We start from the raw sequence: 287004 nt of genomic DNA on the forward strand, positions 1-287004 counted from the left end.
CAGGGAAGGAATCCAAGGGATCCTCCTGCCACCCACTCTTGCCCTGAACTCTGCCCTCCAGGAGAGGGGAGGGATGGGGCCCCTTTCATCATTTTTAAGGCAGGACCCCCGCTCCTTCTGACTGTGAAACTACTCTCTACTCAGAGATGGGAACCCAGGTCTGGGGTGGTGGTCAAGGGGGTTTCTGGAGACAGCAGACTGGCAGGCTCCTCTCCAGGAGCTGCTGGGGCCACTCGGCAGCTGCCCCCTCACCCCCCAGGCCCCACAGAGGAGGCCCCGCTGCACCCTTGATCTCTGGCAGCTCCTTGACTGGGCGATGAAAGCAGAAGCCAGCCACTTGGGAGGTAGAGCTGTGTCAGACACCTCACTGGGTGCCACATGCCGCGCCCCGCCACCCCGCCCGCCGCCCAGCAGTCACTGGGTCAGAGGAGGCTTGCCAGTCTCTCCGGGGTAGGTAGGGGGGACACCTGCAGCTGCTGTGACAGCTGGCCACGTGGGCTCTGCCTGAGTCTAGCAGGGAGTCCACAGGGGCAGCTCCTACCCCGGCTGTAGCCAGTCCTGTGGGGGCGCAGGGCCCAGGGCGCTGCTGGGCCGAGGAACCCTGGAAGTCAAGGGAGCACCCCAACCCTGCAGAGGGAGCTGGGGTGCTGTCCCCTCAAGCACAGAACCCATCCTGGGAAGCAGAGTCCCCAAAATGCCCTGAGTACCTGCTCTTGGGTCAGAATGGCCGGAGACAAGAACATCTTGGTGTGTACGAGGTGGAAGGTGAACACAGCGGGACCACGGGCCAACCAGGAAGCTGGTGGCGTGAGCGACAATGCGGAGGATGCTTGGCGAGACAGGGTGTGGCTTCTAGTCCCAGGCGTGTCCTGAGGAGGGCCCCAGACAACCCGGGGGGCCCCTCTCTGCCAGGGGGTGGGGACAGATATACAGCCAGGCAGCCACCAAGCTAGCTCTGGGGCTGTTAAAAAGAGTTCCTGCTTATTGGTGCCAGCTTTGTGCCAGGGCTGGGCTACACACCTTCTACCCTCGTCTCTTCATTTGATTGTCCCCATAGCCCTGGGTGGGGGGGGGGGGGTTACTGCTTCATGGATGATGACCCTGAGGGTCAGAGGTCAGGCCTATGGCCAGGATTCAAACCCAGGACTGGGCTGATTCCAGAGCTGCGCTCTGAGTCAGGCACTGCTAGGACGCCCTCCCGGGGGGACAGGGAATCTGGGCAGGAATCTGCCTCTCACTCACATCCCAGTCCTGGTCCCAGCACTGTTCCAGGACACAGCAGGTGCCTGCAGGTGATGTGGGGGTGAGGCAGCCTGGGAGGACAGGTGAGGGGGATGCCCCTTCCTGGGGGGGCGGGGAGGGGAGAGCCAGAGGGAGGGTGTGGATGGAATGTTCCATCTGTGCTGTGCTGCATCTGCAGCCCCAGACATGGCCCATCACCCGCCCAAGCACGGATTCTCTCCCCCGCCCCCCGGGTGGGCCCCCCTCTGCCCCAGGGGTGGGCACGGGGCTCTGAGGCTGCTGAGGGAGTTGGCTGCTGCAGTCCTGGCAGGATGAAGACACAGAAGGGGTGACGGAAAACAAAGGGGAAAGAGAAGGGAGAAGTAAACAGCCTGGGGGGTGTTGTGGGGAGAACAGGAGGGAGAGGAGGGGGGAGGGAGAGCAAAGAGGAAAAAAGAGAAGCCCTGGGGAGGGGTCTGGGAGTATGGCTGAGTATCCCCATCACACACAGCCCTTGCTGCCTTAACTCTCAAAGGTGGGGGCACCTTTACAGTCAGGACTCTAGGCCCATGAATATTAAATGTTACTCAAGGCCACCATAGCCTGCCAGGCTCCTCTGTCCTTGGGATTCTCCAGGCAAGAATACTAGAGTGGGTAGCTACTCCCTTCTCCAGGGGATCTTCCTGACCCAGGGATCAAACCCAAGTTTCCCGCATTGCAGGTGGATTCTTTACTGTCTGAGCCACCAGGGAAGGCACAGTGAGCCAGGCCTCAAACCACAGCTTCTTTTGTGGCCCCTAAGAGTAAATCGTTTTTCTTCAAGCATCTGCCAATGCTTCTTCAAGAAATTCCTTTGGAAGTGGGAGGGCAGGCGACCGCTAAACACTGGGCTTCAAAGTTCAGGATACTTCATTTAGTCTCCAGGGCTTCTCTGTGGACCCGTTTGAGCCATAGATTTGAGCTGGATCAATAAACATGACAGAGTTGCTGAGTGGCCCACTGGCCACCCACGGGCCTCACTTCCTGAGTCATCTTCCAGCTGGTGAGGCTGGGACACAGTCTTTCAGCAGAATCCTGGTTGGGGGGTGGAGTTCAAGGAAATGTTGCTTTCTTTGTGGAAAGGGAATCTTCTGGAATTTTTCTTCCTCATGAGGAGGCTGCCTCCTGAGTTCTGCCTCTGTTTTCTTTTTCGCTGTGCCTTGTGGCATGTGGGATCTTAGTTCCCTGAGCAGGGATCTAGCCTGTGCCCCCTGTGTTGGGAGCACATGGAGTCTTTTCCATGGACCACAGGGAAATCCTCTGCCTCCATTTTCAGCACAAGGAGTGATTCAGGGTGCTCAGTGTCTCAGGCTGGGGCAGGGGGCAGGAGGTGGCCTGCATGGGGTAACCTGCAGCAAGTCATCTTGTTCTGTGCCCCCAGTCTGACCACAGACCAAGGTGGAGTGCCAGGCAGGTCTTGAGAATGTCTCAAGTATGCTCCTGTTAAGGGCAGACCTCACAGGGGTTCCAGCTGTGTTCACAACTTAAGGAGCAAGCGCTGAATAGATCTGCTTCATAGGAATTCGTGTTTCTTTGGGTCAGGACCCTGGGAGACAGGCACATCCCCCAAGTGTAGTGGGAGAACTGGGTTCACAGGTCCTGTTTGCTCCCAAGGGTGAGAAGGACAGAGTCGGTCCAGGGCTCTGGAGACACACATGTTCCTCTGCAAACCCCCCATGTTGCTGAGCCACACATACCTCCACCTGTGGGGAACTCTAAGCAGATTAGTCCTCTGAGGACAACACAAATGATGAAAAAGGTCCTTTTATTTTTATGAGGAGTTGAAATCTGCATCCTTGTAACTTCCACCCACGGGGTCCACTTCCGCTCTCCAGTCTCTGAGCTAAGAATAGTTCTCACGTGTTTTAAGTGGTTGGAAGAAAAACAAGAGGAGAATATTTCATGGGACATGAACATGATATAAAATTCAAATCTCAGTGTCCATGAATAAACTTTCATTGGTGCAGAGCCATGCACATTTAGCTGCCATAACAATTGCCACATGTGGTGGTGGGGGGCTGTCAACAGCAGACATCTTTTTCTCCAAGTTCTGGAGCCTGGAAGTCCCAGTTCCAGGTGTGGGCATGTTCAGTGTTTGCTGAGGACTCTCCTCCGACCTTGAGGATGGCTGCCTTCTCCCTGTGTCCTCAGAGGCCAAGAACAAGCTTGCTGTGGTCTCTTCTTCTTATAAAGGCACTGAACATGGGACCCCACCCTGACCTCATCTAAACCCAGTGTCAGTTGTTCAGTTATGTCCAATTCTGTGACCCCATGGACTGTAGCCTGCCAGGCTCCTCTGTCCATGGAATACTGGAATGGGTAGCCATGCCCTTCTCCAGGGGATCTTCCCAACCCAGGGATTGAAGTCAGGTCTCCTATGTTGCTGGTAGATTCTTTACTGACTGAGCCACCTCCCAAAGATCTCAACTCCAAAGAGTATCCCATTGGGAATTAGGGCTTTACCATCCCCAGGTGGGGCTAGTGGTAAAGAATCCACTGCCAATGCAGGAGACACAGGTACAATCACTGGGGTTGGAAAGAACTCCTGGAGGAGGAAATGGCAACCCACTCCAATATTCTTGCCTGGATGAACTGATGGACAGAGGAGTCTGGCAGCTGCAGTCCATGGGGTCGGAAAAAGTCAGATATGACTGAGCGACTGAGTACTTTTCTTCATATGAATTTTGGGGGACACAGACATTCAGGCCAGAACAGTAATTCACATATCAGCTATGACTGCTCTCACATCATGTGGCAGAGCTGAGAAGCTGGGAGAGAGGCTGCACAGACTGCAAGGCTAAAATGCTTACTTTCTGGTCCTCTGTAGAAAAGGTTTGAAGAGCCCTGTTTTAGGAGTTACCAAGGCGACACCTCCCTCCTTGAGCAAAGGGGCTTTGGGCAATCTTCACACACACCCTTTGGAGGCACAGACCCCCTGCCCCCAGCAGGACTCCACCCCCATCACTGTGAGCACACACCTGTTTCCTGGGTCCACGTCTCGGGCAGTACCTCTCTCCACATGGTGCTTCAGTTGAGTGAGGTCACCGCAGAAAGCGCTCAGCCAGGCCCCCATGGGAGCTCTTGGTCTCTGTTCATCTCATGCGGTTAGGTGAGCTTGGATGGTTTGGTGGTTTTCAAGCCAACTCTGGGATTCTGTTGAGTTTTTAGCATATGAGATCGCAACCGCCTCTCTGGGGATTGGACGCTAATCCAGTTTAATATCTGATACCCAGAAGCAGAGTCATCTCAAAGGCGGTGTGATGTGTAGTGTTTCGCCCAGCTCTGTTCAAAACCTCTCTTGGGGAGGGGGGGCAAATGCAGGAGGTGTATTTGTCAATGCTGGTGCCTGGAGGGGCCCCAGGTCATGGTTTGGGGGATTCACCACTGGTGCACACTAGCTCTCCATCCTGTAGTCCCCACCCAGGTCATGTCAGGAGTGAGGGGTCTCCTGGAGGCATCACAGAAATGCAAACCATCATGGTTGAAAAGCTCCTTGTGGTTTTTCTTCTCTTCCTGGGAGATACCTTCCTGGTGACGTGTTATGCAAACTTTCCAAGTGCTCCACACAGGCCAAGAAAAAATGCCTACTCAGAATGATGATTGGGCACTACAGTCTGTCTAAAGGGTCCTTCCCTTCCCAAGTGGTGGACGTGTTGCAAGGCTCAAGGTTTGAAAGGACTCCGTGTGACTCACGGAGTGGGGGATGGGCCTCAAGGACATCACAGGAAAGAGGACCCCCAAGAAGGCCTGCTCTGCCTTGCCCTGTGGGGGCCCACCTGTTCCTCCCCCTCAGATGTCCGGGGAACAGAGCAGGGAGGGTGGCTAGCAGGTGGGGCCCAGGGCTTTCCTGCGGCTGTTAACCTTCGGGGTCTGAGGTTAATCATGTGACTCAAATGTGTCTGCCCCAAAGATGTTTCTTGCATGAGAGAAAGCAAATTACTGCAGAATCTTTTTTGACTTAAACGACATCTCCAAAGCCCTAACCAACATCAGCAATCTGAAACACCACCAAACAAACCCCCATTTTTGGGAGATGTCTTTTGATGGATTGGATACCTCTCTGGATGTTGGAGCATCTGATGAAAGACATCTATGGTGGGGACCAAAGCCTGTGCAGCGAGGGGCCAGAGGGCGATATTTTGGGCTTTGTGAGTCTCTGCCCTGTGAAAGCAGCCAGAGACAATTTGTGAATGAGAGGGTGTGGCTGTATGTCAATAAAACTTTATTTATAGGGATTTCCCTGGCAGCCCATTGGTTAAGACTCTGAGCTTCCACTGCAGGGGACATGGATTTCACCCCTGGTTGGGGAAATAAGATTCCGTTTGCCAAGACACATGGCCAAGAAAAGAAAAAACAAACAAAAAAACTACTAAACCTTTACCTACAAAAACAGGGACTTTTCCTGGTGGTCCAGTAGTTAAGACCTCACCTTCCAATGGAGCGGATGCAGGTTTGATCCCTGGTTTGGGAGCTAAGATCCCACATGCCTCTCGGCCAAACGCCCCCAAAAAACATAAAACAGAAGCAATATTGTAACAAATTCAGTAGACCTTAAAAATGGCCCACATCAAAAAAATTAAAAACAAAAAACAAAAAACAGGTGGTAGGCTGGATCTGGCCCTCGGGTCATAGTTCGCAGAACTTTTATCTCTAAGGACTGAGGCTGAAGCTGAAGCTCCAATACTGTGGCCACCTGATTCCAAGAGCTGACTCATTTGAAAAGACCCTGATGCTGGGAAAGATTGAGGGCAGGAGAAGGGGACGACAGACGATGAGATAGTTGGATGGCATCACCAACTCAATGGACATGAGTTTGAGTAAACTCCAAGAATTGGTGATGGACAGGTAGGCCTGGTGTGCTGTAGTCCATGGGGTCACAAAGAATCGGACACAACTGAGCGACTGAACAACTATTAAAAGAGGTGACATCCACCAAAAAAAGATGGAAGTGTGGATCCTTACAAGATCCATGGCACTTGCAGCTCTGCTCTGTCCCTTTGTGGGGACATTCTGGTCAGGAAGGGGACCCCCTCACTTATAGATGATTTTCATGCTGCCTGCGGGCCAAGCCTGTGCCCCCACTGCCTAGTGGGGTACTGGGGAGGAGGGGAGAAGGCACAGAGGCACTGTGCCCCCTGAGTCCTCATTAACCTCTTTTACTTTGCTAGTAATTCTGATTTATCATTGGACTGCAGGCCTGATTAATCTGTTCCTAGTAATACATGTAAAGCCGCCCTCCCAACCGCTCGCTGGGGACAGCTGGCCACTGTTGCAGGCTGCTGCCTCTGATGTTGACTATTTTTGGTTCCTCTTCTTGCCTCATTTATTTTTGATTTGGGTTGCTCACAGACTGTATGTTCTCTTTCCCGCTCCTGCACTGAGATGAAATAAGTGTAGAATTTTAAAATCCTGCTCGTGGTGCCTCAACATGGCACCTGGATGGTGCCGTCGAAGGTGGGGCTGCCTGCCCTCAAGCTCCGGCCTGCAGCCTTGCGTCACTCTCCTCGACACAGTGACCTGTCCACTCCTGGGGAAGGGCTGGGCCTTCAGCATCCTGCATTGACACTGGGCTTCGAATAGCTTGGGGTCCAGGACACCTGAGTGTCCTCTGAGGGGTGTGGATGGAGAAGGTACCAGACGCGCACCTGAGCAGCCTCCTTGACTTCATCCTTGGGCGAGGACCAGTCCAAGCTGCTGGGGACCGAGTGCTGAGGTTCGAGGAGCCAGGATAAAGGCTTCCATGTGCACTCATTCACTTAGCCTTCACTCCACACCCTGTGAGGCTCGTACTGCTTATTACCCATCACTGGTGATGGCTGGGAAACTCAGGCTCAGGGTGGTTAAATCAGTCTGGCCATGGCCCCCCAACAGCCCTGGGAGTCCCTCCTCTGAACCACAGCCTTGAGCTGCCCCCCAGCAGAGAGGAACAGCCAAACACCTCCTCCCTACAAGGGTGAGACAGCGTGCTTTCCAGGGTGAGAGTAGACAGGGTGGGGGGACAAAAGGCAGAGTCGGGCGGGAGGTCTCACTAGGAGACCAGCGATGATCCAGGTGGGAGCTGGGGAGGCCCAGGCTGGGGTGGCTGGGTGACCGGTGGAGTCGGGAGGTGGAGACCAAAGGGCCAGCTCTTAGGTGGATGTGGGGCCTTAGAGGAAGGTGGGGGTGCAGGGTGACCCTCAGGTTTCTGCAGAAGAACTGCCAGCTCCTGAGATGGGGGAAGTGGTGGGGTGCAGCAGGTTGGGGGTGTTCTGGAGACTGGTGGTGGCTGTGTCCAGTCTGAGGAGTGCATGGAACACCCATGTGGGGCTGGGGTTCTCCTCCCCTCTCTTCTGTCACTGAGCCTTGGCAGGTGCCACCCCTCTGCCCAGGACACTCTTACTGTGTGTCCCCACTCAGATGTCACCTCTCCAGGGGCCCATCCATCATGTCAGCATGTGCATTTCCTGAGGAGCTTGTACCCTAACCTGTGGAGACACCACCTGGCTGTCCCCCAACCAGACGGTGAGCCCAGGGGGCAGCCACTGGGTCAGTCTCATTCCCTGGGGAATCCTTTGTCCTGGGACATGGTGGTGCTGAACATGTGCAGGCAGGTCACACCCACTCAGCATGATCATGTGCTCCTTCTTCCTGCAACCTCAGCACCTCCTCCAAGGGGTTTCATGGTGGGAGAGTGCAGCCCACACAGGCCCAGGTTGGGATTGCAGGCCATCACTGGACTTGACAGTCTCTATCAGGTGTGGAGTTCCTGACCAGGGTGATCCTTGGTTCATGACGCATGTACAGAGGCAGGCATGCATGCACAGACATAGAGCACATGTATATGCATGTGTGAACATGTATATACACTTGCACACCATCTCTACCATCTCCACCTTCATCATCTCCACCAATTTCATGCCCTTCACCGTCTTCACTTCCATCACTTCCACCACCTCCATCTCCACTCCCTCCGCCACCTTCATGTCCATCACCTCCATCACTTTCATCTTCATCACTTCCACCTCCACCACCTCTACAACTTCCACCTCTATCACACCCTCCACCTTCACCCCAGGCTGCCTCCGCTTTCTCCAAGCACTGCTACTTTGGAATCCCCCCTGCTGAACAATGCTCTGAGCTTAAGTTCTCACCTCCATGCCCATGAGCCCACAGCTGCACCTCCATCCCACCTCTCTGACCTGAGGCCCAGGTTCAGGACCTTGGCTGCCTGTTGGCTCCAACCACATGGCTGCCTCTGGAACATTCTCTCTCTTGCCCATCTTCACTGCCAGCCTCGGGTTGTCCACCTGTCACCAGAGTCCCATTCCCTGATGCTCCTGTACCTATGGTAGCCCCAACACCTGTTCCTGCCACTCCCCCTGGGGGAGCAACATCATCTGCTGGCAAAGTCACCAGCCTTGGGGTCCAATGCCATGGCTGCTTCTCCAGCCTGCACGGGTCACCCCATACTATTACACTACAGTGGTTAACCAACAGTGGGGAGGAATTGACACTTTTCATTTCTAACACCTCTGTTATTCATATCTTCTAAATGACCTTCCTTGATGCCCCAAGAAGCAAAGAGCTGGGGCAGGTCTACTCGACTCCAAAGTCAACATTCTTAAGGCCATGTCCTGCCATTTTTTCCAGACTCTCAGATGACTCCTGGAGAAGAATGCTCCCTACAGCTTTCCGGTCTAAATCTTTGACATTCGAATACCAGCCCCGCCCCTGGGCACCCTCATCCCCAATGAAATCTCCCTCTCTTGCCTAAATCCAACTGGGGGATACAATGTACTACCCACCCCTCTTCCCCTCAGGCTTTCCAACCCCTTTATTCACCTGAGCAGGGATGAGGAAGGACTTGTTAACTTGCCCTTGGAACATGAATAACCTTGGGCCAGGTATTCCACCTGTGACCAGGGGAATGGGGATGACTGGAGGGGGAGGGGCAGGCAGCAATTCCCCAGTTCCCAGAAAACAATCCCTATGAGATCCCCAAGACAGGGATTTTTCAAAGTCTGTGTGTTCTGGTCATACTTCAGATAGTTCTTGAATCTAAAATTTATCTACTTATTTTTCTAGTGATCTCTAAATTATGACAAGTAATGTTGGCTTTCCCTTGATTGCAGGAACAGCAAGTTTCATTTCAAAATAAGCCTATTTAAGAAGAAAGTTTAACCATCTAAAAGAGAAATGCAAACTCAGAAACAGATCTGGCTGTGTGCACATATGACTCATAGCAGCAGATGAAAGGCCGGTGGCTGGAGTGTGGAAATACTTGCCAAAGACAGAGACAGGCAGACAGACATAGAGAGACAGGGGGACCAGAGTGCAGGAGAGACAGTGCTTCCTGAACCTGTGGCCTCAGAATCTCATCTCTGGAAATCCCAGGAGGAGGTGCATAGACTGCACAGGGCAAAGTGAATTCTGGGTCAGCATGCAGTTCTTTCTTTTTTTTTTTTAGAACTAATTTAAAATCCCCCTTTGTGAAAGTGTATCAGAGTTCCTCCCATTATAGGAAGTTTATCCGGACAGTCTAGGGAGAGACCAGAACCCCGGCAGGATGGAGCACTCCAGGCCAGCCCTGGGGAGGTGCTATAATGACGGCCTGGGTGGGGGGGTGTGCCTCTGAAGGTGTGTGTGTGTGTGTGTGTGTACACACACAAGCATACATGTGCGTACACACACAGACACACACATGGGCCCACTCTATCAGCCAGCAGCCCAAGGTCTGCTGTCCGTTCACATACCCCGTGAGATGCCAGGGAAGTCCTTTCCTCCCACCGCCTGTATGCTCCACCCTGGCCAGTCCAGGAAGGTGGCATGGAGCTCCACGTGTGGAAGGACCTGCAACCTCATGGTCAATGTCCCAGGCCAGCACCGGGCAGCCTCCTGCTGCTCTGAAAAGCAGATGCTCCACAGGGCCAGTGAAGACGAAGGACTCAGGTCTCCACCAGGTAGGCGGTGATAGCCACAAGGTCCTGAGAGCCACCTGGGTGACTCAGACATCCAGGCAGAGAACATTTCAAACATAGCCTCAGAGGGTGTGCCCTATACCTCTGGGGGGAGGCAGAAGGCCTGGGCCCGTTCCCACCTCCCCTGGGATGAAGTGCACCCAGGAGTGTGTTTGCTCTCCTCTCTCTCCTGCCTCAGTGGATCCTCCCAGAGTGATGGAGGAGGGGCTGCTTCCTCTGGGAAGCCAGGCAATGATCAATTCAACAGGCATCTCCACACCAGGTAGCCCAACATGAAGCAGCCCCTTGGAGGAGGCTTGGGGTCGGGGGGCCCCACACAGTGTGAGATCTGAGTGGTGGTGTGCTGGGGGGCAGAGCTGTGTCCCCAACATTCCCTCACCCCTGCTCTCTTTTCATGATGAGAGCATCTCTCCCCCATTCTGGTGCCAGGAAGTTATCCTTCAGGGGGAGAGGGTCTTAAACATAAAGAACAGTGGGACCAGAGAGCTCTGTCTCCTGTGCTAGCCACCATCAGGGGGACAGGGGCTTCCTGCTGCAGAACAGGGACTCAGCTGACTGCCTGGAGGGCCTTTCCTTGTGAAACCCAAGCCCTGCCCTTCATCCCAAAGAGAAAAAGAGCTGCAGGTCTAAATGGCCCACCTCCAAGGTTCCCTCCCCACCGGTGCTGGTGAGAAGATCTGGGTGAGGCTGGACTCCCCCTGCCCTGCCACTCACCAGCTCCCTGGGGGGCGGTCGTGCAATCTCAGAGGACTCCAGGCAGCACCCAAGGGCAGAACTGAGCCCAGGGCACTCTGTGGCCAGCACGGTGCGCATCTCCAGTCGGTTGGCTGAGGCTGCAGTGCTGCGAGTACCTGGCTGGGGCGTCAGAGACAGAAGCTCTGCATCCACCTCTGAGCGGGATAATCAATGAGCCCAAGAACTGTGGTGGGGAGGGAGGGGGCAGGAGGTCCAAGCACACGCATACCCTTCCCCCAAGTGGTCAGACCGACAGTGAACCTGGTTTTCCCCACTCTTCAAAGGGCATCCTGAATAGAAGGGACAGAGAAACGTCTCCTCACCTATCACAGTGGGCTGGGGTCTTTCCAGCTGAGTCAAGGTGGGAGGAAAACACCGAGTTAGGGGTAGGGAGGAAGGACCCCGCCCCCCCCCCCAACCGCCCCTCCGCCTCCTGCCGACAGTGATCAGGGCTGCGATTCCTGCAATGATTCAAAGCCTGACTCAGCAGAGACACGGGAGAGAGCAGAGGCGGTCCCAGCTCTCGGCAGGCGGATGGATGAAGCAGCTCCAAGCTGCTTCCCTGGTCTGGGGAGAGGGGTGGGTTTTTTAACTGCTTACCCCCCAGGATGGCAGCAGAAGGGAGAGGCTGGCATGCTGGTGTCCCCCTGACAGGCAGTCTCAAAGCTGGTCTCTCCAGTCTAAGTGGACGCATTGGCGCCCTCTTGTGCCACCAAGCAGTCCCTGGACACACAGTCCTCAGTCCCCTCCCCCAGGCATGCTGGAGTCTCTTTCTCTCTAGGGCTCTGGATGACCTGGGGCCAGGAGGCCTTGGGGAGTGGTGGGTGTTCTCACCTCACCCGCGGTGGTAACACTGAGGGGCTGGTGGTGGGCTGTGGGAATGGGGGCCGCCTACTTCTGGCCAGTGCTGCTCAGGGACCTCTGGCCACTGTGTCCAGCTAGCCCCTCCCCTGTACTTGGCACAGTCAGTGCCTGGCACAGCATGAGGCTGACTATCCGTGGCTGATCCCCAGAACTTTGCATGATCACATACACAGTGGTACCGGACCCCTGGAATTCAGGTGGATTTTAATGGTGACCCTTAGGAGATGCTGCGGGATGGACCTTGGTGTCTTTTGTAGAGGGAATAGGGAGGCTGAGAAAAAGGCTGCTTGCCAGTGTCTGATGGATCCAGGACCCCTAAACGCTGTAGCATAAACTTGCCCCTCCCTGGGGAAGCACAGGCTCACATCCTGAATATGGGGGGCTCTCTGAGCGCCTCCCATCTGCCCTTGATGGAACACGCTGTCCTGTCTCACCTGCTCACCCTGTCACCCACAGTTGAGCTCCGTGACGCCTCCCCAGGCTGCATGCCCACTGCTCTGAGGCCAGGAGGAGACTCTGCCCTCTAAGCACACTGGCAACTGTGGACAGGGTGACTCCATACTGGATCCCATTCCTCATTGTGGGCCCCGGCTCTGGGTGCAACTGCTGGCTTTTCAGCAGGGTGATCCAACTCAACCCAGCTCAACCCCAGGTCCACCTGCCACCCTTCCACTTTTGCCCCGTAGACAGTAACACCTGACATGCAGTCCCTCTCAACGACGAAGAATCAGAAGACCAGAAAGAAAGCCACAGAGGGGGCTCTGGTGGGAATCAGTGGCAGAAACCTGCTGTAGTGGCTCAAACCATGTCCCTGCCCATCAAAGAAGTGAAGTGAAGTGAAAGTTGCTCAGTCGTGTCCAACTATTTGCTACCCCATTGACCATACAGTCCATGGAATTCTCCAGGCCAGAATACTGGAGTGGGTAGCCTTTCCCTTCTCCAGGGGATCTTCCCAACCCAGGGATTGAACCCAGGTCTCCTGCATTGCAGGTGGGTTCTTTACCAGCTGAGCCACCAGGGAAGCCCAAGAATACTGGAGTGGGTAGACTATCCTTTCTCCAGTGGATCTTCCCGACCTGCCCATCAAAAGACATGTCAAAGTCCTGATCCCTGGTATGGTTGAATATGCCCTTCTGCAGCAAAAAGGTTATTGCACATATAATTAAGGCATGTTATCTTGGATTGGGGCTTCCCAAGTGGCTCAGTGGTAAGGAATCTGACAGGAGACGTGGATTTCAATCTCTGGGTTGAGAAGCTCCCTGGAGGAGGAAATGGCAACCAACTCCAGTAGTCTTGCCTGGGAAATCCCATGGACAGAAGAGTCTGGTGGGCTACAGTCCACGGGGTCACAAAGAGTCGAACATGACTGAGCTCCTGAGCATGTGCAGGCACATCCTGGATTGACCTGTGTGTTAGTCACTCAGTTGTGTCTCACTCTTTGTGACCCCGTGGACTGTAGTCTGCCAGGCTCCCCTGCCCATGGGATTTCCCAGGCAAGACTACTGGATTAGGTTGCCCTGCCTTCCGCCAGGGGACCTTCCCAACCTAGGGATCGAACCCACGTCTCCTGCATCTCCTGCATTGCAGACAGATTCTTTACCACCAGCACCACTTGGGGTGGACCCTAAATCCAGTGACAGGTTTCCTTACAAAAGGAGAAGACACAGAGGCAGAAAGGGAGGCATGGGACGGAGGCAGAGGTTGGGGTGATGCATCTACCAAAGCAAGGAGGGCCAAGGATGGCCAGTGACGCCAGATGTCGAGAAAGGCCTGGAGCAGACTCAGAGCCTCCACAGGGAACCAGCTCCGCAGACACCTTGATTTTAGACTTCCAGCCTTCAGAGCGGCCAGCGAACAAACATGGCCATTTTGAACTCCTCCACTTGTGGCCATCTTCTCCAGCAGCCCTGGGAAGCAGACTCACCAGCCACCCTTGGAAACCCCCTAACCTTAGCAGGTTGTAGGCGGAAGCTGCTCTCTCTGGGGGTTGTGACCCTCTGCTGGGGGCCTGTGCCCCCAGCCCTGGTTCAGTTCCACACCTTGAGGGGAGTGGGTGTCTGCAGGCAAATTTCTGCAGCTCTCCCTGCGTTAGTGAATAGGCTCCTGGGGCTCTCCCCGCTCGCAGGGGACTGTAAGAATAAATAACAAATGATTTCAAAGAGGATTACACTGCTGGGACCACACGACAGAGGCATGAAAGATTAATATCTTGCCCATGCAGCACCACACTAGCAATTCGAAAGCCAGCTTTACTCCACCTCATCCATTAAAGGCTCTGTTGAATTAAAAGGGATGCAAAAGGAAGCCATCAGGCACTGCGCCTTTGCAATCTTGTAATGAACAGGAAAAAAAAAATGCTTTTTTAAATGAAAATACTCATTGAGGGTGAAGCTGTGAGGAAGCTACTCCAGTGAGGCATTGCTGCTTTGGGGGTGTGCGGCACAATTTTCTCAGAAAGTAACCAGGTAATAGAGGCCCGGAGCCTGGGATCCAGAAATCCTACTTATATAAACATAACCTAACCATTCAAGGCCTGTCTAGTCAAAGCTATGGTTTTTCCATAGTCATGTATGGATGTGAAAGTTGGACCATAAAGAAGGCTGAGCCTCAAAAAATTGATGCCTTTGAATAGTGGTGCTGGAGAAGACTCTTGACAGTCTCTTGGACAGCAAGGACATCAAACCAGTCAATCCTAAAGAAACTCAACCCTGAATATTCATTGGAAGGACTGATGCTGAAGCTGAAGCTCCAATACTTTGATCATCTGATGAGAGGCGCCAACTCACTGGAAAAGACTCTGATGCTGGGAAAGATCAAGGTCAGGAGGAAAAGCGGGCAACAGAGGATGAGATGGTTGGATGGCATCACTGACCCAATGGACATTAATTTGAGCAAACTCCAGGAGATAGTGAAGGACAGAGAAGCCTGGAGTGCTGCAGTCCATGGGGTTGCAAAGAGTCGGACATGACTGAGCAACTGAACAACAACCATTCAAGAGGAAATAAACTTAGATGCACACCAGTGCTCATGATGGCACTATTGGGAAGGGTGAAAAATTGCTAAACCCCTAAGATCATGTTTAAGTGAATTATAGAAAAATGATGGGATGTGAGTCAGTTTCTTGCAGTGATGACTCCCTGTTGGGAAGGTGCTCAGGCAGTGATGTGAGTCAGGGAAATGGAGAGCCCCACAATTCTGCCGGCAGGAGGGGAAAGCATCCAGGACGTGGGGAGGGGGTCCCACCTCCCAACTGCATCACTGCTGAATCAGTGACCCCCTTCTGGTGGGGTGTTTGTGTATATGAGGCAGGGGAAGACAGACTCTAGAGGTAGCACGGGGAGTCCCACATGGGGCTCTGCCAGCACCAAGCTGGGGGCTGGGCTGGGCCTTCTTGTGCTTTCCCCTTACCAGGCATCCTGGCCTCTCTGACCCAGGGGTGAGGCCAGGAGTAAGGTGATCCGAGGCCCAGAGTCCTCTGGTGCCTGTGAGACCTGAGATTAAGCATGAAACTCGTTCTTACCCATGAAGCACCAACTTCTGGAGTGGCTGGAGGATTAAGAGTAAATGCTTGTGGGTTTAAGCAAGAGCCTGACAGAGCAAATCCCGGACCAAGGGCAGCTGCTGATACAAATAAGGACAGGAAAGTCACCACCCTAGCTCTCCTCTTCCCCATCATCATGGTCTTCATCACTGCTGTCATCAGCAACATGATCGTCATTCTCATCATCACCATCTCCATCATCATCCCCATCAGCACTACCATCATGGTCATCGTCATTGGTGTCATCAGCAACATGATCGGCATCATCGACACCACCACCGTCTTCACTACCATCACCACGGATCCCATTGTGACCATCCCCACCAGCACCACCATCATGGTCATCATCACTGCTGTCATCAGCAACATGATCGGCGTCCTCATCACCACCATCCCCATCATCACCCCCACCAGCACCATCATCACCACCACCGTCACCACCAGCATCAGCATCCTTTTCCAGCATCATATGAAGTGCCTGCCTCCTTTCTGCAGCAGGGCAAAGGCTTTTGGTCATCTAGCCTCCCTCCTGGAGACCACCAGCTTCCCTGGAAACCTGCCCACGGGACATGGCCGTCTCTGTCTGCCACCTGGGACCACTCAGTCTGGATGCCCTGGGATGGTTTCTGCAGTTCAAAGGAATTATCCCCACATGATTAAGTGGCTCTGCTATAAACACATGAATGTGGCTGCTGGGCACTGAGCATGTGGTCTGTTTGTGGAGGCTGCCGGGTTGCAGGACACGGCTCATCTGTCCAGATGCCAGGCGGCTGGGAGCCTGTGGCCATCAGCCTGTGATGCCAGTCCCTGGACCATAGCTGCCTCAGCACACAGGTTCTGACACCTGGCTTTGTTTCACCCTCAGCTGCAGGGGTGTATCCCTGCCGACTGCCACCTCTGGCTGGGTGCCAGGTCCCAGAGGCCACGGCTGCTTTGCCTTCCCTGGGGCACTGCCTGTTGTTCAAGGTGCGGCAGGATTGTGCCCCAGGATATGATACTTTGCAGACGATCCATCAATGGAGCGGTCTGCCTGAGGGAGATGGAATAAGGGAGCCCATAGTGGGAACAGCCTGTGCCTGCTTCCAGGTAGCCCAGACCTGGTCCCATGGCTTCAGCTCAAGGACTCAAAGATCACCAGGTGGCCAGTGCATTGCAAGTCAGCTCCTCCAAGCAGGGACTCCGGAGGTTCCTGGGGCATGAGTGGACAGAAGGGGAGGCAGGAGGGCAGTCTTGCCCGTGGGCAGTGCCAGAACCAGCACTAGGACTTCATTCCTGGAATGAAGCCTCACAAGAAACAGAGGGGTGGAGGGTGCTCAGGACTGTGGCATCACCTCTCCGCAGCTCTATGCCCTGGAGATGTCAACACAGTGAGGGAACGGGTTGTGAGGGTGGGCCTTGGACACTTGCGATGCAGTGGCTCGAAGGACCAAGGTCTCATGGAAGTTGAGGAAATCAGCCTGGGTCAGGCGAGATTTCCTTGGGCTTACAGGGAGGGTGACGGCCCTGGAGGTCCTACCCCACCAGCAATATTCACCCACGTGTGGCATGCTAAGTCACTCAGTTGTGTCTGACTCTGCGACCCCTTGGATTGTAGCCCACCAGGCTCATCTGTCCATGGGATTCTCCAGGCAAGAACAGTGGGGTGGGTGGTTATTTTCTCCTTCAGGGGATCTTCCTGACCCAGGGATCGAACCTGAGTCTCTTATGTCTCCTCGTTGGCAGGTGGGCTCTTCACCACTAGTGCCACCTGAGAAGCCCATATTCACCCACATGAGCAGAGCAGTGAGTGTCTCCCTGGAGGACTAGGCACTGGCTGTCTGGCTAATGAAAGAAGGGAAGGGACTGAGTTGGGGGATGCAGGTGCACCCCAGAAGTGCTCTGATGAATGGAGGCGGTTCTGGGGATGCTTTGGCATTTGGTTACTGCCCAGGGGTTTCACTTCTCTGATATTCCTGAGTGAGGTGGCAGCCACCAGCCTACCCTGTTCTGCCTTCTGGGAGGGTCCATCATTTCTGATCATTGCCAAGCACCTGCTTCTGCCATGCACCTGCCCCTGGGCTGAGCTGGGGGTACAGAGCTGACTGGACGGACATGACCTATCTTCAGGGGGCACATATTCTAGGAGGGACAGGACACCAGTAGCTCAGAGAGACTTATGGGATGCTGGCTGGGGGCTCAGGGAGTGGACACCAGCTGGCAGTCAGAGAGTTGCTTGGGGGCCCCATGCTGCCAACAAGTCTGATTCCTCCATGAACCCCAGTTCCTCTCTCCCTAAAACGAGTGGCTGGACCACATGGTGTCAAAGAGTAAGGAGCCCAAAGGGACTTTCTTGAGGACTGCTGGCTACTCGAGCTCAGCCCACCCACTCGATAATAAATTAAATAGACCCTATAACAGTTTATATGCCTGCTGGCTCAGGGCTGCTTTAGAGACCAGGGGCTCTGCATGAACCTTGGAGCAAGTGCCCTCTCATCCCCTCAAGGGACTGGGGAAGTGTCCCCTGCCCTGTGCCCTCGGCCCCTGACCCAGGGTCCTTTGCTTGCAGAGGCCTGGGTGACTGGGGCTGCACCTGCCGCCCCCTCTCCTGCTGCTCACAAAGGCTGCTGCCCGGAGCCCACACGCCTGTAGCGTGGGTCCCCGCCTGGCCCTCGGCATCCATACAGCCTAGCAGGTGGCTGGAAGCCTCCAGCAGTTCCCCATTGTTACCATGGTTACCAGGCTACAGGAAGGTGGGGAGAAACCCTCTCCTCCACATCCCTCCCAGCAGTACCCCAGTGGGCTTTGCCAGAACCTTCCAGCCCTGGGTGAAGAAGGGAATGAGGGCCCAGCCTGATACACAGGCTTTCTGTGTGTGTTTTGTCGGGGGGCTGTGGCGATCATGTTAGCTGAGCAGCTCAGGTCTCCCAAGGGAACTATGGGCAGGGGACAGGGTGGGGGCCTCCAGGGACTGTCAGCTCCCTCTCCCTCATTCTGGATTCAAGACCCAGCTCAGACCCACAGAGGGGCCTCATCTGTTCTTTTGTTCTTTCCAAGGTCACGGGATGCCTGAAAAGCCATTGCAAATCCCAACAAAACAGCACCCCCTTTCCGCAGGGACACAGGTGCTCTGACTCTTAGGCGCAGAGATGCCTCCTTGTTTACACCCTCTTGTGTCCTGGCCAGGGCACATTTTTCCTTTAAAGATGAGTAGCCTCTTAGACTTCCCTGGTGGTCCCGTGGTGAAGACTCCATCATGCAATGCAGGGGACATGGGTTCGATCCCTGGTCAGGGAACTAAGATCCCACATGTTGTGGAGCAACTAAGCCCATGCACCGCAACTACTAAGCCTATGCGCTGCACAGCCCGAGCCACAACTAGAGAGTCCGGGCAATGCAACAAAGGATGCCGTGAGGATTCTGCATATGCCACAACAAAGATCAAAGGTCCCACATGCTGCAACTAAGACCCAACACAGCTAAATAAATAAATATTAGAAAGCAGAGACACCACTCTGCTGACAAAGGTCCATATAGTCAAAGTTAGTTTTTCCAGTAGTTATGTACAGACGTGAGAGCTGGACCACAAAGAAGGCTGAGTGCTGAAGAACTGATGCTTTCTAACTATGGTGCTGGAGAAGACTCTTGAGAGTCCCTTGGACAGCAAGGAGATCAAACCAGTCAATCCCAAAGAAAATCAACCCTGAATATTCATTGGAAGGACTGATGCTGAAGCTGCAACTCCAATACTTTGGCCACCTGATGCAGAGCCGGCTCATTGGGAAAAACTCTGATGCTGGGAAAGATTGAGGGGAGGAGACGGGGACGACAGAGGATGAGGTGTTTGGATGGTATCACTGACTCAATGGACATGAGTTTGAGCAAACTCTGGGAGATAGTGAAGGACTGGGAAGCCTGGCGTGCTGCAGTCCACGGGGTTGCAAAGAGTCAGACATGACTGAGCGACTGAACAACAACAACAAAAAATAAAGATGAGCAGCGCCTAGGACTTCCCTGGTCCAGTGGTTAAGACTCTGCGCTTCCAATGCAGGGGGTGTGGGCTCAATCCCTGGTCGGGGAACTAAGATCCCATATGCTGCTTGGTGTGACCCCTACCAAAACAGATGAGCAGCCTCCAAGATCTTTCCTCAACTAACCCCACGTCCCTCTCATGAGGACTCCCCCCAGCCCCCCACACCACTGCTGCAACCGCCAGCCATCTCTGCACCTTCGTGTGTGGCTCTCCCTGCCCAGAAAGCCACCCTGTCCTTTCTCTGTCTTTAGGGAGAACCACGGCAGCTCCAGCCTCACCTCCTCACTTCCTGACCCTGTGGCTGCACCTTGTCCTGTCATGTTGTGCCCACTGGGCCTGCAGTCACTTCTTTTGTGGCCTGAGTAGCACCTCCATGGGTTGGAGCCCACACCTCCTCCCCCACTGACCGTGATTCCTGAGGGCAGTGGCCCTGTCTGTGCCCTTGTTTCTTGGGTCAGTGAAGGAAGGGGTGGAGCACAGGTGAGAATCAGGAGCAGGGTCGCTCCTACGAGCAACGAGAGTCCCTCGTGTAGTGACGTCAGGCCCAGGGTGGCGGAAGGGTCTCATCTGAACAGGCCCTTTGTTTAGGATGTGGTCCACGTGTACCCCACAGGAGCTGCTCCAAGGGCCACTAGTGGTCTTTCCTAACCCAACCTTCAGCCTTTGGGCTGAGGAGGAAGCATGACAGCCTCCTGGGAGCCCTTGTTGTGTCCCCGGCCAGGACACAGGAGGGTCAGAGCTCTGTGTCCCTGCGGAAGGGGGCGACATTTTGTTGGGATTTGCAATGATCCCTTTTCTGGGCATTCCGTGACCTTGGCAATAGCAAGGGGGCAGACATGGCTTCAGGCCTCCTGGACTGGGTGACAAAAAACACCTTCTCCTCAGTGAGAGGCAAAGGCAACACTCCCCGGGGGGTGAGGGAGCTGCTGAGCAGAGGTGTGGGGGGGGAGGGCAGGCCTCACAAGAAAGGGGAGGGGATGCCACAGGTTCAGTCCCGAGGGACAGGCCCGCTCCTGAGTGGAGTGCCTGCTTCCATCACTCAGGACAGGTGAGAGAGTCAGCCTCCTGGCCAAGTGTTGTTTCAGGGGGACTGGGGCATGGCTGACATCAGCAACTCCCCACCCACGGCAGGAATCAAGCTGGATTTGGGATTCGAAGCTGACAAAAGTATAGCAGGTGGCCCAGCCGAGTGAGGGCTTCCCAAGTTCCAGAGCACTGAAGAAGCCCCAGGAAGCCCCGCTCATCAGAACTTCCAATGGTCAAGGAGTATGTCCTTGGGCGCCGCTTTACAAAGTGGAAATTGGAAAGTCTGCAAACTTTGAGTGTTTCTCAAAGTGCTGCCTCACAACCCCAGGCCAGTGGCCACTGAGCCCCACCAGGACTCGAGGGGGCTGTTTTCATTCTCCCCCTGTGATCCCAATGTGTCTCAGGGCTCAGGACCTCCTGGTCCCTCTGGGGCCACCAGAGGGGCCCACTTCTCTGCAGTCATGTCACATGCATCAGTGAGACTGCAAGGATGAGCCCCAGCTCTGCAGTTCACAGGCATCCCCAGAAATGTCCCTACTAGGGCAGGACACAGAATCACCCACCATAGAACCATCTTTTATGAATGAACAGACGGAGGATGCGGCTGATGGACCCAGTTCACCAGAAGAGTGACTTTTCTCCCCACTGACCTGCTTGCCTCTCTCACTGTCCTTCCTTCTATCATGATCAGATTTCTCAGGAGCCTGGGCTTCCCAGGTGGCATTAGTGGTAAAGAGGCTGCCTGCCAATGCAGGAGATGTAAGAGATGTGTGTTCCACCCATGGGTTGGGAAGACCCCCTGGAGGAGGGCATGGCAACCCACTCCAATGTTCTTGTCTGGAGAATCCCAAGGAGAGAGGAACCTGGCGGGCTACAGTCCATGGGGTCGCAAAGAGTTGGACATGACTGAAGTGACTTAGCATGCAGTTAGGCAGCAGAGTGTAAAGGTCAGGAGGGCGGGTATTGGCCCCCAACAGCCCGGTTTCAGATCCTGACTCCTCCCTGTTCACGCTCTGTGACCTGAGGACAATCACCTCAGTTTTTAGGGCCTGTTTCTGCACCAGTAGAAGGGGGACAATGTCAGCTCTTTAAACTGGAGTCGACATAGAACAGGGCAAAGAGGGTGGCACATGCACCTGTTGTGGGTGTGGGGAGCGCCATCACCCCCACTCCTGGTAGAGGCTGGCCCCAGCAGCATGGGGCCCACCTGATGCAATGGACACCTCCTCCCGCCCCTGTCTCCATTTCCTCCTGGGCTCCAGGGTAACCCAGGGTCTCCTCCTGTCCTGATCTTCGTCTTTTCTCTTGAATTCTGCACTCAGGACCACTCCCTTGGCTCCTTATTCTGCCCCCTTCACTCTTGTCCCCACCTGCAGGGTGACCTGGTCCATTGCCTGGGCTGTGACAGATGGGTGCTAGTGATCACGTTTGACTTGAACCCCATTCGAACCCAGGTCTCCCCTTTCAATGCCCACAGCCAAACCGAAGGCTAAGGCACATAACTTGGACCCAATGAAGCAGGGTCAGCAGGGTGCAGGCCGACGACACCCAGGGATGAAAGCCTGGGGTCCCAGGCTCCTCTCACCTTCCACATCCCACTGCCACCCAGCTCCAAAGAGGCCGTGCTCTGCTGCCCTCCTATCTTTTCATTCTTTTCATCAGCTCCAGACATATTTATGGGGTTCTGCTCTGTGCGAGATGCTGGGTCTACAGAAGCACCCAATACAGACAACAGTCTCCCCTTAAGAAGACACGCGGTCTCCCCCACCACCACACCCGGTTCTCACCACACGTCATAGACACATCTGCCTCCTCCATCCTGGCCTGGACATGTCACTGCCAGCTCCAAAGCCCCCATTCATCCGATGGCTGGTCTCTCAGACCCCAGTTCCTGTCCGCCCCCCCCACCCCCCCACCAACTCCTACAGGCACCTTCCACCTGTGTTTCCCCTGGATCTCGGCCATTGTCCAAAGCACTTCGCCCCCACTGTCCTCCCTTCAGGCACTTGCCCAGGCAGGGTCCCCTCCCAGACAGTCCTTTCCCAGTTTTGCTGTCACAACCCTGCCTCCTTTCAAGGTGTGGGTCAAGGGTCAACCCCATCTGCCCTCAACTCTCCTCTCTCAGCAGAGGCATCTCTGATGGTTCCTGGTCTGTGGTTACTGCCTCCCCTTCCTGGCTCCTAGTCCCTAGAGGTGGAGGTGAGGTGGGTCTTGCTCACTCTTGACCCTTCAAATGTCTGCTGCAAAGGCCTTTCCCCATTGGAGGTATTACAGGTTTTAAACAATGTTTAATTCTAATTTACTTTTTAATCTGTGGATTCATCAGTATTTCCTTGTTCGAGTTGCCTCCATCCAGAAGGGGCAGGAAGGGCACTGTTTCGAGGGAGCCCCTACCATCACGGGGAGCTCGGGAATGCAACGTTCCCAGGCAGAATTCTAGCTCCTTCTGCCCAGGGCTGCATTTGACAGCTTGTGGACATCAGGCTGGAGTTGGCTCTGAGAGATTGTAAAGCTGCTGAGGGATGGAAGATGAAAACATGCTGTGGTGCGGAGGGTGGGTGAGCTGGGGGTGGGGCTCTGCAGCCCCCTGGTCCCCACAGGCCACTGCACAGGTGGGCAGGCGGGCAGACGGGTGTCCTCCAGGAGGCCTGGGGTAGGGAGGACAGGGTGGGGCGTGTCCCTCCACTCACAGGGAGGCTGTGATCTGCACAGATAGGTAAAGCCCTCTACCCTCCATGAGAGCCACCAGCTGGGCTCTCCCAGATTCCTCTCCAGGAGCATACAGCCCCTCTGAGGAGCCCCACGTGGGCTCCTGAAATGACTCCGAGGGTGACCTGAGTCACTCAGATTGAGCTTTCCCGGGAGCCACCTGCGCTCCAGGTAGGGCAAAGGTTTGTGCTCAGCCTGTGATGACGCAGAGGCTGGGAAGCTGAGGAGGTTCTTGCCCTATGCTAGGGACTGTTTTTATGCCTCTACTTGTGTCATTTCACCAAGCCCGAAAAAGGGCGATGCAAGCACAGGGTCAAGCAGCTGGGAGAGTGAGAGCCGAACACTCAGAGTTAGTTCTTCCCCAGGAGCCACAGGCCAGGACTGCTGTGCTCGTGGACCAGATCCCCTATCTATGGGACCCCAGAAGTTGCTCGCTCACCAGAGAAACTAGCCCGACAATGAACAGTTTGCTGGTTTGCTTTGAACCCGGTGTGGGGATCTGAGAAGGAGAAAGATGCACTTGGCTTTCATCCGTTGAGTTGGATGATGGATCTCAGCGACTCAGCAGTTGGGCTCAAGATCCATGATCGAGTTAGGTGTGGGAAAACCCCCTAATATGGTTCAAGATCTTGATGGGGAAAGGCCCCCAAGTGGGTCTGCAGCACAGGAGATGTTCCCAGCCCATCTCTGCTTTCCCCCTTTTCCCAATGTGGCACCAAGACAGTCAATTCTGCAAGCGCCTGTGTGCTGGAGTGAGGGGGAAGATGGGCTGCCTGCAAGGAGGAAGTTCAATGGAGGAGGGAGCCAGAGATGCAGGGGAACAGGTGTTGTGGCAAGGGACACATACAACCCCAGATGCCCCCGGTCTCCAGAGCTAACCACCTGGTCACTTGGTGGAGCAGGGGGACCTCCTGAGACTCCATTTTCCAGCTGATGAGTTAGAAAGTATGCGGGCACAGTGCACACTCTGAGTGGGGGTGGACAGGCCTACAGCACATCCCTTGGTGTAGAGAGAGAGGAAGGCTGGCTCCGTCTCAGCCCCATGGGATGTGGCCAAAGGTATGAAGACCCAGTAGCCTGCTCACCTCCGCCTGGGGAGGAGACCCACATTCCTGCAAAGGCCAGGCTGGATGGAAAGTTCACTCCAGAAGTGATGGGATGACCAGTCTAGTGATGTCCCCAACTGGCCCCTTTTGTGCCCTCTGGGGGAGGCCCTGTCCCTTTTTCTCCTCTACACTAGCTTAGCCAAGGACCACATCCCCTTAGAGTCGCCCCAAAGAAAGGGGGGCCATGCAGAGGCTAGGAGGCTGAGTGTGCTAGGCTTTCTGGTCATGAGAAGGGCAGCCTCCACATACCTCAGGAGTGGGGGTTGAACCTGACCCTCCTGCACGTTGGAGGAGACGCGTCTATGGGGGGTAAGGCTTTCTGGCACTTATGGATGGGCTGGAGCCTGGTGGGACAGGCAGGGGGCTGGTGCAGTGGGAAGAGAAACCAGGTTCCTCATGATCAGGAGGCTGGGTCTCTCTTGCCACCTCTCTGTGCTTAGTTCCCATCCAGACCAATCAGCCTCCCTCACAGGGAGTGGGTTTATGGTTATTTACAAGGACCCCCAGCGAAGCAAGGTCAAAGCGCAGCGTCCCTTCTTTGCTTTTATCTCACCCAGTGGCCCGGCCCCTTGCCATCTCTTTGATGACATCTTTGGGACGACAGGGCCCTGGCTCTGGGGCACTGCCAGGCAGGGCAGGATGCTGTGGCTGAGGGTTCTCTGCAGTTGGTGGCATCTCTGACTCCCAACAGACCCACTGACTCAGAAGCACCCATGGTGCTATTTCCCCACATGTGTCAGCATGACCTTACAAGTGCTTTCTGAAGGGCCACTGGTTGGCACATCCATGGGGTGTTGGTTTCCTCCAGTGGGCAGAAAGAAATTCCTGGCTCAGATTGGCAGGAGGCACAGGGTCTGACACCTCTGAGTGACCTTGGAGAAGTCTGTGCCTTTGGGCTTCTGCTGACGCCTCCCAAGTGGAAGATGCCCAACCCCCTTGCAGCTCTAGCAGGCTCACCTCTATGAGGTGGGACCTCTAGCTGCTGGGAGGGGATGGAGGGGGCATCCCTGGCCCTGAAGACAGTCAGAGACAGTCTTCCCCAAATGCTGCCAGAAGTGCCACTGTTCTGCCTGTAATTCAGGGACTTCAGGAAAGGGCTCTGGAATCTTTGGTGATGTGAAGGTCATGGAGAAGTGGAGGTCAAGGACTAGACACATTCTCCTTCCAGCCGGAGTCCTGGGAAACCACACACATTCCCCAGGGTTCCAGAAGCGGAGGAGGCCTTCCTTTGCCACGCGTGGAGCTGCCCAGTTGCTATGGCCCCAGCACTAACAAACAGGAAAGTCGAGAGGAGGCCCCCTCCCTTACCGGAAAGTGCCAAACCAAAACTTGTACCAGTCACTTCCTCCTGAATCATCTGGGGTTTAGAAGATCATTGAAGAAGGAAAGCAAGCCAGCCCCAAGGTGTGAAGCTTCTCAATCTGCCCCACCTCAGAGCTTGCTCGCCCCTGTGTCCCTCAGTGCCATGGCCCATGACCCTCAGTCGACAAGAAATGTGGTGTCTTTGTCACACCTGTGTGCAGTTGCTTTCATGCTCATTCATCCCCGTCCAGACCCTTTTGGGTTCTGAGCATGAGACCTGGTTTCACACTGCTTAAGACCCTTCCTCCCCGTGTGGTGGCTCAGCCCCCACATGGTCTGGCAGCTGGTGCAGCAGGAAGAGGCACAAGGAACTGGACCTCGGGTTTGCAGGGGAGCCTCCAGCAGGCTGCTTTCGAGGTAGGAACGCACTGCAGCTGGAACACCCTCAATGTCATTGAGGCCGGGCAAGGGCTTGGAGAGTGTGCCCCACAGACAGGACCTGGGTAGCCAATGCACTCTGGGCACCCCGTCATGACAGCTCAGGGGCAGGAGCCCAGGAACCACACGTGAGCCTGGGCTCTGCAGGGAGATCCATACACTAAGCAACAATCAAGGAGGCAGACACGACTCTCCACAGTCCCCGAACCCTGCAACGTGGGGCCTGAATGTGGTTGTTTTGTAGAGCAGGGGCTTGCTCTTGGCATTGAAAGGCGGATGGCATTTTTGAGGGGGAGGAGAAGTTGCAGAGAAAGAAGAAATCCTGAAATGACAGACAGTGGGACAGCTGTGGCCTGAACTTGGTGTTCCTGCGCCTCGGATGTGGATGTATTAATTTCCATAAATGCTAATAGCCCATTTCCCCAAGAGCTATTACTTATGTCATCTCCCCTTGGATGCGTTTCAACACAGGGCAGACAAGTGAAAAAGGAAAGGACTGCCCCCACTGGTGGGTTTCCTGTTCCCCAACCCTGACCCCACCAGGTAGCTCAGGACTGTTCCTCTAATTCAGGGTCAAGACCCCCTGCCTTCAGCCCACAACCAGGTCCCTATCATGCCAGGAGGCAAAGAAAGTTACCACCCCAAAAATGCTGAATCACAAAGTAAGCTGAGCAGGAAAGTGGGGGTGGGGTGGGGAGAGACATCATGGCCAGGGAGGAAGGCAGGGTGCTAAGGGACTTCTCACCTGGAGACCCCCTGAGGCTGCTCTAGACAAAGTGTAGACCCCTAAGGAGTCCCTGGACAAATGCCAGGGGGAGCAGAGCCAGGGTAGGCTGCCTGGATGGCAGGGTGGAAAGGTGGGCAGGTACAGTACAGCCACTGCAGCAGGACGCGGTGCAGCAGCTGGGGCTCTGTGTCCTGCGTCCTGCGGGAGCAGCAGCAGGTAGGGGAGGTGGGGAGCGAAGAGAAGCTGAAGATGGGGTAGGGGCAGAGGGACCCGGGTGGGGTGAGGTGTGTAGGTAGCCAGATGAACTAGTGCAGGAGGGGAGTGCCAAGGTCCTGGGGAGCAGGGCAAGGTGGAGAGAGGGCGCCCATGGGGAAACGTAGGGATTGGGAGCAGAGTGGGTGGGAAGATGGGGCTAGGGACCTGAAAGGAGAGGCAGGATGAGCCTTTGAGAGAGAGAGATAGGGAGGATTAGGACCAGGAGCGCTCAGATGGGGGGTGCGCTGAGGCTGGGAGAGGGAATGGAAAGAGGAATGGGGGAGGGGGAGGCGAAGCTGCGGGAAAAGGAGGGGTCAGGGAGGGATGAAGTTGGGGCAGGGGTCGGGATGGGAGCTAAAAGGTCGGGCAGTCTGGCAGACAGGGCAGCCAAAGGAGGGTGGAATGGGGGAAGGGATATGATGGAGAAGGAGGTGAGCCGGCTGGAGAGGAGGTGAGGATGGAGGCGGGTGCGGGGACGCGCTGGGGACAAGGAGATGGAGAGTCAGCGCGGGCCTCGCGGTGCCCGCCGCCGCTCTCCCGGCGCACTGCAGGGGACTGCGCGGACGGCTGGGGTCTCCCCCTGCACTCACCTGGGGGCTCCAGCTCCGGATCCTCTATCCCGCTCCGGATCTTCCTTCCCGCCCTGCCCCTGCGACTTTAGCGCCCCCGAATCCCGCTTGCTCCACCAGGTTCCGCCCGCAGCATCTTCACCTCGTGGGACGCCCGGGGCCACTCCTCTTCTAGATTCTCATTGGTTATTCTTCACGCCAGTCACACTCTTATTGGCTGAGGGATCGCCGACCATGCAAATTAGGACGGGCCCGCCGCCGCGCCGATTGGCTGGCGCTGCTGGAGCGGAGACCCTGGACTTGGGCTCTGATTGGTCCCTGCGTCCTGCTGACGTGAATGACGGAGAGCGAGTTCTTCCCTTTCCAAGGCTCCTCTGGCTGTTGGCAGCGGATCGGGCGCCCCTTGGCCGGTCCTCGGCCCGCAGGGTCTGCGGTCCTGGTGGGCCCCGGCCAGCGCCGGGCCTCTGGATCCGTCGTAGAGGCACTTCCTCAGAAGCCTGGGGCTCGACGCCCGAGGGCGGGGGCGGCTGCCTCAGGCGCGTCTCCTAGGTAACGCTGCCTGCCACGGGCGGAACCACGTTGGCTGGCACCGCGGGGGAGATTGGACTCAGTCCAGAGGCTCAGGGGCCACCGAGCGGCCCGAGGCCTTGATCCCGAAGTGTATGTGGGGTGCTCCGTCCGACTCTTCTGGGGGCCCGGGGCCTGAGGGGCGCGGCAACTCGGATAGCGCGGGGCTGTGTCCGCGTCGGTCGCATTTTCCTCCCCCTCTCCTTGACTTTTGGTGTGGCCCGGGCCGCCCGGGCCGCCCGGTCCTGTAGGGTATCGGGGGCTTCTTAGGGCTCAACCTCTGCACTTTGCCCCTAGACTCCGCACCCACTGGCAGCGCTTCAGCTTCCGGCGACCGCGTGGGCTTTGCTGAGACCGCGGCATTGGCCCTCCCCTTTTCCCGTTCGGACCCCTGCTGGGGACCCCCTGCTTTGCCTGCCGACCCGACCCAGCGCCGCTGCCCGGTGGAGATCTGGAGACTCCCTGACCCTCACGGGATTCCCTGCTCCGATGGTCCTGCCTGCCTAAGGCCTTCCCTGGAGCTGCTCCCGCCTTCCCCTCCGCTGTCCAGCCCGCCGACCTTCTGACCGCCTCCGAGCTCCCCACTTGGGCCCCTGTGTTCTTGAGACCCCCAGTGCTCTGTCTCCTGCTGCCTTCTTCAGACCCTTGCACATTTCTTTCCATGTCTGTCTCTATAGAAGACAGATGCCTTCGCAGCCCTGGTCCTGCCTTCACTGTCGCACTATGTGATTTTGACTGAAGCGCAGGTGGGAAGTCTCACAAGCTTGTGTAGTTGGAAAAGGTGTACTTTAGATGATTGTGCCGTCGCCGCCAGTTCCAAGCCGGGTCTCCATCATAGCTCCCTGCACCCTCCTCTCCTCTGTGATTTTTATAGGTCACAACCACCTCTTTTGTGTGCTAACTTGTATCCTGTGTTTCTGCTTCCCTTCAGATACATTCCTCGAGGTCAACGTGGTTGTCTGCAGTGTTCTCCAGGGCCTGGCACAGGGTAGGTACTCAAAGAACACTCCTTGAAAGAGGAATTCCAGGTAGGGCTTAATTAGACTTCTGCTTACTCTCGAAAATAAAGGAGAAGGGGGGTTTCTTCTCAAGTGGTACATTTGGTAAAGAATCTGCCTGCCAATGCAGGAGATGCGGGTTTGACCCCAGGGTCTGGTAGATTCCCTGAAGTCGGAAATGGCAACCCACCCAGTATTCTTGCCTGGGAAATCTCATGGGCAGAGGAGCCTGGCAGGCTACAGTCCATGGGCTCACAAAGAGTTGGACACGACTGAATACATACACACATGCGCTTGGTGTCTACTCTCAAAAAGGCTCCCAAGCTTTCAAGGTTCAGGAAGGCCAGATCTCCTTCGCGTCTGGGAGGCAAGCTTCCTTGTGCCCGGGAAGTTCCTTGTGGCTCCTGTCCCTCCCTTTCCTTGGTGAATCACTGCTGACGAGACCTCAGCTCAGCTGATCACTTCAGTGCCTAGGTCCCTCCTCTTCTCCACCCACCCCCCCCCACCCCCACCTTGCCAAAAAGGGAGACTGGGTTAGGCTTGTCTTCTCTGGGCTGCTCAGGCTTGCCCCCTAGTCTTTGTCCCACTGGTTATTTAGATTCTTGAAGACAGGGTATTTGACAGTCCGCTTCACCATACTGGGACAGAACAGGTGCTTGGTGAATATTTGTTGATCAGGTAAGTCTGCAGAAGCAAAGACTTCCAGGGAGCTTCAGAGGCCTCCCTCCTTTTGTAGGTGGGAGACAGATGCTGGGAGGGCAGAGACTTTGCAGAAGTCAGAGAGGAGAGCAAGGATCAGCCCAGGCTCCTCGACCTCTTTGCTCTCACTTTGCCCTTGAGAGCTTCTCCTGGCCTTGGTGGGCAGAGGGGCTGGCATAGGTTATAATGGCTTTGATGTTTGTACGACTGGCTATATGGTTTCAGGCTGGCTGTTTAACCTCAGGATCTCACTTTTCACATCTGTAAGAAGGGGACAGTAGTGGTACTTATCTTTGAGTTATTGGAATAGCAAATATGAAAATGTGAGTGCCTGGCTCATGATAAGGACTCAGTAAAAGTTGGTGCCTTTTCTTCCCCCTTCCTCTGGAGAGGCCCTTGTACCTTTTTCTTGGGCTCAAAGCACGGGACCCTCCTAGTTTTCTCTATGGTTCCTCTGGCCCCAAAGGCCCTTCTGCCTTCCTCCACAGCTTTCTTCATTCCTCTCCAGCATAATTGAATGATTTACTTAATCATTAGAAAGGTTTACACTGAGGACCTAGTCCTGACCTCATGGAGCTCAGTCCCTGCAGGACGACAGTGACCATGTAGCCTGGAGAAGCTGGGTGACTCTTCTGTGATAGGGTCCCGTGTGAGGGGGTGTGTATGGGTGGAGCTGCTTTCCTGGGGAGGTGGCACCAGAGGAAGACTCATCCAGGGGTGTGTGTGGCTGTCAAGGGGGATAGAGGGCGTGCTGAATGGGAGGAACTGAAGCAAGGGCAGGGTGGAGTGTACAGGAGTGTGGGCCGGGTGAGAGCCGTTTGGGGCACTGGGTGGGGGGTGCAGGCGGGAGGGGAAGAGCTCTGTGTGTAATGGAGCCCCTGGGACTGTCCAGGCTCCTACTCCCAGGAGCCTGTGTCTCAGGAGTCACCTCTCCCTCCATCACCCACTCCAGTAGTCACTCCATCTCCACCACCTGCCTCCACCTGCCTGGCTCAGAGCTTTGATCTTGGGAGACCTGCCTTTCATCCCAGCACGTCTCCTGCAGTGCCATCCTGTCATCGCAACCGGTCCTGGCAAATGTGGTATTGGGTCCCCTCGTCCCCCAGAGAAGTGGGGGGATGCACTAGGTTAGGGATCTGGGGCGAGGGAGCCACCTACAAAGGGGGCATTGTCCTGGAGCCAGGAATCACCGCCACTGGGGCCTCCTTCCAGAGGGTGTTTCCCTACATGTGCTTCTGAGGCAGAAAGGGCTTTGCTGTAGAGTTACCCCCCAGTCTGTGAAGGCCCTCACTTTGCAGGAATAAACCTCTCAATTTTATAACTAATGTTAATGATGAAACATTTCTTTGAAAAAGAGAAAAACTGGGGAGACAAGTTTATTGAAACTTCAGTTTCAGGGCTGAATTGATTGAGCTCTGATTGTAAGTGCGGTATCAAGGCTCCAGGAGAGTAGGTTTCCTTCTGCAAGCAGTGGGCCAGGGAGTAGGTCAGTACAGGACAGCTGATACGTGTTCTGACCAAAAGTGCAGAAGCCTGCTGGGTGCAGAAGCACAGAGGAGCTGGCCCTGGGAGACAGCTTGTCCAGAGGGTGCTGTGGCTGGGGTCCCAGTGAAGACACACACTGTGTATGTCATCTCTGAGACCAGCCCCGAGGCCCTTGGGCCAGAACTGGGGAGGGTAGTTCTGCAAAACAAGTGGTATTGAGCAGACAAACATAACCCACAGAGGAAAAAACCCCACATAAACCGGTGTGTGTGCCTTACTGTTCATACAGTAACAGTCTGGATCTGGAGGCCCAAGGAGATGTATGTAGGGTTGGGGTGGTGTTCCAGTGGGGGCCGGACCCCGCGCTGAAGCCTACCGGGTGTGGGAGAGCGTCTCAGGGGGGCCAGTCGCATTCATACCTCCAGGGCCCCCCTGCATTCCCAGCACAGCCTGGGAGTGTGGAGGGTGGGCCAGCTGCCTGAAGCCCTGTATTTCAAGTCCCTTTAGAGCAACCTTTCTCCAGCTTTTTAGTGTCACACTGCTTTATGCTTTAAAAAATGATTGAGGACTCCAAATAACTTCCTAAAATGTGAATGATGCCTACCAACATTTATTGTTGAGAAATGTCGACAGTGTTATTAATTCATTTAAAAACAGTAGACCTAGTACTTTTGCCTGGAAAATCCCATGGATGGAGGAGCCTGGTAGGCTGCAGTCCGTGAGGTCGCTAAGAGTCAGACACGACTGAGCGACTGCACTTTCACTTTTCACTTTCATGCATTGGAGAAGGAAATGGCAACCCACTCCTGTGTTCTTCCCTGGAGAATCCCAGAGATGGCGGAGCCTGGTGGGTTGCCGTCTGTAGGGTCGCACAGAGTCAGACATGACTGAAGCGACTTAGCAGCAGCAGCAGCAGCAGCAGACCTGTTACATATTAATATAAAAATATATTTTTTTAATGAAAGCCAGCCACGTTTTCTGAAACAAAAACATTACCAAGAAGAGTGGGGCTGTTTTGTGTGTGTGTTTGTTTTTGAAATATTTATTTATTTGGCTGTGCTGGGTCTTAGTTGCAGCATGTGGAATCTAGTTCCCTGACCAGGGATCAAACCCCCAGCATTAGGCACACACAGTCTTAGCCACTGGACTACCAGGGAAGACGCTTTTTTGGGTTTTTGCTTTGTTTTTGTTTTGTGTGATTGTGAATCCCAGCGGGCACTGCTTCTCTGTTGAGTCTGTTGTCATTTTGCTTGAAGGATTTGAAGGAGACGCAGATGGGTGGACGGGGAGCCCTTAGAGAACTGTGGATATTCTGCTTCTGTGCTGTACCCAAACCCACAAGTGATCGTTCCTTAAGGGTTTCTCACAAGCAGAGCAGAGTTTGACACCCTGTCTGAAAACTTTCACACTGTTACATTGAATCCTCTGGTTTGCATCGCACTTTGGGTGTATCGTTCCCCATGCAAGATTTTACATCATTGTGCTTATTCTCTCGGACAATAACTGCTTCTGAGTTAGGCAGATCTTCCAAATATTGACACATCTACTCACACAATTTCAAAAGCTCACTGTTTGTTACCAGCACTACCCCTCTTGTCAGGAAAGTCTTCAAGAGTTATGAAGCTGTCAGGCTCGCAGTGGAGGGCACAGATTTTCCCAATTCTGAATTTTGCCTGAAACCTCAGTTTTTATGAGTTTACCTTGAAGTGACAGATTCATTTTGTTCACACTGTGTTTGAAGCTCCCAGTTCTGAATCACCATTGTTTGTCTCTGAGCTGTTCTTTTAGTAAGAATGGTGTTGCTGAGTGCAGGAAGGAGGCAGTTTAACTCACAGCCCAGCGATCATGTCCGGCTTACCCCGGGGTGACCCTGGCCCTTCATTTGGCAGCAGAAATGCTTTTTGTGCTTTACCCCCTTTCATCACAGAATGTTAAAAGCACGCATCCTCAAGGGTCAAATCAAGATGTAACAAAATCCATAGTTTGCACAGCCTCCCCAGGGACCTTATTAAGCGAAGCTGCTGGACTCTGTGCTGTGAGGGGTGAAGAGCACAGGGCGGCTGGTGGGCTTTGGTTGCCATTGTCTTGGGAGGTGATGAGGCCCTAGTAGCTTCACCCACCATTGCCTTGGCACTATCAGCACAAATGCCAACCCAGTGAAAGACTCAGGTGGCATCTGGAGGTTATGAAAATAGCTCTGAGCCTCTGGAACCCTTGACCACCTCCGAGAACCTTGGGGCTTTGTGGATTGCATTTAGAAACCTGCTGTCTTTGAAGACCAAACCCACTGCCCTTTCTCCTTGCTGGCCATTTTAGGAGAATTTGGCCTCTTATCAAGGCCAAGGGCTTAAGATTCTGTTTCAGTTGAAGACAGTCTCAAGATCCTCATCTGCAGGAAGGCAGATAAAATCTTGAATGAGCCAGGTTGCCAAGACACCCTGAACACTCAGTCTGTCCCCACCTGGCTCCACCAGCAGGACTGTGGCTCGGCTGTCCTGGGGGCCAGACTCCAGGGTCCCCTTGAGCCAGGGCTTTCGTGGTGACGTCTGGACCGCTGGCCTTGCTCCCATGCTGCCTGCCTTTTTGTATGTGTCTCAAGGCGGCCACTCCTATGGTGTCCCCCTTGGCAGCTCTGAGCTGATGGCCTCTCTGCTCCGAAGGCCCCAGAGGAGAGTGTTCTTGCAACAGAACCAACAGAAGCTCTGAGCTCACATCTTATTGGCTCTGAGTGGGTCATGCCCCCCAGGCCCTTCTAAGAGCCCCAGTTCCCAAGGCCTGGTGCCCTTGTGCAGGGCTCCACCTCTGCAGCTGGACAGAGCATGTGGCAGTCCCTAAACCAGTCACCGAGGCTGGAGTAGGCGTGCTCTGATTGGCCAGGGCAAGGCGGCTTGGATGCCAGTCCTCGGCTGCAGTGGGGGTTGGGGAGGTCAGAGTGTGGGTCGCCGGGGTGGTGGTTCTCCTGGTATTAGTGGGAGGTTCTCTAAGCGCTGGGCCCTCATAACTCTCTTATTTATTTGAACACCAATGGTGCAGGTAATCCCAGAGGCCCCAGGGACCTGGGGACTGGCAGAATGCACGACTGGCACAGGATCTTTGACCAAAACCAGCTGGTCCCTCCGCACCCACAGAGAGCACGCCAGCCTCTGAAGGAATCGACGGCGTTTCAGTGTGTCCTGAAGTGGCTCGATGGCCCGCTAATTAAGCAGGTAAAGAAACCGACTCTTTAATGTCAAATGCTTGCTTTGACCTCTCTGAGCTGAGACAGTATCGATTTTCACGTGTTTATCTGAGTCTTTCACTGTGCCCATCACCCCTGGCGGTGGCAGCATTTGGAGGCAAAGTGGCCCATCAGCAAAGAGGGTATGTAATTCAGCGACTCGGTCAGCACTTTTGACCCTGACTCAAGGCTTCTTGCTGCCTATAGTGGAGCAATCCAAAAACCTGGGTAATTCGATTTTCTGAATTATTTCCTGGCCAGATTGTTTGCAAGGGCTGGCCTTGTGTGTGGCTCAGCACGGCCTGGGGGTTAGAACTGCAGGGGTGGAGCTCTGGGCATCCTGGGAGATGTGAGGTGGAGGTACCACCGCCTTTGCACACTCAGGCCCTTGTTTTGGGGCCCTGTGTCCATCTCTGCCCTCAGCTGCCAGGGAACCTGCCAGAAAAGCTGGTGTTTATGTGCCTCCACAGAACACCCATGTGATTGTACTGTCCTGGGGAGGCCCAGGGTTCTGGGGGGATGCACAGGAAGGATCCAGGCCTGCCACTGTGAGCATGCGGCTTGTGGGGTTTGGCTTGGCGAGACCGTATCTTCTTCCTCTGCATCTGGCAGAGCAATTCTCCTTGCATTCAGAGTTGTCTGAGCACTAGGTCTGAGAATAACCTACTATTGTTAAATCGCTCACATCCTGCATCATCACTTCAGACCCTGTGACTGAGCACCTGCTGTGTGCTTGCTGCCGTGTAGACACTGTGGTGATTACTGCTCTTGCAGCTTTGTTTCATTCTTTGGCCACACTGATGCCATATAGGGTCCCAGTTCCTCAGCCAGGGAGCGCACCCATGCCCACTACATTGGAAGCGCAGAGGCTTAACCGCTGGACTTCCAGGGACGTCCCTAACAACTTTACCTAAGGCGCTTTACTTGTGTTGGTTCACTTCATCCTCACAACAGCCCTACGAAGTAGGTAGCATCATAACCCCCGTTTTACAGAAGAGGAAGCAACACGAGTGACGAGGAGTCAGATGCCTAGAGTAACACAGCTCCAGCCGGCTAGCTGGGACTCCAAGCTGGGGAGACCAGCTCCAGCAGCTCTGCCTCCAGGGGCTCATGAGCTAGTAGACAGCAGTTGTCTCTTGCCTAGGAATTTTACAAAGGAAATTTCTTTCATTTTCCTATTTTACTTTATTAATGCATTTTAACTTGTTTTTGAAAAGGTAATTCCCATAGTTCAAAATTCAAGGGGGCACACAAGGCAAGTGTATTGTCCTACGGCTGTCTCATCCTGGATATAGCCGGTATTTACCTGTTTTCTCTACAACCTTTCAGACATTCTAAGCAACCACAACAAATAAATATACAATACAAATAAGTGTATTTCTCTCTTTTTTTGGCATGAATGGTAGCTTATTGCTATATTCTATATCTTAAAAAATATTCTTAACAGTATGAATTATACATTGGTAAATGTGGATCATTTTTACTTCCTTCCCAAAGATAAAGTCAATACTTTCATGAAAGTCACATAATTGGGTTTCCATTCAGGGATTTCTGGGAAAGAAAGGATCAAAATGAGACTCTTTGATAAACAAAATAAACAAAAACAACCCCCCCCCATTTATGTTATAGACTGTTCATGTCATTTCATGAAGAATTTCTTATTCTTCCTTAAGACAGCATAGCTTTTCCTATATGAATGACCTGTCATCCATTCATTAGGTCCTTCCTTAAAATGACTACTTGTTCTGACTCCAGGTGTTTGCTTTTATAGACATTATGATAATGGATAATGTCATTGAAATAATTTTTAAAAATGTACACTGTAGAATAGAGTCATACATTAAAAGCTAACATTTAAAACCCACTTATAAGTTGTTTATAAAAAAATCACAGTTTAAACATGAAGACATTAAGTATATGTCTTCAAACCATATGTATGAAAGGAAAAGAATGGAAAAAAAGATACCCATGTAAACTCTAAGCATTAGAAAGCTTTGTGGCTGTACTAATTTCAGAAAAAGTAGAGTTCAAGGTGAAGCGTATATCACCAGAGATAAAGGGACATCTCATACTGACAGTGACGGTCAGGAAGATGCAATGGCCCTAAATGTGTGTGCTCCTCTGATGGGAGCCCCCGAAGTCACCCCCAGGTGTGGTGATTGACTAGGAGGACTTGACATGACTCAGCACATAGTCATCTTCAAAGGAAAGATTTGTTTTGGTGAAAAAATAAGAGTAAGATCAGCCAAGGGAAGGGCATATGGGATGCAATGGGTATGAACTCCCAGGGTCCTCTGCCATGGGATTCCCACAAGACATACTCCAGCAACGAGCTGGGACAATACCTGTGACATCCTGCCAACCAAGGAAGCTTGTCAGAGACTCAGTGCCAACAGGTTGTAAAAAAACCTCAGGGCTTTTTGGGAACTGGTCATGTAGACACACTCTGCCTAGCACATAGTAGGATTCCAGAGTTCCAGAAGGAAAGCAAGTGATCAGTATAAATCACTTTGTACAAGAAGTTTAGTACTAGTAAGCCATTCCAATCCATTAGGGTGGTGGTGAAGTCTGTGTCCCCAGACTGCAAACTCCAGCCAAGGGCCAGACCTGTAAGCCAGCATTTTAAAGACTAACTGGCCTGCTATTATATCTCGTTTGTGCCCAGCACCCAGTAGCACAGCTTTCAAATCCGTGAAGCAAAGTTTGTAGAACCAAAGGGAACTGCATTTAGATTCACCTTTATAATTGGAGGCTTTTTAACTCTCTCAATAAGTGGTAGAACCAATAGACTCCCCCTACCCCCCTGCAAAAAAAAAAAACCATCACCAGGGTGTGAAAGATCTGAACACCACCAACCACCTTAACTGAATTGTCATCGTGAAAACACTATACCTAACAAATAAAATACACCTTCTCAAGTGCCTGTGGAACGTTTACAGAGATAGATAATATGCTTGGTCATGAAAATAAATCCCAATAAATTTAAAAGGATTGAAATTATGAAGAATATGTTCACTGACCAATATGTTATTAAATTAAAAAATCAATAATAATAAGATAACCAGAAAATCCCCAAATAGTAGAAAATTAAACAACACTCTGCTCACTAGTAACCCTTGGGTCAAAGAATTCAGAGAGAGATTAGAAAGTAATTGGAACTAACTGGTATAAGAATATATCAAGATTTGTGGGATGCAGTTAATGCAGTCGTTTGAGGGAAACTTGCAACTTTATATAACTACATTAGAAAAGAAGAAAAATGCAGGCATACTTCATTTTATTATGCTTTGTAGATATTGTATTCCTCCCACCCCCCCTACAAATTGAAGGTTTTTGACAACTCTGCATGGAGACAGTCCATCAGTGCCATTTTCCCAGCATTTGCTTATTTTATTTCTCTGTCACATTTTGGTAATCTTGCAATATTTCAGGCTTTTTTATTATTATTATCTGTGTTATGTTGACCTGTCATCAATGATCTTTGATAACTCACTGAAGGGTCAGATGATAGATGGTATTTTGTAATAAATTGTTTTAAAATTAAAGTAGGTACATTGTTTTCTTAGACATAATGCTATTGTACACTTAATAGATTACAGTATAGTATAAACATAATTTTATATGCACTGGGAAACAAAAAATCCATGTGACTCACTTTATTAAGATATTCACTTTATTGCAGTGGTCTGGGACTGAACCCTCTGTCTCTGAGGTCTGCCTGTGTAAAATCAACAATCTCTGCTTTCTCCTTAAGAATCTAGACAGAAGGAATAAATTAAAACCAAAGAAAGAGAAGAAGGAAATAGGAAATATATGGGCAGAAATCAATAAAGGACAAATAATAAGAAGATCAGTAAAGCTAGAAGTTGGTTCTTTGAAAAGATTAATTATATTGATAAACCCGTGGCAAGACTGATCATGAGAAGAGAGAAGAGACACAGATTATCAATATTAGGAGAGGAAGAAGGGGCATCAGCACATATCCTACAGACATTAAAAAGATAATCAAGGGACATTATGAGTAACTTATGTGCCAATAAAAATAACTTAGATGAAATGGATACGTTTCTTGAAAAGCACAATTTACCAAAAGTGACACCAGAAGAAATAGAAAATCTAAATAGCCCTATATATTTTTACTTTGTTCATTTTTTCTTAATTTATTTTTAATTGAAGGATAATTACAATATTGTGTTGGTTTCTGCCATACATCAACATGGATCAGCCGTAGTATACATATGTCCCCTCCCTTTTGAGCCTCCCTCGCACCTCCCACCCCCCACCCCATCTCACCCCTCTGGGTTTGAGTTCCTTGAGTCATACAGCAAATTCCCACTTAAATAGCCCCATATTTATTAAAGAAACTCAATTCATAATTAAAACATTTTCAAACTTAAATGACTTCATTGTTGAATTTAATAAAATATTAAAGGAAGAAATAATACCAATTGTAGACCAACACTCAGAAAATAGAGTAGGAGGGAATTGTTCTCAGGTGTTTATTTTGAGGCCATCATAACCTTGATACCCAAACCGGACAAGGACATGAAAAGAAAAGTACAGATTGCCATCTCTTGTGAATGTTAACACAAAATTCCTTAGTATATTAGGACATCAGATCCAGCAGTGTATACAGAAGGTAGGAGGACATCATGGTGGGGTTTATCACAGGAATGCAAAGTTGGTTTTACACACAAAAATCAGCCAAGATTAAAAGATCGAGTAGGGAAAAAGTCAAAAGTTCAGTTTAGATGATCTTACAGATTTGTACAGTTTCAGTTATTTTGAGAATTGATAGCTTTAGATGATAGCAAACTTCCCTGTAAAAGGTGTTGGCTACAAATATTATGTACCTTTTTGAACTCAAGTCACTTATTAGTCATTTTGGTATGTTTTTCTTACTTTTTATTTACCTTTTTGATTTAGTTTTCATTTTACCATGAATGTTGATTACTCGGTTGGCCCAAAAGTTCATTCAAGTTTTCCCATAAGATAATCACAGAAAAACCCAAACAAACTTTTGGGCCAACCTAATTCTTTCCTTTGGAATGGCTATTTCACTTGTATTTACTGTGTGTTTGGAGCTGTGCAGGGGACATGAGGGTGGCCCCCCCGCCCCCAAGTCTGTCTTCACAGAGCTCTCTGTTCAGCACGAGGAGACAGCTAGAAACCTACCCGAGGAGAGTTGAGCACAAAGTCTCAGAGAGGTGGAGGCGGTGGTCGGGCTGTGGAGGCCAGGAGAAGACCCAGCTCCCGGGTGATCTGGGAGTTCCCTGGTCCTGGCTGCTGGTCACCTCCCTGGGAGCGTGGTGAGGGGGCCAGGGGGGCTGATGGTGGTGCCCTGGGTGGTGCCTGCAGCGAGGGGAGGCCCAGGCCCCCGGGAGGTGTGCACACTGAGCCCCCCCACCCCCCACCGCCTTGCATGATTTGGTCCCCAGTCCTGAGGATATAGCAGGAGGAGAATATTCCAGGCTCTCATCCCTTCCCCACCAGAGCTAAGACTGACCACCAGCATGTAAACAGACAACTTAGAAACATGGGAGATACTGATATAAAACCAGGTCAGAGGATGAGGGTCTGGATGGCGGGGGTCAGGGAAGGCCTCCCTGGTCAGGGCCTCATGGGAATGAGGGGGCGAGCGCAGTAAAGGGGCTCCAGGGGGTGGGGAGCGGGGTGAAGAACAGTGCTGAGGGGGAGGGATGAGGGTCTGGGCTCAAGATCCCCCCAGATCTGTTGGCATATTCCCCCCTGCCAGCTGCTCCCATTTGCTGGGACTCACCTGCTGGACCCGGGAGGCTGGGCGGGCAGGCGGCCACCAGCCGGTCCCACCTGTTTCTCTTCCCTTCATATTCCACACCCTGCTGTCACCACGGCCCTCGGCAGTTCCTTCACTGACACCCAGAATGTGCCCTCTGCTCACCCCAGCTCCTCAAGTCCTCCCCTCTGCGTTCCGATCCCCACGTGGAGCTGGAGTGGTTTTCCTTCTCCTTTATTGAGGTATAACTGACGAAGCCGTAGGACACTTGGAGGGCCCAGCGTGATGATCTGACATCCACATAAACTGCAAAAGGATCCCACTCCAATTTAGTTAACACATGCTTCATCTCACGTTGGACTGATTTCCGTGAAATCCCGAATCAGGTGGTGTCACTGCCTCTCAGGGTCTTTCCCTGACCCGTCATCCTGTTTGGAGTAGAAGTGGCCTGCGAGGGTGGCTCCTGCCCCTTCTCCAATTAAACACAATCCCATTGTTTTATTAAATTTTTTTTTTTCAGTATTTGAAAAAAACTTCAGCCACTGTGTGCTGCATGTGGGATCTTAGTTCCCTGACCAGGGATCAATCCAGTTCCCTCAGCCTTGGAAGCTCAGAGTCTTAACCACTGGACCACCAGGGAAGTCACTGGGTGTTCTGTTTTGAAATGCACTTTGGCTTTTGTTTTTATTCAGGTGTGGTGGGGACAGCAGAGCAGGGGACGATTGCCACTGAAAAGATAGTTTCTTCCTTTGGGCTCCCCAAGGGAGGGGACGCATATCCCCGAAGGGTCCCACTGGGAAGCAGTTGGGTTGGTGGGGAGGCAGCGGGGTAAGAGGAGAGCTGGGGCAAAAGCCTATATCATGGTTTTTGTGGAAAGGGATGGGCAAGGCTGGGTAAGCAGCTGCACACACTTGGGACTGGCTAGTTTGAGTTAGTTCATTGGCCTCTGGGGTGGAGGGACTAGTTGCCTGGGTTTGGTTCTGGGATTGTTGGGGTGGGAAGATACTGTCTCCCGGAGTGTGAGCCAGACGAGGGCAAGTGGGTTGTGGACTGGAAAGCAGGTCGGTTACTATCACTGGGAAATAGCTGGCCCTGGGCAGGACAGTCTCTTCCCATCAGGGAGGCCCTAGATGCCAGAGCACTAGGAACACTAAGAACCCAGAAAGTGAGAGCAATTAGTAATGTATGTATGTATGTATGTAAATACACATACATGGACATGAGTTTGAGCAAACTCCGGGGGATAGTGAAGGACAGGGGAGCCTGGCGTGCTGCAGTCCCTGGGGTCACAAAGAGTCGGACATGACTTAGCAACTGAAAAACAACAAAAATAACATACATGGCTTCCCAAGAGGAGATATGAGAAGATTCCTGGGTTGGGAATCTGAACCCACTCCAGTGTTCTTACCTGGGAAACCCTGTGGATGAAGGAGCCTGGCGGGCTACGGTCCATAGGGTCGTAAAAGAGTCAGATATGATTTAGCGACTAACAACAACAAAAAAGATACATGTAGTCAGGATGATTTTCCTGAGCACCTGGCTCTCTTCACCCAGAGCTTCCTTCTGCCTGGTTTATTCTCCAAGGGTCCACTCCTGGTTCCCGTCCACCCCACCCTGCCTCCCTAGTTCTCGGTTTAGATGTTATCTTTCACAGCCCCTTCCCTGGCCGTCTTCTTCAAAGAGCCGACCCACCCATCTTCCCCTGCTCCCATTTTCATTGTCTTCACGTGAGCCCCAGGGACGCAGGTCTTGTGTGTTTTGTTCCCTGCTGCGTTTCCTAGAAGAGTGTCTGGCACAGAGTGGACACACAAAATAGATGCTTAAATAACATTTATTAAATGACTGCATGAAAGGAAAGCAGAATTCCCGGTCCCAGGTAGACAGTAAGAGCTGCCCCCTTGCCAGGTGCACCAGTGGTAACAGCACTGAAGACCCAGGCAGAACCCTCCGTAGGTGGCACCGCTGGGCACAGAGCACGCCTAGTAGTCTCTGGTGCCTTGTCTGTATCTGTAGTTCTCAAAGATTGGCTTTTCTTTTATTTATACCCTGACCCCAACCCACCCAAATAATTCTGACAGGATGAGGATTTAGAGTTTGTGGTTATATTGGGAATGATTTGGTTGTAAATGGTAAACAAATAACTCCCCCAACCAAAAAAAAAAAACACCCAAGTAAAATAGCCTAAGGAGAGATAATTTGTTAACTTACTTAAAGACAAACCTATCGTTAGCACAAGCTTCAGGTGTGGCTTGATCCAGGATCTCATGTGGCATCACCTGAACTTGTTCTTCCTTGGTTCCACATGGTGTCATAGGTGTCTGTCTCTACAGCTTTGGCTTCTTGTGTGGCTTGCTGGTTCTGGGTGGGATTCCAGCCTCTGACTGGCCAAGGGAGGGCCATGGAGAGAGGTAGTCCCTTGGAAGGAAGGGCCTGATACCTAAACCAGAGGATGGATGCTGAGTGGCCCAGTTTCCCCCAAATGGTCCATTAGCATCTGTGGGAAGGCTCTCAACCTTGAGGATCCTTCAAGGCCATCCCTCTGTCTCCTAGGGGGTGCTGGAGCTGCTATCGGAGGTGGACTGCCACCTGCGCGTGTCCCTCTTCGATGTCACCTATCGGCACTTCTTTGGGAGGACGTGGAAGAGCTCGCCGAGGCCTGCAGAGCCGCTCACCAGGCAGCCGGCCAGGATCGTCTTCAATGAGGTGGGTGCAGTGGCTGGCAGGTGTGCAGGTTCCACCCAGACCTGGGGGTGCCGCCAGTGCACCCCAGACTCCAGGAATGCCCCGAGCAGTAGGCTGAGCTCCCACAAAGCTCGTTCTGGCAGCCAGCATCTGCTTCCAGACAGAAACTTGTGTGGCAGCCATGTGCCCTGAGTGGATGGTGGCAGGGGGTGGGTGTTGCGGGGGGCAGCAAACGTGTGGGTCTCGTCACCTTCATGGAAACTTCCAGCTTTGGCAACAAAGTTAGGAAATTATTGATCTCATCAGATTTCCTCAGTTTTCTTCCTTGTTCACTTCCCCCTTCTTTTTCTTTCTTTTTAGTTTAGGCTTTTTTTTTTTTTTTAAGATGAGCAAATTGGGACTTAGAAGTGAGATGCCTTGCCCAGGTAGAAGGTGGGAGGGCCTGGAGCCCCCACATCTGTCTGCAGACTGGGTGGTTGCCTTGGCATCAGTTGGTGACATGGTCTTGCCCACGCAGCAACCCTGTGTCTGGCTGCCCTGCAGATAGGGTGTCCCATCCTCGTTCAGCTGCACCAAACCCACAAGCGTCTCTTCCAGTGCCTGCCGTCTGCCCACCACGGGGCCGGGTGCCAAGGCGATGGTGCTGGGTGGATGGGATGGCTGTGGTTCTCACCCTGGACAACTTACAGTCTGCTGGGGTGGCACATCCAGGCAGACGGCAGCAAGTGTAGGTGTGGTGAGTTCTCAGAGGAGACTGACAGCCGCTGCCCTGGGGAAGAAGGGGAGACATAAGCAGGTGGTGGAGGAGGGCCTCTGGGAGTTGAGCCTATGAGATGGAGGGAACCGGCCCAGGATAAGTGGAGTGGCAGAAGCTGTGTCTAAGGGTGAGGGGTGGGAGGGCGGCCAAGGGTGGGCTTGGTGGGTAGCTAGCTGGGAGGGGTCTTCCGGAGACAACGGGGTTTTATCAAGAGCTGGAGGTGTCCCAGCGTCTTCTTCCCAGCTGCTCCTTCAAGCTGCACCTGAACGCAGTGGGTCCTGCAGGGAACAGTACTGGAGGGTCGGTGTTGCGTTGATTTTGTCCTTCTCTGCGCAGCATCAGGGAAGCCCAGTAGGTGTCAGTACAGTGAGTAACGGAGGTGGTGGCGGTGGCCACAGCTGTCCTGGGGAAGGTCTCCGTATGTAACCAAACCAAGCGAGCCGCCCTCTCTGTGGGGGATGGTCCTGCCCAGTCACGAAGCCGCCAGGCTTCTTTGCACTGGGCTGTCACCCACAGTCAGGATGCTGTGTGCAGCATGGCTTGATGTTACTGGTCCTTACTGAACATGCAGGAGAGGGGGATGCTGCGCCCAAAGGTTCAGGAAAATTAGATATAGCCCTGGGGATGTGTGTCCTGGGGACCAGGATCATGACTGGTGTGTTCTGGCCATCAGACGGCCCATGCTGAACTCCTCAGTCTGGTGTCTGAATCGAGAGAGGCTGTGTGTTGTAAACCACATGTGACTGTGGGCGGCTGTTTAGGGTGCTGTCCCAGCTCCTGCACTGAGTTACCTTTGTGCCTCTGTCTTGGCGTGAGCGGTTGGGGGTTGCCGAGGCCTGGCAGGAGTGCGGTGGCCCCAGTGTTGCTGGGAGCCTGGCTGGGGTGCCGTCTTCCAGGCTGGGCTGTTTGGATTCTCTTTCTTGAGTGGACAGTCACGCCCTGGAAAGCCTGGCATGGTGACAGATACTATGGTGACTGTGTCCTCTCCTGGGGAGTCACCACGGGGTGGTTGGCTCCCAGCTTCCTGGGGAGGTTTCAGACCCACCATTTACCTCTGGAGGTCGGTATATATTTCTCTGTCTTGAAGAGCAGTTGGCAGGTCAGAGGCCATGAGTGACAGACACCTTGAGCACAGCGATTGTTCTCAAGCCTTGTTTTAACCCTGGCGTTGGAGGGGCCCTGCAGGCTCTGTTGGAAGTGCTGCTGTGTCGAGGGGATGGTGATCCCCTGAGATCAGCAGAGGAGCACTCTGCCACCACTGGAGTCCCAAGATGAAGCCTCCTCCTGTGACCTTCCCCATGGCTTTCCTTGTAGCCGCAGTCACTTCCAAGACAGGCCACATGTGGAGGGTCTGCCATCTCCCCGACCAGCTCGGTGGCTGAGAGCCCTGCAGAGTAGAAGGTGCGTTGTAAGAAACGGCCTTCAGAGCTGCTGCTCCACCTTCTGGGCTCATCAAGGGCTCAGCATCCATGCCCGAGAGGGTTCTCAGGTGTCCCCCCATCCTGGGAGCTGTGGGTCGAGGCCCTTTCAGCTCAGTTTATGTCTGGTCCGAGCTGTGGGAGCTGAGTGCTGCTCAGTCATTTGGTCTCTGCTCAACGGGGCGTGGGGACCAGGGCCATGTGTTAGGGAGGACCATAGTCTTTAACGTTTTCAGAAGAATCTGCACCCTTCAGTTACTGATCTCAGCGAGGCTGGTGCTGGGGAACAGAGCAGTTTTGATTGGGAGGGGATGCCAAGGCCCCAGAATTGCTCAGCCGAGCTGTGTTCAGGTGCTGTGCCCCAGGCGGGCAGCAGAGGCCAGTGCTGCCCCAGGAATGGTCCATCCTGATGGGCTGCTTGGCAGCATCCTCCCCACCAGCACTGTCCTTTCGTCCTTGACGTTTAGAGTTTAGTGAACTACAGAGAATCCCCTTTGCCGTGTGTGTGTGTGTATGTGTGTGTGCATACATGGATGTACATGTGCACATGAAATGTGGAGTGTTCCCGGGGTGGCCTGGATACGCGGAGGGTCTGGTTATGGGGTTGTGTCATCTGAGCAAAGCTCTGTGTACACACCTATGGGAATAGAGAGAAACACAATTTGCCCTTTTTAGAGTTGATTCTGAAGTTTGGTGAAGATCTTTTTCTGATTTTACTAATTGCCTGGGCTTTTCTGGTTCTACCCATTGGTTGTGGCTCAGGGGCGATGTGATGGAGGTTACCAGCGGCCAGTAGCAGGGGCCCATCTGGAAATCGATGTGGTTGTCTGGCCTTTGTGTAGACTCATGAATCAACCATGTGGGCTCTGGGTTTTGATTGAGTTGTCCTTGTAATACACAGCCCTGAAAGAAGATGCTATTTCATTACTTTGCAAACAATGTCCTATAGTAAAGACCATGGACCAAAGGAGTCCTGCCTTGAGCCAAGCCGGGTGTTTCTTTCCGGGAGTGATGAATTCTTTACGCCCCTCTTGTCTCAGCCTCCCTGCTCTGCCTGGCGGACCACAGGGCACCAGCTCCAGGCCTCTCAGCTCTAAGCTCAGAACTCTGTGTTCTCCTTCAAGGCTGCCCTCGGTGGAGAGGACTCACCCTTCACTTGCGCTGAGATGGTCGATCATTCTTTCAGCCTCTCAAAAGATATCTTTAAAAAATAATCTGAGAGGCCAAAGCACCATGCAGTTCCTGCACTTTCTTTCTAAGATGGACATAATTCTCCCTTAAATTCTTTCCTTAACTAACCACGCTCAGCCTGCAGTGACAGGCTCATTTTTCCTCCTTTATTTATTTAACTCAAGCCACTGGGTAGGAATCCTAGTGGTTCTTCACAGGCAGCCAGAACCCAGATCAGGGGATGATACCTCCAGGGACCATCTCAGTGGCTGGAGTCTCAGGTGGCTCCCTGGCCTCCTGGGACACAAGGAACAGGTCTGCTCCCTCTTCCCATCGCCAAGGCCAGGAGAAACGGGCTCCTGAATATTCTTGTTTGTCAGAGTATTGAGAGGGAAGTGCATGCTCATGCTCAGTCATGTCCAACTCTTTGCGATCCCATGAACTGTAGCGCTCGAGGCTCCTCTGTCCATGGGATTCTCCAGGCAAGAATACTGGAGTGGGTTGCCGTGTCCTCCTCCAGGGGATCTACCCTACTCAGGGATCGAACCCAGGTCTCCTGCATTGCAGGTGGAGTCTTTACCAGCTGAGCCACCAGGGAAGCCCCAAAATACTGGAGTGGGTAGCCTATCCCTTCTTATGTCCCCTGCACTGCAGGTGAATTCTTAACCTCAGAGAGGGAGGTGACTCTCCTTTAAAAGTGGAGGCTGTCCGTAAGAAAGAATGAAACAATGCCATTTGCTGCAATGTGAATGAATGTAGAGATGATCATACTGAGTGAAATAAGTCAGAAGAGAAAGACAAATACCATATAATATCACTTACATGTGGAACCTAAAATATGGCACAAGTGATTGTATCTATGAAGCAGAAACAGACTCAGACATAGAGAACAGACTTGTGGTTGCCAGGGGGTGTGGGGGGCTGGGGGATGGAAGGACTGGGAGTTTGGGGTTAGCAGATGCAAACTGGTTTATATTTATAGCATAGGAAACTATTGATATATTCACTATCATGTAATAAACCATCATGGAAAAGAAAAAGAATATACCATCTGATGCAAAGAGCTGACTCTTTGGAAAAGACCCTGATGCTGGGAAAGATTGAGGGCAGGAAGAGAAGAGGGCAGCAGAGGATGAGATGGTGATGGTGTCATTGACTCGATGGACAGGAGTTTGAGCAAACTCCAAGAGATGGTGAAGGACAGAGGAGCCTGGTCTGCTGCAGTCCATGGGGTTGCAGAAAGTCCAACATGACTTAGTAACTGAACAACAGCAACAATATATGTATAACTGAATCACTTTGCTATACAGCAGATATTGACACAACATCTGTAAATCAACTCTACTTCAATAAAATTAAAAAACAAGTAGATGCTGTCAAGGAATGTCAGTGCATCCAAGTGAAACTCCAGGAGGCTCTGCCCAGTGACTTGGTTAATCGCCAGGTTCCTGAACATGCCCTCCCCTCTCCTTACCCACTCTCATGTTCCAGGAGCTGCTCCTGATGTAAACCATTTGCAAAGCAGGAATCCAGCATGGCTCTGGGCACCATCTCTGCCGACAGCGTCTAGGAGGATTTCTTTCCTGTCTGGCTCAACAGAAACAACTCCTGGGGACGCTGAACCAGAAATGGGGGCGGGTATAGAAGTGAGTGGATGAATAGAAGGAGAAATGATATCTCTCCATGATGTTTCCATAGGGATTTAGTTGTTTGGTGATTGAACAGTCTACTATGTGGGCTTCCCAAGTGGTGCTAGTGATAAAGAGTCTGCCTGCCATTACACGAGACTTAAGAGCTGAAGGTTCGATCCCTGGGTCTGGGATATCCCTTGGGGGAGGGCATGGCATTCCACTCAAGTATTCTTGCCAGGAGAATCCCATGGACAGAGGATCCTGGTGGGTTACAGTCCATGGGGTTGCAAAGAGTTGGTCATGACTGAGCGTCTGAGCACATAGACATACATGTGGGGACAGTAGAAAGCTTCAAATTTGTCAGCTTCTGTGTGTTCATCACAGTCTCCTGGGGCTGTCTTTGCTTCAGGTTGTAACTGGGTGTGCTGTTTCTGAATAAGCCCAGCCATCCTTCTCCAGGCGGGAGTGGGGCTGGCTTTGGCTGTGGGGGTGGGATCTGACGTAAGGAGGATACGGGCTGAGTCCTGCTCCATCCTTACTCCTGTGGGGCCTTGGGCCAGTTGTTTAAACTTTTGACTCTGAATTAATCATCTGTGCCTGATGAACAGCAGTGTCCACCTCCTAAGCGTCTGGAGTGTAAGCAGTAGGTTCTTCCCAGACAAGCGCCCAGGGAGCAGTAGGGGCTCACTCAGCAAACACTGGCTGGGGGTCTGCTCTGTGCCAGGCTCTGTTATGGTAGGACCTGGACGTGCCCAGATGGGCGAGACGGTGTGTGGTCATTTCAGCCGTGGTGGGGTTTGCATTGTCGCTGTAGATGGGAGCTTGTCAGCTCTGGCTCCACAGACACTTTGAGCCAGATAATTCTCTTGGTGTGGGATTGGGTGGGGGACACTGTCTCCAGGGCTGTGTTCTTTTCCTGAGAATAATGCTGGGCCCCACCCCGGATGAGTGGAAGCTTCTGACTGGAATTAGAGATTTTGCATCTCCCGGAGGAGAGTTTTGCTTGGTGGATTCACTGTGCTTGGAGTGGTCAGTCTTGCAGTCGTTCTGTGCAGCAAACTGTCCTGAGCCTCCAGTGGAAGGCTGAGCTGATGGAGGCTGCAGACGCATATGTGGTGTGTTTACCTTCCTGAAGCCACCCTACTAAGGGTTTACTAAAGAAAATTGTCTGGTGGGGCTTCCCTGGTGGTCCAGGGATTAGGACACCATGTATCCACAGGTTCGATCCCTGGCTGGGGAACTGAGATCCCGCAGGCCACGTGGTGAGGTCAAAGAAGAGGAAAACAAAATTGTTTGGAAGGTACTAGTTTAATTTCTGCGCCTCTCTCCCCAGCCTTGTCCTCAGCCTGGGATGGAAGAGCATGTGTCACTTAGGGCAGGTCGAGCGGCTGTGCAGCCGTGGACGAAGCCTCTACACAAACGCCCGTCTTCATCTGAGGCCCAATTTCGATTCTGTCACGGGTGTGAAAAATGGACCCTCAGCCCCGAGGCAAAATGTCGGCGTTTTTGAAGAGGAAGGCATTAAGACAGGAGCATTTCTGTGATTTATTAACCAGTTTATCTTGTCAGGGGGGCACCTTGTCAAGGGCAGATGAGTGAGCTGTGGCATGGGGGGACCAGAGCCCCACTCTTCTGTGTCCCATGGCTTCTCTCTCGGTAATTGGACGGGCTTGACTTCAACTTTTAATCCCACAGTGGCAGCTGATGCATCTCCAGGCATTTTGCATGGCTGCCGCCAGGCATCCTGACCCTGGAGGGCTTGATTTTTTATTTTTTTTTATTTATTTATTTTATTTTATTTTATTTTATTTTTTTTAAATTTTATTTTATTTTTAAACTTTACATAACTGTATTAGTTTTGCCAAATATCAAAATGAATCCGCCACAGGTATACATGTTTATTTACTTGGCTGTGTTGGGTCTTAGCTGCATGATGTGGGGTCTTTCGATGTGGTGCATGGGCTCAGTAATTGCAGTGTTTGGACTTAGTTGCTCTGTGGCATGTGGAACTGGGTTCTCAGTTCTCTGACCAGGGATCGGATACGTGTCCCCTGAATTGGAAGGAGAATTCTTTACCATTGGACCACCAGGGAAGTTCCTGGAGGGCTTGTTTGCAGAATTGCTTGATCGTGCTTGGGATATCTGACCAAGCACACAGGGGTGGGGTAGGGGTAGGGGGCCTGAGTTCTAGGTGACTTGGCTCCTCTGGGGATCCCCGGCCGGGTGCCTGAAGGGTTGAAGCCACAGAGTTGGGTGGTTCATCCCCAGGGCTTTTACTTGCATAGAACTTCCGAGCTGGTCGGCCATGGGCAGGGTGTGCATTTTCTACCCGCCTGAGAATCCCAGGGATGGGGGAGCCTGGTGGGCTGCCGTCTATGGGGTCGCACAGAGTCGGACACGACTGAAGCAACTTAGCAGCAGCAACAGCAGCATGCTGACTTTTGAGAGTCCCTTGGACTTCAAGGGGATCAAACCAGTCAATCCTAAGGGAAATCAGCCCTGAATATTCATTGGAAGGACTGATACTAAAGCTGAAGCTCCAATACTCTGTCCACCTGATGCGAAGAGCTGACTCATGGGAAAAAGCCCTGATGCTGGGAAAGACTGACGGCAGAAGAAGAAGGGGGTGACAGAGGATGAGATGGTTGGATGACATCACGGACTGAGTGAACATGATTTTGAGCAAAGTCTGGGAGATAGTGAAGAACAGGGAAGCCTGGCATGCTACAGTCTAGGGGTCACAAAGAGCTGGACATGATTTAGCGACTGAACAACAACAAATTAACCTTTACCTTTGAACTTCTTGAGGGCTAGATTGTGTTTCTTCAACATTCAGAAAACGAAGATCATGGCATCCGGTCCCATCACTTCATGGGAAATAGATGGGGAAACAGTGGAAACAGTGTCAGACTTTATTTTTCTGGGCTCCAAAATCACTGCAGATGGTGACTGCAGCCATGAAATTTAAAGACGCTTACTCCTTGAAAGGAAAGTTATGACCAACCTAGATAGCATATTCAAAAGCAGAAACATTACTTTGCCGACAAAGATCTATCTAGTCAAAGCTATGGTTTTTCCTGTGGTCATGTATGGATGTGAGAGTTGGACTGCAAAGAAGGCTGAGCACCGAAGAATTGATGCTTTTGAACTGTGGTGTTGGAGAAGACTCTTGAGAGTCCCTTGGACTGCAAGGAGATCCAACCAGTCCATTCAGAAGGAGATCAGCCCTGGGATTTCTTTGGAAGGAATGATGCTAAAGCTGAAACTCCAGTACTTTGGCCACCTCATGCGAAGAGGTGACTCATTGGAAAAGACTGTGATGCTGGAAGGGATTGGGGGCAAGAGGAGAAGGGGACGACAGAGGATGAGATGGCTGGATGGCATCACTGACTCGATGGACGTGAGTCTCAGTGAACTCCGGGAGTTGGTGATGAACAGGGAGGCCTGGCGTGCTGCAATTCATGGGGTTGAAAAGAGTCGGACTCGACTGAGCGATTGATCTGATCTGATCTGAAATTGTGTTTCTAGGTTCCTTAGAAATTATTTTTTTTTTTTGATGTGGACCATTTTTGAAAAAGTCTTTATTGAATTTGTTCCAATTTGATTATGTTTTGTGTTTTGTTTTGTTTGGCCAAGAGACACATGGGATCTTAGCCCTCTGACCAGGGATCAAACCCTCACCCCTTGCATTGGAAAGCGAAGTCTTAACCACTGGATCACCAGAGAAGTCCCTAGAAATTCTTTAGTATGTGCGGCGCACTCATTAGAGAGGCAGTAAATCATGTTTGGAAAAGCATTACTCCTTACCCATCAGTAGTGAGGGGATGAGGCACTCAGCTCTTGTGTTGCCTTGTAACATGCTGAGCTTCCAAGGCCGACCCTGCTGGTGAAAGTGGAGTCTCTGGGACAGACCAAAGTGGGGCTCTGTGGTTAGTTTGGTCTCAGAATAATTGTTTGCAGTGGTAAAGGAAAGGGAGAGACAACAGCCATGAATTGGTACTTGAAAGTGAAAGTTGCTCAGTCGTGTTCAACTCTTTGCAACCCCATGGATGACTCTACAGTCCATGGAATTCTCTAGGCCACAGTACTGGAGTGGGTAGCCGTTCCCTTCTCCAGGGGATCTTCCCAACTCAGGGATCAAACCTAGGTCTCCTGCACTGCAGGCAGATTCTTTACCAGCTGAGCCACCAGGGAAGCCCAGTTGGTACCTGGGACATGCCCAAAGCAGCTGGTCCTACTGCCTCCGGGCAAAGGATTTCAAGGTGACCTCTAAGCTGGAGGATTATGGCTGCTCTGCATCAGAGCTGACAATGTTTGTTTCACTGCCAAGAAGAAAAGTGGGTAGTGTCCATAAAACCGATATGCACAGGTGTAAATGTGGGAGGTGAGATAATGACAAACCTGACTTTACGGTGGGGCTTTTAAAAACAGTACTCAAGTCTTGGAAACGGAAGCATAATTCTCTCTTGGTCCAACCACCTGTCAGCTGTAAGTGGTCATTATTTCATCATTTTGCAATAAAAGATAATAGAATAACGATTTATATCTCATGGCTGATGTTTTAATGTGTCTCTCTGTTATCCTGGGCTGACAGTCTGTGATTACAGTAAACGTTTTCTTGGTGACACCGTGGTAATGACTCGTTAATGGGGGATTAGTCCAAGTTTAAATCACATTGCCGCAGCCTGGCCTGGCCCGGCCCTGTGTTGGGGGGTGGTCTCTGTGCTCATGTGGTGACCCTACCACCTGGGCTTCGCCCCAACAAGGACGCGGGATTCCAGGGACCCCTCGAGTACAGAGCCTCAGTTCAGTACTGACCTGGGCTCTCGGGACGCTTGTTCCTTGAAGATTCTCAAACCCAGTTAGTGCCTCCGTTTCTATTATCTGTGTCTACGACGTTTGTTAGTTTTAGATTAGAGTGACTGCACTGGATTTCAGGAGATTGGAAACAGTGGCAGAAGGAAGGTGTTTCCGTTCCCATGTGGCCAGGTGTGTCTCAGCGACAGGAGCTGGGTTTGACCCGTCTGTGTTGTCTTTCTCACTCCCCACCCCGTGGAGAAGCTACAAGTGGGAAACCTTTTAGTAGCAATTTGAGTATCCTCTGCTTGGCTTGGACCCCCGCCTCACCAAACCTTGTCTTAAATATTCTCAAGGCTATATTTTGTTGTTGTTCTGTTGCTAAGTCATGTCTGACTGTCTGCGACCCTGTGGACTGCAGCACACCAGGCTTCCCTGTCCTTCACCATCTCCCGGAGTTTGCTCAAAGTCATGTCCATTGAGTCAGTGATGCTGTCCAACCATCTCATTCTGGACTGGGGATGACAGAATGAAATCCTCAAGAAATCCCAGGATATTGCTTAGTTAAAACTAAGAATTCATTCAGATGCAGCCTCATAGTATTTCCACAGGAAACAGGGATTAGAGTCAGTATTGGTGAGTTGTGATTGAAGTTTGGGCATTGCATGAAAGGGCTCTGTGGATGTGTGGGCAATGTGGGCAGCTTGGTGGACGTGTGGGTGTGGTGGGCAGTTCACTGGATGCATGGGTGCCATGGGCTACTTATATCTTTGGGCTCATGGTCCTGGCAGGTGATAGGGGTGGGGTGCATGGCTGCCCCAACCCCTTTCCTCTCTAGAGGATCTGATGTCTTTTGGCATCTTTTGTGGGTGAAAAACTCCCACAGGAGAAGCAAGCAGTCTTGCAAGCAGATGCTGGGTGTCCTGGAAGGAGGAGCTGTGACCCCAGTGTCTGTCTCTGGGGGGTCCCTTCCTGGCCACTTCTCTCTGGTGCCTGGAAGGGATGCTGTTCCCCACATGGTGTGTTTGCAGCATCGACGTGAGAATGGTGGAGGTGAGGAGGGAGCCCGTCTGCGTCCCTGAGCTCCCTCCTTGCAGGTCGAGAGCGTTCACTCTGTCCGCTTCTCTTTGGCAGCCCTTGTATTTTCACACGTCCTTGAACCACCCTCATATTGTGGCCGTGGTGGAGGTGGTCGTTGAAGGCAGGAGACGAGACGGGACCCTCCAGACTCTGTCCTGTGGGTTTGGAATTCTTCGGATCTTCAGCCACAAGCCGGAATCTCCAACTTCCACTTCCCAGGACAAACGGTATCTGCCTCGTTTTCTCAGTCGTCGGGGTTCCCAGCATCTTTCTGTGGTGAATTAACTGCTCGTCCACAGTAGGAAGCTCTGAATTTGTCAGTTTGTGTGTGTTTATCATGGTCTCCTGGGGCTGTTTTTGCTTCAGGCTGTAACCGTGTTTGCTGCTCCTGTGTAAGCCCAGCCATCCTTCTCCAGGTGGGAGCAGGACTAGCTTTGGCCAGGGGGGTGGGATCTGACGTAAGGAGGATACGGGCTGAGTCCTGCTCCATCCTTACTCCTGAGGGGTCTTGGGCCAGTTGTTTAAACTCTTGACTCTGAATTCATCATCTGTGCCTGATGGACAGCAGTGTCCACCTCCTAAGGGTCTGGAGTGTAAGCAGTAGGTTCTTCCCAGACAAGCGCCCAGGGAGCAGTAGGGGCTCACTCAGCAAACACTGGCTGGGGGTCTGCTCTGTGCCAAGCTCTGTTATGGTAGGACCTGGACGTGCCCAGATGGGCGAGACTGTGTGTGGTCATTTCAGCCGTGGTGGGGTTTGCGTTGTCACTGTAGATGGGGGCTTATCCACCCTGGCTCCATGGACACTTTGGGCTAGGTATGCCTTTGTTACGGGGCCGTCCTGAGCAATGTATAGTCTCACAGCCGACGAGATGCCAGTAGCCCCCTCCCTGCCCAGCTGTGACAGCCGAAAACATCTCCAAACTTTACCAGTTGTCCTGACGGGGCAAAATCCTCCCTGGTTGGGAACAACCACTCTAGACACACAGCCATAGAAGCCCCTCAAATGTTGTTTCAAATCTTGGGATGTTTTCAGGCACAAGCTGCTTCCCGGGCATTGTTTCCAGTGCCCTTGCTCAGGCTGCATTCGGACCATGCAGTGTGTACTCTGGACGAACTTGCCCACCAGCACTGTGGGCTCATGGAGCTGATGCTGTGCTCAGGCGTCTCTGTTCCCTGCAGAGGGTGGTGGAAGCTCCCAGAGGGGTGGAGCGGAGGTCCCCACAGGCCCTCCTTTTGAGAAGCATAGCTGGGGTCCTGTGACTGAATGCAAGGTGCTGATGTGCGGCTCACGCGTCTTGTTTTGCAGGCTGAGACTGTATCACGGGAGCCCGAGAGCCCTCCTCCACCCACTCCTTCAAGACCCCATAGAACGTAAGAGACGCGGCCTGGCCAGGCCTCCACAGCACCTGCTCATCATGTTACTTCCCTGAGTATTAGAGCGTCACCAGCTTAGCTCAGGTGTTAATAGATCTGAGGAACGTGGGCTTGGAGTCTGACATAATTTAAAGACCCAGGGACTTCCTTGGTGGCCCAGCAGTTGGGACTCTGTGCTCCCACTGCAGCAGCTGAAGGTTCCATCCCTGATCGGGGAACTGGGATTCTGCATGCCAAGCGGTGCAGCCAAAAAGTAAAAAAAAAAAAAAAAAAAAGGAAAATTTAAAGACCTGAGACACATGAGCCTGAAGGGAGCACACAGCTTTGTGAGGATGACCCCATGGGGTCCACCTGGAGGGAGGGCTGCTGGCCCCCTGGCCTCAGGGTAGCAGCTTTGCCCCCGAGTGAGTAGTTGCTGTCTGTCACGGTCACCGGCTGTCCCCAGAAGCCTCTGACCAGAAAGTGCATGGGTCGTCTCTAGCACAGCAAGGTGTCCAGTGGTGCCAATGACAAGGACATCCTGCAGGAGCACCTGCTCTGTGTGGGCTCAGCGCTGAGCAGCCGCCTTAGGGCAGAGTGAGCTTCCTGCCTGCCTCTGTGGCTTCTCCCACCGAGCAGCCAGGGTGCCCTTGGGAGAGACGTGAGGCACCCCCTGGCTGCTGGCTGAGTGGAAGGTGGACGGAGGGGTGCCTGGTGAAGCAGGGGGATGGGCTGACAGGCCATTTCAGGGGCCTGGTGTGGGGCTCTTTTCTGACCTGGGGGATGTGAACAGGGTTCTAGCAGTGGAGGCGGATCTATTTAGGGGGAGTCGGGGGGGGTGACTTTCTGTCTCTGAGATGTTACCTGGATTCCATGGTGGGAACTTGGTGTCTGCCTTCCAGCCTGTGTGAAACCCTGAGCCTACTTCCACTCCCTGAATTTGCTGAAAATCTCATGATAGAGGAACAGTTAGTCAGAAACTTAGCTTTAATGATAAAGACTGGCTTTTAGTGTTAGTTGTTCAGTCGTGTCTGACTTTGTGACCCCATGGACTGTAGTCCGCCAGGCTCCTGTGTCCATGGAATTCTTCAGGCAAGAATACTGGAGTGGGTCAGTTCAGTTCAGTTCAGTTGTTCAGTCATGTCTGACTCTTTGCAATTTGTTGACTGCAGCACACCAGACTTCCTGTCCATCACTAATTCCCAGAGCTTGCTCAAACTCATGTCCATTGAGTTGGTAATGCTATCCAACTATCTCGTCCTCTGTCATCCCCTTCTCCTCCCACCGTCAATCTTTCCCAGTATCTGGGTCTTTTCCAATGAGTCAGTTCTTTGCGTCAGGTGGCCAAAGTATTGGAGTTTCAGCTTCAGTATCAGTCCTTCCAATGAATATTCAGCACTGATATCCTTTAGGATGGACTGGTTTGATCTTGCAGTCCAAGGGACACTCAAGAGTCTTCTCCAACAACACAGTTCAAAAACATCAATTCTTCAGCGTTTAGCTTTCTTTATAGTCCAACTCTCACATCCATACATGACTACTGGAAAAGCCATAGCTTTGACTAGATAGATCTTTGTTGGTAAAGTAATGTCTCTGCTTTTTAATAAGCTGTCTAGATTGGTCATAGCTTTTCTTCCAAGGAGCAAGCGTCTTTTAATTTCATGGGTGCAGTCACCATCTGCAGTGATTTTGGAACCCTAGAAAATAAAGTCTGTCACTGTTTCCATTGTTTCCCCATCTATTTGCCATGAAGTGATGGGACCGGATGCCATGATCTTAGTTTTTTGAATGTTGAGTTTTAAGCCAGATTTTTCACTCTCCTCTTTAACTTTCATCAAGAGTCTCTTTAGTTCTTCTTCGCCTTCTGCCTTAAGGGTAGTGTCATCTGCATATCTGAGGTTATTGATATTTCTCTCAGCAATCTTGATTCCAGCTTGTGCTTTGTCCAGCCGTGCATTTCTCATGATATACTCTGCTGCTGCTGCTGCTGCTAAGTCACTTCAGTCGTGTCCGACTCTGTGCGACCCCATAGACGGCAGCCCACCAGGCTCCCCTGTCCCTGGGATTTCTGCGTATAAGTTAAATAAGCAGGGTGACAATATACAGCCTTGATGTACTGGAGTGGGTAGTCATTCCCTTCTCCAGGGTTTCTTCTCAACCCAGGGATCAAACCAGTGTTTCCCACATTGCAGACAGATTTTTTACTGTCTGAGCCACCAGGGAAACCCTTTTAGGTTATTTCCCAATTGAATTTAATCATTGACTTGCCAGCATTTTCTCTCCTGAAGTATCCTTAGACTCAGTAACTGTTATACAGCAAGCAACCCCCAACCCAGGTCCATTCTAGGACCATGGTTCTGGTGGAGGGTATGGGGGCTATGACTGTTGTGAGGGGCCTGAGGAGGGACAGCCACAGACTGACAGCTCATCCTCTCAGGGTGCATTTCCAAAAATGTGGGGTATTTTTCTTGACTGGATGATGCATTCCCATAATCCAGAATTCAAAGTATGAAACAGTGTGAGAAGGTTCAGATGAGGTCTCCTCACTCCTGTGCTCAGCTCCTTGCCTACATCACAGGTGATTTCTTCTCTGGGGTCTTGTGGGTCCTTCCGGGTCTTCTGATAACACACGAGCGAATGTGCACACCCATGGTCTTGTTTTTGCCACCGTCTAGTCATCCCAGACCTTTGTTTTTCCCCTTAACCGTCTATCTTGGAGGATGTTTCATATCAGCACTAGGAAGCATGCTCACTCTTTTTACCACCGGGTGGCATTTAGTTGAATTGCTGTTTGTGATTGAACTGCCCCCTGCCAAACAGACACTTGGAGCTGTTCTGTAGGAGCAGAGGGTTGAAAGTACAGTGAACATCTGCCCTTTTGTGAATGTGCACGTGGATCTGTAGGGTAAATTCCTGGAAGTGGGATTGCTGGTCTGGGGGCCCTTCCCTGTGCAGTTTTGTATTATTTCCCCTGTTTGCCCTCCATGGAGGTTGTACCAATGTGCTCTCCAGCCAGCCATGTAGCAGAGTGCCTTTTAGGGCATTTAACATCTTACAGTAAGCAGATCCCATGTGTGGAGTGGTCAGATATTAAAAATACAATTTTCAATAAAACAGTTTTATTTTCTGATGAATGCACATTTAGTTCTTATGAGAACACTTAGTGTGCCTCAGGAGGTGGTGTGTCCCGTCAGTGGAGGAAATCAAGCGGTAGCAGGATGCATCATTTGGTGGCCATGTGTTGAGGGCGTGTCTGTGTCCCCCTTAACTCCAGGCCCTGTGGTCCTGTGCCCAGTTTCTGCTGACGCCTTCCCTCCACCTCCCAGAGAACTCTGTCTGAGCTGTTCCCAGCAGTTCCTTTCTGAGGACGCTTTCCTTCTTCCCATTTCCCCAGCATGTTATCCAAACCTTCCTTGGGATTCGGATCCCATTCTCCCATGTGTTACGGGTGTCAGTGGGCTTGTATCTTAGTCACTGCAGACTTGTGTCCTCTTTGAGGACAGGACTCTGTCTTAGAGATTGCTGGCTGCCCAGCACCTAGTTCTGCTGCTTTGTGGGGCTTAGTGAATGTGAGGCTGAGATTGAAGAAGAGATATTCTTGTCAGAGCGCCCTCCAGGGTCCCTCTGATCATGGGAGTAAGCCATACCTGACTATACTGCTCAGGGGAAGAGGTGAGTGAGAGATTCTATTATGTCAGATCAGAAACAAGTGTCTCTTTCATTGCAGTTTTACCAAAGAGAGGTATTAAGGGTTGATTCTTTTTTGCTCTTGGCTGAACAAACAGAGCAATTCCCCCTCTCCCTAGAAAAATACTTTTCCTGTTTGTCTGGCTCTTTCCCAAGACGCTCGGCTTATTGGCCGGTGTGACTGAAGGTACGTTGGTTTCAGCTGTCACAGGAGGTGTTTTATCCCCCAGAGAACAAGCACATGACCCTCATTGAGAACTGCAGCCTGCAGTACACGCTGAGGCCACACCCGCTTCTGGAGCCCGTGTTCCACCTTCTTCCCGAGAACCTGCTGGTGTCCGGTCTGCAGCAGATACCTGGTCTCCTTCCAGCTCACGGAGAGTCAGGTGAGGACTCTTCTGTTTCTGGTCACTGATGAGTATCTGTTAGGTCAGATCTTGAAGGAAATGGGCTGCATGGGGTGAGCGCTGGTTGGGTCCCTCTGGCTAACAGCCCGGTGGTGGTAGGGGAGAAGAAGCGGGGAGTGGGGAGGAGGAGGGTGGCTGTGTCGTCTCACTGGCTTTCCCTTCCTGAACACACCTCACATCCCTTGGGTCCTCTCTGCCTTCTCTCCTCCTCATAAGACAGATAGCTCATGTCTTTACGACCATGACCAGGAAAACCACTGTTGCTGGATCCCACCTGTGCTGGACCGCCATATCAGTGGCTTGGTTATTATAACTTCTTAATTGTGGTAAAATAGGTATAACGTAAAACTTACTATTTTAGCCATTTTTAAGTGTGCAGCTCAGTGGCATTAAGTCCACTCGCATTGTTGTGCAGCCATCCCCCATCCATCTCCAGAACCTTTTCATCTTCCCCAACTGAAACTGTCCCATTAAATACCAATTCCCCATCTCTCTGCTCCCTCTGTCCCTGCTTCTAGCCTCTGCCCCCCACCATTCTGCTCTCTGTCCCTGTGAACTGACTCCTTTAGCGACCTCACAGAAGTGGAATCCTGCAGTATCGGTCCTTCTGTGACTGGTTTATTTCACTTGGCATAAGGTCCTCAAGGTTCATCTGTGTTGTTGCGTGTGTCAAAATTTCCTTGCTTATTAAGGCTGAATAGTACCCCATCGTATGGAAGGACCACCTTTTGTTTATCCATTTACCTGTCCACTGACATTGGGCTGGTTCACCTTTCGACTTGCGAGTGAAGCTGCTTGATTACTTTGGAACTGAAATCCATGGGACAGGCTCAGGGCTGTGTCTTGGTGTGATTTAGGAGTTGATTCTCCTGGTGGATAAAGGTCAGCCCTTCACAACCATGAATCCCTTTAGGGGCTGATCTGCATTTAGGTTCTACTGATGGGCCGCACCTCCTTGGCCTCCTGCTCCTTCAGGCACTTCTGGGGGCTTTTTTTTCTGCCCATCTGGAAGAATCTAGAAGAAGGGACTATACCAGCCTTTCCCACCTGGCGCTCCTGGAGCCTCTCTTCTCTGGGTGCTGGCTCCCTGCTCCATCCAGGAGAGGTAGGGTGTGGCTTTGGGTGTGAGCAGCGGGGAGGAGAGCTGGGAGGTGCTGAGTATTTGGCTCAGAACAGAAACACCCAAGACCCAAAGAGGAGGCTCAGCTCCAGGAAGGAGTGTGTGTCTCAGCAACAATGTCCATGCACGTGGCCTGGGTGCTGGGGTCTAGGCTGGGCTGCAGACCTTGTCATCTGAGGTCATGAACTCCTGGGATGGGTGCACAGTGGTCCATCCTGAGCTCATTGTTTCTCAAGTGTCTCAGAGACGAGACGATGATACATGAGAAATGACCAATTAACCATGAACAGGAGCATGTTCTTGTGTGTGTGTGTGTGTGTGTGTGTGTGTGTGTGTGTGTTTGTGGAGGGGGGCTCCGGGTTTGGATCTGTCCTGGGTCACCGAGCCCTAACCCCCTCCCTGCAGCCCCCCATAAGCAACCATGTTGCCCCCTGTGATGCGCCCGTGTTTACCCCAGAGGGAGGAGTAGTAAGAGTTACAGGCTGGACAGAGCACCTCCTGGTCATGCTGCCGGGAGAATGTGACACCTGCATCCGGCTCTAAGCCCTACCACGGCCCTGCCTACCTGCCTACTGGTCAGGGAGGAGCTGTCGCCGCCCCGCCCCCCATCACCCGCTGGGATCACGCAGGTTAGGTGCACACCTGCAGAAGTCAGTGGATGAGTCTTTCTGACCTGGGATTCTGGGTGTTTAAGCAGAATGTTCTTGGGGCCTGATGTGCATGCATCACCAGCAGGGGTCAGTAGAACTGCAGCTAAAACATGAAGATACAGAAGTGGAGCGTGGACCTGCTTCTGTGTCCCTCCTGGGAGGTGCAGGAGAAGCTCAGGGGTCCAGACAGTCCCCTTGTTTGTTCTCAGCATCTCAGGTCGGGCTGGAAGGGTAAAGGGCTGCATCATGGAGAAGAGTTCTGGATTCAAGGAGCTCGAGTCTAGCTCCCGACCCTGAGTTCGCGTTTTTGGACGAGCTGAGCCCCCCTTGGCCTCCGGTTTACCTCTGATGTGGAGTGGCAGGCACTGGGGCCTTTGAGGGATGCAGGTGGTGTCTGTAAAATGGCAAAAATGGAGAACAATTTATGTTGTTGTTTAGAAACAAATGGCCAGAATGTGCTCTAGCAGGTGGGCGGGAGCTGCCTTCAGTGGGCAAGAGCTGTGCTCACGCCTCTGAGGGAGAGGGGACCAGGGCAGCCTCCCCTCCAGTCCCCAGACCATCTGGGAACAGAGACCCTCTTGCTCAGCCTCCATGCGCAGCCTCCCAGGCACCCAGCCCGCTTTCTGACGGTGGTTATTGTTTCTGTTACAAATTCCGCCCAGGATCTCATGGGCTTTTGTGACTCACTCTTGAAAGAGTTGTTTTGCTGGACAGTGTTTTATGGCCCTGAAGGGCCCAGGCAGGGGCTGGTGCTGGCCTCAGTGGTGGGAATCACTTGTCTAACTTGCCGAGGGCTTGGTTTTATTTTGATATCATGATGGGACTCAGCTGTTTGTTCATTTGTAAAATACCACAGTGTGGGAGAAGTGAGTTGCTTTCACTGTTTTATTTTTTTAAATTTTTAATTGGAGGATAATTGCTTTACAATGTTGTATTAGTTTCTGCCATACAACATTGTAAGTCAGCCATAGTGTATACATATCCCCTCCCTCCTGAGCCTCCTTCTGACTCCATCCACTCCTCTATGTTGTCAGAGAGCACTGGACTGGGCTCCCTGTGTTACACAGCAGCTTCCCACTATCTGTTTATTTACACATGGTAGGGGATTATGTCCGGAGAAGGCAATGGCACCCCACTCCAGTACTCTTGCCTGGAAAATCCCATGGGTGGAGGAGCCTGGTAGGCTGCAGTCCATGGGGTCGTGAAGAGGACTGAGCAACTTCCCTTTCACTTTTCACTTTCATGCATTGGAGAAGGAAATGGCAACCCACTCCAGTGTTCTTGCTTGGAGAATCCCAGGGACGGGGGAGCCTGGTGGGCTGCCGTCTATGGGGTCGCACAGAGTCGGGCACGACTGACGTGACTTAGCAATAGCAGTAGTAGCAGCAGCAGATATATGTCAGTGCTAGGAGTGGGTTGTTTTCAATTGAAATATGGATGGAGGTCATTGCAGGGTCACATGTGGTTTTCCTAAGTGTGGTAGCTGCAGGAGGTTTGGCTGGCAGGGTGGTGAGGCGGGGCCCGGAGCACTGTGCTGGGCAGTCAGTGCGGGGGTTCACCGCTGCCCGCTGCCCTGTGGGGCCCTCGTGCTGTCAGTCATCTCTTGTCTCCTGCTTGGCCCGGCTTACTGCCCTCTGCTCCCCGGGAACTCGTCCTCGCTCCCTCCTGTATCTCGAGCATCGGCATGCCAACTCTGTGCTGGTGCGGGGCTGTCCCCGGGCTGATCTGCCAACTCACTGACCCCAGCCCTGCTTCCTCATCTATTAAACTGAGCTAGGCAGAGCTTTCCCGAGAACTGACCTGCAGGCTTGCCACGTGGTGGCCCCTCTTGGCTGGTGTGTCCTCGGGCTGGCCCTCCACCTACTGAGGTGCTTCCCCAGCCCCAAACTGCTGAGGCTGCACTTTCACAAACAAAATACGGGTCCCGGGAGGGGCCCTGCGCCCCAGGCCTGAGCACCTTGTGTACTGATGGGGTTCTCCTACGAGGCTTCCCAGGCCCAGCTGACTGCCCACCCTCCGGAGTCGGGCTACGTGTCTTCTAAGTTCCCGGATAGTGACTTCGATCCCCTGCGGTGAGGGAGTGACCAGGGACAGGGCCATGCTCCCTGAGGCTGCTGTGGGTCAGGGACCAGTGTGCTACAGCTTTGATTCTGGCCCTTTGCTGAGGACAGTTAAAATGACAGAATTAATCTTTATCCAATAAATTCATAAAACTTTAAGTTTTCTCTTCCAACCTCACTGCCCAGAGAAAACTGCTGCTAGTAGGTTGGTGTATACCTTTTATATACTAATTGATTCACTGACTACTCAACACGTGTTTGTAGAGTAGACCCTGTGGGCGGCAGGCCCCGTGCTGGGCTGAGGGTGCACCCCTGTGCTCAGAGTACAGAGTCAGTGCATCCTTCCTGGATGAGGGCCAGCCTCAAGTCCAACCGCGGTCCTCACAGGCCATAGGAGGTGTTTCAGAGCAAACCTGGGGCTTCTCAGGTGGCCCAGTGGTAAAGAACCTGCCTGCCAATCAGGAGACGTGGGAGGTGGAGGTTTGATCCCTGGGTTGGGAAGATTCCTCTGGAAAAGGAAATGGCAACCCACTCCAGTATTCTTGCCTGGGAAATCCCATGGACAGAGGAGCCTGGAGGGCTACAATCATGCTGAGAACGCATGCCATCTAGAGCAAATGTGGACTAGCTCAAGTTCACTTACATTCCTGCCTAAATTGTCCTTAATTTTGTTTACATTCTATTGCTGTTGTTGCCACGTTCTCTCTGTCTTGGGAGGTGTGTTCTGGTGAATGAAACACCCTGGACAGGGGAGCTACATCCTTGGGAGCCTGAGGTCCTCAGGTGGGGGCGTGTTACCAAGCGCTTCCCTGAAGGATGTCTCTAGGGAGGGATTCTCACCGTCCAGTTTTCTCTGTGCTGTGTTTGGGAGAGTCTCAGGAGAAAAGGCATCATTGAGAAGTAGGAGCAGGGCTGCTGTTGGGAGTTGCATCTCCACCCAAAAACGTGGCAGCGGATGACTGAAAACCCACTCATTTACAGTGCACGGGGGTCTACAGTCCCCCTGCCGGGGGCCAGCTCTGCCGAGGCCCCTTGTGTCTGTGCTGGCTGCTGGTGCTGGTTGAAGGAGGGAACGACAGTGTCAGGTGGTGAAGCTGTGCCTGTGGGTGGTGCTGGCATGCTGGGGAAGTGCCCCAAGGCCCGAGGTGGTGAGCAGGCTCCGCTCTGCCCCACATGACCACTCTGAGCCTCTGCCATGGCCGGTCTCCTCTGTAAAATGGGGGCATTGTGAGGACCTGCCTGGAGAGATGTGTATGGGGATCAAGTGAAATGGGTCAGTAAAGCCCTGCCCTGGCCACATGGGGTGTGCCTGGCAAGGGTGAGTGGCTGCTCCTTGCTCCTTCTGTCTTGAGTTGGGGTGGCTCCTTTGTCACGGCTCCCCTGTGACTGCCGCAGGGCATCTGGGAGGTCTGATCTGTCTTGTGTCAGAGGGCCCCTCAGAGCTGTTCTTTCTTTGGTCGTGGCTTCTGGAAGTTTGCAGAACAGGTTTCTGGCCAAGCCATGCTCAGAGCTGGGCCCCTTGCACTGGGAAAGGCAATGGGTCAGCTCTGGGTTTCCTTCTGTTTCCATCGCACCTGAAGATGGCGGGGAGGGGAGTGCTGGCTGGTGGCTGTTCTCACTATCCCAGTGCTTGTTGACCAGGGAGTGACCTCTGGCTTGGGGGCCGCGCAGACCCTTTGAAGGAGCAGCCCTCAGGGAAGGGCACTTGTTTCCCATTCATGCTTCCATGGAAACAAGCCTTGGCGTTGGGGGACATGAGCTGGTAACATGCTGGGGTGTATCTTTGGGGATGGGTGATTTTGCTGCTCGGCACGGATTGTTGTAGTCTGTATGTCCTCCTTCCGTGGATTCAGTGGGTGCCCCCAGGATGCTTTCTGCCCCAGAGGTTGGGGTGTGTCTGGGGGTTTTGGCTCCCTGGACTGAGTGATGGAAGCCCAGGTGGGAGGCAGGATGATGTGGTCTCGCTGGCATCAAGGCCGAGAGCGTGGGGCAGCTCTGAGTGTGGGGTGGGGGGCAGGTGGGGGGTCTCACAGGAGCACAGGGAGCTCAGGGGTCACTGCCATCTCCCTCTGGGGTGGGGGTCGTGGCCATCTTACCTGAAACCCCTCCCCACTCCTATGACTGCCCATGGAGCCCTGGGCCACTTGACCCTGAACACCTCTTTTGGTCAAGAGTTTAATTGTGATCAAGAGCCGAGGGGTTGTTTGGTAACCAGCAAATGAGCTATCTGGGCTCTAAAGCAGCGAGCACACGCCAGCGACAGGGTCCTGTGGATCAAGGTCACAGAAGAAGACAGCGGTTGTGTGTTAAAAATGCTGAAATCACTGGAGGGGAATGTGTCCTGCCCTATGATGTAGACACATGAATTAACTTGCAGAATGTGAATAATATACAGTCTGCAAAAATAAGGGGGTGACAGGCATCCTTTATGTGGACCCCCCTTCCCTCTGCTCCATCTCTGCACCCTCACCTCCTGCTGCTCTGGTCCTGCCAGCGTCACCCCCTCCTTTCCCTCAGCTCCCAGAGGGACCTGCTACCTGGCGATTTTCTGCTGTGTTCCCTGAAATCCTGCATGTGTTTCCTATGGGTGGAGGCACCTTGAGTTCCTGCCTATTGCTGGGAGAGGGGTCCCTTTCCCGTGCCCGCCTTCCCTCTGGGCCTCCCTCTCTCCTGTTTCTGACTTTGAGGCTCCCAGCTCAGGATGTGCTTCGGACACTCGCTTGACCATTTTATGAAAGGTTGCACTTTGTATATTTCTGCACTTAAAAAACATCATGGTAAAACACACATGTCATAAAATGTGCTTTTCTAACTATTTTTCAACACATGGTTCAGGAGCATTAAGCACATTCACATTGTTGAGCAATCCCGTGTCTCCAGAACACTCTCATCTTGCAGAACTAGACTCTGCAGACACAGTAACTCCCCACCCCCGCCCCAGCCCCTGGCAGCCCCCATTCTACATTCTGTCTTGGAATTTGATGACTTTCAGCACCTCATATAAATGGAATTATGCAGTACTTTTTTTTTTGTGACTGGCTTATCTCACTCAGCATAATGTCATCAAGTTTCATCCACGTTGTAACATGCGTCAGAATCTCCTTCCTCTTCTAAAGTGAAAGTGAAAGTGTGAGTCGCTCAGTCATGTCCGACTTTCTGCAACCCTATGGCCTGTGGCCCGCCAGGCTCCTCTGTCCATGGGATTCTCCAGGCAAGAATACTGGTGTCGGCTGTCACTCCCTTCTCCAGGAGATCTTCCCACCCAGGGATTGAACCTGGGTGTCCTGCATTGCAGGTGGATTCTTTGCCTTCTGAGCCACCAGGGAAGGATGATACTGTGTTGTGTGGATGGACCACAGTTTGTTTGTCTTTCTTTCACTTCCTGATGGGCATTGGGTGTTTCCACCTTTTGTCTACTGTGAATAAGGATACCTGTACTTTTAAATTGGGTCTGATTCATCAACTGACCTGCTTTAAACACTTAAAAATATGATGAAAGGAGTACATAAACTTTCTCAGAAGTATCAAACCTTAGTGTGTATTTGTGATGGGAAAGGTATAGAAAACCATAAAAAGGGGAATAAAGTAATATGTGATTGCTGTCTACAGACATACATGTATAGGCCACCATCAAAAAGTACAAATGATAAATGCTGGAGAAGATATGGAGAAAAGGGAGCCCTCTTATACTGTTGGTGAGAACGTAAATTAATGCAGCCACTGTGGAAAACAGTATGGAGGTTCCTCAGAAAACTAAAAATAGAGTTGCCACATGATCTGGCAATCCCACTCCTGGGCGTATGTCTGGAAAAGACGAAAACTCTAGTTGGAAAGGATACATCACCCCAGTGTTCATTGCAGCACTATTTACAATAGCCAAGACATGGAAGCAAGCTAAATGTCCATCAACAGATGAATGGATAAAGAAGACATGGTATAAAAAAATACAATGGGGTATTACTCAGCCATAAAAAGGATGAAATAATGCCATTTGCAGCAACATGGATGGACCTAAGTGAAGTAGATCAAACAGAGAAAGACGAACGTCATATGACTTTTCTTATATGTGAAATCTAAAAAAATGATACAAATGAACTTGTTTACCAAACAGAAGTAGACTCACAGACATAGAAAACAGACTTATGGTTAGCAGAGGAGAAAGCTGGGGGAGGGATAAATTGGGAGTTTGGGATTAAAAAAGATTAAAAAATACACACTACTATATATAAAATAGATAAACAACAAGGACCTACTATGCAGCCTAGGAAACTATTCAATATCTTGAGATAATGTATAATGGAAAAGAATCCGAAAAAGAATATGTATATCTGAATCACCTTGCTGTGATTCAGATATATGTATTGAATCACAGTGAATTACTCTGGAAACACTGAAAATCAATTATACTTCAGTTAAAAAAAACCAAACAAGAACAGAGTACTACTCCAAGAAAAAAGATAAATGTGTATACATGCAAATGTATCAGTTCAGTTCAATCACTCAGTTGTGTCTGACTCCTTGTGACCTCATGGACTACAGCACACCAGGCTTCCCTGTCAGTGACCAACTCCCAGACCTTGCTCAAACTCATGTTCATCGAGTCAGTGATGCCATCCAACCATCTCATCCTCTGTCGTCCCCTTCTGTCGGTGATGCCATACAACCATCTCATCCTCTGTCATCCCCTTCTCCTTCTGTCTTCAGTCTTTCCCAGCATCAAGATCTTTTCCAGCGGGTAAGTTCATCGCGTTGGGTGGTCAAAGTATTGTAGCTTCAGCTTCAGCATCAGTCCTTCCCGTGAATATTCTGGACTGATTGATTTCCTGGTTTGATCTCCTTGCAGTCCAAAGGACTCTCAAGAGTCTTCTCCAATACCATAGTTCAAATGCATCAATTCTTTGGTGCTCAGCTTCAAATGCATCAATTCTTTGGCGCTCAGCTTTCTTTACGGTCCAACTCTCACATCCATACATGACTACTGAAAAAACCATAGCTTTTGGACCTTTGTCAGCAAAGTGATGTCCCAAAATGCATATATTTTAAGTAATCTTGTTATCAAATGGACTAGTAATATGCAGTTTTATATGTTGTTATATGTTGTTCTTTTCACCTACAATGTCATGATTATTTTTGATTATTATTCTTTTTTGTTTGTTTTTATTTCCTTCTTTTTTTGTTTTTTGATTTCCTTTTAAATAATCTCTGACAATATGATTTTTTTCTCATTTTATATGAATGAGCAAGAGATTATTTAACATTCTCATATTCTTGAACATCTGGTGGTTTCTTGCCTTTGTCTGTTATAAATAATGTTCTAATGAGTATTCTTGCAAATAAAGCTTTGCTTCCATCTTTGATTATTTAGAGTCAGACACGACTGAATGACTGATCTCTTAACTCTTGATTATTTTGCTAAATAGAGTCAAAAATGGCATTGCTGGGGCAGAAGGTGGATATGGATTTCTTTTTCAAACGTGAAGCTTTTTGATTTGTGTTGAGATATAGCCTGTTAGCCATGCTGTGGCAGTTTCAGTGAGCAGTGAAGGGACTCAGCCACACGCATACACGTATCCATTCTCTCCCACACCCCCTCCGTTCAGGGTGCAACATGGCATTGAGCAGAGTTTCCTGTGCTCTGCAGTAGGTCCTTGTTGGTTATGGATAGGTATATTTTTAAGGCTTTTGATGCACTCTAAGTTACAGAGACAACTGCCTCTCAGCCGCACTGACTGATAACCTTCCAGTCAGATAGTGTTCTTTCTGGCATAGTTTGATCGGCACTGCGTCTCACATCAATGTTTTTTTTAAGCTTTGGAATTGGGCTTTTAAAAATCTAAGACCGTGTACCTCAGTATTTAAATAATCATAAAAGTTTAGGAAGAGGCAGAGAAGACCAAACCAGAGCAATGACACAGATGGGGATGTAGAGGGGCAGATGCCCCCGGGGGGTGTGTTTGTGGGGACTGGCTTTGCCTTCTTCCTACTGGTGGTGGTCTTTGTTCCAGAGCCTGTGGAGAAGCCTCTCCAAACAGGTGTGATGCTCCCCTCTTGAGGCTGGGTTTCCACTCACCTGCTTGGCGTGGGCGCTGGGCTGGATGCCACGGGCCGCCCTCCCTTTCTGTCCTCACCCTCATGGAGCTCACGGTCTGGGTGCTTCTCGATAGGGATGGGACTTCTCTCTCATCTTCGCAGCCCAGCTTTTGTTTCTGCTTATTGCTGAGCCGTGCTCACATGTGTGTCTGAGTGTTTCCACATAGTTCAGGGTGTTTCTGTCGTTGAGTTGCTCAGTTGTTTCTGACTCTTGGGACCCCATGGACTGTAGCCTGCCAGGCTCCTCTGTCCATGGGATTTCCCAGGGAAGAATATTGGAGCAGGTTGCCATTTCCTCCTCCAAGGGGATCTTTCCCACCCAGGGATCGAATCCATGTCTCTTGCGTCTCCTGCATTGCAGGTGGATTCTTTATTGCTGAGCCATTGGGGAAGCCCATAGTTCAGGGTAAGCATAAGGAAATGAGAAATGACACAGTTGGCTGTGCTCTCGCTGGACAGGAAGCCGTGGGGAAGGGAACAGATGTCACCCTGCCTCTGGCAGCCTGTGTGCCCTAGATAGCTGAGTTAGGAAATTTGTTCCTGGAGGACGTTTGGGGAGGAATTTGGAGCAAATGAAATTTGCAGTCATTTATCTGTTTAGCATCTGGGCTTGGGCTTACAGGGGCTCCGGCTCTGAGTCCATCTGAGTGATGCCCACGCCTTCTTCTCGGTGCTGAGCCCTTGGCCTGAAGCCCTGTGGGTGAAAGGGCCCTCCGGCGGTTGTGTTTCTATGGGTCATCCATCTGAGCCTCTCATATCCAGGAGATGCCCTCCGGAAGCCCCGCCTGCAGAAGCCTCTGACGTGCTACCTGGATGATCTGTTCTTCACGCTGTATCCCTCGCTGGAGAAGTTCGAGGAGGAACTTCTGGATCTTGTGATCAGCGATTGCTTCCGGGAGGTACAGTCCAGGGTTGGGGAGTTTAGTCTGAACAGTGAGGAGGGAACAGCAGGCAGACTGGGAGATGCCGGCCTCCTGAGCCCCCGATGTGGGCGGTCACAGTGATGCCCCTGTTTCTGTCTTCTTGTCTCTTTGTGCCTAAAGAGGGGCACTAGCCCATTGTCTTAACTTCACTGCTGAGAGAGTGCTGTTAACCGGAGACATTAATTAACATTCATTTTGACATATCTTAGGGGCTTCCCTCGTGGTGCAGTGGTAAAGAATTAACCTGCCTGTGCAGAAGATGTGAGTTTGATCCCTGGGTCAGGAAGATCCCCTGGAGTAGGAAATGGCAACCCACTCTAATATTCTTGCCTGGGAAATCCCACGGACAGATGAGCCTGGCAGGCTACAGTCTGTAGAGTCAAAGAGTCGGACACAACTGAGCGACTAACACACACACACACACACACACACACACACACATTAATGTATCTTATGTGTGTGTTAGTTGCTCAGTCCTGTACAACTCTATGCAGTCCCATGGACTGTAGCCCGCCAGGCTCCTCTTTCCATGGGGTTCTCCAGGCCAGAATATTGGAGTCAATTGCCGTGCTCTCCTCCAGGGGATCTTCCCAACTCAGGGATTGAACCTGGGTCTCCTGCATTGCAGGTGGACTCTACTGTCTGAGCCACCAGGGAAGACCTAATGTTTCTTAATCAGTCTTCATTTAAAAGTAAATTAAATCACCAAACGAGCTTAGGGAAACCTGTAAAATAGTCTACATTTACAAGGGACATTTTCAGAGTATATGAGGATATTTCCAAGGAGATGACTATACATTGCAAGCACTTTGGCTCACTGAAGTGGTTTTCTGGGAGGGGCACTCCCCCAGGCACTGCCCAGGTCTGCCTGCCTACATGACACCTTGTCCCTACACGGGCCCATGTACACATGGCCCACTTTCCTGCATATTCCTTATCTGGATCCTTGGCACAACCCCTCTCAGGCTTCAGTCTCAGATTTGCCATCCTGCCCAGCCGCCCTGCCAGAGCTGCGGGCAGCGCCCCCATCCCCCTGCCCAGCGAGCTCTCTGGAGCATCACCCTGCTTTGTTTCTCTGGGTGCTTAGCCGTGGAGAGGACCTGGTACCCTTGCCTGTTAACTGGGGGACTGCCAGTCCCTGTCTGGAGTATTTGCACCAGGAGGACACTGCACAGCGCTGCACCTGATGTGCCCCAGCAGTTGGCATGTTGTTTAGTCACTAAGTTGTGTCTGACTCTGCGACCCCATGGACTGCAGCATGCTAGGCTCCCCTGTCCTTCAGCATCTCCTGGAGTTTGCTCACATTCATGTCCATTGAGTTGTTATTTGTGAGAATGAATGATTCAGTCACCTGGCGCCCATCCTGAAGTTAGCAAATTATGAAGCTTGCAAATGATTAATTGCATGCACACACAAATATGTGTTCATATATGAATAAGGTGAAATATTTTAAAAGATGGACTCTTTTTTTCCTGCTCTCTACCCACACTACTCTAATATTTTGGCCACCTGATGTGAAGAGCCAACTCATTGAAAAAGACCCTGATGCTGGGAAAGATTGAAGGCAGGAGAAGAAGGGGGTGATAGAGGATGAGATGGTTGGATGGCATCACCAACTCAATGGACATGAGTTTAAGCAAATGCCAGGAGATGGTGAAGGGCAGGGAAGCCTGGCATGCTGTAGTCCATGGGGTCTCACAAAGAGTCAGACATGACTTAGCAACTGAACAACAACCCATTCTTGAAAATGTAGCTCCATGTAACATAGTCCCACAAGAAACAGAAATGCTAAACAGAGAATTGAAACAACTGCAAACTTTTTCTTGGTGTAGTTCCTGCTGTTTTCCCGTTGCTCAGAGTAGATTGTCTATGACTACTGAGATGTTTAAGGGTATCATTGTTGAATTTTATATGTTCCCATAAAGATCACTTTATTACATATTTCTGTTCTCTTTGTATTTTTGTTCCCATTCAGTCAGAAGATACTGTTTCTGCCCCCATTTTATTCTCATTACTCAAAGACTAATGGGCTGCATTTAGGTCAGTTCAGCATGATTAATGAGCAATGAAGAAAACTCAAAAATTCAGGGATCATTTTGCACCAATCACATAATTTAATAAACAATAATAGCCTGGAGGAGTATCCTTGTCCATTTGTTAGCATGCCTGTACATTTTTTGTTAAGATGAAACACTTTAATATCCAGAGATCACTTTGGGGCAGATTCCATTTTTATTGGGTTATGATTACTGCTGCCCCATCCACCCCAAGTCTCAGGTGTCTGAGTTGGGGGAGGGCAGAGGTGTTGACACTCTCTGTGTTCAGCCTCTAGGCACCTCCATCATTGCCTGCCCTTGACTCTGGGGGCCCGTACACCCCAGAGCTCCAGATTCTGTTGGAGGAGCCAGGTCCCCTTGTTGCTGCTAAGTAGCTTCAGTCGTGTCCTACTCTGTGCAACCCCAGAGACAGCAGCCCAGCAGGCTTCCCCGTCCCTGGGATTCTCCAGGCAAGAACACTGGAGTGGGTTGCCATTTCCTTCTCCAGGTCCCCTTGTTGCTAGTTTGCTGCATCTTGAGAATCATAGCGCAGCCTTGGAAAGTGAGAGTTAGCTGATTTGGGAATCTAGGGGGTGATTCCTCTACAAGGTGATGCTATTTGAGGAACCCCCAAAGTACCAAGAAAGTGCCAGAAGGCCAACCCACCCTGATTGGATAGTGCTTTACTAAGCTCCTTGGGCGGGCTTCCCTGGTGGCTCAGATGGTGAAGAATCCACCTGCAATGCAGGTGACCCAGGTTTGATCCCTGGGTTGGGAAGATCCCCTGGAGAAAGGAATGGCAACCCACTCCAGTATTCTTGCCTGGGAAATCCCATGGACAGAGGAGCCTGTTGGGCTGCAGTCCATGGGATTGCGAAGAGTTGGACACGACTGAGCAGCTAACACTCTATCATATTTTCAGTAAGCTCCATCTGGTCTGGAAGGCCTGACACCTCTCGTTTTGTCTCCCTGGCGGCCTCTCCGCTGGGGGCTTTCCTGGCAAGCTCCTGCCCCTGCTCTGCGCCAGCCTCACTCTGTGCTCTTCCTAGGCGGGCAGCCCTCTGGATGTCGGCGCCTTGGAGATCCTGGAGAGGCGCCTGTGCGTGGGCGTGCACAATGGTTTGGGGTTCGTGCAGCGGCCGCAGGTCCTCGTGCTGGTGCCCGAGCTGGAGGTGGCCTTGACACGCTCTGCCAGCTTCAGCCGGAAGGTCGGCTCCTCTTCCAAGGCCAGGTATCTCCCCTGAGGCCCCAGGTCCAGCCCCCTGTGGAGATGAGCGTCGGGGGTGGGCACCCAACCAGGGATCAGAGTGAAAGGCCATCACTCTTCCACGTGAGGGATGCGCTCTCCCACCTGGGTCCTTCCCCGGTGCTTCTCTTTCCTCCTGCTCCGTCACAGCATCACAGCAGACCTCAGCATCCTGCAGTTGGAAAGATCCTGTTTTTGTGCCTTGATGGTTTTGGGGTTAGTGTTACAGATACTTCTAGCCGTGGAGCCCCCACATGGTTCCCTCCAGAAGTGTCCTATGACCCTCACGTGACAGGGAACCGGAGGGCAGGAAGTTCTGCCATTAGATTCAGTCCCGGGCTCCTCAGATCACCATCAGAGACATCTCCCAGGGGTGCCACACGTGAGGCTGGGCAGAAGCCGGCCTTGGAGGGGGCACTTCCCCGGAGACTCTCCGTCCTCCCATTCCCAGTGCTGGCAGTTTGGCCAAGTGTTGATTGCGGCACCTAAAACACGCTCTGGTTTGGGACATTACCTTGGTGGCCAAATGTCCAGAAGAGCACAGGGACACTGCTCAGGGGGACTCTTGCAGCAGCAGCACCAGGGGCCCCAGGGCCCGAGCTAATGAGGGGTGTTGGGTGCCGGGCAGTGGGAGCCACTGCCTGACTCACCCCTTCTCTATGTTCTCGGCCCAGCTCTGGAAACCAGGCGCTGGTCCTGAGAAGCCGTCTCCGACTCCCTGAGATGGTCCGTCACCCCGCGTTCGCCATTGTCTTCCAGCTGGAGTACGTGTTTAACAGCCCCTCGGGGGCGGACGGCAATGTAAGAACACTGGGTTCCCGCCCCACGATGGGCTGCATGCACGGAGGATAAGCATAGTCACCATTAGTGTTCTTTTGGTTAAAAGCAGTGTGATTATTATTAATGATGTGGATAAAAAGCATGGAACGTGACTAGAAATCACTTCTTTCTGGTGATAGCTCTGTATGGAAACAGTATGTTCTGCTGGCAGATGGTGTGAATATTTCAGAAGGCAGCAGGCTTCATGATAGCATTAATCCTAATTATTAAATCAATAATTATTTTGAAAAATGGGGCCATTTTAGGGCATTTTTCAAATGATACGAAGTGTAGCAAAGCTTGAATCTGCACAAGAGATGGATATTTTCTTTGAGTGGACTTTGTACGTGCCTGTCTCAGAACCAAGAGCAAGAATTTATAGGATTCAGTTGGAGAAAAGGTTACAGAGAGACATCATTTACATCATTGATACAGATTTTTTGGAAAATCCAAACCATGCTATTCTTAAGATTCAGGTTTTTGTTTGAAAAAGCAAATATCATTATTTATTTATTTTAAAAAAATTTTAAAACTTTGACATTGGAGTATAGTTGATTAACCATGTTGTGATAATTCCAGTTGGACATTGAAGGGACTCAACCATACACATACATGTATCCATTCTCCCCCAAACTCCCCTCCATCCAGGCTGCCACGTAACACTGAGCAAAGTTCCCTGTGCTGTACAGTAGGTCCTTGTTGGTTTTCCATTTTAAATATAGCAGTGTGTACATATCCATCCCAAGCTCCCTAACTCTTCCCTCCATTCTTCCCCTCTGGCAACTATAAGTTCATCCTCTGAGTCTGTTTCTGTTTTGTAATTAAGTTCATTTGTATCATTTCTTTTTAGATTCCACATATAAGGGATGTCATATGATATTTATCTTTTCCTTCTCTAACTTACTTCACTCTAGTATGACAATCTCTAGGTCCATCCATGTGGCTACTAGTGGTATTATTTCATTCTTTTTATGGATGAGTAGTATTCCATTGGAAAAGACTCTGATGCTGGGAGGGATTGTGGGGAGGAGGAAAAGGGGACGACAGAGGATGAGATGGCTGGATGGCATCACCAGTTCGATGGATGTGAGTCTGAGTAAGCTCCGGGAGTTGGTGATGGACAGGGAGGCCTGGCATACTGTGATTCATGGGGTCGCAAAGAGTCGGATATGACTGAGCGACTGAGCTGAACTGAACTGAGTATTCCATTGTATATATGTACCACATTTTCTTTATCCATTCCTCTGCCAATGGACATTTATGCTGCTTCCTTGTCTTGGCTATTGTAAATAGTCCCTCAGAGAACACTGGTGTGCATATGTCCTTTTGGACTAAGTTTTTCTCTGGGTGTATGCCCAGGAGTGGGAATGCAGGGTCGTATGGTAGTGGTAGTAGTGTTAGTCATTCAGTTGTGTCCAACTTTTTGCAACCCCATGGATTGCAGCCCACCAGGCTCCTCTGTCCATGGGATTCTCCAGGCAAGAATACTGGAGTGGGTAGCCGTTCCCTTCTCCAGGGTATCTCCCTGACCCGGGGATTGAACTCGGCTCTCCTGCATTGCAGGCAGATTCTTTACCATCTGAGCCACCAGGGAAACGTGTGGTAGCTCTACTGAAAAAGAAAAGATCATTTAACAAGCAAATTAAGAATAAAAAAGGCCACAAGATGCCTTCTGTGGTGGTCAGTCTGCTTGCATCACTGTGCAGCTGATGGAAAAACAGGGGACAGAGGGTGATTCTGGGGGGCCTTCAGAAGGAGAATGGGGTGTTGGCACAGCTACCATGTTAGTTCCTGGTCCCCTCTGATGTCTGTTCTCTGTCGTGTATCAGGTGAGCTGACCCAGAGGCAGGTGTTCTGAGTGCAGCCAAACGAGTGATCTCCGTTGTTCTCACAAAGCTGTTGTTTCCAGCTCTGCTTTTCTTTCTTTGTTTCCAGAAGTTTCAGCCAAAATGCAACTCTGTGCAGATAAGCTTGTCTGCATGGGGTGGGCAGAATGGGCTTAGGGTGGGACTACAGCAGGAGGGAGGGTCTTCAGGCCCTTCCCCACCCTGCGGAGGTGCAAGGTACCCCTGCTGTCTTGGGCATGGGCTGGGGCCGATGCAGATGGAACCCCTGGAAGAGCAGCAGGCCTGGAGCCTCCATGGGGGGCTCCATGTCTCTCGCCACTCATTTACATGTAGATAGTGTCTCCTCGAGAATATTAATTATGATCCACTTGCTATTATAAAGTCCACGTGCTGAAACTGATATGACTTACCTGACACTTGATTATTATTATTTTTTAGCTCTTCATTGAAATGCTCACTGGCTGGCAGGTGGGTCCACCACGCGTTGTTGCTTCGTGGAGCTCTTAGAATGTGGCTTGTAATAGCTCATCAATTCTTTTTGATGTGGAGGTTTATCTTAACATGGAATATTGGATTCCATTTTACTGTCATCAAGTGTACTTTCTTCAGTGTAATCTGGAGAGGAAATGTTCTGGCGTCTGAAATGATTTTCTGCACAAATTACGTGCTGCGTGAAGCAGCGAGTACGGGGTTAGCATTCCGGTGGTGAGCGCTGACTCAGGCATTCCCGTCACGACCAAACTTAGATGTAGCGGAGAAGACAGCCCTGCTGCTGTTGGCCTGGGCTCTCGTTCCCTCCCCTAGGCGTGTCCCCAGAGGGGACATGGCCATGGGGGCTCCTGCAAGGTCAGGGCTCGGCCTTGGAGGGGGCGGGTCGCTGCCGGCTTGCTCCTGCTTCTCCTCGGAGTCCATAATGGAGTGTGTTTTCGGGTGCATTCAGCCTGCAAGTCCCTTTTTCCCTTTTCTTTCATTTTAAAAAGCTCTGGGGACATTCCAAGTGTCAACAAAAGCAGTGTTGTTGTTCAGTTGCTAAGTTGTGTCCGACCCTGTGACCCCCTGGGCTGCAGCATGGCAGGCTGTTCTGTCCTTCACTTATCTCCCGGAGTTTGCTCAGATTCACGTCCATCCAATCGGTGATGCCATCCAACCATCCCACTCTCTGCTACCCTTTTTTACTCTTGCCTTCAGTCTTTCCCTAGTGGCTCAGATGGTAAAGCGTCTGCCTACAATGCGGGAGACCCGGGTTCGATCCCTGGGTCGGGAAGATCCCCTGGAGAAGGAAATGGCAACCCAGTCCAGTACTCTTGCCTGGAAAATCCTATGGATGGAGGAACCTGGTAGGCTATAGTTCATGGGGTCGCAAAGAGTGAGACACGACTGAGCGACTTCACTGTCACTATCAGTCTTTCCCAGCATCAGGGTCTTTTCCAATGAGTCAGCTCTTTGCATCAGGTGGCCAAAGTACTGGAGCTTCAGCATCAGTATGATTTTGTGGGGAACACAGACATTCAGTCAATGACATCACATAAATGCTAAAACATGTTTTGATGTAGTTAAATGTATCAGTCTCTTCTTCTCTTGCATCTGGATTTTGAGTCGTAGTAAAAAAGCCTTTCCCTACTCCTATAGAAGAATTCATCCATGTTTTCTCCTAGTAGGGGTGCAGTTTCCATTTTTATGTTTAGGTCGCCTTTGTGGTGTGAGGAATAGGTCTAATTTCATCTTTGTACAGTGGCCGTCCAGTTGTAGCATCAAGTAAGTTGATGCTACTTATATAAGTCCTTTGTGCCCAGTGATTTTAGCCTCTTTCAGTCATACATGAGATCTCTGTTTACACTTGGAGGAGGAAATGGCTGCTCACTCCATTACTCTTGCCTGGAGAATCTCATGGACAGAGGAGCCTGGCGGGCTATAGTCCGTGGGGTCACAAAGAGTCGGGCACAACTGAGGGACTGAGTGCGCACACACTCCCCTGCTCCTAGACCACTGTTCTGCCCGGGGCCACTCTGTCTGTTCTGTGCTGGGAGCATAGTGTAGTGGTGGGGGCCCTGCGGCTGCGGCCGCTTGGTGGTGCAGCAACCTGCAGCCCCTCCCCTTTGTGAGTCCTGTAGCTCTGCCCGCATTTGCTCTTCCCGAGGAACCTCAGTATCAACAGGTCTAGCTCCATAAAGAGAGTTTATTGGTGTTTTTGGGGGTGCATTACATTTATTAATTAACTAGAGAGAATTGACGTGTTGTGGAAGTTGTGATGTTGTAACTGGGAAGAAGGGAAGTCTTTCTGCTTGTCCACTTCTGTTTTTGTGTCTTTTGGGGGTGATTTTAAAATAGGATTGTTTGTGCCCAGTTGTGTCTTACTCTTTGCAACCCTATGGACTGTAGCCTGCCAGGCTCCTCTGTCCATAGGATTTCCCAGGCACGAATACTGGAGTGGGTAGCCATTCCCATCTCTAGGGGATCTTCCCAACCCAGGGATCAAACTTGTGTCTCGTGCATTGGCAGGCAGATTCTTTACCACTAGTGTGGCCTGGGAAGCCCCCATATGGGTTTACAGTGTAGATTTTAAACAGCTTGAATAGCTCTTACTAAGTTTATTCACAGATATTTAATTTATGTGCTGCTGTTTTAAGTGGAATTTTCTCTCCCACGTATTCTAATTTAACACCACAGGTTTTCTTTTTGTGTATAGTCATTAAACAGTTTGTTTTTTTTTTTAACCAGCACTTTCTATAGCTTTTGTCATATACCTCACTGTTTTTTATTTTTTTAAATATTCGTTTATTTGGCTGTGCCGAGTCCTAGTTGCAAATGTGGGATCTTTAGCTGTGACATGTGGGACCTAGTTCCCTGACCAGGGATGGAACCTGGGCCTCCTTGTGCTGGGAGTGTGGAGTCCTAGCCGCTGGACCACGGGGGAAGTCCCCCTCACTGTTTTTTAAGTAACACTTTATTTTGATGTCATTACGGATTCACATGCAGTTGTAATAAATAAGCAGAGTGATCCCGTGTCCTTTTTCCAGTCGGCCCCGGTGGTACAGCTGTCTTTTGGCGTTAAGTCCAGGTGGCCCACTTTTTCTTTCAGGTCTTGCATGCTCTGCACGGCCTCTGGCTGGCTGACCTTGGGGCTGCTCCCCTCGACCCTCTCCTCTGTGTCCCCCACGTCTGCTCTGCATGTTTCTGTGTTGTCCACTCCCCTCTCGCTGTGCTCAGAATTTCTTGGTGCTCTAGGGGTGGAGTGCTCTAGGCTGTGGGCAGCTTCAATTCTTCCCCCAGTGCAGGCCTTCTCCCGAGACCCCTAGGAGCCCTTCATAGAAAAACTAGGCCTGGCTTTCATTCCCAGGGGTAGCTGCTACACCTACCTCCCAGGCTGTGGAGTTCCCTGCACTGAGGTCACAGCCCCGTGGAGTAGAGGGGCCATGCCCATGGGAAGGGGTGCCAGGTCGCCAAGCCTGAACCGCATTGTCACTGGCTCTGTAGGACCCAGTGGGAGGTACGGGGAGGGAAGCAGACCCAGGCAAGGGTTCTCTGGAGAAGCAAATGCAAAGGCCCTGAGGTAGCCACATGCTGGTCTCTGGGCTGCAGACTCTGAAGGGCAAGAGGTTGCCCACCTGTCTACATCACCACTCCCAGCTCCACTCATGTTGGTTTCCTTGTTGCTCCTTTCAAGCTTTGTTGAGTTGATAGCTTTTTTTCCAAAGAGGACCGGAGTGTTACGAATCCTTTAGCCAGCATGCATAGTAATTCTAGGTTGTAGAACTTCCTTAAAACCATACCCCATTGTTTTTCATTGCACATGTGTATGTTTAGAAGTAATTACTGTACTCCGTAGAAGGAAATGAAAATATTGCCTGCCAAGTGATTACTGTGCTTTTAAGTAACTGCGTATACTGTGTCGTATACGAGCAGATTAAACGACTTTAATTACACGTCCTTGGGCTTCCTTTTCCAGCCTGGATGTGTGGGGAGGAAATTATTCTGCAGCAGCTGCTGAGTTCACTGTGTGTCTAGTTTGGAAAAGGTTTTGGCGTATGATCAATCCATTTATGGAAGGAATGACTTCGGGCTGATGGTATGTGGTCAGTGAGCCTTCTCTTTGCCTGGTGGTCCTGGGGGCCTTGTGCTCCTTGGCGGGAAGGAGGACAGAGACCCTGGTCCTAAGTGCCCTTTTCTTTTCTACCTCTGCCCCTTGGATGGGTTTCAGGCTCTCAGGCCTTGTGAAGTTCTCAGTGGTCAGGCACCCAGGGTGCACATGAAAACAGTCACCTTAACCTTAGGTGTTGCTCGTGGCCCAGCCCTGAGACTCCAGAGCTGCCAGCTGCCCATGTGGGCCAGCCTGGCTTCCATGCGGGTGGAAGCATCTTGTTCTGTGCTGCCGGGGTCAGGCCTGGGCCCACCCTCTGTGGGCGGCTGCAACCCCTCTGGGGTTGGCATTTGTGAGCTGTGTGGAGGGTCACATGGGCATGTGGTGGACACCCCAGAAGGGGCCTGTGCCCACCTGGGCCGGACTGCCTTCTGCCCAGCTCCTCTATCTGTCCCAAGGTTCCTAAATCTCTCTCTGTCTCTCAGCTCCCTTGTCCCCCGCCTCCCATCCTGTGATGGGCCTGCTGCTGGGGATGTTTGGACACCTTCTGACATCGCAGTTTGCTTTTCTCGTTGGTGTTCGTCACGGGCCCTGGTATAGCTGACCCCATTGAGGGGAGCCAGTTCTGTCTCTGGAGGTGGCCTCCGGCCAGGGGAACCCCCACCTATGGGTGCCTCATCACCTCTGCAGTGTGTTTCTGGGCTTTGGGCTGTAGTACCCAGAGTTGGCATGGAGGGGGCTCAGGAGGTGACATGGGGCCCGCCAGGAGGAAAAAGTTCTCACTGAAGATCTAGACAAAAGTCAACCTTGTGAAACATCCAGAAATGTTTACCTGCCTTGAGGGGAGTTCTGAGCTGGTCTGGGGACAGAGGCCAAGGGGAGCCCCTCCCTCAGTCTCCAGGGGTGGCCTGAACAGACTGCCCCGAATGACTTGGCTTAAAACAACAGACATCTATTCTCTATAGTCCTGGATCCAGAATTGATTCCATTTGGCCGAAATCGAGACATCGGGAGGGGCTTGCTCCCTCCAAAGGCTCCAGGGAGCATCCTTCCTGCCTCTCCTAGGTTTCATTCCTGGGCTTCGACTGCATTGCTCCAGCCTCTGCTTCTGTCTTCACGTGGCCTTCCATCTGTGCGTCTCCCTCTGTTTTTCTGTCTCAGGTCTCTCTCTGTCCTGCTCTTGTACAAACACCTGTCACTGGGTTTAGGGCCTCCCTGGATCATTAGGTCTCATCATCTCATGGCACTCAGTTACCTCTGCATGGACCTTTTCTCTGAATAAGGTCACAGTCACAGAGTCCAGGGGTTGGGGAGTAGACATGCATTTTGGGGGCCACCATTCAGTCTATTCCGGGGAGCCTGGGTTGCAGCATCTCCAGGGGTCAAGTGTCTGTGTTCTGTGTGCCTTGTGCCTGGTGAATGTCAGCATGCACTTCTGTTCCATGGCGAACCTGGCTGGTGATCCAAGTGTATTCCTTTGGCCTTTTGTGTGTTGTCTCCTATTGTAATTGAAAATGTGAGAAAATGTGAATGGGAACAATTCAATGTGTGTGTGTGTTTTTTTTTTTTTTTTTTACAATTTGGATGAAGTCAAACCCACTTTGACAGAATAAGATACTTTAAAGTAACAGATCTGATCTCACCCACTAGATTCACAGACAGGAGGAGGTTTGTCACATTGGCGGATGAAATACCGCTCTTGTTCTGCCCACCTGCTTGGCTGCACCTGGCCTTGTCCTTGAGCTGGGGGTGGGAGTTGGGAGTCTGGGCTTAGGGAGGGTCTCGTTTTCAGGCATCGCCCTGGCCTGTCGGGAGAGAGTACAGACTAATAAAGGGCCAGTGGATTGCCACCTAGCCGTTGTCCCACTGAAGGAGTGAGCCATAACTCACTGACCCTCCCTTCTTGTTAGAGATGTTGAAACAAAGTGTGGGAAGTGGCTATTTGTTTATCTGACATCTGCTTCACACAGAGAAACACCGTATAGACCAAGGACAAGAAAATCAACAGAAAGCGTGAAAGTAGGAAGCTGGGGATGGGTTGCTGCTTTTGAGAGATTAAGCCAGAAGGGACTGGCACAAATAGCATGAAACCGGGGGCACGTGTTTTAACTTTGACCCTGTAGTAAACTTATAAATTTGGGGGAGATGGCTATTTACAAAAGTAGTATAGGTATCACTGAGTCCTTATAGTTTTTTTTTTCTGGCCAGTTTTGTGAATACATTTAGTATTTTTATTTTTAATATAATTGTGATGGTATTCCTTAATTTGGCTTTTAAACTTTTTCTCCTTTATTTATCTATTTGGCTGCGCCACGTCTAAGTTGCAGTACATGGGATTATCGATTTTCTTTGCAGCCTGCAGGACTTTAGTTGTGGCAGGTGGGATCTAGTTCCCTGACCAGGGATCGAACCTGGGCCCCCCTGCAGTGGTAGCGTGGCGTCTTAGCCACTAGACCACCAGGGAAGCCCCTATCATTTATTTTTTAAAAAGCAGTGGATTTTTTTCGCAGCTTTTCCCTGGTAACACTGTGGTTGCTCAGGGCCGTTTTGTTCTGTCCCCCGCCTGAGGGACGGGAAGGGCGGGTGCCCTCTGTATATTTGACGGACACCAGAAGCGCGTATTTCACACTGGGAGTGCGGCACACAGACTCACGCTTAGGATCCTTACTTGGCTGGTTCTTGGCTTGTGTTTCCAGGATGTGGGTTTTTGCTCACTGAATTGACCCAAACCCATGCTCGGTCCTGTGACTGTGCAGAACACGGCGGAATCCTAACCCGTGGTCTGAAATGGGTTTGGCTCCAGTAAAGGATCAGAAGAGGCTGAAGTGGGTGGTTTGAGGTCCAGTTACGAGGGGGCCTCAGGAAAAAGAGGTTAATTCACAAGCAGACACTGATTCTGGATGTTCCCCACGTGGATACAAAGGATGTGATGGGATGGGCTGTCATCTGAAGCAGTCTGGAAAGACCGACTTAGATGAAACTTGAACTTCCTGTTCTCTCTGCCCCCCTGCTTAGTTCCCCGACCAGGGATCGAACTCACACCCCCGGCAGTGGAAGGGTGGAGTTCCAACCTCTGAACCGCCAGGGAAGTCCCAGCGCTTCCTGTTCCCTATTGTGTGCACACAGCCTCTGCTGAGGTCTCACCCAGTTGACCGTCAGTTCTTCTGTGTTGGATTCCACCCAGAGTCCTTGTGTGTGTATGTGCGATCTGCCTTGAACCTGAGTGCACTCAAGTCCTGGCTGTGACAGTGACACATGACTCACTCGTGTCCAGTCAATCACCCAGGGTCTGTTGGGAGCCCAGAGTACACTGCTAGAGCCTTCCTGGGCTCCGTGGTCCCAGACACAACTCAGGTCAAAGGATTCCCATTGACATCGTCTTTCCTTGGGGACCCTCCCCTTTCCTGGGGACCACTGCAGACAAGCCTTGGCTTCCACTCCTTCTGAGAGTCTGAGACCCTCTCCTTGCAGGCTGTCTGCTTTCCTGTGACCATGGCCTGAGTTGGAGGGCTGCTGGGTTAGCTCACATGCTTGGTGGTCAAGAGGGATGGAGGGCTTTGGTAAGGAACCATCCAGTCCTTTGCTCTCCTAGTGCCCCAGGGTGTGGAGGAAGATGCTGAGTTTGGTACTGATCAGGGTTCTTGGCCTTTCCTGATCAATAGAAATTGATCAGAGGCCAGACAAAGCTTTATTGGGGTTCTGGCTGGTTGCAGGGGGGTGAGAACAAGCAACAACTTCTCTTGCTTGTTCCCCAAGGACTGGGTGAGCTGGTTCCTTTTTAGGGTGAGGATCAGAGCAGGTCTAGGGGTCAGGCTGGAGGAGTGGCTTAGGTGGTTTGCTCACCCCTTGGTGGTGGTGTGTGCAAGGGGCGTGAGTAGTACCCTGTTTTTGCTCCTGGCGTTTTGCAAATGGCAGTTGGGTTTTTGGTCTTTTTGTATCTTGTCTATAATTTGCCCCAGCTGCGCATGCATGCAGCTGTTTTTTAGTCCCTACAGTTTCTTTGTATTTTGTTGCTGGAGGAGAGGTGTGTCCAGGGGCAAGCACTGCAGCCAAGGGTCTCAGGTCCCAGGTCCAGGCCCCAGCCTTCTCACGGCCATGTTCCATTTCACACCTGCCGCCTGCAGGTGGCTTCTCCCCCACATCCCTAGGGAGGCTGGGAATCTGGGGTGGAGGCGGGTGTGGCTGCTGACCTGAGTCTGGGCTGTCAGTCTGACTTCGGTTGATGCCACTGGGCTCTTGGGGTGGAAAGCGCTGTTCCCGGGCTCCTGTCTTACCTGCTGTTGTCGTGTGCCTGGTGGCTTCTGGTCGGGAAATGGCCTTCCTGGGGGTACTGATATGTCTCCTGCTAGGGAATGAGCCAGTGTCTCTGGAGCTGCCTTAAGGGGGTAGATCATGAGTCTCGTTGCCCAGCCGAGCAGAAATGTCAGGACCTGACCAGGACCCACTCTGAGTTCCACTTTATTCTTGTTTCCTTTTGAATAATGGATGAAAGTGGTTTCTTTAAAATACCACTGACTCAAGCCTTGAAACCATATTTGTGAAAATGGCTTTGTCTGAAGGTGGAGGCTAATTCTGGGGAGGGGCGTCCTAGCATTGTCCTCCCTTTCATCTGGCCAGTGATAGAGACGGTGAAAGAAGGCACAGCAGGAAACATTTGGCCTGGGTGATTTCCTAGTTACATATAAGTTACATATAAGCTACATACACAGAACATACAGTGAGGAGCTGAAAGTGCTGGAGAAAATGTGTGCTGAAACCCTAAATGGAGTGTGCACATATATTCTTCATTATTTTATGAAGTGTCTCGTTACTAACACAAAGTGCCATTCCTGGTGTTTTATTCATGGATCTGGGTGGATGGTAAAGTGCAGAGCGTTTGAAAACCTGCAGAAGATGTGGTACATGTACACAATGGAATATTACTCGGTCAGTAAAAGGAATGAAATTGGGTCATTTGTAGAGATGTGAATGGACCTAGAGTCTGTCATACAGAGTGCAGTAAGTCAGAAAGAAAAACAAATATTGTATATTAATGCATACATGTGGAATTTAGAAAAAGGGTTCAGATGAACCTATTTGCAAAGCAGAAATAGAGAACAGACTAGAGAGTGGCCCTGTGGACACAGGCTGGGGAGGGAGAGTGGGGCAAACCGGGAGAGTGGCATTGACATATAGACGCCACCATGTGTAAAATACACAGCTGGTGGGGGCTTGCTGTAAAGCACAGGGAGCTCAGCTCAGTGCTCTGTGATGACCTAGAGGTGTGGGATGGGGCGAGGGGAGGGAGGCTCTAGGGGGAAGGGATACATGTATACATGTAGCTGATTCACTTTGTTGTACAGCAGAAACTAACAAGACATTGTAAAGAAACTGTATTCCTAAAAAGGAAGAAAAGGAAACCTGCATAAGGATCCTGTGGAAGAGGAGGAATCATAAAGGCAGTGTTGGTCTTCAGGAGGGTCCTGGTTACACTGGGGCGTGGGCGGGGAGGGACTCAGAATCAGAGGCTGGCTTCCCTGCCCACTCTGAGCCACCGATGTGGTGCCACATCCTCCTCTGTGGTGGGCCTTCTTTTTGTGATGACCTCCTGCCTTGCTGCGCTGCCCTGTGGCGAGATTTTCCCAGGAAAGCACTGTTGATTTCCCCACCCATGGGGGTTTGGTGACAACCTGTGACCCATATGCTTTGTTTCCATTCCAGGCAGCTTCACTCACCTCCTTGTCCAGCCTGGCATGCATGCACATGGTTCGCTGGGCTGTCTGGAACCCCTCGTTGGAAGCCAGCTCCGGACAGGTGATGTTACCTCTCCAGGGTGGCATCCAGTCCAACCCTTCGCACTGTCTGGTCTATAAGGTACCCCCAGCCAGCATGAGCTCCGAAGAGGTAAATGTTAGAGACCCTATAAGTGTGATTGCTTTTTACATGCTTCTAGCAAGTTCATGTATTTTCAACAGCAGAGCTGACAAATACGTTTGTCGATGTTTCATGAGCAGTATTTTTTCAGGTCACAGATTTGCCCTTAAAAAATAAGTATGATTGCTGAGTCATAATCAGAAACACACATTACCATATGTAAAATAGATAGCCAGTGGGAATTTGCTGTAGGACCTAGGGAGCTCAAATCGGGTGCTCTGTGACAACCTAGAGGGGTGGGATGGGATGGGAGGTGGGAGGAGGGGTTCAAGAGAGAGGGGACATGCGTATACCTGTAGCTGATTCATGTTGATGTATGGCAGAAACCAACACGGTGTTGTAAAGCAGTTATCCTTTGATTAAAAACAAATTAGAAAAAATAATGACTAAAAAATGATGGCAGGATAAAGAAAAAAAATTAAAAAAAGAAAAAATATAAGTGTGACTGCTGAATTATAATCAGTTTTGTGGGCTTCCCTGGTGGCTCAGAGGTTAAAGCGTCTGCCTGCAATGCTGGAGACCTGGGTTCGATCCCTGGGTCGGGAAGATCCCCTGGAGAAGGAAATGGCAATCCACTCCAGTATTCTTGCCCGGAGAATCCCATGGTTGGAGAAGCCTGGTGGGCTACAGTCCACGGGTCACTAAGAGTTGGACACGACTGAGCGACTTCACTTTCACTTTGACCTCCCTGAAGGTGGTGGTTTTTCTGGGGTCTTATTATGCCCCTGCTTATGTAGCCATTTCTCAAGGTGGCCTGTGCCTCTTATTTTTACACAGAGAGCCACAAGATCACTTCTGTGCTTTTTAAAATGCCCTCTTTTTAAAAAAATTATTTTTTATTGAAATATAGTTTAATTACAGTGTTGTATTAATTACTGCCATACAGCAAAGTGACTTGGTTACACATATATATACATTCTTTTTCATATTCTTTTCCACTATGGTTTGTCACAGAATATTGAATATAGTGGGAGAAGGCGGTGGCACCCCACTCCAGTACTCTTGCCTGGAAAATCCCATGGCCAGAGGAGCCTGGTAGGCTGCAGTCCGTGGGATCGCTAGAAGTCAGACACGGCTGAGCAACTTCGCTTTCACTTTTCACTTTCATGCATTGGAGAAGGAAATGGCAACCCACTCCAGTGTTCTTGCCAGGAGAATCCCAGGGATGGGGGAGCCTGGTGGGCTGCCGTCTATGGGGTCGCACAGAGTCGGACACGACTGAAGTGACTTAGCAGCAGCAGCAGCAGCATTGAGTATAGTTCCCTGTGCTATTCAGTAGGACCTTGTTGTTTATCCATTTTATATGTATCAGTTTGCATCTGCTAACCCTAAACTCCCAATCCTTCCCTCCCCCCATCCCCCACCAATCACAAGTCTTCTCTATGTTTTGTGATTCTGTTTCATAGATAAGTTCATTTGTGTCATATTTTAGATTCTACATATAAGCGATATCATATGGTATTTGTCTTACTCTTTCTGTCTTCCTTCACTTAGTATGATACTCTCTAGCTGCATCCATGTTGTAGCAAATGGCGTTATTTCATTCTTTTTCAAGGCTGAGTAGTGTTCCACTGTGTACATGTGCCGCATCGTCTTTATCCACACCTCTATGGTCGGACATTTAGGTTGTTTCTATGTCCGGGCTATTGTGACTAGTGCTGCTATGAACATAGGGATACATGTACCTTTTTGAATTACAGTTTTTTCCATATGTTTGCCCAGGAGTGGAAGTGCTGGATCATATAATAATTCTATTTTTAGCTTTCTGAGGCACCTCTGTACTGTTTTCCACAGTGGCTCCATCAACTTTCATTCCCACCAGCAGTCGAGGAGGGTTCCCTTATAAACAAGCCCTCTTGAAATGTTTGTACTCTGGGGACTGCGTCTTGTGTGCACAAGGCTGGAGTGGGAGCTGGGCAGTTGGCATCCCCCTGGCTGGTCTTTGTGGCTCATCACTTGTGCTCACTTGACCTCGACTCTCTCTAGCTGTGTCCAGAGGGGAGGGACCACAGCAGAACTTATATAAATCCATTTTGAAATGAAGCTTTCTCTGATCCCCACTGTAGAAAGCAAACAGAAGTGGGGCAGGGCCCGTGGAGGCATGTTTGTGTGTGGGTCTCACCCCATGTGCTCCCCTGGCCTGTTGGCAGTCCTGCAGGGTGGGGAGCAAGGACCCCAGGACACAGATGCTGTGTGACACCCCTGCTCTGGCTGACGTCTGGGTCCTTCTGACACTAATGGGTCGTGGCAAGGTTTCTGCCTGGGTATGTGTTTTATTCTTCTGCTGACATTCCTGAGATACGCCTGTCCTGTCTCAGCAGATCAAATGGGAGCCTTCTAGGACTCAATTGGCTCATTTTTCTTGGGTAAAGGACCATACCTGTTATTTTAGTATGTCATTCGTGTGCTGACTCCAGTGACAAGCATCATATTCAGTGCTATTATTTATGATGTGGATTATGCCTTGGGGACCTGAATCAGCGAGCAGCTGATCATGCAGCTTTTCTTATTATAAGGAATGTCCCTCATTACAGGACTACATTTTGCTGCATTCCCGCATGGTCCGGTTTCAGCCCTTATTATAAACTTGCCATTAGAAATCCTGAAGCTACTGCCATATTCTCATTCTCTCTTGCTGTGTATGTACCTATGTAAATAAATCCTTATTCTGTTTACTTTTAGCCTTCTCATGTCCACTACATTTCCTTTGCTTTTTAAGTGTGTAAACTATATTGGAACATAAGTGTTGTGAAGGTTGGACTATCTCAAGGTCACAAATGTATCAAATACCATCATCTTCCATGAGGAATATCACTTCTAATCAGGGTTTCTCCACTCAGCACTGTCAGCATTTGGGGCCAGACTGTTCTTTGCTGTGGGTCTGTCCCAGGCACTACCCTGGAGGATGTTGACCTGCATTGCTGGCCTCCACCCGCTAGAGGCAGTAGCACACTCCCACCCCAGTTCAGTTCAGTTCAGTTCAGTCGCTCAGTCGTGTCTGACTCTTTGCGACCCCATGAATCGCAGCACGCCAGGCCTCCCTGTCCATCACCAACTCCCGGAGTTCACTCAAACTCACATCCATCGAGTCCGTGATGCCATCCAGCCATCTCATCCTCTGTCGTCCCCTTTTCTTCCTGCCCCCAATCCTTCCCAGCATCAGAGTCTTTTCCGATGAGTCAACTCTTTGCATGAGTTGGCCAAAGTACTGGAGTTTCAGCTTTAGCATCATTCCCTCCAAAGAACACCCAGGACTGATCTCCTTTAGAATGGACTGGTTGGATCTCCTTGCAGTCCAAGGGACTCTCAAGAGTCTTCTCCAACACCACAGTTCAAAAGAATCAATTCTTCGGTGCTCAGCTTTCTTCATAGTCCAACTCTCACATCCATACATGACCATTGGAAAAACCATAGCCTTGACTAGACGGACCTTTGTTGGCAAAGTAATGTCTCTACTTTTGAATATGCTGTCTAGGTTGGTCATAACTTTCCTTCCAAGGAGTAAGTGTCTTTTAATTTCATGGCTGCAATCACCATCTGCCGTGATTTTGGAGCCCCCCAAAATAAATTCTGACACTGTTTCCACTGTTTCCCCATCTATTTCCCATGAAGTGATCGGACCAGATGCCGTGATCTTAGTTTTCTGAATGTTGAGCTTTAAGCCAACTTTTTCACTCTCCACTTTCACTTTCATCAAGAGGCTTTTGAGTTCCTCTTCACTTTCTGCCATAAGGGTGGTGTCATCTGCATGTCTGAGGTTATTGATATTTCTCCCAGCAATCTTGATTCCAGCTTGTGTTTCTTCCAGTCCAGCGTTTCTCATGATGTACTCTGCATATAAGTTAAATAAGCAGGGTGACAGTATACAGCCTTGATGTACTCCTTTTCCTATTTGGAACCAGTCTGTTGTTCCATGTCCAGTTCTAACTGTTGCTTCCTGACCTGCATACAAATTTCTCAAGAGGCAGGTCAGGTGGTCTGGTATTCCCATCTCTTTCAGAATTTTCCACAGTTTATTGTGATGCACACAGTCAAAGGCTTTGGCATAGTTAATAAAGCAGAAATAGATGTGTTTCTGGGACTCTCTTGCTTTTTCCATGATCCAGTGGATGCTGGCAATTTGATCTCTGGTTCCTCTGCCTTTTCTAAAACCAGCTTGAACATCTGGAAGTTCACAGTTCACGTATTGCTGAAGCCTGGCTTGGAGAATTTTGAGCATTACTTTACTAGCATGTGAGATGAGTGCAATTGTGCGGTAGTTTGAACATTCTTTGGCATTGCCTTTCTTTGGGATTGGAATGAAAATGGACCTTTTCCAGTCCTGCGGCCACTGCTGATTTTTCCAAATTTGCTGGCATATTGAGTGCAGCACTTTCACAGCATCATCTTTTAGGATTTGAAATAGCTCCACTGGAATTCTATCACCTCCACTAGCTTTGTTCGTAGTGATGCTTTCTAAGGCCCACTTGACTTCACATTCCAGGATGTCTGGCTCTAGGTGAGTGATCACACCATCGTGATTATCTGGGTCATGAAGATCTTTTTTGTACAGTTCTTCTGTGTATTCTTGCCACCTCTTCTTAATATCTTCTGCTTCTGTTAGGTCCATTTCTGTCCTTTATTGAGCCCATCTTTGCATGAAATGTTCCCTTGGTATCTCTAATTTTCTTGAAGAGATCTCTAGTCTTTCCCATTCTGTTGTTTCCCTCTATTTCTTTGCATTGATCGCTGAAGAAGGCTTTCTTATCTCTTCTTGCTTTTCTTTGGAACTCTGCATTCAGATGCTTATATCTTTCCTTTTCTCCTTTGCTTTTCGCTTCTCTTCTTTTCACAGCTATTTGTAAGGCCTCCCCAGACAGCCATTTTGCTTTTTTGCATTTCTTTTCCATGGGGATGGTCTTGATTCCTGTCTCTTGTACAATGTTATGAACCTCAGTCAATAGTTCATCAGGCACTCTATCTATCAGATCTAGTCCCTTAAATCTATTTTTCACTTCCACTGTATAATCATAAGGGATTTGATTTAGGTCATACCTGAATGGTCTAGTGGTTTTCCCTACTTTCTTCAATTTAAGTCTGAATATGGCAATAAGGAGTTCATGATCTGAGCCACAGTCAGCTCCTGGTCTTGTTTTTGCTGATTGTATAGAGCTTCTCCATCTTTGGCTGCAACTAATATAATCAGTCTGATTTCAGTGTTGACCATCTGGTGATGTCCATGTGTAGAGCGCCCAGATGTTCATAGACATGGCTGAATGTGTTCTTCTGCGGGCAGAATTGTGCCTAGTTGAGGACCAACCACTACTGTAAACAGATATTATTAACTAAAATAATAAACTGCCACTGATCACAAACTCTATTCATTCTCCTGCTTTCTAAAGGCGCTGTTTTGCGTCTTCCTGTTTCTCATCTCATGTAGCAGTGCATTAGCACATCAGAAGGGTGAACTCCTAGGTAAGCCTGGTCTCTGCCTGGGCACCAGTGAATTCTGTATCGTATTCATTCACTCAGTGAATTTTTACTGAGCACCTATATCTACTCTAGGAAAACTCTCTAATCCTGTGGAATTTACAGTTGAGCAGGACTGACAGATATTAATCAAAAGAAAAAAGATACATATTATAAACATCCCATAATTTTTTTACTAAGTAAATTTTGGGGTTTATGTTATTAAGATTATTTCAGTGTTATTTACTGTGAAGGTAAATAGTGTATTATGTTTATGTTTTCCTTCTTAAACAGCTCCTGTATTCTTCCCTCAAGCAAATAGTTGTCTTTAAAAAAGTGAATATCTGCAGAGGTAGCCAGTTTCAACTCTTAGCTGTGACATATGGTATTTACCTTGTTTTCTAAATAATATGTGTCTACTGCTGCTTCTCAGTTTATCAATTTTAGTATCAATTGTATACTGACTTATAATAATGATAGATGAGAACATAATCTCTTTTATATACTCTTGCACTGAAAAAGCAACCACACTCTGCCCTCTTCCCACTTCCTTGCACTGCTTGACCTTACATTCAGGTACTGTTGCCAGAGGCTTGCAGCCCAGTGGGGTCTTACCAGAGGATTGGAAGGGGAACCCTTGAGAATTGAAAAGAACTAGTGGGATCTGGAGTCCCTTGGACTGCAAAGAGATCAAACCAGTCAATCCTAAAGGAAATCAACTTGAATGTTCATTGGAAGGACTGATGCTGAAGCTGAAGCTCTAATACTTTGGCCACCTGATGTGAAGAGCCAACTCATTGGAGAAGACCCTGATGCTGGGAAAGATTGAGGGCAAAAGGAAAAGGGAGTGGCATAGGATGAGATGGTTAGATAGCACCACCAACTCAATGGACAGGAATTTGAGCAGACTCTGAGAGATAGTGAAAGACGGGGAAGCCTGGTGTGCTGCAGTCCATGGGGTTGCAAAGAGTTGAACATGACTTAGTGACTGAACAACAACAACAACAAGGGGGGTCTGGAGAGGGAGGATCTTGGAAAGTCCCCCGTAAAGTTGTTTAAGAAATGCTAAGTTAACCCCCAGCTTCATGTGCCTGAATCTGACCCTAACAGCGTATGGCAGACTTTGAGAACTGGACTGTGGACAGAGTTGCCCCTGCATGCGTCATGGCTAGGAGAGGACTGAGGAGCCCTGCCCAGGCTTTGAGAATGTGACTGATGTTGAAACCACCAACCACAGGAGGCTGCTTGGAAACTGGGGCTTGAACCCAGCTGGGTTGATTTTCTGACCCAACAAAAATATCAACATTCTCATAAACTTTTGACCCAGAGGAATGGTATGGAGAGGGAGGAGGGAGGAGGGTTCAGGGTGGGGAACACATGTATACCTGTGGCGGATTCATTTTGATATTTGGCAAAACTAATACAATTTTGTAAAGTTTAAAAATAAAATAAAAAAAAAAGATTCTTATAATGTGATATTTAAAAGAGAATCTTATAAAGTGATATTCAGAATGTCCATGATACAGTGTATACTTAATTAACAAACAAAGGACCAGGAAAACCTCAACTTGCAGGGAAATAACATTCAACAGGCAGTGATACCGAGATGACACAAATGTTGGAATTATCAAAGCCTTTAAAACAGGCATTATAAAAATAATCCAGTAAATAAGAACAAACACTTTTGAAGCAAAGGGAAAGAAAGGAAGTCTCAGCAAAGAGGTAGCTAAAGAAGAAGCAAATGGAAAGTTTAGAACTGAAAAATAAAATTGCCAAGATAAAGTACTCACTAGGTGAACTCAGTAGCAGAATGGATATGACAGAAGGATCAATGAACTTGAAGATGAATCAGTGGGATTTATTCAACTTGAACCACAGAACGTTGATTGGAGGAGAGTGGATGAAGCCTCAGGGACCTGTGGGGCAGGACCACAAAGGCTAACACCCATGTCATCAGAGTCCCGGTGGGAGAGAAAGAGTGCAGTGCAGAAAAAAATGTCTGAAGAAATGATGGCTGAAAACTCCTCAGATTCAGCAAAAGACTTAAACTTACAGATCGAAGATGTCCAAAACCCAGAGATAAATGCAAAGAAATCCACACTCGGACACATCACAATCAAGCTGCTGAAAAAGACAAAGTCTTGAAGACAGCAGTAGAAAAATGATGCATTACTTATAGAGAAACAATAGTTTGAATATTGTGGGTTCCTTGCAGGAACCATGGAGGCAGAAGGAAATGGACCAACATGTTAAAAGCACTAACAGAAAGACCCCAGAACTCAATTCTATTCCAGCAACCATCCTGCAGGAATGAAGGAGAAATAAAGACATCCTCAGATGAACTAAAACTGAGAGAATTTATTGGCAGGTAGAGATGCTCTAAGAGAATTGCTAAAGGAATTTCTTCAGACAGAAGAGAAATTATACCAGATGGAAACTTGGTACATCAGGAATGAAGAAAGAGCAACAAAAATGATGAATAGAATACACTATTCTCCTTCTTTTGAGTTCTTTAAAATGGATTTGATGGCTGAAGCAAAAATTATAACTGTGTCTGTTAGGGTTTTTAAGGTATGTAGGTATAAGAGGTAAGATAGCTAGAAAGGGGAAGATAAAGAGACCTGTAGGGTGATAAGGTTTCTACATTCCACTTGAAGTAATAAAATACAGATTTTTGAGTAGATTGTGAAAAAATTATTTACATTGTAAACCCTAGAGCAGTCACTAAAAATAAGCTATCAAGAGATAGTAAGAAACCCAGTAGATAGATAAAATGGAATAATTCAAAATAAGGCAGGAAAGGGAAACAGGAATGAGAAACAGAAGGAACAAATCATAATAAAATGACGATCCTGAACCCAGACCCACCGATAATTACATGAAATGTAAATAGTCTGAACGCACCAATTTCAGGACAGAAATTTTCAGTTGACATGAAAATCTCAAGGTCCAACTATGTGCTGTCTGTCAAGAACTCACTTCAAAAGCAAAAGGATGGAAAAATATTGTGTGCAAACACGAATCAAAAGAAAACTTGAGTAGCTATATTAATACCAGGCAAAGTAGACTTCAGAGCAAAGGAAATTTCCAGGAATTAAGGGGGATGTCACCTGTGATAAAAGAGTCAATTCACCACAAAGACATATAAACCCAAAAGTGTATATATCTAACACAGAGGTTCAAAATGCAAAGAGCTAATAGAATGGAAAGAAGAAATAGACAAATTCGCAGTTGCATTTGGAGATTTCAGCACTCCTCTTAGATTAAACTATAAGCACACTGATAGAAAATCACCAGTATATAGAACTGAACAATATTATGAAGCATCTGGATCTAAATGACCTTCATAGAACAGTCCACCCAACAATGGCAGGATATATTCTCTTCATATTCTCTTCAAGTGCACATGGAACATTTACCAAGAAAGACCATAGCCTGGATCAGAAAACAAATTTTAGTAATTTTAAAAGAATTTAAATTACACAAGGTATTTTCTGTGGTCACAATGGAATTAAACTAGAAGCCAAAACAAAGATAGCATAAAAAACTATGAACACTTAGAAATTAATGCATTTTTAAATAATCCATAAGTCAGAGAGGAAGCCTTAAGAAAATATAAAAGATACTTTGGACTGAACAAAAGTGAAAATATGACATATCAAAATTTGTAGATTGCAGCTCAAGTGTATTTACAGGGAATTTATAGCATTAAGTGCTTATATAAGAACAGAAAAAGGTCTCAAATCAATAATCTGATCATCCACTTTTAGAAACTAGAAAAAGAAGCAGAAAGTAAACCTAAGGCAAGTAAAAGAAAAATCAATAATAAATATAAGCGCAGAAACCAATATAGCTGAAAACAGAAAAACAATAGAGGAAAAACTAGAGAAAGCCAGTGAAGTAAAAAACTGATTCTTTGACAAGCCTCTAACAAGTAAAGAGAGAACACAAATGACCAATAATAGGCATGGAAGAAAGGATAACCACTCCAGACCACACAGGTATGGGAAGGATGTTAGGGGAAATACTATAAATTTGAAAATTTAGATGAAATGAACCAGTTTGTCTTAAACAACAAACCATCAAAACTTACCCAAGATGAAGTATATAACTTGAGTAGTCCTATAACTTTGTAGATAATGGATTTGTCATTAAATTTTTTTTAATAAAGAAATATCCCAGCCTGTTCACTATAATATATAATATAGAGGGCTTCCCTGGTGGCTTAGACGGTAAAGAATCTACCTGAAACATGGGACACCTGGGTTCAATCCCTGAGTTGTGAAGATCTGGAAAAGGGAATGGCAACCCGCTCCAGTATTCTTGCTTGGAGAATTCCATGAACAGAGGAGCCTGGCAGGCCATAGTCCATGGGGTCTCAAAGAGTTGGACACTACTGAGTGGCTTTCACTTTCATTCACTATAAATTGTACTAAACATTTAAAGGAAAAACAATACCAATTGTATAGATTCTCTTCTTGAAAATAAGATAGGTGGGAACAATTCCAAATTTATGTAACAAGGCCTTCATTATCCTGATATCAAAATCAGAAAAAGACAGTATACGAAAATAAAATCATGGATGCATATTCCTCATGAACTCAGATGCAAAATGCTCAACAAAATATTAGTAAATTGAATCCAACAGTATGAGTGAGTGAAGTCGCTCAGTCAGTCTGACTCTTTGCCACCCCATGGACTGCAGCCCACCAGGCTCCTCCATCCATGGGATTTTCCAGGCAAGAATACTGGACAGGGTTGCCATTTCTTTCTCCAGGAGATCTTCCTGACCCAGGGATTGAACCCAGGTCTCCCACATTGTAGGCAGATGCTTTACCATCTGAGCAACCAGGGAAGTCCATCCAACAGTATAGAAGAAGAATACACTGTGACCAATAATACACCCTGGCTTATCCCAGGAATGCAAGGCTATTTTCTATTGGAAAATGTAATTCATTCTAACAGCCTAAAGAAGGAAAACCATGTGAATAATAACAACTGATGCAGGCAAAGCATCCATTTATGACAGAAACCGAGCAAACAGGAATAAAGAGGAACTTCCTCAGCTTGATCAAGAGTAGCTACAAAAATTCTTTAGCTAGCATCATGCTTAATGGTGAAAAATTGAATGCTTTCCCTCTTAGGTCAGGAAGAAGTGAAGAATGCCTACTCATAGTATTCAGCATCTTATTTGACATTGCGTGGGAAGTTCTAGCCGGTAAAATAGAGGAATAAAACAAAATTAAAAAAAAAAACCATAGAGATTGGAAAGGAAGGAAAAAAACTCTTCTTATGTGCAAACAGTATGATTTTCTGTGTAGGAAATCTTGAAGGATTTATCAAAAACTCCCAGAATAAACAGTAAGTTTAGGGAGATTGTAGTATACAGCAGGAGGTCAAATGCAAAATCAGTCACATTTCTTTATACTAACAAAATATATACAGTTGGGAAGCAAAATCTAAAAAGCAGTATTATTTACAAAGCACCCCCCCACCTCAATGAAATCTAACAAAATATGTACAGGATCCATGTGCCGAAAATGATAAAACATTCCTTTTGCTGCATGTCATTATTCTCATTGATTACTCTTAGGTGAATCAAAGAAGACCTAAATATAATGGAGGGTCTTCTTTATAGATTGGAAGACTCACATGATAAAGATACAAATTCGCCCCAAATTGATCTATAGGTCTAAGACAATTTCAATCAAAATCCTTACATGATTTTTTAATAGAGACAAGCTGATTCTAAACTTTAATTAGTTTTTGGCTGCGCTGGGTCTTCGTTGCTGCACGAGGACCTTCTCTAGTTGGGGTGAGCATGGGCTACTTTCTAGTTTCAGGGTGTGGGCTCAGCAGTTGTGATGCATGGACTTAGTTGCCTGTTGGCATGTGGGATCTTCCTGGACCAGGGATGATTGAACCCATTAGGTGGCAGGTGGAGTCTTAACCACTGGACTACCAGGGAAGTCCCTGATTCTCAACTTTATATAGAAAAGCAAAGGAATTAGAAGGGTCAAAACAATTTTGAAAAGAACAGTGAAGTTGGAGGATTCATGCTAGACAATTTCAACACTTTCATTAAAGCTATGGTAATCAAGATAAAGTGCTGTTGGTAAAAGCATTGGCACATAGACTAATGGAACGGAATACAGAGTTCAGAAGTAAGTCACAGATTAGCAGTTTCCTGTAAAGTGTAGTATACATGCACCATATGACCCAGCAATCCTACTCTTAGAGAAATGAAACATGGAGAAATGAAAACTTACGTCCATGCAGAAATATGTACACCAGTGTTCCCAGCAGCTCTATTTATAACCACTCAAGCTGGAAACAGCCCATATGTTCTAAGTGGGTGAATGGATAAGTATGCTGAGGCACATGGTACAATAGAAGATTGCTTGGTAATGAAAAAGAACGGCTGTGCTTACACACTGCTGCACAGATGAGTCTCATCCGCCTACCAGGGACTGAAAGAAGCCAGTCTCAAGGGTTCTGTAGCATGAGTCCCTGTTTGTAGGACCAAAGACAGGGGTGGAGAGCAGTTCAGTGATTGTTGGATGTGGGTATGCGCAGGATGGGTGAGCGTTTTAGGTGGTGGGGCTGCTCTGTACCTGGTGCTGGTGGTGGTTACATGTGTTTAAACTCAAAATAGGAAAAGTCAGCATAACATAGGTTAAGTAAAAATGCATTCAGACGGGAGCAATGTTGTTGATTTCCGCTTGGCTGAGGGTAATCCACACTGATTCTTTTAGGACTGGCGGATGTTCCTGGTTGAATTATTCTGACCACACAGTGCTGATGGAGGGAGCATGGCCATCACTTCTCTTGTTGTGGTCCATCATAGGTGAAGCAGGTGGAGTCAGGGACGGTCCAGTTCCAGTACTCGCTGAGCCCTGAAGAACACCCAGACACACCCACAAGGAATGCAAGCGGCCCCAAGGCAGAGCGGCGGTCTTTTAGGAAGCCACCCGCGTCCCCTTCAAGTAAGTGTGTACTGAGAACTGAGTCTTCAAGCTCGTGGCACAGCTCCATGTGTGCCCAGGTAAATGACATTTATCAGATACTTGCTGTAAATTGCTTTAACTGGAATCAGTTGATTGAGTTTTTGCTGACTACAGAGGTATAGAATTGGACAGTGATAAAACCTGGCCCAACACTTTGTGCTTTAGCCATGAGTTAGCTCCCTGACTGAAGGCTTTGAAAGCTCTGTTGGTGACACTTAAAGGGGCATCTCTCGTGGGTGTCCTGCAGACACAGGGCTCAAGAATCAAAGGCTGGCTGACAGCCACGGACTGCCAGCTTTATGGTTGTTGTTCAGTTGCTAAGTCATATCAGTCGCTAAGACTGTATGCAACTCTGTGGACTATAGCACGCCAGACTCTCTGTCCTTCACTGTCTTCGAGTTTACTCAAAATCATGTCCATTGAGTTGGTGAGGCTATCTAACCATCTCATCCTCTGCCACCTCCTTCTCCTCCTGCCTTCAATCTTTCCCAGGATCAGGGTCTTTTCCAGTGAGTCAGCTCTTTACATCAGGTGGCCAAAGGATTGGAGCTTCAGCTTCAGCATCAGTCCTTCCAATGAATATTCAGGGTTGATTTCCTTTAGGATTGACTGGTTTGATCTCTTTGCAGTCCAAGGGACTCTCAAGGGTCTTCTCCAGCACCACAGTTTGAAAGCATCAGTTCTTCGGTGCTCAGCCTTCTTTGTGGTCCAGCTGTCACATCTGTATATGACTACTGGAAAGACCATAGCTTTGACTAGATGGACCTTTGTTGGCAAAGTGATGTCTGTTTTTTAATACGCTGTCTAGGCTTCTCTGATGGCTCAGATGGTAAAGAATCTGCCTGCAATGCAGGAGACCTGGGTTCAATCCCTGGGTTGGGAAGATCCCCCTAGAGAAGGGAATGGCTACCCACTCCAGTATTCTTGCCTGGAGAATTCCATGGACAGAGGAGCTGGAGGGCTATAGTCCACGGGGTCGCAAAGAGTTGGACATGACTGAGCAGCTAACACTTTCACTTTCACTAGGTTTGTCATAGCTTTTCTGCCAGCTTTATGCTGCACTGTTAATGTAGCCTTGAGATTGTTGTTTTTAAAAAGTGATTTTTATTTCCTTGGTGTGCAATCTGGGAGTGGAGAGGCCACGACTTCAGGGTGTGGCTTTTAAAAAGGGATGGAGGGCTGTCGATGATGGAGGAAGTAATGCTCTTCCATGGAGGCAACGTCCCCGTCCCCAGGTGTGTGACTGCCGCTGTCAGCTTCATGTTGGCTGTACCAGCTCCTTCTGCTGAGGCTGGTACCTTGTGTTCAGGGCCTCTTAGTTTATCCCCAAGGGCAGGAAGCCAGCGTCCTGGTGGGGAATCCCACCTGTGGTGAGAAGAGAGGGAGGTTAGCAGGAGGGTTGAAAGAGCACTGAGCTCTTGGCTCTTGGCTTCTAAGGATCTGGGTGAGAACTGGGTGAAGGAGCATTCTCAGTCATGGGCAGTTAGGCTCTTCAAAAGTCAGAAAGGTAGGGGATGAGCAAATGTGGAAGCCCTAGAGGGGCGCTGAGTGTCCATCCATCCTCCATCCAGATGGCTTTCCTCTGATGGATGCTGCTGGGTATCTAGGGAGGGCTGTCCAGTGTCTCTCGGGCAGTAGGTCCTGGATGCTGTGCAAAGGCGCCAGTGAGTCTGTTGTTTGGGAGTGACTTTTTTATCAGTTGAGATTCTGGTTTTTGGAAACTGGTCTCATTGAATTTAATCTCACAGTTGGTGGCAGCAGCACACTTGTGTCTCTGTCCTGGGACTCAATGTGTTGGCCTTCATCTTCATGGTCCTCCAGGATTTTCTGAGATGTTTAAAAATATTCAGATACCAAAACTTGATAGTTTATTGCTTCGGGACAAACTGTATTATTAAGCATTTTCCTTTTTCCTCAAAAAGGCAGTGCATTTGCTGTTTTTAATTGTTTTATTCTTTCCAGTTTTTTGTGCTTATCAGAATGTTCTCAGGTATAATTACATCTTATGTAAGTGATGGGCTCTCCAGGTGACTCAGTGATAAAGAATCTGCCTGCAATGCCAGAAACCTGGATTCGATCCTTGGGTTAGGAAGATCCCCTGGAGAAGGGAATGGCAACCCGCTCCAGTATTCTTGCCTGGAGAATCCTATGGACAGAGGAGCCTGGCGGGCTATAGTCCATGGAGTTGCAAAGAGTCAGACACGACTGAGTGACTAACACACACACACACACACACACACACACACACACAAGTGGTACTGAAATGTACAGCACTGCTTGTACTTGAGAAGTTTCCAGAATATCTGCCAGAATCCCCTGGAATGGTGGGTGGCAGGCATGTGTTTTCCACCAGAGTTAGTTTAGAATGAATTTACAATTTTATTGGATAAAGTTAAATGCATTGAAAGTATAGAATACATAGTTAAAAAATACCAAAAGGTCAAACCTATTCCCTTCTTTAACTCTAGTATCTTCCTTTCTTTGACATATTCACAATTACAATTTAAAAATAAAACAAATGCCAACCTCTAAGAAATGTTAATGTGAAATAAAGATAGTATCCTAAATTATAAAATATGTGCATTTTCTGACTTGATATAAACATGATTATTTTGGTTTTTAATTAAGCTATTCAAAAGGATATGCGTGCTGTGCATGCTAAGTCGCTTCAGTTGTGTCCAACTTTTTGTGACGCTATGGACTGTAGTCCACCAGGCTCCTCTGTCTATGGGATTCTCCAGGCAAGAATACTGGAGTGGGTTTCCATGCTCTCCTCCAGGGGATTTTCTCGACCCACGGATCGAACCCAAATCTGTTACATCTCCTGTTTTGGCAGGCAGGTTCTTTACCACTAGCGCCACTTGGGAAGCCCAAAAGGACAGTAGTGAAATGTAATAAATGCAGTTCAAAATAATAAATATAGTTTACTTTGGTCCTTAGAAATACCTGAAGAGATCATTTTCTTAGGGAAGAAACCTCTACAGCTATCATTAATGGAAAAATAATAAGTACTTTTTCTGGAAAGGAATTTTCACGTGTTGAACTTTGGTGTAGTTATGACACTAGAAACAGACAGCTTGCGTGAAGGCCTTCTAATTGAATTAACTGTCAGCCAGGACAGGATGACCCTGTTGGCTTCTCCAGCCTGACTGGCTTTCGGCATGGCTTGGGGGCTCTGTGTTTGTTTTCCCAGCTTCCCTGTCTGTTTTCATGCAGGGCTTGGAGGAGATTTATTTATTATTATTTAAAATATTTATTTTTATTTATTTATTTGGCAGCACTGGGTCTTAGTTGCAGCATGCGGGATCTAGTTCCTTGACCAGGGATCGAACCTGGGCCCCTTGCATTGGGAGCGTGGACTTCCAGAGAAGTCCCTTGGAGGAGATTTAAAGCCTAGTGTGCTGTTACCTTTGTTTCCCCAAATGGTCCTTTAGCTAATTTTGGGGGTGTTCATGGAACTTCTTGGATCTCTGTTTTTTTTTTTAAATCAAAGTTGGGACAATTTTGATCATTCCTTCTTCAATTATTTTTTCTGTCTTCCTCTCTCTTCTCCCTTGAGGCTCCCAGTCATGCCTTTATCAGGTGGCAAAGCTGTGGGAAGTCCCACCCTGCTGAGCTTCTGCTCACTTTTACTTGTGGTCTTTTCTCTCTGTGCTCCAGTCCTAGATACTTTGTATTGCTGCATCTTCAGCTTCACTCATCTTTTCTTCTGCAGCATCTGATCTGCCATGAATCCCACCCAGTGCATTTTCCTCACAGATATTGTCGTTTTTATCTCCAGAAGTGAAATATAGGTATAACTACTGACAAACTTATGCTTTTTTGTTTCTCTCCTAAGGCAGAGGTAGATGAACTTAGGCCTGTGCAACAATTAAAATTAAAATTCCAGTATTTTATCCTGTTTGAAATGACCCATATAGTAATTCTCATTTTAACTAGGTTTAGTTTCAAGGTACCAGAATCTGGAGATAACATTACAAAGTTTGTCACTACTTTAATATCCTTGTTTGCCAATTCTAAAATCTTGGGCAGTTGTGCATTAGTTTTGATTGATTGATTTTTGTCCTGATTTGGATTGTATCTTCCAGCTTCTCTATGGTCAATAACTTTTGATTGGATTCCAGATATTGTGAATTTTCTCCTTTTGGTTGCTAAATATTTTTATAGTTGACAAATATATATATATATTTGCCACACCCCATGGCATGTGGGCTCTTAGTTCCCTCTGCAGTGGAAACCTGGAGTCTTAACCACTGGACATGCAGGGAAGTCTAGGTAGCTGGTAAACACTTCTGAACTTTGGAAATTATTTGGTCATTTAGGGCCTTGCCTTTAAGAGTTGTGAGATGGGACCCCATGAGCATTTATTTAGTCTAGGGCTAATTACTCCTCACTAAGTGAGAAGACCTCCTTCAGTACTTTGCCTGATGTCCTTGAATTATGAAGTTTACCAGTCTGTGAGAATGGCCTCTTTCTGGCCCCATGAGCACAGGGTAATGGTCCCTCTAATTTTGGGGGTGATTCTTTCCCCATCCTTGGGTAGTTTCGCAGTCAGTGACCTCCTGAATCCTAGAGGGACCCTCTGTAAGTGGCTGGAGTTCCCTCTCTGTGCCCTTCTCCTGTCTGTGCTCAGCCCTGCAAACTTCAGTTTCTTTGGTCTCCTTGAACTCTTAGCCCGGCCTTCTGATCAGGGGTCCACTGTGCTCTGCGTTCCCCTTTCCTGCACTGCAATCTGCAAAATCACTCAACATGTTAATTTTGGGACCATCGGAGGGCTTACTTTGTTTCCAGTTCCTTAGGACCATTTCTTGCCTGAATTCAATGTCATTGAAACTGTTGTCTTATGTATTTTGTTAGTTAAATAATTTTTGTTTCAGTCAGGAGAATGAATTTGGTCAGAAGTAAAGTTTTTGCCTGCTGTTGACAGTTTGTAGGCTGTTGAAATCCTCCACCCCAGGGGTGATAAGTCCAGTGGTTTCGAAGCTTTTCCTAGCTGCTTTGTGCTGCGTGTGATTCACTGACTATGTCATTGCTTCGTGATTTTGAGTTTTGGCTCACGCCCTCTCCCTAGAAAGCATCTCTGCTGTGCACTACATTTATTTTCTTTTAAGATATATTCTTTTCTTTTTAAATTAAAAAATTACATATTCAAGAATGTGTGCATATGTGTATGTGTGTGTTTAGTCACTCAGTTGTGTCCAACCCTTTGCGACCCTGTGGACTGTAGCCCACCAGGCTCCTCTGTCCACGGGGATTCTACAGGCAAGAATACTGGAGGGGGTAGCCTTTCCCTTCTCCAGGAGATCTTCCCAACCCAGGGATCAAACCTGGGTCTCTGCATTGCAGGCAGATTCTTTACCCCTGAGCCACCAGGGAAGTCCATTCAAGAATGGCCAAGGCAACTGTGAGGAAGAGAGGCTTCTCCTTTCTTGACTTGCAGACTTAGCGTAAAATTATAGTAACTAGAACAGTGTGATTCTGCTACAGACACAGATCAGTAGATAACAGGACAAGATAAAAAGTGTGATATATGACAAATTATAGATAAAGAGCATATTGCTTTCCTTTAATTATTATAACAAATTACTACAGGCTTGGTTGCTTAAAATAGCATGAGCTTATTATCCCACATTTCTGGAGATCAGAAGTCCAGAGGTCTCACAGGCTGAAATCCAGGTCTTGGGGCTGTGTTCCTGCTGTAGGCTCTGGGGGAGAATCTGTCTCCTTGCCTTTTCCAGCTCCCAGGGGCTAGCTGCACTTTCGCCCCTGCTCCATCTTAAGAAGCAGCAGAGTTACATTTTATTTAATTTATTTATTTTTGGCCATGTGCCATGCTAGATCTAGTTGCCTGACCAGGGATCAAACTGGTGCCCCCTGCACTGGGAGCTCAGAGTCTTAGCCACTGGAATGCCAGGGAAGTCCCAGAGTTACATTTTAAATCTCTCTTTGATTCTCCCTCCTGCCTCCCTTTCTCTCATCAGGACTGTCATAGTTGCATTGCCTACTGCACCCCTACCCCCTCCGCTACCATCCAGGACAGTCTCTGCATCTCAGGGTCAGGTGATAAGCAACCTTAGTTCCATCTGCAACCTTGGTTCCCTTGGCAGTGTTACTACAACATAGTCATGGTTCTGGTAATTAGAATGTGGGCGCTTTGGGTTGGGGGATTGCTATTATGCCGCCCACCACGGGAGTAAGGGACACCAGTCAGTTAACAGCATTGGACTGGCTGTCCTTGTGGAAAATAGAAAATCAGATCCCAATTTCTTATTGTATACAAACCATACCTCAGACTGCAAGTAGGTCAGACCCTGATGCTGGGAAAGATTGAAGGCAGGAGCAGAAGGCAGTGGCAGAGGATGAGATGTTTGGATGGCATCACCGGCTCAATGGACATGAATTTGAACAAACTTGGAGATGGTGAAAGACAGGGAAACCTGCAATACTTCAGTCTCTGGGGTTGCAAAGAGTCAGACATGACTTGGTGACTGAACAACAACAATAACAAACCATAAATTCTGGGTGGATTACAAGACTGAACTTTAGAAATTTTAATTAGAAGTTTAGAGAGAGGAAAAATGATAAAAAGAGCTGTCCCAAATCAATGAGGAATAGACAGAAAAATGGTCAAAGGATATGAAAAGGGAGTTCACAGAGGAGAAACCAGGATGACCAAAATGTATGAAAAAGTGCTCAATTTCACTAGTAATCAGAGAAATAAAAATTAAAATGAGAACCCATTTCATTTCCCTTGTATTGGAAAGAGCTGGCTGAATGACAGCATGAGGTTGAAAATTTGGGAAAAGAGGACCTCCCACCACACCGGGAGGGACCACTTTGAAGAGCAACGTTGTAGTGTTTAGTTAATACCCTGGGTTGGAAAGACCCCCTGGAAGATAAAATGGCAACCCACTCCAGTATTTGCTAGGGAAATCCCATGGACAGAGGAACCTGGTGGGCTACAGTCCATGGGGTTGCAAAGAGTCGGACACGACTGAGCGACTGAGCACACACGCATGCATGTATACAGTTAATACCTTACAGCAGAGAACTGCCATTTCTAGGTGCCTGTTGCAGAGAGGAACTAGTCCTTGTGACATGGGGCCAGGATGAGGATGCTCAGAAGGCCTCCGTGTTTCATGGGTGCAGTGCAGGAACGACCTGCCTGTGCCCCGATTTGGGGATGGGGGGGTGAGCTGGTCTATTTGGACAGTGGGTGCTGCACAGCAGCCACGATGCTGATAGGTCTCTGCATATTGTTATGTCTGAACCTTCACACCTGGGTTCTGGGTTCTGAAACTGTGGCGGTTTCTGAAAGGAACTGGACACACAGTGGCATGTAAGTGGCTTTGAAGACAATTCAGACTTGCCAGCTGGATGATCTTAGGCTGGTGGCTTCATGTGTCTGTCCCTCAGTGTCCTCTGTTATAAAATAGATGGATGAAAGGACTATTTAGATGAAAAATAACACTTGAGTCTTAGGAAGAAATTGGAGAATATTTTTATGACCCTGGGGTTGGGAAGGCTTCATTAAACAAGATAAAGTGTAAACCAAAAAGAGAAGATTGAGAAATGTGATTATGTTAACATATAAAGAAAGTTTTCTAAGAGAGAAGATTCCATAAACAAAGTTAAAAAGCAGTTCCTCAGACTGAAAGATATTTGCAGTATGTAAAACCATTAAAAATTAATTGAAGGAATGAAAAGATGAGAAAGAAGAACGATGATGGAAAGATCAACAAGGAGGAGATAAACAACTGGAAAGAAAAACGGGCAGAGGCTGTCAGGAATTGTAGACAGGGTCAGATGAGTGAAGATTGGTCAGGGTGCACAGGACTGCCTGGAAACGGGGCACATGGTTCATAGTGGCTGTCAGCCACACTGATCTTGTCATCCTCCTAGCTGGCAGCATCGGTGGGCAGCGGCCACATGTTCATAACCTCTCTCAACCACATAAATACAGATCCCAAATCTCAGTGGAAACAAGGCAACCACCAGATCGCGAGCAAACGCAACATTTGCTCAGACTTACTGTTGACTCCAGAGTCCTTGATGGATACACACCCATGCCTGTGCTGCCATCCAGGGAAGTGGATTCCTGCCCGGCTACAGAGCTTGGTGTTGGCCCTGCTCCCAGCATTTTTTATTAACCACTTTGAGAGAAAGTGAGGGAGTGTTTATTTGCATAGGTTTGCTCAGCACTGACCCCTGCACCCCATCCATTCAGAAAACCCTGCTGAGAATCTGTGATGTCCAGGTACACTTCCAGGCTCCTGTCCTCATAGAGGTCACCTTTTAAAAAGAGACAATAAACAAACAAAGACCAGCAAAAAGAATGCTGTCCCACTCTGGTGTGGGGTGTTGATGGTGGGGGAAGCTGTGTGTCTGTGGGGCAGGGAATACGTGGGAATTCCCTGTCCTTTCTGCTCACGGAATTGCTGTGAATATGAACCTGGTCTAAAAGGAAGGGGGCTTCCCTGGTGACTCAGACGGTAAAGAATCCTCCTGCAATGCTGGAGACCTGGGTTCGATCCTTACGTCAGGAAGATACCCTGGAGAAGGGGCTGGCTACCCCCTCCAGTATTCTTGCCAGGAGAATTCCTTGGAAGAGGAGCCGGGTGAGCTATTGTTCCTCTTAGAGAATAAGGTAGAGAATGGTGGGTGGGCAGCTTGACAGTTACGCCTGTCCTGATTTGATTAACTTAGGTTCAGGATTTATGTTTCTCTTTGCATATTTGAGCTCCATCTCTGGCAGAGGTCAGCAGACTTTAAGGCCAGATAGGAAATATTTTAGGCTTTATGGGCCAGATGATCTCTGTCATGGCTACTCATCTGCTGGTGAAAGCCGTTGAGGGTGTGTCAATGAATGAGCATGCTTGTGTTCTAATAAAACTTTATTTATAAGCACAGATTGTGGGTCAAATTTGACCAGGGAGCCAATTTGGCAAACTCCAGGAAGTAGTGAAGGATAGGGAAGCCTGGGTTGTTGCAGACCATGGGGTCGTAAAAAGTCGGACACAACTTAGTGATTGAACAACAGCAGCAAGGTGGGTAAAAGGAGCATTTAGTCAGGGTTCTCTAGAGAAACAGAACCAATGGAACATACATACAGCATAGGAAGAGATGGCTGTTGTTGAGCGTGTGAGACTTGGCTATATCCTGGCACTTGAGTGATGTGGTGAAGACTTGGTGTGTCTGTCTGTCTCCCGCACCCCGTCCATCTGCCCTCTAGCTCTCCCTGTTGGCTTCCTCCCTGGCAGGGTTTCCTTACAGGGTGGCTCTGGGAGCTTCTGTGTCATCCTTGGGCTTAGAAATCCCAGCATGAAGAACTTCTGCTGTCCAGTCAAAGTCCTGAGATGGAGTCTCCCACTCTGCTGCATCCCCTGTCTTTACCCTGAATGACTGGGATGTGGGCAGGGGCCATCTGTCCTGGGTCACACACTTTGTTGGGATGGCTCAGACTTCCAGCCCCGCTGACCCCAGGGTTAAGGGCTGGGAGGGTGATCCCCAAAGGGAAACCATCTCTCGGTCCTGCTCTCAAAGAGAGGGTGAATTCAGGTGGCCACCCGATGGATCGAGGGCCTAGTTTCATGTCCTGTGTCTTTCCCTGAGCTCAGCTGCCTCTACCACAAGGTTGCCTTCCAGCTGTAACCAGGTTTCCCTGCATTTCCCCGTCTTCAATTGAATAGAGTTCCTACCCGTGGGACCTGGCCTGTCCTCTGGAAGCTCACCATCTCGACCTGCAGAGGGTCTGCTGGGCACAGAGCAGGGCATGGGCTCCAGGGAGCGCTGTGGCAGTTCAAGCGGCAGGGGACACCTCCCCACCCCCCAGGAAGGGCTTCCCCACAAGGCAGCTCGCTATGGGCTCAAGATGATCTGAGCCTCTTTCTGGCTGATGGGCCAAGGGTGTTATTCCCGTGTGTGGGGCTCACTGAGTCGCAGCATGACGTCCTGGGATTCAGAGGTGCTGGGTGCACACCCTTTAGTTCTTTCCCCAGAGATTTATTGCCTTGTTTTCAGCACACAGGAGGGGATGCCTGTGCTGCTGGGAGCTCAGGAATCGAGCTCTGGCGCAGGTACTCTGTGGAAGCGTTGTCTGCTTTTCAGCTCTCATTTGGGGACCAGCAGATCTGCACGGATGGGACATTTGGTTTATTTAATTTGGATTTATCGCTGCATTCAAGTCACATTAATGTGATCGCCTTCACCCCAGGTTCCAAACATTTGAAAACACTGCCTCCCAAGACCTAATACAGAAGACACAAATATCTGCTGGTGTTTAACTGATGATGGAAACTTCTCCTGCTTCAATATTTTACCAACTTATATGGTTCCTCTGGAAATCTTAATGATATGCGGCTGTCACTTTAAGTGAGATGCTTTGGCTTCCTGTGATGAATTGTCCTTTTTATTCTTTCTGCAAAATTACCAGGGACCAAAGGTCCATTCATCACCCTGCACGAGAGGGTGCCACTAGAGGGCCACTAGAGGGCCCTCCGTCTCCAGTTTTTGGAACTCGGCATCTCCCTGACCCACATTTTGCTTTTGAATGTTCCCGTGGTGTCGGAATTTTGGTGCATTCGCTTAATAGATATAAAAGCAGAAGGGGTCATTGACAATATGTAATCATGGTGTTTCCCAGAGTAATAAGGAGTTAGATTCTTGACTTTTGTGCTGGTGACACCCTCGGGAGCATCCTCTCTGTGCCCTGGTACGTGTCATCCAAAGATGAGGCAGCAGTGGGGAGAGCAAAAGATGTCACCCAAGGGATGGAAGTCAGGGCTGGCTCTCTGAGGGTGCTTTCTGCAGGAGACCATCAGTGAGCGGCTCAGAGCCCAGGCTTCTGAGCCTGGGCCTTGAAGGTGGCTCAGTCTAGGGCTCTGGGCACGTCTGGCACTCCTCACCACTCTAGGGCCTGATTAACCAGGTGGGGCACTTCCAGTTCTCGGCCTCCTGAGGTCTGGATTCCTTCCGCACAGAGACCCATGCCTGCTGCATCAACCAGCATCCTGCTATGTCTTCCTAGACTTTACTCTCTTCCTCCATTTCTGTGATCAAAGTCTTCAAGAGAATGGCCAAATAATTATTTCAAGTTATTTCAAATTATTTCAAAGGCCAAATAATTAGGAATAAAGGCCTTTCAAATGGGTCTGCCTTGTAAATTCTTAGTGTCCCAGGTACCATGAAACACTCAATAATCCTTTATTTTCAAGGTCTGATGGGGAAAGCTATTTTTCAGAATTTTTATTTGAATCATGGCGATTGTGTCTTTGGCTCTGATGACCCCTTCCATCCCCTTACCCTTGGAGCCAGCTGTTCGGCCCCATCCTGGAACATCCCCAGACCCCCACCCTCCTGGTCCAGGACCTGGCCCTCAGCTGCCACGGATGCTAAGCAACAACTGCCTCTCCCTTAGGTTAAGCACAAGTAGGTCTGTCTGCAGGGCAGCGTTTTCCTCCACAAACCCCCTTCGTCAGGCCCTGCCAGCCCCCTCCCCACCACCCCCAGCCAAATACACAGCTGTGTTCATGCAAAAGTGTTCTCTGGAAGGAAGCTTGTAACACGGGGCAAAAGGCTTTAATGCTGTCTCTCACGCAGGGCTGGCTCCTGGCTGGTAGTCATGCATGGGGACTCCCCCACCCTAACCTTTCCAGGGAAGACAGTGGTGAGGCCTCTGCCTGCTCCAGCCTGGAGTATGTTGCCAAGCCCAGTACCTGGGCACTCACGTATCTGTGCACTTACTCTCTGTCTCTCTGTGATGCTTGCCCACTCACTCTACTCACGAGAAGGGCTGAACTGAAAAGTAGTCCCCCCTCGCCCTGGAGTATGAGTGGGCTTCAGACCTGCATAGTCTACACACTGCCCCCCCGGGCCAGTGCAGAGAAGTGCGCGGTGCAGTTGTGTGACTCTATGGGACGAGGACAGCCCAGGTTCGGGGCAGGTTGCAAGCCCCTTCGTGGCCTTTTTAGTCAGGTGTAGGGCATTTGAGCTTTGAGAGAGGACCAGACACCTTAGCTTCTGTCCACAGCACTTTTCAGCGAGTGGAGGCTGACTGGGAAGTAATTGGTTGTCAGGAAATTCATCTTCAGGCGGGCACAGTGGCTGCAGCTGCAAGCATGAGATTCTCTGTGTCCTGCACAGCGTGACCGACCCTATCGTGACTGGCGCGGGTGGTATGAAATCGCTGACTCAGCCCTTCCTGAGACTGCGGGGCCCTGAGCTGCCCAGTGTGCCTGGCAAAGCAGTTGTCTTGGCAAGTCCCACATCACAACGCACCTGTTGACCTCCCGCTTTTTAATTGCTTCCAGGCTCCACGCTCGGACGGACCGGCTTTTGTTTCAGGGCTTCCGTTTTCAGGAGCACATGAGCCATTCTGATGGTTTCTTGTGCAGCGGCGTGGGCAGCAGAGACCACAGGGGAGGGAGGAAGGGCTAAACTTGGGTCCTCAGGGCCACGTGGGAGTGACTGGAGCAGGGCTGCTTACCTAGGGGAGGCCGTGATTTCTCAGGATGTCCTGAAGTTCAAGAGAGGGTGGTGTCCACATGCAGCGGCCAGAGTCAGGTCCCCATGAAGGGGACTGTGGTGCGTGAGGCAGGTGTGGTCCTCAGGGGAACCGGGCAGGTCACCTCAGACAGGTGTCTGGTCACACTTGGGCCTTCGGGTGGGTGAGAAGTGCCCTGGCCGTGTGGGCCTGGGTCAGGCGGGCTGGAGGCGGTGGCACTGGTAGGTGAAGGCGAGAGAAACGTGATGTGAGCGGGATGATGGCGAGGTGGTGGTGGCCCCAGACACGAGCTCAGTGCCGAGAGGCTGGGGGTTTCTGGGACTTGAGCGATGCCTGGGCTTCTGGGCTGGGGTGCGGGGCCCGGGATGGGGGTGGAAGCGGCACAGGCAAACCCGGCCCGGCCCTGCCCTGGACCGAGCTCTGTGGGTGGAGATGGCGCCGTGGGGGCGGCTGTTCCCTCCGCAGGTGGGCATCTTGGGCACTGTGGGGACCAGCCTGGCGTCACCCAGGGTCACCCTCGCTCTGGGGACCCTGAGGAGGACTGGCCCGGATTCTTCCTGGTACTAACATGCCCACCCTCTCACCCCTAGAGTGAGTGAGACTTGGGTGATGGGCCGTGAGCGATGCGAGAGCAGAGCCCCACCCGTGGCATTTGCCGTGTGTGCGCGGCTGCGTAGAAGTTTCTTATTTAACTAAACAGCCAGTGGGCCCCAGCTGGGGAAGTCCCAGTCTGGACAGCCATCAGAACCCGGTCCCCTGAAGGCAGGGGTGTGTGAGAGGGTGAAAGGAAGAGTGAGCCTTCCGAGAGCCTTACATCTCCCTGAGCACAGGCAGAGTGCCCACAGGAGCAGGAGAAGGAGGCTGTGGAAGTGGGGAGTGAGCTCGGGTTCCATCCTGCAGGCAGTGACCCCAGACGCACGCACTTGTCTGCCCACCAAGCGGGGAGACTGTGTGGTGGCCGCGCCTGGCTGTAGCACTGGTTATCGCTTGGGTGGGGTCGGGGGAGATGCATGCCAGGCCTGACTGAGCCGGGCTCTTGGTGTCCCTTCCCCGTCCCCCTGTGCTTCCTCGCAGGTCCACCAGCATCGCCATCCCAGGGGCTCACCGCTCCCCAGGACTCACCCATGGGACCAGGGGTAAGTCCAGGCCTGAGAGGCCTGTTTCAGAATTCCAAAAACACATATTTAAAGGTTCTGGGTGCAGCAAAGTCCTCTTGGCATCTTTAAGAACACTTGATGTCCTGTTTACGTGTGTGGGTGGGAAGGATCCTGGCGAGCTTGAGAGGATGGGCCCCCAGGGACGGCAACCAGGGTGTCCTCAGCCGCCCCCTGCCTGTCTCTGCAGCAGGTCCCAGAGCTGGTTATCGGGGCAGTGGCTTCGGTGGTTGTTAACCATCCTCTGGTTGCCGCTGAAGGCCTGTTTCCACACTCAGAATGTGTTCTCCCTGGCAGTTACGTTTGGTGGCTGATGATCGTTCAGGACTGGTTGGCCTTGGTTTTTCTTTTGAGACCCTGGGGTGTGCCCTCCCGACCTCTCTGCTAGGAGAAGGTGCTGGCTGGGCTGCAGCGTCCTTGGGCAGTAGCTGGGCAGGTACCCTGAGCAGCTGATGCTGGTGGGGACAGGACCTTGACCTGCAGGCCTGTCAGAGAGCAGATACCTCCTCTGGTCTGGGAGCATGCAGCCACCCTTCAGGGATCCTGAGCTGGCTGTGGGTCTGCCCATAGCTCTGGGGTGGCTCTGGCCACGTGGTTTGAATTAGGTCAGAGGTGGTTTATCTTCCTGATGACCTTGTCTGCCAGCACCATCCTGGACATTGACTTTCTAGAAAAGTCAAATTGTTCAGTATCCAAGGCTGGCCCAGGACAGGGCTTTAACGAGCACCATGCAGCTTGGAAACTGGATCAGAGTGGATGTTGCATTTGCCTGAAGACACTTTTGGGGCAGCCTCCCGGCTCCTGCTGGCCTGTCCCTATATCCCCTGCAGTGTTTGGCATGGTGCCTCTGAGTGCTGGAGGGCCACATTACAGCACCGCCCGCCCCCAGAGGCTGGAGAGGCTCAGGATGGCTGCTGGGGTCAAGGGGAGCTGAGCTGACCCTACATTCCTCTCTGCCCCAAGATGCTGCCTGGGCCCCCAGGGCCCCCCACCCATGTCCTCAACACCTCTTCATGTGCTGGGTCCTTTCTGTACCAGCACCACCCGCCACGCCACCACCACAGCCACCCCTGGGCTGATGGTCACTGCTGATGGCAGATGTCCCATTTGTAACACGTACTACATTATAAACAGGATTTGAGAGATGGATCTTCAGTAGGGTCAGGGCCCTTCACCACCCCACATCAGCCTTTCACATTGACCTTCACTCCCTGCATATGTGTACCATCTGTGGAAGGCTGACCCCATGTTGGGTACATGCCAAGTCCTTTCCCACAGCAGCCCTGTGATTTAGCTGCGGTCAGCACCCCCCTTTTACAGGTGAGGAGACTGAGGCAAAACCAAGTGAGTTAGGTGACTTGCCCATATCATGTGGCAGTCAAGTGGTGGAGTGGGGATTCCAGGGCCCACATCAGTTGCCATCATGGTCATCCCATAACGGGCGGGTTCATGTTGTAGGAACACAGGTGGTTAGAATCAGAAGGGGTCATGGAGGAATTCAGCCCAGGGATGGGGATAAAACCCAAAGAAATTCAGAGACCAGACCTGCAGCCTGAGTGGAGAGAACCCGGCTTCCCCTCCACTTGCTTTTCCGTATTAATACTGCTGCTGCTGCTGCTAAGTCGCTTCAGTCGTGTCCGTTTCTGTGCGACCCCATAGACGGCAGCCCACCAGGCCCCGCTGTCCCTGGGATTCTGCAGGCAAGAACACTGGAGTGGGTTGCCATTTTCTTCTCCAATGCATGAAAGTGAAAAGTGAAAGTGAAGACGCTCAGTCGTATCCGACTCTTAGCGACCCCATGGACTGCAGCCTACCAGGCTCCTCCGTCCGTGGGATTTTCCAGGCAAGAGGACTGGAGTGGGGTGCCATTGCAGTGTGGGAGAGATCACCTAATTGCAGCTCTTGGTGATGAGAGTAGAAGCAATTAGACGTAGTGCCTGGTCCAGAGCAGCTGGTGACCAGGAGAATCCAGACCTTGCTGCCTCCTGGGGCCACAACTAGAGTCCTCCTTCCCCTAGAGGGTCAGTGCTGGGAGGGCGGGAGGGGCTCTGTAAAGTTACTGGGGTGCCTTTTGTCATCTCACCCAAGCTTTCTTCCCTTCAGCTGTCGCTTTCCCAGCTGGCGGCTTCCCCACCATCCCCAGCTCCACGCCGCCGCTCGGCCAAACCCTCATCACAGCCACCTGGGAGCCCTGTGCCCTCCCTGGTCCCAGGGGTAAGTAGCCCGCCCCTTCCCCCTATCCTGTCTCCTTCCTGAGAATGGCTCCAGACTCCCAACTCGGTTGAAGTCTCTGACTTGGCTGGCTGCCCTGGGCCTTGGCGAGGTGGCCGAGACCTTCATGGGGTCCCTGTGAAGCAGGCATAGGGATGGGGGCTGGACATTGCCTCCTTTCCAGGTTCCAGATATCTTCCACCATCTGTCTTGGTGACCAAGGGTTTGATTTGGGAGGTGTTCCTGCCACAGGGCTTGATTTCTGCCTTTGTCCTATCCGAGAAGACAAAGCGCCCTTAGACCTCTGAACACAAGAGAAAAAGAGAAGTTTCCCTGGAGATGTAACTAGAGGCTGATCCAAGCTGCCAGCTCCCTCTCCAGGGTGCTTGCCTCCCTGTCTGAGGCCAGAGGCATCTGTGAAGCTCACCACCCCAGATTCCAGTGGAGCTAATGGGCCAAAATAGGCCTGTTTCCTTCCACTGGCCTTGGGGGACCCACATAGATTTTCCTGGTTCACTTGCAAACTCAGTCTTGCCCTGGAAGTCTGTCGAAGAAAGGCAGCTCTAGTTGATTACTTACCTGAAAATCCTCATGCTGAAATGCCTTATTCCAAAATATTCCTGGGCTCATATAGTCAGGAAGATCTTATCTCTCTTCTGTTACTGGTGACCAAGTCACTTGGGGTTCCTTCTGAATGAAATGAGAAGCTGGGGAAGCCAGCTCTAGAGAGAGTATCCTGGATCCCAATAAGGTCTTCACCTAGACAGAGGTGGGAGGTGGATGCAGGTGGGTGCCTAGAGCATTGGGTGACTTGGGGACAGGGAGCATCTGTACATGTGAGGGCTCTGTCCCACAGGCTCCCTTGCATTGCTGGAGACAGTTTCATCTTCCTGTTCCATGGACATGGTTTTAATGTTAATTTGCCTTCTCAGGCATCAGGCATCTTCCAGGCTACCGATCTGTTCATAAAATCAGTGGTTCCTTCCTTGTTGCTTTTCAACTCACATAAAATACAGGATGCCCAGGTGAATTAGAATTTCAGATAAACAATCACTTTTTAGTGTATGTCCCGGATATTGCCCAGGACATGCTTATACTAAAATTATTTACCACTTACCTGAGATTGCAATGCAGCTGAGCCTCCTGTGTTTTCATTTGCCATGTGGCAGGGGCGGTTCATCCATGAGCCCCACGTCCAGCTTCCTTGGTTACGGGTGGGGCTTCTTGTTGGCCTCACCTGGGGCCCCACTGTGTTTGGCAGGAGTTCCCCTTGGAGGGCAGGATCTCTCACCTGGAGGCTGACCTGAGCCAGACAGCCTTAGCCCTGGGAACGTCCGCTGCTGACCACTTGCAGGAACTGCCTTTCACGCCTGTGCACGCCCCGATCATTGCAGGAACCCAGACCAGGAGGTGAGGAGCAGGTCTGGGAGGGACCCCAGGCAGGCATTGTGCATCAAGACCCTGTGACTCCCTGAACAGCAGGCTTTCCCAGAGAGGTGACTGTCCGGGTCCCGCCCCTCAGTCGGCCTTCTCCTGGAGGCTGGCTCAGGGGGCCATCCGTTCCAGCTCTGGAGGGAAGCTATCACGGGCGTCCCTGGCGCTGCTGCAGTCTGCTGGCTTTCCTGAGATTCTGGACGCCAACAAGCAACCAGCTGAGGCTGTGAGTCCTACAGACACCGTGAAGTTCAGCCCTCAGAAGGAAGAATCAGACTGTCTACAAGGCAATGAGATAGTGCTGCAATTTCTTGCCTTTAGCAGGTAAATTCTTGATTATTTCGTCTGTTACTCTGTACCTGGCTTTTGCATTTCTTGTGTTGAGGGAACGCTTCCATGTGGTTCTGACCCGGCAGAAACCTATGATCAGGTCTTAGCAATTACGGAATGCCCTGTGTCTTTGTTTCAGTCCGGCTGGGACGCACCCCCAGCCATTTCCAAATGCTATAAGCTCTGCTTTACCTGGTCTCCTATGGTCCTTAGTTACAACATGGACAGCGTGTTGCCCAGTCCTTGGGTGCTGGTGTAGCCCCGAGGGCAGGGCTCTCCATCACGCCTGAAGGGGGAATGCCCAGAGGGTTCCCAGACATTACCGTATGGCTGCTGTGGGGGTGGAGGAGGTGGTCTCTTACCCATGGTCTCCCTGCAAGCGTGTGATGAAAGCCCAGTTCTCCACCAGGATGCCTGGTTGACTCAGGGTGTTGTTGGATCCAGGGTGCCCCAGGATGAGCAGGCAGCGCCATGGCCACAGACTGTGTACTTCACCTTCCAATTCTACCGCTTCCCACCCGAGACCACACCACGACTGCAGCTCGTGGAGCTGGCTGATGCTGGGAAGACCAGCTCTGCCTCCCTGTCGCACATCCTTGCCCAGATCCAGAAGGATGGCTCCTTTGATGCAGGTGAGCCTGGGGGTCTGGCACACACAGAACCCAGTGCTGAGCTCTGTCTGTGAGTTTTATTATTTAAAACATGCTGGAAAATGAAAAACTTCAAACAGGTACAGAATTTGAGCAACTAGCATAATGAATAATCAGTGCTCCTGCCAATCAGCTCTGACGATTGTCAACGACATCCCACCCAGACCCCTCCCCAAACCGGGGCTATCCGAACCATATCCTAGACATATAATTTCATCTCTAGATGTTCTCTTATGTGTATCTAAAAACGTAGAGTCTTTTTTAAAAAAGCCTTTTAGCTTTAACCATTAAAAAAATTTTATTATTTATTTGAAGCATGCAGGGTCTTTGATCTTCATTGCAGCATGCGTGCAAGTCTCTTCAGTCATGTCCAGCTCATTGCAGTCCTAGTGACTGTAGCCTGCCAAGCTCCTCTGCAGCATGTGGGATCTTTAGTTGAGCAATGCAAACTCTTAGCTGTGGCTTGCAGGACCTAGTTCCCTGATCAGGGATTGAACCTGGGCCCCCTGCATTGGGAGCATGGAGTCTTAGACACTGGACCACCCGAGAAGTCCCTAGAATCTTTTTTTTTTTTTTTTTTGAGAAACATAAACTCAATAATATTATCCCACTCAAAAAAGAATGATGATTTAATATTAGCAAATATTTAGCCAGTGTTAACATTTCCCCAGTAATTTCATAAAAATTGTTAATAGTTTCTTCAAATCCACAGCTGAGGTCCATATGTTGGGAAGGTGCCTCTCAAGTCTCTTTCTACCTGTAGTTGTCGTCACCTTCCCATCCCTGCTTTTTCATTTTAATTTATTTGTTGAAGTCATAGAGTCGCCGGCCCCCTAGAGCCTCCCAGAGCCTGCACTTTGGTTTCAAGGCTCAGTGGTGGCTTCTGCAGTGCTCCTCTCGTCCCCGTTTCTCCTGTAAATTGGAGTGAGATCTAGATGCAAGGGCAGATGCGTGCTCTTCGTACGGGACAAAGAGTCTTTGTCACTGGTGGTGTGTCCCCATCTCTGCTGACACCTGGTTACTTCTTATACTACTTCTAGAATACTTCTTCGTTTATCAGCCAGAATGCTTCCTTAAAAAGAAACTTCTCCTCATCAACTGTTTGGTTACCTAGAGATGCAATTCATATAGGGAAGCCAAAATAATGCATGTTTCCCCCTTTATTTGCTGATTTTCAAAGTAACCAGACAGTTACCAGTATCCTTCAAAGATGGCTCCAATGCCTTTTTTTTTTTTCTCATATCATTACGAACCAATGGATTTACACTGCAGTGGATTGGAGTATACCAAATATGTTGTTGTCTTTGGCCAGTCACGTGGCTCATAAGGGACAGAGCTGAGGTCTGAACCACCACTGCCTCTTGAGTAGAAAGTAACAGGTGGACAAAGGTATGTTAAATGTTAAATGAAAGTAGCTGAATAGTATTAACATCAGACAAAAGAGACAAGGCAAATGCATTGCTGGGAATCAAGAAACCTATTAAATAATAATCGAGAGTAATTCACTAGGAAAAATGACCCTCAATCTGTGAACTTCCAACAGACACAACCTCCAAATACGAAGGACTAGTTAATGGACTTTATAGGGAGAAGCTGACAAACCTATAATCATAGATTCTGATACATTTCTCTCAGTGAATTGATAGATAAAGCAGAAAAAATTAATGATGATATTATAAAATACAGTTTAGAAAGATGGTATTATAAAACCTGTACAACCAATTTAGAGAACATACATTATTTTCAGGTATACTTTAAAACTTATACAAACTGATTATTCATAGATACATGTATATATCTTAGGTCACCAAGCAGGTATTGTCATATACGTAATCTAATTTTACAGCATTCTTTTTGACTGTCATACCTCAAGGTCAGAAATCATCATTCACTACCTTTCCCCCAGAAGGCTCCAAACTGCTGGATTTTTGAATTTTAAAATATACTTATAATTTTCCCGTAGGCCAATAAAGAAATCAATATAGAGATGGCTATTTAAAACTGAATGAAAAAATTATATTGTACATCAAAACTAATAAGTAAAATGGCAGTTCCAGGGAAATTTGCAGCTTTAAATGCTTATATTGGGAATGAAGAAAGTATCTTTCTTAAAAATTAATTTTTAATGGAGTAGCATTGCTTTACAATGTTGTTAGTTTCTACAGTACAGCAAAGTGAATCAGCCATACGTACACACATATCCCCTCTTTTTTGGATTTCCTTCCCATTTAGGTCACTGCAGAGCACTGAGCCTTCTGGGGGAAAGGCCATGAATGATTTCTGACCTTGAGGTAGGACAGTCAAACAATGTGTAATATTAGATTAGGTATATGGCAATACCTGCTTGGTGACCTAAGATGTATACACATATCAATGAATAATCAGTTTTTATATAAGACCAATATGCCAGCAAATTTGGACAACTCAGCAGTGGCCGCAGGACTGGAAAAGGTCCATTTTCATTCCAGTCCCAAAGAAAGGCAATGCCAAAGAATGCTCAAACTATCGCACAATTGCACTCATCTCACACGCTAGTAAAGTAATGCTCAAAATTCTCCAAGCCAGGCTTCAGCAATACGTGAACCATGAACTTCGAGATGTTCAAGCTGGTTTTAGAAAAGGCAGAGGAACCAGAGATCAAATTGCCAACATCCTCTGGATCATCAAAAAAGCAAGAGAGTTCCAGCAAAACATCTATTTCTGCTTTATTGACTATGCCAAAGCCTTTGACTGTGTGGATCACAATAAACTGTGGAAAATTCTGAAAGAGATGGGAATACCAGACCACCTGACCTGCCTCTTGAGAAACCTATATGCAGGTCAGGAAGCAACAGTTAGAACTGGACATGGAATAACGAACTGGTTCCAAATAGGAAAAGGAGTACGTCAAGGCTGTATATTGTCACCCTGCTTATTTAACTTCTATGCAGAGTACATCATGAGAAACGCTGGGCTGGAAGAAGCACAAGCTGGAATCAAGATTGCCGGGAGAAATATCAATAACCTCAGATATGCAGATGACACCATCCTTATGGCAGAAAGTGACGAGGAACTAAAAAGCCTCTTGATGAAAGTGAAAGCGGAGGGTGAAAAAGTTGGCTTAAAGCTCAACATTCAGAAAACGAAGATCATGGCATCCGGTCCCATCACTTCATGACAAATAGATGGGGAAACAGTGGAAACAGTATCAGACTTTATTTTTTTGGGCTCCAAAATCATGGCAGATGGTGATTGCAGCCATGAAATTAAAAGACGCTTACTCCTTGGAAGGAAAGTTATGACCAACCTAGATAGCATATTGAAAAGCAGAGATATTACTTTGCCAACAAAGGTACATTTAGTCAAGGCTATGGTTTTTCCAGTAGTCATGTATGGATGTGAGAGTTGGACTGTGAAGAAAGCTGAGCGCCGAAGAATTGATGCTTTTGAACTGTGGTGTTGGAGAAGACTCTTGAGAGTCCCTTGGACTGCAAGGAGATCCAACCAGTCCATTCTAAAGGAGATCAGTCCTGGGTGTTCTTTGGAAGGAATGATGCTAAAGCTGAAACTCCAGTACTTTGGCCACCTCATGCGAAGAGTTGACTCATTGGAAAAGATTGATGCTGGGAGGGATTGGGGGCAGGAGGAGAAGGGGACGACAGAGGATGAGATGGCTGGATGACATCACTGACTTGATGGACGTGAGTTTGAGTGAACTCAGGAGTTGGTGATGGACAGGGAGGCCTGGCGTGCTGCAATTCATGGGGTCACAAAGAGTCGGACACGACTGAGTGACTGAACTGAACTAAGACCATCTTTCTAAATAAAGTCCTTATTGCCAAATTCAGACTTAAATTGAAGAAAGTAGGGAAAATCACTAGACCATTCAGGTATGACCTAAATCAAATCCCTTACAATTATACAGTGGAAGTGAGAAATAGATTCAGGGGATTAGATCTGATAGACAGAGTGCCTGAAGAACTATGGACGAAGGTTCATGACATTGTACAGGAGGCAGTTATCAAGACCATCCCCAAGAAAAAGAAATGCAAAAGGGCAAAATGGTTGTCTGAGAAGGCCTTACAAATAGCTGAGAAAAGAAGAGAAGAGAAAGGCAAAGGAGAAAAGGAACGATATACCCATTTGAATGCAGAGTTCCAAAGAACAGCAACGAGAGATAAGAAAGCCTTCCTCAATGATCAGTGCAAAGAAATAGAGGAAAGCAATAGAATGGGAAAGACTAGGGATCTCTTCAAGAAAATTAAAGATACCAAGGGAACATTTCATGCAAAGATGGGCACATAAAGGATAGAAACAGGATGGACCTAACAGAAGCAGAAGATATTAATAAGAGGTGGCAAGAATACACAGAAGAACTGTACAAAAAAGATCATGACCAGATAACCACGATGGTGTGATCACTTGCCTAGAGCCAGACATCCTGGAATGCGAAGTCAACTGGGCCTTAGGAAGCATCACTATGAACAAAGCTAGTGGAGGTGATGGAATTCCAGTTGAGCTATTTCAAATCCTAAAGGATGATGGTGTGAAAGTGCTGCACTCAATATGCCAGCAAATTTGGAAAAATCAGCAGAGGCCACAGGATTGGAAAAGGTCAGTTTTCATCCCAATCCCAAAGAAAGGCAATGCCAAAGAATGTTCAAACTACGGCACAATTGCAGTCATCTCACATGCTAGCAAAGTAATGCTCAAAATTCTCCAAGTGAGACTTCAATAGTACGTGAATTGTGAACTTTCAGATGTTCCAGCTGGATTTAGAAAAGGCAGAGGAACCAGAGATCAAATTGCCAACATCTGTTGGATCATCGAAAAAGTAAGAGAATTCCAGAAAAACATCTATTTCTGCTTTATTGATTATGCCAAAGCCTTTGACTGTGTAGATCACAACAAACTGTGGAAAATTCTTCAAGAGATGGGAATACCAGACCACCTGACCTGCCTCCTGAGAAATCTGTATGCAGGTCAAGAAGCAACAGTTAGAACTGGACATGGAACAACAGACTGGTTCCAAATTGTGAAAGGAGTACGTCAAGGCAGTATATTGTCACCCTGCTTAATTAACTTATATGCAGAGTACATCATGAGAAATGCAGGGTTCAGTGAAGAACAAACTGGAATTAAGATTTCTGGGAGAAATACCCATAACCTCACATACACAGATGAGACCACCCTTATGGCAGAAAGTGAAGAGGAACTAAAGACCCTCTTGATGAAAATGAAAGAGGAGAGTGAAAAAGTTGCCTTAAAACTCAACATTCAAAAAACTAAGATCATGTCATCCGGTCCCATCACTTCATGCAAATAGATGGGGAAACAGTCGGAGACTTTATTTTCTTGAGCTCCAAAATGACTGCAAATGGTGACTGAAGCCATGAAATTAAAAGACACTTGCTCCTTGGAAGAAAAGCCATGACCAACCTAGATGGTATATTAAAAAGCAGAGACATTACTTTGCCAACAAAGATCTGTATAGTCAAGTCTATGTTTTTTCCAGTAGTCATGTATGGATGTGACAGTTGGACCATAAAGATAGCTGAGTGCCAAAGAATCGATGTTTGGAGTTCCTTGGACTGCAAGGAGATCAAACCAGTCAGTCCTAACGGAAATCAGTCCTGAATATTCATTGGAAGGACTGATGCCGAAGCTGAAACTCCAGTACTTTGGCCACCTGATGTGAAGAAGTGACACCTTGGAAAAAATCCTGATGCTGGGAAAGATTGAAGGTGGGAGGAGAAGGGGATGACAGAGGATGAAATGGTTGGATGGCATCACTGACTCGATGGCCATGAGTCTGAGCAAGCTCCAGGAGTTCGTGATGGACAGGGAAGCCTGGCGTGCTGCAGTCCATGGGGTTGCAAAGAGTCAGACACGACTGAGTGACTGAACTGTTCAGCTCAGGAGGTTTGGTGGAAGAAAAAAAAAAAAGAGAACAGAACAAACCCAATAAAAGTAGAAGGAAAGAAATTTAAAAATGAATATAAATGGTTGGAAAACAAAGAAGTAGTGTGAAGGGTCGGCCAGATTGTTAGGCACTAGGGCTCATGGGTACACAGGTGATGCTCTGTTCCCTTGCCCAAGGTCAGCATCAGTGGGGAGTGTCGGAGCAGGTGTGGGGTGGCGCTAGACCGAAAGCTAGGCTTGCTGAGCCCCCATCAGGTGAGTGGCAGGGAGAGGTCAGGCTGGCAGCCACAGTCAGCCCTGATCCTTGGGGCAGAGCTGCCACCCTCGTTTGCCTGTGGACCACAGCATCCTCTCTTCCTGTGGATAAGTCTGAAAAGAATAGTCAGGGGAAAGGGTGAGCAGCTCGGGCCCTGTTCTTTCTGCCAAACCCACTAGCCTGTGAGCTAATTTTGCTCTGGGGAGGGGTGTGTGCTGGGCAGAGGGTGGGCACAGGAGGCCCCTCTGTGGAGAGGTGGGGCTGGGGAAGGATGGGCTCCTGCAACCTTCTTGCATTTCATTCTCTCCACCCCCTGAGCTTAACCGTTGAGGGTATGGTCAGTGGGGGTGTGGCCTTCCTTGTGGGACTAGTCATCATGGGGGAGGTTTCCCAGCCTCTCTGGGACCATTTCTCCCAAACCAACCATCTTTCCTTTGCCCATCCTTCAGGACCAGTGGTGGATAGTTTATAACTTATGTCCTCAGAAGGCTTTGAATTGGACCAGAATAATGCATAGATTTCAAGGCTCCTCTGCACCTGTTGCTGAGAATTCATTCCCTATTTCCCATTCTAAGTTCTATCCAGTCCCTTGATCCAGTTTAGCTCATCAGAGATTCTGCTGTGAGGTTAAATGATAGCCTGAAGATAATTCAATAAAAAAGGCCAGTCACTTAGAGGTGCTCCTGATTTGACTATAAACCCCTTTCCATTAGGAATTTCCCAGAGAGAAATTAGTCCAAAAATTAAATTTCCCTGCAAGTGGAAGTCCAAAGAAATTAAACTCCAAAATCAAATTTTTCTTGTCAGGGTGAATTAAAATTCAAAGTCTAAAATTAATCTTAAAGTCCAGAAAGGCTTTACAATTTCTTACACGGCCGAGTCTCGGTGAAAGATGCCTCTGACCGGGCAGATCTGGGCTTCTTCCTTCAGTAGCTTAAACTCAGGGGTCCTCTGTGGATGTCCCTCAAGGCTTCAGAAGTTGTACTGGTTGAGCACCAGCGCTTTCATGTCCCTCACTTAAGACATGTTTTCTTTTGTTGTTGAGTTGGACCAATATTGAATTGGTCCAAGAGTTCGTTCAGATTTTTTCCCCCAGATGTTATGGAAAAATTATGACACTTTTTGGCCAACATAATATAGCATGCCTACAACAGAGTGCACTGTTCCATGGATTTTATAAAATTGATAGATTTTATTTGTCAGAGCAGTTTTAGATTTATAGAGAAAGTGAGCAGATAGTCAGGAGTCCCCATATACTTCCTGTCCCCATCAGTTCAGTTTAGTTCAGTTGCTCAGTTGTGTCTGACTCTTTGCAACCCCATGGACTGCAGCACGCCAGGCTTCCCTGTTCATCACCAACTCCTGAAGCTTGCTCAAACTCATGTCCATCGAGTTGATGATGCCATCGAACCATCTCATCCTCTGTTGTCCTCTTCTCTTGGCTTCAATCTTTTCCAGCATCGGGGTCTTTTCCAATGAGTCAGTTCTTCACTTCAGGTGGCCAAAGTATTGAAATTTCAGCTTCAGCATCAGTCCTTCCAATGAATATTCAGGACTGATTTCCTTTAGGATTGACTGGTTTCATCTCCTTGCAGTCCAAGGGACTCTCATCAGTCCTCTCCAGCACCACAGTTCAAAATATTATTTTTTCGGCACTCAGCTTTCTTTATGGTCCATCTCTCACATCTATACATGACTACTGGAAAAACCATAGCTTTGACTAGATGCACCTTTGTCAGCTTTTGTAGTGTCTCTGCTTTTTAACACACTGTCTAGGTTGGTCATAGTTTTTCTTCCAAGGAGCAAGCATCTTTTAATTTCATGGCTGCAGTCACCATCTGCAGTGATTTTGGAGCTCCCCAAAATAAAGTCTGTCACAGTTTCCATTGTTTCCTCATCTACTGCCATGAAATGATCCTGAGCCTGCCCCATAGGCTCCCCCATTAGTAACATCTTACATTAATGTGGTACCCCTTTGTTATAATTGATGAACTAATATTGATACACTGTTGCTAACCAGAGCTCATAGTTTACCTTAAGGTTTATTCTTGGTGTTGTACATTCTATGGATTTTGACAAATGTATATATCCACTGTTACCATATCAACCAGGGTAATTTCACTGCCTGAAACGTCCTGTGTGCGCCACCCTGTCTGCTCCTGATCCCTTTATTGTCTCCATAGTTGTGCCTTTTTTAGGATATCATACAGCACAATTGCACTCACCTCACACGCTAGTAAAGTAATGCTCAAAATTTTCCAAGCGGGGCTTCAATAGTTCGTGAACTGGGAACTTCCAGATGTTCAACCTGTGTTTAGAAAAGGCAGAGGAACCAGAGATCAAACTGCCAGCATCTGTTGGATCAGCAAAAAAGCAAGAGAATTCCAGAAAACATCTGTTTTATTAACCACGCCAAAGCCTTGACTGTGTGGATCACAACAAACTGTGGAAAATTCTTCAAGAGATAGGAATACCAGACCACCTGACCTGCCTCCTGAGAAATCTGTATGCAGGTCAAGAAGCAACAGCTAGGGCCAGCCATAGAACAACAGACTGGTTCCAAATTGGGAAAGGAGTACGTCAAGGTGGTATATTGTCACCCTACTTATTTAACTTATATTCAGAGTATCATGCGAAATGCAGGGCTTGATGAAGCACAAGCTGGAATCAAGATTGCTGGGAGAAATATCAATAACCTCAGATATGCAGATGACACCACTCTTATGGCAGAAAGTGAAGAGGAGCTGAAGAGCCTCTTGGTGAAAGTGAAAGAGGAGAGTGAAAAAACTGGCTTAAAACTCAACATTCAGAAAACTAAGATTATGGCATCTGGTCCCATCACTGCATGGCAAATAGATGGGGAAACAGTGGAAACAGTGACAGACATTATTTTTTTAGGCTCCAAAATCACTGCAGATGGTGACTGAAGCCATGAAATTAAAAGACACTTGCTCCTTGGAAGAAAAGCTATGACCAACCTAGACAGCATATTATAAAGCAGAGACATTACTTTGCCAAGAAAGTTCCATCTAGTTAAAGCTATGGTTTTTCCAATAATCATGTATGGATGTGAGAGTTGTACCATCAAGAAGGCTGAATGCTGAAGAATTGATGCTTTTGAACTGTGTTGTTGGAGAAGACTCTTGAGAGTCCCTTTGTCTGCAAGGAGATCAAACCAGTCAGTCCTAAAGGAAATCAGTCCTGAATATTCATTGGAAGGACTGATGCTGAAGCTGAAACCCCAATACTTTGACCACCTGATGTGAAGAAGTGACTCATTGGAAAAGTCCCTGATGCTGGGGAAGATTGAAGGTGAGAGGAGAAGGGGATGGTAGAGGATGAGATGGTTGTATGGCATCACTGACTTGATGGACATGAGTTTGAGTAAGCTCCAGGAGTTGGTGATGGACAGGGAAGCCTGGCATGTTGCACTTAATGGGGTCGCAAAGAGTTGGGCACGACTGGGTGACTGAACTGAACTGAAGTGTAGTTGAAGCACTGAATAATTGATGCTTTTCAAGTGTGATGCTGGAGAAGACTCTTGAGAGTCCCTTGGACTGCAAGGAGATCAAACCAGTTAATCCTAAAGGAAATCAACCTTGAATAGTCATTGGAAGGACTTAACGCTGAAGTTCCAATACTTTGGTCACCTGATGTGAAGAGCTGACTCATTGGAAAAGACTCTAATACTAGGAAAGATGGAAGGCAAAAGGAGAAGGGGTTGGCAGAGGATGAGATGGTTGAATGGCGATACTGACTCAATGAACACGAATCTGAGCAACCTCTGGGAGACAGTGCAGGACAGAAGAGTCTGGCATGCTGCAGTCCATGGGGTCGCAGAGAGCCAGACACGACTTAGCAACTGAGCAACAACAACAAGGGTAGCTGCTGTTCTGAGTTCTATCATTCTAGATCCATTTTATCCATTTTTTGAACTTAAAGAGGAGCACATTGTATGTACCCTTGCAATCTAACTTCTTTCACTGAGCCTCATGTCTGAGATTCATTCATGTTGCTGTATGTAGTGGTTGCTTATCTGTGGTCTTGGCTGTATAGAAGCACATCATTGGAATATTCCACAGGGTTTACTGATTCTGGTGTTCACAGTCTGTTGAATCATTTCCAGGTTTTGGTTTTTTTGAATACTACTACTATGAACATTTGTAAAAATTGTGAAGTGACCAGCACAAGTCTAGGTAACATCCATCATCAAACATGTGAATCATAAAATTCTTTTAATCCTTGTGTGAGAACTTTTACAGTATACTCTCTCAGCAACTTTCAAATGTGCAGTATGGTGTTATTAACTATAGTCACCATGATGTCCATTGCATCCCCATGAGTTACTTATTTTATACCTGGAAGTTTGCACCTTTTTAATCCCTTCACCTGTTTTACCTACCCACTCCCCACTGACCCCCACCTCTTGCAACTACCAGTCTCTTCTCTGTATTTAACAAGCCTGATTTTTTTTTTAAGATTTCACATATAAGTGAGATCATATGGTGTATGTCTCAAACCCACATCTCTTGTATCTCCTGCATTGGCAGGGGGATTTCTTTACTACTAGCACCACCTGGGAACCCCCTGATCCATCCACATTGTTGCAAATGACAAGATTACCTTCTTTTTTAATGGCTGAATAATATTTCACATATATACATAGCATGTTTTCTTTCATTGAAGCATTTATTTATTTATTTGGCTGCATCGGGTCTTAGTTACGACACACACGGTCTTCGCTGTGGTGCACAGGCTGCTCCCCAGTTGTGACGTGGGCTGCAGAGCACATAGGCTCAGTGGTTGTGTCGCACGGGCTTAGTTGCCTTGCGGCATGTGAGATCTCAGCTCCCTGACCAGGGCTTGAAGCCACATCCCCTGCACTGGAAGGTGGATTCTCAGCCACTGGGCCACCAGGGAAGTCCCCACCGCATGTTTTCTTTATCTGTTCATCCACAGATGGACACTCAGGTTTCTTCCACATCTTGGCTATTGTAAATAATGCTACAGTGAACATGAGGCTGCAGAATATTTTCGAGTTAGTGTTTTTTTTTCTTCTTTATTTTCTTTGGTTAAATATCCAAGAGTGGGACTGCTGGTTCATATGATAATTCTATTTTTAAGTTTTTTAAGGAACCTCCACAGAGCTTTCATGGTAGCTGTGCAAAGTTACATTCCCAGCAATAGTAGATCAGGGTCCCCCTTTCTCCACACCCTCTCCAGTACCGGCTGGTACTGGAGATTATTCTTTTGGTGCATCCGCGTTGTTCTGTGCCTGGGACTGAAGTCGCTGGGTCTCTGGCAGCACAGGTCTAGCTTTGGTGGGTTCCCCAAGCAGCTTACACACCCACTGGAGTAGATGCCACGCCTGAACCACCTGTGTCCTTCCAATTGTGGAGTGTGTGTGGTTCTGTTTGTCTCTTCACGGTCCTGGTGGGTGCCGGCATCTCCCGGTGTGCAGCCTCTCAGATGACGGATGACCCTCTACACACCGTCGCCTTAGGCCGATCCTCCTTTGAAGTGCTTTGCCCGCTTTTCATTGTGCTGTGTGTTTTTCAGTTTGTGGGTGTTATGTGTATATCCTGATCCCAGTCCTTCTTGAGATGTTATAAATAGCTCCTCCCACTCTGTGCCTTGTCTTTGATTCTGTTAATGGTGTCTTTTGGTTAACAGTAGTTTTCCATTAAGTTCAATTTATCAGTCTTTTTCTTAATGTATAGATTTCCTAAGTTGCGGGCTTCCCAGGTGGCACTAGTGGTAAAGAATCTACCTGTCAATGCAGGAAACACACGAGTTATTGGCTCAATCCCTGGGCCGGAAAGATCCCCTGGAGAAGGAAATGGCAACCCACGTCAGTATTCTTGCCTGGAAAAGTCCATGGACAGAGAAGCCTGGCATGCTACAGTCCACGGGGTCACAAGGGTCACAAGTCCAAGGGGACATGACTGAGCACACAGCACACCTAAGCTGCACTCCAAAATGAGTCTGTCTACACAAAGTTTTGAAGATACACTCTGTGTTGTCTTCTTGAAGCCTTTTTATATATTCATGTCTAGAATCCATCTGGTATTGATTCTGTGTATCCTGTGAGGTGGGGGTGGAGGTTTGTGACCTTCGTAAAGATTCCAGAGAGTTAATAGGACATGAAAGGTTTTAAAAAGCAGGGACTCCATACTCACTAAGCTTGAAAAGTGAGTCATTCTTCAACCTTGAATAGTTGTCTTAAGCAAAATGATGTTCCCAGGATCCAAAGTTTGGTTTTGCCAAAGACAAAAGCAGAGACTCAGGGGTGGATGAGGGCAGAGAGACAAAACCTTGATCTCAGCTCTGCCACACAGCTGCCCTTTCTTGGTGGCTGGACCTGCTTATGGAAAGCAGCATTCAAGATGTTGTTGTCTCTGGGCAAAGACTGGACGTTTTCAGTCTTGGCAGCCCCAACCGCTGGTTCTCATGGAGGGCACTGCTTCCTCTCAAGGTCTGCGTCCTGGTCTCTAGAGTCCATGACGTGGGTCCCATGCTCCCTAGTGGGCAGCTCTCAGCAGGCTCATGAGGTCCTATAGTAGGAATCACAGCTTGTTGAACCTGGGGCCCGTGGGCCTCACGGCCGCCTCTGCCACACTATCCATTGTGCTACATAGTGAGAAGAATTTCTTTTTGTTTCTTCTTTTTCTTCACGAGTGGGTGTGCCTCTGGAGTTTCCTCTCTTACTACCATCCCCTCTCCTTTCAGGAAGGTTCCCCTGAGTCCGTGGTCATTTTGTCTGCCTGTTTTGGCCCTTGTCCTTCTGCACCACATGCATGGGACTGTCTTTCCTTGTTCCCCTTGCTTCCTTGTCCAGGCTGTTGTCTCTCTAACCTGCTTCTCTCGGTGTTTTCATCTAGTGGGATTTTCCTTAGTGTGAGGGCTGTAGTCCGGGTCAGCCAAGAGCATCCTCTGTCCTAAAGAACTCACGTTCATCTTCCTATCCCTGGGTTGTCATGGCTGGGGGCATCTCCCACCAGACCAGTGTCTGGGTCTGTACCCTCTAGCACCGCCTTGCTCTCCTCTTCGTTGCTAAAAGTGTGGACCCTCTGACCCCTTACCACCATTTCCTGCCTTCTTTTCTGTGCTTCCTTCAAGAGTCCTAATCCTGTGTCCCCAGCTGCAGAAGTTGCATCAGTGCGACTGGGAATACCTGCTTCATCTATGTGTTCTTTCCCTCTCCCTCGCCACACCAAATCAGTTGAAAGTAAAGTGCAGGCATGATGACACTACCTTTAAATAAATACAGTGATCTGCGTTACTTAAAAGTAAGGATGCCCTTTTCTGTGCACACAGTTCTATCTTAAGATGATAAGAATTTCATAGTCAAGATTTCCCATTTCCCCTCTTGTGTCCATTATAGCTATTTTTTGTTCTGACATCCAGATCAGCGAAGTGAAGTGAAAGTCGCTCAGTTGTGTCCGACTCTTTGCCACCCATGGATATACAGTCCATGGAATTCTCCAGACTGGAATACTGGAGTGTGTAGCCTTTCCCTTCTCCAAGGGATCGTCCCAACTCAGGGATTGAACCCAGGTCTCCCGCATTGCAGGCGGATTCTTTACCAGCTGAGCCACCAGGGAAGCCCAACATCCAGTCCAGGTCCATGTATTATTTGCAGTCATCTCTTTAGTCTCTTTGCATCGAGGCTTGTCCCCTGCATTCTTTGTTTGATGACGGTGCCTTTTTGAAGAGACCAAGCGATTCGTAGAATGTCCCGTGTTCTGTGTGTGTCTGATAGTTTCTGCGCCTAGTTGTCGACCTCCTTTGTCCCCAGCAGTTCTTGTCCACTGGCTGGGTGAGGGCTGAAGGCTCCTTTTTGGGTTTGGCATGAATATGTCATTGTTGAAGTCTCGTGCTGCATATGCATCCCATCGAAGGCACCAAGCTCAGTCTGTGTCGCTGTGGGGGTGCTCATGTGAGCACTTCCTTGGGGCACCCGCCCCAGATGTCTCCAGTGGGAAGAGGGAGGCGCTTCCATTTGCACTTGGAAGATTCTTGGGGGCTGTTCTTTGGTTCCTTGTGAATATTTGATCCCTACAGCCTCTTTTCTGACTGTGCTAACATCCTCGGCTGTGATTTGCCTGAATCAGCTATTTAATGAAACTTTCCAAAGAGCTTACCTGGTGGCTCAGATGGTAAAGAATCTGCCTGCAATGCAGGAGACCTGGGTTTGATCCGTGGGTCAGGAAGGTCCCCTGTAGAAAGGAATGGCTACCCACTCCAGTATTCTTGCCTGGAGAATCCTATGGACAGAAGAGCCTGGTGGGCTATAGTCCATGGGGTTGCAAAGTGTTGGACAAGACCAAGCAACTAACACTTTCACTTTTGAAGTGGTAATTCTTCTAATGCTAGTATTTGGTCTCCCTTTATTAGCTGACATTCTTCTATAAAGAGAGACTTTCATCGTCAACCAATGGTGAACTACATCTATATCCTCCAAAAAAGACAGAACAAATGTTTAATACTTTCCCTTTAATTTCTAATTTTCAGAGTAATAACTTACTGTAACAGTTACTCCAATAGCAACAGTTGAGGTTTTATATGTCTGGCTCTTTGTTTTGTCTTTGGGGTAGCACTCAGATCTCTTGGATGTTTATTTATTCATTATTGCTAGTTTTTGATGCCCTAATTTCCCCCCATTTGGCCAGTGGTAGCCCTTCTGGTTGGCCTGGGTATGTTGACACACTCTGGTTGGACTTGGCTGGGGCCTCGCTTTATGGGGCAAAAGTCTCCCGTTCCCTGGGTCTCCTGTTTCTCCTGGGAGCCTGGCACCCACACTGTGAATGCTTGCTAGATAGAGGCCATGACCCAGATGTTTTGATCTGGATCTCAACTGCTTCTAGGCCTTTCCTTGGGCAGAGTTGAGGCATATACTAAAACATGACTTCACTTTGACATTTCTAATTCAAATTTAGAGGTTTTTCCTTTACTAAAATATTTTCCATACAAAATATTTTATTTGTATCTCTTTCCTCTTAATGTGACTGCAAACAATATGTGGCTGATGAAAGTTCTGTGGTCCTGGGCTGTGTCCCACAGGATGCAGAGTGAGTGAATGCAGCCAAAAGCGTGTGCTGTTCCCAGTTCGATGATCAATCAGATGTGCCTGTTTCGGTTTGTTTTCAGTTTTATGTTTGCTTTCTCCCCTTCCTTTCTTTGTTTTTTGGCTGTGGCGTGTGATTTGAGGCTCTTAGTTCCCTGACCAGGGATCAAACCCCTGCCATGGCCATGAAAGCACCGTGTCCTGACCACTAGATGGCTGGGGAGTTCCCAGCTTTCTTTCCTTTTTCCTTTGATCTGTTGGAATAGTTACATGGCTCAAAACACAAAACCATAGTTGAATATACACTCAAAGCTCCCTCCCATCATCATCCCTTTAGATGGTCCCCACCTACTCAGCCTCCTGGAGGCAACCTGGTTTCTAGGTTCTGGCTTAAGCAAATTTATATTTTTATTTTTCATTTTTTTCATCTTCAAAAAGTAGCATACCAAATACATGTGTTCAGCATGGAAAGTTAATTATCCATCCTCCCGAGTTCTACTCCATGTGGAAACCACCTGCGTTGTTTTTACAGCTACATTGTCCTGTGTTGGGTGCACATCCTGTGGTTTATTCAACCATCATCCCACTGATGGAGGTTTGGGCCTTTCCAGGGTTCTGCTATTTCAGACAACGAGGCGATGAGCAGCTCTGTGTTTCTGGGGTTTTCTGTGTCTGAAGGTGTGTTTTGGGGCAGATTGCTGGCAGTGGGTTTATAGGATTGAACCTCCCCTCTGTTAGCCTCCCCCACAAAATGGGTTGCTACACGTTAAAAAAAAATTGAGTATTTGTTTATTTGTCTGCATCAGGTCTCAGCTGCAGCACCCAGGACTGTCAGTCTTTGCCTTGGCCGGCGGGGTCTTTAGTTGTGTCACATGGACTATTCGCTGTAGCCTGTGGGATCTAGTTCCCCCTCCAGGGACCAAACCCAGGCCCCCTGCATTAGGAGCCCAGAGTCTTAGCCACTGGACCCCCAGGGAAGTCCCAGGTTGTTACGCTTTAGGATTTGTATAACCTCATTCTTGTGAGATAAATGAAGTTGAATGTCTTTTGTCATTAGCAGCACATTTCCATTCCATTTTTCTATCAGATTTTTCATTTCTTTTGTCCTGTTTTGGGAACTTGGTTAGGAGGACTAGCCTGTTGCCTGTGATATAAATCGCCAATATGATTTCTACTTTGTTGTTCATCTTTTTGCTTTGCTTAGGGTGGGTTTTGCCATGTAAAGGTGTTTCTTTGCTGTAGTCTAATGCGTCAGTATTTTGTTGCTTCTAGAGTCCTGAGTCATAGATGCAAGGGCTTTCTCTCCTTTGCAAGAGATTCGTGCATGCTTTCTTCTGGGATGTGTAGGTTTCATTTCTCACATGTAGATTTCTGATCTCTGTGCAGTTTATCCTGCTGTGTGATGGCAGATTTGGATCAGCTTTATCTCTTCCCAAATGTCTCTCCGATTGACCTGGCACTATTTATTAAAAGGTTTGTCTTTTCCCCCAGTAACTTGAGAGCCACACTTATCATATACCATTTTTTTTTTTTAATGATTCAGTGTCATTTTGGATTTTCTTGCTTGTTCCTTTAGCCCAGAGGTTGGCAAACTATTTTAAGGGCCAGAACAAAATATTTTAGACTTTCTGGCTTTACATATGATCTCTGTGTAATCATTTTCTTCTTCTTTTGATTTTTGTTTTCCACAACGCTTTAAAAAAAGCCATTCTTATTCACTTCTTACTTATTTTTGGCTGTGTCGGGTCTTTGTTGCTGCCCGCAGGCTTTCTCTAGTTGCAGCGAGCAGGCTCTCCTCTTTCTTGTGGTGTGCTGGCTTCTCACTGCGGTGGCTCCTCCTGTTGAGCACAGGCTCTAGGGTGCTCCGGCGGCAGTGGTTGTGGCTCATGAGCTTCATTGCCCTTCAGCATGTGGAGTCTTTGTGGACCAGGGATTGAACCCGTGTCCCCTGCATTGGCAGGCAGAGTCTTTACTACCGGACCATCAGTAAAGTCCTGTAAAAGCCATTCTTAGCTCATGGTGGTTTGGCCTGTGAGCCGTAATTTACCAGACTGTTAGAGTGTCTATGCATGAAGGTCACACTGTTTATCAGAGGCGTTACGTTGTTCTTCATTGCGTGGTTCTCCTGGACATTCTTGCTGGTTTGGTTTCCCATGTAAACTTGTTGGACTCCTCACTGGAGTTCTGGAGCGTTCACTGATGAACGGTGGGGATAACTGCCCTCACAGGATGGGAGCTGACCTTGCCCAGGAACGGGGACGTCTTTCCATCCACTTATTTTGGCTTCCCTGTCTCCTGAAGACACATAACTGTACCTCAAACAGCCTTTTCTATTTTCTTATTTTCTAATCAATTAAAATTTGCATTTATCTTTATATTACCTTCCTTCTACTGTTTTGGAGGTGTTTTCTATTGTTATTTGTTGCTTAATTCATTTACTGTAATTCTTTGGTTCTTGGGATATAGAGTCTTGAAGGGGCAGCAAGGATCCCACCTGGGCTGGCGCATGGTGTTTGTGACAGGGTGAGGGAGCTAAGCCGGGGAGCCTGAAGTGTCACTGCTCCTGGGAGTCGGTGATCAGCTTCCCTGCAGACTTTTGAGTGGGATGGAGATGATGCAGGGTTCTTTAATGGGTGCTTTGGCACTGCCATGGGATGGACTGCAGGGAGCTTGGGCCTCGGGAAAGGCCACCAAGGAGCCAGCTGTCTGAACTGGACAGGAGTGAAGGGGTCCAAGCCTACAGTGGGGAGGAGTTGGGAATGTCCAGCACAAGGGGCCTTGGGCTGCCCCCAGACAAGGATGGCTTCCGTGTGTGACACTCAGCACACTGTCAGCTCTGGGCTCGGTGTGTCACCTGAGACCGTGAGCCCCATCGAGGCAGGGGTCTGTCCATCCTGTCCCCCCACATGACCCCACACAGGGCCTGGGGCATGTAGTGCATGTGAATTCATGGTTGTGTTGAGAGGACCTGCCTGCCTAAGGGATGTGGTGATGATGGAGCCCAGCTGGGGTGTCGGGAGGATATGGTGCCTGGTGGCAGCTTGGATTGATGCAAGGAGGATCTGGCTGAGGAAGAAGATGCAGGGTCCAGCTGGGATGGGCTGCATTCAGGCACAAGTGCAAGTCTGGGTGAAGGGTCAGTGGGGCTGGGGGTGTTGGAGGTGAGTGTGGAGGGCCCCTGGGGAAGGGTGTCTGTGGTGTCATTTGGGAGGTCAGCCCACACAGTTCATGTTCTGGAGCTAGCAGTCTGACCAGGGTAGGGGTCAGTGCTTCTTATACTCCTTCTCTGCAGCCCAGGAGGCCCAGGAGGTGGGTGCTACTCGGTGCTGTGAACTTGACCTTCCACGTTGCCTGGTCCTCTTTCCAGTCCCCAGGGCACCTGGATGAGCAGCCTCAGGGTGGGTGTCATGAGACTGACTAGATGCCCAGGCTGGTGGGGCTGGGGCAGGGCAGCAGGGTCCTTGACCTCCACTGGCCCTGTGAGTTGCTCTGGTCACTGGAGATGGGACACTGGGGCCTGGCCTGCCGTGTATGACATCCTTCCCAGCCCCTCCCGTGGCCTCTGTCCTGCTGCTCGGTGCACTGTCCTGCCCAGCACTGCCCGGGGCGGGGGGGGGTGCTTCTGGCTGGAGCCAGGGCCATGTGTCTGGACCTTTCTTTGTGTTCCCTGGGCCCATCAGGACCACCCCCTATTCCCTCTCAGCCCCCGGTGGGTGCTGTCCTGACCTGCTTCACTGCTCCCATTGCCCTGGCCTTGAGGAGAGTGGAGGGGCGCTATGTGGGTGCCCATGGGCAGAGGCGGCTGCAGGGGGTGCGGGTCTAAGCCTGCCCGGGCAACTCAGGCTGCTGAGTAAACATCTGCCTTCCTCCCCAGGTTTGTTGTTGTTCAGTCACTGAGTCATGTCTGACTCTTTGCAACCCCTTGGCGGTACTGCAGCCTGCCGAGCCTCCCCAGTCCTTCACTATCTCCTGGAATTTGCTCAAATTCATGTCCATCGAGTTGGTGATATCTAACCATCTCATCCTCTGCCTCCCCCTTCTTTTCTTGCCCTCAATCTTTCCCAGCATCAAGGTCTTTTCCAATGAGTTGGCTCTTCGCATCAGGTGGCCAAAGTATTGGAGCTTCAGCTTCAGTAACAGTCCTTCCAATGAATATTCAGGTTTGATTTCCTTTTGAATTGGTTTAATCTCATTGCTGTCCAAGGGACTCTCAAGAGTCTTCTCCAACACCATAATTTGAAAGTGTCAATTCTTTGGTGCTCAGCCTTCTTTATGGTCCAACTCTCACATTATACATGATGTGTATATATGAGTACTGGAAAACATGAGTACTGGAAAGACCATAGCTTTGATTATATGGACTGCTTTTAAAATACTGTTATATGGTTGATGGAAAGGGAAGAACTGCTGTATTCAGTATGTTTCCCCTGGTAGCTTACAAGTGAACGATGTCAGATTTGTGATCTCTGAAGAAGAAGATTTAGCTTTGGGACCAGGGACCAGTCATGATCACCCAAGAGCTTTTGTGTAGTAGTTTTATTAAAGTGAAAAGGGACAGAGAAAGCGTCTGACATAGACATCAGAAGGGGGATGGAGAATGCCCCCCTCACTAGTCTTAGGAAGGGAGCTATATACTTTTTAAATTATTACAATAAATTTATTATTGTTGTTATTACAATAAATCAAAAGAATGCCTCAAGGTTGTAAAGATCTTACTAGACCCACTCCCACAATTTACATTTTAAGATGACAGGATTAGAACTAACAATAGAAAGATCTTACCAGATCCACTCTCATAATAAACATTTTAAGATAACAGGATTAGTCAGAAGGTTTTCAAGGAAAAACTGTCCTCAAGTAGGATTCATCTTTGTTATATAATCCTTGGTGGTGGTGGTTTAGTTGCTAAGTTGTGGCCAACTCTTGGGTCCCCATGGACTGTAGCCCACCAGGCTTCTCTGTCCATGGGATTCTCCAGGCAAGAATACTGGAATGGGTTGCCATTTCCTTCTTCAGGGATCTTCCCGACCCAGGAATCGAACCCAGGTCTCCTGCATTGCAGGCAGATGATTTACCAACTGACCTATGAGGAAAGCCCTTAGTACAGAGTTTAAGCTGAGTTGTTTGTTGTGTACTCATCAGCTCTGGGCTTAGAGAAAAAAACATTTTATGTGACTAAGACTAAGAAATGTAGAGAAAAAAGACATTTGTCCTTTCCTCCTCCTTGAGAATTCCAGACCCCTGTCTCCTCCTCAAGAGCCACAGACCCCTCTCTCCTCCCTGGGGATCCTGGACTTCTTATCAACCTGCCTAGGAATTGACTCTCTCACCCCCATTTTGCTCTTCCTGCACTTTAACTAATGGTGATTTCAGTGACATTTTTGTCAATCGAGGATTAATGATGATGCCACTTTGAAAAGGTGAAGGCAGGAGCCACAGTCCAACTTCCATCTCATATTGATAAGCCTGACACCAGGGGGACCCCAGAGAGGCCTGGGCTCCTGTAGGACTGGGTGTGTTGGGATTGGGTGGTGACTTGGGGTGGGTTCAGCACCGTGTGCTAAGCTCTATTTCAGTTTAAGCTCTGCACATGCCTGTGTGTGAATATCCCAGCTTTTAAAAAACCTTATTGAAGTATAGTTGGTTTACAGTGTTATGTTGTAACATAACATATGTTTCTGCTGTATAGCAGTTATTCAGTTGTACATATATACATACATATATATATATATATATATATATATAGTTTTTCATATTCTTTTCCACTGTGGTTTATCACAGGATATTGAATATAGCTCCCTGTGTTATACAGCAGGACCTTGTTAGTTACCCACCCTATATGTAACAGTTTGCATCTGCTGACCCCACACTCTCAGTCCTTCCCTCCTCTGCCTCCTCACCCACTTGGCATTCACAAGTCTGTTCTCTATGTCTGTGCATCTGTTTGTGTCTTGTAGATGTTTTAGATTCTGCATATGAATGATATTATATAGTATTTGTTTTTCTGACTTACTTTGCTTGGTGTGATCATCTCTGGGTCCATCCATGTTGCTGCATGGCATTGTTTGATTCTTTTTAATGACCAAGTAATATTCCATTGTATATCTATCTGTCTTTCTGTCTCTCTACCTATCTATCACATCTTCTGTCTCTGGTGAATGTCCTAGTTTTTTGTTTTTTTTTTTATAGTTTGATGTGGACCATGTTTTTAAAGTTTTGAGTTTGTTACAGCATTGCTTCTGTTTTATGTTCTGGCTTTTTGGCCCTGAGGCATATGGGATCTTAGCTCCCCGACCAGGGATCAGATCTGCACCCCTGTTTTGGAAGGTGACATCTTAGGCACTGGACTGCCAGGGAAGTCCCTAAATGTCCCAGTTTGAACAGAAGAAGTAGATGGCATTTCTCCCTAAATCCTATGCATCAGGTTTCCTACTCCCTGGCTGGCCGCATCAGGGAATCTGTCCTTGTTCAGCATTGACTGTTTCACCAGGACTTGGTGAAACATATCTATCTTATTTGAGGAGTAGCTTATTGCATATATTGGAAAGAAATACAGTCTTCTGAACACCACTCTTCCTGTCATTAATTTGGATATTTTATAATGTTTTGATTAATATATTTATTAAGCTACAGCTCTGCTAGAAGTGGAAATTTTTCATCATGCCCAGAGCAGAAAGTCCTCCAAGTATATAAAGATGATAAATGATTCCAGTTACTGTTGGGCCTGTTCGGGGCCTCTTTGCACAGGGTCTCCGGGCTTTCAGCGGAAGTACCTTGTAGACCCCGGGTTCCTGAGACCCGGGGAGCAGCGCTGGTTTGCCCGCTACCTGGCCATGCAGACCCTGCAGATCGACGTCTGGGATGGGGACTCCCTGCTTCTCATCGGATCTGCTGCCGTTCAGCTGAAGGTAGGTTTTTCCCACTGTCTCTCCTGTAAGGTCTGTCCCCTGGCGGTGTTGGTCACTGCCCAGTGCTGGGCGTCGGCCTGGCTTCTTGGTTCACAAATTCAAACACTGCCGAGTGCTTGCCTTCTCCAAAGGAAGCGATGTTCACAGAGCCTAAACTTAATCATGCTAGCCTACATCCGCCCAGTCATCAGATCCTCAGTCGAGCAGGTAATGTTGGCTCTGCTCCCTCGACGGTGAGCAGGCAGTTCCCTGAGAGCAGCAAGGGGTCGGCCTTGTTTCCCAGGGGCTGGGCCCGCCCGTCGAGGTGCGCCCTCAGGATGGAGGACGCGATGAGTGAGTGATGGGCTGGGGAAGTATTTCCCGATGCCTATTCTCAGTGCCATGAATCACGAGAATCAGAATCTCATCCTTTTTCTAACTGTGCTTTCTATTCTCCTCATAGGCTAAAACTGAATCTACACATTAGTTCAATTTTCTTCCCTGGGGCTTCTCCCTAAACCTTCCCTGTCGTGTGACCAGGACCCCAGAGGGTCAGCATGGGGTCACATGGCAGCCTCTAGACCAGGCCCCGGGTTACATCCACTTGCCCACGTGCCGTCCTGAGAGCTTGCCCCCCAAGTCTCCACCCTGGGGTGGAGCAGAAGAGGATACAGGGCAATCCCTACAGCTCTGGAATCTCTCTGTCCTTCATCCACTTTTCCTTCATCCCCTGTTTTTTTTTAAATTATTTATTTATTTATTCGCTTGGATCGGGTCTTAGTTCAGGCATGTGGGGTCTTCCGCTTTGGCATGTGGTCTCTCTGCTTTGCTGCTCAGGCTCAGTAGTTGTGTCTCCTGGGCTCAGTGGTTGTGGTGCTTGGCTCAGTAGTTGTGGTGCTCAGACTTAGTTGCCCCACCACATATGGGATCTTAGTTCCCGGACCAGGGATCGAACCCACAGGTCCTGCCTTGCAAGGTGGATTCTTAACTACTGGACACCAGGGAAGCCCCATAGCTGTTTTCCTTCTGGATTCCAGCCACAGCCCCCTAGGTTGCTCTGCCTGAGCCTTGCATGGCTGGTCACTGAGACCTGCAGGGCCGCTCCCATCCCCCCTTGCTCCTCAGCGCCCTGTCCCCTTGAGGAGCTCATGGCTCTGGGACTTGCCTGTCCCCTTGCAGTGGCTCTGGCCCTGTGCTCTCCATCCTCAGAGAGCCGCCTGCTCCTCCCTCCCTTCTTCCCTCTTTCAGCTGACCCGGCTGCAACTGCCCCCCACCCCGGGTCTCAGGGCCCACCCCTGAGTGGGTGACGCCCCCAGGGCAGTGGAAGGAGCCGGGGGCAGTGTGTGCAGAGCACTGGGTGGGGTCCACGGCTGGAGAGGACTGAGCTACTACCGTCCTACCCTTTATGATTATTAGCTTTTAAAAAAGTCTCTGCAGTTTCTGAGGTGAGAAGCAATACCCTGTTTTTATTGCCATCGTTGCTCCCTGGGCAGCAGGGCGTCACCTCTTGTCTTGACCAGTGTCCCTCTGGAGGGGTCTTCACCCCATCTGGCCACCAAGACTCCTGAACCATGCTTGTGTTGGCATCATGTGGACAAGCACTGCTGAGCAAGCAGGGTCTATGCAGCTGGAAGCCCCCAGACCTGCTAAGGAGGGATCTGGTCTGAGTGTGTCCACCCCAGAGATGGACAGAGGACAGATGCTGGGGGAACAGGGCCAGAATTCCAGAAGCGGGAACTTAACCTGGCCCCATGCTTTTGTTTTTATGTGAAGTTGAGAGGCCTGGTCACCTTCTCCAGGCCATGCAGGAGAAGGGGCCCAGCCCTCCCTCCCTCCTGGCCGCACTGCCCTTGGGCTCAGGCTGAGGACTGAGGGGTTAAAGTTGATTAGCAGAGAAGAGTGGGCTCCAGAACATCCCTATACTTCCTGGGTCTGCCTGGCCTGGCTCTGAGCCTGGGTCTGGCCTGGAGACCCTCCTGACCTGGCTCCATCTGCCCTGTGGTCCCTCCGTAGACCCGCTGCCCATCTTTCAGCCACTTTGGAGCACTCCCAACCCAGCCTGGCATGCCCCCTGCCTTCCCTGTGTGGAGGCCCAGTGGAGACTCCTCAGGGCTCCCACTGGGCTTCCTCAGGGACCCCCTTGTTGTGCACTTCCCGACTTCCCCCTGCAGAGGGGGCTGTATGCGGGGCTGCCGGGCCTGCTTGTGTTTGTTCAGTGGGTGGACCGGGATGCACTTTGTTAAAGACCTGACATCAGTCTTTAACATCGAGGACTCGGGTTTTCAGAGCAGATGACATCAGTCTTTAACATCGAGGACTCGGGTTTTCAGAGCAGATGGCCTCTGCCTCAGCCCCCCTCTGACCCATGCCTTCTCCTCTGCAGCACCTTCTCCGCCAGGGGCGGCCAGCCGTGCAGGTCTCGCACGAGCTGGAGGTTGTGGCGACTGAATACGAGCAGGACGCCATGGTGGTGAGTGGAGACATGACCAAGTTTGGCTGCGTCAGACCCATCGACGTCCACACAGTGGTGAAGGGCCAGCTGCACTTGACATTGGCCAACGTGGGTAAGAGTCCCCAGCAGCTTGACTGTTGTTCCTGGGTAGCCACTCTGCTTCCCATTTGGGGCGTGAGCCCCCTCAGGACAGTGGTCACATGGGCAGCAGCTCTTGATAGGAATTCAGCTCTCATTAGCTTGACCAGCAAGTCTGTCCTTGACCACTGAGCGTCTGTCATCAATCACTAAGTATATGTCCTGACCACTGAGTCTAGCCTTGTCCATTGAGTGCCTGCCATGATCCCAGAGCCTCTGTCCTCGACCACTGAGCCTTCCCTGGCACTGGTTTTTTGGCGTTCCTGATATCTGGTTGGGGTTTGGGATTGTTTGCTGTCTCGGTCTTGCCCAGGTTCTGTTTCCGGTACTGTGCATGGGACATCTCTGTGATGATCCTTACATAAGATGCCTGGCTTCAGGAGAGAGTTTGGTCAGCTCATAGCACTGCCTCATCGTGGGGGAGAGACAAGAGAACTGTTCCTAAGCTCCACACGCACAGCTTGGGGAGAGGAGCAGAAGGACAGAGGAGCAGAGGGACAGAAGGACAGAGGAGCACAGGGATGCTCTCCTTCAGAGTCGAGCACCTTGACCTCATGTCAGATGGTATCCCAATAGCTGCTTGGCAGAGGCACCAAGGAAAGCCCTCTCTGGCCCTGGCATAGTCCTGCCTGGACATTCTTGGGTCTCCACTAAGCCCCTGATGGGACAGGGGACATTAGGTCCGCCAGGCCTGCCTGTGCCCGCCTCAGGGCAGAGGGCAGCATGAGCCCCGTGGGGCTAGTGACCAGCCCACTCCATCCCCTCCAGGGGACCGTGGGAGTACTTAAAGCAGGACACCGCCAAGCCATTGAGGCTTCTGGACTCCAACCTCTCTGTTGCTTTCTTGGGGAATTTTCCATTCCTCACAGCCCAGCCTGATTTCAGAGCCTGCAGCCCCATGGGCCTCACTGACGCGTGCGGAGAGCTGGAGCTGAGCAGCGGGAACCAGCGCGGAGCTCATTAAGCTGGGTCTGAGGCTTCAGCTTGCTTGTTTACAGCTGTCGGATCCAAGGCAGCCTGGAAAACAGACAATATGGAAACAGCAAAACTCAATTAGGTCCTAGAGAAATAAATGAGCCGCGTGTGAGGAGCAGACATTATTCAAAAGCGCCCACGACAGAGGGGAGTTGCTAGAAACCTTCTTCTGCCTCTGAGATTGTGTTGGCTATTTTTATATTTAATTCACCAGCCCACAAATATGCAGTGACTCCAGGTTTTAAAATCTTATCTTTGGAAGAAAGATTAGCTCCATTATGTGTTATCTTAAATTGTCATTTTCATACTTTGCCTGCAAGACAGAGATAAGACGGTGGGAAGGGGCCTGAGACAGCCAGCCTGGGAGGCTGCGCTGTCGCCGAGCAGGGATGGATAACAAAACGCCGAAGCTGCACGCAGCCCACTTGTATGAAGCGGCCGCACCGTGCTTTCCTCTGTACAGTCTGTGGTTTTCTGAAAAAAGAAAAAGAAAAGTGTCATGGCTTTTATTTCTTTATAAAACTGGATGTTCTGAGCCGAGCAGCAGGCGCGGGCCGGCAGAGGCGGTAATGGCTGTGTGGGCCTTTTGAGGGGACAGAGGTGGGGCCAGCAGACACCCGGACGGCACCCGGGCCTCTGTGTTCACAGCCAAGTTCAAGTGTGAGGCTGCGGATCGAGGCGTGACGCCCGGGTCCCCGGGAATCTTTCTGTGGCATAGGGTCATCCCTGTGCTCTGCAGCTTCTCAGCTCAGACGAGCTTTTTGACACTCCTTTCGTGCCAGGCGCTTCTGCTGCTTTACCCTGGTGGCTCAGACAGTAAAGAATCTGCCTGTAATGCAGGAGACCTGGGTTCGATCCCTGGGTTGGGAAGATCCCCTGGAGAAGGGAATGGCTGCGCACTCCATTACTCTTGCCTGGAGAATGCCACGGACAGAGGAGCCTGGCAGGCTACATCCACGAGGCCATAAAAAGTCGGACGCACTGAGCAGACCAACACTTGCTTTTCATCATTTAGAGACCTCAGAATTTTTTATCCTGGGATCCTGCTTGTGCGTGTGACTCCTGTATCTAAGGCCTCCTGAGGGACCAGGGGCTGCCCTGACCCCTGGCCCCACGGTCAAGTACTGGTGCTCTCGGGGTTATGGGAGCACCGGGTGCAGTGGACTTTGATGGATGACCTGGGTTTGGGGTTGAACAGTGTGATCACTCTGCATGGTGGAAGGCAGGGCGGATGCCCAGCTGCTTTGGGAGCCCAGCAGATTCTAGGGTGTCTTGGCTTCATATCCCCTGGAGAAGGAAATGGCTACCCACTCCAGTATTCTTGCCTGGGAAATCCCATGGACAGAGCAGCCTGGCGGGCTGCAATCCATGGGGTTGCAGAGTCAGACTCGACTGAGAGACTGGCACACTCTGCTCCGTAGCCATGTGTCGGTCGCCAGCTGTAACTTGGTGTCTCATGGAAGGGCACAAAAACCTCAGCAATTTCAGGTCGCAAATTGTGCCCTGATGAGACGTGGCACATTCATCCCATGTGGTCCTGGAGCAGGTGTGCAAATGTAAATCCAATTTCTCAAGATTACTACCCTTTTCTAAACAAGGGCTTCTCAGGTGGCGCTAGTGGTAAAGAACCCATCTGCTAATGCAGGAGACATAAGAGACAGGTTCAGTCCCTGGGTCGGGACGATCCCCTGAAGAGAGGCATGGCCGCTTTCTCCGGTATTCCTGCCTGGAGAGTCCCGTGGACAGAGGAGCCTGGAGAGTTGCGGTCCATAGGGTCGCAAAGAGTTGGACACAACTGAAGTGACTTAGCACCAGCACGATAGCATGTTTCTAAACAAACCGACGCTCCAAATACAAATACAGTGGGAGGAAGTGATCAGGAAGCCCCGGACAGCCCTCGTCTGCTGGGGAGGTAACCTCATGTGCTGCTGGGTCACACGCTGTGGTGATGGTCGGTTCTCCTGAAAGCTGGAGCTACAAGGACACTGTCACCTGCCCTCGCGAGCTGGTGAGCAGATGTGGGCTTTGCTGCAGTTCCCTGGGTTTCTGTGGGTCTCAGTGGAGCTATTATCAGGCTCACAACACACCTGCCTCCTTTCAACTGGATCCGGGTGGACCACAGGCTTCCTGGCCCACGACCCAGGGGCCCACTCGCTGCAGGACTAAAGTGGTGGAGAAAGCCACGGCAGTGGGCCCGCAAGGACACTGCTGGTTCTCCCTTGTGATGTTTGCCCTTGACCCAGCACAGCCGTGGGAGGACTCAGGAAGTAATCGCTACACCGGCCAGTCTGAGAGCTTGTCTGGCCTCAGAATCCCGTCATCTTGGACATCAGGGGATGAAGCTGATCTCAGATGTGAGAGCTCCTCTGAGTGAGGAGGGGTCGATACCAGGTTCCTTTCTCAGGGAGGAGGTTCACGATCCTAGGACGGTAGCTGCTGTCAGGTCAAAAATAGGTCCCATGGAGACGAGAACAATGCTTAGCGGCTTCAGTTTGCAGGGGAAGATGGAAGACCCCTGGGAAGGGTGTGGGGGCAGCTGCGGGGGATGAGAGTGGACGGTGGGGTGGCTTCCTGGTGGTTCCCAGAGCAACGACAGAACAGTTCTGACCGTGGACGCTGTGGGGCTGCCGCTGCCCCCAGGGGCTCTGGACCATGGGCTCCCACACCTGCCCGTGTGGCCGTTTCCCGGGGAGGATGTGGAAGAAGCGGAACCTCCAGTTTGCCAGGACTGCATCTGAGTGTGTGGTGGCTGGGTAGGTGACGGAGGCAGCTCCTGTCACAAGAGGGGAGGCAGGAAGGCCTCCGGGAGCTGAGATTCCCAGAAAATGCTCAAGAGGACCAGAATGAAAGCTCGCCGAGGGCAGGACTCTCTCACTGCATCACTAGCCTTTAAACCTTATTGCATGAATTGCTCCTTGATTGACCAGAGATGATTTCTGTCTGTCGTTTTTATTTTTGGCCCTGCCACATGGCATGAAGGTTCTTAGCTTCCCAGCCAGGAATCGAACGCTGTGCCCTCTGTCATGGAAGCTTGGTGCCTTAACCACCAGGGAGGTCCCTTGGTTTTTCATTTCTGAATCTGGCCTTTCCCATGCCCACAGCAGGCCTTTGTCCTCACTCATCTTTTAGGGGGATGGTCTGCTGTCACACTGACATGTTTGGGGTCTCCAACTGCAGTTCCAGGGTCTGCTGCTGTTCCTTGGGGTCTGGGGTGGCGGCCCCCCTCTGGAGCAGTGCAGGGACCTTGACCTCCCTTGGAAGGATGGCTACCCTCTTTCCAGCCTTGGCTGAGAACAGCCCAGAGAGAGTTCCCGTCAGGTTGCTGGAGACATAAACCCCGCCTTTGTCCCTGAAAGGACAAGCTGACACCTGCAGGCAGGTGGGCGTGCTGATGCTTGGGCCCTGGGCTTGCCGTGAACAGCAGCCTCCCAGCAGCAAGTAGACTTGCAGAGGTGGGACCAAAGGGGGCTGCTGAGCTGAGCAGGAGCGTCACCCCCTCCCCTGGGTCCCATCCAGGGGGCAGGGTCCCCTTCTAACCCATCCCAGAAAGACTGCTGGACACCCTAGACTGCCGATGAGAGATGAGTAGCGTGTCTTGTGTTTGGTGGTTATTTCTGGATCTGACAGCTGAGCTCTGTCTGCCTCACCCCGAGGGGTGTCAGGTCCACGCAGAGAGGTGGTGGTCCCAAGGACAGGGCCCATCTACCCAGGCGAAGCATGTCTGTGGCAAACACTTGTCATCCCTGGGACCAGACGACACTGGAAGTAGTGAAGCCTGCCCCGGTTCAGCTGGAGGGAAATAGGGCTGGCCCTTGGGACACGCTGTCCCCTGAAGCCACTTTGTCCCCTCCAGAGCTCTTTCAGCAAACAGCCCCCAGGCCCTGCATGGAGTCTCCTCCCCTCTACCTGCAGAGGCCCTGTGTGGAGGCTCCTCTCTCCCCAGGTGGCCCTGCATGGGGGCTTCTCTCTCACCCAAGGGCCCTTTATTGAGGCTCTTTCACCCTTCCCCCAGGGGCTCTGTGGGGGTCTCCTGTCTCCCCGGGGGGGTCCCACATGGAGATTCCTCCCCGCCAGGAGTTTTTGGCAAACAGATGTTTGCAGAAGGGTACAAAGGCCTTCCTGCAGCAGCGTGACACTCAAGGGCTGACGACAGAGTCTGTGACCATCCCAGAGCATGAGGCTGGGGTCCCGGGGACCTGCCTTGAGGGTCCTGAGCCCCAACTCCTCTTTGGAGAGCAGATGGCTGCTCTGGGGAAGGAGAGGAGGTGTGGACCTGGAGAGCAGGGTGCTCGAGGGAAAACAGGCCTCTGCTGGCCACCCACCATCTCTGTTGCAAAACAAATTCAGGCCAAGAGTGGAATGTGGGGATGTTGGTGGGTCAGTGGGTATTTGAAGCCAGATCTCCTTATCAGGGGTGTATGTATGTTATCAGACTCTTTTCTGATATTAATGTCCTGGGCGGGGTGGTGTGTGTGTGGGGTGTTTTCATACAGGTCACTTGTGTGAACAGAGAGTAAGGAGTCCCAGTTCCCTGCCACCTTCCAGGTCGAGGGTCATCTCAAATGATGGAGTCGGCAACTTCATGGGAGGCAGCCTCCTGACACCCGGGGGCCCCAGATGTGAGTGGAGAGGGCAAGGAACCTGTGGGTGGGAGGGGAGGGTTGTGCTTGGTGTGATGGGCCAGGGGGTGGGATGGAGTGAGGGAAGGGAGGCTGTGTGTGTGTGTGAATGCGTGTGCAGGTACACATGTGTGAGGCTGTGTGGTGCCCGCTGTCCCGGATCTGGGGGTGAACTGGTGGCTCAGCGTCTGGCTCAGTGGCCTGCAGGCCATGTTGAGTCACCATGCCCGTCCACCCTGCCCTCTCCAGATGGTGGAAGCCACTGTTACTCTTCATAGTCCTGTGAGTGACGTTTGTTTTTAGGCAGCGGCTGCTTTGTGGGGGAAGAGGAAAGGGAGAAAGGTCAGGATAAACAGAGACTGATTTTTAAAACTAGTTAGAAACTCCTCATGGCGGAAAGAGAAGAATAAACCAATTAGGAAACTCAGGCGATAAAGACCTGGGCTTGGTGAAAATCTTGCATAACTGGGAAGATTTTCTGTCAAATGACTCACAGATCTAAATGTCAAATACTGTCCTTGGAATGAAAAGTGGAGGGTGCCGTTAGGAAGGTACCCCCCAAATGTTTTGGGTCATCTCATGTGAATCCAAAACCACCATGAGCTTCTTGTGTTGATGGCCCTTGATGTTATTAGCCTTGAATCTGTGCCCCAGGTGGGAAGTCAGAGCTGAGGGGCTCAGGAGAAGGAGGCCTCCAGAATTCCACAAGTCTCCTGGAACTTCAGCCCAAACTTTGTGGGTCCTCCTTGTTCTTCCCAGGAGAGGGGCCTGTGTACATTCAGATGTTCTAGGGGGTCCGCCCTGCATGAGTCAGGCAACTCATTTTAATGTCAGAGAAGCTGAGGCAGAGAGGTCAGGTGATTTGGCTAGTGGCGTGGTTAGGGTTATGAACCGGGACTAGAGTCTGTATTCCCTGCTTTGGGGAATTACCCCCAGCTGGTCTCTCTGGTCACCCAGAGGATGGATGGAGAGCTGGCTAATGGAGCAGGGAGTCCCCATCCCTGGGAACCAGTGGGAGTTCAGTTCAGTTCAGTTGCTCAGTCAAGTCCGACTCTTTAGGACCCCATGGATTCCAGCAGGTCAGGCCTCCCTGTCTATCACCAACTCCCGGAGCTTGCTCAAACTCACGTTCATCAAGTTGGTGATGCCATCCAACCATCTCATCCTCTGTTGTCCCCTTGTCCTGCCTTCAATCTTTACCAGCATCAGGGTCTTTTCAAATGAGTCAGCTCTTCGCATCAGGCGGCCCAAGTATTGGAGTTTCAGCTTCAACATCAGTCCTTCCAATGAACATTCAGGACTGATTTCCTCAAGGGACTCTCAGGAGTCTTCTCCAACACCATAGTTCAAAAGCATCAATTCTTCGGCACTCAGCCTTCTTTATGGCCCAACTCTCACATCAGTACATGACTACTGGAAAAATCATAGCTTTGACTAGATGGACCACTGTTGGCAAAATAATGTCTGTGCTTTTTAATATGCTGTCTAGGTTGGTCATAGCTTTTTTTCCAAGGAGCAACCGTCTTTTAATCTCATGGCTGCAGTCACCATATGCAGTGATTTTGGAGCCCAAGAAAATAAAGTCTCTCACTGTTTCCATTGTCTCCCCATCTATTTGCCATGAAGTGATGGGACCAGATGCCATGATCTTAGTTTTCTGAATGTTGAGTTTTAAGGCAACTTTTTCACTCTCCTCTTTCACTTTCATCAAGAGGCTCTTCAGTTCCTCTTCACTTTCTCCCATAAGGGTGGTGTTATTTGCATATCTGAGGTTATTGATATTTCTCTTGGCAATCTTTATTCCAGCTTGTGCTTTATCCAGCCCAGCATTTCACATGATGTACTCTACATTGAAGGTAAATAAGCAGGGTGACAATATATAGCCTTGATGTACTCCTTTCATACTTTGGAACCAGTCTGTTGTTCCATGTCTGGTTCTAGCTGTTGCTTCTTGACCTGCATACAGATTTCAGGAGGCAGGTAAGGTGGTCTGATATTCCCATCTCTTGAAGAATTTTCCACAGTTTGTTGTGATCCACACAGTCAAAGGCTTTGGCGTAGTCAATAAAGCAGAAGTAGATGTTTTTCTGGAATTCTCTTGCTTTTTCGCTGATCCAACAGATGCTGGCAGTTTGATCTCTGGTTCCTCTGCCTTTTCTAAATCCAGCTTGAACATCTGGAAGTTCATAGTTCATGAACTGTTGAAGCCTCACTTGGAGAATTTTGAGCATTACTTTGCTAGCCTGTGAGATGAGTGCAATTGTGCCATAGTTTGAACATTCTTTGGCATTGCCTTTCTTTGGGATTGGAATGAAAACTGACCTTTTTCAGTCCTGTGGCTACTGCTGAGTTTTCCAAATTTGCTGGCATATTGAGTTCATCACTTTCACAGCATCATCTTTTAGGATTTGAAATAGCTCAACTGGAATTCTATCACCTCCACTAGCTTTGTTCGTAGTGATGCTTTCTAAGGTCCACTTAACTTTGCATTCCAGGATGTCTGGCTCTAGGTGAGTGATCACACCATCCTGGTTATCTGGGTCATGAAGACCTTTTTTGTATAGTTCTTCTGTGTATTCTTGCCACCTTTCTTAATATCTTCAGTTTCTGTTAGGTGCATCCTGTTTCTGTTCTTTATTGAGCCCATCTTTGCATGAATGTTCCTTGGTATCTTTAATTTTCTTGAAGAGATCTCTAGTCTTTCCCATTCTACTGTTTTCCTCTAGTTCTTTGCATTGATCACTGAGGAAGCCTTTCTTATCTCTCCTTGCTGTTCTTTGGAACTCTGCATTCAGATGGGTATATCTTTCCTTTTCTCCTTTGCCTTTCCCTTGTCTTCTTTTCTCAGCTATTTGTAAGGCCTCCTCAGACAACCATATTGCTTTTTTGCATGAGCAGTATGAAGCCAAAAAGGTGGGAGTGGGTTTGTAAAACCCATGGCCAGGGCCTGGCAGGCCAGGGGCTCCTCGGGGCAGTGCGGGGAGTTACAACAGTGAGGATTTGTTGAAGGGATTGAGAGCCTCTGGGGTCATTGGTCTTCTGATCCCTATTTTGATCAAAACCAGAGGGTAGGGATGCTCTACCAGAAGCCGTGTCTCCCCCCCCCCCCAGCAAAGTTCTGGAAGCAGGAAGTTGTGCCAAGCTCTACAAGGCGCTTACTGACTTCAGCAGTGTGGTGCCGCATGGTCACGCTGGAATTTCATTTCTGGTTTCATTGGAACCCAGAAAGTCATTTGTCGGGGTGATGCAGTCTGAACACACTAGCTGGTCAATCACCCCCAGCCTTGCTTGTCTTCCACCCTGGCCCCTCCTTGTGCGACTGCGGGCCTCGGGCTGCTTGAGCGGGATCCAGATTGGAGCTCCCATCCCCGTGGAGCTGGACCCCAGACACAGGACATGTGCTCTTTTGGGGTGACAGTGTGAGACGTCTGCACCATCTCATGGCACCCAGAACCGGAAATAGCGCTTGTCTCTGTTGAGAGAGGATGTGGAGCACTGCAGCAGGAGGTGGACACACACGAGGACAGGGAGTGGGTGCCTGCCCAGCAGAGTTCAGGCTCAGGGTTACATCCTGTGGTTCTGGGGTGCCTGGAGGAAGTACCCAGTTCCAGGTCGGGGGCTCCCTCCCACCTGCTCGCCTGTGCCTGGTTTCGTGATTGCCCAGGAGTCTGTGTGTCAGCTTGTGATGTGGCTCATGCACACGTCACAGGAGCACCACGGACGGGAGGAAGGCAGTGCCGCGCTCCTGCCTGCCAGGGCCTGGCCTGCCTGCGGCAGCTTCTATTTGTCAGCTGCACCACTTTCCTTTGGGTCCAGGGTTCCAGTAGAACCCCCAGGGGAGACGGTGCTTGGGGGACCCCACCAGTCAGAGGAAGCAGGTGCAGAGCAGAGGGCTTGGGATGCAAGCCAGGGTGGTCCAGTCTTACTCACCCTGGCCATCCAGGGGCCTCAGGCTGAGGGACTGGACTCATCAGAGCCCCCGATTCCTGATCTGAACTTAGGGCTTGTGACAGCCCCACCCAGGTGAATTTGAGGACCTGCCAGGACCATGTGCCGGGTGTTGAGGGTGCTCGCTGGAGGGGCTGGGGGTGAGCAGGGTCGTGGGCCTGGGCGAGGGTGTCTTGGGCCCTGGGGCATCCTGAGGGCATGAGCTTCTGCAACACTGAGCTTTTCCCTAGACAATCACCTAGCGGGGGATTCATACGTTTGCGTCCTGGGACCGAGACCAAACCCCCTCTATGTGAGAGGCTGGAGAAGGGAAGGATGCCGAGCAGGGCAGGATGCACCATTTCCACCCGTGTCAGCAGCCCAGGGTTCATGAGAAGCTGGGGGCTTTCTGGGCTCCCTCGCTGGGTGAAGTGCTCTGGTAGGCATGGAGCCCTGGCTGTTTAGAGAGCGTAAACTCTGCCCTTTAACCTCTGAGCCTCTCTTTGAACCTTCCAGCAGTGAAAAATGTGGTCCAAGCCCAGAAGCTGGCTGATGTGGACAGCGAACTGGCCGCCCTGCTCTTCACACCCCCGAGACCAGGGGCCCGGGGGCCCCAGGGCATCAGTCAAGAGGGGGATGCCGTCCGCAGGCGCAAGCTGGAGCGCATGAGGGCCGTGCGGCTGCGGGAGTGTGGATCGGAGCCGGGCCGCCGCGGGCTGGGCGTGCTGGTGAGGCTGGGTCCTGGGTCCCCCAGCAGGAGTGGGTGGGTTCACCAGAACATTGCAGGAGCCACCCTGTCCCTTCTGCGTCCTTGTTACAGAACATGAGAGACTCGACTTCTCAGACATCAGGGGAGGTTTTCAAGCCAGAATTGTGGCGGTGCTTTGAATAAAAGCCAATTCCTGGGTTCCATTCCAATAAATTGCTGGTGCAGGGTAGGGTCCTTGGAGCCTAAACTTTTAAAACAGCTCTGAGAGGGATTCTGAGGGTTCCCCAGGTTTGGGGAGCAAAGTCATGAGGACTTTATATCCCAGGTGTCAGAGCAACCGTGACGATCAGAATTCCCACTTTGGACTAAAAATCCAAGTAAGACCCTGTAGTATTTTGCAGCTAAGAAACAGAAGATGGTTGTACTTTATGAGTTCATGGGATGAGGAGCCCACAGAGGTCCTAGGGGCCTCTACATCAAGGCAGGTGGGTGTCTGAACAGATGGCAACCTTCTCCAGCCAGGCCTGTGCCCATGGCCTGTTGGACACAAACAGAGTTGCCATGCCTGGCCCTTACCCGGTGCCCACAGGTGGGCAAGGAGCCACCCTAAGTTGGTGGGGGGAGGAAGGGCGTGGCGCACAGCAGGAGGGGATGTGAGAGGGGACATGGCCGGGTGGGGCCCAGACAGCCAGTGGACCATGGGAGCCAAGCGCAGCAGCGTCTTGCTGCCGTGGAGCAGAGCTATGGCTGTGAGGATGCCTCGAGGGGAGGCTGTCCCAGGGCTGGGTCAGGCCTCCTTCCGGGCCACAGGCCACTCAGTCCACGGCCTCCTGTGCCACCTCTGAGGGCCGATCAGCTGCTCCCCGGGGCGCCAGGGGCCCCGGCCTCTGGGTGGCTGGCCACACGCACAGCAGGTCCTCTGCCCGACAGCTGCCAGTGCTGTTGTTACCAACATCATTATTATGATTAATTTAGCTGGTTTCCTCTTATTTGATATGTTCTGATAGAGAAAATCAACAGCTCAGAACCCTTGTTTTGAATACATCAGTAAATTTGGAAGTAACTGGATTTCCAAATACAAGAAAATTTTCTGCTAAATTGTGATGATTTCCTGGGTTCATGGCCCTGGGGAATTTTGAGGTGAAATAACCCAATTTATCAAATATACAGTAGTCTCTCTCCCTTCCAGAGCTTTCTGGAAAGATTCCCATCTTTGAAGCAGAGATGGAAGTTCTGTGAAGTCAGTGGGCCCTCGGGAAGAGTCAGCAGGCACCGTGTCCTGGCTGACCCTGCACATGTGTAGCGCGTGGAACCGTGTGGTTCCATAGACCCCAGGAGCTGGGGGTCATGCGAGGACAGTCAGGAGACAGCTAGGGGTGCAGCTTTCTTTCCCTGATGGTCAGACTCAAGGCTGAGGGTCTCCAGCTTCTGGGGGGAAGGTGGTTGGCCTGGGACCAGGAGTGCAGAGTCAGAACCTCTGGTGGGCCCTGGGGCAGCCACAGCTTCCATGTGAGGGGCACTCAGCTTATGCTGTGCCCAGTGCCCAGGTCAGCAGCTGCCCTAGTGACTGCTGTCGGTCACTGCCCCCTCTCTCTGGCGCCTCGGGATTGCCCCTCACACTAGAAAATTGGTGGCACTAGTCCCATGTTCCGTGTTGTCAGACCACGCCAAGTGCCACGGAAGAGAGGGCTTTACTTTCCGGAAATGCCAGCGCGTGGTTCACAAATGTCCCTGTGCTGGTGGGTGGCGTGCCCATCCCTGGACCAGTCTTGGGGCTGCAGTACCAACTGCTGCCTCTGGGAGTCTGAGGGGTCCAGTCCGTGTCATCACCTTTGCCTGCGTGGGTTCTGAATTAAGACAGAACTATGGCAGAAAAAGACCAAGACATCACCTCTGTTTCACTGATGGCTTTCGGCATACCTGATGACTCAGATGGTAAAGAATCTGCCTGCAGTGTAGGAGACCCAAGTTCAATCCCTGGGTCAGGAATATCCCCTGGAGAAGGAAATGGCACCCCACTCCAGTATTCTTGCCTGGAGAATTCCATGGACAGAGGAGCCTGGTGGGCTACAGTCCACGGGGTTGCAAAAATTAGGACACGACTGAGCGACTAACACTTTCACTTTTCACTTCACCAGTTATAAAGGTGATACTAGAGGACTGGCTTGTGTGTGTACGAGACTGAGCTGGGTTAACAGTCTGGGTGTGCCAGGCAGCTGCAGGTGGTGCCAGACCCTTCAGGCGAGTCCATCCTTTCTAGCCTTTACCCCTGGCCTGGAGCAGTGTGGGGACCTTAAGCCCTGGGCCAAACTGCCTCTATCTGTGGCGTTACCCACCCAGCCTACAATGAACTGGGGAGTGGCCGTCGCTGCGCTCATCTGGGCAGTCAGTCTGAAGATGGGGCAGCCCTGCACCCATCTTCACGGGGCCTGTCCCCCAGAGCCCTCGTCCTGGGGCCTCTAACTGGTGGGCAGTACAGGCTATGTCCCCTCCACTTGGAGACAGGCTGGAACAGCCCTCTGTTTCAAGTCCAGGTTGAAAAGCCCAGCTCTGTTTGTTTCTCACCCTGAATTAGGTCTGGCTGTGGTGTCCAGCCCAGCCTGGCAGAGGTTCCATTCCATAGAGAAGCTCTGGTCATAAAATGCCCACATAGGGAGGTCTCAAGTATCAACACTACTGCCCTCCTCTTTTCAAATCCCCTGGGAGAAACAAGGCTCAGCTTCATTCTCCTTCTGGGGAAAGGCCAGAGTGTTGGCTATGGGGAAGTCAATATCCAAATTAGTTTAAGTCGGAAGTCAAATTTGGTCCTTGCCTTCTGTGTCAGAGTCTGAAGGCATTCAGCTATCCGGTGCTCCTCCATGTTTGGAGCCCCTTGCGGCCTCCCCAGCACATGGCACCTCCCCAGGTCCTGGCCTTGAGGTCCGATGGGCCTCACCCTTCACTACAAGGCACCCAAGAAAAATAAGACCACCTCCAGCCTCTAACACACCTGGGGTGGCCAAGCCCATGGAAATTTGAAGCATTTGAAGAAGGAGGTGGACAAAGGACCCACGCCAAGACCCGCCATGGCAGCGTGCCTGGGTCTGGACCCTGACCCAGCTGGTGGTCAGTCAGGCCTGGCCACAGCCCCTCCTGGTGACTGCTTGCCGACAGGACTCCCGCTGCCACTGCTGCAGACCTGGCCGGGGAGCCGGTCACATGTCTTAGTTTTGGGGCTATTCTCTCCTCTTTTATTGGCAACTTCTGCTTTTAGTTTCTCACTGCGCCCAGGTGGGTGGTTGTGGTCTCAGGGGGCGTGTGGGCAGACCTCACCTCCCGTGGGTACATCACCTGTGGGCAGAGGGAACCAGGGCTGCTGCAGACAGGCAGCCCCATTCTCTGTCCCCTGGGGCTGGAGGCGGCCAGTCCCACCCAACCCCCGTGTCCAAGAAGGGGGTGGTGTTGATACCAAAGGAGTCTGGCATTTGGGGTGGAGAAGGGGAGGTGGTCAGAAAACAGCCCTCGAGCCGTGTCGAGCCTCAGGACCACGGCCCCCTTGGCCCCTGTGTCTGCAGGCCCAGCAGAGCCTCCATGCCCAGCACGCCCGAGACCTGCAGGTCATTGCCGCCTACCGTGAGCGCACGAAGGCGGAGAGCATCGCCAGTGCGCTGAGCATGGCCATCACCACGCAGCACACCATCCACGCCACCCTAGGCACTGCCGAGTTCTTCGAGTTCGCCCTGAGGAACCCCCACAACGCGCAGCACACGGTGACCATCGAGATAGACAACCCCGAGCTCAGGTGGGATTGCGGGCGCCCTGTGAGGCCCCCAGCCTTTACCCTCAGCTCCAACTGAAAGCTGAGCTGGTTTTGCCCTTGAGGGTCCTGGCCGCCGGGTCTGAGTGGGTGGGGGCACCTACCCCTACCAACCCGTCCCCCCACCTCTGGGACTGACCAGAAGGACATTGTGCCCAGCGCCGTCTCCCCTCCCTCCAGTCTCATCCTGGATGGTCAGGAGTGGCGGTACTTCAAGGACATGGCTGACTTGCACACACCCCTGGAGGAGGACATGTTCCACCTGCGGGGCAGCCTGGCCCCCCAACTCTACCTGCGACCTCGGGAGACTGCCCACATCCCCTTCAAGTTCCAGACTTTCTCTGTGGGCCCCTGGGCCTCGGCACAGGTAAGGAAGGCCAGTCTTCTTGTGCTGAGGGGCTGGCCGGGCACCTGGGAAAGCCTACTTGCCAAGTAATGTGAGAGGTGGGGGCCTTGTCCCGTGTGGTGAAAGATGGTTAGCCCTTGGCTGTCACTGTCTCACTTGCGCCCACCCCCATCCACCCATGCCCAGCACCTGCGCTGTGATCCAGCAGCCCTGACAGGTCAGCACTCAGGAAAGCTGGACCGCCTCCTCCTCATCCTCTTTATTAATTTGGTAGAAGAGCCTTTCTTAAATCTCAGAGGAGCCAACAGGTTGAAACTTTCTAGGTTTTTCTACTCTCTACTCACTGCTGCTTGCTCCCTGACATGAACTGCAGACACCTGGGGGTTTCTTGTCAGGGTGTGAGCAGAGTGCATGCTGTGATGGGCTGGGTACGGCGGGCGTGTTCCATCCTGACCCCGTGAGGTCGCTCTGCAAGGGAGTGCTCACCACTGAGACAGGCGTGAGGGGCTCACGGTTTTCAGTGCAGGCTCTCTGGATGCACTTTTGGGGCAAGAGGTTGTCCGGACTGTAGTGAAGGTGTCAGGCCTCTGGCTTTGAGCAGAGCTGGGTTTTGGGCTCTGATCCCCCTTACAGCTCTCAGCATGCCCCGCTTCCTCTTTGGGGCGTGGGGGTTGATTAATAACAGCAGCTGCCAGGGGTGGGGTCACTGTGAGAGTAAAGGGGCCTCTGAGGCCATGGACTCAGGGTGGCAGCCGTTCCTACAGGTAGAAGGTACTACAGGTAGAAGATCCTGCAGGTGGGAAGAAGTACCTGTCACCCTGGGCCTCCGTCTCATGACCCCGGGGGCTCATGGTTCCTTGCAGGCCTCTGCTGAGCTGAAATCAGAGAAGGACATGGATGCTGGATCACTCTATAAGTCCAGCATGATGCCCACCAAACATGCCAAGGTAAGGGGCAGAGGACAGTAGGCCTTCCGTCTGGATGGTCTGAGGGCTGGCAGTGCCAGCCAGGGGTCCTCTGAGTGGAGGGTGAAGGGTGTCATGGGTTCTGTGGTTTGTTTATCAGGTCTCCGTGCCCTTCTCTGCACCTCCTAGAGGGAGGGGTCTAGGGTGGGGGTGGGGCAGGGCCCATGGAGGTGGACATTACGTGTCCTAACAGGGCAGTGGCAGCTTCAGCCGGATGCTGGTATGTTCTCCAGGCGGGGGTCTAGGATGGAAACACCTCCCCGGAGACTTGCTTAGTGGGAAGTCAAAGCATGCAGCCCCCACAGTGTCCACTGTAGCCGGCACCGCATAGCCCCACACTCAGGGTCAGATGGGCCTTCTGACCTGACAGAGCATCCCGTATTGTGTAGAATCACAGTGGTGTGTGTGTGTCAGTGTGTTACTTCTGGGAAGTAGGGCTCGCCTGTTGCCATCTCTGGGAACGGCTTTTTGCAGGGTGCACTTCTCAATCACCCGCCTGCCGATATAGGATGTCCTTAGGGGAGCCTGGGTCCCTGTTGTGTTCTTTTTTAATTTTATTGGAGTACAGTTGATTTACAATGTTGTGTTAGTTTCAGATGGACAGCAAAGTGATCAGTTAGACATCTACATATATCCACTCTTTTCAGATTCTTTTCCCATATAGGTCATTATAGAGTATTGAGTTCCCTGTGCTATACAATAGGTCCTTATTAGTTATCTGGGAAACTGTTGTTTTATAGAAATTTGTTTTTGTTTTCTTTTTTTGGTAGACTAATGCCTTTTGAAAGTCACTCAGTTGTGTACGACTCTTTGCAACCCCATGGACTGTACAGTCCATGGATTTCTCCAGGCCCTTTTGAAGGGCTTCCCTGATAGCTCAGTTGATAAAGAATCCACCTGCAATGCAGGAGAGCCCAATTTGATTCCTGGGTCAGGAAGATCCCCCCGAGAAGCGACAGGCTACCCACTCCAGTATTCTTGGGCTTCCCTTGTGGCTCAGCTGGTAAAACATCCACCTGCAATGTGGGAGACCTGGGTTCAATCCCTGGGTTGAGGGGATCCCCTGGAGAAGGGAAAGGCTACCCTTTCCAGTATTCTGGCCTGGAGAATTCCATGGGGTCACAAAGAGTCGAACATGACTGAGTGGCTTTCCAAAAACAAATGTCTTTTGAAAGTAAATGAAAGGAAAAACAAGAACACTTTTGCCCCACCACTTGCCCCGAGAACAGATTTCCAAGACTGAGAACCTGGCTGCCTTGTATCCCTGAGTCTCCCTGTCGGGGGGCAGTCCTGTGCCCATGACCTGTGACCCGGGAAAATTTGCTGTATTTTATTTAAACATGGAGCCACAGCTTTGCCTTTGTCTAAGGAATGTGTCGGAGAAGGCGATGGCACCCCACTCCAGTACTCTTGCCTGGAAAATCCCATGGATGGAGGAGCCTGGTAGGCTGCAGTCCATGGGGTCGCGAAGAGTCGGTCATGAGTGAGCGACTTCACTTTCGCTTTTCACTTTCATGCATTGGAGAAGGAAATGGCAACCCACTCCAGTGTTCTTGCCTGGAGAATCCCAGGGACGGGGGAGCCTGGTGGGCTGCCGTCTATAGGGTCGCACAGAGTCGGACACAACTGAAGCGACTTAGCAGCAACAACAAGGAATGTGTCAACTTCTTAGTTAGGGCTAGAAATGAAATCTGAGAGGCTAATTTTTCCTTACGTGAATTTGGAGTTTTAAAACAAATCCCAGACACCTTATGAGTTTACTCATAATTACTTCTGTATGTATCTCTGAACTGATAAGGACTAATTTTTTTAAGCCGGCTTTGTGCCATTATCACTGCCCCCAGATTAGCAGCAGGTCCTCGGGATGGCCCGATGTCCAGTCCGTGCTTGCTCATCCTTTTGCGGATGGTCTGTGGAAGCCGGGGCTCACTGTCCTCGACGCTCTGTCCCTGGAGTCACTGGGGGTGGGCCGGCCACCTTGGGCCAGCCTCACTGGGCTGATTGTAGCCTCACGTGCAGAGGCTGAGGCAGCTGGCTGTTCCTGGTGGCTATGTGTCCACTAAAAGCCCACTGTCCACACCCATTATTCCATCAGGGTGGAAAATGGTGAAACTCCATTTCTCTCATTGTTCCTGTACTTACTGCTTCTATACTTACTGTACTTCTATACTTACTGTACTTACTTCTTCTGTAAATAAGAACTTCTCCCGTCAGCAGTTTGGTTACCCTGAAATATATCTTATAGCTCCTGTGCCTTTTAAAAAAAATTATTTATTGTTGTGCCTTTTAAAATTTATTTTTACTTATTTATTTATTTTTTTGAAAACAGAAATACCTTTTTTTTTTTTAACTTTACAATACTGTATTGGTTTTGCCATATATCAACATGAATCCGCCACAGGTATACACGTGTTCCCTATCCTGAACCCTCCTCCCTCCTCCCTCCCTGTACCATCCCTCTGGGTCGTCCCAGTGCACCAGCTCACAGCGACTGAACAAGTGAGCCTAAAAAAAAAAAAAAGTGTCCACCACCGCCCCCTTTATGTCAGGGCGGAAATCAGACACTGAAGAGACCAGCAAACAGAAGAAGCTAAAACAGAGGGAACCGACTTGGAAGTGACAGGTTGATACTGGATGGCTTTTTTTATTTTGAAATAATCTCAAACTTAGAGGGAGTTATAATAGTGCAAAGAATTTCCATGTCTTATTTACTCAGATTCCTAGTTGTTGACATTTTACCTTCACCTTATCATTTTGTGTCTATATTTATCCATATATATATATATATTTTTTTTTTTTTTTCTGAGCACTTTGAGAATAAGTTATGTGCAAAATGCCCAGTTGCTTCTTGAAACTTAGAACTCGTATGTCCTGAAAATTAGGATACTCTACTCCACAACCACAGTTGTTCAGTCGCCAAGCCCTGTACAACACTTTGCAACCCCATGGACTGCAGCAAGCAAGGCTCCCTTGTCCTTCACTGTCTCCTGGAGTGTGCTCAAACTCATGTCCATTGAGTAGGTGATGCTGTCTAATCATCTTATCCTCTGCTGCCCCCTTCTCCTTTTGCCTTCAGTCTTTCCCAGTATCACAGTCTTTTCCAGTGAGTTGGCTTTTTGCATCAGGTGGCCAAAATATTGGAGCTTTAGCTTCAATGTCAGTCCTTCCAGTGAATATTCAGGGTTGATTTCCTTTGGATTGACTAGTTTGATCTCCTTGTTGTCCAAGGAATTCTCAAGAGTCTTCTCCACACCACAATTCAAAAGCATCAATTCTTCAGTGCTTAGCCTTGGAAAATCAGAAAATTGACACTGATACAATTTCATCATAGACCTGGATTGCATTTTTCCAAACATCCCAACCCTGGACCCCTCACCCACCCGGGGTCCCACGGTGCATCGGGTGGTCCCACCCAGTTTTTCTCACCTTCCACAACCTCAGTACTTTGGATGCACAAAGGCCAGTTCTTCCACCTGCCCCTCAGTCTGGTTTGTCTGGTGTTTGCGAGTCAGTGGGTTCAGGCTGTGCCTTCAGGGCTGGATGAGCACAGATGGTCTACTGTGTTCTTCTCAGAGCCTCTGATCGGGAGGGACACAATGTCGATTTGTTCTATTTCCAGTGATGTTAATTTAATGTCTTACTTGGTTAAGATGGTGTCTTCCAGGCTCCTTCAATGTAAAATTAATTCACAAGTATTTTATAGATGATAATTAGAACTATAGTGTTTTGTCAGAAGATACTCAGATTATGTCAATATTTGAGTTTTGTCAGGAGATACTCAGACTATGTCAATATCTTGTTCCTCATGCAACTTCTGCTGCTAGTTTTCATATCCACTGATGATTCTTTTTTTTTAATTGAAGTATAGTTGACTTACAGTGTTGTGCCAATCTCTGCTGTACAGCAAAGTGACTCAGTTTTACACATATAGACATTCTTTTTAAAATAATTCTTCCCTGATGATTCTTGCGTGATGGTTGGCTGTCGGTGACTTTCAGATTCGATCATCCCTTCTACGTTCTAAGTGACTAGGCAGAACTTTGCCTCCCTCCATTCATTCCTGTAGTTTATTTGGCACCATTTTGGAGCGTGAATTGTTGTTTCGTTTCGTTCAGCAGGTGGTCATTTGTCACTGTCTTTCTCTGTTTTACTGCTCATCCACCAGGGGCTTCTGCTTTGAGCTGGCCCCTGTGTCCTTTTGACAGGTCCCTGCCATCGTTGGATCTCTTCCTTAGTGTCGGGCACATGAGATGTTCCGTCCTGAGTCATCTTAGACTTTCTGCTCCATGTCTGGATCAGCCAGTTATCTAAGGTTCCTGTTAGTGGAGAATGGTGTTTAGAAGCTAAGGTCTGGTGCTGGGTGTGCTCATTATGACTGGGGTGCCCTTGCTCCTGATCCCTCTGAACAGATCCTTGGTCTAGATAAACAGTCGGTCATTGTAGAGCTAAAAGTCTCAGAATAGCAGTGAAATTCCAGCAGGAGTGTCAGGGCACAGCTGCCAGGAATGTGGGTGCGGTGGTGGGGCTCCCCTCCCAGTGGATCATGAAGCCCGGTTAGCACATACAAGGCATGGAAACAGACTTGGGGACAGATGCATGGGGCAGTGGCTTTCAGGTGACCCTCCGAAAAGGTGGAGCCAACATGGAGTCACTTAAAGACCCGGAGGGAAAGGTGAAGACAAACAAGGGATAGTGACCATGCGTTCAGGAAGGGCTCCCTGGAGAGGGCGGCCGTGTGCTGGGGTCCAGAGGGCAGGCAGTGTGCACCTTGTGCCTGTCTCACACTCACGTGGCCTCATGGGCAGCTGTCCAGTTATCATGTGTCCAGTTACACATCTAAAGCCTTCATAGTGAAACCCACAAAGCGGAGGAGTGACCTTTCCATGTGGAAGGTCTGTCTGGGGGCCTGAGCTTTGCGCCGATGTGGGAAGGTTGTCCAGCTTCGGGGATGACCGAGTGCTGCTCTCCATCCTGGCTCCCGAGAGCTTGCTGGGCTGGCCGAGTCCCGGAATAAAGACACTGGCTCCATCATCTCCCCAGTTAGAACCTCTGGATACATTCAGTGAATAATGATTTTTTTTTTTAAAAAGTAAGTTTGTATCTGTAGCCATTTGGGTTTAGGCACAGCCCCCTTTTACCCTCTGGGGGACGTGCTGTGCTTCCCGCCTGTGAGGGCCTGGTGGGGTTAGTGTCTAGATCTTCTAGAACGACTTCCCAGCACATGCAGGCAGCGGGAGCGTCGGAGGGGGACTCAGGGCTGCAGACCTTTCTCACTGGCCTTCTGAGCACTTCCCTTCCCTCCAGGAAGTGGCAGGAGCGGCAGCCGCATGTGGTCCGCGTGTGTGGAGCCTGTGCTGGGCGGGTCCCCTTGGGTGGGCACCCACGACTGCAGACCCTGTGTGTCTGACTCTGCCTGCCCTTCCCACCTCCTGGGGGTGAGCAGACCCTACGGGGACCCCCACCCTGTCTGTCCAGAGAGGTGCCGTGCACGCAGCTGCCCGAGACCCCGTGTGCGGGTCCTGACCCTGCGCTGCCTGCCCTCTGCTCTCCGGCAGGTCCTGTTCCGCGCGGGCAGCGGCAAGCCCCTGGCCGTGCTCTGCCTGACGGTGGAGCTGCAGCCTCACGTGGTAGACCAGGTCTTCCGCTTCCACCACCCGGAGCTCACCTTCCTGAAGAAGGCCATCCGCCTGCCGCCCTGGCACACGCTTCCAGGCAAGGTCCCGCTCTCTCCACGGCCGGCCTGGGGCAGGTTCAGCAGGTGGAAAAGGCTTCTCCCGAGGGTGACAAGTATTCTTCTTCCATCAACCCGGGATGCTCTTAAACAACCCAGCACCGCCTCCTGCCTGAGCGTTTGACACAGTGACCTTCTCTCGTCCTCTTCAGTGGCAGGGTGCCCGTGGCCCTCGGATTCCATCCTGAAATCCACAGCCTGGGGAAGGTCTCCAGCCTCGGGTGTCAGGCTCTGTGCTGCCCTCCGTGTTGGGCCTGGGGATTCACCTGCTGATTCACTTCTCCCTGGTGCCTTCAGAACAGAACTGAGCCTTTGTATTTGGCTCCTGGCTCCATGGTACCCCCCAACTTCCTTTGGTTATTCCCTTGGGTGAGAAAGAAGCGCTGGTGTTCACGCAGACAGCTGTGTCCCCTAGTGTGTTTCGTTAAGCATCTACGGGGGTCTTGGCTTTTGGGAAAAGACATTTGCTTTCATATTACCCCCTCCAGGTGCCCCTGTAGGGACTTCCAGTGAGGACCCCCCTTTCCACGTTCGATGTAGTGACCCGAACATCATTTGTGAGACACAGAATGTGGTAAGTTCTGTGGCCCTGCCCTCTCCAGGCCCTGCCTACCGTTTGCATCCCGGGTGTCCTGCAGCCTCTTCATTTTAGGTTTTCACTGAAGTGGCTTGTTTCTAAGCTGCTAAAGGGCTATTTTGACATCCTCATGAGAGTTTTATGAATGAGTTTTCATTTTTCCTGCTAGCAGATCAGTTCCTTGATTATCTGAATTTAAATTAAAAAAAAATGCGTGAGGCAAACAGAATAAAGTGAGTGGTAATTAAGGCACTTATTAATTGCCATTGTGCAAGGATAACGGCCATAATTATGTTATGACTGGTTAGGAAATGGGATAAAATCTCCTGCAGAATATAATTATTAAACTTAATATGAAATCAAGAAGTTAAGGATTTTTCTCTTCTGCAGTGACAAAAATAATGAATTCTGACAAGTACAGAAAATTAAAAATGTGTTGGGGGAGGGGGCCTGGTTCACACCTGCATTTGCTTCCTGGGGACTTGGGGGGCTGGGGTTGGAGCCCAGTGTTGCTGTGATGCGCCCCCCTGTCAACAGGGCCCCGGGGAGCCCCGTGACGTGTTCCTGAAGGTGGCCAGTGGCCCTAGCCCGGAGGTCAAGGACTTCTTTGTCACCATCTACGTGTGAGTGTGTGGGCCCTGGTGGTGTGGAGGGTGGGGGTTGGTGAGGAGGCGGCTGGGGACAGCTGGTGGCCCTGGAAGTAGCCGGCCCTGTGGCTTCTACACTTGTGCTGAGGAGGCGGCTGGGGACCGCTGGTGGCCCTGGAAGTGCCAGCCCTGTGCCTTCTACACTTGTGGTGAGGAGGTGGGCTGGTGTTTGGCCACGTGAGCTGAGACTGGCTGAGGTCTTGCAAGGAGCTTCTGCTCAGCTGGCATTACCAGCTGGTGGGACGCTTCAGACCCAGGCAGGAGGCCACTTCTGCCACAGCTCGTGCCGGGATGGCCAGACAGCCTTGTCCCCATGGCCCCTCCCAAGTCTGAGGGATGCAGGTTGTGGTCCTGCCTATCCCGCCCCCCAGGGAGATGGAAGGTGGTGTCATTTCCTGTGATGCCCAAGGACCCAGTGAAATGACCTCAGTCCCTTTCCCTCTCCCTGTGAATCATATCTCCGAGGCCTTGAGAGCCTTTAAAACCAGTACAGGCAGGCTGGAGGGTTTGCCGCAGCCTGTCTGGGAATGGGGAGGGTTGGGGGGTGTCTCTTGCACTGAGGGCCCACCCCAGCCGAGGGTCAGCGCCTGGCTTGCAGGTGCCATGTGGTGGCTAAAGAGTGTTGTCCTCATGATGGCTTGTGGGCAGGCATCCCTGAGGCCCATTTACCACCAAGGGTCAGTGTCCCTGGCACCAGACGGCTGGTGCAGAGCCGGGGCTCAGGCCCACGTGGCCTCCGAGCCCACATCCTTGTCCATGCCGTGCTGTCCATGGGCTTTGCTCTAGGCCTGGTTTGGGGTTCTGCTGACCCAGGTGCAAGTGTGCCAAAGCCCACGTTGCCACACATTTGGGGTCTCTGTTCACGGTCAAGGCCACATAGAGGCCACAGCCCTGCCTGAGGGCCTCGGCCTCGGAGGAAAGGGGGCCGTGGGGGTGACAGCACCCGGGCCCCGCCTGCCCTCTTGGCCACCTTCTTAGCCTCCTGGGGCTCCCCTCCCACAGTCAGTGTACTGTCCTCGCTGACTGTGAATGGCTTCTGCCCACAGAGACCGCTGGTTAGCAACACCCGTCCAGACCTGGCAGGTCCACCTGCACTCGCTGCAGCGAGTGGACGTCTCCTGTATCACTGGCCAGAGGGCCCGCCTGGCTCTCGTCCTCCGGGGGACGCAGACAGTTAGGAGAGTACAGGCTTTCAGCTCACACCCCCAGGAGCTGACGGTATGGCCTTTGGGTGGGGGCTGTTGGGTCTCGAGGAGGTCCCCAGGGCCCTCCCTTCCTTGCCCACCTAGGGAGGGGATGGGAATGGCGCTGTGGCTCAGGGATTCGTGAAGGTCAACGGAGCCTTAGTTCACATCGCCTTTGTCAGATGTGCCTTCGTGGGATGACTGACTTATTTACAGACCCCCAGGGCCAACTGGTAGAATTGCTGGGAGTATATATTACCATATTTATGGGAGTATATATTGCATATCACAGGAAGAATTAACTGTGACTCTGGAGTCAGTGTGGCCGCAATTGTACATCTCGGTGATGGGATGATGCGGATGCCTCGCCCGAGGCTGGGCTGGTTCAGCTTTTCTCTGCCGAGGCCACTCCAGCACTTAGGGGTTCCTGCTGTAGGGGAGGGGAGTCAACCCCAAAGCTGGGGACATGGACTGTGCCCTGCTGGTACTGGTGCCAGTGGCACAGCTGACTTCATGCAGACTGGAGGGCTTCCCGCCCAGCACAGGTGGTCACCCCTGAAGAGTTGTGCTCCCTGGGATGAAGCCCTCACCTCCTGACCCCCTGCTCCCCTGTCCCCTGGAAGATGGACCCCAGAGGTGTGTTCGTGCTGCCTCCTCACGGGGTGCAGGACTTGCATGTGAGCGTCAGGCCCCGCAGGCCGGGCAGCCGCTTCGCGCACCTCCACCTGGTCGACGTGGACGCCCACCAGCTGGTGGCCTCGTGGCTCCTGTGTCTCTCCTGCCGGCCGCCTCTCATCTCCAAGGTCTGATGTGGGATGTGGGGCCACGTGGCTGGGGTGGGGTGTCCCCTGATTGTCACCTGGTCCCCTGACCTGGCCTGCCCAGTGGCTGGGGGTCTGGGGGGTGTTGGCTTCTGAACAGTGAGCCTCCTCGGCCAGGACCTCGGGGGGCTTGTCTGCTGTATTTATGGAGCCATCCAGCGTCTAGGGTCCCGAGCGCAGGGCAGGCTTGGGAAGTCACTGGAGAAGCAGCCAGGGGCCAACTCCTGCCCTCCCCACAGGCCTTCGAGATAAAGCTGCCCACGGGGAGCGGGAGGGGCGCCAACAAGCGCATCACCTACACCAACCCCTACCCCTCGCGGAGGGCCTACCGCCTGCACAGCGACCACCCCCACCTGCTGCAGTTCAAGGAGGACGCCTTCCAGGTGCGGGCTGCTCGGGGGTGGGACTCTGCAGGGTGGGGGGCTCCAGGAAGTCCTGGGGAAAGCAGTCTGTGCTCCAGTGAGACGCCTGCAGTCCCCAGGGGCACCCCCGCTGAACTCTGCCTGGGCCTCTGACCCCACACCTAGGCCCCCACCTCCCCGGCAGTTTCACAGCAGTTTCATCCAGATTCTCTGGCAAGTGAGGCCTTGATCTACCGTGGCTATTTTAGGGAAAGTGAGCAGTGGCTCAGAGTGGATCAGAGTCTGTCAGTCAGGGGAGGGGGCTTAGTGACGTGTCTCCTGGGGACTTGGGAAGAGCGGCTGTGTGGGAGAGGGCTTGACAGTAACATGGGAGATTGGGTTCTGAATGTTCGTGTGTTTTCTGAAGCCTGCCAGCCTGGGGGTGGGGTGGGGTATGTGTGTGTGTGTGCGTGTGCGCACGTGTGTGTGTGTTTGCCTGTGTGAAAGCTGCTGGAAGAGAGAGGAGCTGGCGGAGGGGGCGAGGGGGCACGAGTATGGTGTGTGTGTGTGTGTGTGTGTGTGTTTGCCTCTGTGGAAGAGAGAGTTGCCGGTGGAGGGGGTGGGGGTGGGCACGAGTATGGTGTGTGTGTGTGTTTGCTTCTGTGGAAGCTGCTAGCCTGGGGTGTGTGTGTGTGTTTGCCTGTGGAACCGGCGGGGTGGGCATGAGTATGGCGACATTTCTTTCCAGGTCGGGGGAGGCGAGACCTATACCATCGGCCTGCGGTTTGCGTCCCGTCAGAGAGCTGGGGAGGAAGAGATCCTGATTTACATCAACGACCACGAAGACAAAAACGAGGAGACCTTTTGCGTGAAGGTCATCTACCAGTAGAGGAGGGGGCTGTCCTGTCGCTCCCAGGGGACAGGGACAGCCTGCTCCTGTCCCAGGACTCTGCTCCGTGAACTCAGCCAAGGATCAGGGGGTCCCCACGCCCCGACCGTGTATGATGGTCCTGTCCTGTGCCGTCAGGCTGCTGCCAGTGCCGACTGCATAGCAGTCCCTTGGGAGATGTGAGCACCCCAGTGGACCCAGGCTGGTTTCTCTCTGTGGCACACGGGAGTCATCACCGTCTATGACGTTAGGATTTGCTCTCAGTGAAATGTATTTTATGAATTATTTTAAATGATAAAATTATGCTTTTTTTACTGAGATTTATACAAACACTATATTGTTTGATATGTAATATTTTTTATACTGGTATTATTTCACATCTTTTAAAAAAACTACAAAAATACAAAACTTTTACACATTTTCTCTTTTGGCAGTTTTTGTGTTTTTCTGCTGTTTTCACCTTTGTCAGAAGTTTTCTGTCCACAGAGTAAGCTTGGTTTTCCCTGTAGATTGATGTGGCCAAGGGCAGTCAGGTGGGCCATGGCTTGTGGCCTCTGGGAAAGTCTGCTTGGCCCTGACCTGAGGGGAGGGTAGCGCTGACCTCTGCCTCTGCTCTGATTCTGGTCCCTCTGCTTTCCCGTGAGGCCTTGTGATGACCCTGGACTTAACCTGGAGAGTCCAGGACAACCATTCTATCTCAAGATCCTTAATTCCATCCTTTGGACCACACGAGGTCACTGAGTCATGTCTTCCAGGGATCAGGTCAGCCTGGGTTGGTGGACATTATTCTGCCCACCCCCATCCCAGTGCTTGTGTAGACAAAAGAACTGAGTTTACAATGTGAGAACCCAACAGAGGGCGTCCCTGGCTGTTGTTTAGATTCTCCAAGCTGTCTTTTCAAGGGCAGCCCCTGAGTTTTGCATGCCTGCTGCACACACGGCAGGATCTCGGCTCGTCCACGCAGGCCAGTCCAGGCCCAGGCCTCGTCACCAGGGACCAGGCCCTGGCGAGGAGTGCATTTCAGGAAGGAAGGTGGTCTGGAGCCTAGTTGCTTTCTGTCCTGGGGGCCAAGGAGGTGGAGGAGGAGGAAGTGGGGAGGGGGTGCACCTTTGGGGGTGGTGGGGGTGGGCATAGGATCCTTCACTTTCATCTCCTCCCATTTCCAGATGCTTTTTTTTTAAGTCTGAAAAGCAGGTTCTCTACACACCTGAGGAGCTTTCCTTTGCTTTTCTTCCCATGCCAAACCTCCTCCCCTGGGGACTGTGGTCTTCGGTCACTCTGGCACACAGAGCCCTCTCTTGGGCACAGGTGAGGATTAGAAGCCCCTCCAGGGAGTGATGATCGGGCACAAGGTGGGGCTTGAGCTTGTCAAGAATTTATGCCAGGACTTCCCTGGTGATCCAGTGGTTAAGAATTTGTCTGCCAATGCAGGGGACACAGGTTCAATCCCTGGTCCAGGAAGATCCCAGATGCTTTAGGGCGACTAAGCCGGTGTACCACAACCACTGAGCTTGTGTCCTCTAGAGCCCATGCTCCTCAACAAGAGAGTGGCCCCTGCTCGCCAAAACCAGAGAAAGCCCTAGCACAGCAACAAAGACCCAGCAGAGTCAAAATTTAAAAAAATTAGAAAACTTTATGCCACTCTGAGCGTTTTCTTCTTCTGTTTCTTTCTTTTTTTCCCCTTGTTCTCACAAAGACCCAAGATTTGTTTTGTGATAAATTTTCACCGTCAAATAAAAGCCATGGCTGTGGCCCACCATCCTGGGGCTCTTCTGCCGGGTCCCAAACCCTGGGTCAAGTTCGCTGCGCACTCTGGGTTGTGAAAGACGGGCCTTCTTCCTTCCTCTACGAACTCCAGGTGTTCTGCACCGACCCCCGAGATGTGGACTAGTGTTTCCGTCTGGCTTCTGTCTTCCTAGTAGTCAGTCCCGGGCCAGCTGGCACGGCTGGCAGCATGGTGGTGGGTGATTTACATAAGAAAGCCGGGCCCAGCCGCCTCCCCGGATCTCTGAAGGGCTGGGAGCTGCTGCCTTCTCCCCACGCACAGAGACGCACCATCTTTCAAAGGGAACCTTATCATTTCCATCAAGGGCATTTTTTAGTAGTATTATTTTATTTCTTCTTTCCTGCCCGTCCTCCTCCTACCCCGGCAGAAAGCTACTTTTAACTAAATGGAGTCAAATAAAAGCCAGATTAGCGGCTTTGCTGTGCTCGCATCTGATAATGATTTAATGCTATGTTTGTCTCTTTTTAGAAATAAATTAAGGTGCCTTTTAAAATTGTTGCCTCAGGTTCGACGAGGTTGGAGAAAACAACCATTCTGTTCCCTCATCAACATTTTTTCCTCCTGTTGGAGAGGGTTGGGGTGCGTGTAACTCTGACCCCTGATGATCTGGGTTACAGCAGTTTTAGTTTTATTTTCAGGGATGTGTGCTGAGACTTTTACAAAGAATAAGCAGGAGAGGAGGGGATGGAGGGAAACAGCCAGTGGCTTCAGGAAGTCATTAAGTGGGCCTGTGTCTGGTGTGACCTGAGCACCGTGGGGTCTCCCTGGACCCGTGTGGGATGTGGCCGTTGAGTCTGGGGGACAGAATTCGGAGGCCCTTCCTGCTGGTGGAGGGGGTGGGATGACGCATGTAGTAGAAACCTTGTCATCAGGACACGTCTGCTGGCAATGACACGTGGTCCCTCGTGGCTCCTCTGCTCCCACAGCAGAGCCAGGTCTGAGCTGTCACGGGAGCAGGGACAAAGGCGCCTGCTCTCTGTGTCGGGGGTGCCCGCCTGGGGACAGCCAGCTGCCCGCCACCGGTGTCACCACACCACTCCTCACCCCTCCGAGGCTGCTGGGGGGACCTGAGAGTCAAGTGCAAGTCAGAGTGATGTGAGGAAGTCACCCCACCTGCAGTGAGGTGAAAAGTGTCCCTACAAAATTCATGTCCACCCAGAACCTCAAAAGGTGAACTTATTTGGGAACAGGGTCTTTGCAGATGCCTTTAAAGTAAAGACTGAGATGGAGTCATATTGGATTAGTGTGTGTAGTCACTCAGTCATGTCTGATTGTTTGAGACCCCATGGACTATAGCCCACCAGGCTCCTCTATCCATGGGATCCTCTGGGCAAGAATACTGGAGTGGGTTGCCATTTCCTTCTCCAGAGGATCTTCCTGATCCAGGTATCAAACCTAGGTTTCCTGCATTGCAGGTAGATTCTTTACCGTCAGAGTCAACAGGGGAGCCCATACTGGGTTTGGGTGGTCCCTAAATCCAGTGAGTGTCCTTATAGGAGACAGAAAAGGACACAGAGAGGTCATGAGATGGTGGAGGCAGAGATCAGAGTGATGATGGCCCAGGACCACCAAGGATTCCTGGGGTCACCAGGACCTAGGACAGGAGCTAGGGACCCCTTCTTCCTCAGAGCCACCAGAAGGAACCAGCCCGTCCACACCTGGAGTTTGGACTTCTGCCCCCAGAGCTGTGGGAAGATATACTTGTGTTGTATGAAGCCACCAAGCTTGTGGCCATTTGTGATGGCAGCCCCAGGGGTCTTAAGTATCCAAGTGACCAGTGAATCATGGATTTCTAGTCCCTGGGAGGGAGTGCCCGGTATAAATCTAAGGACTGACTCACTGACAGGGTGACCACCCCCATCCCAACCCCCTGGCAGGCGGCTTCCTGCGGCAGTGGGGCTGCTTGGAGAAGCAGCGTCAGCCTTGCGTGTCTGTCATCTCTGTTGTCAGCATCCTGAATTGATCTGTGAATCAAGGTCTAAAGATAAATTTCATTGCAAGAATTCAACCTTGAAATAATCTAACACCAAAGTGATGAGCTCTTCTCCAGGAGACAAAGTCACCAAAATGGGGGCTCTAAGGACATTGCAGGGAAAAGAACAGTCAGAGCAGCCTCCCCAAGTCCAAAAGTTGAGCGTGCAGGAGGTTGTCCTGAGGCTCAGCTGGGACACCAGGTCTGGCTGGGGGTGAGGCCAGGGGGAAGGGCTGAGGTCACCAAGGCTTGGCAAGGGCCCCAGGCTGCAGGCAAGACTGTCCTTCCAGATCCTCTGTCAGGGCACGCCTCCTCCTGATGCTCTTTTGCTTCTCAGAGCCTCCAGCCCAAGGCCCTGTAGCCAGCAGGAGCGATACCAACACACCTGCTCCCTGGCCTCCCTACCTCCACCCTTCAGTGTGGGAGACGGGTGGAAATCCTGCAGAGGCTGCAGGCCCAGAACTCTTGGCTCTGTCCACCCTCTCCGTTGACCTTGGCTGTGCAGTGGGTGTGGGCAGGACTTGGATCCAGGTGGGCCTGAATCCTGCCTGGGCTGTGGCCACTTTGGAGGCCATTTAGTCTCCTTTGTGAGGTGGGGCCCTGGGTAGGGTCTAGGAGCTCCTACCACTTCGGATCTTGTGAGGATCTGGAGTTCATGCAGAGGAGGAGCTCAGGGCCGTACAGGTCCAGTGTGATAGCCTCGGGACTGTCCCAAACACCACTGCCATCCCACCAGGCAGCACTGAGTGCAGTACCCGCCCTGGGATCTGTGTCCTTCACACTGATTGCAGGCCTTGCACACCACCAGGCCAAAGAAAGTGAATGTGGATTTTTGTGTGTGTAGCTGCCATCATCCATATCTCTCTGAAGTGCACAGGGCTTGACAGGGCTTGTGGTTTTTCTAGGAGGTCTTGAGGGCAGGGGATGACCATCCCACACCTTGACCTCACAATTCACTGGCCTATGTGGCCCCAGTCTCTGCTTCCTCCCATCTGGTTAGTCACCTGTCCTAACACATAGCACATAAAATCAGTTCTCTATTAGTCCTGGAGGCTGGAAGACCAAGATCAAGGTGCTGGCTGGCCAGTTTCTCCTGAGGTCTCTCCTTGTCTTGTGCCTGGCTGTCTTCTCCCTGAGTCTTCCTATGGTCTGTGCTGTATTTATCTATAGTGTGATTTTCTCTTCTTATAAGGACAGGAATCTTATTTGATTAGGACTCACTCTTGGGGCCTCATTTCGTCAACCACCTCTAAGACCCCATCCCCAAGTACAGTCACACTCTGAGGTCCTGGGGGTTAGGACCTCAGCAGATGAACTTGGGAGAGACAGTTCAGCTCATGACACTGACCTCTGGCTGCCACCCTCATGCTCATTCCACCCCTGCCTCTGCATCTCAGCCCCTTCTCTTGCCTCTTGTTTTCACTGCCTTTTCCCATCATTACCGCCACATCCTGAAGCCCTGAGGTCACTGGTCATTACAACCGCTGGGCAGAGTGCCCCTCTGTCTGCCCCTGGCAGCAGAACAGGGAGGCAGGCTCGGCCACGTGCTGGATTTCTCCTTGGATCTGTGGCACCAACTCTCAGATGGGCCATAGGCACATGGGCCTACCACGCCTTCCTGGTCCATTTTTTCTCCAGGATTCTGAGTGAGTGGCCCACCCCTGCTCCTTACTTCTCAAACCTCCCAGCTCCCACCCTCAGAGTCAGCTGCTAACCTGGCCTTGTTCTTCATGGAGGAAAAGAGAAGCCAACAGACTAGAACCTTCCTGTGGTCCCACTATGATCTGAGACCTGGCCTGTGCCTCCCCTTCCCCAACCGAGGACCAGGTGTCCTGGCCCCCATGGGGCCCTGAATCCTACGCCTCTATCCAGAGGGCCTCACTCCTGTCCTTCTGTCTCTTCTGGAACATTCTGCACACAGTCATTCTCCATCACTCATCTTGACAAGAAAAGCCATTTCTTTGTCTGTTCTCCCCTCTGGCTACCACCTTCTCTGTTCCTCTGCACAGAAAATCTTGCCAGTGTTGTCTATAGCCAGTGTCTAAAGCCACTCTCCTTCCCCAACCCACTCCACTATTCTGTCTTCTGTTCCACAGAGACCTCACTTTCAGGCTTACCTGTGGTCACTAAGAAGCCGTGTCCACAGCCACTGTCTGTCCTCTTTGCTCTGGCTGCCTGGCCACACCAGGGTTCCCCCACCTGGTTTCCTGAAGTTAAGGAGGAATGTTCCGCTAGCCTCTGCCCCCTCCTCAGCCCAGCCTTTGGCTGCTGCCTGTGCTCATGGTATCTGTCCTGGTGGCCGCCTCTTGTTCCATGATTCTAAACAGCATGACCATGCCTGTCACCCCCATGGTCAGTCCTGGCCCAACCTCTTCCAACACTGCCTCTGGCTGCTGTCTGGGCAGTTTCCAAGCCTGCTGCTTCTCTGTAGATGGTTCCCAAACTCTGCTTGTTTGAGGTGGCCCCTGTTTGCTGCCAGATCTTCTGCTCAAACAGAGGTCCATCTTTCAAACCATTCCCCTGTGATGGGAATTGAGATGTTCCCAATTTTCCTCCAATAAAATGCTATAATCAACAACATTTTCTTGTACTTTATGTTCTCCTGTGAATGCTCTGCACGGCTGATCCTACTATTGAATTTATTAGGTCCCCTAAAAATTGAAACATCTTTTTATTTATTTTGTTCTTTTTATAAGCTTTTAATAATAGCAATGTCCCCAGTGAAGAACAAACGTGCATTCTACCACAGGCTGAAAATGGTTTGTGAGCTAATTGGAAAATGTTACTTAATGTTTTCCTTAATTAGAATCAATTATAGGACCCTAGTAAAGAAATAAGTCCAAACATGAGATTTTAAGACCTCACACTATGAAAACATCTTTTTATTTTTCAAGTTATACGTGCACTCTGTAAAAATATTCAAACAATACTGAAGAGTATAAAATAAAAATTTGAATAGTCTCTCCTCCAACCACAGCTTCCAGTAACACTTCCCAAAGGAAACTACCATTTCTTTGGATCCTTCTGGAAATGTTTATGCATTTTGTGCATAAATATATGTAGTTTTATATCCACATGAGATAACATTCTATTTGCTCATTTAATTGTCTCCTAGCGATCTTTTCAAAATATAGCATACAGATCTTGCTGAGTCTTACATATTTATTAATACTTCTTACTAATGTCTTACCATACACATTTAAAGCTTTTATTTTAAAATACACATTCAGAAGAGTATCTACAACTTAAATATGGTTTAAAGAATACTACTACAGTGAATACTTTTGAAACCACTATACAATGAAATGGTATGTTAAAAAATTTTTTCCTTTTAAAACTCTAGGCTGGTCTCAAGAAACACAGTTGCCATTTGTGTTTGTTCTATAATTGGCAACATGGCTAAACTTGCTTATTAATTATAATTCTTTGGCTGTAGGGGTGTATTAGGATGGCCATGTGAATACTCATATCATCCGTGATCCTGACAGCCTTCTCTCTCCCTGTCTAGTCCTTCAGTTCAGTTCAGTCACTTAGTCATGTCTGACTCTTTGTGACCCCATGGACTGTAGCATGCCAAGCTTCCCTGTCTGTCACCAGGAGCTTACTGGTGGAAGTAACTCCTGGAGCTTACTCAAACTCATGTCCTTTGAGTCAGTGATGCCATCCAACCATCTCATCCTCTGTTGTCCCCTTCTCCTCCCGCCTTCAATCTTTCCCAACATCAGGGTCTTTCCCAACGAGTCAGTTCTTTGCAATCAGGCGGCCAAAGTATTCGAGTTTCAGTTTCAGCATCAGTCCTTCCAAAGGATATTCAGGACTGATTGCCTTTAGGATTGACTGGTTTGATCTCCTTGCAGTCCAAGGGACTCTCAAGAGTCTCTTCCAACATCACAGTTCAAAAGCATCAAATCTTTGGTGCTCAGCTTTCTTTATAGTCCAGTTCTTATCTCTTCTTTATTTCTCTTGCTTGTTCTAAGTACTGGGCCAGGCTTTCTAGTAAAATGCTCCACAGGACCATCTTTGTTTTGGCCCTGTTTTTAAGGAAGATGCTGTCAACGTGTTATCACCACATGAACTTGTGCAACCACAGTGCCCTGTCTGAGGAACACCCTGCAGAATCTGGGTTCCGTGGAAGTCTCTTTGGAAACTGCTTCTCGGCAGGGTTTTGGAATCAAAGAGTCTGGATTTTGTCCTTTAGTGGTGTTGGGTGGGGTGAGGGGAGGTTGTACTTTTCCACAAGATTGCTCTGTTAAAGTTCACATGTATCTTTATGAATCCTGATTGACCATTTCTCACAGTAATGGGGCTCATGGCCCTGGGCACAGCCCCACTATGACTGACTTCATCAAGAAGCACCCTTATATTTTTAACCCTGGATCCTCAGGAATGTTGCTGGATCTTACTGGTCCAGCTGTGTGTTGCCAGTGGGGTTAATCCTCTTGGAGCACCAGTTGAGCTCAGTTCGCCTCTCATGCCACGAACAAAACGAAGGTCTCTAGTATCTCAAGGGGCACTGGTCTCGGGGGAATCTGATGGCCCCACTCAACAAGCCAAGATGGGTTCTGAGAAATAGGTTTCCTGAGTCTTGTAGCCTAGACCTTTGGGCCTTTTCAGGAAGGAAATACAAAGTATTGATAAATCTGTGAAGAGGAGTTCTGGGTTCCTGAATCCCGATGGCTGTGTATTTGCAAAACTTTTGCAGGCTGGTCTCAAGCCTCCAGTACTTTTATGTACAGATGTGAGAGTTGGACCATAAAGAAGGTTGAGTGCCTAAGAGGTGGTGCTTTTGAACTGTGGTGCTACAGAAGACTCTTGAGAGTCACCTGAACAGCAATGTGATCAAACCATTCAATCCTAAAGGAAACCAACCCTGAATATTCATTGGAAGGACTGATGCTGAAGCTGAAGCTCCAATACTTTGGCCACCTAGTGGAACTCATTGGAAAAGACCCTGATGCTGGGAAAGAGTAAGGGCAGGAGGAGAAGGGGACAACGGAGGATGAGATGGTTGTATGGCATCATCAACTCAATGGATGTGAGTTTGAGCAAACTCTGGGAGACAGTGAAGGAGAAGCCTGGCATGCTGCAGTTCATGGGGTTGCAAAGAGTTGGACATGACTTAGTGACTGAGCAACAACTCGAGCCCTCCAGTGCTCCTAGGACTCATTCCTGTGCAGTGGGGCCTTGCAGCTCTCAGACTGGAGGGAGGTGGTGTGTCCAGCAGAGGAAGGGAAGGGGTCTTGGGAGGGAGAGACATCGGGCTTTTCCACTGTGGTCAGCGGGCTCCCTTGGGCTGCAGGAGAAAATGCCCAGGGATGGGCCATTGAGAATGACAAGGCCGGGTCACTCCCCTTCCAACTTCATCCACACCCAGCTGCTCCTGGAGGTCTGATCAGCCTTGTGCAGACTGGATGGTGACCTGAGGGTGTCTGCAGCAGGCTGCCAGCAGTGACTGAACGGGGCTGGACAGAGGGTCCATCAGGCCCACCACCATCTCCATGTTTCCTTCTGAACTTACAGCTGGGCTGCAGGAGGGTCAGGAGACTGACCGGCCAAGTGTGGGGGAAGATTTCAGAGCTCAGCCTGTAGGTCCCGGCACCAGTGGTGCCAGACCCGGTGCTCCAGAGGTAGAGCTGGGACTAAACCCTCTCCTCCCGCCGGATAACAGCAGGGACATCCCTCCAGACTGCCGAGGGGCTGGAAGGTGCCAACAGCCCGGAGCTGGGTGTGGAGTGGGCGTGCTGCTGCCTGGATGGCTTGCTGGGTGAGTCGGGGCCAGCTGGTCATGGAGCCTGGTGTTGTGGCAGTCTGAATGTGAGTCGGAAAAGATCTTCCAGACACAGAACATTTCAGAAGGGAGTGAGTTTATTAAGAAGAAGGAGCAGAGATCATCAGGGCACTGAGAGTGCAGCGGGCCAACCTCCTAACAGATCAGGGAGAATCAACCAGACACTGTTAGAACAGTGGGCTGGCTCAAGGGAGCCCTGACGCTTTTAGTGGGTTAGTAGCCAACTTTTATAGCCTCAAGACAAAGAATATTCCTGCTGGAAGGTTGGCATTAGGTGATTGGTTACGGCACTATAGGGTGATGATCAGGTGGGCTTTTGGCAACCACTGCAGAGGGACTGTCAGCCTCAGAGGTGACCTGGGTTCTGTGCTCCGCTTCTGTGGCCTTGGGGCTGGACTCCACACCTGGCTGTTTCCATGGCTCAACTCCTTTTTAAGTACACTGAACGATTAGACTGGAGATGGAGCTTGACAGGGCAGGTGAATCTCAGCTCCAGGTAGTGAGGAGACTCTGATACATCTTCAAGGTGCTGCTGGCTGGCCCCCAGGGCCAGGCTTGTAGTAGACACTCAGCTGGTGTCTCTCTGAAGCGCGAGTTGGGACAAAGCCTTTCAGTTTCTGGCTGTCATCTCTGGTGATGAATGTGCTCGCTTGGGAAGCTGCTTCTGTTTGATTTCCTTTGTAGCGCTTCCTCCCACCCCCATCTTTGGCGTTCATTTACCAAATAATCCTCAAAGAGAAGAACCGAGGGACTCAAACACCATCTCACAACTTTCCTTGAGGCTGCTGGGCTACGGGGGAGCTTGGCGCTTCTAACCAGGGTCTTGCGTTTAACCCAAACTCAACCTGAGCACCACCCCAGCCCTGGCCTCTCCACTCACTGTCCCACTTGGTCATGAACTGAGAGGCCTGGACTTGCAGGGGCATCCTTGTCAAAGGTCCCCAGCCCAGCCCATCCACCTGGGCACCTGTCTCCTCTCTTATGCTCCCCCATCTGCCCCCATCCCTCTGCTCCTCTCTGCAAGGGCCTCTCGTGCTGTGTCTCTATCTCTCCCTCCCTAGTGTGATGTCTCTCCCCTAGCCTGTCTCTGTCCTGGCACCCCCAAGCCACAGCACCCTCACCCCCACCCCCTGCCATGTTGGAGTCTCTTTCTGGTTTGAGTCAGGCTGTGAGGTGCTGGACCGGTGGCTGAGCTGTTAGCTATAAGACAAGACGCCTTGGGAACCAGAAGTGAAAAACTGGGGCCTAGAGGCTCTGCCCACCTGGCCTCAGGGCTCCAATCAGGGCCTGGCCACTGCCCCCATCCTCTGGGGAGGACTCTGGTCACTACGTCTCTGCAGAGCTGGGCTCTGGGGCCCAGGAGGGAGCTGATGGGCCGTTCTCCCCACAACTTGCATCCTGCACGCCTTGCTGGGCACCTCCTCTCTGTCTTGTGCTGTCTGCTCTGCTTGATCATTTCCTGAACAGGAGGAGATGCTGGGCCTCCACTGTCTTCTTCATCACTCACTAGAGGTCTTAGGGGCAGGTGGTGCCAGCTTGAAGCCCCTTACTCCCTCCCAGTAGCTCCAAGCCTCTGTAACTGCCACTCTCTGGACTTGTGTCTGGGGTACCCAGACAGGGTCTGTGGGGGTCCTGACTGCCCTCTCTCTCTAGAGTCAGGACAGAATTGTGAGTCAGGTCTCAGGGAAGATGCTCAGGCCTGCTTGCCCGGGTCCGGGCAGCACCTGCTCTCCACTGCCCCTTCTATCCCCATGGCTAGCCTGCACAGCAGGCTCCCTGGCAGCAGAGAAGCAGCTTGGAAGGTCCAGGATGGAGCCAGGAGGGAGACCCTTGCCCCTGCTCCTTCCACCTCCCACCCAGGCAACTGGCCAAACACTCCGAGCCTCAGCCTTCTCGTCCACCAGCCTGGATGGGCACTTCATGACGTAAGTGGCATGGTCTTCTTCTAAGCTGATCTCTGCCCCTCAGTGCCTGTCATTCACCAACTGGGTGATGTCAGCAAGCTCTTAACCTCTCTGAGCCTTGACTTCCTTCCCTGTAAGATGGGAAAACAGCACTGCAGCCTTGTGGGTGCTGTAGGATTGAGGAGATCCTGTGTCAGGTGTTTGGAGTCCTGCCCGGCAGGGGAGGGAGAGCCTGGGTGGGCAGGGCTGTTCCCAGCAGGAAGAGGGGGACATGTACCCTCAGGAGAGGATGCAGGCTCCTCTTCCCTCCTGGGGGCTGGGGATGCAGAGGCCACAGCCTGAACAGAAGAGTGGAGAGCGTGGTCCTTGACGCCATGAGTGGCCAGGCCACCCTGGACCACAGCCTGCTGTGTCGTGTTTGGTCCTGGGCTCCTGGGGCTGGCAGGTGAGGCTGCTGAGGCCCTGAGGTTGGGTGGCTTGTCCAAGGTCATGTGAGAGGGGGTACTTGGAACCGAGTCAGGTGGACCTTGCAGCCCATCTCATGGGGCCCACGTATGATGCCTTTGCCTGGGGGAGTAAGGGGAAAGGCCTCTACACTACCCCGTCTCCTAACCCCTCCCCAAAACTGTCGGGAGCCCCGGGCCTGGGTCCTGCTTCGGACGACTTTGAAGAGGCTCTTAGTGCAGGGTGAGTTCTGATCCATCACCCAGAATACCCCGTTGTGACAGGAAGCTGGGAAAACAGAGACAAAAATCAATGAAGATTTGGAAACAGACACTGCTGGAAATGATTTATTTCTGGAAGCAGCACGGCCTGGAAGAGATCTGAAGTTGGTGCCCTGAGGGAGGCCTGGGCTAGACAGCAGTTAGAAGCTGCCCCCAGGACCTCTCCCAGACCCCATGGGCTTAAGCTGCCGCTGTGACAGCTGGTCCTTGGTGCCACAGGCTGCAGGAGCTATGGGTTGGGGCCTCTGGGGAGAGATAGAGGTGAGTGTTAGCATGATGGGATGTGTAGATAATGGAACATGGTCTCAGCATCTGCCAGTCTCCCTGGGCACCCGACCCTGAAGGCCAGCAAGTGCGTACCTGTGGCCCTTCCTGGAGGCTGTGTCAGATGGCTGGTTGGTTCCTTCCTTCATTTAACAGCTATGTCCCAGAGACTGCTGATGGGCCAGCTGCTGTCCTTCCATCCCAGATACATCTCTTTGTCTATGCAGCCAGGTCTGGCATTTGTGTTCAATCGCTCAGTCATGTCCGACTCTGTGACCCAAGAACTGTAGCCCACCAGGCTCCTGTGTCCACGGGCTTCTCCAGGCAAGAATACTGGAGGGGGTTGCTCTTTCTTTCTCCAGAGGATCTTCCCAACCCAGGGATCGAACTTGCATCTTCTGCTTAGCAGGTGGATTCTTCGGCACTGAGCCACCTGGGTAGCCCACAGCCAGGTCACCACTCCTCGATTACAGAACGTGAGGCCAGCAGGCTGATGGAGGCCGGCCCCGGCTTCCCTGGGTGTTGGTCTGCTGGGAGAGGTGAGGTGGGCCCCAGGCATAGACACTCATCAGTGCCCTCCTTGGGCAAGGAAGGGCCTTGGATGTTGGCAGGAGTCTCCCACTGCTCTTCCTTCCTGCTCCCTTAAAGCCCTGCCGAGACTCGAGGAGATTTATGCCCTGAGGGGAGCAATGTCACTGCTCTTTATGGCATATTAAGCTGACGAATGGGCACCCCTCTCAGAGACCATGCTGGGCACCTCCCTGTTGCTTCAGTTGGTTGGAAAGTGACAGGTAATATTTTTGAAATGAATCCTGTAAAGACTACAGTATATCAAGGGCCCTACACAGGGTTATTAAAATAGATTAACTGAATAATTTTCCTAGGATAATAATATTTCTTAAGGATTATGGATGAGGCCTGGACTTTGCTCAGCTACCATGAACCAGACTTGTCCGAGGGTGGATACGCATCACTGTCTAAAGCTGCAGAGACAATTAGGTTTGCATGAGACGTATGGATCAGAGTTAGATGGACAGCTCTGGAATCACGTGCAGATGACATGTGATTGGGAACTGTGATTTTCAGGTGCTCACTCACAATGTAACTAAGATATTCCATGCAGAACAGTTGAGGAAGTGGAACATGCCCAGGACCGTGATACTGGGAACCTGGCAAAGATTTGTCCCCCTCGGTCTATGGGTTTTTTACCTTGGATGAGGGAGGCTGGTTTTGTTCAGGGATCAGGCCACAGGAGACTCCTGGGTGTCCTGAATGGGGTTCTGATTAACTTTCTCCAGTGTGTGGGGCTGGAGTTGGGAGAAGGTGCCTGGGGAGTGGAGCACTGCCCTCTGATCCCTGTGACTCTTTTCAGATAGGGGGAGGTGCTGAACGGGGTCCCCAACACCTGCAGGAAGCATTAACTGGCTGGGAGTGGGGTGACTTCCTGGCCCCATCCTTTGAGGATATATCCCTGGCCCAAGGAGACAGGAACAGGCCCATCTTTTTCAAGTTCAGGGATTGAAACCCAGGTTGGCAAGACTCTGAACTATCACCTGGGTCTTGGCCTTTGACTGCCTATGGTTCTGAAGCTGCTCTGTGCAGGGAGAAAGTCAACCAGCCGTTGTCCAGCCCAGGCTGGGTGTGTGATGGTGGTGATGGTGGTGGAGACACCCCGACTTGGGAAGGTCTCATGGTAGTGTGACAGGCAGTCACGTGGGGGCCTGTGCTCAGGATGGCTCCATACTTGGTTAATGCCCTGCCATTGCTGTCTTGAAATTTTTAATAATTTTCTAAAAGGGGCCCCATGTTTTCATTTTGCTGCAGGCAGGAGTGCCTGCTCAGTTGTGCCTGAATCTTTGTGACTCCATAGACTGTAGCCTGTCAGACTCCTCTGTCCATAGGATGTTCAAGGCAATAATACTGGAGTGGGTTGTCATTTTCTCCTCCAGGACATTTTGCTGGGGGCCCTGCAAACAATGCAGTTGGCCCTGTTTCCGTCTCTTCTGGGGTGGGGGTTCCCCAGGAAAGTGTTGCGAACCCTTGACTGGAGACTTTGGGAGGAGCCCTGGGTCTGGGCAGCTCAGCTTGTCCCCATCATCCTCTGTCTCGGGGACTTGCCAACATGCTGTGAACTTGTACTTTGGTCGGCATGTCTCTGCCTGGGACAGGCTGATGATTCTACCCACGTCTGGGGAGTGTCAGGAAGCTGGTGTTGCCCTCCCCTAAGCCATTACCTTGAACTCATCTTCATCAGTAGAAACCTGACATTTGTTTCCATCAGCCTGATGATCCCTTTATCTCAGCTGGTTCAGAGATGGTGGGAAGAAGAGGGGGTGTATTAGGCAGCTTCATGCTAAAACAATGCTGCAAAACAAACATCCCCCAAACTCAGCGGCTTATAACAGCAATGTTTCTTTTTTGCTCATGATTCTGAAGTCACACTGGTGGCCCTGCTTCATGCTCTGTCAAGCAACTGCCAGGTAAGTAGGAAAGGAACTCTTGGAAGATGCAGCTGTATGGGGCTGTTGATGGAACTGGCTTTGTGAACTCTTGCCACAGGGGGAGTCTTTGGTGGGGACGATGTGGTCTGCAATGTTGGTTTCTGCTGGGGTTGTTCCAGGGAAGCTTCCAGTGATCCCAAGAATGCTCTGTGACTAGGGCTGAGGAAAGGGAGGCAGACGCGTCCTTGCTCCGTGCTGCTCAGTAGCAGTGGGTGAAACTCACTCCTGACGTGGAGCTGAGATGCTCATGGGGAGCACAGGGCAATGGGGATCTGAGCAGGGGTGGGGCCAGAGTATCCCTGGAGGAGGGAGCTTGTACTGAGAATGTGTGGTGGTGGGCAGGAGAGGGTGACCCAGGCAGGGCTAGGGTGAGCTAACACTTCCACCCAAGAGTTATGGGGACAAATGGGTGAGGCCCTAGGGATGCCATGGGGAGGAAACCCTGAGGTCCTGCCCACCCCTGGGGGCTTATCATCTAGCTTGGCCATGTGGTGGGAAGCTGGCATGTTCTGGGCCAGGAGGGGTGGCACCCAGGGAGCTGGAGGCCCAGGGGCCATGGGGCATCGTGCCTCTTGCTGCAGAAAGCAGGGAGGGGCTCGAGGGTGCAGCGGGGAAAGCAGCTTCTTTGGGGACTGGGCTGCCCCTGGAGTCCAGGCACTGGGGACTTGTTACCCCTGGGGACAGGAGGATGGCCAGTCCCCACACCCTCTGGTTCCTATGAACATCGAGGCCAGCTCCACAGGCAGTGAAGGCCCTCTCAGCATTCAGCCTGGGTGAGATACATAAAGCCCTAATGTGACAGCTTTAATTAGAGGGGCCTTTTTTCCATAAATACATATGCCAGTTAATGAGCAATGGCACGGGGGCTGGATTTACGCCACTGCCAGCCATGAATCTTTGTGTACGGGACGGAAGACAGGCGACTCCCTCATGAAGGACATCTTCCCCTCACGGTCCCACCTCCAAGTGGATCCTGGTGCCCAGGAGCTCTGGGCAGAATCCGAACAGCTGGTCAGACAGAGTGTTCCCAGCAGCCTGCTTCTGCCCCAAGGTGCCGAGCACTGATTCAGCTCCCGGCCCTGAGTCCCACCCTAGGCAGGGGCTCCTCCCGGGTCCCCACAGGCTGTGAACTGTAAGGAGAGAAGGAATGAGTAAATGTGTTGGGAGGACCAGCTTTGCCTAGTAATTGCTGCCTGTGGTCGGTCACCTCCCGCCCCCTCCCTGGTCTGGTCACCAAGCAGGGCACCGTCTGGGCAGGAAGCCCCACTCTGCGCTCAGGCATCTCAGCCCCTCACCCCTTCCTGCCAGGCCCAACACAGCGCTGCCCAGAGCTGCCCTGAGGCCAGGGGACTGTGATCCCTATTTCTAGTGCTGCCCCTCCGCACAGGAGGCTCCCCTGTTCCTACAAGGGGCCATCCTTCCCTGCTCTCAGGACCCTCGCAAGTCCATTAATCTGTCCTAACTACCTTTGCAGCAAAATGCCTCAAACACTTGCCCTTAGAGCTTTGGGCTCTGAACTGTCCAAAAGGGTCCTGGTTGGGCTCCCTTTGACCATGGCCCCAGAGTGAAATTCAGAGAAAAGGTTGTCAGGAAGTGATCGTGGAGTCCTAGAGTGTCCCTGCCTCCCTGGGCCCAGACTGGACCCACGGGCCCACAGCACCTGCGGGATCCAGGGCCCAGGTGGCTTGATGGGGGAAGGCGGGGTCTCCCGTTGTTGCCGGCTTGGCAGGAGGCAGTGTGATCTACATTCTGCTCAAGCTGCCTGATGAAGTTGTCCCCAATAATGTGCTCATATCACTCCCTGCTTGCTGCTTGCCTGTCTTATTATTTTCCTATGATTTCCTCCGCATCAGGAGGAAAATTGGATTCTGGTGACGATCAAATGAATTCAAAGCTAGGATATTCCCCCTCCCCTTTCCTCAGGGTGGGCGGGAGAAGAGAGTCGGCTGGTGCCTCAAGCTAGAGTGCCCGAGGGCTGTCCGTCCCCAGGGTCTCTGCCCAGCACTCGGAATCCCTGATTTAGATCCTCCCAGCTATGCCCAAACTGGCCACAAAGGGCTGGATGGTCCACTGAGGCACATTAGCAGCTCAGACTTAATAAAGTACCGTGCTTGCTTCTGAAGGGAGTTTTTATAATATTATTTTCATTGCTCTAAGACAAGCTCAGCTCATGGAAATTATAAACCCCTTCTGCCCCCTTCTCTGCTCCCCAGCCCCCTTCTTGCAAGGCCACTTTGGATGGAGTGACGTCTCCTTCCTGGTCTCTGCTCTACTACTTTGCTTTTTGGAAGCTGATGATTAAGCTCATAAAAAAGGCAAATGCCAGGGGTTGGCCACTGATGGGCTCACTGTGGGTCATTCTTGGGGGAGAATTTTTACCTCCTGAACTGGTAACCTTTGGATTTTGTGGGTTTTTCCAGTAGCCATGTATGGATGTGAGAGTTGGACCATAAAGATGGCTAAGCACCGAAGAATTGATGATTTCGAACTGTGGTGCTGGAGAAGACTCTTGAGAGTCCCTTGGACAGCAATGAGATCAAACCAGTCAATCCAAAAGGAAGTTAACACTGAATGTTCATTGGAAGGACTGATGCTGAAGTTCCAATACTTTGGCCAGCTGATACGAAGAGCCAACTCACTGGAAAAGACCCTGATGCTGGGAAAGGTTGAGGGCAGGAGGAGAAGGGGATGATAGAAGATGAGATGGTTGGATGGCATCCCCGACTCAATGGACATGAATTTGAGCAAATTCTGGGAGATAGTGAAGAACAGAGAAGCCTGGTGTGCTACAGTCCATGGGATTGCAAAGAGTTGGAAATGGCTGATCTACTAATACACTTTCCAAGAATATAGCATCCTCACTTCTTGGAGGGCTGGTGGGCACCTCCACCCAGGATAGGGGGACGCCCTGACCTAAGCCTGTGCCGGTGGTTTGGGCAGCAGCTCCTGGGAGGTGTGAGGGACATGGAGGCTGAGGCGAGGGTGGACCAGGGGTCAGGGCATTCCTGCTCCAGCTTGGCAGGCTGGGTTGTAGCAGAGATGCTTCCTGGCTATGTTGGCCTGGCACAGCTCTTACTCCTTCCCCATACTGTGTCCAGTTGGTACCAATGTAGATAAAGCCTGAGGGAGGGTCTTCTGATGCTGGTGGGGAGGAGGGTGTGTGTGTGTGTGTGAACAGAGCAGCCCACCCCAAGTTCAGGAAATGGGTTGATGTTCTGTGTAGTTTAGCCCTGGTGCTGGGCAGGTATGAGCCAGACTCAGCTTCCTGGGCCCCAAGCAGATGCAGCCTGGGGAGGCCTGAAATGAGACATCAAACAAAGCCCAAGGAGCAGCCTCACTTTCCCCAGGCCAAGCTCTCAGTGGGGGTGTGTGCTTGAAACCTGATCACTAAAGCCGTGCCTGAGGAAGTCACAACAGAGACGGGCTGGGTAATACTGCATCCTCAGGACTTCAGGACTGTCCTCCCACTGCCCCGAGGAAGGGGAGGCAGGTGGGCGGAGGTTCCCTACTGAGCGGTGGAGGAGGGGGTGGGGCAGACCCTTCAGGAAAGGGGGCTTAACCAGCGGGGCTTCATGACACCCTGGGGCCTCCAGAGCCTCAGAGGGTTTGTGCAAAACAGAGGGAGAGCTCTGGACCCCACAGTAGGGCCGGGCTTTGCTTTTTTTTTTCTTTTGCATTTTTAGGAAGAACTGGAGGGCAGAAAGCACAGGGCATGCTGAGGCTGGAATAAGCTCCAGGAAGTGGGTATTGGAGCTGATTGGAGGAGCCCTGGTGACAGTGGGGATGGCTATTCACAGCAGGGAGGAGACCCATGCTGGGTGAGACTCAGGGACCCAGGGTCAGGGCAATAACCAGCCCCATGGCTTTTTTTTCCTCCCTTAATTTATTTATTTTTAATTGGAGGATACTTGCTTTACAATATTGTGTTGGTTTCTGCCATACATCCACATGAATCAGCCATAGGTGTACATGTGGTCCCTCCCTCTTGTACCTCCCTCCCACTTCCCACCCCCTCCCACCCCTCTGGGTTGTCACAGAGTCCCGGTTTGAGTTCCCTGAGTCATAGAGCTCTCACTGGTGGTCTATTTGACATACGGTAGCGCATATGTCTCTATGCTACTCTCGCCATTCATCCCACCCTCTCCTTCCCCAATGCCCTGTGTCCATAAGTCTGTTTTCTATGTCTGTGTCTCCAATGCTGCGCTGCAAACAGATTCATCAGTACCATCTCTCTAGATTTCAAATATATGCGTTCATATATGATATTTGTTTTTCTCCTTCTGACTTACTTCACTCTGTATAATAGACTCTAGTTTCACCCACCTCATTAGAACGGACTCAAATGTGTCCCTTTTTATGGCTGAGTAATATTTCATTGTATATATGTACCACAGCTTCTTTATCCATTCATCTGTCGATGGACATCTACATTGCTTCCATGTCCTACCTATTGTCAATAGTGCTGCAATGAATATTGGGATACATGTGTCTTTTTCAATTATTTTTTTCTCAGGGTATATGCCTAGTAGTGGGATTGTTGGATCATATGGTAGTTTTATTCCCAGTTTTTTAAGGAATCTCCTAACACACACACACACACACACACACACACACACACACACACACACTCACATATGGTTCTCCAATAGTGGCTGTATCAACTTACATTCCCACCAAGAGTGCAAAAGGGTTCCCTTTTCTCCATACCTTCTCCAGCACTTATTGTTTGTAGATTTTTAAAATCATGGCCATTATGACAGGTGTGAGGTGATATCTCATTGTATATTTTATTTGCATTTCTCAATAATGCCTGTCTCTTTCTTTTCTTGACCCTGCTTCTCATTTCCTTGTCATGGCCACAGCCTGACTCAACCCTGTCTTGTGGGCAGAAGGGAGGAAGAAGTCCGCTACAAGCCCAGAGAAAGGGAGAGCACTGCGGGAAAAGAGGAGGACCTGACCCTGTTGGGTTCAGACCTGGGGCTCCCAGTTCCCTGAGGCTCAGGCCACTTGACTCTCCCAGCGGTAGCCCGGGAACCTGAGTGGTGGTTGGGCTCAGGGCACCAAGGGGGCGAGGGTTTGCCAGCATCTTCGAGGGAGGACAGACAGCCTCAGGGGCTCCCGCAGCCTGGAGGCAGCCCTGGCTAGAGAGGGAGCCGAGCGTCTGGGACACAATGAGGGGACCCAGAGCAGCGTGACCTGCAGGCTGCCTTTCCGTGGCTGTGCATCCGTCTTCCTCTCTGGGGAGCCCGTCACTGTGGAAACCCTCCTGGCTCCTCTTTGTCAGGACTCCCGCATCTGTCTCTTTGAGTGGCATCTTCCAGACATCAGGTGATTCCTGGCGGGCTGACGTCCCCCGCTGTCCTTCTCTGCACTCTCCTGCATCACACCAGCCAGCCGTCCCACTGCAGACTCCAGGCGGTGGGCACACTGGGTTTCCGAGAAGACATGGAGAAAAGGGTCTCTGTGCCCCGGTGGGGATCATGGTTGGAGCATTCCAAGGCCTTTGTACCTGCAGGTGGCCAGGTGTTGGCTGCTGTAGCAGGGGTCCAATGTGCGCTTATCAGCTCTGGGACCCGTCCTTTCCAGGAGTGCTCTGCTCTTTCTGGAAGCCACACTCTTAGAGCGGCTGTCTGCTCCCTTTATCTACTGAGTGAGGTCTGAATGCGTCCCCTGTCATAGAGGACATGGCTGACCATAGACCCTCTCCCCACAGAGCCCGTGATGCTACCGTATGCTCCCAGCCTTGGCACATCCCCGGCCCCTTCCTCTGCACCCTCAGCCTCAGCCCTGCCAAGCTGCTGCTGCCTGATGCCCATGCAGAGAGGGACTCAGGGCTGGGCTGATTGGGAGAAAGTGAACTTCTGAGAGGATGGGTAGGAGGGGAAGACAATTGTTTCTGAACTCAGGACTTTCCAAGCAAACTTTAGGTTTGACGTGCCTTCACATATTCTTTCTTCCTAAAGATTTTGTTAAAAACAATTATCTGATGATATTTATTCAAGAATGGTAAGACAGACTTCATTCAAGAGGGATGGGGGCGTGAGATAGGTGTGTGGACCTGCAGTGGTGTTTTGCAGTAGGAGAGATTGGAGAAGGAAATAGAAACCCACTCCAGTATTCTTGCCTGGGAAATCCCATGGACACAGGAGTCTGGAGGGCTATAATCTATGGGCTCGCAAAGAGTCAGGCATGACTGAGTGACTAAACAACATCTGAATACAGCATGAACAAGTGGGGATTTATAACCAAGGAGAGGGGTGGGCAAAAGTCACTACAAAGAGATATCCAAATGCCCCAGTGAAGCCTGCCCTCTGCATACATGCCCAGGCTGGCCCCGGAGCCATCAGGCAGAGTTCCTAATTCTTTTCACTGTTATTGCTCAGGCTGGGTCTGTCTGCCCAGATTCTCTGCTGGGCCCATGTTGCCCTTGTTGCCCTCCGCCCTCGCTGCTCCCACCTAAGCTGGGAAGGACGGGCATAGTTGTTAGGCTCCCTCTTGGCCTTGAGATCCAGTCTGGAAGGCTCTCTCTCTCTCAGGTCTGTGATTTCCGAGGCAGAGCTGACTTGTAGCTGCTGAAGTGAAGTCGCTCAGTCGTGTCTGACTCTTTGAGACCCCATGGACTGTAGCCTACCAGGCTCCTCTGTCCATGGGATTTTCCAGGCAAAAGTACTGGAGTGGGTTGCACACTGAGCCCCTGTTACAAAGTGTGGGGCTCGGTGGAGCCAGAGGGCGGATTTCCCAGCTGGCAGCTGATGGTGGTGCTGTTGATTCACGCCAGGCACCGCAGCAGTCAGCTCTGCTAGCCTCAGGGGGCCAGGGAGGAAGGGATGGAGGGAGGGGAGCCCTGTGGGCAGCCAGCCCTCTCCCTTTTCCCCCAGAGGGTTTCCTGGCCTGAATCCACTGCCGAGTCTTGTCAAGGTCCCCAGCCTTCCTCAGTGGCAGCGAGGATGGTGGCTGGACAGTGAGCAGTGGGATGGAGCAGGTCCAGCCGAGGGAACCCAGAGCTTCTGCTCTGTCTGCCCCCAGCCTCCAGGCTCACAGGGCCCAAGCATCTTCTCTTCAGACTTGGGGCCCTGCTTCTGCTGGCTTCCTGGCAGCCTGGGGACACCTCTTTGTAATTGGGGAGGTCTTCTACAAGGGGTTTGCTTATGGTTGGAAGAGCAGCCAGGCTCAGAGGCCAGGGTCTGACTGTTGGGCTGGCCCCACAACTTGCCGCTCCCAGAGACAGTACCTGCAGTTGGCAGGAAAAACTCTGTCCTGGCCTGCATCCTGCCAGGAACTTCCTGGAACCCCAGGGACCTATCAGCCTTTCTTAGAAGCAGGACTGCGTGCTCTGTTGGCCACATGCCTGACATTCTTCCAGACCTCTGACCTATATGGGAACTTTTTCTAAGTTGAAGGAATTCAGCTGATACGAATGGAAGTCCTCCAGGAGCCCAGTACCATCTTGGCACTCAGCTTATTGTGGAGAGGGTCTCCTTCCTGCCCAGGGCTCTGAGACTGAGTTGCTTGATTCGTCACTAGGAGCTGGGAGGTGGGGCTTGGGCCTGTGTATGGATGCAGGACAGTGATCTCGGACCAATGATTTTTCTTTCTAGGCCTCAGTCTGATCATCTGGAAAATGGAAGAATTGGACAAGATTCAGTTCCTTTCCATTCTGGTGTTGGGAGAGATTCCTTTCAGCCCTGGGTTCAGGCTTTAGTCTCCTTGTTCAGTTACCCTTGTAGGCCTTCTGCTTTACGTGTCCCCTAACTCTTCCTTGTCATTTTGGCCTAAGAGCCCCTCCCTGTCCCTGGGACCTTGTCTCTTTCCCTGTTTCATCACCATGATTAACATCATCACCATCATTGACATCACTGTCATTGTCATCACCATCACCATGATCATGATCATAAATATCTGCAACAGCAGCAACAGCATCATCACTGTGATTATTATCATTACCATCTTCACCACTACCATCATCACTAGCATCATCACCATCACCATAAACAGCATCATCACCCTCACCAACATTATCACCATCACCATCATCAGTATCATCACCATCATTGACATCACTGTCATTGTCATCACCATCACCATGATCATGATCATAAATATCAGCAACAGTATCATCACTGTGATTATTATCATTACCATCTTCACCACTACCATCATCACTAGCATCATCACCGTCACCATAAACAGCATCATCACCCTTACCAACATTATCACCATCACCATCATCAGTATCATCACCATTATCATCGTCACCATCATAATCAACATATCATCAGCATCACCACCACCACCATCATCGCCGACACCACCACTATCTTCATTCCAGCCTAAGGGCTCATTTGATGGTTAAAGACTCAGGGTCTGGAATCAGCCTTCCCTGGTTTCATTTCTGGCTCTGCTATTTGGAAACCTGACCTAAAGCAGAATCTGACTCTCTTCACTTTACCCTCTTATAAATTGGGGCTGATACCACGGACCAGAGGAGGTGAGAAGTGTCAAGTACTTATTACAGGCCTGGACACATAGCGACAGTTCATTCTTCTTATTAAAATGATCCTCAACAGTCCTGTGAGGACAGGCATGGTGGCTCATGGAGGCTGAGGCACTGACCCCAGGCACAGCCATCACATTCTGGAGCTGGTGTCAGAATTCAGGCATATCAGCCTCCAAACTATGCTTGTCACCATGGAGCCTGTCCCTCTCCTCTCAGGGACTGCTGCTCTGAGTGTTTCAGACAGACACCTGCATATCTGTGCTTTGAAACTTCCTGTCTTGAAAAGGCAGAGATGTTCTTGTGGGACAGAGGACCATGAAGTTCCTCTGGGACGAGCTGGCTCAGTGGAAAGTGTGTTGATGGCTTGTTCTGGGGGCAGTGATGGGGCTGGTAGGAGAGGCGGAAAACAAGGGGCAACCTTCCCCTGTCCCTCTTCCACCCTGCTCTCATTCACCTACCGGAGATGGGACAGATCAGAAGGAGATGGATTCTTCTATTTCTGGCCATATCACTTTCCCTGCTGGTTTCCAGGGAAGCAGAGGGAGCAATCAGTAGTAGCAACAGATGCCTGCACTGAAGATTTGAAGAACTCAAAGATGCTTAACCTTTTTGGGGGTCAGGACCTCTTTGAGAATGATGAAAGCTCTGGTAGCCAGCCTCCATGTGGACCTCCCGATATTCTTGCCCTGTGTGGTCTCCTCTCACACTGACTAGAGCCATCCTGTGTAGACAATAGGATATTGTTGAAGTGAGAGTGCGGCTTCTGAGGTTAGGTCATAAAAGTCATTCTGACTTCTGCCTTGCGCTCTCTCTCTTTTTAAAATTTATTTATTAATTTGGCTGCACCAGGTCTTGGGTGCGGCAGGAAGGATCTTCGATCTTTCATTGTGGCATGTGAGATCTTTAGTTGCAGCAACTGTATGAGACCTAGTCCCCTGACCAGGGATTGAACCTGGGCCCCTTGCAGTGGGAGCCCAGAGTATTAGCCTTGGACAGCCAGAGAAGCCCCTGCCCTGTTCTCTCTTGGATCCCTTGCTCTGGGAGAGGCCAACTGCCATGCTGGAAAGATGCTCAAGCAGTCCTGTGGAGAAGTCCCTATGGTGCAAAACTATGTCTCACTGGCCCAAAGTCAGTCAGGACTAGAGGCCTCCTGCCAACAGCCAGCTGAGTGAACCACCTTGGAAGGGTCTTCAGCCCCGGGAAAGCCTTCAGAGTCTGCCTCTCCAGCTGACCACTTGATCTCATGAGAGACTCTGAGCCACAACCACCCAGGTAAGCCACCCTCTGATTCTTGACCCACAGAAACTGTGAGATAATAAACGTTTTTTGCTGTTAAGCTTAGATGATGCATTAGGTAGCAATAGATAACTAATACAAGCTTTTCTGGTGGCTCAGTGGTAAAGAATCTGCTGGCCAATGTAGGAGACGTGGTTTGACCCCAGAGTTGGGAAGATCCCCTGGAGAAGGAAATGGCAACCCACTCCAGTATTCTTACCTGGGAAATCCCATGGACAGAGGAGCCTGATGGGTTACAGTCTATGAGGCTGCAAAAAAGTCAGACATGACTTAGTGACTAAACAACAAAAACAGCAGATAACCAATACACATGCACTCCTGTCCCAGAAACATACTTAGACCTATTTTTTCCAAACACTTCCAGACTTTTAAGGAGCTTCTGATATACAGGAAGATCAGGTTAAAACTCTGCTCTGTTTATGTCTCCTCCAGTCATGGAAACAGACACAGAGGCCTAGGGTTTCCTCACGGCATGGTGGCTGGGTTCCCAGGGTAAGTTCCCAGAAGGAAAAAAACAACTGGTTCTGCATGTGTCAGTCACTCAGGAAGCCTGTGAAGTGCATGGCCAAAATAACACTTGCTCCTAAGTAGTTTAAACACCCCTGGAGTAGTCCCACCTGGGTATTTGCCAGATGGGCTGGAGTAGGGATAATAAAATCTTTTCTTTTTTTAAAGTATTTATTTTATTTTTTGATGTGGACCATCCTTTCAAAGTCTTTATTGAACTGCCACAGCATTGCCTCTGTTCCATTCCTTTTTTTTTTTTTTTTTTTTGACTGTGAGGCAACCAGGATCCCTAGGTCTCCAACCAGGGATTGAACACATACCCCCTGTACTGGAAGGTGAAGTCTTAACTGCTGGATTGCTAGGGCAGTCTCTAAAAATCTTTTCCTCTCTCCTGAATAAAACATTTGAGCTTGAAGTGTCTCAAGTCACAGTCAGCAGAGTGGGCATAACACCAGGACCACCATGATCACGTGTCCTCCCAGCTGTTACTCCACCATCAACATCACCACCATCACTGCCCACCATGGCGGCTGTATTACTACCACCCCATTACAGTCATCAGTCCCATCACCAGCACTCTGACACCCACCACACCCCTGGCACCTACCCCTAACCATGCCATGTCACCACCACTACCACTGCCACTCTCTATAGGATTTCTCTGAGCGCCACATGGCACAAAAGTTCTCTGTGATTAACAAAAGGTGATGTAACTTGGAGATGGCAGCTCAGTCATGTCTGACTATTTGTACCCCATGGACTATAGCCTGCCAGGCTCCTCTGTCCCTGAAATTCTCCAGGCAAGAATACTGGAGTGGATCCCTCTCTCTAGGGGATCTTCCTGACCCAGGGATCAAACTCCGTTCTCCTGCATTGCAGGCCGATTCTTTACTGTCTGAGCCACCAGGGAAGCCCAGCTTTTATGATAAAGGGAGTCTATTGAAGAAGATGGGTTGGATGAGAGCAGGGGTGTGGCTACATACTCACCCACACCCACACTTGGAAGAGAGGGGGAGATGGAGGCCCACCTCTGAGCAGGTCAGGAAAGGCATCTTGGCCTGGAAGGATGAGGTGCTTTCTTCTTCCTGCTGGGGAACCAGGAGCCCATCTGCAGCTTTTATTTAATGCCATTTTAACAGCTGAGTGGGCTCTGCAGTGTTCATTTCAAGCAGCTGAACACTGTAGAATTTTCAGGTTTTGCAAACAATGGAGTGTTTTCCGTACAGCTGGTTAAAGGGCTGGGACTTGACATGGAGTCGAGCTTGGCTGTATATGCCACAGAGGGCCAGTCCCACTCTGGTTGGCCTCCAGCCTGGGTTGTTCTTTGGGATTCCTGTCCTGCCCTCATTGCTCTGCCCCTGCTTCCTAGAACCTGATGATCTGGCTTCTAGCAACTGAAGGAGCGCTGGTCCAATGCAGCTAGTGAGGGGCATGGCTGTCTTTGGCTGGTCTGGCATCCATTCTCCTTCTTCTGTTTTTCTTTAACTGGGGATTATGCCTTCATTTGGGGCTTCCCAGGTGGCAGTAGTGGTAAAAACCCACCTGCCAGTGCAGGAGACGTAAGAGATGCAGTTTCGATCCCTGGGTTGGGAAGATCCCTGGAGGAGGGCACTGCAACCCACTCTAGTATCCTTGCCTGGAGAATCCCAGGGACAGAGGAGCCTGGCAGGTTACAGTCCATAGGGTCACAAAGAGTCGGACACCTGAAGCTACTTAGCACACATCCTTCACTCTGTCTGTTCTGGGTCACATGGTCTGGACACTTCTCCCTGCCTCATAACCTTGTTCTGGGAGTAAGAACGGCACCCAGACCTAACCACTGAGGGTTTTCCTTCAGGTTCCCCAAAGGAACTGGATGCTCCACCCAAGCTGACTCAAACAAACTGATTTGAAAAGCTTCAGCCCTGGGACTTTTGCTAGAATTGTTTGAAAAGAGAAAACGTTGTTCTGATCTTGAAGCTGGGGGAGCATAGGCTCACAGCATCGACAGTCTCTAGGAGTCAGCCTGCTGGGAATGAAGCCAGCAGGAGAGCAGAGCCAAAGGACGCAGAGAGAAACTGAGTCCTGATGACACTGTTGGAGCCGTCTTAGCATATCCTGCGACTGTCACTAACTCGAGCCAAGAATGTCCCCTGGGTTGGTTGAACAAGTCTGGATTGTGTTTCCACCCAACTGAGAAAGTCCTTAATGCAGCCAAGATCTCTGGTCTGAAGAAAATCTCATCTGAAGAAGGGCCCCTAGGCTCTCGGTGTTCCCAAGGATGTCAGAATAGCTTCTGTCATGGACCATGAGCGCTAGTGTATTCCTTCCATCTGTTCCCTGGGACCTGGGCTCCTGCCCAGCCTTGTTGACTCTCTAGGCAGGGCCAGGGGAGGTGACAGTGACTCAGTGCACAGTGAGGACTGGGTGGGGCAGGGGTGAGAGTGGGGGCAGAGCACTCGATTTGCTTTGTACATCTTTTCTGGTGGACTTTCCGAGGACCTCCTGAGGACTTCAAGCCTGTTTCCTCAGATAATGCTGAGAAAACTGTTCTGAAGGGGCAAGAGAGGTGGGGAGCCAGGATATATAGGAGTTTTTACGACAAAGACTAGGTAGTGGAACATCAAAAGATTACCATTAATAAAAGAAAACCAGGGACTTCCCTGTTGGTCCAGTGGCTAAGACTCTGCGCTCCCAGTACAGGGGGTTCAATCCATGATCAAGGAACTAGATCCCATAGGCCGCAACTCAGAGTTCACATGCTGTAACTGAGACCTAGCGCAGCCAAAATAAATACATATTAAAAAAAAAGAAAACCAGGTATCTCAAGTTAAGGAATTTTGTACTTCTCTATGTACAGGGCTTTCCCGGTGGCTCAGATGGTAAAGAATCTGCCTGCAATGAAGGAGACCCAGGTTCGATCCCTGGGTTGGGAAGATCCCCCTGGAGAAGGGCATGGCAACACATTCTAGTTTTCTTGCCTGGAGAATTCCAATGGACAGAGAAATGTGGTGGACTACAGTCCATGAGGTAAGAAAGAGTTGGACATGACTGAGCTACTAAGCACAACACATGTACAGGAAGATGCAAGAATCTGGGCTTATTGAAATCCTTCCCTTCGTGTGCGTCTCAGCTACATGGGGCCAACGTCTTGTGCTTTCTCAAGTCTCCTCTGGCTGCACCGCTGGTGGGGGCGGGGCTACAGTGGTCAATTGCTAGATGGCAGATGTTGTTTCCATCCTGAGTTCCCATAGGGCTCACCATCTGGGTGGCTGTAATGTGAGGGCTTGATGGCTGCAGCATCCTTTGTTTACTGATATGGCAGCAGTATTTTAGTTCTCATCAGGAAGTTGGTCCCTCCTTACAGGATTGCCTCCCACTGATTGTAGATACCACACCTGGAGCCTGGGCTGCAAGGAATCCTGAGAGACGTAGTTTTACCTTTCAGCCTCTGCAGAACCAGTGGTCTCTAGAAGGAGGTGGGAGCAGACACCAGCAGGCCAGTGCACAGGCCCTCGCAGACCACCCTTTGAAACCAATATCCACCATCCCTACTGCTTCACAAGCTTCAACTCCTAAACATCCCTCATAAAACCGCAACTGTCCTCAGTCTGGAAAGGAGAGACCAGATCCCAGCCATCACCCAAAGTTAAAATCAGCCACCTACGACCTACTGGTTCACAGGAGTAGGGCAAAGGGAGGGGAAAAAGGAAATCCAGGACACATGCCTTGTTTATGCAACAAGCCCAGGGGCCACAATGGTGATGTTCATAACTTTTTCCTAATGCTTATTCCATGTTCTTTGTCCTCAGCATCTCAGAGGAGTTGGATTCTTAACCTGAAGGATTCACACGGGGTCTGGGCTCTTTGTGGTCCTACCTGTATGGGGTTACTGTAGACTCCATCACCTCCATCCAGAGGTGCTGCAATAACAGGAAGCAGTCCCCGAAATCATGTGGGACCCTGAATAGTCACTCTGCCCCTGTTGAGGGAAGCTGCCCTATTTCCCCCTGATATTCAGGATTAATCAATGCAGCCAAATTGCTCTCTGTGGATCCAGTGGCACATTTAGCCCCATATGGCCAGGTGGCACTTTCACTTTGTTATCTCCACTGATGGGTCCTCTGGGTATGTCTTCTCTTGGGCACTAGATCCCTAAAACAGCAGAGTCGAAGGATTTGGAGAAGGGAAGTTAGAATGTAACCTATTTGCAATGAGTCACTGAGTGCACACCTCTCTTGTCTGGCTGACCCAGATGTCCTGCCTCTGGGAGGAAGAGCATGATGTGAGGTTTGCTCGTTCAGAGTATGCACTGCATTGGATAGGACAGCCAGCAGCCTCACTCATCGTTGGCTTCCACCTATAACTAAGTCTTTCTAGGATCTTTCTACCATGCTCCACTCTTCTTGAGTGCCAAGTGCTTCTGGGTGATGGATGCAGGGAAAGAGCAGTGGATTCCATGTGTCACACCACTGGCTTCCTTCTCCGTCTGTTCCTGGGATTGCCAGGAACAATTCTGTGTGAGATGCTGTGGAAGACAGTCACCAATCCATAGAATGGCAGAAAAAGCAGACTTGTACCTTGGGTAAATGCCTGTTCCAGTGGGGCCAACTGGTCTACCCACCTTTGATGCAAAGGACCTGACTCTCCTGGGGTGTGTGCTTCTGTGGGGCTTGGTTGCTATGTCTGCTGCTCCTGGGAGGGTGGAGCTACCTTGGGGAGGGGAGAGCAGGGCACTGAGCTCCTGCTGGAATCTCCAACCCTGCCTCCATGAGCCCACTGAGCTGGTACAGGATGACTGGGAAAAGAGGTTCACAGTGCGTCAGCTTGTCCATCTGCTATGAGGGCCTCCTCTGCTATGGTGACCAGACAGCCTATCACTCTGGGTCATTTTGAGAGGCTTCCCCCCAACCCCACTACTCCTCCAACCTAGTTCTTCACGGGCCTTGACCACATGGCCAAACCTTCCAGTAGTCCTCACGTTCACTGGGCAGACCTCCTCTCATTGCTCCTTTCAGGACTCACTGGAAAATCGCTGTGTTGCTGGGGTTCCCACCTCTGGGAAGGTTTCCCTTTTCCACACAACCTCAGGGTGGAGTGGTATGGTGGCATCTGCTCATGGATGATGCTGGGGAGATTCATGCAGAGCCTGCAAGCCATGCTTGAGTTCTTTGTCCCTCAGTCAGCCAGTTACAGGGAGACCCCTGGAACAATGGAGGTGAGTGGAGGGAGAGGTGGCCAAGATACTGGAGGAGGTGAATGGAGCGTGAGTCACTCCCTGGTACCATTTCGTATGTTTCCAGGGCCTGCTTGCCCTGCTCTCTTGTATATGCCTTAGGTGGGGGCTGCCACTTGGCTTGGCCCAGGGTGTGGCCTGGTGGACTGTGTCCCCTCCAGTCATGTGGGTCCATTAGTGCTCCTTAGGGACCCAGGACTAGAAGTACAATGTTCATTAGGTCTGAGAGCAACTGATGAACTGTGTCTCCAAAGGGAATGGCTGCTCCATGCAGAGGCTGTGACTTTGATTCAAATCCCCAGGGTCTGGGAGCTCTGATTCTCTACACAGTCTCCCATCTGTCGCCCACACTTGGAGCCCTGCTGGATCTTAAGGATCGTAAATGCCAAGAGGCAAAGCTGCTTGTGCTGCAGCCAAGACCAGCCAACCAGCCTCCTGCTGCTCTGGGCCCAACTCAGAGAGGGGGCATGAAAATCTCTTTGCTCAAGGTGTGGGCACCTTGTGCCCTTTCTTCAGTGATGAATTGGAAGGTGTGGCAATCTTTCCCCTCTCCCCTCACCTTTGGAGGGGATAACCAAACACAACCTGAATTTTCCAGAGGTTGGTCTTCTCCCTTCTGGCTCACCTGGGTGTTAGCAAGATTTCAGAGTGTCTGCCCAAGAGTTTTTCCTCCAAGATCCTCTCCCCTCAGGGTCATCAATGTAGTGGACCAGCATGGTGTCCTGTGGGGTGTGGGGGAGATGAAGGCATCCAGCCATGAAATTAGGATTCCAAGACAGAGAGCTGACATTGCTCTGCGTACGACAGTGGGATGGCATGGCCACCTTTGTCAAGGTTCAGAGGAGAAAAGCACCCAACACATCAATAGCCAAGTGTCAGGTGTTCCAGCCAGGAAACCACATCTGGAGCAGCGACTCTGATGGAGTCACCAGCTGAGGAACTTTGTGAAGATGTCTAGTCACAAGCCAGGACCTGCGCATCTTCTGTGTGGGTCCAGCAGGTCCAGTAGGGGATGTAGGAAGACTCTTGAGTCTTGATGGGACCCAACAGCTGAATCTCTCCCAGGGAGGCATGGGTGCTTTCATTTCCTATTTTGATAGGAAATGAAAGCACCTTGCCCCTCCCACCATAATAACTCTCACTCACAGGTTGAGAATGCAGTATTGTGCCAGCTCAAAGCTTGTGTCTTCCAACCATATATTTGGGAAGTACAGAAATAACCTACTGGCTTCACTCTGTAAAGACCCAGGCTCACGCTCCAGCCTGATCTGTCCTCTGACTGAGGCCACAGTGGATGGAAGATTCCAGGGATTAGCATCAGCTCAAAGACAAAGTCCAACAGCCCTCAAAGGTTTGGGTGTTCTGTCCCCCTGTGGGCAGTACACTGGGCAGTGTCTGCAGGTCCCTTTGTGGAAGGCTGGGAGAAAGGCTGACAGCATCTCATTTGGTGTTTTGGGAGGTTGTTTAGTTGCTCAGTTGTGTCCAGCTCTTTGTGGCCCCATGGACTTTAGCCAGCCAGGCTCCTCTATCCACAGGATTTTCCAGGCAAGAATACTGGAGTGGGTTGCCATTTCCTCCTCCAGGGGATCTTCTGGACCCAGGTATTGAACCAGTGTCTTCTGTGTCTACTGCATTGCAGGCAGATTTTTTTTACCCACTGAGCCATCAGGGAAGCCCAAGAGTTGAGGCAGGTTGTTGGCAAAACTGGATATTAATTCTTGTGTCCACACCCCTTTGTTATGTGGCTGCAGCTCCTCCCGCCAAGAGATAGAGTAGATAGAGTATATTTTTCCCTGAATCTGGATGTCCTTGTGACGTGCTTTGATGAAAAGAATGAGGTGTTTAGATGACATTTGTTAGTTCCAAACCAAGGCTTCTGAAGGTTTTGCCTGCCTCCATTCTTTCTCTTGGGACCCTGCTCCTCCATACTGATAGCTTATGGTGAACAATTTGTGATCTCCAAAGAAAAAGATTTAGCTTCAGGACCAGGGACCAGGCTTGATCACTCAAGAGCTTTTGTGTAGCAGAGTTTTATTAAAGTAAGAAAAGGGACAGAGAAAGCTTCTGACAAGACATCAGAAATGGGATGGAGAATGCCCCCCTATCTAGTCTTATCAAGGCCTTATATACTTTTTTCAGACCCACTTCCACAACATACATCTGAAGTTAACAAGATTAGAATGAACAATAGAGAGATCTTACCAGACCCACTCCCATAATATAAATTTTAAGATGACAGAATTAGTCAGAAGGTTCTTGTTAAGGAGAAACATGTCCTGGAACAAGATACATTGTTATATTGGCTAAGACAAAGCAATGTAGAAAAGAACATTTGTCCTTTTTTTTCTTGAGAGCCCTAGATCCCTTTCTCCTCCTCCCCCTCCTCCCCCTCTTCCCCCTCTTCCCCCTCTTCCTCCTCTTCCTCCCCCGCCCCTCCTCCAGAACCCTGGACTTCTTATCAACCTACCTAGGAATTGACTCTCTCAATATGGGCAAACCCATGCTAGTTCAATGAAGGATGTGAGACCATGTGGGGCAGAGATGAGTCAGCCCCTCTGAGGCTCCAGATCATGGGAGAGGCCAGCCAGGCTGAGCGGAGCCTGATTAGTCAAGCAGAACTTCCCAGTTGACATGAAGACCCATGAGTGACAATGAATGTTCAGTTTGGTTTTGGAGCAGTTTGTTGCACACCAAGGGCTAGCTGATACAGGTGGTTTTAGTTTCAGTTCAGTCTCTCAGTCGTGTCTGACTCTTTGCAACTCCATGGACCGTGGCACACCAGGCCTCCCTGTCCATCACCAACTCCTGGAGTTTACTCAAACTCATGTCCATTGAGTTGGTGATGACATCCAACCATCTCATCCTCTGTTATTCCCTTCTCCTCCCACCTTTAATCTTTCCCAGTAGCAGGGTCTTTTCAAATGACTTAGTTCTTTGCATCAGGTGGCCAAAGTATTGGAGTTTCAGCTTCAGCATCAGTCCTTCCAATGAATATTCAGGACTGATTTCCTTTAGGATGGACTGGTTGGATCTCCTTGCAGTCCAAGGGACTCTCAAAGGTCTTCTCCAACAACACAGTTCAAAAGCACCAATTCTTTGGTGCTCAACTTTCTTTATAGTCCAGCTCTCACATCCATACATGACTATTGGAAAAACCATAGCTTTGACTAGATGGACTTTCGTTGGCAAAGTAATGTCTTTGCTTTTTAATAAGCTGTCTAGGTTGGTCATAACTTTTCTTCCAAGGAGCAAGCATCTTTTAATTTCATGGCCACAGTCATCATCTGCAGTGATTTTGGAGCCCCAAAAATAAAGTCTGTCACAGTTTCCATTGTTTCCCCATCTATTTTCCATGAAGTGATGGGACCAGATGCCATGATCTTAGTTTTTTGAATGTTGAGTTTTAAGGCAACTTTTTCACTCTCCTTTTTCACTTTCATCAATAGGCTCTTCAGTTCTTTGCTGTCTGCCATAAGGGTGGTGTCATCTGCATATCTGAGGTTACTGATATTTCTCCCAGGAATCTTGATTTCAGCTTGTGCTTTATCCAACCCAGCATTTCTCATGATGTACTGTGCATGTAAGTTAAATAAGTAGGGTGACAGTATGTAGTCTTGATGTACTCCTTTCCAGATTTGGAACCAGTCTGTTCCATGTCCAGTTCTAACTGTTGCTTCTTGACCTGCATTCAGGTTTCTCAGGAAGCAGGTCATGTGGTCTGGTATTCCCATCTCTTGAAGAATTTTCCACAGTCTGTTGTGATCCACACAAAGGCTTTGACATAGTCAACGAAGCAGAAGTAAATGTTTTTCTGGAACTCCCTTTCTTTTACAGTGATTCAGTGGATATAGGCAATTTGATCTCTGGTTCCATTGCCTTTTCTAAATTCAGCTTGAACATCTGGAAGTTCTCAGTTCATGTACTGTTGAAGCCTGGCTTGGAGAATTTTAAGCATTACTTAGAATTACAGGTGGTGGCCCAGCACTAATCCTTAGCAGAACCTGGGCTCCTCTTCATTCAAAGGGCTCAGAGTTTGCGAGCCAACTCTGGGAACTGGATGAGGGGCTTGTCTATTGTGGTTCCTTATCAGCTCTCTGTTCACCAGGCCTAGAGAATTTTATTTTTTTGGTTACACAGGTCAAGTAGGACCATAACAGGCTGCTCACCAATTTCAGCCCTAGGGGCCCCATGATCAACTGACCTCTATCAAAGAATCTTATGAGCTGAGTCATTCTGATATGCATTCTGACTGTGCTGCCCATGGGGGTCACTGTGCCTCCTGGCCTGTGGGACATCGGTGCTGCTACTCTGAGATCCCAGGGTAATTGCTTCTCTCTGTCCACCCTGGAGCCCTCTCCCCACCACTTTATCCTTGCATGCTGGTATGTCCTTTAGCTGTATGTAGTCAGATCAGATAACCAATCCCAGATTTTACCCCCAGTAACTGATCTCTGTGAGGCTTAGGTCTCAGTGGAAGAAAAAAGATCTATTTCAGTTAGTGTAGTGGAAACTGATTCATTACAGGGCTTATGGGATCAAGTCTGGGTTTCCAGGAAAAACTTTTAAAGTGACATCACAGCATTGGACCAGCCAGCAGGTGAAGGTAAAGAAGCTGCCCTTGGAGGCAGGCTAGCCCACCCAACACACAGCTCAGTTCTGAAGGTGAGATTCACAGAAGTGCATCTGATTGGGGGAATCTGCATCTGACACTGAACTCAAGCTGCAAGGGCTTCTGGGAAATGTAGTTTTAGCCCTTCCAGTTCCATGAAGATGGCAGAAACAGATGGAAAGAGCTAGTACCCCAAACCCACACACCTGGGAAAGCCCTGGACATTGCACTTTTCTAAGGTGGCATGGATTACAGAGTGGGGGGAAGGCTGGCCTCTGGAATGGACCTGAGACATCAGTCAGGTTGAGACTGGCTCAAGCATCTCAGTGGCTGCTCATTCTTGGCCACTTGGATTCCCTCTGGCACATGGCAAACTTCTGTGTTTAAGTTTGCAAAAAGCTCATGGGATAGGGATTGCATTACTTGTATTATGGTAAGTGTGTCTTTTATTTATTTATTTTTTTGCAGAGAAACCCACACTGCCTGGTTTTGAATCCCAGTCTGTCTCCATGGAGGTGTGACTTTGGGCAAATTACTTCTTTTCTGTGTATCATCTATTAAATTGGCAAAATCATATGACACAAAGGCTTCTCTGGTGGCTTAGTGGTAAAGAACCCGCCTGCCAATGCAGCAGACACAGGTTTGATCCCTGGGTCGGGAAGATCCTCTGGAGAAGGAAATGGCAACCCATTTAAGTATTCTTGCCTGGGAAATCTCATGGACAGAGGAGCCTGGCGGGCTACAGTTCATGGAATTGCAAGAATCTGAGACGACTTAGCCCCTAAACAACAACAACAACAACAACAATAGCATGACACACAGTGTAGGGCTTTTATGAGGACTAAAGTAAATAATGCTTTTAAAGCCTCTAGCACATTGCCTGGTAAAGGGTATGCCTTTAATAAATGTTGAATTTTGATTATTGTTATTCTACCTGTCTACAAGTAATGGTCCATATCAATTGTTTGCTGTTTGAAACAGAATTCTTTTACAAATAGATGGTGAGACCATGTTAAAGCTTAATTTAATTCAGTAATGAATGAATTAATGAACCAGCAGGAAGTTAAAAGTAGCTGATTTGAAGAGTACAGCCAGAGCAGGGGTTTATAAGTCAGCTGGGAGAGGCAAGCTGAAATGAACTTGCTAAGTTAGATGCAAAATTGGTTAATAGCCTGGGAGGGAAATAAAAGTATAACCTTTTGGGCCATCTTCTCTACTGGGCCATAAAACCGTTACTCCTTACCAGTTTCTTCAGGTTAAAACCCTTAACCTTCCAGGGCTGCAGAACATCTGGGCTCTCAAGTCATTGTACATCATTTGGGAAACAAAGCTACATTCCCCAGAGAGTCTGATGCTCAGGCAGACTTAGAAAACTTTCTAGCTGGATACCGGCAAAGCCAGAGGGCATCCTCTTTCCTTTCCCCAAGATTGGGATACATTTTTATTGTTGTTGTTCAGTTACTCAGTCGTGTCTGATTTTTTCGACCCCATGGACTGCAGCACGTCAGATTTCCCTGTCCTTCACTGTCTCCCAGAGTTTGCTCAAAACTCATGTCCATTGAGTCGGTGATGCCATCCAACCGGCCCATCCCTTGCCCTCCCCTTCTCCTTTTGTCTCCAGTCTTTCCCAGCATCAGTGTCTTTTACAATGAGTCGGCTCTTTACATTAGGTGGCTAAAGTATTGAAGCTTCAGCTTCAGTATCAGTCCTTCCAGTGAATATTCAGGGTTGATTTCCTTTAGGATTGACATTTTTATTATTAATGTGCATATGTGAAGTTCCTAAGCATCATAAAGACATAGAGGAAAAAAACCCAGAAAATGACTGGGTGATTTTGCTGCCTTTCAAAGGAGCTCCTGCCTTGGGGTTTCTGAGTCTGTTTTCACCTGGGAGAAAAGGGAGAAGCTATTGGGAAGAATACTTCTGTGGGGGTGAGTGTCCTGTGAAGGTCACCCCTGGGCAGAGTGAGTACCCTCTGGTTCTGATGAATCCCTAGTTATAATGGAGAGGGGAAAAGGATGTCAGAACTGCTGGTTCTGGTCACTCTGCTGGCGAAAGAAACTCTTGGCAGATGATGAAGGTGTGTTCAGATCTCTTCTTTCTTGGTCAATTTCCTAACCAAGAACAACCTGTTTATGGTACCCCAGGCCACCTGAACATGTTTCAGAGAATTTGGACACTCTTTAACTGAGAGGTACAAGGAGGTACAAGGTATATCTGGAGGTACAAGGCATTTGGGCAAAGGAAGTGCTACAGGTGTTTGGGCTTTGAACGAATCAGACCATAGCTCAGTTGGTAAAGAATCCACCTGCAATGCAGGAGAACCTGGTTCGATTCCTGAGCTGGGAAGATCTTCTGGATAAGGGATAAGCTACCCACTACAGTATTCTTGGGCTTCCCTTGTGGCTCAGCTGGTAAAGAATCCACCTGCAATGTGGGAGACCTGGGTTCAACCCCTGGGTTGGGAAGATCCCCTGGAGAAGGGAAAGGCTACACATTCCAGTATTCTGGCCTGGAGAATTCCATGGACTATATAGTCCATGGGGTCACAAAGAGTCAGACACGACTGAGCAAGTTTCACTTTCACTTTTCTAATCAGACCTGCTCTCCTCATCCCCAGGGTGATGGGGGTGGTGTTGGGGGTGATGATGGGGGTGGTGGTGGGGAGGGGCAGCCCAGCCAGGACCCCAGTCATTTCTTACCTTGTCCATAGTTTTGGCTTTGTCTCTTACTGCTTGTACCAAATTACCATGACTATTCTTTAAACTGATTTGACTTTTGAGCTAAATACATGTATTGTATTTAGCGTGTGTATCATTATCCAACATTAAAGACCAGAATTCACTTCTCCAAAATAGCAGGTGACTGTAAAAAGAGAAGATAAAACAATGCTTTTAACTGTAGCAAATACTGGCTTTTAGCCAAGAGAAGCTTTTGCTTTGGCTTGGTTTTTCTTTCCTTTCCAGCCTCCTCCTCCTTGTCCCCACCCTATTCTCTCCCTGCTCTCTCCTTAAGAAGGAAGAGTAGATGGGTTAGAGAGAGATGTTAAAAGATAGATTCTACCAAGCTGAGGCATGGCTCCCCTCCCCACACCCCGGGCCTTTGATGCCCACACATAGGTTACTTTCCCCAGAACAACAAACAGCAAGGAGGAGAGCATCTCCTAAACTTCTGTTTTCTCCCTCTTCTCCTCCCCACCCACCTTCCTTGGACCCCCTGCACCACTTGGAGTGGGTTAGTTTTAGCTTGTCTGGGAGCTGCTTTTTTCTATCCATCGGGCTGTCTAGGGAGAGGCGTGTTTTTGAAGACACCCCTTTCTCATCTCCACCTCATTGGTTTTCTTGGGAATGGTTCATGCAGATTCTCCCCAGGCATTTAGAGATGAAATTGCAGCCTTCCATGTCTCTCTCTCCCTTTCCTGTTCACCATGCACATTTGGGAACTTTTTCACCCTTACAGTCATTGTTTTCCAGGCTAGAAAGTTGATCCTCAGTGGACATTTGCAATGTGGGGAGGTCATTCTCAAGAAGTCACTGGTGATCACTCTCCTGCTGTGCCAGGCTCTGATCTTAGGGCTTTGCTCTTGTTGTCTGGTTAATTCAATAACCCACAGGGAGGTATCACCTCCATTTTAGGGATGGAGAAACTGAGGTTCAGGATGTTTAAGTACCTCCATCAAAGAGCACATTTTGTCAGATTTAGAGCCTAGATCAAAACCCAGGACTTTCTCATTCCCAAAGGCTTATTTCTTCCTACTACACTGGTGGATTCTCAAGCTTGTTGAGCCCTATCAACACTGGTAGAATGTGTTAATATTCTGCTATCTTTCAGACTCACAGATATAAACTAATGGCTACCAGTGGGGAGAGGGAACAGCAAGATAAAGGCAGGGGATACAGAGGTTGAACTATTATATATAAAAGAAAGAAGCTACAAGAACACAATGCACAGGGAATATAACCAATATTTTACAATCAGTTTAAATGGAGTATAATCAATAAAAACTGTGAATCCCTATGTTGTACACTAATAACTTACATAATATTATTAATCAATTATACTCCAATAAAAATAATAAAGGTACAAAAAAACTCAAAAAATACTGAAAAAATATTCAACTGTCTTGGGTCCAAATCCAGTCACTAGGGATGGGATTCAGAAAGTTGTATTCTAACCAGTTGCATATATGTTTTGGTACCTGTCCAGATGTGCTAGTCTGTGAATACACATGTTCCAGGAACATACATGTGGCTACTTCTCTGTGGCCACCTGATCTCCTGGTTGATTTTCTGAAAACTGAAATGAATTCCTGATAAGACTGAGTTCTAAATGAAATCTCTAAATCAAATTTAGATTGAAGCAGAATATCATTTGAATGAATCAATGTATGTCTAGAAAATAAGCTGTTTCTACCAAAGTTTTAATAAAAAATTTTTCCATAGACTATATTGTTGTCAATACTCATAGACCCAAAACTCACAAATTTTGTATATCTCCATTGATATTTAGAAAGTTTGTTTCCAAAATCCATTAGTCTCTCTCATATACATATATATGTATATTTAGATAGATAGATATGTCTATCTATTAATACCTATCTATCATATCTACTTTTTGCTGATAACAGATTTATTTCCATTGATTTTTGAATGATGACCCTATCTTCACCAAAAAAAGTCTGGACTATATTGAAAAGACTTTGCTTACTAAAGCCAAAGGAAGAGTTAAATACACTAAAAAGAAAAAGAAGAGAAAACAAGAAAAAGAAAACTGTAAAATGACAGTTTTGAACAAAAAGGATTTTCCAGCTAACCCTCCCTGGCTGACCTGCCTGGAGGACCACGGATGCCATTTTCTGTCTCTGTGCATACCGGAAGTCTCCATCTTCCAACTTCCATTGCATTTGATCAGGGTCATGTGACGCGGTTCCTGCCAATGGGATGAGAGTAGCCATGGTGTGCATCCTTTCAGTTCTGGCCATGGTGGTCCCTGCTTGCCCTTTTCCTTCTTGGCACCCCCAGAAGCCAGGTATCAAGAAGACATTCTTACAAGATAGAAGGAACCTGTGGTTCTGAGTCACCACTTGGAGGCCCCAATGGGGCCATCTGGCGTACTCTGGACAATGTGATGAGGGATGTAAGCCAGTATTCTGTGAATGCTGAGATTTTGGGTGTTAATTGTCTTGTATGTCCACTTAGCCAGAGAATCCTAGTAACCTGAAAACACTCATCTCTGATAATCATTGCTAATAAAATTGAGATGCAGTGGGCTGTGCTGTCTTAGTCAAATATTAATATTTATTTAGCACTTAGTAGGTCAGGCACTGGGGTCAATGCTTCCTTACATCATTTTATTTAATCTTCATGACAGTCTGAGGAAAAATCAGCATTAGTATCTCCATTTTACAGATGAGAAAACAAGGACTCAGCAAGGTTTACTCAGGCAGTGAGAACGGAGCCTGAATGTAGGTCTGTCTGATTCCAGGCTCGTCTTCCTACCATCACGCTAGGTGTATTTATCCATTCAATCTAAACAGGTCATAAAGGGATTTTGGAGGGAAGGATAGTGTGTTCCATTGGTCAACCCAGTAGGTGTCCACGCAGAGGCAAGAGAAAAGATGGGGCATTTGACTACATTGTTCTGAAAAATGCAGGTTGTAGTGGTATTGGTTTTGGTGATCTAAAGCATTCCCGTATTAGCTCAATTGATGAAAAACATACAAGCCCCCTTGTGGCAAGCTCACTCTGAAATCTGAGCCCTTGCTCAGCCAATTTCACATTTAATTTCCCCCTGGTGATGACTGTAACTTGTTTTAAAAGCCTCTATTTCCTGGACCCCTTTTCATCTTATATCACATTTGGAGTCAATGAAGCAGAGTTTCAGGTCTTCAGTATCTGATCGATACACAATATCATCTCAGTCTAAAAATGGCTTCTGAGGGCATTTCTAGTTGAGTGACCTCATTTTTAGACATGGGGTTTGTCTGTTCAGATCCCTCGGGGGTATCTTATATTGGGTAAGGTATCTTCTCATAGTTGTGCACAATTGATTTCTCTTTTCAAGTTGCCTTGACTTAAAATATTTTACTTCCCAAACTTAAATCTCCGAACTGTGTCCTCATTCCCTTTGACCCAGTGGAGCCAGATAGAGTCAGAATTCCCTGGTGTCAAAGGGTTCTCGTGAGGCTCCTTCCTTATTGAAATGGGCTTGAACTTTGCAAAGCTGGGAGAGGACAAATGCATCTAGAAATTGCCTCAGTGTGTCAGAGCTCTGACAGACGCCTTCCTTCTGCTCCGCTTATGAGAGATTTCCAACTTGGGTGGATTCCAGAGTGCACCTGCAGCCCAGGAAGGCAGACTGGCTTTGGGGAGAGTGGTAATGGTTCTGAAATGGCCAAAGGCAGTTACTGAGCCCTCAGGCTAGCTGTGCAGTTGTCCATTGACTGTGTTGGAGGCCATTAGCAGAGGCTGACCACCTGGTCCCAGACACTCTAATGAGGATTTATGGGGTCAGTGGCTGGGAGGGAGATGGATTCTTTTTTTTTTTTTTTTTACCAGGATGGACACACTGAGGCTACAGTTCTCTAGATTCCTAACTGGCCCCCGACCCCGATGGGCAAGAGCCCACCTTGTTTATCTTCTGGTCAGTCTACTAACCAGAAAGAGGGAGTTCTTTGCAAACGTGGTGCCATCAGAAAGGGGGCGTCAACTTTTCAGGTTCTTTTCGGGTAGAAGCATCTAGTGGACCTGTTGGTGGGGGTGAAGCTTTCTATCTGGCTGGTGCTGGCAGATGCTTCAAGTCTTGGAGGGGAGGGGTAAGGTTCTGCACAAACCTCTGCACCAGAGTGTGTGGGTGGATGCATGTGGCAGTGTGTAGAGGTGTGAGAGTGTCTGTGTGTGTGAATATGTATGAATGGGTAAGGTGAACATGTTGTGAGTGTGTGCCAGTACATGGTGTGTGTGTGAGTGTGTATGAATCTTTGTGTGTGGGTGTGAGCGTATGTGATTACGTGAGTGAGTATGGGAGTGAGTTCGTATGGTGTGTGAGAGAGTATGGCATATGATAATCGTGAGTGTGTATATGGAGTGTGTGTGAGCATATAGGAATGTATATGAGCCTTTATTTTCTTGTTCTCCAAAATCACTGTAGACAGTGACTGCAGCCATGAAATTTAAAGTCGCTTGCTCCTTGGAAGAAAAGTTTGACAAACCTAGACAGTGTGTTAAAAAGCAGAGATGTTACTTTGCCTACAAAAGTCCGTATGGTCAAAGCTATGGTTTTCCTCCACATGATGTATGGATGTGAGAGCTGGACAATAAAAAAGGCTGAGTGCCGAAGAATTGATTCCTTCGAACTGTGGTGCTGGAGAAGACTCTTGAGAGTCCCTTGGACAGCAAGGAGATTAAGCCAGTCAATCCTAAAGGAAATTAACCCTGAATAGTCATTGGAAGGACTGATGCTGAAGCTCCAATACTTTGGCCAGCTGATACAAAGAGCCAACTCACTGGAAAAGACACTGATGCTGGTAAGATGGAAGGCAGGAGGAGAAGGGGACAGCAGAGGATGAGATGGTTGGATGGCATTACTGACTCAATGGACATGAGTTGGAGCAAACTCCAGGAGATGGTGAAGGACAGGGAAGCCTGGTGTGCTGCTGTCCGTGGGGTCACAAAGAGTTAGAGAGTACTGAGCGACTGAACAACAACAATGAGCATGTGTATGAATGTGGGTATGTGACAGAGTGAGGGTGGACTATGTACAGATGTGAGCATGGGCGTGTGTGTGTCTGTGTGTATGAAGCCTGAGAAAACTGCAGAGAAGAGCCATTACAGGAAAGCAGATGAAAGGCTGAAACTGATTTCTAGAAGGAGATGGTGGAGGGAAGGGGGTTAGCCAGCCTGTGAGGAAGGTTGAAGATGACTGAGGTGGGGGGCTAGGATCCCTCTTCCTGTTCCCACTGGATTCTCCAGGCAGCCTTGACAGTGAGCCAGGGAGATAAATCGATGCCCAGAGAGGTTAAGTGACTGGCAGAAGGTCACAGGACCTTTAAATGGAGGGTGTCAATTGGAAGAGGGTTTATGATAGAGACTTGATAGACTTTCTGTGGGTCAAAGGTAATAAAAATGATATCGTTTTAAATCAAGGTGGGAGAGACCCAGTGAGGAGGGGCACCCTGCCATGAAGAGGCTTCCTTCTGAGGACTGTTGTCATGTAACATGAGAGAGGTGGTCCTTCCTAGAGGGTGAGTCAGCCCCTAGCCCACCTCCCCCGCCCAATACTGGCTTCAGGGCAGAGGTATCCCCCTGGTCTCTGATTACCCTTTGGAGTCCAGGACTCCCCTCCCACAGCACCCACCCCTGGGTCACACAGCTCATTTTCATAAAAAAAAAATTCCATGCACAAAAAATTCATACACAGAGTAAAACAGAGGGCTCTCATGTTCCCTGAATTTAGGTTTTTCTTCTTTGACCTTAGAATGAATTTTTAAACGATGCATCTTGTGGCTCTGGCAGGTATGAAAAATGGAGGGAAACGAACGGGTAAATGATTTATTTAAATGTTCCTACCAATGCTTTTAACTGATTTTGGATCCTCGCCTTTGATTTTGCTCCCATTTGGAGCTGTTCTTGCTTATCAGGTCAACCTTGTTGAGATTCAAAATAAGGTGCACCTTTAACAACTGCACTCCTTCCCCCTCCCCGCACTGTGGCCCTGGGGAGCTCACAGAGTATGCCCATGAACAACTCCTCCAACTTCTTCCAGCAGCTTCAATGATGGAGCACAGGGTCTGGATTTGACTTCTTGTTCTGCTATTCATTGAGTGCCTTAGGCAAGACCCTGAAATGGGGAAAAAAACTCCAACAACAAGAACTAAGCTTCTTGAGAATAGAGAGACAGGTTCTTGTGGGGGAGATGTTGGGCCTCTGGCTTGTTCTTTCTTATTTTTATTTTTTAATTAAAAATTAAAAAAAAAATTGGCCATCCTGCACAACATATGGGATCTTAGTTCTCCAACCAGGGGTCAAACTAGTGACCCTGTATTGGAACCTTGGAGTCATAACCACTGGACTTGTTCTTTCTGACCTTTTACCTCCCAAGCTGAGCACAACACAAGAGCAAGCATTCGATCCATAGTCCGTTCACTCGTCTATTGATCCAGTCCTTAGTGGGGCTGCCTATGTGGCAGGCATTGTTCTAAGTGCTTGGGATATATGGGTGGACAGAAAAGACAAAGATTTACATCATACACCAGTGAATTATGTACTAGATTAGAAAGTGACACTTCTATGGACAATAGTGAAGCCCAGGAGTAGCAATGCCAGGATTGGAGTGGGAGAGTTAGCTGTAAAAAACCGGGTGGCCTTCCCTGGTGGTCTGGTGGCTAAGACTCTGCCTGCTAATGCAGGGGACGCAGCTTCAGTCCCTGGTCCAGGAGGATCCCTCATGCCGTGGAGCAACTAAACCTGTGTGCCACAGTGACTCCAGCCATGCCTGGAGCCTGTGCACCTGTGAGCTACAAAAAGAGAAGCCACCACAGTGGGAAGCCTGAGCACAACCAGAGTGGCCCATGTCCTCCAAAACTAGAGAAAGCCTCTCCATGGACAGAGGAGCCTGGAGGGCTATAGTTCCTGTGGCCGCAGAGTCAGACACGACTGAGCGACTAAGCACAGCACACAGAGAAAGCCCGTGTGTGGCAAGGAAGACCCAGTGCAGCCAAAAATAAATACACAGGGGGGCCAATTTGGCTCCAGAAGAAGATGCCATTAGGGCAAATACTTGAAAGGGATGGGGACTGGATGTAGGTGTCTGGGGAAGACTGTTCCAGGCAGAGAGAGCATCCTTTGCAATGGGCCCAGGTGGGCACTTGTTGGCCTTGTTCAGGGACCAGAAAGGAGGAGGCAGGGTGAGATCAGAGCTTTAGGGAGTGGATCATGCTGGCCTTGCAGAGTAGCTTAAAAATGTTCATTTTATTCTAGTGAAATAGGGATGATCTGATGGGTGTTGTAAATTATCCCTCTGGTGGATGAGTTAGGAATTCACCACAGTGGGGCCAGGACAGAAGCTGGGAGACCAGGTTGGAGGCTGCAGGGGTCCAGGTGAGGGAGGGGAGGGTAGGGTGGAGGTGGGGGAAGACCTGAATTCTGGAGCTGCCTTGCAGAGTAGGGCCAGCCGGATTGGCAGACAGATTGAATATTAGGTCCAGGAGAAAGAGCACTCCCATGGAAGGATGGAGTTGACATTGGCTGGGACAGAGGGCTGAGGTAGAACAGGTTTGGGGGGAAAATCTTCCCTTAAGAGGGAGAGTCTTCCCCTTAGACATTTCACCTAAAATCCCAATTTCTCACATCGCTAACAAGGGGAAGGGGCCACAGAGAGCCTGAGCAACCTTCCTGAGGCTGCAGAGCTGGGATGCGTGGAGCTGAGAGTCAAAGGCAGAGGGACCAGGCTCTCAGCCACTCCCTTTGCCCACTTCTTCAGAATGAAGATGCAAAATCAGATGCCTGCTCAGCGGGGCGATGCTGATGCTGCCTGCAGAGTATCTGTGTTGGGAGGGGTGGCCAGCTTGGAAGGGTCCCCACACACTATCTGCATGGGAAGGACAGGGAGAGAGTCAGGAGCCAGAAACCCCAGGTTAAACTAGATAATTTGTACTTTGTGCAGCATACGCTGACTACCTCCAATGTGCCAGGCCATGTGCTGAGTGTTGGTGATTCCCAAGTAATTCTTCATCTTCAGAGCTAAATGCTTAGCAAGATGTGGATAAAATTGCCTGCTGCTTTTTTATGCTAAGTTCCTTTATCACCTTGGGAGATGATCTTGAGGCCAGACCTGGCCTGGAAGCAAATTCATACTCGTCTTCAGAGGAGTGTAATAGGTACTTTGTGTTGGTGTGTAAGCGCACATAGGTGTGTGTATTTGAATGTGTGTTTTGACCTATTTTGTGTCTGTGTGTCTGTGGGTGGATGTGTCTGTGTGTACATGCGTGTTGTGACTGTGAGGTGTGTGCTGATATTTGTGTGTGCATGTGTGTCTGTGCACCAGTGTGTGTTTGCATGCACCCATCTCTGCTGTGCCTGTGTGATTGTGTCTCTGCACATGAGTGCGTGTGTATGTGGCTGTATGTATGTGTGATGTGTGTCTACATTTGTGTCTGTGTCTTGATACCATGATGTACTCTGTGCACGCATGTTCATTTTCACTGATATATGGGGACTTCTAAGGGATGGCTCCTCACCCCTCACCGGCTTGCTTGATGCCTCTGTCTCTCCTATTGACAGATTTTCAGTTGTACTCCTTGTTATCAAACCAAACTTGGGTCCACTTGCTGGAGCACAATAAAGCCAATCTACTGATAACAGGCTGTGGTGATGGGAAGTGCATTTGCCCCAGGCACCAAACAAGAAGTCTAGGTAGCTAGTGTTTAAAAGACCGAAACTCCCCAGTGGCTTCCAGGGAAGGGATTTTTAAAGACAGGGTGAGAGAGATGTGTTGTAGGGTATGTGATCAGTTCACGGACATTCTTCTGACTGGTTGGTAGTGAAGTCAGTATCATCAGCCTTCTGGTCCCGTCTGGGGTCTTCATGTTTGTGTTCTGTGTGCAGTTAACTTCTTCCTCTTGGTAGAGGTTTCAGGATCTGCAAAACAGATCAAAGGACATGGTTCAGGATATTATCTAAAGCCCTTGGGGAGAAACTAAAGGACCTTGACTTTGTTTAGTGTCTAAACTTATCATATTGTCTTGTTTGCCCTCTTTCCTTTCTTTCTACATTTTCTCACATCTCTGATGTAATTTATTCGTTGGGACTCAGGGAAGGCATAGGAGGCTCAAGTTTTTCTACAAACAAGAGGCATGTGGAAAACATGGTGGGGGTTTGTGTCTTAGGAAGGTTCCCATAGGCTCCTGGTTACATCCTTATCCATCTTCTAGAATCTTCCGCCTCAGCTTTGCTCTTCATTCCTCAGACACCAGTCGCCTACTTCTCTTCACTCCAACTGGAGACTGTTACTTGCAGCCTCATTCTCTTCAAGGATTGTGCTTCTTGCGAAGGCTGTGCATTTTCTGAATAGCAGGAAGGTCAATGCGGGTTTTGAACATTTCTCTAGCAGCTTTATCCTTCCTTATTTCATAAGTGACCTTGCTAAGTGGATTCATCCTAAGAACCCTAACGGGTAGAGGCAGACCTTTTTATTTGTCCCTGATGATAATAAGGGAGCCACTAAATTAATTATGGCAATTTCCATTTTATTGAATATGGCGTTCCTTTTGATTTAGAATATTTTTACCTCTCCAAGTGCTTTTAAGGAAGGTTATGGCAGGAAGAAGTCTATTCATTTCTGCAGTATATTTGGTTGCTTTTCATAAATTGCCTAAATTGCATTTTAAGGGAGTGGAAATTGAATCTAGTCTTTTTTTTTTTAATTGCTGAAGCCAATTAGCTGCTAACATATTTAATTATGAGAGAAGCATTCAGATCTACAACCAAGTAAAGCCCTCCTGAAGGAGCTTTTCAGCCCAGTTCTGCCTGTTCTTTCCCTTTTTGCTCCCTATTCCTATTCTCTACAGAACCAGTTTCCCTAAGTCAGACAAAGAAGAAGAAATATCACATGACATTCCTCAAACTAAAAAGAAAAGATATAAATGAACTTATAAAGCAGAAAGAGACTCACTCACAGACATAGAGGATAAACCTATGGTTACCAGGGGTGGGGGAGGAAGGATGTGGGGAAGGTATAGTAAGGGAGTTTTGGATGGTCAGGTACACACTACTCTATTCAAAACAGATAACCAACAAAGACCTACTGTATAGCACATGGAACTCTACTCCATGTTATGTGGCAGCATGCACGGGAGGGGAGTTTGGGGGAGAATAGATACATGTATATGTATGGCTGAGTCCCTTCATCGAATCTGTCAGAACGTTGTTAATTGGTTATACTCCAATACAAAATAAAAAGCTTTTTTTTTTAAAACAAAACAAAACAAAACAAAAACCCAAAGAACCAGCTTTTTCCATAACAACCTTCCGTTTAGACCTGTGGCATTTCAGAGGCAAGTTGTGTGTGTGTGTGGGGTGTCACTGCTGCTGTTACCAGGATGCTAGAGAGAGATTGGTAGCCTGAATATTGACTCTCCTCTCTCCAGGGGTCTCACTCTGGCTCCAGGAAGACCACCTGGGTCAAGGGTAGAGGAATGAGTTTTAGAAAGATGCTCACTGGTATCTCAGATTTTCCTTCCCTGTCCGAGTTCTTTCTTCTCACTTTCAAGGTTGTGAGGAAAAACTTAAGGAGGTCAAAATGCATGATTAAACTGAAACAAAACAAAACAAAAAACCATTAGGTCCTTGTTGAATATCAGGAGATACAAAACGGAACTACTGGAAAATCCCTTGGGCAGTTATGACCTGGCTACACAGTCATGGTTCTTCTAAAATCAGAGACACCCTAGCATTCTCATCAGCTTGATGCCCCATCCATTTCTTAGGACTTTTACTACTAACCTGAAGCAGGCTTTAGTGAACTATAGCCCACAGACCAGATCTATCTGCTTTTAAATTAAAGTTTTAATGAAACAACTGACAAAGGGTTAATTTCCAAAATATAGAAGCAGCTCATACAACTCAATACCAGAAAAACAAACCCAATCAAATAGTGGGAAAAAGACCTAAACAGACATTTCTCCAAAGAAGACATCAGTTCAGTTCAGTCACTCAGTTGTGTCCGACTCATTGCGACCCCATGGACTACAGCACGTCAGGCTTCCCTGTCCATCACCAACTCCTGGAGCTTATTCAAACTCATGTCCATCGAGTCAGGGATGCCATCTAACCATCTCATCCTCTGTCATTTCCTTCTCCTCCCGCCTTCAGCCTTTCCCAGCATCAGAGTCTTTTCCAATAAGTCAGTTCTTTGCATCAGGTGGCCAAAATATTGAAGTTTCAGCTTCAGCATAAGTCCTTCCAGTGAATATTCAGGACTGATTTCCTTTAGGATTGACTGGTTGGATCCCCTTGCAGTCCAAGAAACTTTCAAGAGTCTTCTCCAACACCATAGTTCAAAAGCATCAATTCTTCGGTGCTCAGCTTTCTTTATAGCCCAACTCTCACATCCATACATGACTGCTGGAAAGACCATAGCTTCGACTAGATGGACCTTTGTTGGCAAAGTAATGTCTCTGCTTTTTAATATGCTGTCTAGGTTGGTCATAGCTTTTCTTCCAAGGAGCAAGCTTCTTTGAATTTCATGGCTGTAGTCACCATCTGCAGTGATTTTGGAGCCCCCCTCCCAAAATAAAGTCTGTCACTGTTTCCATTGTTTCTCCATATATTTGCCATGAAGTGATGGGACTAGATGCCATAATCTTAGTTTTTTGAATGTTGAGTTTTAAGCCTACTTTTTCACTCTCCTCTTTCACTTTTATCAAGAGGCTCTTTAGTTCCTCTTCACTTTCTGCCATAAGGGTGGTGTCATCTGCATGTATGAGGTTATTGATATTTCTCCCAGCAATCTTGATTCCAGCTTGTGCTTCATCCAGCCTGACATTTTGCATGATGTACTCTGCCTATAAGTTAAATAAGCAAGGTGACAATATACAGCATTGACGTACTCCTTTCCTGATTTGGAAACAATCTGTTGTTCTGTGTACAGTTCTAACTATTGCTTCTTGACCTGCATACAGATTTCTCAGGATGCAGGTCAGGTGGTCTGGTATTCCAATCTCTTGAAGAATTTTCCACAGTTTGCTGTGATCCACACAGTCAAAGGCTTTGGTGTAGTCAATGAAGCAGAAGTAGATTTTTTTTGGAATTCTCTTGCTTTTTTGATGATCCAGTGGATATTGGCAATTTGATGCCTGATTCCTCACTCTTTTCTAAATCCAGCTTGTACATCTGGAAGTTCATGGTTCACGTACTGTTGAAGCCTCACTTGGAGAATTTTGAGCATTACTTTGCTAGCATGTGAGATGAGTGCAATTGTGAAGTAGTTTGAACATTCTTTGGCATTGCCTTTCTTTGGGATTGGGATGAAAACTGACATTTTCCAGTCCTGTGGCCACTGCTGTGTTTTCCAAGTTTGCTGGCATATTGAGTGCAGCACTTGCACAGCATCATCTTTTAGGATTTGAAATAGCTCAACTGGAATTTCATTCCCTCCACTAGCTTTGTTCTTAGTGATGCTTCCTAAGGCCCACTTGACTTCCCATCCCAAAGAAGACATACAGAAGGCTAACAAACACATGAATAGATGCTCAACACCACTCATTATTAGAGAAATGCAAATCAAAACTACAGTGAGATATCACCTCCCACCAGTCAGAATGGCCATCATCCAAAAGTCTACAAACAATAAATGCTGGAGAAAGTGTGGAGAAAAGGGAACCCTCTTGCACTGTTGGTGGGAATGAAAATTGATACAGCCACTATGGAAGACAGTATGGAGATTCCTTAAAAACTAAGAATAAAATCACCATATGACTCAGCAATCCCACTCCTAGGCATATACCTTGAGGAAACAAAAATCGAAAAAGACACATGTATCCCATTGCTCGCTGCAGCACTAGTTACAACAGCTAGAACATGGAAGCAACCTAGATGTCCATCGACAGATGAATGGATAAAGAAGATGTGGTCCATATACACAATGGAATATTACTCAGCCATAAAAAGGAACACATTTGAGTCAGTTTTAGTGAGGTGGATGAACCTAGAGTCTATTATACAGAGTGAAGTAAGTCAGAAAGAGAAAGGTAAGTATCATATACTAACACATATATATGGAATCTAGAAAAAGGGTATTGAAGAATTTATTTTCAGGGCAGCAGTGGAGAACTAAAGAGCTTCTTGATAAAAGTGAAAGAGGAGAGTGAAAACGTAGGCTTAAAACTCAACATTTAGAAAAAAACTGGGGAACACATGTATACCTGTGGCAGATTCATTTTGATATTTGGCAAAACTAATACAGTTATGTAAAGTTTAAAAATAAAATAAAATTAAAAAAAAAAAAAGAAAACTGAGATCATGGCATCTAGTCCCATTATTTCATGGAAAATAAATGGGGAAACAATGGAAACAGTGACGGACTTTATTTTTTTTGGCTCCAAAATCACTGCAGGTGGTGACTGCAGCCATGAAATTAAAAGATGTTTGCTCCTGGGAAGAAAGGCTATGACCAACCTAGGGAGCATACTGAAAGGCAGAGACATTACTTTGCCAGCAAAGGTCCATCTAGTCAAAGCTATGGTTTTTCCAGTAGTCATGTATGGATTTGAGAGTTGAACTATAAAGAAAACTGAGCACTGAAGAATTGATGCTTTTGAACTGTGGTGTTGAAGAAGCCTCTTGAGAGTCCCTTGGACTGCAAGGGGATCCAACCAGTCAATCCTAAAGGAAATCAGTCCCGAATATTCATTGGAAGGACTGATGCTGAAGCTGAAACTTCAATTCTTTGGCCACCTGATGTGAAGAACTGACTCACTGGAAAAGACTGATGCTGGGAAAGGTTGAAGGCAGGAGGAGTAGGGGACAACAGAGGATGAGATGGTTAGATGGCATCACCAGCTCAATGGACATGAGTTTGAACAAGCTCCGGGAGTTGGTGAGGAAGAGGGAAGCCTGGTGTGCTGCAGTCCATGGGGTTGGGAAGAGTAGGACACAACTGTGCAACTGAGCTGAACTGAACTGAATGGAGAAACAGACATAGAGAATAGATTTTTGGACATGGCGAGAGGGGAGGAGAGGGTGAGATGTATGGTTCTTTGAGAAAATGTTTTTTCAGAAACGGACTCATGGACGCAGAGAATAGACTTGTGGTTGCCAAGGGGGAGGGTGGTGGGGAGGGATCAACTGGGGTTTAGGAAGCAGCAGATACAAACTATATAACATACATGAACAGCAAGGCCCTACAGTATAGCACAGGGAATTATATACAATATCCTGTGACAAACCATAATGGGAAAGAATATGAAAAAGAATATATATATATATATATATATAATCTCTTTATAGCAGAAACAAACACATTATAAATCAATCATATTTTAATAAAAAAAATTGAAAAAAGAAAAATGTTTATTGACTTCCAGTTTAAAGTATAGAATGTGAAAAAAAACCCTAATTCAGAGTTAACTTACCCCCTCTTCTTCCCCTCCTCCTCAGAAGAAAATGGACATGTAGAAGGCTAAAATTTTTTTTTACAAACTTCCCTGGTGGTACAGTGGTTAAGAATCTTTCTGCCAGTGCAGGGGACAGGGGGTCGATCCCTGGTCCAGGAAGATCCCACATGCCACAGGACAACTAAGCTTGTCCGCCACCACTACTGAAGTCTGAGCACCGCAGACTCTGCTCCACAACAAGAGAAGCCACTACAACGAGGAGCCTATGCTCTGTAACTAGAGGGTAGCCCCCACTCACTGCAAAAGAGAAAGCCTGTATGCAGCAATGAAGACCCAGCACAGTCAAAACATAATGAAAAGATAAAAACTGAGAAGTTAAAAAGCAAAACAAAACACTCTTTTCCTTTGGGAAACTTCATGGGGTGGGGAGTTCAGTGCTCTGTCCATGGTACTGGACATGCTTGCCCTTGACTCCTTAAAAGCATTGTTTGTTACCAGAGGTGGGAAAAAGAAAAACCAAAATGACTTTTAGGTGGCTGAAGATCAGCCACCATGCCCTTCACGTTGGAGGATACATCACATGTTCATTGTCCCTTCGGTTTTTGTGGCGTGAACAGGTGGAGGTGGCCCTTGTCAAGGAAGATTCCACGTGTCTTTGCTTTTTAATGAAGAGTAATGGCTTTGCAAGTGTTTGCATAGTCATTCAGTATTGAAAGGAGGTTCCCATCCTGGCATCTCTATGAATTATGTTTCCAGAAAGTGCTTGAAGGTCAATTAAAAGTATGTTTACTCTTTCATTGATACAGTCTGGCAGTGAGGTATAATATTTAGACAGCATGGTAGCATTTATGTTCTAAATGTGGACATAAACTTCTTGTTTTACACTGGAACTGAAATCAATAATGAAACAGAGCAGCACTACATCAAATCAATTCTGAAAGGCTCTTGAAGTTGATCCAAATTGCAGAAAGAGAGATGAAGTTAGTCAAAATATTTAGCCCAGCTTATTTTGTTAAGTTTGGGAGAAGGTGTAGCTCATGGGAAATGAGGGTAGTTTGGAGCTTGTTTCTGTAATCCTGGTCTCTAAACCTTGACCACTCTTTTCTCCATGGGGACTTCTGGAATGGGGTAGCATCAATGTCTGCTTCTTTTGGTATTCCTCCTTCGAAGTCCCAACTGGCCAAAACTTAAAGAGGCAATCTGGAGGATCCTATGCTGATTTTTTGTTAAAAGATACACAAAAGTTTGGTTGCCTAGCTTTAGAATTAAAAAAAAAAAAGACATAGAGAAACATCTGATACTTCTCTTTCTAATTTGCTTACATTATTTCTGTATTCCTGGGAATGGGGCCGGGGTGAAATTCTCACTTGGTATATTCAAACTCTCCACCACCTAGAATCGTTCAATCAACTGCTCTGGCAAGATCAGGGGGAGGCGGGAGCCATGTGGATGCTGGTGAAATGATCCCATTTGAAAGAATGAGATGCTGTGATAGAGGTTCTGCGATGAGGTACAAGGGATCCTGGTGAGCCAAGTCTGCAGCATCCCCTCCTGGTAACAGGATTAGGTTTCTGAGCAGACCACAGCATTTGCCTCATACTCTTCCCCCAGGGAGATCTGGCTTATTCAAATGCTATGATAACCTTGTAAAAACTGGGTCAAACAGAAACAAAGTGGGAGTATTCCAAACAATTATTTTATTGCTGAGATGTGCTTAAAAAGTCGTGCTTTCTGAAAAACAACCCCCGCAGGGTCTAGTCTTATATTTTTACTGCTGTTTAAAAACGCCCTCTGGAATCATTTGTAGCTGGAGCTCTGAAGTGTTGATACGCAGAACAGGATGACACATTTGTGTGAATCTCCTACAAGGACCAGGGTGCTGTGGAAGGTTCTAGTCTGTGTGCAAAACCCTTGGGGGAAAGAATCACTTCTTTTAAAAAAATTATTTATTTATTTGGCTGCTCTGGGTCCCAGGTGTGGCATGTGGGACCTAGTTTCCTGACCAGGAATCGAAACTGGGCCCCCTGAATTGGAAGAGTGGAGTCTTAGCCATGAACCACCAGGAAAGTCTTACGAATCACATCTGAGAGAACCAAAGAAATGGACAGAGGGAAGAATGAGTGGAAGGATGGCTGGATAAACAGATGGATGGATGGACAGAGGGGAAAATGAATGGATGGGTAGATAGAAAGAAGGAAGGACTTCTGTGGACCATCAGTTTAGTTCAGTTCAGTCGCTCAGTTGTGTCCGACTCTTTGCGACCCCATGAATTGCAGCACGCCAGGTCTCCCTGTCCATCAAGTATACTCCCAAACTGTGGCAAAGACTCTGGAAGTCCCTGACTCCTGACCCTCTCATTATTTTATTTATTTATTTATTTTTGCTCTGAGTCAGTGCTTGCTGGGGTGGGGGAGGCTCAGGTGTTTAGCATCTTGATAAGCAGTGACCTCCATCTGAGGATGGAAATCATCTTCTCTCTCTGCTCACTTGAGGCTCCAGCAGAGAGTGGAGTCTTCTAGAGACTTTCTCAGCTTCTCTTAAACTGTTCCTGTCTGACCCAATGGGCTTGACATTTTCAGATACATCATGTGATGCCAGCTGATGCCCAAATGCTGTCACTGATGAGAGTGATTCATTGGGAAGGGCCAGAGACTTGGGTGGCATTTTGTTGTGGCAGGCGAGAGAGAATGTGAAGGTGTGTGTGTGTGTGTGTGTTCCTGTGGTTGGGGGATGGAGGATGGCTGAGTGCTCAGAGGTCAGAGGCTCAATCCATTCAGTGGGTGTTTTTTCTGGGAGGCTTGGTTCAGGCCAGGTGGGCTCTGGGGAATCTGCCTGCATCCTGAGGAATACACGGGCCCCCAGCTCATGAGGTAGTGACCCCTGAGCTGAGGAAGGTGTGAAACTTCTGGATAATGGGGCTGACAACCGAAGGGTAAATATAAAAAACCTTGTTATGGGGTTAAAAGAAACACAACTCAGCTTCCTTTGGGATCAGAAACAATAAAAACAACGCATTTATGAGGTATAATTTAACTTGTTGCCTTCCCTCCAGCCCTGTGAAGTCCGTGGGAGAGGCACTGATGACCCCACTGCACATGAAAAGCAGGAAGAAAGCGCTGATGGTGGTGATGATGACGGATTGTAGCTACTCTTCACTGTGGGCTGTGTTCCAGGGATTGTGCCACATAAGCACCATATCGCTTTTTGTTTTTCCTCAGGACAATTCTATGAGTTTATAGGTGGGATGGCCATGACTCATAAAGAGTTTCTTTCTTCCTAATTTTATAAATGCTGACATACCTCCACAACAACCCTGTGAGACAGATATTATTATTATCACTTTCAACTTACAGATGAGGAAACTAGGCATGGAGAGGGTAGGTAACTTACCCAAGGTCACACAGCCAGGAGGTGGCTAAACCAGGATTCAAAGCAAAGTCTGAGCTGTCCAGGGCCACGCCGTGCTGCTCTCCTGCACTGAGTGGGTGGAGGGGCCTGGCTGAGTGCTTGGGACTGTCATTTCCTCAGTGTCCTGGACACTAGCAGTAGTAAGCCACTGCCTCCCCAGGTCTTTTTCTTTTCTTTCTGACCACTCTCTGAGTAAAACGAGAGTCCATCAGGGAGCCCTCCAGGGACAGACCATGGCCATGGCCTCACTTACCTGAGGGAACAGTCCTGAGTCTTCTGGCCACTAGGACTCGAAGCCCAGCCATGAAAAGAAAGGGTCTCAGGAGTGGTCGTCTATTTGTAACCATTGGCAATGGGCTGGGGCCTCAACTATTCTGTGGAGGAGCTCCAGAAGGCTCTGGCGGGAAGCTGGGCTCCCCCATTGCTCACCACGGGCAAGATGCTGTTAGTGGGGTCCTAGCTTTCATGGGGCCAAGCAGTGCCCCCCATGGGCAGCCGAGGCAGACAGTGTTCTTGGGTCCCTGATGGCTTTGTCCTAGTGGGGTGATTCTGAGATCTGCTAAGACTGGCTGTGAGCCCGCCATTAACTGGCACCTCTGTCCCTTGGCTCTGGACCATCCAGACGTGGTGCCCGGCAAAGCTGGTGGAGGACCCGGACCCACAGCTGGTTAAAGTAAGACATCCTCTGTGGACTCAGGGTCTTCTTGCCCTGTTCACAGTCTCTAAATTCAGGAGTGGGACTTCCCTGGTGGTCCAGTGGCTGGAAGTCTGCTTTCCCAGTAAGGGGGGGGCCCAGGTTCCAACCATGGGCATGGAGTTAGATTCCCCATGTAGTAACTAAGACCTGGGACAGCCAAATAAATAAATGAATATTTAAAAAAAAATCAAGGCACATCCCATAAGGGACCTAGTCTGTGCCCTGTTTCTGACAGCCCAGCTTATCAGGGTGCATTGAGGCTGCTTGAAGCTGGGGTGGGCTGACTCCCCCACAGTGGCACGTGGGGCCTGACCACAGACATTCCTGGACACCTCGAAGGAATTTGACCTTTACGGTGGGGCTGACGGAGAGCCACAGGGGTACCTGAGCAGGTGAAGGCCAGGTACAGACCTTGGGAGAGTCAGGCTCACAGGGATAGGCTCCAGGCAGTAGTTTCCTGTGGCCATTATAGCAAATGACCTCAAATAAGAGGAAGTTGATTCTGCCACAGCTCTGGAAGCAGATGTCCTGTATCAAGGCGTCAGCAGGGCTGTGGTCTCTCTGGAGGCTCTGCGGAGGTGGATCCATCCTGCCTCATCCATGGCAGCATCACATGGATCCTTTATGTTTTAAACTTTTTATTTTCTATTAGGGCCATCACTTCATGGCAAATAGATGGGGAAACAATGGAGACTTTATTTTTTATTTTTTGGCTCTAAAATCACTGCAAATGGTGACTGCAGCCATGAAATTAAAAGACGCTTGCTCCTGGGAACAAAAGTTATGACAAACCTAGACAGTATATTAAAAAGCAGAGACATTACTTTGCCAACAAAGGTCAGTCTAGTCAAAGCTATGGTTTATCCAGTAGTCATGTATGGATGTGAGAGTTGGACTATAAAGAAAGCTGAATGCCAAAGAATTGATGCTTTTGAACTGTGCTTTTGGAGAAGAGTCTTGAGAGTCCCTTGGACAGCAAGGAGATCAAACCAGTCAATACTAAAGGAAATCCTAAAGTCCTGAATATTCTTTGGAAGTACTGATGCTGAAGCTGAAGCTCAAATACTTTGGCCCCCTGATGTGAAGAACTGACTCATTGGAAAAGATCCTGATGCTGGGAAAGATTGAAGGCAGAAGGAGAAGGGGACGACAGAGGATGAGATGGTTGGATGGCATCATCTACTTGATGGACAGGAGTTTAAGCAAGCTCCAGGAGTTGGTGATGAAGAGGGAAGCCTGAAGTGCTGCAGTCCACGGGGTCACAAAGAGTTGGACACGACTGAGCAACTGAACTGAACTGATAGCAGATTAGGGCTTCCCTTGTGGCTCTGTCAGTAAAGAATCTGCCTGCAATGTGGAGACCAGGGTTCTATCCTGGGGTTGGGAAGATCCCCTGGAGAAGGAAATGGCAACCACTCCAGTATTCTTGCCTTGAGAATCCCATGGACAGAGGAGCCTGGCGGGCTACAGTCCATGGGGTCGCAAGAGTTGGACATGACTTAGCAACTAAACCACCACCACCATAGCTGATTAACAATATGATAGTTTCAGGTGAACAGTGAAGGAACTCAGCCATACATATACGTGTATCCGTTCTCACCCAAACCCCTCCCATCCAGGCTGCCGCATAACACTGAGCAGAGTACCATGAGCATCTCGTGGATCTTTGCCTCAGTATTCAGATGACCTTCTGCTTTCCTCCTCGTGTCTCTTATAAGAACCCTTGTCATCAGATTCAGAGTCTACCTGGAGAATCCAGGATGACCTCATGTGGAGATCCTTAACTTCAGATCACATTTACAAAGACCTTTTCTGCACCCCGCCCCCCCCCCCCACCCCAAATTAACACTCACAGGTTCTGAGAGCTTCAAAAGTGGACATATCTTTTTGAGGGTCACCTTTGAACCTACTACCCTCACCCATGGACTTGCCTGGTCTAAATACCAGGAATATACATTTCCTCCAGAGTTTTAGTGTACAGGGAGGTGGCCAAAAGGCCAAGGAGAACAGAGTTGGGTTTATTCCTCTTCCCTTGGGTGGGGAGGGATCTTTTCAAATAATGGTGTAGCTAGCACATGGACCTCACTGATTGTGTCTGTGCACTCCACCAGGCTCCCAGAATAACCACAGTCCCTGTGGAGTCCCTCACTAATCAGTCTCCGCTGGTTTGTAATTCCCTTGGTGCAGCAACATCTTCCATTTTTAAAGGTTTCCATTGTGTTATGCTTTCTGTCCAGCACAGGCTGTAATTGTTTCTTGAAACTTGATTTCAGCATCAGCACATCCTCACATATATAGAAGGACCAGCGGTCCCTCGTTCCAGCGTCTCTTGGAGTTGCTTCTGGGTTGATGCTCTGGGAGGGGTGCCCAAGGGAGGGCTCCAGGGACTCCTAGAGCCACTGTTGTTTCTTGCGACAGGGAGGATCTTTCCAAAATCAGGCTCTTGCCTGGAGAGGGGTCAGGACGGGGATCTGGGCTTCACTTTCGTAGCTCAGATCTCTTTCCACTGCACTCTGGAGACGGCAGAGGGGACCTTGAGCCCTGTGCAGGTGTGTTTCTAAGCATTTTAGAAGGGCTCATTTCTAACTGAGGTCAAATCTGTGGTGAAACACACTGTCAGCAGCGAGGCTGCAGTTGCGGTCACAGCGCAGGCAGGCCAATTACCGGATGTTCTCATCTAGGTTTGGGAAGGGGCACCCCATGGCACCCAGCCTGCTGTGAGCCAGCCTCAGGTGCCCTTCCCAACTGGGCTGCTGGCTGGGGGTTTTGGACTTGACTAGCACATGCTTGTATCTCTGGGGAAATTTGGCTGCCCGAGCCACCTGTCCTCAGGTGATGATGTCCTTGGGCAGGTGACTATGAAATCCTGTTTCTGCGGCTGTCTGGGTTTATACCTGTCTTTCTGGTGTCTTCTGTTGAGTGTTTATCACATCCACTCTGATCTTCTCTCCCTCTGTTCTCCCTGTCTTTCTCTCTCTCTTTTCCTCCTTCTTTCCTTCATTTCTCTCTCTCTCTCTTCTTTCCTTTTCTAGTCCTCCTCCACTCTCCCACTGAAGTAAAATTACCATAACATATAATTAACCATTTCAAAGCAAATACTTCTGTGCTGTTTGAGACATTCACAATGTTAACGGACCATCACAGGTTCCAAAGCAGTTCATCATCCCTAAAGGAAAGCTTGTAGCACTTAGCAGTCTCCCCCTTACCCTCTCCCACCTCACCCCCACTCTTGTCAACTACTAAGCAGCTTTCTGATTCTGTGGATTTACTGATTCTGGGTATTTCATATAAATGAACCTGTGGTCTTGTGTGTCTGATTCCTCTCAACAGCACAGCAGGGCTCTTCCCTGGCGTGCATTGGCAGTGTAGCCTGTGTCTGCCATCAGTGATGAGACACACGGAGAGACTGCAGCCACCTGTCGGGGACAATGCCCTCTGCCTGGTTCTTCAGGTCCTGAGCTCAAGGGTGTGACTCTGAGAGTTGTCAGGACCCCCCAAGAAGTTGGGCGTCTGTGGTCAGGACTTGGGAAATCAGGATCTCACACAATTTGAAGGGATGCAGTCAGGGGCTTCCAGCTGCTGCCGGCCACACCACACAGAGCCATGGCTGGTTTTTCCCACCACATGGCTTGGCAGGGCCCAGGTGTTGGCAGAGAGATCCATGTCTCCAAGGCTCTGGGGAACCAGGGCCTTGTACCCAGTCCTGGCTCTGGGCAGTTAGAAACAGAGCTTGGGGCAGGGCTTGGCAGAGCCCCCCGAGATGCCCTGGCTCCCTGTCCACCCACAGCTACCTGTTCTGCCCCCAGCAAGGGATGTGGGGTCCCTTCTAACTCCACTCTGGCTCCTTGAGTTTCTCCCAGGACTCCGTGTTTCTCAGAGTCCTGGGAGACAAGGACCTTGTCCTCAGGACAAGGCCAAGCCTGGGGGGCCTTCCTGTCCCCGGCTTCCATCTCCACCTGGTCATTGGTGCTCCCATCCAGCTTTCTGAAGCCTTTTGTTTGGGTTTAACCCGCTTGTCAAAAAGGCCTTTCCGGCCTCCCCCACATCATCCTGCTGATGTAACACAGGCATTCATCTCCTGGGAGAGGCTGAGCTTTCTGGTCAGAGTTGAGATCCCAGCTGATGCTCAGGTGGGCAGGTAAACCTGTGACCAGGGGGAGAGCCTGGGGTAACTGTCTCCCCAAGTTGGGTCCTAATTAGCGGCAGCTATCAGGAAATGGACCCCTGTTAGTTGACCCTCAAAGTTGGTTCTACCTGCACCTTCCTGGCCTGAGACGCTCCTCCAGGCAGCCAGATCCCTGCTCTCTAAGCACTGCCTTCTTGTCCTCTCTGAGACCCTGCAGCGGGGTCACAAATCTCATCAGCATGGTCCCCAGGGTCCCTGCCCTGGGTCTCCAGGTGGCTCTGGCAGGACGATGTCTGAATTATTGAAATATTAGGGGCTCCTTTCCCCACTCATCACTTTCCAGGACTTGTGGGACTGAGCCTGCCTTTGCTTGTGCTGAGTCAGTCCCTATGGGGCCTGGGGTCCCTGGTGGAGCGTTGGGAACTCTGTCCCATCCAGCTAGAGGAGACATCACAGCTCTTTGGCTCCCCACTCACCCTTCCCCCTCCACAAGCCTGGATGTGCCCCCAGGGCTTCAGCAGGAGCAGTGGTGGTCAGGGAGGTCCATGCTGGGTTTTAGAACAAGGAGAAGGAAGCAGGTTCAAGGTGTGCTCTTGGGGGTTCACCCCCTTCCTTGGCACCCAGGGCCCCCCACCTCCCTAATTCCTCTTCCCCTAGGGGTCTTGGCGGCTGTCTTGGAAGAGGCCTCTGGTTGCTGAGCATCTCCTATGACAAGTCCAAAGCCTCCAACCTGATGTTGCTCATTTGCAGGCTGATAAGATTAAGGGTCTGTCAGAGGCCACAGAGGTGGGCGGGGGCTGGCCATGGCACCTGACTCTGGGCACTCTCCACTCCATCACCCTGCTGGCAGCTGCCAGTGAAACAAAACGGATGGGGGCAAAAGTGCTGGATGAAATCGCAGCCCAAATGCCATGGGAATACAAATGGCTTGGGGGGAAAAACAGCCAAATGATGTCCTTGCTCACCTCACGTTTCTCCCATTTTTCTAAGAGAGCTGTCAGCGTGCCTGATTGCTTTGGAGGGAGCCTGCTGATTGCCTAGTAGAGCTTTGACCCTTTGCTGGGGGTGGGGATGGGGGTTGGGGGTGGGGGGGGCTGAAGCAGTCACAGGTGGAGAACTTAGAGCAGAACTCTGGAATCTCCCTGGAGATGGCAGGCACGGGACCCTCTCTGATGGCGGTCGGGGCTTCCGCACAGGAGCTCTCTGGGAGTGGTTGGTGGGGGTCTCCCTCCAGCTGAGGAGCACAGAGCAGGTGATGGTCCCTTTCTGCTCAAAGGAGAGCTCCCCAAGACCCCATGTCCCCTTCCTCTTCACCTCACACTAGCTTCCGCTAAGTCGGACCGGAAGTTGATCAAATGAGCCAACTCCAACCGCCTGCCAAGGGCCTTGCCTCTGGCTGTGCTTCAAGCTGACGCCTTCCCTTTGTTAAATCTCATCTCTCCATTAAAGAAAAATTCCAGGCTTTTCTTTTCCCCTTAAAAATTTTTACTGAAGGATAGTTAATTTACAGTGTTGTGTTAGTTTCAAGGGTACAGCAGAGTGACTCAGTTATGCAGATGGCTTTTATATTCTTTACTCTAGGAAACTGACTTTTTCTCTTGAAGGATGAAATGGGATTCTGGGTTCTTCTGTGTGTCCCAGTTGGACACGTGTGGTCTTGATTTTCCAACAAGGTAGTGGGTTCATGGTGGGCGTGGACCACTTAGGTGAGTGATGAAGATTGGACTGCAACGGCGAGAGCCATAGTGCTGGGCACACATGGGGCTTTGGTTAACTGTTTATATACATGTGTATATATGTGTGCACTTGTGAATATGCACATTTGTTGTTCTTATTTAGTTGCTAAGATGTATCTTGCTCTTTGCGACCCCATGGACTATAGTCCTCCACGTTTCTCTGTGGGGTTCTCCAGGCAAGAATACTGGAGTGGGTTGGCATTTCCTTCTCCAGGGGATCTTCCTGACCCAGGAATCGAACCTGTGTCTCTTGCATCTGCTGCATTGGCAGGTGAGTTCTTTACCAGCTGAGACACCAGGGAAGTCATGGATATGCACATACTCCTGCACATGTGTGTATTATGAATGTGTTTATGTGCATGTGTCTGTGTGTGCATGTGTCTCTGTACCTGTGTGTGCATGTGTCTGTGTGTGCATGTATCTCTTTGCATGTGTATGTGTCTCTACTTGTGTGTGCACACGTGTCTGTGTGTACATGTGTGTGTGCGCACATGTCTCTGTGGATCCCTGTGTGTGAACAAATGACCTGCCCTCAAGCCAGACACTGGAGGGGACACTCATGCACCCTGCACCACTTCAGAGCCTGGCCTTGTTCTGGGACTGGGAGCAGCCCCAGCCCTGGTCCTTACCATTTTGGCTTCTGTATGGGTGGGTCACATCCATCCCTGGAGACCACCTTGCTGGCTGTGCCCAAGCTCTGCTCACCGAGCCCCATGATGGATCCTCTTACCCAATTCTCATGACTTGCTCCTCCCTCTTGCTTAAATTAGGTCCCATAAAACATCTCCTGCTGAGCATTCTGGTTCAGTAATTACTGTATCTTTCAGGTTCAAAGGAACTGGAATCTCTCCTTTTAGTAATTTAACAGAACATTTCACTCTGTAAGGGCTAAATGCCCTCCAATTCCTCATCTTCTCCAAAGTAACTCTGGGAGGCATTGTTTTTTATTAGTGGAGACTATTATGCTTCTCTTCTTATTTCTTTCTCTTTCAGATGCCGCATGGGGCCCTGGCCTCCTGAGTGTGATACAAAAGCCTCAGTGAGTATGAAGTGAAAGTTGCTCAATCATGTCCAACTCTTTGTGATCCCATGCACTATACAATCTATGGAATTCTCTAGGCCAGAATACTGGAGTGGGTAGCCGTTCCCTTCTCCAGAGGATCTTCCCAACCCAGGGATCGAACCCAGGTCTCCTGCATTACAGGTCTCCCTCATTACAGCTGAGCCACCGGGGAAGCCCTTCAAAACCCTCAGTGGTCCATTTCCAAAGCATGAACCCCAGTAAAAGCTTCTGGAAGCTTTCCCTCTGCTCCTGGTGGCTGGCCCTGAGAAAGACAACTTGATGCTCTCCTTATCTCCTCCTTAAAAGAAGGATATTTCCTTTCTTTACTTTAATACCTGCTCTACACTCTCGTGTTGGGGGTGCCAACAATCAAACTGAAGTGAGGACACATGAAGCTGCCTTCTATGGGGTATAAAGATCTGACTTGTTCCTGCTGTTGATGAAAATCATCAACAAAAAACCAATAATAATAGGAATGAGTTTACCTGAGCCAAACTGAGGACTATAGCCCAGAAGCCAGTCTCTCGATTATTCTGAGGATCTGCTCTGGAGAAGCAGAGTTTTCAGCATAGATTTCTGTCTTGTCAGAACAGAGAACATCAAGTCAGGGAGACCTTCCTTCTGGTTTCAGGAAACCAGATCCCCACCTACCCAGGTCATCAGTGTGGCCTTGGCACCTGGGAAGGGAGTCTGACCATCAAATGAGTAACCAGCATTGTTGTCTCAGAAAGAGAGGCATTTAATCTTTATTTTTAACATAGACACTCCTTATTTCTGGTAAGTATGCCCTTCTCTTTAATAATTAAAGCGGATGTGTAATGTATGTTTGATTGGCCACAAACAGGCTGTTGTAGTCGGCATCGAGTTCAAGGTAACACATGTAGAAGCCATCAGAGAGAGAGAGAGAGAGAGAGAGAGAGAGAGAGAGAGAGAGAGAGGGGGGGGGGGTGGGAGAGAGAGAGAGAGAGAGAGAAAGAGAGAGACTGCCAGCCTTAATCCCATACAACCCCACCTGGGACTGAAGGGCAAGGTGTGGTTGCTTCTCACGCTCAGGTTCAAGGCCAAAGGCTTTCAGCTATGGTGAACTGGTAGTGCTGGGCCTCCCTCCATCTGCCCATCCTCCTTTCTCTTCCTGGAAGATGTGTTTCTGGAATACTCCTCTCAGTCCTCTGCATCTGCTCTTCCCACTGCCTGGGATGCTCTGTCTGGAGTGGGCATGGCACCCTCCTGCTTGCATTCAGGTCGCTGTGATCTCCATCAGCCTTTCCTGATCACCTTCCTGTGGTCCTGCCCTCTCACATATAACACCTGACTCTGAAACCAAGCAGGACCCTGTGGGGCTCCTGGGCACAGAAGCCTTTCTGTGTCCCCCGTTTCTTGTTTGTAGGAAGTAGACTTCAGTCTCCATGACCTTCCCTGGGTTCCAAAGGGCAGATTCAAGCATTTACCAGTCAGGGAAGGGAGAGGATGCAGAGACAAGGGAGGAGCAGTCAAGAGAGAATAGTGCAGCCTTGGGGCAGGTCCTGGTTCCTCTCAAGGGATGCACACAGCAGTATCTTTGAGATGTTCTGCAGAACTAAACGCCCATCAAATGGAAGATGTTAATTACTTGATGAAGCACTCTTCATTCCAGAGAGAAAGTCACAGTTCGATAACCTCAGAAACCACAGAAGCCCATCAGGAGGCCACCCGGGGCCAGACTAAAGGAGTGCAGGCCCTGCAGGCACCCTGATCCTTTTCAGCAACCTTGCCCTTGAACTATTGCTATAAAACTCTGTGCCAAACTCCCATGTGTCGGGACAGAGGTTTTCTGGGCAGGAACCAGCCGTGGCCCTCTTTGCCTGGCAAAGCAATAAGGCCATTCTTTTCTACTTCACCCAAAACTCTTGTCTCTGAGATTCAATCTGGCATCGGTACACAGAGCCCAACTTTCAGCATCAACACCCCTGTATCTAGTTATTAACTCTTTTCTGCCTCCCCAAATTGAATACCAGCTTGCTGAAGGCAGGAATTTTGCCTGGATTCTGGCCCTCGGCAAGAGGAAGGAGCTGGGCCAGCCTAGGGGCAGGTGGGCTGTCTAGGTCAGGCTCTCTGGGCTCGGGGGAAGCAGGTGGGGCATTGCCTGTGGGCCTCCCTGCCTCATGCTGGGGCCACAGACAGCCGGCCCCACACCTGCTCTCTCATCTCAGAATCCACACAGCTGCTCCAAGCGGTCCCTCACTTGTTGTCAGTTTGGACAAGATAAGCACAGACATTCAGAGTAAGTGTTTAGAGTCTGTGTAGCAATTTTCAGAGTAATTTCATGTCTGTTGAATCTAATAAAAAATTGGGGGCTCTTATTTTGTGTCTTTTCCTCATTTCATTTTTCTAGTTCATTTTTACCATATTTTACAAAAGTACAGGTTTGTGATAAATTGAAAATAAAAAAAACATGTCTTTCTCCACAGATAGTGGATAAGCCAGATTTAGAGGACACTCCTATTTTTAGGGACAGCAGTCAGGGAAAGTCGGCAGCCCTGCACAGTGGCCTGAACAGGGGGCTGAGGGGACAGGGCAACAGGGATGACCAGAGGAGGCAAAGGTCACCAGTAACTAAGTAGGAACTCATTGTTGGGTGCCTGGGAATCTTCCAATACTTGAAATGTGGTCCTGAGCAAGGCCAACCACATTCATGTGTTAGTAATTCCCATCAGTGTTGTGGTTCAGTCATAGTCGTGTCTGACTCTTTGCAACCCCATGCAGTACACCAGGATTCCCTGTCCTTTGCTGTCTCCTGGAGTTTGCTGAAACTCATGTCCATTGAGTCTGTGATGCCATCCAACCATCTCATCCTCTGTCACCCCTTTCCCTCTTGCCCTCAGTCTTTCCCAGCATCAAGGTTGGCTCTTCCCATCAGGTGGTCAAAGTATTGGAGCTTCAGCTTCAGAATCAGTTCTTCCAATGAATATTCAGAGTTGATTTCCTTTAGGATTGACTCGTTTGATCTCCTTGCTGTCCAAGGGACTGTTAAGAGTCTTCTCCAACACTACAGTTTAAAAGCATCAATTCTTCAGCACTCAGCACTCCAGCTCTTATATCCATAGATGACTACTGGAAAAACCATAGCTTTGAGTGTATGGACATTTGTCAGTGAAGTAATGTCTGTGCTTTTTTAATATGCTGTCTGTTTCATCTTAACTTTTCTTCCAAGGAGCAAACGTCTTAATTTCATGGCTGTAGTCACCTTCCACAGTGATTTTGGAGCCCAAGAAATTAAAATCTGTCACTGTTTCCATTTTTTCCATCAACAGGATTAGAATTTTGTCTCCGGAAGACAGAAACACATGTATACCTTGGAGATACTGCAGATCCAGTTCCAGACCATGGCAGTAAAGTGGGTATTACAATGCAACGAGTCAATCAATTTTTTCCCAGTGCATATAAAAGTTATGATTACACCCTACTGTAGTCTATTAAGTGTGCAATAGCATTATGTCTAAAAAATGTACATACCTTAATTAAAAAACACTCTATTGCTAAAAACTGCTAACCATCATCTGTGCATTCAGTGACTGGTAGTAGTAACATCAAAGATCACTAATCATGGATCACCATAAAAATATAATAATAATGAAAAACTGTGAACTATTATGGTATCACCAAAGTGTGGCACACAGACATGAGGTGAGAAAATGCTGTTGTAAAAATGGTGACGATGCACTTCATCAATGCAGGATTACCACGAATCTTCCATTTGTAAAAAATGCAAACTAGTACAGCCACTATGGAGAACAGTGTGGAGATTCCTTAAAAAACTGGAAATAGACATGCCTTATGATCCAGCAATCCCACTGCTGGGCATACACACTGAGAAAACCAGAAGGGAAAGAGACACGAGTACCCCAATGTTCATCGCAGCACTGTTTATAATAGCCAGGACATGGAAGCAACCTAGATGTCCATCAGCAGATGAATGGATAAGAAAGCTGTGGTACATATACACAATGGAGTATTATTCAGCCATTAAAAAGAATACATTTGAATCAGTTCTAATGAGGTGGATGAAACTGGAGCCTATTATACAGAGTGAAGTAAGCCAGAAAGAAAAACACCAATACAGTATACTAACGCATATATATGGAATTTAGAAAGATGGTAACAATAACCCTGTGTACGAGACAGCAAAAGAGACACTGATGTATAGAACAGTCTTATGGACTCTGTGGGAGAGGGAGAGGGTGGGAAGATTTGGGAGAATGGCATTGAAACATGTAAATATCATGTATGAAATGAGTTGCCAGTCCAGGTTCGATGCACGATACTGGATGCTTGGGGCTGGTGCACTGGGACGACCCAGAGGGATGGAATGGGGAGGGAGGAGGGAGGAGGGTTCAGGATGGGGAACACATGTATACCTGTGGCGGATTCATTTTGATATTTGGCAAATCTAATACAGTTATGTAAAGTTTAAAAATAAAATAAAATTAAAAAAAAAAAAATGCAATATCTTTGAGGTACAATAAAACAAAGCCCAATGAAGTGATGTCTGTCTGTACTCACTAAATGGGAATGTGAATTAAAAAGTAACAGCCCATCCATCCATCTTCCTTCCTTCCATCCATTTTCCATCTGTCCATCTTCCTTTTTTCCATCCATCCATCCATCATTTGTCTATCCATCTATCTTCCATCCATCCATCCATCTTCCATCCATCATCCATCCATTCTCCACTTGTTTATTAAGCACCTATTATACCGATTATTAGAACAGCTTCCCCCCTTTTCCAGCTGCTAAGTTTATAACAGGGAACAAAGCAAGCCAGACCCTGCCCTGCAGGAGCTGACAACTTAATAGAGAAGGAAGATACCCCAGAAAGTAATCAAGTATAGAAATTCCACATTATGCTAAGGGCTACGAAATGGAAGAAAATCAAGAGTGGGAAGGATTGATTTTGGGCCAGGGGAAGGGTGACCAGAAGCAGGATAAGAGTCATTGTTGAGGGTGTTTGGAAAGGGGGAGCTGGGGGAAGAGGCAGAGAGGTGTACCCAAGAAGTTGGGAGACAGTGTTCACACACTGATGGAACAAACTGAGGCTGGAGAGTTAGGCAGTTCTGTGGGGGCCAAGCCTTGTGTGTCACAGTGAGTCCCACAGGCTATGTTCTGGGAGTAGAAGGATGCCCTGGGGACCTCAGCCAAAGGAGTGGCCTGATCTGACCCACCTGGAAGTATGTTTGTCTTTGGATGGGAAAATTGCTCTCATTGACAACTGTCTAATAATGGGGTGAGCTCCCCACTCATGGAGGTATTCAGGTGGGATGTGACGTGCATCTGCCAGGCATGCTGTTTTCCTAAAAGTGATGGGGGTCCTTCTGAGGACCCTCCCACTGCTGAGAGTCTGGGATTAGAAAGCCACTGTTTCTGGAGTCTTTGCCCATCACGTGGCTGAGTGACGGCCAGGTGTGAGCACCCACGTGGCACTTTGGGGGCCCAGGTGCATGTGTGTGTGCTCAGTCATGTCTGACTCTTTGCAACCCCATGGGCTGTAACCCACCAGGCTTCTCTGTCCATGGAATTCTCCAGGCCAGAATACTGGAGTGCATTGCCATTTTTTCCTCTAGGGAGTCTTCCTGACCCAGGGATGGAGCCTTATCTCCTTTGTATCTCGCACTGGCAGGCATATATATATATATTTTTAACCACTAACACCACCTGGGAATCCCCCTGGGGGCCCAGGGAACTGGAGCAAGTCAGCCAGGTGCCACCTGTTGGAGGCTGCAGGAGGATGAGCCTGTGTCATCAAACCTTCAGCTTTCTCAAGCAAACCCAGAGTCTGCAGGAACAGGAGGAAGCAGCAACCTTCCTGGCTTTCCCGCCAGCATCTCGGTTCAGTTCAGTCGCTCAGTCATGTCTGACTCTTGGTGACCCCATGGACTGCAGCACGCCAAGCCTCCCTGTCCTTCACTATCTCCTGGAGCTTGCTCAAACTCATGTCCTTCGAGTCGGTGATGCCTTCCAACCATCTCATCCTCTGTTATCCCCTTCTCCTCCTGCCTTCAATCTTGCCCAGCATCAGGGTCTTTTCCATTGAATCAGTTCTTCACATCAGGTGGCCAAAGTACTAGAGCTTCAGCTTCAACATCAGTACTTCCAGTGAATATTCAGGACTGATTTCCTTTAGGATGGACTGGTTTTATCTCCCTGTAGTCCAAGGGACTCTCAAGAGTCGTCTCCAACACCACAGTTCAAAAGCATCAATCTAGGTCCATCCACATCTCTGCAAATGGCATGAGTTTGTTCCTTTTTATGGAGGCTTCTTACTACTTGTCTGAGGTACCTTGTTCTCTGACTTAAACTCCGTTCTGTTTGTGTCTTCATCCACGATCCTCAGGAGACATGGAGGCTGTCCCTGGAACACTGCAGGAGAGATAAGCCTTCCCCCTCCCTCAACAAGGGCTCCTCCATGGGCGCAGGGGCCCAGCAGACCCACAGGAAGAAGGCACCTGTGCATCCAGGAGGTGCAAATGGTGGTGAGTAGCCTGTGGGAAGGAAAGCCCTTGGGGTAAATTTTATCTTTTTTCCTATTTAATGAGTAGTCCATCATCACTGTAGAATATTTAAAAAACACAGAGAAGCATAAGGAAGGAAAACCCCACCTAGGATCTCACCACTCTTAGAAATCAGTGGTTGACATCAGGGGTCATTCTGCTTATTTTGAGGAAGGATGTGATGGTGTTTAACCATGGCTGCCAATGCTTGATCTCTCCTCCCAGTGAGAAGTGGGGTCAGTGCCTTCATCTGGGAGGGTCTTTGTGACCAGCTCCACCAATAGAGTAAGGTGGACGTGACCCTATGACTTCTGGGTTAGGTCATAAAAGGCCACGCTCTGTGCTCCTAGTTCAGCAGAACACGGGCCCTAGGAGCCCAGAGCTACCATGCTGGGAAGTCCACCGTAGGCACTCTGTTTGACCGACCTGGCTGCCTTGTCCTTCAGGCACCCCAGCCCAGGTGCTGGGCATGTGAGTCAAGACACCATGTTGGAAGTACCCTCCAGTTCCTCATGAGCTGTGTGCACCATCTCAGCCAGGGTGCACTGTGCCCAGGAGTAGAGAGGAGCCCACCCTCTATGCCCCCTGGCCATGCTGGGCCCACAGAATCCAGGAGCAGAACCATAGGACATGAAGTGTTTGGCTGGATTCTTACACAGCAGCAGGGAGTTGCAATAGACATCATTAGGAGCGTCACGTATAGTTTTTTCAACTTGCTTTATCCCCCTCAATATTTCATGAGCATCTTTTCATGTCATTAAATGTTTTTCTACAATGTTGGCTTTAATGACTACATAATATCCTGTGGTATGGAGGGACTATAATTTATTCAGCCAACCCTGCAGGCTAGAACTGGTTTGTAACCAATCTTCCATCACCACTGTGTCTCCTCAGCTCCTGCACCGCCCTCCCTGCTTTGCTTGGGTGCCAGAACCCTACACTGGCTGCTCCAAACCCCTATTCCATCCTCACGCTGCAGGGGCTCCAACACCCCACAGTAGGTTGTTACCAGGGCAGTTCCCAGCTGCCCCCGCTCCATGGGCCCACCTCCTCTCTCATTACTGTTCACAGCTGGCGTGTTGTGCTACGTGGCCATGGCCCCTACCACCCACCGTCCACTACCACGCACCCCAGCCCCTGCAGCTGCCTGTCTGGGCCCTGACTAAGGGCTTTTGGACTGAACTGTTAAGTCGGGGATGAGGAAGAGAAGATTACAGGACTCCTTGAACCTGTGTCCGATGCTGAAAGTTTCATTCTAGGCCACATGTACCTATTTTTCTAACACAGACGAATCCTTTCTTTTCACTTTGTCTTGTAAGTGCAGTTGTATGATCTCTGAGTGGTCACCGTGGACTCTTGTTCTCTAAGGGAATTGTTGGAAGACTATCCAATACCTGCATTGCAATGTGAGTGCCCCAGGAGTGTTGACCACCCTGTGTAATTCCTTTGCCTCCCTGTAGAATGATTTTATCAGGTGACCTCAGGACATTCCGAGCCCTATTGACTGAGGTTCTTTCAACACAACTCATTTTCTTTCAAACAATACTTTGTGGTTCATAATAAAATGTTACGAAGACCCCCACCCCCTCTCCAGGATAGTAGTTTGGAGAACCAGCACAGAAGGCTCCCCCCTCGTTTCTGGCAGAGACAGGATTGAGCTTCTCAAGAGACTCAGCTCTTGTCCTTTGAGCCAGAAGTTCTGTTCTCAAGTTCATCCGCATGGTGAGTGACTGAGGTCCATTATTTCCCAGGTTTATTGAGACAGTGTTGACACAGAACATTGTGCAAGGTTAACGTGCACAACCTGGTGATTTGACACACTTGTATGTTGCAAAATGGTCACCACCAACAGCCTTAGCTAACACTACTATCCTGTCACACAGTTACCGTTTCTTTTTTGTGCTGAGGACATTAAAATCTTTTCTTTTAGCAAGACTCAAATGTATAATACAGTATTTTATTTGTAAAGATTGAAGTGTATATTTGATTTACAATGTCACATTAGTTTCAGCTGTACAGCTAAGTGATTGAGTAATCTACCTATTGTATTTACCTATTACAGACTTTTATTTTCTTCTGGCTCCAAAATCACTGCAGACTGTGATTGCAGCCATGAAATTAAAAGGCACTTGCTCCTTGGAAGAAAAGCTATGACCAACCTAGACAGCATATTAAAAAGCAGAGACATTACTTTGCCCACAAGGTCTGTTTAGTCCAAGCTATGGTTTTTCTAGTAGTCATGTATGGATGTGAGAGTTGGACCATAAAGAAAACTGAGGGCTGAAGAATTGATGCTTTTGAACTGTGGTGTTGGAGAAGACTCTTGAGAGTCCCTTGGACTGCAAGGCGATACAGCCAATCAATCCTAAAGGAAATCAGTCCTGAATATTCATTGGAAGGACTGAGGCTGAAGCTGAAGCTCCAATACTTTGGCCACCTCATCTGGAGAACTGACTCATTGGAAAAGACCCTGATGCTGGGCAAGATTGAAGGCAGGAGGAGAAGGGGATGATAAAGGACGAGATGGTTGGATGGCATCACTGACTCGATGGACATGAGTTTGAGCAAGCTCTGGGAGTTGGTGATGGATAGGGAAGCCTGGTGTGCTGCAGTCCATGGGGTTGCAAAGAGTCGGACGCAACTGAGAGACTGAACTGAACTAAATTAAAGTGTCAGTGATAAAGTCACTTAACATGACAAAGGGCTTCCCAGGTGGCTCAGTGGTAAAGAATCCACCTGCCAATTCAGGAGATGCACATTCGATCCCTGGGTCAGGAAGATCCCCTGATATAAGAAATGGCAACCCACTCCAGTATTCTTTTTTTTTTTTAATTTTATTTTATTTTTAAACTTTACATAATTGTATTAGTTTTGCCAAATATCAAAATGAATCCACCACAGGTATACATGTGTTCCCCATCCTGAACCCTCCTCCCTCCTCCCTCCCCATTCCATCCCTCTGGGTCGTCCCAGTGCACCAGCCCCAAGCGTCCAGTATCCTGCATCAAACCTGGACTGGCAACTCGTTTCATACATGATATTTTACATGTTTCAATGCCATTCTCCCAAATCTTCCCACCCTCTCCCTCTCCCACAGAGTCCATAAGACTGTTCTATACATCAGTGTCTCTTTTGCTGTCTCGTACACAGGGTTATTGTTACCATCTTTCTAAATTCCATATATATGCGTTAGTATACTATATTGGTGTTTTTCTTTCTGGCTTACTTCACTCTGTATAATAGGCTCCAGTTTCATCCACCTCATTAGAACTGATTCAAATGTATTCTTTTTAATGGCTGAGTAGTACTCCATTGTGTATATGTACCACAGCTTTCTTATCCATTCATCTGCTGATGGACATCTAGGTTGCTTCCATGTCCTGGCTATTATAAACAGTGCTGCGATGAACATTGGGGTACACGTGTCTCTTTCCCTTCTGGTTTCCTCAGTGTGTATGCCCAGCAGTGGGATTGCTGGATCATAAGGCAGTTCTATTTCCAGTTTTTTAAGGAATCTCCACACTGTTCTCCATAGTGGCTGTACTAGTTTGCATTCCCACCAACAGTGTAAGAGGGTTCCCTTTTCTCCACACCCTCTCCAGCATTTATTACTTGTAGACTTTTGGATCGCAGCCATTCTGACTGGTGTGAAATGGTACCTCATAGTGGTTTTGATTTGCATTTCTCTGATAATGAGTGATGTTGAGCATCTTTTCATGTGTTTGTTAGCCATCTGGATGTCTTCTTTGGAGAAATGTCTATTTAGTTCTTTGGCCCATTTTTTGATTGGGTCATTTATTTTTCTGGAGTTGAGCTGTAGGAGTTGCTTGTATATTCTCGAGATTAGTTGTTTGTCAGTTGCTTCATTTGCTATTATCTTCTCCCATTCTGAAGGCTGTCTTTTTACCTTGCTAATAGTTTCCTTTGATGTGCAGAAGCTTTTAAGGTTAATTAGGTCCCATTTGTTTATTTTTGCTTTTATTTCCAATATTCTGGGAGGTGGGTCATAGAGGATCCTGCTGTGATGTATGTCAGAGAGTGTTTTGCCTATGTTCTCCTCTAGTATTTTTATAGTTTCTGGTCTTACGTTTAGATCTTTAATCCATTTTGAGTTTATTTTTGTGTATGGTGTTAGAAAGTGTTCTAGTTTCATTCTTTTACAAGTGGTTGACCAGAGTTCCCAGCACCACTTGTTAAAGAGATTGTCTTTAATCCATTGTATATTCTTGCCTCCTTTGTCAAAGATAAGGTGTCCATATGTGTGTGGATTTATCTCTGGGCTTTCTGTTTTGTTCCATTGATCTATATTTCTGTCTTTGTGCCAGTACCATACTGTCTTGATAACTGTGGCTTTGTAGTAGAGCCTGAAGTCAGGCAGGTTGATTCCTCCAGTTCCATTCTTCTTTCTCAAGATCGCTTTGGCTATTTGAGGTTTTTTGTATTTCCATACAAATTGTGAAATTATTTGTTCTAGCTCTGTGAAGAATGCTGTTGGTAGCTTGATAGGGATTGCATTGAATCTATAGATTGCTTTGGGTAGTATACTCATTTTCACTATATTGATTCTTCCAATCCATGAACATGGTATATTTCTCCATCTGTTAGTGTCCTCTTTGATTTCTTTCACCAGTGTTTTATAGTTTTCTATATATAGGTCTTTAGTTTCTTTAGGTAGATATATTCCTAAGTATTTTATTCTTTCCATTGCAATGGTGAATGGAATTGTTTCCTTAATTTCTCTTTCTGTTTTCTCATTATTAGTGTATAGGAATGCAAGGGATTTCTGTGTGTTGATTTTATATCCTGCAACTTTACTATAGTCATTGATTAGTTCTAGTAATTTTCTGGTGGAGTCTTTAGGGTTTTCTATGTAGAGGATCATGTCATCTGCAAACAGTGAGAGCTTTACTTCTTCTTTTCCAATTTGATTTCCTTTTATTTCTTTTTCTGTTCTGATTGCTGTGGCTAAAACTTCCAAAACTATGTTGAATAGTAACGGTGAAAGTGGGCACCCTTGTCTTGTTCCTGACTTTAGAGGAAATGCTTTCAATTTTTCACCATTGAGGATAATGTTTGCTGTGGGTTTTTCATATATAGCTTTTATTATGTTGAGGTATGTTCCTTCTATTCCTGCTTTCTGGAGAGTTTTTATCATAAATGGATGTTGAATTTTGTCAAAGGCTTTCTCTGCATCTATTGAGATAATCATATGGTTTTTATTTTTCAATTTTTTAATGTGGTGTATTACATTGATTGATTTGCAGATATTGAAGAATCCTTGCATCCCTGGGATAAAGCCCACTTGGTCATGGTGTATGATCTTTTTAATGTGTTGTTGGATTCTGATTGCTAGAATTTTGTTAAGGATTTTTGCATCTATGTTCATCAGTGATATTGGCCTGTAGTTTTCTTTTTTTGTGGGATCTTTGTCTGGTTTTGGTATTAGGGTGATGGTGGCCTCATAGAATGAGTTTGGAAGTTTACCATCCTCTGCAATTTTCTGGAAGAGTTTGAGCAGGATAGGTGTTAGCTCTTCTCTAAATTTTTGGTAGAATTCAGCTGTGAAACCGTCTGGACCTGGGCTTTTGTTTGCTGGAAGATTTTTGATAACAGTTTCAATTTCTGTGCTTGTGATGGGTCTGTTAAGATTTTCTATTTCTTCCTGATCGAGTTTTGGAAAGTTGTACTTTTCTAAGAATTTGTCCATTTCTTCCACGTTGTCCATTTTATTGGCATATAATTGTTGATAGTACTCTCTTGTGATCCTTTGTATTTCTGTGTTGTCTGTTGTGATCTCTCCATTTTCATTTCTAATTTTATTGATTTGATTTTTCTCCCTTTGTTTCTTGATGAGTCTGGCTAATGGTTTGTCAATTTTATTTATCCTTTCAAAGAACCAGCTTTTGGGTTTGTTGATTTTTGCTATGATCTCTTTTGTTTCTTTTGCATTTATTTCTGCTCTAAGTTTTAAGATTTCTTTCCTTCTACTAACCCTGGGGTCCTTCATTTCTTCCTTTTCTAGTTGCTTTAGGTGTAGAGTTAGGTTATTTATTTGACTTTTTTCTTGTTTCTTGAGGTGTGCCTGTATTGCTATGAACTTTCCCCTTAGGACTGCTTTTACCGTGTCCCACAGGTTTTGGGTTGTTGTGTTTTCATTTTCATTCGTTTCTATGCAAATTTTGATTTCTTTTTTGATTTCTTCTGTGATTTGTTGGTTATTCAGCAGCATGTTGTTCAGCCTCCATATGTTGGAATTTTTAATAGTTTTTCTCCTGTAATTGAGATCTAATCTTACTGCATTGTGGTCAGAAAAGATGCTTGGAATGATTTCTGTTTTTTTGAATTTACCAAGGCTAGATTTATGGCCCAGGATGTGATCTATCCTGGAGAAGGTTCCATGTGCGCTTGAGAAAAAGGTGAAATTCATTGTTTTGGGATGAAATGTCCTATAGATATCAATTAGGTCTAACTGGTCTATTGTATCGTTTAAAGTTTGTGTTTCCTTGTTAATTTTCTGTTTAGTTGATCTATCCATAGGTGTGACTGGGGTATTAAAGTCTCCCACTATTATTGTGTTATTGTTAATTTCTCCTTTCATATTTGTTAGCATTTGTCTTACATACTGCGGTGCTCCCGTGTTGGGTGCATATATATTTATTCCAGTATTCTTGCCTAGAGAAATCCATGGACAGAGGAGCCTGGCAGGATACAGTTCATGAGGTCACAAAGAGTTGGACATGACTGAGCAATTGAGCATGCAATTCACGGGCCTGACCTAATCAGATGAGTTCTTGAATGAGACCGGACCTTCCAGAAGTCAGTCTCCTGGCCTTGAAGAAGAGTGCTGCCATGTGTGATCAGGACAGGTGGCTCAAACCTGAGGGTGGCCTGCAGGGGTTAAGACTGATGGGAACTAACCTCAGCCCTACAAGTGCTAGAACTGGGTTCTGCCAACACCCTGAATGGAGTTAGAAGAGGACCTTGGGCTCCAGATGAGAAGACAGCTAGCCAATACTTTGATTTTAGCCTCTGAGACCCTGAGTAGAGGATCTGGCTTTTCTGCGCTCAGAATCCCAGCGCATGGATACTGAGAGGTAAGAAATGTGATTGTAAACTGGTAATGTTTGTATTAACTAGTCATACAGCAGTAGATAGAATGTAGAAGTGGTTAAAGCCAGCTTAGGATCTATCTATCCATTCATTTATATCTATCTCTCTGTCTCTATCTATTGGGCTTCCTAGGTGGCTCAGTGGAAAAGAACCTGCCTGCTGATGCAGGAGATTCAGGAGATGCAGGTTCGACCCCTGGGTCAGGAAGGTCCCCTGGAGATGAAAATGGCAACCCACTCCAGTATTCTTGCCTGGAGAATTCTTTGAACAGAGGAGCCTGGTGGGCTACAGTCTATGGGGTTGCAAAGAGTCAGACACGACTGAGCTTGCACACATCTTTATCTAACCATCCTTCCATCCATCCATCTATATCTATGTATCTATCCATCTATCTATCTGTTTATTTTTGGTAGGATTCTTAGTTTAGGTTTTAATTAATCTCTTCCCTCATAGCCTTCTTCTTCTCTTTCAGTTTATGTTTTATTCTTAAAGGATGAACCTATGTCCTGAGTCTTAGCTCTGGGTTCTTCTGGGCTGTCTGTTCCCTCTTCCTCTCATGTACAGATCTGATATCATCAAAGACTTTTGACATGTTCAGAGGGAACCAAAGATCAAACACCCAGTAATGTCATTCCAGGAGACTCATTCATGAATTCAAGAATTCAGGTTCTCTTTGACTCTTCATGTGCTGGCAAAGTTGGCTACTTATTGCCTCAAATAAGATGTTTTTCCATAAATCAACATTATTACCATTCATGATTAAGCAAAAATTTGATTTTTACACAAAGCAGGTTTGAAACTCATATGCTTTCCATACTGAAATTGAGAATTGGGCTCACCTGCCATTTCCTCTGGTTGGACCAGCCCTGTCTTGATGGTTCACCTTCCTGACCCCGTGGAAATGATGCCAGCATGACAGAGCTCAGACAGGAACACCACTACTCCAGCCCAGGGCACATCCCTGGGAACGCAGGGAGGAACATAGAAAAACCTCAGCCTGGCAGGACTGGCAGCTTCCACCTGTCCTTCCCCTTCTGCTTCTCCTCTTTGTTCTTCTCTGACTACATGGCCCGGGTTTCTCCTCCATCTTTGTGGCTGCCCTGGCCCTTGAGCTTGTGGGTTACCCCCTAGTTGCTTGGACAGGCGATTTCTTCACTCAGCTCCAACCCAACTGTCCCAGGAGGGGCCATACAATCAGCTTGAATTGGGTCAGATGTGTGCTCCTGAGCTGCCCTCAGGGGTGGGATCATGTGGAATATATGAGTTGCCAGGGGCCACCTTATAGATCAGGGGCACCTCCCAGAGAGGAGATATCTGCCTTGTGGGCAGCCGTATCTATAGGACAGTGTTTGGGAGATTGCTTAGTCATGGCTGACTGTCCAACCCATTGAGCTGATGATTGAAGGGTCATCACGGTCAGCTCGCCAACTACCCATGGTCTGAACTGCCTGCTGCTGTGTCCCAACTCTATCTGAAGCCTTCCAGAGTCTGCAGCCCTGCAGCACCAACTGGTTAACAGAGATATTCAGAGCTGTGTGTAATGCTCAATGATTCCCTGATGGCCCAGGCCATCCTGGGATCAACTTCAGTGGGTCGCCTTGGATCAGGTTCATCAAAGGTATACTCATGCGAAAGCGTCTTAAAGGTAAGAACCTCCTTGCTGGGGCACTGGGTTTTCGGCATGGGAATCAGCCTTGCCTTTGTCCTGACTGCCTGGAGAAGCACCAGCTGTGTGATCCAGGGTGTCTATCTGGTGACACTGCTGAGCAGTGTGCATGGCCCCACGGCATGGGTTCTTTGAAGATGAATGCTGTCACCAATCAGATACGGAATCTTTATACAACATGAGCAATTCTATTAGGCGCACTCCATCACAGCCAGACCGAGGGACTTCAATTTACATGAAACAATAGCTCCATGGAAAACTCGTTCGACAAGTTGCCAAAAGTAAAAAATAAGCCTGGGTATGGAAAATGACAAAGACCTCAAACAGACATTGTCAAGATTTAATAAATTCGAGATGGATGATGTTTGAAGCGAGGTTCGAAGTGAGACTTGGGTTGATGTTCTGGCTCTGTCTGGTGCTGTGAGCCAGAGGCACTGGCCACATCCATTTCTCCATCCCAGCCCTGTAGATGGTGCATGAAGAATGGCCAGGGAGGTGATGAATAAACATCACATTCTTCACATGCCGAGAGTGCAGGTTCACTCCCATGGAGACCCAAATGTAAACAGGGTACCTGGTGGGTAGGTATGTCTCAGTGCACCTTCAACTTCTGCACGTGGCCTTGGAGGGTTCTGGGATGAAGGGTGAGAAAGCGTTCATGCTGAGTGCTGCACTTTTTATTAGCAGCGGAAGGTCTGAGCAGACCCTTCCTGTGGTGGAGGATGCCCCATGGCCCTCGTGGCTCTTCCCGGACACCGGCCAGGCTCCCAGCCTGGTGTCCCTGCATGGAGCCACATACCTGTGGGCACAGTGAGGGGCTGTGAGTTTTCCAGCCTTTTTCCCTCACTGGGCCTCTGGTCTCTCTGGAGAGAGACCATATTTCATCTCCAGCCCTCATGCCCGGCAGAGCATCCTGCTTATGAAATGACTCTTTAGTGAGACTGAGTGGAGGGAAGCAGTGCAGGGAGACACATCAGGCTCTGCAATGCATCTTCTTTCTGTGGCTGCTGCGGGCGGAATGTTAGTGTCCCCAAAATCTTCTACTGAAATCTCAACCTCCCAGGGTGATGGTGTTCGGAGGTGAGGCCTGTGGAAGGTGATTAGGTCATGAGGATGGAGCCCTCAAAACTGGAATTGGTGCCCTAGTTAAAGTGATCCCAAGGAGCTCTCCTGGTGCTTCCTCATGGCTCAGATGGTAAAAAATCTGCCTGCAATACGAGAGACCCGGGTTCTATTCCTGGGTTGGGAAGATCCCCTGGAAAAGGCAATGGCTACCCACTGCAGTATTCTTACCTGGAGAATTCCATGGGCAGAGGAACCTGGCAGGCTGCTGTCTATGGGGTCGCAAAGAATTGGACACAACGAGTAACTGACACAAGGAACTCTGCTCCCTCCCCCACACGTGAGGACGTGAGTGGCTGGCCATCTGCAACCTGGAAGCAGGCCTTCACTAAAACCTAGCCATGCTGGCGCCCTGATCTTGGACTTCCTGCCTTGAGAACCTTGAGAAATCAATGCATGTTTTTCACAAGTGACCCAGTCTGTGGTATTTTGTTACAATGGCTGGAATAGACCAAGTCAGTGGTAAAATGGACGCAACCAGGCACTCTGGAGAACAGTATGGAGGTTCCTTAAAAACAAAAAATAGAACTACCATATGACCTATCAATCCCACTCCTGGGCGTATACCCTGAGAAAACCATAATGCAAAAAGACACATGTACACCATGTTCGTTCCAGCACTAATTATAGTAGCCAGGACATGGAAGCAGTCTAAATGTCCAGAGACAGATGAATGAATAAAGAAGATGTGGTACATATATACAATGGCATATTACTCAGCCATACAAAGCAATGAAATTGGCTCATTTTTAGAGATGTGGATGGACGTACAGTCTGTCATATAGAGTGAAATAAATCAGAAAGAGAAAAATAAACATCATATTGCTGCTGTTGTTGTTCAGTCCCTCAGTTGTGTCCAATTCCATGGACTGAAGCACACCAGGCTTCCCTGTCCTTCACCATCTCCCAGAGTTTCCTCAAACTCATGTCCATTGAGATGGTGATGCCACCCAACCATCTCATCCTCGCTTGTCCCCTTCTCCTCCTGCCCTCAATCTTTCCCAGCATCAGGGTCTTTTCCAGTGAGTTGGCTCTTTGCATCAGGTGGCCAAAGTATTGGAGCTTCAGCTTCAGCATCAGTCCTTCCAGTGATTATTCACATACATGTGCGTAATCTAGAAAATGGTACAGATGAACTTCTCAGTAGGGCAGTAATAGAGATGAAGATGCAGAGAGCAAACATGTAGACATAATATGGGAAGGGGAGGGTGGGACAAATTGGGAGTGTAGCATTGACACATATAAAATAGATAACTAGCGGGAAGGTGCTGTACAGCACAGGGAACTCAGCTTGGTGATCTCTGATGACCTACAGGGATGGGGGTGGGATGGGGGAGTGGATGGGAAAGAGATCCAAGAGAGAGAGGTTATATGTATATGTATAGCTGATTCACTTTGTTGCATAGCAGAAATCAACACAACATTGTAAAGCAATTACATGCCAATCAAGAAAAGATGTAATGTAAAATTTACCATTTTAACCATTTTTGAGATGTAGTTCTGTGGTATTAAACATATTCAGATTGTTATGCAATCATTACCACTGTTGGTCTCCAGGACCTTTTCATCTTCTCCAACTGAAACACTGTCCGCATTAAACATCTACTCCCTCCCTCCTGGCACCATCCCTTCTACTTTCTGTCTCTGTGAATTTGACTGCCCTGGGGACCTCACATCGGTGGAATCATACTGTTATCTGACTTTTTGGGTCTGGTTTAGTTCATTTGGGCTTCCCTGGTGGCTCAGATGGTAAAGCGTCTGCCTGTAATGCGGGAGACCTGGGTTCGATCCCAGATTCGGGAAGATTCCCTGGAGAAGGAAATGGCAACCCACTCCAGTACTCTTGTCTGGAAAATTCTATGGATTGAGGAGCCTGGTAGGCTACAGTCCATGGGGTCGGACCCAACTGAGCGATTTCACTTTCACTTTAGTTCACTTAGCATAATGCCCTCAAGGTTCACCCTTGTAGCAGGCGCCCGAATCTCCTTCCTTCTGAAGGCTGAACACCCTCCCACTGTGTGTTGAAAGGCACCCACTTACCTGAATGCACAGGCTGTGAAGGTGGGAGGTGGCCTGAGCCAGTGGCCACACTGGTTTTGGAGCTGGGCTCACCTGGGTTTGAAGGCTGGCTCTTGCCCCTTTTTAGGGCAAGCCTTGGCCCAGTCTGAGTTCTGAGAAATGGAAGCAGAGATGGGTCCACCTCCCGGGGTCGCTGGGAGAGTCCACATTCTGCACACGAGGCCTGAGGGCAGCTAGTTTCCCTGTGAAGTAACTGAGGGGTGGTGAAGGGTCCTGGGCTCCTGGGCCAGTCTGGACCTCATGGATTTTAGAGTGGAGGCAGTAGAGGTCTAATGGAATTGAAGGGGGACCTGCCCTCCCCTTCCCAGCTGTAGACAGACTTCCAGCTGCACAGTGGCCCGGGTGCCTAAACTCCTGCAGCCAAGCCTTCCCACCAGCGGCTTCCTGGATCAGCTCCCCCAGACTCCCACTGCCCATCAACACCCAGGCATGCCTGCTCTTCCCCAGCGGCCAGACGTAGGAACTCCTAGTGACAGGGCATTGGGGATAAATTAAAACCAGTGACCTGCAAATTAAGGGCCTCAAATCCCATTTCCTGCTCCACAGACGCCTCACCCTCATTCTCTTCTCTCCCTCGGAGGTTGGGGGCCTGTCATCCGCTGTTAGAGACGCCTGGTTATGAATCTGTCACATGGCGGCCGGGCTCCATTCTCAGCAGAGCAAATTGTCTTTGCATTTGCGATTTTTTTTTTTTTTAAGTAATTGCCCATTTTACCCCCATTCTTCTTGTCTGCGTGTGAATGCTCTTATTTAAAGTGAAACTGGGGAGCTATTGTCAGCCCAGGCTGGATCAAGGGACCATACAAATGTGTTAAAATGTGCCATGACAAATCGAGGTTATTTTTCTGCAAAGGTATTTTGCAGGCCTGGGTTTAGAGTCAAAGGGAGCTTCAAAGTATGAAATGTTCAAAGTGTTCTCATGGGCTTTGATATGAGGGAGTGTGTCTGTCGGATTCGATGGGCAGGGGACAGGCTGCCCTGTGGATGGTCTTTGGGAGTCCAGTCTGCTTTCTTTGGGAGAGTAGTGGGCTTCTTCTGTGAAATCCCAGAGGCAGAGACCAGCCCGTCTGCTCTGTGACCCAGGACTCGGAGTGACCGGCCCTGGGATACTCTGTGGCGTGCCTCTGTGTCACTTTGGCAGGGTCCTTCCCTCCCTGGGCCTGTGCCTCTGTGAAGTGTGTTGTGGGGGGAGAGGGGCTGGGCTTCAAGAGGCCTCTGGACTTCTCCAAGTGAGTGTCATCGATTCCAGCATTAAATTCTATAAAGAGAGGACGTGAGGGTCTGACCCCTCTCTGCTTCTGTTCTGGGGCACAGAGAGCTGGCATTCACCAACCAGTCTCTCAGCTGTGGTTTCCTTCCTAGTGAGGTAGGAGATAGATGGGCCCCCGGCTGAACAGTCTCTCCCCTGTGGACAGAAATTGCATAAGAGCAGGATGATGGAGGAGGGCAGACCTGCCCAGATGAGAGATAAGAGACCAAATGTTCCTCAGTCTCCAAGTTAAGAGGACTTCCCTGTCTATAGACACAAAGAAAGGCTCCTTAGAGGTCAAAAGAGGGGGAGCAGCACCTCACTTACTAGGGAGCATCACTTACTAGTGATGCAACTACCCATAGGCCTCCTTGCTAGAATCCATCTTGGCTAAGAGATGAGAGCCCACACATGGAAAGAGCCCAAGATAAACCAAATATGGACTCTTGTGTGCGTGCGTGCTCAGTCGCTCAGTCATGTCCGACTCTTTGAGACCCCATGGACTGTAGCCCACCAGGTTCCTCTGTCTGTGGGATTCTCCAGGCAAGAATACTGGAGTGGGTTGCCATTGCCTTCTCCAGGGAGTCTTCCCGACCCAGGCATCAAACCAGTGTCTCCTGCATCTTTTGCATCAGCAGGTGGGTTCTTTACCACTAGTGCCACCTGGGAAGTCCCAAATAGATACTCAGAACCAGGCAAAGGAATATGATTGGCAAAAAGAAACCTGGAAGAAATGCCCCTTAAAAGTGATTTAAGCTACCATGAGGGCGGGGCTCTCTGAGCCTATTTGTGTGTCTGTCCATATGTACGGTACTCTTTTTACTCCTAATAAATGCTTTACTTGTTTCGCCACTTCCCGTCTCTGTGGGAATTCTTTTCTGCAAAGTGAAAGAGCCAGGGTCTTGTCACCGACCCCTGCTCCAGTGGCTTGGGTTTGGTGCTCTCACTGCCTGACCTCAGTCTCTGGCTGGGACTTGAAGCCCCGCTTCAAGCTGCTGCAGGCCAAGGCTACCTGAGACCACTAACTTCATGGAAATTATTTTGTGATGGACCTAAATAAATGCACTTGCCAAATGGTCAGTACTCAGGAGGTGGGTTTGGAAATCCAAGCTGGTTTAGGAAGACAAAACTGTGGTTTGCCACTGAGGGTGGGCTTGGTAGGTGGGGTGGCGGGTCCTAGGTCTTTGGGGAGGGCCATCTTTTCTGAACTGGACTCAAAGTTGCTCTGGGGAAGTGACCCCGGTGTGTCCCAGGCTGCACTCCTGCTAGAGGCCATTGTGTTCCCCGCCCGGGGCTGGTGAGCCAAGGGCTCCGGCGGGGGCCTGCAGGCTGCACAGGGAGGGTCTGGGGTCGTGTCCCCCTCCGTCCTGCACATGCAGCCCCATTTTGTCTCTGGCCCTCCTGTTCCTTTTGTCTTTCTGTGTTTCCTCCTGCTCCTTTGTTTCTCCACCAGACACGGTACCCAGCCCTGGGGGCCAGGAGGTACCTTGATGCATGAAACACAGCAGGACCCATGAGAGACCAGAGGAAGCCCTGGCATGAGCCAGGAATCAAAACATAGGAGCTCAGGGCCTCGGTAGAGACCTCTTCTCTGTGAGTCCCTGGAATACTTCCAGAACTTCGAGCTGCCATTTATCCAGTTGACACTGAGCAGGACCCAAGGTTCTGGAGTGGATGAACTGCTCCCTCAAGCTCCTACCCTGGAGAGACTGCTGCCCACCCTGCTGGCCCTGGTTGGCTTTGTGGTCCGTGGGGGTGGGCCAGGTTTGGGGAAGGGGTGTCAGAAGTTGGTGCTGCTCCAGCAGGAAGCTTGGGGGAGGTGATTTGGGGTGCACAACCGAGCTGTGCCCTGTGGTCCAGCCCAGACCTGCAGCTCAGGCCTGCTTCTTCCTACCAGGAAAAACTGTGCTGGCTGAAAAGACAGGGTGCTAGGGGAGCTCAGGGGACTGGAAGCAAGTGTCCCTTGTATGAGCCTGTGGAGAGATGATGGCCCTACAGATGCAGGGACCCCAGGTCTGGAGACTGCATGTAAAATCTGGCCCTTAGAGAGTTTTAAAAAATACATACATTTTGGGCCATACATTTTGGTTGATTTCCTTCAAGATTGGCTGGTTTGATCTCTTTGCAGTCCAACAATGTCATAAATGGGGTGGCAGAGGATGAGTTGGTTAGATAGCATCACTGACTCATTGGACATATATTTGAGCAAACTCTAGGAGATAGTGGAGGACAAAGGAGCCTGATGTACTGCAATCCATGGGGTTGCAAAGAGTTCTTTGCAACCATGGAGTTGGACTCAACTTAGTGACTGAACAATAACAGCAATCAATTTATGTGATAAAAGCTGAATTTAGAAAAGGCAGAGGAACCAGAGATCAAATTGCCAACATCCACTGAATCATAGAAAAAGCAAGAAAGTTCCAGAAAAACATCTACTTCTGCTTTATTGACTACCACAAAGCCTTTGACTGTGTGACTCACAGCAAACGGTGGAAAATTCTTCAAGGGATGGGAATACCAGACCACCTGACCTACCTCCTGAGAAATCTGTATGCAGGTTAAGAAGCAACAGTTAGAACTGGACATGGAACAACAGACTGGTTCCAAATTGGGAAAGGAGTACTTCAAGGCTGTATATTGTCACCCTGCTTATTTAACTTATATGCAGAGTACATCATGAGAAACGCTGGGCTGGAAGAAGCACAAGCTGGAATCAAGATAGCTGAGAGAGATATCAATAACCTCAGATATTCAGATGATACCACCCTTACGGCAGAAAACGAAGAACTAAACAGCCTCTTGATGAAAGTGAAAGAGGAGAGTGAAAAAGTTGGCTTAAAACTCAACATTCAGAAAACTAAAATCATGGCATCCGGTCCCGTTACTTCATGGTGAATAGATGGGGAAACAATGGGAACAGTGACAGACTTTATATTCTTGGGCTCCAAAATCACTGCAGATGGTGACTGCAGCCATGAAATTAAAAGACACTTGCTCCTTGGAAGAAAAGCTATGACCAACCTAGACAGAGTATTAAAAAGCAGAGACAGTACTTTGCCAACAAAGGTCCATCTATTCAAAGCTATGTTTTTTCCAGTAGTCATGTATGGATGTGAGAGTTGGACCATAAAGGAAACTGAGAGCTGAAGAACTGACGCTTTTGAGCTGTGGTGTTGGAGAAGACTCTTGAGGGTCACTTGGACTGCAAGGAGATCCAGCCTGTCAACCCTAAAGGAAAACAGTTCTGAATATTCATTGGAAGGACTGATACTGAAGCTGAAACTCCAATACTTTGGCCACCTGATGCGAAGAACTGACTTATCGGAAAAGACCCTGATGCTGGGAAAGATTGAAGGCAGGAGAAGAAGGGGATGACAGAGGATGAGATGGTTGGATGGTATCACTGACTTGAGGGACGTGAGTTTGAGCAAGCTCTGGGAGTTGGTGATGGACAGGGTAGCCTGGTGTGCTGCAGTCCATGGGGTTGCAAAGAGTTGGACATGGCTGAGCGACTGAACTGAATTGAACATAACATATAATAATTATAATATATGATTTAAGAGCTGTAATATAATAATAACAATATCCAGCACATCCTGTGTGCTTGAATGCTTGTCTTGAATGTCTGGACCTGGACTAGTTCATCTAATTCTCACAATAGCCCCTGGGATGCAGATCCCACTTTCAGCATCAGGCCCTCATTTTACAGATAATGAAATGGAGGTCCAGAGAGGTTAAGATGCTCAACTGTTTTCCAATAGAAAGAGGCAGAGCTGGGGTTTGAACCTAAGCCATCTGGCTCCCGCTTCTGTTTTCAGTGTAAACATCAGCTTGTCGCCTCTACTCCTGGGATCCAAGTCCTTCACCTCTGACATTTACTGTAGCATCTGAGGCTTGAAGCTGTCCTGGGGTCTTGCAGCTCCAGCAGATCTTGGATCTTGGGCTTTTTGGACAAAGCAGAATGGGTGGGGGATGGCGGCTGGGCAGGGCGGCAAGCCAGGGTGAATGGGAACTGCTGGTGGGAGCCAGGGCTCTCAGTTTCCGCTGCCCTCACCGGGGCTGTCTTGCCTCTGTCCCAGCAGCCCCCCAGCCCCTGAGAGCATCTCAGCAATACACACAACAGGCTGAAGCTCTGGTTGGCGGGAGCTTCCAGGGGATGCGTGGGAGCGGGGATTCCTGGATTTCCCGCCCTCTTCGCTCCTCGAATCAGAGCTCATCTTGTCAGGAATAAGGCAGCAGTACAGCACTCGCATGCTGGATTAATCCTGTTAAACAATTCACAGATCTGACGCCAGACAGCCCTTTTGAAACCTGGGGGTACAGACTGCAAGTGAAGCGTGAGTCTCACGTCGCTTTCAGTGGCTTGTCGCCTGGCAGAGCTGAAGCGCCAGGGAACAGAGAGGGCAAATGAGGCAGTGTCTCCGGCACTTCACTGGCCAGATTCATGCTCACTGCGAGCTCTTCTCCTTTCCCCTGACTGATGTGCAGAAAAGAGACGGACATGAAAGGGAGAGGTTGCCCCTCACCTCCCAGCCGGGCCTGTTCCTCCCAAACCCTTGCAGGGGACAGCCCAGTGCACTCCCATCACTCCACTTTGGCCGATGTGGGAGAAGGAGTCTCGGCCAAGGGGCTGAATGCCCAGGGCAGAGAGTCCAGTGCTCAGACAGTCATCAGGGGTGGAACTGAGCCAGACAGGGTCCTGCTCATCATGTAAAAGCTGATGGTCCTCAGTTTTCTCATCTGCCAAGTGGAGGCTGTAGTCCCACTGACCACACGGAGAGGTGAGCAGGTTAGGAGAGTGTCAGATGTCCCCCAGCCAAAGGCATCAAGCTTAGAGGTTGGCAGGGCCTCAGGGTCCCTGTGGCCCTGGCAGGGTTCCACCTGGCAGGCTTCCTTCTCCTGGAATACCGTCCCCTCTTACCTCTGCAGGGACAGAGCTGCCTGTCCCCCAGCCCTGCTGGCTGTCTTCTTGGGCTGTCCTGGTCGGTGGGTGGTGGGCAGTGGGCAGAGGAGAGGCTCTGGAGTCCGAGGCCTGGGCTGAATTCCAGCCTTGGTCTGCTGGCTGTGGGGCTGTGGGTGCCTTGTTTAACCTCTTGGTGCAAGGGAGTGGGAATAAAGGTCATTGGATGAAGGTTAAATGCATTTGTGCATCTAAAGCGTTTCCCATCGCCTGGCTCAATGAATGCTGGTGGTCTCATCGTCACCTCCTCTGATGGAGGCTGAAGCCGTGTGTCAGAATCTGTGCAGCGTTTGTGCATGGGGGCCCTGACCTCTGTACCGAGGGAGCCATGGGGCTGTAGTTCCCCAGCACTGGTGGAGCCTCTCCTAGTAGCTGTTAGCTGGGGCATCTGTGTTCTTCTCTGACGTCCCTGCTGGGCTTCGTGCAGGGGCTGGTCCTCCTCCCCAGCCACTGCTCAACCTTCCAGGCAGGACCCTTGGCTTTAGACCAGGTTCTCCAGGAGTTCCCTGGCTCTTCTGTGTCTGGGCTCTGATGATGTTTTCTGGGTGAGTGTGGTGGGCAGCCAGGGTTATGCTCTCTATAGAAAGTGCCCTCAAAGACTCATATCTGCAGGCAATGAGAGCCCAGGCCCTGTCCTGTCCCTCTGACTTTAAGTCTTAGCACAGACCTAAGGGCCCTTGACACACCAACCAGCACCTGACCTCCAAGAAGACGATTCTGATGTACAACCAGACAATGGGGGCTGCTGTCCCCGGGCAGGGCCAGGGTTGGGTGGGTGAAGCCGTTCACCAGCTGGGCAACAGAGAAGACAGAGGGATGTGTGGGCCAGGGAGCCCCAGCTGATAGTGTACAGTCTCAGGGGAGTGGAAGGGAGAGAAGGGGAGGAGAGAAGAGGGCGGGATGGGAGGGGAGGTGTAGAGATGGTGGGGGAGGCAGGGGGAGGATGGGAGGGGAGCTCCTTCAGGCCAGGTGAGTGGGCCAGGTGCTGTCCAGGACTTCTGTGGTGCTCAGCACTGGGTGCTGTCACGGTGGGGGAGCACCTGGCTGGGTGCCTGCACACCCCCTCTGTGTAGCAACGAAAGAGCAACTACTGTTTACTAAGCATTTACTCTGTGACACTGTGGTGGAGACTGATCACTTTATCTGCTCAGCCTGCATCACATGCTCCCAGCCAGCCAACTGCAGAACTCTATCCCTCAGCCATGGTGATTGGAGTAGCAGAAATGGCTGAAAAGCAGAAATAAAGGGAGCATGAAAGATAAACTGTATTGCATTTTTGTGTTAGCTGAGACCAGCTCTATCTATATTTAGCCAAGGCTTAAGCAGGACCAATCAGATTCACCTCTGGGAATTTTGCTGGAGTAATGGGGAAAGACACCCTTTTTCTCTTTCTCATTCTCTCTCTTTCCTCACCTGCCATAACATAGCAAAAGCCAGGACCTCCTGGTCTGCTGGGGGCCATGCTGCTGCCATGTGGGGAGAACTTATCTGAAAATGAAGCAATGCAGAGGAATGGGGAGCTGAGAGAGGCGGGGAGATAGAGCGAGTGGGGAAGGGTGGACACACACATGCACACAGTGACATTTTAAAAAGAGCCCTCAAGGTTGGCTCCACCCTCAGATGTCTGACTCTTTGCGACCTCATGGGTTATACTGTCCATGGAATTCTCCAGGCAAAAATACTGGAGTGGGTAGCCTTTCCCTTCTCCAGGGGATGTTCCCAACCCAGGGATCGAACCCAGGTCTCCCACATTGCAGGTGACTCTTTACCAGCTGAGCCACATGTGTGTCATGAATTCTGATTCTCACTGTGACCCTCAGGGGTAGGTATTCTTATTATTCCTGCTTTCAGAAGAGAAAGGCCGAGACCGAGAGGTGACACCACCCACTGAGCTCTGGCTCACAGGCTCAGAGCTGGGATCCAAGCCCGGAGCTCTCACTCCAGAGCCCATGCTGGGGGGACACACGTGAACCTCCCCAACCCCAGCTGCCTATCAGAGGCATCAAATAAGCGTTTGTTGAATTAAACCCATCCTGGCTGTTGGGAATCAAGTCCAACTCCTCTTCCTTCTTTGGAATCTGTGTGTCTGCTCTGGACTTGCCCAAACCCTTTGCCTCTGGCTCCTGGGTTCTCATGGAGGCTGAGTCCCTCAGCCAAGGTCCTCACACAGTGAGACTGGACATCCCACGGCTAGGCCATGGACACTTCAGCAACACCACATATACAGGCATTGAGATACATTCTCAGAACAAGTCTGTGAGCCATTAGAGAGTGAGACGGGCTGGGTCCCCTTAAAGTCAGCTCAGACAGAAATTGTTGTACTGAGCCTGCAGACGCCTTGTTCCCATTAAGAAGCGACTTCCTTGTTTGATGGGAACAGAGACAGTCCTGTCAGCCTGTTCTTTGGGAGATTTTAAAAGACGCCAGAGGTGTGTTCTGAAGAAAGCGAGTCAATCAGGCTTCTTGGCCCCATGTGGTAAACTCGGAGTAATTTAAGGAAGATCAGAAGCATTGCATGTCTTCCTTGGTCTAAGAGCTCAAAGCTGCGATTGGTACAGATGATCTCATTTCCAGAAAAGTCCCTGAGAAAATCCAGAGAAACTGGTCAGCTGGGGCCAGTTGGGGGCTGGGGGCCTGCTTCCATGCAACCACACAGCCCACTCCCCCTCTGAATCTTGTGAGGTTCAGGGAGGGCCAGGGAGACAGTCGGAGAAGGAAATGGCAACCCACTCCAGTGTTCTTGCCTGGAGAATCCCAGGGATGGGGGAGCCTGGTGGGCTGCCGTCTATGGGGTCGCACAGAGTCAGACATGACTGAAGCAACTTAGCAGTAGCAGGGAGACAGTGGAAAGGGTCGTGGTGGGGGCGACGCTGGGAAGAGGGGAAGAGCCTTTGCTCCACACCAGCTTCTTTTTCACTACAGGCTTGCTCCTTGCTGGAGGTTGAAAGGGGCTTCCCAGCAGTGGACTGCTGCCCCACTGGCCTCTCTCTTCCATCCATCACTGGCAGGGGTGAGGTGAGTTAACCCCTGAGCATTTGTGTTTCGGGTGAGCCGGCAGCTGTGGGCAGTGATTTCTAGGAAAGGATCAGGGTCTCTGGGGCAGATAGTCCCGGGCCCTCAACCCCTGTCTTAGGTGGGGTCTCCTGAAGCAGACGTTGAGAGAAGGATGTGATTGTGAGCTGTTGGTGGGGAGTTGGACTCTGGGGAAGGGGATATGATAGGGCTGAGAAGGTGGTGGGGTTGTGGCCACTGACCCAGTCTCCCCGGGGACCTCTGCACAGTGTGCAGAACGGTTTCCTGGGGGGTCCTGGGGCTTGTGAGGTGCAGATCCTGGCCCAGCAGGTCTGGGGCAACTTGAATCCTGCATCTCGGACAAACTCCCGATGAAACTGAAGCTGCCAGTGCACAGTCCACATGGCCCGGGACGCGCCTCCCAGTTGTCAGGGCTTGACTTGTGTCCCCAGGAGACATGCTGAAGCCTTAACCCTGCACCTGTGAATGTGACTTATTTGGAAAGGTTTTTGCAAATACAACGTAATCAAGGTAAGACCAAGGCATACTGGGTCTGTTGTTCAGTCACTTGGTCGTGTCTGACTCCCTGAGACCCTGTGGGCTGCAGCACACCAAGCTTCTGCCCTTCACTATTTCCCAGAGTTTGCTCAAGCTCATGTCCATCGAGTCAGTGATGCCATTCAACCATCTCATCCTCTGTCGTCTCCTTCTCCTCCTGCCTTCAATCTTTCCCAGCATCAGGGTCTTTTCCAATGAGTCAGCTCTTCTCATCAGGTGGCCGAAGTATTGGAGCTTCAGCTTCAGCATCAGTCCTTCCAATGAATATTCAGGGTTGATTTCCTTTACTGTGTTTGGGTGGACCCTAATCCAGTGACGGGTGTCCCTAAAAGAAGAGAACAGACATGGAGGGAGGAGGGAAGACGATCATGTGAAAATGGAGGCCGAGAATGGAATGATGCTGCCATGAGCCAAGGAACGAGTGGAGCCCCCAGACGCTGGAAGAGACAGGAAGGACTCTCCCCTGGAGACTCCAGGGGGCCCACAGTCCTGCCCACACCTTGATCTCAGACTTTTGGGCTCCAGACTGTGAGAGGATAAACTGCTGCTGCTCTGAAGCCTCCAGTTTGTGGCATTATCACAGCCGCCCTGGGAGGGTCATACAGTAGCTAGAAGGTGAGGGAGCAGTCCGGGGCCTCAGCCCCTCAGCACCTCCAGCAGGGCCTGGGAACTGACCAAGGTCAGCAGGTGTGGGATTTCTACCCAGAAGTGGTCCAGGCCAAGGGGAGGTGGGTAGGCCCTGCTCCCATCCTGCTTAGAGGTGACCAGGTCCCTTCCTGGAGGGTGAGGGGCTGGTGCTCTGGGCAAACACAGGCTGATGGGCAGAGCTGAGAACAGCGATGGGACAGGCTGATGAGGGTGAGAGGAAGACTCCCCTCTTCAACCCACAGGGATATGTCACCCTCCCCTTTAAGGTGGATGGAGAGGCTCCCGGGGAGAGATGGGCACAGTGTAGAGTCCTGGAAGGAGGGAGGCCTTTAAACCAAAGGGCCCAGGTAAGAAGCCTGACTCCACTGCTAACTCACATCTCTGAGCCTCAGCTTCCTTGGCGGCATGAGTGCAATGACAGGAGGATTGTGGGCTAGAGACGATGCATGTCATCATCTAGGATGGCCGGGCACAAAGGAGGGCCCGCGGAGCAGGGAGACTGAGTGGGGCTCCTCCTTTCCAGGGTCCCGCCCAGCACCTATGGGGAAGGTAAGCTCCAAGGGGCAGTGGGCCAGCCAACACAGTCCCCTTGTTTCCCAGGGATGCTGTTCTTCTGGCTGATGGAGACTGTGGCCCCCTCCAGCCTCCCATTTCCCCTGCCACCTCAGCCCCGGATTTCTGGAAGCTCTTTAGAGAGGCAGATGTTTGCAAGTCAGCCCAGTGCTGTTGATTTACGCCTTAGCAAGCCTTGCCTTTACGATGATTAATATTTGATTTATGCCCTGGGTCTGTCCTGTTTCTGATCTCTTTCTAACTCATTAAATCTCCTTTAATCGAGTCTCTAACTTTATCCTTTGGAACTTATCCTTCAGAGACAGCTTCTGGTTCTCCTGGTTGGCTTCTGACCCATTTATTTGTTTTTTGAAAAAAACAAAACTAAACAAAAGCACATTTGACTGGAGCTAGTCCTAGAGGCTGGCTGCCAGGAGGGTGTGGCATGTTAAATGTCCGTAGCTGTGCCTCTGCCATGGAGCTCCTTCCACTCATTGAATTACTTGTGCTGAAAGGGCCAGGCCCTCCCATCAGAGGACAGGGCTGGTTTCTGGAGGTGCCTAGCAAGAGTGTGGAGAAGCAATGGCACCCCACTCCAGTACTCTTGCCTGGAAAATCCCATGGACGGAGGAGCCTGGTGGGCTGCAGTCCATGAGGTCGTAAAGACTCGGACACGACTGAACGACTTTACTTTCACTTTTCACTTTCACGCATTGGAGAAGGAAATGGCAACTTACTCCAGTGTTCTTGCCTGGAGAATCCCAGGGACGGGGGAGCCTGGTGGGCTGCCGTCTATAGGGTCGCACAGAGTCGGACACGACTGAAGTGACTTAGAAGCAGCAGCAGCAAGAGTGACTCCAGCTTACAAGTGTCTGTTCCTGGGGAGGGTGATGGGCAGAGGGGCTGGGAGCTTTGGCTGGCAGGGACCTCGCTAAGCATCTGAGGCTGCAGTGGGCCCGCTTTCCTTCACTTCTAGGCCAGTGCCTGGTAACAAAGGTGGGCCTCTCAGATGAACCCGATAATGAGGATGAGCTGAACTCCAGGAGTCCCGCACACATGCTGGATTCGTCACCGAGCACTTAATATTCACTTTCACATCTGAGTCTCACAACACCCCTGGGAGGTGGGTTCCCATTTTACAGATGGGCAAACTGAGGCTGAGCCATGTGCCCAGGTGACTAGGCAGCTAAGGGACAAAGAAGGGGTTCCTGCCCAGGTGGTCTGAGCCTCCTCACGCTGAGCCCTGCTGCCCCTCTACTGCATCCCCTGGGGGAGGACAGTCAGTCAGTGAAAGTTGCTCAGTAGTGTCCAACTCTTTGCGACCCCATGGACTGTATAGTCCATGGTATTCTGTAGGCCAGAATACTGGAGTGGGTAGCCTTTCCCTTCTCCAGGGGATCTTCCCAACCCAGGGATCGAACCCAGGTCTCCCACATTGCAGGTGGATTCTTTACCAGCTGAGCCACAAGGGAAGCCCTGGGGAGGACAGAAATATTGCAAAACATGCCACAGTGAGGTGGACGGCCCACTTCAGAGTGGTCACCCCCAGGGTCAAGAGTCCCCCATTGTTGTGGGGAAACAGGCCTTGACTTTGAATGGCCGGTCCCCCTCGGAGTGTGCAGTTGGCTTCAGATTTATTCATTTCTGAATTCTGAATGTGGCCAAATATTAGGTTCACTCATGGATGGTAGACTTCATAACAAAGAATAAAAAAGGGAGTAAACACTCTTATGGTAAATAGAACATGCCACCTACCTGTATTGGGTGCAGAAATGATGAAATTGAGTCATCAAAGACCACATACTGTCTGATTCCATTTACATGAATCATCTGGGACAGGCAAATCCATGGAGACAGAAAGTAGACCAGTGGTTGCCAGGAGTTGGGGGTGGTGTGAGGAGTCAGGGGGTCCCGGGAGGTGGGGTGAGGGAGGGTGCTGAGAGCTGGAAAGATGAATGCATTTGCCTTCAGTCTAATTCTCCCTCTGACTTTTCTGCTTTGTTTTGTGTTCTAAGCTTTCCATTATGTAGCTTATATTACTTCATGTTTTTATTAGGGTGATAAAACTATCAGTGTTTTTTTCCCCTCCTTTTCTGTGTTTGCTGATTTTTGTCAAATGCGCATTCATAATGCTAAGAAAGAGAGTTAATAAAAAACAATTGCTTCCCTGTCCCCTGCACACAGACACATTCAACAAAAGCAAACAAGGACAGAACTTGACTCTCAGGGAACCAAGCTGGGTTCCGCAGGTGGCTCTGGTCAGGGCACAGTGCGCTCTCCACAGACCCTCTGCCCAGTTGGTGAGGGGGCCTCTGTCCTCTGGCCCCCATTCCGAGCCTCTTCTATGGAAGTGCCCAGGCCAGAGCACCACCATGAGAACATGGACATGGCTGACTTCGCCTCCTGCCCCGTGGTCCTGGCTGGCCTCAAGGCTCCATCCTGGGGTGGGAAGTGGGTCCTCATTGACCTGACCCTCCTGCAAGGGGCGTCAAGGGGTGGGGACGAGATTGGGGGTTGGGGAGGAGGGAGGTCCTGGTCTGAGTCTCCTCCTCTCATCCAGCTCCCCTGCTGCTTTTTATTTTCATTCTCATCTGGTCCAGGAGTGGTGGCCTTCCTGCTTCCATCCCCCCTTGGCTGGGAGGGTCTACGTCTGTGGTCAGTTTAACCTTCAAAGAAGCCTGAATGAGGTATGGGCCTCTGTGAGGTGTAGGGATTTACTGACGGAGCTTCAGAATAACAGAGGGGGAGAATATCTTTTTGTCCATTTGTGCCATAAGCATGAAGATTCTTCACAGTGTCCAGGGACTGTCTCTTCCTGTTGAAGTTCAGAAACCTTCTCTGCCTGGTCTTTACTGTTAAATGCATCATTCTTGGTTAATCTCATCTCTCCAGCTGTGAGCAAGAGGTGGCAATACTGTGATGACTCAGCACCGTGGCACTTTGGAGCCTGACCTCAAACCTGTGCCTCCTGATTCCATATAGTCAATGCTGGCTACATCATCACTCATGATGCTGCATTATCCACTGTGAAGGTTGTGAACCCTGGCTTCCTGTAACTCTTTGTCTCAAAGGACTCTGTGCTTCATTGATGATGACCACACATGCTAGTCTTACTCAGAGTTGTAGGAAGATGGGAACAAAAATCTGCTGTCTGGTTCTCATGTTACAATCACTGCTTGTAATTTCACTGACACAGACATTGAAATAGACATATTTCACTGACATAGCATAGAGATTGAGCCGACTCATTGGCAAAGACCTTCATGCTAGGAAAGATTGAGGGCAGGAGAAGGGGGCAACAGAGGATAAGATGGTTGGATGGCATCATTGACTCAATGGATATGAGTTTGAGCAAACTCCAGGAGATGGTGAAGAACAGGGAAGCCTGGCGTGCTGTGGTCCACAGGATCGCAAAGACGTGGACACGACTGAGTGACTAACAACAAGCCTAGACAGAACAAGTCCTCTTCCTACTATGTTTTCTCTTGAATCTTTGGGCCGTAATCATTGTATCCTTAGGATGAGATTGTCTTTGTGTTGAACCCTGCCCCCCGCAACTTTTCAAGCACTGACATCAGCAGGAAGGGTATGTAAGGGCCCCATCTACATAGGCAATGTCCTTCTGTCCTTGGGCAAAACTCAAGACAGACCCAGGAAAACACAATAGCACCACATTAGACGTCAGTTGGAGAGGCTTGCTTGTTTTGAAGAACAATGCTCTAAAAGCCCAGATTATGCACCTCAAACACCACTGGAGCCATATAGGAGGAGGCCAGGTGGAGAGCAGGGACTGTCATCCTTGCCAGATAGTTATGAGGTCCCCCTTTCCTGTGGTATCAGCAGGGGAGCCTTGACTTCTGCCACCACCCAGATGTGTTGAAGTGCCCCTCCCTCTCCTCTCTATAGTGCTAATAGAGGGGGTCTAAGGAAGGGGCTGGGCTTCCCAAGTGGCATGAGTGGTAAAGTGCCTGCCAATGCAGGAGACATAAGAGATGTGGATTTGATCCTTGGGTTGGGAAGATCCCCTGGAGGAGGGTACGGCAACCCACCCCAGTGTTCTTGCCTGGAGAATCCCACTGACAGAAGAGCCTGGCCGGCCACAGTCCATAGCGTCTCACGGTGTTGGACACAGCTGAAGCATAGCATGCATGCACACAATGAAGGGTCTGGATCTTCACCATCACCAAGCACCAGTGAGGCCACCCCAAGTGTGATGTCAGCGGAAACCATGTGGGGATGGGGACTCCCATCTCTTCCCAGCAGTAATAAAAGCCTCCTCTCCTCTAGTCAGGTGTCCACAGAGGCAGGCTGAGGAAGCTTCACCTGGCAGGAATGAAGCAGTACTCCTCTCCCACCTCCACTGCTGCAGCAGTGCCAGAGAAAACCATCCGAAACGGAAGGTTTCAGTAAGATCCAGAGTCTCAGCAGAATACAACAATGCCCAGGTTTCAATCAAAATTTGCTCATCGTAGCAAGAACCAGTAAGAGCTCAAACTCATTGAAAAATTACAATCAATGAATATCAACACTGACATGGCAAAGAGGTCAGAATTATCTCACAAAGATTTTAAAGCAGTCATGGTAAAACTGCTTCATGAACAACTGTGAATACTTTTGAAGCAAATACAAAATTAAAAAGGCTAAGCCATAGAATAGAAGACATAAAGAGGAACCAAATGGACATTTTAGAACTGATAAACACAATAACAGAAATAAAACGTTGGTGGATGGACTCAGAATAAGGAATGAAATAGGGGAAATCACTACAGACTCCCCAGTCATCAACAGGACAATAAAGGAATAACTACAGAAAACTGTGTGCACATAAATTTGATAAGTTAGGCAAATTGGACCACATCCTCAGAAATGAACCACATCCACAAATTACTACAACTCACGCACTTTGAAATGGATTAATTGAGTAGCTCTGTAAGTATTAAGGAAATTAAATTTGTAATTTAAAAATACACAAAAAGATATCTTCAGGCTGAGAAGTTTTCACTGGAGAATTCTGTGAAATATTTAAATATCAGTTCTCACAATCTCTTTCGGAAAGTAGAAATGGAAAGAAAACTTAGCAATTCATTTTGTGAAGCCAGTTTTACCCTGTTACCTAAATCAAAGACAGTACAAAAAAGAAAACCAAAGGCCAAATTTTCTCATGAATATAGACTTAAAATCTTCACAAAGCACTAGCAAATAAAATTTAACAATATGTAAAAATAGTTATACATCATAACCAAGGAATTCCAGGAATGCAAATTTGGTTCAGTATTTGAAAATCAATCAGTACAACCCACCACATTTACAGACTAAAGAAGAAAAATTACATGATCAAATCAATTGATGCAGGAAAAAAAGCATTTGACAGAATTCTATGCTGCTGCTGCTGCTAAGTCACTTCAGTCGTGTCCAACTCTGTGCAACCCCATAGACGGCAGACCACCAGGCTCCCCTGTCCCTGGGATTCTCCAGGCAAGAACACTGGAGTGGGTTGCCATTTCCTTCTCCAACGTATAAAAGTGAAAAGTGAAAGTGAAGTCACACTCATTGATAAAATCTCACAGAAAAATAAGGATGGGGGGAATTTCCACAACTTGATAAATAGCATCAATAAAAGCTAAGCTTGTGTTTAATGCTTAATGATTGGATAATTTTCACATAAGATCAGGAACAAAGTAAAGATGTCCATTTTCACCATTCTTATTCAACTGAGTGTTGGAAGTTCTAGCCAGAGCTATAAGGCAAGAAAAAGAATTAAAAGACATACAGACTGAAAAGGAAGAAATAAAACCATCCCTGTTTATCCATACTCTTGTTATGCAGATTATTCCAAGGAATCTACAAAAAATACCTTCCTGAACTAGTAAATGAATTCAGTAAAGTTGCAGAATAAAAATAAACATACAAAAATAAATTGTATGTCCATATACTAGCAACAAACAAGTGAACATCAAAATTAAAACTACAATATTATTAGAACTGCTCAAAAATGAAATATTTAGGTGTAAACCTAATAAAACATGTGTAGGACTTGTATTTTTATACTACACAATTCTGATGAAAGAAACCAAAGAGGATCTAAATAAATGGAGCAGTATGTTTTGTTCATGGTTTCAAAGATTAAAAATAGTAAAGATATAATTTCTTCCTAAATTGATATTCTAGTTTAACACAATCCCTATAGAAATCTCAGCAGGACTGTTTTTGTAGACATGGCAAGATTATTCTAAAAATCTATTTGGAAAGACAAAGGAACTAGAAAAGTTAAAGCAAATTTGAAAAAGCATACAATGAAAGAATCAGTCCATGAGTCAAGACTAAGTGTACAGCCACTATTATCAAGATTGTGTCATCGGGCAAAGGGAAGTCACTTAGATCAATGGAACTGGGTGAAGAACTCAGAAATAGATCCAGACAAATAAGCCCAGCTCATTTTAAAGTTTATTTATTTATTTTTGGCTTTCTGGGTCTTCATTGCTGTGTGTGGGCTTTCTCTTGTGGGGAGCACGGGCTAGTCTCTAGTTGTAGTGTGTGGGCTTCTCCTTGCAGTGGCTCCTCTTGTTTGGGAGCACGAGCTCTAGAGCTTGTGGGCTTCAGGAACTGCAGCGCTTGAGCTTCAGTAGCTGCAGCAGGCGGGCTTCCCTAGTTGCAGCATACGGGCTCAGTAGCTGTGGCTCATGGGCTCCAGAATGCAGGTGCACTGGATTAGTTGCCCCGCGGCATGTGGGATGTTCCCGGAAGAGGGATTGACTCTGTGTCCCCTGCATTGGCAGGTAGGTTCTTTACTACTGGACCATCAAGGAAGTCCTGCCCAACTGATTTTTGACAAAGGTACAAAAGCAATTCAATGGGAGGAAAAATGCATCATTCCAAATGCTGTTGGAGTAACTGGACATAGAGGCCAAAAAATTGAAGCTTGAACTAAATCTCACACCTTACAGAAAAATGAGTTAAAAGTTAATTATGAACTTAAGTGTAAAATATAAATGTAGAAAAATATGAGAATATCTTTGGGGAAATAGTCCAGGAAAAGAGTTCTTAGATCTGACAGCAAAATCATAATCTGTTAAAGAAAAAATGAACAAATTTGGCTTCATCAAAAATAAAACTTTTGCTCTGTGAAAGACCTTGTCACAAGGATTAAAAGACAAACTGTATGTCAACATGAATCCACCACATGTTGATGTATGGCAAAACCAATACAATATTGTAAAGTAATTAACCTCCAATTAAAATAAATAAATTTATTAAAAAAAAGACAAACTGTAGAGTGGGGACAAATCTTAGTAAGCCACTTATCTGACAAAGGAGTAGTATCTCAAATATATAAAGACCTCTCACAACTCAACAATTAGAACTATCCAATTAGAACATGGCAAAGGTCATGAGCAGGCTTTTCACCGGAGAAGACCTGCAGATGGCAAGTAAGCACATGAGAAGATGTTTAGCTTGACTACCCATTGGGGAAATGCAAATTAAAACCATCATGAGGTATTCCTACACAGCTTTCAGATTGGCTGAAACTTTAAAAAGTGACCATACCAAATGCTGGTGGGAATGTGGAGACACTGGCTGATGGGAATGTAACATGGTGCAGACTTTCTGGAAAACAGGTTGGCAGTTTCTAAAAAATCTAATCTTGCAACTATCAAATGTCCTAGTGATGAAATCTGTAGGCATTTATCCCAGAAAAGTGAAGACTTACATTCACACACAAAATCCACATAAAAATGTTTATAGCAACTTGATTTGTAATCGTCAAAAGCTCCAACAACCCAGATGTCCATTCACAGTCTATGGTTAAGCGAACTGTGGTCTCTCCCTATCATGTGATAGTATCTGGCCATACAACTATTGATATTTACTACTCCTTGGAAGGAAAGTTATGACCAACCTGCTGCTGCTGCTACGTCACTTTAGTCGTGTCCGACTCTGTGCGACCCCATAGACGGCAGCCCACCAGGCTTCCTGTCCCTGGGATTCTCCAGGCAAGAACACTGGAGTGGGTTGCCATTTCCTTCTCCAATGCATGAAAGTGAAAAGTGAAAGTGAAGTCACTCAGTCTAGCGACCCCATGGACTGCAGCCTACCAGGCTCCTCCATCCATGGGATTTTCTAGGCAAAAGTACTGGAGTGGGGTGCCATTGCCTTCTCTGTTGACCAACCTAGATAGCATATTAAAAAGCAGAGATATTACTTGGCCAACAAAGGTCCGTCTAGTCAAGGCAATGGCTTTTCCAGTGGTCATGTATGGATGTGAGAGTTGGACTATGAAGAAAGCTGAGCGCCGAAGAATTGATGCTTTGGAACTGTGGTGCTGGAGAAGACTCTTGAGAGTCACTTGGACTGCAAGGAGATCCAACCAGTCCATCCTAAAGGAGATCAGTCCTGGGTGTTCATTGGAAGGACTGATGCTAAAGCTGGAACTCCAGTACCTTGGCCACTTCATGTGAAGAGTTGACTCATTGGAAAAGACCCTGATGCTGGGAGGGATTGGGGGCAGGAGGAGAAGGGGACAACAGAGGATGAGATGGCTGGATGGCATCACCGACTCGATGGACGTGAGTTTGGGTGAACTCCGGGAGTTGGTGATGGACAGGGAGGGATTCATGGGGTTGCTAAGAATCGGACACGACTGAGCAACTGAACTGAACTGAACTGAACTGACACATGGATGACTCCCCAGAGAATATCACTGAGTGAAAACAGCCAATCCCTAAAGGTTATTTGCTGTATGATTACTTTTATATAACATGTTTGAAATGACAGAATTGTAGGAATGGAGACTTAGGGTAATGGTTGCTGGAGCTCTAGGATGTGGCTTACAGGTGGGTGTGGCTATAAACTGGCAGCATGTGGAATTCTGTCCTGATGTAAGGTTCTATATCTTGATTATATCAATGCCTAGGTCTTCTTTTAAAAAAATATTTTATTGAAGTATAGGTGATTTACAATGTGTTAATTTCTGCTGTACAGCAAAGTGATTCAGTTATAAAAACATATACACATGTATACATTCTTTTTCACATTCTTTTCCATTATGATTTATTGCAGGTTAATGAATACAGCTCCCTGTGCTATACAGTAGGGCCATGCTGTTTATTCATTCCATATAATAGTTTGCCTCTGCTAATCCCACACTCCAACTTCAGCCCTCCCCCAACCCCCTCCCCCATGGCAACCACAAGTCTGTTCTCTCTGTTTGTGAGTCTCTTTCTGTTTCATAGATAAGTTCATTTGTGTCATATTTTGGATCGCACATGTAAGTGATATCATATGGTATTTGTCTTGAAATATCATATTTTTGTATGATATTTTTCTTTCTGATTTACTTCACTTAGTATGACAATTTCTAGGTCCATTCATATTGCTACAAATGGTATTTTGTTCTTCTTTATGGCTGAGTAGTATTCCATTGTATATACGGACCACATCTTTTTTATCCATTTATCTATTGATGGGCATTTAGATTGTTTCCATGTTTTGGCTATTATGAATAGTGTTGCTATGAAAATTGGAGTGCATATATCTTTTTGAACAAGAGTTTTGTCTGAATCTCCAGTTATCTTTAAAAAGTTAATTAAAAAGATATTTTGAGGGAAGTTTAAGTAATAGTTCATGTTCAGCATTAGTATGTATGTATATAGCATATATACAGTGCCTATGTCAGTGTGCTCAGCCCTGTCTGACTGCAACCCCATGGACTGTAGCCCACCAGGCTCCTCGGTCCATGGGATTTCCCAGGCAAGAATACTGGAGTGAGTTGTCATTTCCTTTCTTCAGGGAATTTTCCCGATCCAGGGATTGAACCCACGTCTGCTACATTGCAGGTGGATTCTTTACTTGTTAAGCCATTCATGTTCAGCATTAGTTTCTATGTATATAGTATATACTGCCAATGAGGACGTGTTGCCTCATCAGAAAGCTCTTAGTAGGCACCTCACTGTCCATCAAGATCAGATAATAGTCAATGCGGTTGTCCCTCAGCATCCATGGGGGATTGATTGGTTCTGGGATCCATTAGCTCCCAGCTGCTCTGCTGTTCATCCTCCTGTCCAAGTTGGGAAGTGCTCAGCAGAGGTGAGTGGCAGCCTACCTTGGGAAGGATGAAGAGGCTACCAACAGGATTCCCTGTGAGGTGCTTCTTTGTTGGGCATAGGCTGGATGCAAGAGGTTTGGCCTTGCCCACAGGGAGCCTGCATCCTTCTAGCAGATATAATACTTGGAGAAGAACTAATGAACAGTTTTTGACTCTGCTCTGGCAAGGCCAATGTTGCGTGGGGCACCACCTCAGTGATAAGGTGGGGAGTGACTGGAGGGACAAGTTAGGCCAGGAAGTCCCTAAACTTTCCCCACAGCAGCCAGAGCCATGCTTTTGAAATCTGTCAATGACTTTCTTGCACTAAGATTTTAGCAGTGCCTTCCTGTCTAGACCCTCAGGCCTACATCACCCTGCCCCCATCTGCTGGGCTCCCTCAAACTTTCCTTGTAATGACCCCCCTTTATTATGCCTGCTTGGGATCTTTGGGCAGGCCCTGCCCCCACTATAATTTCACCACCTCATCCTCAGGAAACCACCAGGAGTGTGGTGGTGATCACGATGTTGTGGGTACTGACTTGGGACATGGGAGCTGTCTGTCTGTCCCTCAGTGGGGTAAGCTATGTAATCTACACTGTGCAGGCCCTGAAGTTCCCCACTGTGATCTTTGGGCAGGAAGTACACCATGGACAGACAGTCACTAGGAATCTTATGTGGCATGTGGCTGGGACCCAGAAGCCTGGGGCACAGGTGTGCCCAGGGAGCTTGAGCAGACAGGCCACACACACAGTGTCTCCCGTTGGCTGGCCCAGGCCTGTGACCTGTCCTGCAGCCTGGAAGGCAGAGCTTGGGCTCACGGCTGAGGTAGGGCGCACTTGCCTTTGAAGGCAAAGTCTGCCAAGTGCCAGACTGCAGAGACTATGATGAGGGCGCCAGGGGGCCCTGGTGGACACAAGAGCAGAGCAAAATGGTTAGGGAAAGCCCAGAGAGCAGCCCCAAGCAGGGAGAGGAGAGAGCAGTGCCTGTGTGTGAGTGCATGTGTGTGTATATACATGCATGTGCATGAATACACAGGACTGTATGAATTTGTGCATGTATATACACATGGTTGCATGTGTATGTGTACACACACACTTGTTTGTGTGCACACACACAATGCACATGCAACCACATGTGCACATATGTGCATGTGTACATATGCACGCACATGTGTACATATATATGCATGCACATATGGGTACCCGCGTGCACATGTACACATATGTTTATGCATGTGCACATGTGCATTTGTATATGTGTGCATATATATGCATTATATGTACACATATACATATGTGCACATTTATTTGTGTCTATGCATATATGTCTGTATATGAATATGTTTATATATGTATATATGTGCATGTGAATATAGGCAATGTCCATGTGCTCATGCACACATATATTTGTATGTGTGTATGTGTATGCACACACATGTGTGTATGATGATATGTGTACATGTGTGTATGTGTGCTTATGTGTTTATACTCCTATGTATGTACAACAGGTATACATACATGCACACGTATATATTTATGCACATGTGCATGAATATATATGCACATGTATATATTTATGTATGCAAATATGTACATATGTGCATGTGTGTGTGCAGACATGTATGCAGATGTTTATGTGAGTGTGTGTCTGTGTATATGTATACATGCCTGTATGTGTGTGTGTGATCTCTTAACACCAGGCCACCTTGCTCATTAGGAAGTGCAGTCCTCTTGGGATCCAGATTCTGGCCGCATCAGTTTCCTTGTCTTGGGGAGGGACTGAGGTGGAGTGGAGGTGAGAAGGGGGAGAAGTTTCCCCCTTAGATGTTCTTGATATATTCAGGAGAGCAGGCATTTTGCCAAACAGGAAGAAAGTGTGAGTCCATTTTTAGAGAGCTCGTTTTAGAAAAACAGAAATGAATGCTTAGGAAAATCACTGGAAGGATGTACAAAAACATGTCAAGTGGTACATTCGCAGTTTGGAATTTGGGCTAATTTTTATTCCCTTCATCTGGCTTGTCTGCTTTTTCTAAAATTTCTACAATAAACACCTATTACTTCGTAACAACAACCAAAAAGTTATTCTAACAGTTGGCCTAGAGCTGTGACAGTGTTTAGATGAAGTTGCCACCAGAATGTGCTGCGCTCTTTCCTCTGCCTGGAGACCGCGGGGGTGTGGTGGAGCCATTGCCGAGATAATCACGGGCTTCCTTCCTCGAAGGCATCTTGGCTCCCAGCTTCGTGCTGCCCAAGTGTTGCAAAGTCCATCTTCTTGGGGTGCGTAGGTTTCACAGACCCCTCAGTGGGTTGAGGACTTGTCACAGAACCCCTCCCACTCCCCCAGCCCCCAGTGCACAGACTCGTGTGGGTTTCTGGGGTGGGGCTGGTGTGTGCCTGGGGCCCTGACTCCAGCTCTGCACATCCTGGGTGTTCGGTGTGGTCCTGGTTTCTCAGGGCCTGGCTGAGAGCTGTTTTGACACCGGGCTCCTGAGCTCTTTCCCTGGGCTCAACAGTGATGGCTGTGACCTTAGGCAAATGCCTTAGCCTCCCAGAACCTCTGGTCCCTCATTCAAGAAAGGGGCCCAATTAGAAGAGTAAGCAACACATGATGCATCTAAAGCGCAGGAAGACAATAAACACTAAATAAGTGTTATTGCTATTGTTGTCTTGCAATGGGTACATTAGTATACAGGGTAACAGCCTCAGAGATGTCTGCATCTGAATCACACAACCTGTAAATGTGTTAGGTTACTTGGCAGAGTGTGGATTAAGGTTGCAGATGGAATCAAGTGTGCTCATGAGCTGACTTTGACCCAGGGAGTGTGTGTCCTGAATTATCCAGCTTGATCCAAAGTGGCCACTGGGTCCTTATAAGTGAAAGGAGGCAGAGTCCAAGGCAGAGATGTGATGATGGCAGAAGCAGGGTCAGAGAGCATCTTTGGCTTTGGAGATGGAGAAGGGGGCCAAGAGCCAAGGAGTGCCAGGTGGCCTCTGGGAGCTGGAAAAGCCCTGTGAGGCCCGTGCCATCCTTTTTAACTATTCAACTATGAGATAATGGATTTGTGTTGTCTCTGAGTTTGCAGTTTGTATGGCAGTGACAGAAAATTACTGCAGGTGCTCTCAGCTTTTCTCACTCAAGAAAGGGCTGGAAGATGGGCAAGGTCTCAGGCCCCCAGCATCTCCTCCTGCAGCCTGTGAGTGGAGTGAATTCCAGTCATGGGCCTGCCTTACCTGTGTAAGGTGTGGGCCCCTCTTGCCAGCTCTCGGGTGTGATTTTGGTGGGTGGGTTTGATGCTTTGGAGAGGCGAGCATCTTCAGCCTCCTGATGTCAAATATGGCCCGCCTGGTGCCTCCAACTGGATCTTATTTCCAGAACTTTCACCTGTCCCCCTGCCTCCCAGATGCCACCTTTGTAGGTGCTTCTGAGGATGCACAGGGGAAAGCCTGCCCCCCACTCACTCAGAGCCGAGGAAGATCTCAAAACCTCCTCAAGACCAGTCTGTGAAGCCTCCCCAAGTAGCTCTGATGAGTGCCGGCTCTCTTGCCAGAACGGGGAGAGGTTTGCAGGCACTCTCATTAAAAGCTCCTCTTCTGGTGTGAAATCTCATCTTCAGAAGTGCTGTTGGGGAACAGACTGGGGAGGGAAATCCTTCTCCAGGGATGGAGGACAAGCATAGGCATCAAAGCCTCCTACCTCGGGCCACCACACCTGCTCTGGCTTCCAGGGACTGGGTCAGCAGGGCTGGGGGGCTTGCCTGCTATGCCCACCTTTTAGTCTGTCTTCCAGGACCTGGACAGCTCCTGAGCTTTGCAGAGAATCCCCTGGAGGCCTCCTTTTCAGCCATCCTGACTTCCCTCAGCATTGCAAGCTGCTCACTCTGACAATGACCATAGGGTCTAGCAGGGCTCTAAACCTATTTTCTGAATTGCATAATTTAGCCTTTGGATTCTCAGTGTGTGAAAGTGTTAGTCGCTCAGTTGTGTCCAACTCTTTGTGACCCCTTGGACTGTAGCTGGCTAGGCTCCTCTGTCCATGGAATTCTCCAGGCAAGAATACTAGAGTGGGTAGCCATTCTCTTCTCCAGGGAATCTTCCTGACTCAGGGATCAAACCTGGGTCCCCCACAGTGCCAGCAGATTCTTTACCATCTGAGCCACCACAGAAACCTGGATTCTCAGTGTAAGAAGCACTATTATCGCCCCTATTTTACAGATGGGAAAACTGAGGCACAGAGAGGTGCCTCAATTTCCTTAAAGTCACTCAGCTAAGAAAGTAGCAGAGCCAAGATTTGTGCTCAGGCAGTGGGACTCTGGCCCCTGCAGAGTTCCCTGTACATATGGACCAGGGACACATGCCAGGGTGGGGAGGGGCCCAGCATCTTGCTCTGCAGTTACACCTATGTGAATAAGAGGCAGCTCCAGCCTTTGTTTCTCTCCAAGATTTAGAGGCAGAGCATCAGTTTTCGGTTCAAAGGTATAGATATACAATGGAGAGTGGAATGCAAAGCTCAAACAGGAAACTTTACAGATGGTTGGGTTTTCAGTGGCTGCCTTGGGCAGGGGCCCTGAGAACCTTAGGTCACGCCCTTTGTTGTTCCTGGAGTTTCTCTGCAGGCGTAGGAAGCCTGGTATTGGGCATGACAGTCCATTGTGAATATGAAGTTCTTGGTGGGGGTGGGGTGTCTTCAGCCACGTTTTTCTCACTTGCCTGCTGGCTCCTGGCCACCTCCTCATCCTGGTTCATCACCTTCCAGGGGGCCATTCACACATTGGACTCAAGTGTCCACAAGAAGGGAGAGTTTATAGATGGGTGGAGGAAAGTGCCTTGAAAGTCTGCAGCTTAAGGGCTAGAATCCCTACCAGGGCTATGTATATGGTTTTGGGAAATCATCTCTACACCAGGCTCACACCTCCCTTTAAGGATGGGCAGGGCCAGTTGCTGACAGACAACCTCTGGACAGCTGCCCAGCCCCCAGCTCCAGGGGCAGGTTAAGGAGCTGAGAACTGGAGGTTGTTTGTGGCCTCAGCTCCGTGTTGGGTCAGCAGGTACTGGGGCTGATGTTTTGTCTTGGGACAGAGCTCAGTCCCCTCACAGGCTTGGTCTGCTTCCATCCCTTTCTCATCCCTGAGGGCCAGTGCCCCACCAACATGTCACCCCAAGACCCTAAGCATGCAGGCTCACTCACCATCAAGATTCAAGTCAGAAGCCAGATTTCTTACTGGCTCATCTGCTTAGTCCTGTTCAGTAATGCAAGGATGAAGACCATCCCAGGAGTCAGAATTTGATGTGTGCAATCCTTTCTCCTCTCTGGACCTCAGCTTCTTCCCCTGTGAAATGGACCTTAAGCTCTCTTGGTCTGGTTTAGTTCTAAGCCTCCCCCATCTCATAGCTTTATCCAACAACTTTCCAGCATGGGGGTGCTGGGTAGGGTCTCCAGTGATGGGTAAGGGCATGCTCAGGGCCAGAACAGTAGGTTAGGACAGTGTGGGCAGAACTCTGAGCCAGAGGGACTGAGTTTGGATCCTGGCTGGGCTGTGATAAACTTCGGAAAATGATGCAATTTCTTGCGCTTTGGTTTCTTGGATTGGGAAATAGGAGTAGTGATAGTTTCTACTTCCAGGGTTGTTGCGTGCTTAAGTGCCATATTGAATCTTAGTAGAAACTTTCAATAACTTTGTTGTTGTTCAGATGCTAAGTCATGTCCGACTCTTTGTGACCCCATGAACTGCAGCATGCCAGGCTTCCCTGTCCTTCACTATCTCATGGGTAACTTCAGCTATTCTTCGTATCAGTATGATTTTTAGCTTTTGTTCCAACCCTTCCTGGTTTCTCTTCATCATGACTGGGTATCTTTCAGGGCCCTGGGCATGAAGCATCAGCTCTGGGTACCAAGGACACGGCAATTTGTACTCACAGTGGGTGCTTTAGTGCCATGGGTAGATGTTACTTTGTATGGCTGACTCAGACCCAGAGGACCCGAGGCAGAAAGGGCTCAGGCTGTCCATTTATTGAGTGCCCACGACATTGGGATCTGGGGTGAGATGGCAGCATCCATTGTGAGTCACTTGATCTCTAGGAAGCAGGCCGTAATCTCCAGCATCCCCTCCCCAACTCAACTTCTTATGAAATCTGGTGACTTGATTTCCACCCACAGCTCCTGATACCTCTGTCTGCTCCCTCTGGCCCCAGGGCTTGGTGCCCATGCTTTCTGGAGTTCCTAAGATCTCTGCTTTGTCTCCAGTTCACTGGCATCACTGAGCCATCTGGTCAACCTACAACTGTGGCCAACAGGGTTAGAGCCTTCTTGCCTTTGTACTCCCACCTCCCCTGCCTCAGGGAGGGCGTTCAGGGCCTGAGGGGATGAGGGGGTGCTTGTCCTCCACCTGACTCATGGCCTTGAATTGACAGTGGGGGGATCTGGCTCAGGGCACAGCTGCAGCTCAGGCCTGTCGGTGCTTCTGTGCGTGTGGCCAGCAGGTGACAATGGGGGGAGCTCTTGTCCCTGGAATGGAGAGGGTGAACAAGTGTCTAATCAGGATACTTATTCTCCCCAAAAGGCTCTTTAAGTAGCTGGTTTGTGCAGAAGAATTTGCATGGGATTTGCAAATATTCCTGCTCCTTCAGGTCTGAGAGCTGTCTCTCTTAATAACGGAAACTTGTTGCTATTGTAGGAGCAGCACACGCTGGATCTGAGTGGCAGACAGGAGGCTTTATTTAGAACAATTCCAGATAAACAGTTCTGTGACCCTGGTTAGTGCCTGTGCTTGAAGCATCTCAATCTCTCTCTGGTTTTGGAAAATCAGTTCCCTGCTTGGGCTGCTGCAGATGCTCCAGGGAACAGCTGCCTCTCACCATCCCCGTCCTCTGCCTCTGCCCTTCCAGGGCTCCCCCTGGGGAGGAGTGAGACAACATTCCTGCCTGAAGTGGCGAGTGCCATGGACGCAAGACTGAGATAACCTTTCAAGACTCTTCATGTTCAACCCAACTGGCTGGGCTGCTCCTACTCAGAATGAGGCTGAGGGCAGTGGCATTTCTTGAGCAGCAGTCCCCAAACTTTTTGGCACCACACACCAGTTTGATGGAAGACAATTTTTCCATGGACTGGGGCGGAGGGAGGATGGTTTCAGGATGATTCAGTGTTTTACAGTTATAGAGCACTTTCAGTTCAGTTCAGTCGCTCAGTCGTGTCCGACTCTTTGCGACCCCATGAATTGCAGCACGCCAGGCCTCCCTGTCCATCACCAACTCCCGGAGTTCACCCAAACCCATGTCCTCGAGTTGGTGATGCCATCCAGCCATCTCATCCGCTGTCGTCCCCTTCTCCTCCTGCCTCCAATCCCTCCCAGCATCAGAGTCTTTTCCAATGAGTCAACTCTTCACATGAGGTGGCCAAAGTATTGGGGTTTCAGCTTTAGTATCAGTCCTTCCAATGAACACCCAGGACTGGTCTCCTTTAGGATGGACTGGTTGGATCTCCTTGCAGGCCAAGGGACTCTCAAGAGTCTTCTCCAGCACCACAGCTCAAAAGCATCAATTCTTTGGTGCTCAGCTTTCTTCACAGTCCAACTCTCATATCCATACATGACCACTGGAAAAACCATAGCCTTGACTAGACGGACCTTTGTTGGCAAGTAATATCTCTGCTTTTTAATATGCTATCTAGGTTGTACTTTATTTCTAATCTAATGCTGCCACCGATCTTGATAAGAGGTACCAGTCTGTGGCCCAGAAGTTGGGTCCCTGTTCTAGAGAACACTTGGGTTGGTAGCTCATTGTTCTACTTATCACAGTTTCTACTGGATTCTGAAGGCTCTGGAAACCCTGGTCTGGTCATTTATATTAATCTGCTAGAAGTAGAGACATCACTTTGCCAACCAAGGTCCATATAGTCAAAGCTATGATTTTCCCAGTAGTCATTTATGTGAGAGTTGGACCATAAAGAAGGCTGAACACCAAAGAATTGATGCTTTCAAACTGTGGTGCTGGAGTAGACTCTTGAGAGTCCCTTGGACCACAGGAGATCAAACCAGTCAATCTTAAAGAATTCAACCCTGAATATTCATTGGAAGAACTGATGTTGAAGCTGAAGCTCCAATAGTTTTTGGCCACATGATGCGAAGAGCTGACTCATTGGAAAAGACCCTGATGCTGGGAAAGATTGAAGGCAGGAGGAGAAGGGGATGACAGAGGATGAGATGATTGGATGGTATCACTGATTCAATGGACATGAGTTTACACAATCTACTGAAGATGGTGAAGGACAGGGAAACCTGGTGTGCTGCAGTTCAGGGATCACAAAGAGTCAGACATGACTGAGTGACTGAACAACATACAACAAGGGCTGCCGAAGCAATGTACCAGAGACAGGGGACTCAGACAACAGACGTCTGCTGCCTCGAAGTTCCAGGGGAACCTGAGGGTTAGCAGGTTGGTTCCTTCTGGCTGTGAGGAAGAATTCAGGCTATGCTCCTCCTCTGTGTGTATCTCTGTTCTAATTTCTCCCTTTAATAAGTGCACAGTCATTTTGGACTAGGGTCTACTCTAATGATATCATCTTAACTTGATCACCTGCAAAGACTCTGCTTTCAGATAAAGCCACACACACAGGGACTTGGGATTAGGACTTCAATGCCTTTTGAAAATGTGAAAGTGTTAGTTGCTCAATCATGTCTGACTCTGCAACCCCATGGACTGTAGACCACCAGGCTCCTCTGTTCATGGAATTCTCCAGGCAACAATACTGTAGTGGGTAGCCATTTCCTTCTCCAGGGCATCTTCCTGACCCAGGGGTGAAACCCATGTTTCCTACACTGAGGGCAGATTCTTTACCACTGTGTCACCTGGGAAGCCCATAACACCTTTTGGAAGGGATAAAATTCGCCCTGTAACATTTTCTTCCTAGAAGGGGTTTTTGGTCATTGGCAGGGAAAAGATGGAAAGGATTTCTAGGGTGAACTTGCTTTCCAAATGATGCTTCTGCTTGGGGTTCTGTCACACAAGACTTCCTTACTGACTGCTCTGTCTGTCCTAAAAACAGAAGAGAGAGTTTTCAGAATAAAGAGGGTTGAGAACAAGAAACCAAAGAGGAAAAAATCAGATTTTCAGAAATAGCAAAAGGAACTCAGACTGTGGCATCAGAGGGCCTGTTGGAGGAGGTCACCTAGAGGACCTGACTGCCAGGTCTCTCAAGCTGGCCTTAGGCATCAGAGTTTCCTCACCTCTCCTTGTCCTTGAAAGTCTACCATTTTCACAGTGGGAGCTGTTTCCAAAGACACAGCCCTGAGAAAGCAAGGTGTTAAGACCACCTGAGCCCCTTCAAGGCCTCTCTATGAAAGACCCTGATGCTTGGAAAGATTGAAGGCAGAAGGAGAAAGGGCCGACAGAGGATGAGATAGTTGGAGGGCATTACTGATTTGATGGACATGAGTTTGAGCAAGCTCTGGGAGTTGGTGGTGGACAGGGAAGCCTGGATGCTGCAGTCCATGGGTTGCAGAGCTGGACACGACTGAGTGACTGAACTGAATTGAACTGATGAACCTTTAAGATTCAGTGGGCAGGTGCCCAAGACAAGCCTTATGGGTAAATTCTCTGAGCATTGGCCTGCCCCCTGCCAATCTGGGTTGTCAGCCTCTTTAGTTTCTCCTCACCATCCATATTCAGGGCCCAGTTGGTGAATCAACATTGGTGAGCCCAGCATGAAACAGGGGACTTGGACAAGAGTGTCCTCAGGAGAACTTCTGGGCCTGCCATTACCTTCTATGTGAGGAGGAGAGGCTGTATGTCAGATGCTTGTGGATGTTGCATTAAGTACGGAAATGCTGAAAATGCTGGTTGCTTTAATGCGCTAGTTTGAGAAGCCAGGCAGAACACTCTATGACAGACAATAATGGATGGCTGTGCAAAGGACTGGCCTCCACCATAGGCAGGTCAGCTGGACCCTGATGCCCAAACAGAGGCTGAAGCTTGAGTCAGAAAGCGGGAGGGAGAGCTGAGATTAGAGGAGGATGTGTGCATGTCCACCTCTCTGCTCCCTTTGGGCTGGCAGATGAGGTAGGGAGCAGGAAGATAAGTAGGAGACCGTCAGTTCAGTTCAGTTCAGTCACTCAGTCGTGTCCGACTCTTTGTGACCCCATGAACCAGAGCAAGTGTGCTATTTTGCAAAGCTGGGGAAGTCTGAGCGCTTATGACAAATGTGATCAGGACATTAAGAGGTAGATTCTCTGGGAAAGTGAGGAGAATGAAGATAAGGAGAATGAAGCTGTGGTGACTGACAAAGAGGCAGGGTGCCCCCTACCATATACCCTCCAACACAAAGAAAATTCTAAATAGTAATTACCCTAGACTTATGGTGATAGAGAAATGTATCCCAAAACTTCTGGGAGGAGACTTGCACCCTTTCTCTTTGCTCTTTTTCTCATCCTTTCCCTAACCCTTGAAGTTGTAACTCTTATCACATCTGAGGTGTAAGCACCCTGAGAAATGACTAAAACACTGCCTGTGCTTGCTTAAGATTGAAAAAAGGGGGAAGGAAGCTTTTTATAAATACAGACAAGCTCCCCGGAGAAGGCAATGGCACCCCACTCCAGTACTCTTGCCTGGAAAATCCCATGGACAGAGGAGCCTGGTAGGTTGCAGTCCATGAGGTCGCTAAGAGTCGGACACGACTGAGCGACTTCACTTTCACTTTTCATTTTCATGCATTGGAGAAGGAAATGGCAACCCACGCCAGTGTTCTTGCCTGGAGAATCTCAGGGACAGAGGAGCCTGGTAGGAGGCCGTCTATGGGGTCGCAGAGTCGGACACGACCTAAGCGACTTAGCAGCAGCAGCATACAAGCTCCCTTGCCCCAAATCTGGTCTACAGCCTCCATAGGATGACTTGTCAAGGACAATACAAATTTAAAAACTCTTCTCTACAAATATTAGCATTTAGCCATGTGACTAGATACCTGATTCACAGTTAACAGTTTTGGAATGAAAGCTATGAGGTTGTGTCTGTATGCCTAAAAAACAAAGATTCTGTGTTTTATCAGCATAATTTCCTGTGCTTCTTCTTGTCTTTGTTTACTTAAGAAAAACAAATCTTCTCTATTAAAAGAGCCAGTTATTATTATTATTTTTTAATAACTATGTAACTTTCTATATTTGCCTGAGAAGTCTTTAGTTGTCCCTTTGGTTAAATGGATAACTAAGTTTTGTATCACAATGACCTATAATCCTATTTAATCAAGTGTTTTAAGCCTTTTGATATTTTTTATAAGCTTTCCCCAAGTAAGGGTCTTTCCTGGTGGCTCAGCTGGTAAAGAATCCGCCTACAACGCAGGAGACCTGGGTTCGATCCCTGGATTGGAAAGGGAGAACAGCTACCCATTCCAGTATTCTGGCCTGGAGAATTCCATGGACTGTATAGTCCATGCGGTCGCAAAGAATCGGACACTGCTGAGAAACTTTCACTCCCCCTAAAATAAAACTCTAAACAAAAGTCTTGTTGATGTTGAACTTTGGGATTTTCCAAAAGGTCCTTGGAACATCTCAAAAGATGTGTTTTTCTCTCCTTGTAAAAGAGAGATAGTAAACTAATTAGGCTTATTTCATATGTTAAATTACACGGGGTGGGGGTGGGGGGGCTAAATCACTTCATTCGTGTCCGACTCTGTGTGACCCCATAGACGGCAGCCACCAGGCTCCCCCATCCCTGGGATTCTCCAGGCAAGAACACTGGAGTGGGTTGCCATTTCCTTCTCCAATGCATGACAGTGAAAAGTGAAAGTGAAGTTGCTCAGTCGTATCCGACTCCCAGCGACCCCATGGACTGCAGCCTACCAGGCTCCTCCATCCATGGGATTTTCCAGCCAAGAGTACTGGAGTGGGATGCCATTGCCTTCTCCATTGTCAAATGAGGAGTGATACTCAACTTTCTTTAGGGTATATTTGTATGAAATTTCTAAAAATCTGATATGTCTGATATAATGTTATCAGTTATAATTTGTCACAGAAACAATCCAATTTCCTTGTTAATTTCATTATAATGAAGTCTTATCAGATTTTAACCTTGACTATTTTAACTTGACAACCTAGAGGGTTGGGATGGGGAGGGAAGTGGAAGGCAGGTTTAAGAGGGAAGGGACGTATGTATACCTGTGGCTGATTCATGTTGGTGTATGGCAGAGACCAACACAATATTGTAATTATCCTCTAATTAAAAATAAAAGAAGGGTTTTTTTTTTTTTATCATTTAAGGACAATTTTGTTTTACTCTCATGTTTTTGGAAAAGTGTTCCTGATAAAAGTCTTCATCTTCAAGGAGATTCATGGAAAAGACTGACAAATGCAGGTTTCTGATAACTAAAATCAATTTGCCTTCCTATGGGAGGGGGAATAGGGACCTCATTTCAAGTGCATCCCTGAGGGTACGTGCACAGCACCCCCTGCATGCCATGGGATGGCAGCCCAGGATCTGTCCTCACCCTCCCTCCCCACATCAGTAAGAAGAGCCCTTACATGGATGATACAGTGTTAGCACATGAAGATTGGCCTCCGCTGAGGATGCTCTCTGCAGGCTTGGCTGGGCCATCTGTGAGGAAGAGGAAGGGCAGTGGACCCACAGAAAAGCAAGGCCCAGAAAACCACCATAAGGTTTTCGGGAGTTGTCTCAGAGACTTCGACTGATAAGGTACAGGCCTTTTTTGTGTGTGCTCAGTTGCACAGTTTTGTCTGACTCTTTGCAGCCCCATGGATTACAGCCCACCAGGCTTCTCTGTCCCTGGTATTTTCCAGGCAAGAATGCTGAGTGGGGTGCCATTCCCTTCTCCAGGGGATCTTCCCACCCCAGTGATTGAACCCAAGTCTCTCATGTCTCCTGCATTGGCAGACAGATTCTTTACCACTAGCGCCACCTGGGTAGCCCACCCAAGCCCTAAGAATGTGAAAGAGATGTGAGCCTTTGTAGGGATTTGCAGTTTGGAGGACTTTTATTCCTAGCCTGGCACAGCACCTCCATCCCTGGGCCCGGGCACCAGAGCAGCCTCTGCCTTTGAGAAGCAAAGACACTAGCCCAGGAAGTGCTGACATATGTGTGTGTGTGACTCTGGACGAGGTGAACTGGGCACTGTGGCAGAGACACAGAGGAGAGAGAAGCCCTTGGATTTGGTCCCTGTGAGGACATGACCCCCGGGTGACCCTCGAGCTGGACCTTGGCCATCAGAGGATCTGTACCCCTGCCTGTCCTTGGATGTCTGCTTGGCCTCCATTCTTGCAGTCAGAGTCATTTCTAAGCACGCAGCCCTGAGAGATATGTACTGTTAAGACCATCTGAGCTCCGTCAAGGCCTCTAATGAACTTTTAAGATTCTGGAGTGTGGATCTGGGGATACTTTGGTCTTTGGGCCCCAAGATAAGCTGTGTGAGTCAGTTCCCTCTCTCTCTGCCTGCCCTGCTGACTTGGAGTGCCAGCTTCTAGCTTCTGTCTCTGCTTGCCCTCCGTGGGAATGAGCCAGTGTGTGAACCAACACTGAGTTCAAACCCCAGCTTTGCTGATACTTGCTGTGTGACCCTGGAACAGTTATTTAAAGTCTCGGAGCCCCTTCCCCAATCTGTGAAATAAGGGTAATAAAAGCACCTGCATCACAAACTCATTTCGGAGGGGCTGAGGTGAGGCAGGTGTGGACCCTGCTACACCTACCCTGCGGGCAGGTACCCGCCTGCTCCCCTCCCTGTGTCCCCCGAGTGGGATCTCACCTGTAGGGGAAGAAAACACATTTATTTCCACTCTTCTAGGGTGTCTGCTGGGACTCTATAGCAAACAAGAGAAATGCATACAGGTTTATTCAATATAAGTTTTATGTGATGTGGGAACCTTTATAAGAAAATGAAGACTCAAAGAAACGATGAAGCCTGAATGTTTCAATGTTAGGTTGAATGAAGAGTGAAAAGTTATGGGGAAATGTGATGGGACAAGGGTGTGGACTCAGGGTGGTGAACCAGGGTGGGGCTGTTTGCTCAGATCACTCCTGCAATCTGGGATCCCCTTGTCTTGGGGATGTGGACACATCTGTCCTCCAGGCATGGGGGGGGTTCCCCATCACAGGAGGGCCTTTGGATCTGCTTCGGGGGATGGTCAGAGAGTCCTTCTCACTCCTGCCTTCACCTGAACAGGTTCCATGGGCCACCATGCCCAGTCTGGGGTCTGAACCCCGACACACTGCAGGCCCTTCTTCCATCAGAAAGAAGTGAAGCGTTGTCTTAGACATACAGATGTGCTCTCAGGAACTATTTGGAAGAGTCTAGACTCTTGACTGGCTGGGGCTGACTGATCGGACTGCTTGGGGAGGGGTGCTCCTGGAGATTAGGATGGGGAGGCCAGGAAGAGGCTGGGTGCAGACAGACAGACAGATAGACAGAGGGTGTGGTATCCCAGGCAGGCCAGGCCTGGTTACAGGGCTGAGTGGTTTCTGCTGGGCTGCCTGGAGGGGCTGAAAGGGGAAGGCACTGCAGAGGGGGATGCTCCAGGTGCCAAGTGGGGCCCAAGGAAGAATCTGGAACCTGTGCCCTGTGACTAGAGGAAATTTTAACCTGGAAATTGAGGGGGAGGTATAGCCACACCTCAGAACGTGACAGGCTGTCCCCAAGCACCAGGCCCAAGCAAAGCCCAGCAGCTGCCTGGGTGGAGGCACAGTGTCCCGGGGTGTCCTGGGGTGGGGCTGGCCCTGGTCCCCATCTTCTCCGGTGGGCACACAGTCTGCTCCCCTGCAGTGTAACCTTCACCCCTGTGCCTCTCCTTTTCTCTGTCCCTCCCTTTCTCTCATGTCCTGAGTAGCAGCTCTAATCCCCTTGTGGAATTGTCTATTCACTCCCATCCTCCCCTGTCTGCTGAGTTGAGAGCCCCAGGAGAGCAGGGGCTGTACATAGAGCCTCTGGCCCATGTGCTGACGTACAGCAGGTGCTCAGTAAAGTCCCCAGGAGCGCTGTGAGTGCTTGGCTGCTGCACCTCCAGCTGTGCCCGAGAGGATCTCACTAGCTTTGTCTGGCCCAGCATCCAGGTGAGGGTGAAATGCCCTGGTGGGCTGGCTGGCACATCAGTGGGTCCCAGTGTGTTTCTCTCGGGAGTTTGCCCTGGGCCTGGCAGAAATCTGAGGCTACTGGAGGGGATCCAGGGGCAGGAGGGACCAGCCACTACCAGTTAGGACTGTGGTTCTGGGCTTGGGTCCTGTGCCAAGGAGGGCTTCATGGTGACCCCTAACTTCCATCCTGGGCAGTTGATCAGGATCAGAGGCCCAGCCTGCAGGTGTGGTTGGAGCCAGAATGTCAAGCCCTGATGAACGTGAACCTCAGAGACTTTGCTAACTCCAGGTAGACTTGAGAGCTGGGGGAGATCAGCCCAATGCTTGGGGGGCAGACGGCCCGGAGCCCCCATGTGGCCCCATCATAGAGGGAGTCGTGCTCCCACCCTGGGGTTAAACCACTCTCTGAATCCAAACTCTGTGAGCTCCTTGTCGCCATGGCAAAGTTTCTGGCGTCTCCGGGAGACTTAGTCACGTTTGCAAGCCTTGCTGACTTGGGGAGGAGACTTTGCCGTGGTGTGCTGGGAGCCTGGCACTGTCTTTCACCCGGTTTTCCAGCAGGAGCGTTGTCTCTGGCCAGGGCCCTAGGCTCTTCCAGACTCTCTCCCAGGCTCTCTCCAGCATTGTCTGGGGGCCTGCTGATGCCATTCACCTCTTTAGGTTCCCGGGTGTCAGATAAAGAGGTTGCCAATTGGCAGCCCAGGTGGCCTGCATGGCATTCTAAGGCTGCCCACCCGGGACTCCCAGAGGGAGTGTGGTCTGATTGGCCAGTGCCATTCTCCCCTCCTATTTCCTGAGGACTGTGCTGCTTAGAATGGTTGCTGTGTTGTGCTTAGCCGCTCAGTCGTGTCTGACTCTTTGCCACTCCATGGACTGTAGCCTGCCAGGCTCCTTTGTCCATGGGGATTCTCCAGGCATATTGGAGTGGGGTTGCTGTGCCCTCCTCCAGGGGATCTTTCCAACCCAGGAGTCTAACCCAGACCTCCCACCTTGCAGGTGGATTCTTTACTGTCTGAAGCACCAGGGAAGCCTTTGAATGGTTGCAATAGCCTTCAAAGTGACTCACTGGTACAGCCCTGGAACCACATGGGGGGCTTTACAAGGGCCCTTCCACTCACTCATGCTCTCTGCCTGTTTCTGCTGGGCCCCGTGAGACTGTTCTCTTTCATTCACCCCCTCCCCAAAGTCTCAAGTGTCCCCAAGATGAGCAGAAGTGTGTCCCTGAGTCTGGAGGAAGGAGCTGGTAGGATAAAAACTGGGGGAGGGACAGCAGGGGTCTGGGGAGATCTGCCTCATGTGGCCAGAAGCAGAAGCGGAGCAGGTGTGCTGGGTAGGACTGGGGCCAGGCTGAGCCTTGGGTGGGGAGGGAGGGCGGCTGTCCCCCGGCTGACCACCAAGGCAGCCTCAAGGGGAGAGGGGCCTCCAGAAGAGTCTGGAGGACGGCCACACGTGAACCTCACTGAGCAGCTCTCGCATGGGGCTCACAGTGAGCTGTACATCTGGTCCTCAAACAACCTGGGAGGAGGAGCCACTTCGATTCCATTGAAGAGATGGGGAAACAGGAAGATCAGACGGAGGGCACCTACCCAAGGTCACAACAGTAGCAGACTGTGCTCTGACCCCTGGATCCATGTCGTTCTCTCCTCCCTTCTCCCATCAACCTACTAAGGTGCCTTCTGGGGGCCTGTCTTTCCCAGAGAGGAGGCTCTGCCCAGGACCTTGGGGGTTGCATGAAGGTCTGAGCCTCAGAGCTACTTGGTCTTCTCTCTCCATGGTGCCCCTCTCGTCTGGGTGACCCACAGCCCGGGGAGGGGGATGCCACCTACTTACCCAGGCCAGCCTGCCCTGACTTCTCCGTGAGGGACGTGTAAAGGGACAACTCGTGGCTCCCACCCAATAGTCTGGGTCACCAAGTGCTGCCCACCAAAGGCATGGCAAGCCAAGGGGGTAGAGGTAGCCTGGCTCCCCATGTTTGGTAAAGACGTGGGAACCTGCAGAAATCTCTGGTTTCTGCAGGGTCCCATGTGGAGCTGCTGTGGTCCTGGAACCCTAGGATACCAGAGCCCACAGTTCCAGCAGTAGAGACCTGGGTCCTGGGGCCAGGGTGTGGGCCCCTCAGAGTCTTCCCCCCGCCCTGAGAGCCCCTACTGGCCCAGGTCCCTGCAGACTGGGACACAGAGGAGCCGTTGGCACCACAAGGCTCCCCAAGGACAGCTCTGCAGGATGGGCCGAGACA

At 49.4% G+C, this 287004-nt stretch overlaps 1 protein-coding gene across 1 annotated transcript; it reads left to right on the forward strand.

The window, feature by feature from the left end:
- The first annotated feature begins 27908 nt into the window (after positions 1 to 27908).
- On the forward strand, positions 27909 to 167342 carry NPHP4 (nephrocystin 4). Its single transcript, XM_055582455.1, has 31 exons — positions 27909 to 28047; positions 28997 to 29053; positions 34281 to 34453; positions 42770 to 42922; positions 53809 to 53981; positions 55061 to 55125; positions 59025 to 59180; positions 69884 to 70020; positions 73130 to 73311; positions 74001 to 74127; positions 85771 to 85953; positions 98279 to 98417; positions 112015 to 112076; positions 114198 to 114308; positions 115567 to 115715; positions 115872 to 116063; positions 116514 to 116701; positions 138691 to 138851; positions 141214 to 141394; positions 146889 to 147014; positions 151458 to 151669; positions 155205 to 155431; positions 155627 to 155813; positions 156656 to 156739; positions 162313 to 162469; positions 162977 to 163062; positions 163603 to 163688; positions 164759 to 164930; positions 165520 to 165699; positions 165957 to 166100; positions 166807 to 167342. The coding sequence occupies exons 3-31, from the start codon at positions 34319 to 34321 to the stop codon at positions 166945 to 166947; spliced, it is 4296 nt and encodes a 1431-aa protein (XP_055438430.1). The 5' UTR covers positions 27909 to 28047; positions 28997 to 29053; positions 34281 to 34318; the 3' UTR covers positions 166948 to 167342.
- The last annotated feature ends 119662 nt before the right edge of the window (positions 167343 to 287004 follow it).

This window comes from Bubalus kerabau, chromosome 5 (assembly GCF_029407905.1).
Source record: "Bubalus kerabau isolate K-KA32 ecotype Philippines breed swamp buffalo chromosome 5, PCC_UOA_SB_1v2, whole genome shotgun sequence".
Taxonomy (NCBI): domain Eukaryota; kingdom Metazoa; phylum Chordata; class Mammalia; order Artiodactyla; family Bovidae; genus Bubalus; species Bubalus kerabau.

Bases quoted from the DNA above. Each gene is read 5' to 3' on its own strand.
- NPHP4 (XM_055582455.1), top strand. From the start codon at position 34,319: ATGCACGACTGGCACAGGATCTTTGACCAAAACCAGCTGGTCCCTCCG. The intron at 70,021-73,129 runs GTACAGTCCAGG...TGCTCTTCCTAG, and splicing joins TCAGCGATTGCTTCCGGGAG to GCGGGCAGCCCTCTGGATGT. The intron at 112,077-114,197 runs GTAAGTCCAGGC...TCTTCCCTTCAG, and splicing joins ACTCACCCATGGGACCAGGG to CTGTCGCTTTCCCAGCTGGC.